The sequence below is a fragment of the Carica papaya genome, chromosome 6 (genome assembly GCF_054855325.1).
Source record: "Carica papaya isolate Zhongbai chromosome 6, ASM5485532v1, whole genome shotgun sequence".
NCBI lineage: Eukaryota > Viridiplantae > Streptophyta > Magnoliopsida > Brassicales > Caricaceae > Carica > Carica papaya.
Window position 1 is genome coordinate 335,601 of NC_142314.1, and position 241,931 is coordinate 577,531.

Genomic DNA, 241,931 nt, shown 5'->3' on the forward strand with positions numbered 1-241,931 from the left:
CTAATTCTGTAGCAGGGCAAAGTATCACAGACAATATTATTATTGCCTAAGAGATAATACATTCAATGCGGATTAAGAAAGAAAAAGACAAGTGGGCGACAATTAAGTTTGACCTTAAAAAAGCTTATGATATGCTCCATTGGGAGTTTATGGAGGATATGTTGATATGTTGGTCTTCCTCTTAATCTTATTAGAGTGATTACGCATTGTATTTCATTTTGCACCATTCAATTATTGTGGAATGGTTATCTTGCTAATGAATTCCAGCCTACTAGAGGTATTAGGTATGGTGATCCGTTATCACCCTACATCTTTGTTTTATGTATGGAGCAACTATCTCATTGTATAAATAGATTAATGAACAATAATATTTGAAAGCCTATCCATCTTGGTAAAAATAACCATGCCCTTTCACACATCTTTTTTGTGGATAATTTAGTGATTTTTAGGAAAGTCAAGGATTGTCAGACTTAGATTATTAAGAAGGCTTTGGATGAATTTTGTGCTAGTTCGGATTACAAAGTGAGTGTGAGTAACACATTTATTTTTTTTCTCGCAATGTCAATTTAGGTGAGGCTAGATGTATTAGCAATAATCTTGGTTTTTAGGTCTCAAGCAATCTTGGTAAGTATTTGGGAGTTTTTTTGCTGAATGATAGAGTGAATAAAGATACTTATAATTACATCTTTGAGAAAATCAACCATTCATTATCTGGTTAGAATGCTAATGTTTTCTCTTTGGTAGGGCAGTTGACTTCAGCTAAGTTTGTTCTTATGACCATCCCATTATGGGTCCAGGTTCTCACTCATAAATATAGATGGCAAGGATTGTCATAGAATTTTATTATGAATGGGCAAACATCTCACTTTTGGTGCAATCTAAACCATCTTTGAACAAACCTTAAAATGGGCACCAAATAATTCATTGGCTTAGGGAGAAATGTTAGATTATGGAAAGATTGATGGTTAGGTGATTTTGGGCCTCTTAAGTTATTGGCTTATGCTCCTATTAATGAGCATGAGCTCTAAAAATATGTTAGGAACTTCGTTGTGCTATTTGACCAATGGAATTAAAGTGCTTTTCACCATATGTTGTCGATGAGTATTCTTCTCTAGATGGCAGTAGTGTAGATTCCTGATGAAGACAATCTTCCTGACTTTTGTTATTCGGACATGATGAGTTCAAGAGAGTTTTCAGTTAGTTCTACTTATCCTCTTCCATATAATAATCATTGGAACACAGAGGATAAGAAATGAAAGGCATTTGGCATTGGCCAGGAGCTTAACATGTGCGTACTTTCTTTCGGTTAGTAGTGGAAGAAAAGCTTTTGAAAAATTAGGAGAGGCACCGACAACATATGACGTTTAATGTGGGTTGTAATATGTGTGGCAGTACTATTGTGGATGTTGATCACATTCTCTGGGGTTGCAGTAAAGCTAGACTACTTTGGTCTAAAATCATTCCTCAAGAAGCTCAAATATACTTTTTCAAGGATATTATAAACGATTGGTTCATGATGAATCTCAAGAATAATTAGTCTTAATGCGAGAATTTTCAAGATTAGTGTGTGACCTTTAGTCTAACATGCTGGAAACTTTGGAATCACATGAATAATTTTACTTTCTAAAGGATTGTTAGTAGTGTTGATGATCAAGTTAAGGAAATTTTTCTCATGATTGATTATACTCTTATGACTAACACTATGAATAAATTTGTTTTTCTAGGTACGAGTCGAAGATCTGAAGAGCTTATTAGATGGTAGACACACCCCTCGAATTGGGTCAAAATGCACACTAATGGAGCCCATCGTGCTAACATGAATCTTTCCTACTGCAGTGACCTTATCAGATACGAGGATGGAGGGTACTTAAAAAGCTTTCATAGAAAAATTAGTGGTTACTTTGTGTTACAGACCGAGCTTTGGGGGGTTTTAGATAGACTCCAACTCGCATGGAATGTTAAATAGTGCAACATTATTCTTGAGATGGATAGTTCTCTAGCTGTGCAATTACTTACCAATGATGATTATTGCATTAATATTCATACTACTCTCGTTTGTGATATCAAACACTTGTTATTGAAGGACTGACGTATCAAAGTTCAACATGCATATCGCAAAAAGGAATAAATGCATTGACTAGTTGGCGAATTTTGGCTTCACGTTGTAGCTTAGTCTTCATCTGCATGCTCACGTGACAGATGATCTCCAACAACTTATCACTAATGATGTCCTAGAAATTTTTTTGTCCAAGATGTGTTCGAGGAGTTCTTCGTTTTTTTTAAAGGCTTTGTAACCAAAAGAAATAGTCATGAATTTATTTTTTTTTTAAATTCAACATATCATAACCACAAATTAAATTAAAAATAAATAAAAAGGTTATGAAAGAAAAAGAGGTATAAATGTAAAGATGTATGAACATCCATACTCCATGAAATTTAAAGAGTTCACAATAATATAAAAAATGATTACGTTAAATTTGTGGTGTATATTAGGGAAAATGAATAGATGTACATATCGACTTGCCAAAAACTCTTTCTTTTCCTCTACTATTTTTTGGACATTTTCTTATATTATCATCGTGCCTTAACCATGAATAACCTTATATATATATATATATACATATATATATACATATATACATATATATATACATATATACATATATACATATATATATACATATATACATATACATGTGTATATATACAGTTTATGTCTGTGTATATATACGAATATTTTTCCATCATTACGATCTAACAAAAAACTTGATGTCATTGATAAGAAAAGGTATACGAAGAGAATAAGCAATAAGGTAAGTCATGCGTAAAAGAAGATAAAGGGATAAGAGTTACATGAAATATAATCGCCAACTTTACTGGGGAGGGAGCAACCCTAACAGAAGAGAAAGGGTCGACCGCGAGAGAGAGATATTGAGATCGATGGGGAGGAGAGCAAGCCGAACAAGTGCAAGAGTCTAAAGAGGAAGTAAGATTTTAAAAGTAGCTAGTCTGATCGAGAAAAGGATGGGCGGAAAGAGTACGAAGATCTAAAGAGGCGTCGGCAGCGTCGCGTTACAACGTCGCCAAGGAGGACTTGAGAGAGAGGACTGGCGTTGCAAGTGAATATCCACACGGTGGCAGAAGGTAAGACTAATTTGAGTTCTAAATCCCGAAATTGAGGGTCGTATTTTGGATAATTATAGTAAATCTGATTGTATGGTTGAATTGGGAGTTGAGAGAGTAAAATGAGTTGTGGTTCTGGTGAGGAATGATCAACTGTTCATTCTTAGTTGACAGAATACTGAAATATTAAGAAACAAGAGAGTTTCAGCCGGATCCCATATGGAGAAATCACAAAGAGCGGATTCAGAGAGAGAAGAAAGTTTGCTCGAGTAAAGAGAACAGTTAGACAGGGATGAGGCATCAATGGAGATAAATGTACAAGATACTTATGTCCTTGCTAGATCTCTTAAAAAAATTATTATGTTATCACATTTATATTATTGAGATATTAAATTAAGTAAGCAACTTTGTTTGGCAATATTACTACACATATACCACTGATGATTGTATGTAAATATTTTTTGTAAGCAAACTATATTATTTCAATACCTCAATAATGCAACCCTATGTATATATATATATATAATACATTTCCAGATATACTGATTCCCCCCATCTTGGTTCTCGCATCTATATATATATATATATATATATATATATGGGTTAAAAAGAATATGAGTGAAAATTCCAAGGGTAATGAAGTCCAAGGATGTGGGAAGGGAGGTTGGTGATTGGAGACGTGAACGAACCCAGTCCCTCCGCTGACAAGAACAAGGGTCGGGTCGCTTCCAAAATGGGTCCACGTGCATTCATGAGAATTGGATTATGCAACTTTGGTCTACTTCACATGCGTTGAATTTTGAGTTTTTTTTGTTTCTTTGAAATTCAAGTTACAGTTTTAGACATGTCTTCTTGTAATTTCCAAGACATGGTTATACGAATTGCAATTATGTCTCTCCATCATGGACGGCCTTGTCCACAGGGAATTGTGAATTGGCTCATCTGAAGTCGGTCTTCCTCAGAAATCAAGAGGCAAAAGTCTTGCAACCTCACAATTATAACATTTTTTTTTTCTTTTGTTTTCTTTGTGGTCTAAAATCCTGATATCTTAATCACATAAAATTTACTAAACTGCCAAAAATAGCAAAGGGACACTGCGGTTTCTTTCTCATTCTTCAGGTTTGGCTACAGTAATTGAATTTGGGTTCAGAAATCAAGCAGAATGGGGGAGGAGGGGGGACCAAGAGCCTAAGAAGGAAGTATGCGATGTCAGGATTTTGACTTGAAACTGTAATATAATGACTGGGTCTTGGCATTTTCTAGTTATAAACACAAGAGTTTGAAAAAAGTAAACTTAAGGGTTTCTAAGTCACATGCCAGATGTGAGATGTGTCAGCCATGGCTTGATTTGTGGTGGGCGTGGCTTGGTTGGTCGTGGTTTACCTTGAGCAAAGGGTTGGTGTTGCTGCTTTTTTTTTTCTAGTCAACCTTATCCCTTTTCTTTACATATTATGATTATTTTAATAGAATCTAAAATGATCCTATTAGTTAAAATGGTTAAGACAGTTCACATAAGCAATGGTCATTAGCCATTCATAATCTAAAATTTTAAATCAGTATTGAAATAAAAAAGAAGTTTATGAAGAGTTCTACAATGCTAACATAATTAGGGTAAATAATTTACTTCTGATTGGAAAATCACGCAAGAACAATCCGAAAAGAGGAGATAAAATGAATGTGCCACCTTACATATACATATCATTGATATTTTAACAAGTAAACTCGAAATGGGAGGTGATATAAATTAACAAGGACACGAGTGATTGTATATTTGCAGGTGAATCAGTGTCTGGTTATCTTTGAAATGATGGGATGGAGTGTCTTCAGCCTGATTCCAAAGGAGAATGGTGTAAGGGCCATTCTTACTCCTCAACCAACTCACCTTCTTCGTGCCACTGCTGCTGCAGGCTCTAAGATGTCACGAACCCCGGTTACTTATTCTTCTCCTACTACCCTCTGCACCATTTTTACGATTCGACCTGCTTATAGCCGCCAACCCATGAGTTTAGTGATGCTGCCTTGTCTCACAGTTTTATTTTCTATATTTTTCATAAATCATTCAAACATGGGTATGCAGTGATGCTGACAATTAATTGTTCTAAGAAACGATTGTTCAATTGGGCCTCTCATAGTTTGTTCATCTGACAAATTCCTTGTCAATTGGCCCAACTGCCCCTGTAATCAACTAAAGAGTTACAAACTATAAAACTCCTTACGTATTAATTTTTTAAAAAAAATTTCTTCAACTCTTACAAGTAAATAACTATAGATTTAGTAATGTTGAAAGGACACATGCTTCGGCTTAGTCTCTTTCGTTTTTAAGAACTTACTTGTACAAGTTAAAAGTCTCGCCAAGTTGCCTTAGCTAGACAGACGCCTAGGAAAACAGTTGCCATGGATTAGGAGCTTTTGGTTGGCATACGGGCTGGCCATACCTAATGCAACTGGACCTTAAAGTGAACCCAATTTAGCATATGCCAACGAGAGGCGACTGAAGCCCTCCTTTTTTAGTCCCTGTTCTTGGTAACCAATTCAAACTCACGCATAAAAAAAACAAGACCCACTTGACTCTTCTCTACTGTAATGCGAAACAATCACATACGAACACCATCACCGACATATCCGACGACCCAATCACACATCATATCACCCTACCACCGAACTTTGCTTAATTAAACTTGTCCTTTACTTCTATCCCTGTGGATAATAGGATTTGAATCCAAACTGTGGAATTCAATAATAAGGGCTTACGCCTTCTAAGCTGTTTGTTTTTTTGGCAAGAACCAGTTTGTAACTTAAAATTCATAACTCTCAAACAATTTTTTCCATTTTCATTAATTAGCTTTTCTCTTTCCATATACATATACATATACATACATATATATATATATATATATATTTATGGGTTGTAGAGTTGTAGCTAGTAAATATCAAAAGCATAATATCTACTACAACACCCTTCTACATCTACCTAATTAAGCGGGGGCCTAGTTGGTCCCCATCTGGATCTGACCGCCGTTACTTGTAGTAGCATCACCGCCGTTGGGCTCGTCTCCAGCAGATGGTCTCCTGTTGTTCTTAGATTCTCTCCAGTTAAATTTACTAAAAAGCCCCTCCATCTCCTCCAGGGTTTTACCCTGTGTTTCCGGCAGGAAAGTGAAAAAGAACAACCACGCCACTGATGCAATTCCCGCGAAAAGGAAGAAGGCGCCTCCGATGGTGATCCCATTTGACAACGATAGAAAAGTCGTCGATATTACCCCACTCGTCACCCTGTTCACCGCCACCCCCATACTCGCACCCTGCGCGCGTAGCCTCAACGGGAAAATCTCGGAGCTGTACACCCACGTGATGGGCCCCATCCCGATTGAGAACGTCGATACGTACGACAGCACCATGGCGATGCTCAGTCCGATAGCCCACGTCAGCCTCTTCCCTGGGTTGTGCTCGATAATTGTCAGACTCGTCGCCAGCGTCAACAACGACACAACCATTCCTCCCACACTGCTTAGGAGCAACGGTCGCCGTCCGATCTTGTCCAGCAAAAACGTCGCAACCAGGATGAACACTGTCTTCGCGAATCCGACGGCTACCGTGGCGAGTAGCTTGTGGTCGGACGACGTGATTCCGGCTTTCTCGAAGATTCTTGGCGAGTATAGAACGACGGCGTCGATTCCCGAAGCTTGTTGGAAGAAGTGGATGCCAATGGCGGCGATCAGAACGCGGCGAACGGACGGCGTGGGATGAAACAGCAGCTCTTTCCATACACCCTCACCGTGAGATTGCTTCTGCACCTCCACGACGTCGTCTTGGCAGTCCTCTGGGATTCCCGCTGCCTCTTTAATTTCGATGAGTCTCAGCTGGGCTTCTTCCGTGCTGTCTGAGGTTTGGTCGAGCACGCGCTTGGCGTCTCCCAGTCGACCCTGCATCACCAGCCACCGCGGCGACTCCGGCATCGCCAACACCACTATGCCAAGAATCACTGACGGTACGGCTCCAATACCCAGCATGAACCGCCAACCCAGTTGCAGGGGCAACTTGGAGAATGCGTAGTTCGATACGTATCCCAACAATATTCCGCCATTGATAAACACCTGCAACAAAGTCCACGTTAAGAATATAGTTTTAAAACGAAGTATGTTAGTGGAGATTGAAATCTTAATTACCTCGGGGAAGGAGGTGAGAAAGCCGCGTGAGGAAGCGGGCGAGACCTCGGCAGTGTAGACGGGGGCAACCATGAGTGCGTACCCGACCCCGACGCCAGCGACAAAACGACCGAACATGAGGAAGGCATAGTTAGTGGCGAAACCCATAAGAATTGCTCCGACGAAGAAAATGGCACATGCTATTACGATGGTGTAACGACGGCCGATCCAGTCGGAGGTTCTGCCGGCAGCGCATGACCCAACCAAGGAGTAGATGTTGATGGTTCCAGCCAAAAACTCGATCTGCAGGTCGTTGATTTTAAGGTCATCTTTTATGTACAAAGCTGCTCCACTCATCACTCCGATATCTGCAACCACAGACAACAACCATTACTATACGTATATACATACACTTGAGTCGTATGACAATGAAAACCAATCATGAACTCACCATAACCAAGAAGGACGGAAGTCATGGAAGCCAGAACTGCACAAGCGAAAGCAAACTTATTTCTGTTTGTTTTCTTAGGAGGATCGAAATCCTCAATGGTTTTGGCAACTGCATGCGAAGGGTCCCCAGAAACGGAGTCGTTTTGGGGTTTCATGCCTGTCATCTCCTTCGATCTCTATCTGCTACAGACGGAGAGAGGTAGGTAGAGGAGGTAGAAGCAGAAGCTCTGAAGTTTTTGGCCGTGAAGAGCAGGAATTAAATAGAGCCGGTTAAGTTGCACCGAGGGACAAAAATGTCCGGAAAACATTTTTTTTTTTTACAGCTTCGCGTAATTTCCTAATAATCAACCAAACAAATCATAATACTTCAAATAGTTAAAATTAAAAAGTAAAAACCTAAAGATAAATAATGCTCTAAATCCAAATAGCAGAGAGACAGACTTTGTATGAACTGAGCAAAGTAATTATAACTCTCTCGGAAGGTCGGTCCTAAGTTTGGAATTAAGTCATTGTGGTTCAAAATTTTTGCTTCGGATATATATCCATATATCTATACATACATAATTATTTACTTCAATTTCCTACAAGGAATATCATATATGGTATGGTAAAAACTGCAATACAAAAAATACAAAAGAAGTAAAATAAGAATATATACAGAAGTACCCATGAATATATTATAAAAAATAATATATTTGAGTGTATTTTTATGAAAATTATTTTTTATTATACTGTAATTAATATGTATATTATTTATCGATCACTTTATAACTTAATTTATGTTTTTAATTCTCATCCTCAAAATTTGAATCACAACTAATTCCACGTCGTTACCATGGAAATATAAAAAGAAAAGAAAAACTTTTACCACGTTCCGTTATTATTATTAAAAACTTTACACGTCTGTATATTTTTTGGATAACGTTTGGTAAAAGAAAATGATAACATAAAACGGAAAACGGAAAAATAAACTAAAGTGAGAATTAAACAGTAAATAATAATTACTAAATATTTTTTTTAAAAAATTTTACTTTAAAATAAATATTACATATATTAAATATTTATTTAATTACCTAAATGCCACTGCACGGCAAGCTGCTCAAATATGTTTACTGGTCAAATTGGTCCGGTCCCGAAAGATTCCGCTGTGGTAGGGAAAAGGATCTGGTGGTGCAGGTCTCAGGCTAATATTCGTGGGTTTGTTTCTCCGATTCGACGCGTTTAGGGTTTGCACCATCTGTGACGTTGAAGTCGTTGACTAAAGCGTTAAATCCGTCATCAGCACCGTTCATCATCGAATCTCCATCGGCTGCACGTACTACTGCGTTGGTATTGTATGGTTGTTTTTAATTATATGTATAATCATTTCGTTAATATTAAAATATATTTTCTTCATTAAAAAAAAAGGTTTATTTGTTGGAAAAAAAAATAGTAATAATCTTTTAAAGAGATTAAAAAAGAATTTTATAATTGCAACCAAGACAAAAAAAAATAAATAAAAAAGAAAAAACACGTGATTAATGAAGACAAATAATTATTATTTTCTTAAATAGAATTTATATAAAGATTCTAAATTTGCATTGTTATTTTTATTTATTAAGTGTTAACTCTATTTTATATGAATAATAATAATTTTTAAAAAATATTTAACTTAATTTATTATTAAAATATAATAATAATATATATATATATTTTCTATTCTAATATTAAAAAAAAAAAACTTTTGTAACATAAAATTGTTTTTATTTTTTAGTGCACTTATTATTAATAATTATATCTTATAACAATAATTGTTTCTTTTATATATATATATGACATTAATAATTAATTTTTAATAAATCGAGAAAAAGGAGATAAAATGAATGTGACTCAACCTTCAATAACCTTATATATATATATACATATGTATACATACATATGGTGTATATATGTATACATATAAAAATATTTTTCAATAATTACGATGGAAGCAAAAACTTGATGTTATTGATAAAATAAGATATTAGAGAATAAGCAATAAGATAAAAGGATAATTACTCTATATACATATATATATATATAGAGAGAGAGAGAGAGAGACAGTAAATATTGAGAATTTATTATACGAGTGTTATATTTTTCTTATGACACACATATATGTATATATATATATATATAAATATATTATTTGCTGTCGACTGCCAAATCCCAAAAAAAAAAAAAAGAGGCAGAGAATTATTGAGATTTGGAGTTTTTTGTCTTTGCATGGATTTTTTTTTTCCATACTATTTTGTTTTTCTAATTATATATAGTAATCTGTAGCAATCAATTGGGATTATATATATATATATATATATATATACACACACACACACATATATCATCAGTACCACATAATATATGTGTATATCAATTTCTTTTGTCTACGTTTCTTCTAGTCTTTTTTTTTTTTCCTAATATTTTTCTATATGATGTATAAATATAAAATACAAACTCAAATTACTAATTTCATAACAAATATTATCTTATATTATAAATATTAAACTTCATATTATTATTGATTTAACTGATTATTTTAAAAATTATTTTTAAAATTTTTTTTATGTATCTAAATCCAATATAATTATTATATTATTAATGAAATTATAATAAGTATCAAATGTTTGTCCCTAACGATGCAGATATAATTTGTATGTCTGACTTAATTATAATATTTTATCAAAGCAGTCAATGCAAGTTTTGAAACGTAACACATATATATATAAATATATATATATAATCCATAATATATGTAAATTTTGTCAATTTTTTTTTAATATTTAATTTATAATACAAATTCCCACAAGATAATTGACTGGTAGTCAATATAATATTCTTCGAAATAAAAATATTAAAAAATATATAATTTAATAATATTACAACTGCAAACTTGTGGCACTTTAATTGGGTTGGTATATAAAAATTTGATCTCTTAAATTAATAATTCATATAAATCTGTTCGTGAGCCTTTGTTCACATGCATTCATTCATTAATTAATTCATTAAGCTTAATCATATATGTATACACACACACACACATATGTATATATATATATATATATATTATGGTTTTAATTTGTACTTTGGTTAGAATTAGAGGTCGGGGAGGATGAGGCTATGCTTAATCACTCACATGCATTGAACTAAATAATTAATGCTTAATCATATATGCATGTATATAATAATTATGAAGGAGTTAATTTATGAGGATCTAAAAAAAGATTTACTCTGTGTTTAAAATTAATTAACTAATCCGAACCCACATCATCGTAGGGAAAAAATACATTGTTGGTAATTTGAATTTGATAAGTGAGTTAAAAAGGGTCATAATTGGGATGATGGTATGCTTAGTCATTTATGGTATGAATGAGTTACAGTCATATATATATAAATATATATATATATATGGAAAGACACGTGGGTTAATTAGAATATGTAATGTAAACACGTATGCCGTTATATATATTATGAATGATATATCGATTTATACTGTCGAAGTAAAGATGGTAGTGTGTGATTTTTGAGTTTCCTGAGAGAAAGAACGAGTTAAAAATGAAAAGAACATGTTGAAGCTTTTCAGGCAATGGGGATGTATGTCATCCCTTTTCTTTTTTCTATGTTCCAAGTTGGTCGACGCAGACTTCACAACCATATACACACATATATATATATGTATATGTATATGTATATGTATATGTATGTATGTGGATGAAAGAAAGAAAGGACAAACAATGAAATTAAATGACTAAAATATTATTATGAGTTTGTTTGATGACTTAAAAATTCAACCATGCATGCATATGTATATGTATATGTAAATTCGACTACCAACTTGTGTTCTACTTTTTGTTCTTCACATTTTATTATTATTATTATTTAAGAAAAAATTAAACATGGAATTAAAAATTAATTTTAAAATTTAAACAATACAAAAATTTAAAAAAAAAAAACACACAAACAAAAATGGGTTATTTTTCTTAAAATCTCTTTTATCTTTTAATTATTTTAAAATTTTCAAACACGTATTATTATTATTATTATTATTATTATTGTAGATTTTTTTATGTTAAAAATAGATAGAAATTATAATAAAATTAATTTGATTATTTTTGAGGTGGAAGGAAGAGGATATGAATAATTATTGTTGTCGACTAAAAGAGTCAAAGTCAACAAAGACAGCCTCACTCCCACACATATACATATCATAATATGTGATTGTATAATGCATATATGTATGGTTCCCCCCCCAATTGCAATTTGTTCGTGTATATATATATATATATTATAATATGTGAAAATGATAGAAGCATAAATATTTATATTTAAAAAAAATCATTATTTTATAAATTACGTTGCCATTTCTATACACTCACGAGTTATTATATTTAATATTTTAATTTTCTAACTATATAACTTTTTTGACTTACGAAACTATCTAGTGTAAGCTTCAAGAAAAGAGCAAATACATACACACACACACACACACATATATATATATATATATAGAGTTTCATGTATCTAACTATTCTAACTAAAATTTATTGAATTAAATATTATAAATTCATAATAATTTTAATTATTAAAATATAAAATTAAATGTTGATTTTTTAAAACTTATTTGATTGACTTAAATGAGTTCCTAAATTTGACCGGAATCGTCATAGTAAATAATAAATAATTAATTTTACAAGAGAAAACAAAAGCGGATTTGGTAGGTGGCCGCTGTATTGACATGTATACGTACACACACACACACACACACATATATATATATATATACATACACATACATACTTATAAAGTTTCATGGCACGTAAAGTATTGCTTGTGACTTGAGTTACGTATTATTGACATATATATATATATTAACTATTAAATATTGTATTATTAATTAATTAATTAATTAATGTGTATATGTGAAGGAAGAATGAGGGTCATGTAATCCTATACGTACAAACCTTCTCAAATAGTTATATGAAATTGTAATTTATTTATTATTTTAAATCGGTCAAATAAATTGACCCGAAAAATCAGCAAATTAAGCAAGAAAATTTTGTTTGGCAATATTACCACACATATACCGATGAAGATTGTATGTAAATATTTTTTTGTAAGGAAACCATATTATTTCAGTACCTCAATAATGCAATCCTATATATATATATATATATATATATATGTAATACGTCTTGGTTCTCGCATCTATACATATATATATATATATATTATTATATTATGTGGGTTAAAAAGAATATGAGTGAAAATTCCAAGGGCAATGAAGTCCGAGGATGTGGGAAGGAAGGTTGGTGATTGGAGACGTGAACGAACCCACTCCCTCCGCTGACAAGAACAAGGGTCGGGTCGGGTCCACGTGCATTCATGAGAATTGGATTATGCAACTTCGGTCTACTTCGCATGCGTTGAATTTCGAGTGTTCTTGTTTTTTTATTTTTATTTTTATTTTTATTTTTTTATATTTTATTTTATTTTTTTTTTATGAAATTGAAGTTACGGTTTTGGACATGTCTTCTTGTAATTTCGAAAGGCAAAAATTCAAAATCTCTAGTTTTGTTTTTGAATTTAAACATAAATCTGATTGTGAGTTGAATACATCATTGAAAAGGACTCTCATCGTATTTGATCTGCACCGTTCGATCACAATTAAATAGAAAGTGAATTTAGACCGTCCATCACGATCTAATCTGGATCGTCCATCACAATTCGCTCTGTACCGTCCGATCGGATTTGAATGTGACCGTTCGATTGTGTTTAGGAGAGAGCGCATCTATGCCGTCCGTGCGCGCGAGAACGAACTTCAGTCGTTCGATCGCGGGCATGCGGATCGCCCACGTAGCCTTCCTGCGTGGCTTCCTGCATTAACGTCTCTGCCACTTGACACGTCCTGGTTAGTTCGGGTTGCTGATCCAGCATCTAACGTGACAAAATTTTTTAAAATTACGTTTTGACTTCCGTATTCTTATTGTGGATTGAATACATGACTTCCTTATTCATATTATCCTAAACTTTGAACACTTCTTTGTTTTTTGTCCCTCATTTAATTTCTTCTAAAAGGAGATATAATTCAATATTTGTAGCTATAACTACCCATTCCCTAGAAATCATGATTGAGCCTATATATATATATATATATATATATATTTGACTTGTGAAGAAATGGTATAGCCATTCAAGCTCACACAACAATAATATTGATCAGAAAATTGCAAGTTATAACAATACAACAACAATATTGCCGATTCAATAACACAATTTTGAATTTATTTATTTTGAATTTGGGATTTTACTTTCATCTTTATTATCTTCTTATTTTACTCCCTTTCGTTATTCTTTCTTTTAAGTTCTATTGATGCAATCTTATAAGATCGATTTTACAAGAACGACACTTGATGAACTAATAAAATACAGTTTTTTTTTTTTTTATATCTAGATCGTGAATGAACACTTTAAAAATATGCTAATTGGACTATAACATAACATAAAGTACACGATAATAAGTTATCAACTAAAATCACGTAGTCGTAAGAACATAAAATAGAACTACTTTATAGTTAACTTTCAATTTCGTTAGGCGGATGAACAAACTGATCTAACTTTGAGCCAACTTATCGTGGCAAAGGAAATCGATGATTATATTATTCAATTATACATTTTAAAGGTCAAAACTTGTCTTCTTCCTAAAAAAACTGGTAGATCAAACCCGATCATACTGAGTTGCTTCTTCTAATTTGCTTCATCATGTTGTGAGAAAATTCTATGGTAACTTGGATGCACTGTTTCTCTATCTCTCTTGGGTCATTTTCTAACATCTCACAGTAATTCAATAATATTTATTACGTATGATTATATAATAATAATGTTAAACTACAATGGATTTTTTTTTTTTAAAAAAAAATTTATTACAAGTTTATGGTATTTCTGACACACTATAATTAGAGCACTGGTTGTTGTAAATCAAACCCTCAAAATTGTTTGTCCATAGTGCAATTATGCCTCTCCATCGCAGACGGCTTTGCCCACGGGGAATTGAGGATTGACTCATCTGAAGTCGGTCTTCCTCAGAAATCAAGAGGCAAAAGTCTTGCAACCTCACAATTATAACATTTTTTTTTTTCTTTGTGGTCTAAAATCCTGATATCTTAATCACATAAAATTTACTAAACTGCCAAAAATAGCAAAGGGACACTGCGGTTTCTTTCTCATTCTTCAGGTTTGGTTACAGTAATTGAATTTGGGTTCAGAAATCAAGCAGAATGGGGGAGGAGGGGGGACCAAGAGCCTAAGAAGGAAGTATGCGATGTCAGGATTTTGACTTGAAACTGTAATATAATGACTGCGTCTTGGCATTTTCTAGTTATAAACACAAGAGTTTGAAAAAAGTGAACTTAAGGGTTTCTAAGTCACATGTCAGATGTGAGATGTGTCAGCCATGGCTGGATTTGTGGTGGGCGTGGCTTGGTTGGTCGTGGTTTACCTTGAGCTAAGGGTTGGTGTTGCTGCTTTTTTTTTTTCCTCCCACTCAACCTTATCTCTCTATGCAATCCCTTCGAATTACTATTATTATAAAACTGAGTGTATGGAAAGACTATTTACTTTTCATTTAGAGGTTCTTAAATTATTGTGATTATTTTAATTGTATCTAAAATGATCCTATTAGTTAAAATGGTTAAGACAGTTCACATAAGCAATGGTCATTAGCCATTCATAATCTAAAATTTTAAATCAGTATTGAAATAAAAAAGAAGTTTATGAAGAGTTCTACAATGCTAACATAATTAGGGTAAATAATTTACTTCTGATTGAACCAAAGAAATTAAAGAACACACAAACTAATCGAACACCGTCAGACCGTGGTGTTTCTGGTATAAAACTAGTGTATATATTGTACAAAAAAATTTAATATTGATGGTAGAATTTGGCTAATTACTGCATCTAAAAACTAAGAAAAGAATGTAATCGAGAGATCCAATTGGCCTCTAGTAAAACAAAAGGAAACAGTTTCTATCAGACGGCTCATGGAAGAGAAAAGGAGAGAAAAAGAAACATCAAAATTTGTCAATTTAAAATCTTCATCAGGCAATGTTAAAGTCATCATTGCATGCCCAAATAAACGGTTTTGGTGGAGGTTTATGTGCACCATATATATCTTTTTGGACCATCAACAAAATTGTCATCTTATTGCTCCATCACCATTCATTTGATTTCATTCTACAAATACTTCCAAAATTTCAGATTGCTTTGCTAAAGTGAGTGCAACAGTAGAGAACAAAGCGACAAAATTTTTTGATGAAAAACACCATTTTCTTTTGGATGCCAATAGCATTATTGCACAAGCCTAAGTTTTTGTTGTTGCTAGTTTTTTTCAGAATGATTTCGTGAATAACAGAAACACCTTCACCCAGTAGTTGTCATGAAATTTTTACTGTTTCTCTGGTTAAATGGGCTTGGATGGCTACATAACCTGCAGGTGCTATGCTAGACCAATATGTAGACAAATCTCAGTGGAGGGGTTGGTTGATGATGGTGATCACTGTTATGACAGTAACAACCTGGTTAAATCTTTTCACATTAAGAGGAATTAGGAAAATGATATGTACAATTACAACCATTAGGGTAGTATCTAAAGTGAAACTAAGTGAAAAGGCTCACATTCTGAGTCATCTGGCCCACATTAGCAGACACATATGCATATCCAATTACCCACAACTCAGGTAAAGAAATATATAGTTACTTAGTATTGAGTCACAAAGACAAGAAAGAAATTAAGGAGAATCATATAAGAGTTCGTTGCAATTTGTTGAGGGAAGTAAACTAAAAGTATTGTACGTTTGTTAATTAATGAGAGTTGTATGGGAAACACGTGGGAATATGCATAAGAATATACATTCAGTGCTGCTTGGACCCCTCAATGCAATTATATTCAATTCCTCCACTAGCTATGAAATTTCAAAGATATCATCATAAATACGGAGATTAATACAAGCGCCTTATATTTTGGAGATTGGAGATTGAATAAGCAAGCAAAATATTTTTGAGGCTGCTATTTAAAATTAATCATAGTGTACAAGTGCATATATTTGTCAAGATAGTATATATATATTTCTGCAATAAATTAAAAGCCAAGTGTGTCTATCGACATGTCCAAATCTTGAAGGATAATTTTAGGATTTATCTTCTATTGGGTGTCTAATGAAAACTTGTCTCTATCCCTATCCTTCTTCAAAACTGGCCGTGCGGTAGGTGGACAATCCTTCTAGGAAAACTATAAGGAAACAAATTTTGTGTTCTCTTTGATTTAAAATAGTTACATTCTTAACTTAAAAAGGATCGTCTAGTGCTAGAAGTTTCTATTCATGTTATAATCAAATCTCTAAATAATTATTTCAATATCAAATTGTGTAAGACTACGTAGCAAAAATTATCAGGACTACGTAAAAATGTGTATCCTCTTTGTGTGCATCTAAAATGTAGATAGGTAAATTGTTTAAAGAGTTTATAACACATGGAGTAATTAAACGAGGGTCTTGCCTCAGGATATAGAGGTACCTTGACATATTGCAGCGTAGCTATAGTTTAGAAGTTACATCATTTGGACTTTCTAGCTTCGTTTTTTCATGATTGATGGCTTGATTGGTTTGACCATGTTAGTAATTAACTCAGTTGTACTAATTTGTATTACATTTATTTAGATTAACTAAACATAATTTTCAAAATACGTACCTAATTAACCATAAACAGTATAAACCACATGACAAAATCTTGATTCTTCACTGAGTTATCATGTAATACGGCACCATATATTTTTTTGAGAGGGGAAAAAAATCAGTACTAGATGACAAAAACAGCACCAAATGTTTTGCGCGTGTTTCATACAGGTGCTGTGTGGTATTCATTTTTGGTGTCGTTTTTTATGTTGGAGTGTCAGTGTGTCCAGAATAATATCTGCTCAGCTCAGCTAAATGCCTGGAAAAAGAAAAACCAAGTTCACATGACAAAATATTACATGGGGTTACTACTGAAGCTCTTCTATCAGAGGTAATGCCAATGGATTGGACCTGGACGATCCTCTGCTGGGTTCTATTTCTTACTTAAAGCCCGCTATGTGTTTTCTTGGACTTTGGCAATTATGTCAAAAAGAGCGGTAAGTTTTTCTTAAATATTAACTAGTTCAGTTAATCTAATTTACTTCACCTTAAATGAAAAAGTTTTAAGTTATACTATCCTATGAAAAGATTAATAAATGAAAAAACTATAAGCTATCTCTCCTTGTATTATCTTTTATAGTTTTTAACTTAATAAGCTTCCTAAAAACCGTTTTACACATAAATTGGCTTATAATTGCAGTGGAGAGAGGAGAAAGTGTTAGAATTGAACCTGGGTTGAGCAGTATATGGAAATGGGAGACAGCATTGCCAGTTGGGAGATCTTTCCTTGAGCCATCCTTAAATTTTAGCAGTAGAAATATGAGATATTACCCGGACAGAGGAGTTTGATAGTATCCTGTATGTTCTTGAACTGCTTCCCCAAAAGGCTCATTTCCTTCATGATGAGAATTATTATGCTTCTTTCAGTAATTTATCCTGCAGCAGCATCTGAAAAATGCTGCATGATACATAGTGATAGTATAACTAGTTTAGATGAAGGATACTGTTACAAAATGGTAAGGTTAACAATGTTTATTGGAAGCACTGGGTAAAAAAAAAGCTGTTAAAAAATAAAGGATAATAGAAACTGAAAATATCCTTAGATAATAGTTCATTAACTTAAAATATCCTTAGATAATAGTTCATTTAAGTGAAAATTAATTTCTTACCAAAGAGATATCAGATTTAGGCACATGTCCTCTATATTTCCTGTCGTAGTATCGGGATAGTTCAATTCCTCATCCATACTTGGATCATTATGCAACTGTTCTAAGAAGAGCCAGAGATCCTCGATCCTCTCCTCCACCCGTTAAACTTTCTACTAGAAATGCAGATATAGAAAGAATATTTCAGACAAAAAAAATGAAAAACTAAAAATCAATAAGCATTCAGAAAGCCCAAGAGATGCCATATTCTTCGGTTTTTTCTTTTTCATAAAAGCATTAGTGAAGAGTCAAGACCAATTCCAGGGAAGAGAAGGAGAATGCTACCTGATAAGAGATGTTAGGTGTTCGCCAGAAAAGACCTAAGAGGAAGATGATAGGTGATTATGACAATGACAAACAAAACTACTCAAATAACTACAATAGAAGGAAAAAAGAATTCATTTTCTTTAACTTTTCTATGTAGAGGTAATGGAGCCCCTTGCAAAGCAACCTTCAACTCTACAGTATCTTAATAGGATGCATAAAACACTATGTTAGGTTCATAATTGTTATGGGTTTGACATACCTCGTCAAGCTCTGAAAATCTTCCTGCAAGATTAATCAGGTATTTCCATACCCCATTGACAGCATAACTTCCTAATGCCCCAGGTCTTGAAGCATTATATGGGAATCATGTACGCTGACTTTCATCTTCTGCAAAAGAATATACAGGATTTTCATGGAGTTCTGCAATCAGCAAGACTAGCATTGAATATGTAAACTCCGCTCTCAAGTGCGATCTATCATTAGAAGTAAATACATGAACCCCATTGTCAACATACACCCAGCTACAACCAGCAAACTTCCTGATATCCTTCCTTCTCATCTGCTTCCTTATACGGCCCATCTCTGCCCAGTTTCCTTCTGCAGCATAGACATTAGCCAACTGCACATAACGAGCTCCATTATATCCCTCCAATCTTAATAGCTTCTCCTCTGCTTCTTTTGCAAGTTCAGCATTCCTATTTAGCTTGCAAGCATTCAGAAATGCTCCCAAGATTACAGCGTCCTCTTCCATAGGACTAGCTTTCATGAATGCAACTGCCTTTTCTAGTTGATTAGCTCTTCCATAGAGATCAATCATGCATGCATAGTGGTCAGCCTCAGGCAAAATGTTATAGTCTTCTGACATGGAATTGAAGTATTTTTCTCCTATTTCTACTAAACCACGGTGTCGACAAGCTGATAGGATTGCAACAAAAGTAGCCTCATCAGGCTCAAATCCTTTGTCCAACATTTGCTCAAACAGTTGGATGGCTTCAACATCCTGCCCATGATGGGCATAACCAGCTATGATTACATTGTAAATGATAGTATCCCTTTCAGTAACCTCCCCAAAGACCTTTTCAGCATATTCTATATTTCCACATTTTGAATACATATCAACAACTCCACTCATCAACTTTTTACCCAGCTCTACCCCTGATCTCAATATGTAAGCATGAATCTGCTTTCCAGGATCCAATGCAGCTTGTAGGACACATGCACCAAGCAGACTAATAACAATTGAAGCATCAGGAACCATTGCTTCCTTAGTTCTGAATTCATCTAAGAGTTCAAACACAGCATCACATTGCTGGGATTTGACATAACCTGAAAACATTGCTGTCCAAACAACAGAATTCTTCTCTGATAATGAATCAAAGACCCTTCGAGCCTCTACCATATTAACTTCTGATGAATACCCTACAATCATTGAAGTGATTGAAAAAGAGTTCCCAACCCCATATGCAACGTGCACTGACTCAGCGTACTTCATATTTCCACACTTGCAGTAAACATCGACAATGCTACTGCTTATAAACGGATTTGAATATAAACCATTCTTCAAAACCAGAGCATGCACTTCTTTTCCAAGCTGCAGATTTCTCAAAGAAGAACAAGCACTTAAAACAGTAGCGAAAGTGTGCTCATTCCATCTAAATCCTTTATCTGCCATACTAACAAACAACCTTAATGCTTCCTTCTCATAACCATTCTGTACGTAACCCCAAATTATCGTGTTCCAAGACACTGTATCATTCAACTCTGGATCCGTACAGAATAGCTTCAGAGCCATTTCCATGTCACCTTGCCTACAACATGCCGCCACCATTGCATTCTTAGACACCGCATCAACTATCCCTTCACGAACATTATCAAACATCCTAGTAACCTCTTTGAAGCACCCACATTTAGAATACAAGTCCACTAGAGAACTCACCCCGAACCCACTTAAATCATTACCTGTTTTCACCATAAAACAGTGCAACTGTGTTCCATAACGCACCATCAATAACCTTGAGCAGAGGTTAAGCATTGTGGTAACAGTAAACTCGTCAATTTTAATTCCTTCACGGCATCTTTGCATTCCCATGAAAAACTGAATTGCATCATTCTCGCAACCATCAGCGCTGGCATAACCGGCCAGCATTGAGTTGTAGGTAACTAAATCTCTTTGAGAAGCAGCATCGAATAATGCACGCGCTTGTGCCAAGTCCCGGGATCTTATGTGGGCGGAGATTATAGCATTCCAGGAGAAAACATTCCTCTCAGTCATTTCATCGAACAGTTTTCGAGCTTCAGGCAAAAGACCATGTTTGGAGTAAAGGTGAACAAGTTGATTCAGGGTGAAGATAGCTGGTTTTATACCAGCTTTTATGGCGTGGACGTGGTATATAAGACCATCTTTCAAGCACCTCATGTACGTATACAGAGACAAATATGTCGATATACAATATGACGATGCTTAGGATTCACAGAAGAAGAGCAGAATGGTGCATTATGACAGCTTCTGAACGTTGTTTTCTGCACTAAATGAAGACGGTTAAGCGCTCTAAAGGAGTTCGGTACCTTGGTTTGAATGGAAGCAAGCGGGGAACAGAAAAGAGAGAGAAGCCTCTTCCCCTTTTTCCCTCCCTTTTCCCCCATTTTTTTTATTAATATTATTATTTATTCATTTAAATTTTTGAATTAATTAAAAAAACCTAAATATATTAAATAGATATCACATAATTTTTTTTTAAAAAATTTAGATATTATAATAACTTATTTTTTTAATTTATTAATTTTTTATAATGATACTAATTTTTATTCAAACATAGTATTAAAGAAAAAACTAATAATTAAATATACTGTATATTCTAAATTATATATTTACGATAAGCAGTCAATTTTTTAAATAAATATCTTCATATGAAATTTGATATGGTAAAAGAAACTATTAAAACTATGTTTAGAACATAAAACGAGACGCGATACATAATTTTCGAAGTAAATTATGTATACGTATGGTAATAAATGTCATCGTAATGCTTTTGTTGCGAGAATCAAGTAACTCTTGTTTTCTCTTCTCCCACCCCTTTCTTCCTCAGCTTTTAAAACATATTTCTCATGCTGCAACTGCTGCCAGTGTTCTCAAAATTAGACTTCAAAGTTTCCATCAACCTACAACACTTGGCCAGTTCGAGTAATCTGCAGTTCAAGTTAGAGCATGGACTGGCAAGACACAATTTTGGCAGCAGAGTATATAGATCGTGCATCGTCTGCATAAAAGAAAACCAACAAGATTGATCATTAGAACTGAACATATAAAGTTTAATGGATCTCTGTATATATACATATACATATTTGTGTGTGTGTAATTATGTATGTTAATCATAAGAACTGCGTACAAATACATACCTGCAATAGAAGCCAAATCAAATACAGAAGGCACGTTGGTCTCTGCTTCTACTGCAGCTTTGGCTGCTGCAACACCAACTGCTAAACTTTGCAGAGCATCTAAGCCATTGCATAGAGAAGCAAGCATTCCCCCAACCAAGCAATCACCAGCTCCTGTAAGCCTGACTACTGATGCAGGCAATGAAGGAAGATGCACAGCAAAAAAATGAGAACTTCCCGGGAAGCACTTTAAAGGACAGGTTGATGCCACAAGTTTATGAAGCTGTGAACCATGAATATGATGTTTGGTTTTCCCCAGCCCAGCCTTCAGGAAACTAGATTCTCCTTTTGTGCAAAAGAATACTCCATCAGGACCAAGAGTCACAATAACTACTTTGATGCCCTTCTCCAGAAGGACACAGATTGCTGGTTTTAACATTTGGAATAAATAATCTACCGAGTATTTATTTCCAGCAGCTTCGTTTTTTATTCGATGAAATACCTCCCTTGAGGACAAAGCATTTGCCATTGCTATGAGCTCATCTTCATTAGGGGAAGCAAAAGTTACCTGTAAAACATCTATGTATCACATTCTTCTGTGTAAATTCTTTCTAAATAAGGAAAAAAAAAAACTCAACATCTAAGATTAGGATGGTCTTTCTCAATCAATTAAGTAAATAAGATTCGAGCAGGATAAAAGACCCAGAAGATAATTAAAATCACACATCAAGTCTACTCCAGTCAAGCTCTCCAACAAATAGCAGGGTTGATTGTAAGTTCCAAAATATTCTTTTATCATGCTTCAAAAGGGAGTTAGATATTAAAATTGCTAAATGCTAACTCATAAGGGGAAAAGACTTTACTACAGAATTCATGATGTGAGTATTATTTGTAAATTTACTCTCTGGCTTTCCCTAAATGGGACCCACAAACTCTAGAGACAGTGAGAGCCCCCAAACAACTAACCATGTTTACTCTCCAGAAGCATTTGGCTCCAAAATTACATGTGTAGAAATGAAGCACTTACATACTCTCTTATTGGAGCAATTCTTCTAGATTTTGCAAATGACACAGGCTCAAACCAAACTGGAACATTAGATTCTGCAGCCACTGCAGGAAAAACAGAGAGAAAGCAAAATGAGTACATGGTTGAATACAACAAAAACACATTACACTACAAGCATGAATTTGAAATCCAATTAGCTAATAGAATCTAAAGGAGAAGCTAAACATACATCTGCAAGAAGCCTCTAAGGCAAGAGGGTTGAGGTTTGCATCAACCATCAATACTGGAGCAGAAGATATATTGTACTTGAATTGCAGGATCCACTCTGGAGTTAGAAATCTTTCCTGTTTCAAGCTCATCAAAAAGCCACTTAAAGTCCTGAAGCCACTATATGTAAGTTTAAATATTTCGGCAATATGCTACTGTATATGAGAACAATTTAATTGGCAGATACTTACTATTGACTCCACGCTTGCAACACCAGCTGCAACTTCTCCATTGATGTCAATTATATTGCACGCGACAGCAGTACTGATATCTTTCTGCCTCCGAATGCCTGCTTCAAAACTAATATTGCCCAATAATAAACCAACAAGTTCACCACCAAATGAAGAATTCCTACTGAAAATTTTTATGGAAATTTATTAAGTTGCAGATAAGGATTGAAATGAGGAAACTTGAAATGTTTCCCTCACAGTGCTTTTGTCATTTGAACTACGTTCATTAAGTTCTCTGGATCATTAGGGATACAATAAGTACGATGTTGTGAAGAATAACTCTATATGCAATTCAAGTTTATCAAAAGTGTAAACTTCCCAATTTATTAAAACCATAAATTCATTTTACAACCAAAACCACCTCTCAATTTAGTACATGTCCCCAAAAAGTACTGGATGAGAAATTTTCAAGCAATCAATCATTGCTTTACATCTAAAATTGATGTCAAACTGAGATATGTAACACTAGGATCCTATGTCTTCCACTAAAAAGATAACAAATCAAAGCAAGTAGGTTATTCATCCTGACCATCTAGAAACTATTAGGCTTTACAGTTTTGCATCTTAAGAGTCGGAAAATATTGGTGATGTTTTTACAAAGATAGCAACAAAAACAATTCAGTTTAGTGCACATAGCAGTGTGTACCGTGATAAATAATTAAAGTATATGAAGTTGACATGGCTGACCTCTGGTGGATAACTTGATAGATTTCCAATGCTCCAACAACAAATTCCCTAGTAAGAGAAATATATCAGTTCAGGAAGAACCTATATCAGCTATGACATATGCAATGATCATTGAATAACATCGAATGATACACTGAGTAGGGATAAATTCATCAATGGATGACAGACTTTTGTACAATAATGCCCATTAACACCCAACAGCCCCCGTGTAACACCCAACAAACAACCCCGTGATTCAATTTCTTCAATTAACTACTAAAATGTCCTCGGTGTATATATATATATATATATAATCAATAATAATTTCAATATCTGAATCAAACCAAGTATTAATTACAGATCTATGTAAATAATTCAAGGCATGACTGGAACTGATTGAAACATGAAAATGATGATCTAATTCTACAAAAAAAAATAGTTTAATAATAAAGAAAAAGTTATGATTTGAACTGAATAAGAATTGAACTAAGCAGGAAGTAAGTATCAATCTAGTTTTATTTTGCTTCTGTGAAAGCCATAAATCATCCAGGATATTCAGCGAAAGGGAAAGTAAGAAAATAATGAAGAGAGAAAGAATACCCGCCATGTCAACTCCCACAGCACTAATCATGAAAGGCCTGGTTCCAAGCTTTGACATACACTCAGCAACATTTCTAGCTACACCTCCTAGCACGTAATCCACCTGAAAAAATTCCCCCAACGTGAGATTTTCTAAAACAATGTACTTTTATTTATCTTTTTTCACATTTCCACCATTAGAAACTAATGAAATTTTGCAATCAACTGCTACCACATTCCAATAAAATTCAAATGAATTCGATGATTCGTCATATGGATTTTGGCTTGATTTTCACCATAGGCGAAAATAATTGCAGCAAAAGGACTCATTAATCAATTCCAAACGGGTAAACGAAAATAAATTCTCACTGGATTATCTATACATGCGTGAATAACTAAAAAACCAGTAAAATTAATCGATATCGTAGATAAGAGAAATGGTAGGAAGAGATATAACCTTGCCTGGGGTTGTGGTTCTGGGATTCGCAGGGCCTGAAGGAGTTCCATGAATATCCAACACCATTCCCCCTATGATCACAGCTTCTTCGCCTTCATCCCTCGTTTGCCTCTCGACACTGCTTTCTGTTTTTCCTCTCTTTCCACACATTCTCAGTTCAAGCAACAGCAGTCAGCAGCAGTAACCCCGATAGACTCCTGCTCCGCTGTTCTGTGTCTCCTCTTATGTGCTGTTCTTTTTGCAGAGCCCATCAAATAGGAGACCAGGCCAGATGGGTTAAACATTGGGCCTTACATCGTCTTTGTTGATTTTGGGCCTGAAATACTCTGAGCTTGTTTAGGTTCTCAGTTTTTTTGTCATTGTCGTGGTAATTTGTACGGAACTTTGCAGGTCGAGTTCAAACAGTTTAATTTCCTTCCTTCAAAATCAAATTCAAACCCTTTTCTGTTAAAACTCTAATTGAAGAATCGTTGTGTCAATGGCTCTTCCTAGTGAGGTTAGTGAAATACACACTCTGATTTCATTAACTACTTCTCGTTCTTTTCAATTTATCCACTTATACTCTTCGTTGTCTTCCTTTGTTTACTTTAATCCAGTTAGGATTTTAATCTCTTCCATCTTCACTGCAAGTTTGCTTCGGAATTATTTGAGGAAATTTTATAATTATTGGATGATTATGCTTTTTGGGGGAGTTACAAATACAGCGTAGAAAATACTAAGAGTTTGCTAATTTGGAATCTTTCTAAAACTTTGCCCTTGGAAATTTCTCATGGAAATAGAGGGAGTTGTAAACTGGTTTTTAGCCATGCAAGCGTTTTGGCTATAGCAATGCAAGAAGATGACTGCTAAAGTGATCGTATGTAATTTCTTAATTTAGAAGGGATTCATATTTCAGTATGATTGTTAACTGTTTCAACATCTTATTATTCTTGAGATGATTTCCCTGTTAATATAATAAGCAATATTTATACGTGTAGGTATACATGTAACCTAAATTTTTTTTCTATTATTTGCGATTTTTTGGCTGTTTGCTTGCATTGTTGGACTGTTCTGAACCATCTTGCTGAGAGCACGCATTTCGTACATATTTCTATGATTTACACTTCAATATGATAATTGCTTTGCTCGTAAAACATTTCAAGGAATAGAATTTGCATATGCATGTTAGGATTGGTGGCATTGACCTTTGATCTTTCATGCATATGCTAGATGATAATCATCTTTAATTGATGCAGGTTGGCTTGCGAGTGCTCTTTTGTCCACTTGGCTCCAATATTGTTATCCGGACTGCATGGTGCGACGCCTAATTTTATGATTTCAATTCTTTTCTAAACAATATAGATTGATTGAAAACAGATGAACGTGTACCAATGTTGAAATAATAGTCCGTGGCTGCTTCTCTATATCCGTTTTATGCAGCTGTTCTTTGGGAACCACCTTACCTGCCTATTCAACATTTAAAGCTATCGAGAAGAACGACCAAGACCAACAACGAAAGTGGCTTGTGTATTGGGCAGGTGAGTGTTGCTTTTGGCACCTTTCCATATGTATTCATACACCTTTTAGACCATTTTCCTCAAATAACAAAGGCAGATGTATAAAGGTTGTTGTTTTTGGCTAATTAGTTTAGGATTTGTCTATTTGTCTATAACTAGCTAACATGACATCGTGGCTCACTTATATACATGTAAAATGTAAGCATTTTATTTTTTTTTATCAATTATATATATTTAGCTTTTAAAATTTGTACATATATATCCTAATATAAAACTCACAGTTAGAATAGTAATTACGAAAGTGAAAGGTAAATATATTTCCAACCGTAAAAAGATTCACTATTTTAATGATTTTAGCAGCATTAGTTAATTTGCCATTGACTGCAATCTACGTTTTTACTACTTGCAGTTTATGGATCCTTCAGTGTTGTAGAAGTGTTTGCAGACAAAATCCTCTCATGGTACATTTTTTCCTCCTTATACATCTGATTTCTTTTATGTTTCTATTTCCATTATAAAGTTTGGAAATGATGTCCATTTAACTTCTCAATTATGTGGTTGTTGGAAGTCCCAAGTTTTTATTGTAATTTCTTGGACATGATAAACTACGTTTTCCAAACATCCTGTTTTAACTTTGTTTTATTGTCTTCCATTGCTTCTGGGAAGCATGATAAGCAAGTAGAGATCAGTTTCAAAGATGCTGATAGCCTGTAGCCCCAGTAGTAGTAGCAACAAATACCTAATTTTGTTTTATCCATATGTGGGGAAAATTTAGATGCTCTCTGACGACACATGGGATCAGAATCCTTGAAAATAAAGAAATTTCTTGTTTTAACCTGCACTATGGTGAAAGTCATAACCGAACCTAGTGAACTTGAAGGTCCCTTTCCATCTGAAAATTATGACCTGAGGGAGTGTCTGTTCTTTGATTTTTGTAATTTCTGAATCTGTCAGAGAAATATTTTTGTAGGTGGACTGTGTTTTCTTCTGAAATCAGTTGCATTATTACGAAGATATCTTGTTTCTGGTTAACATTAGATGACTTTATTCATTTTCTAAAATTAGTTTCCTGTAACGAACTCACCTAGTACAGTTGATTATATCGTCCCCTCTTCTCTAGGGTGGGGGTTCCAGTCTTACAAATTCTCCCTAGGGCTAGCAAAAGGACGAGTGAATTTATGGATCGAATATTTCTTGAAATGCGATTCAACTATTTTTCAAAGTTTTAGCACCATATCGTTTTGTTATTCATATTGCTAACTGAAAACCTTCATTTTCCCTTTGTTACTTCGCCAGGTTTCCTCTCTACTACTATGTGAAATTTGCTTTTCTAGTTTGGCTGCAGCTTCCATCTTCTGAAGTAAGCTTTACTATTGCTGCTTTTTCTCAGATGACATTATTTTCTATACCTGTCATGAATTGCTGCATTTAAGATATTTATAGTTCTCAGGAAATGAGCGCTTCTCATTCTCTTTCTCCTAAACGTTAAAATGACATTACTCTGGTACCTAGCCATGTGGCAAAAAAGGAAAACAACCGGGACATCTTCACATTTTGAAGCTTTGTTTAACTACTCTAAGTTGAACTCCTCGACTGTTTAACAGGGAGCAAGACAGTTGTACATGAGCCATCTCCGCCCTTTCCTCTTGCGGCATCAAGCTAGATTGGATCATATTGTGGAGCTTATATATGGTCAAATGGTGAGAATTTTATATTATTAGATATATAATCATGGAAGAAAATTACCGTGTTAGAAATGAACTGTTAGGGTTACCTGCTGGTTGGCTGAAATCTTTAATTCATTGACAAGGGATGAAGACTGTGAGCTTGCCATACCATGAACCTCTTCCTGCATCTTCCCACTTCCTCTCAAAGATAATTACCTATTAAAATGGGTACCATTTAAAACCGACTAATGCATTGACGCATTTTAGTTACCGCATTTCCTATTAAGACCTGGTCTAATGAAGGTTGTAATGATTTTTAACATCCCTTTTGTGTGAAAGAAATCTGACAGATTACTTTGCAGAATAAATTCATTAATGCCCACCAAGAAGAAATCCGGTTCATGAGAAATATTGTTCTGAAAATCTTCACATCAGGTATGGAATTTTGTTGATGAATTGGCATTAAGATACTACGTAACAATATTACATTTTCTTTTCACTATCACATTATGCATTTTGGTAGCATATTGTATAACCATTGATAATGTACTGTATGATATGAAAAGAGTACAAAAGATGTCACTCCATTGTGCCTTGTTTAGTGCATGAAGTACTGGACTGATAATGTGTTCTGTTCAAAATATTCACAATTTGTGCCAGAATCTAGTAGTTAGAATTTTTTTTGTTTCCTGATTCAGTACACATTCTTGTCAAGAACCAAGTTTTTAAGCTATGAAACATTGTTAGCAGGCAGTATTATAATAACTTGTACGGTATATTAGACAAACCGCTGCCTTCAAAAATTCATAAAAATGTCTGCAAGAGTCTAAGAGAGTAAAAGCACAATTTCTTTCAATATGTTTTTGGGATGATACTTCTATTACTTCTTCTTCTTCTCATCTTTCCTTGCTTCCTCATTCACTTCTGGGTTCAGCATACCAAATGGTTCAGGGTAATACTCATCAGGAACCGAGACACTCGACTAGTTCCTTCCAAGGCAATTCAAGACGATTACTAGATTCATCATCAGACCGGGAAGACTGATTATTTCTTCTAACGAGCATACTCTGTCAATTTTTTGTCTCAAAATTCTCTCTCTTGTTTCACTAGCCACGCACAGAATACTTTGCTGGAGGTATAGCAGAGTTTTCTCTAGCTGGGGAGTACTGGATGGAGATGTAAGTAAGATCTTTCTGGTGAAGCTGGCATACTCGGCTGTTAATTTAGATCGGTTCATGAACGGGGAAGCTTTTTTTTGTTAATTATGAATGGAAAGTATAAGATTAGATGTAAAGAACCCTAGATATAAATATCCATTTGCATTTGCTCTTCAACTGAGTTCTATTCTCCATGGTGCATCCGGAGACACAAGATCTTAAACTATCATGTAACGTTGTGTAACTACTTAATAATATTTTATAATAAACTATGTAATTTTTGTATTATAATTATTTAATATTTTGTAGCATATGAATTACTACCCGTTAGAATTATATTTGAACCCTACTGGTTCGGCTGTAATCATTATATGATAACAGTGTATATACAAATTTTCGTAGTGTCTATATCTATTCCCTTTTGAGCAAGTAGGGGAAAAGGAGAACCAAAATTTTTATTCTTTTGGATGAAAAACTAAAATTAAAAACAAAATCCGACCAACACATGCTGCCACCTTTTCTCTGTGATCCACATTTCTTTCGTCAACAAGTTAACAACAAAAACCTGTGTAATTACAGATAACCTACATATACTACATATACATATAATGTTACGTCTAAGTATATTTCTGTACGTACACATCTAAAAGTAAAAAAAAAAAGAAAAGGAAAGAACTCCGTTGATTTTGAAGGCAGACTATTGGACCGAAATTATACGTCCTAAATTAAGAGAAATTGAAGGAAAGAGAAGCGGCCATGAATTGTCGTCGAGAGAAAATCAGAAGCAGCTCACTGTCAAGGCCATCGAGGATCTCAATAGCAATAGCAATAGGGATCTCGTTTGGCTGCTTCTTCGCCTTCATTTTTCCTCGAGGAATCCTGTCGCCACTCTCTCTCAATTCACCCAGACTTCATTACCGCAGATCTGCTGTATCCAATCTCGTATGTTTCCTAACTTTCACTGATTTTCCTTGATGTTCGCAGTGTCGACAATACATGCATTACCTATTCTGAAAACTAATATGTGCGATTGTGTGTGTTTATATGATAGGAGTATAGAACCTGTAAGGCCTCACAGACATGATGTTTTCACCTATATCGTAATACTTGACATGCATGCACAATTTTAAGTTTAGTTTACATTCCTGCGTGGAAGCTTTCTCTTATCTTCGAATATATATACACACACACACATAAATGTGAGTTTATGTATGTTTTGCCTTCTAGATTGTACCGACTAAATGTGAGACATCGGTGCGACCCAGTGCCTTAAAAGTGAAAGCACAGCTTGTGATGGCATCTGAGAGAAATGCCGTATTGAAAAGGCAAGTCAAGGAGCTCTCTGCAAAGCTAACATTGGCTGAACAGCTGAAAGACATTGCACAGAAACAAATACTGTCGAGGGAACAGCACAAAGCTGGACCTTTTGGCTCTGCCAAAAGCCTAAGAATAAATCCTACTTCACCTGATGAATCTGTGAACCCAAGATTAGCAAAAACATTACGGAAAATTGCTGTCCAAGGAGAGCTCATAGTTGCACTGGCAAATTCCAACATGAAAGAAATGTTAGAAGTTTGGTTCACCAGCATCAAAAGAGTTGACATACCAAATTATTTGGTTGTTGCTCTGGATTCCGAGATTACTAGCTTTTGCCAATCAAAGAGTGTTCCTGTTTACGAGACAGACCTGGATAAAGACATTGATACCGTTGCAAGGACGGGAGGTGCTCATGATGTTTCGAGATTGAAATTCCAAATCCTGACAGAGTTCTTGCAACTGGGTTACTGTATACTCGTCTCAGATGTTGCAGTCGTGTATTTGCAGAACCCATTTGATCACCTCTATAGAGATTCAGATGTGGAGGCTTTGAGCGACGGTCATAGTAATAGGACTGCTTACGGGTTTGATGATGTCTTTGATGACCCTGCAATGGGTTGGGCAAGATATGCTCATTCAATGAGGATATGGGTTTATAACTCAGGTTTCTTCTACATCAGACCAACAATCCCTGCAATCGAGCTTCTAGTTCATGTTGCTGACCGGGTTTCTAGGGAGAAAACATGGGATCAAGAAATTTTCAATGAGGAACTGTTTTTCCCTTCAAATCCTTACTATCATGGACTTCATGCATCCAGGAGAAGTATGGATTTCTATTTGTTTATGAACAGCAAGGTCCTGTTCAAATTTGTGAGGAAAGATGCCAACCTAATTCGCAGGATCAAGCCGGTAATTGTTTATGTAAATTACCATCCTGACCAGCTCCCTAGGATGAAAGCAATTGTGGAGTTCTATGTCAATGGCAAACAAGATGCATTGAAACCTTTCCCTGATGGTTCAGACTGGTAGGGAAAGTTTCTGCTTGATAATCAATTATATATCCTCTGAGTTTCTCTGGCTAGCTTCTAGTTTCAAAAGGGTTACAAAGTGTCAGAAAGAACATGTATATATCCAACAAAAAAAAAGCATCACAAATTTTTCTAGATCAATCTACAGCTGTTCATGAACAAATTATATCCACCGAAAGAAAGTGCGGAATCTATATGCTATTTCTAGAATGTGAATAAAAATGTGGATACTTGCAAATAAGTTAACACTTCTTTTTAGTTCATCTGCTCCAAATATGAACTTAAAACTTAATCTCATAAGGCATACCACTTGGCCGAACACTAATCAACACTCTAAGAACAATTGCTTTATAGTATCATACAACAGCCAAGAGCTCATTGTAGAAGTTAGCCTCTTTTAGAAGGGTATATCCCAAATTTGATCAAATCTCCATTATGTGTATAAAAGAGATAAAAACAATATTCGGTTATTCCGACTCATTTTAGTTAAATCAATGTCAAAATAAGAAAAATTGGCTATTGATTTCACCAATTTGACACTCAATGTTACTCACATATACTTGTTGATGTGGACCGAAGTTACCTTCAAGTTAGCAAGAGCAAGCTTTCTAGCTCATACAAGAGTGATGTGCCATCAAATCACAGTCTTTGCGGTAACATTGTTTTTATCTGATGAGCCCTGGGTTTCATTTCCAGCATTGTGCAAAAATATTTTTTCGAAACAAGTAAATGATACCATCTAGATAGCCCAGACACAGCATCCACCTCACATCCAGAAAGAAAGGAGGAAAAAGAAAGAGAAAACATTCCTGTGGGAAGAACCATAACCATCATCATATCCACTTCTAATTTTGCCTGATTTATCACCTAAAAACCTGAAACTTTATGAGTTTCCTTAAGAGTACTTCTCTAAGCTCTAAGTCCCTCTTATCTGAAGCCATTTTTTCTTTCTTCAGAATCATCCATGTGGTAACCTAATCATACAAAAAAGATGAATTATACAAAAACACTGAAATTGTTTTAAAATATTAAAGTGCTTTTCCACAAACAGACCAGTACATATGGACTACAAAAAAAAAGGAAAAAGGGTTGTAATGAAATGTTCACAGCTCTAAGCTTACTACAAGAGCGCACACAAAATGAGACAACAGACATAAAGAAAGATGATTGATTTTTGGATTCCCCACTGCTGATCTAAAGTCAAATGTTGAAGAGAAGTACGATATTGCTTAGAGTTCATTGTCTTAAGACTTAAGGAGCTTTCAAATTCAAAGCCAATTACTTGGTTTGCCCATAAAGAAGAAAATTATTTCACAACTCAATTTGGTGCCAATTACAAAATCAATACATCCTACTCAAGTAACATATCTGTTAGCAATCAGGTTATCATCTGTTAAACAGGTTGTGACATGCGCAGAGGCTAGCCAATCTAGCTGAGCATGTATAATTGGTTACTGTTCCTAATAAAAACAGGATGGTCATTATCAATATGTTTATGTAAATAAGCGTGTTTCAAAAATTAAAAGAAACATGCCTGCAGCATGGGCAGATATGACATGGATTTAAGAAGGTTTAAGGGAGAAAGTACCTGAGTCAAAACAACTGATTGTTTTTTACTAGATTTAGCAGGTCTCATGACTTCCTTAACCAGTGTTTGGTTAGGAGGTGCAGAGGCTGCCTTAATTTCCTCTTTCCCTATTTTGTTCCCTAGCATGCAAATTAAATGTGCCTCCTTGATTCTGATTTCTTGTTTAATGTTGAACAGTATGAAGAGAAATAAAAAGAATAAAAATCAAGAGCAGTGGCATTTGTTGTTAGAGCTGGCACTACTTGAGCTAGACAGAAGGATCTAACTTAGTTTTGAATAAAAACGAACAGTTCTAATGAGGTTATCAATATTGTCAAGTCTAAAACTGAGGTCAGACATAGTGACTTCAAACAAAAATTCTCAAGTCTGAAATAATTTCAGGTTCCTAAAACTTGAATAACGTGTTCAGCTTATTACACAAGTATACCGACCACTTTTTCCAGTAAATTGTTATTGTCATCTTACTCATCCATTTCAGCATCTTAAACTCCTCATCTATGTCTAAACCGTCAGCATTATCATACTATGCAAACTCTTCTACTGATCTCGAATCCCAGGAAAAAGGGATTGCATATCTCGCAAGCCACTGGGTACGGTTCTACATACTTGAATAACCAACTTGAAAACAAACCTGAAATATACGCTTCCAAATCTCCTAAATTCATATTTTCATAACTTTCCTGCAAAGATTTGATTGATAGGGGAAAATTAACCAACGAGCTTATAAGATAACAATGAGAAAACATGCAGATCTCCGGCAGAAAATTTGAATTAAAAATAATAATAAAACCCGTCGATTCTGGTAAACGAATTGTTAGGTAGACAAAACTTAAGTCTCAATAAGAGTATGGAAGACATTGAAGCAACTTAACCAGGAAGGAAGGTATACAACAGGCGAAACTTCGAGTTCATTTATAATGGAGACCAAACACATATATATTTACAAATATACAGAGCGTATGCACACAAACCACATATATATACACATACATATACGTACGAGGAATATCTACGTATATATGCGGAGGGAGACACCTGAGTCGATGGCGCGAAATGGAAAATCGAAAGAGCAGAGAAGGCGAGGTGGGGCGGGTAGGAGATGACAGAAAAGCTTTATATATATATATATATTGCGGGCTGCTCGCGTTTTATTTAATATAATATTATTTATTATATACTTTTTTATTATCCAAAATAATATTTTTAGAGTAAAAAAATTCAATAATTTTCTAAAAAAGGTATTTATTTATGAATTTTTAATACAAAAATAAACTTTAAATATTTATCACGTATAGTCCGAGGTGTATTTATTTATACATTTTGGTATTACGATAAATTTAAAATATTTATCACATATAAGTCAATGTATTTTAATAATTAATTGAAATAATTATTTTCATATAATTAATAAATTTAATTAAATTTTTTTATAAAAAAATCTATAGTGGGTGTCAATAAATATATAATTAATATTTTTGGTCACGTGTATACATTTGCCTTTTGTATTTAATCGATATGGAATTAGATCACCTAGCAAATTATATATACATATATAATTTATGATTAATTAAAGAGTAAATTTTTATTTATATTGTTGAGAGTTTTAAAATTTTTTTATATTTATAATTTATATAATGCATGATTTAAATGTTTAATTTATTTTATTATTATATTTAAAAATTATTTTAAAAAATTGAGAAATTACCCTTTTTCAACTTTACTTACATGTATGTATATATGTTGATTGATAAGTGTAAATTAAATAAATAATTAGTGGGTATTTTTATATAAATATAAATATGAAATCCCACAAAATACTCCAAGAAAAGTCAGTCAAAGTGACTGCTCACAAAAAGCACATCTAATCTTTCGTCTTTATTTTAAAAAAGAAACAAAATTAAATTAAATTTTTGTTTGTAATTTTTTGTAATTTCATCGTCTCTCTCTCTTAATTGAACTCCGCAAAACAGGACACCAGTCGCCAGTTTCTGCACTCCAAGCAACAGCTTTTATTTTCTATTGTTATTAACATAAACAAGAAACCAATAAGCTCCAGATTTTCACTCCGCGCTCAGGTTTTCTCCTCCGTATTCGAGCTCTTCCAATGGCTGCCCTGCATCTCGGTTAATAAGCATTTATCCCTTCACACTGTCATGTGGGTCATGATTCTTCTCTCAAAAAAGGTAAATGGGTTCTTAGGATTCTCAGGTTTCTTTTCTGGGTTTTGCTTTATCTTCATAAATTTCTTTTTGATTTGCAGTTTTTTTTTTTTTTTTTAACCTCTCATGTGCTTAGCTTAATTTCTTCATTTCTTGTGGTTGGCGGCTGCTTTTGGCTCTTTGTCAGTTATTATGTTCTAATTATAGGTAAGATTGGTCTGTCAACTGTTGTATACTTTTTATTTTCTAAATCTGACAAGGCAAGGTTCGTTGAAATATTTGTTTTTTTTTTTGTTTATTTCTTTTTCCTGTGTGAATGTAGATAGTTCGTTACCAGAATGCCAGTAATCTTCTTGATTTTTGACTGGACGGAGAATACATTCTTGTACTTTCTCTGTTCTACAGACTTGAAACTTCATGAACTCCAGAAATGAGATTCTAATCTTAAGTTGGTCTTACACGAATGCCAGAGTTGAGCTTGAAGTAAGATCTGGGTTGGACAGGATTATGGATCTCTATGAGAACATGGCTCCCGGGTTCAATCCATATTCTGGGACTAAGAACCGAATGATGGATGTGTTTCATTTACGTCCCAGAAATGAAGTAACCTTGATTATTTTCTTTTTCCTTGATGTCTGCAGATGTTAATAAAAACTTGAACTTGCTATTTTCCGTGTACACCCAGTTGTAGATTGGAGTTTCTCTAAATCCAGATCATTTTCTTAGGATAGTATGTATTCGGATGATGCTATTGAAGTTGCCCTTTGTGGAAGGACTTAGAGTTTGCTGCATTTGGTTTCCACTTCATGTGACTGAATTTCCGCTTATCAATTTAGATCATTCCAAAATTTTGTAAAGGATGGAGGGAGGGAAAGTAAAAATTTATTGTAGCAAGTGATCAAGTCCGAATAGGTTGTGATCCAACATGATGAGAAATTCAGTTCAGCGGTGTGGATCTCAGAAGGCCTATATGGACTTAAATACGCACTTACTTGTAAATAAAAAAAATATACATTTATTCTAAGAGGTTAAGAATATCATTGGCAATTTCTTTTGTTACAGACAAAATATAATTGAAAAGGAATTCTTAGATAAATGATGATCTGGAAGACATCTAATTAATTAAGAAGATGTTTATAGGACTTTAAAGGTGAGTGTGTTTTATTACAGATACAATTAATTTATGTTTCTTCTGATCAATCTTTTTATTATGAATTACATCTCGATCTCACGTATGCTTCTTTTTGTTGACTAGAGTGATCAACATGGTTTGTAAAGAGTGGATTCCCCGACTAGAATAGAAAGAATAAAATGGTTATTTGGAAACCTTTTATTTTTGGATGTTGGAAACAGGGATTGAACCCCACTAATAAATATTTGCCCCTACTGTCTTTGGCAGTTATGACTAGACCTTTCTATAGAAAAATGAGAAGTTCCTTTACTTAGTACTTTGATACGTTTGGATTCAATTCTAGGTTCATGTCCATTAGAACTCAAAAGTTTCTATACTTTTGATGAATGACTGAGAGGTAAGGGAGTAGAAATTTTGTGAACAGTTTGTTTATTCACATTTATTCTATATAACTGAACTGATTTGAGGTTGTTCAAAATTTTTATTAGATGAAGAACTTCAACTGCTACTTTTTTGTTTTAAAGTTCAGTCTTCAGTAAACAATATTTTATTGAAGATCTTCTTCAGTGAATAATAGACTCCAACATTGCTCATGTAAATTGGAACCATAGAACTGATGGATCAGTGGGTTCCTGCTTTAAATATTCTGTTGTGAGACGAAATTTTACTATAACTTCTTGTCCTCTATTTTTCCCCTAATGGAATGTTGATATTGTGTTTTCATACCTGCAGGTTACAACTAGGGATTGACTGACCCTGGTAACCTGGCTTCAGGGATGAACATGGAACCAAGAGCAAAGAATGGCTGGCACTCTATTGTGCCAATTCGTTTTAGAGGAAGTTCTGCCACTCGTTTTTGCATGTTCCCGAAAGTGAAATTGGCAGGCTCTAGTCCAGGAAATACTCCTGTTTACCTAAATGTTTATGACTTGACACCCATTAATGGCTATGTCTATTGGGCAGGGCTGGGCATATTTCATACTGGGGTGGAAGGTTGGCTTCCTTCCCATATTCTATTGTTTTCGTTCCAAAACCTTTTTTAACGACATACCTTGTAATAGAGTGTTCTTCTTCCATCTAAAACTATAATGCATTTGAGGTTTCTATTGAATTTCAACTGAAAGTTATGTTGTCCCTATCAATGTCTATTCCTAAAGCATGTATTGACTGAAGGAATTTTAGCTTTACTATTTCTAGCCCTCCTTTCTAAAGAGATATGCATTTTGTGGGCAATGTCATTGCCAAGTCATGACATGGTATCGGAATGATATTGCCATTCAGTCTTCATTGATTTTCTAGTGTCTTCTACTTGAAAAATCTAATACGCAATGCATAAGATAATAAACTTAAATCCATTTTAATTTTCTTCAAGTTAGATCTGATAAAAAATTGGCATGGTTCACTGAAATCCTAATATTTGGCAAGAGAATTTGTATCTCATTTTCCTTCAATTTTTTTTGTCTGAACAGCTTGCACGAACTGTACATGCTACCCTTTCCTTGCCATGGCTAGGTCCATCCCTCGAGGAAAAATTCTTGGTTTCATCTAATGCATAAATACACACCCACATGAGCCAGAGAAAATAAAAATTTGCAATCCTGCATTTGTAGGTTATTTTTTTATTGTCCCTATTCACAATGCAGATGCTTTTCTATCCCCAGTGTTCGGTTGAATTGAAGAATTCTTCGGTAGTTGGGTGTGCATGTGAAATGTGAATTAGCATGTTGCCAACATAAAGTCATAATAATGTATATGTAGCATGAATTTCTAATCCTGCACCTAAGTCATTCCCTTATTCAGAATGCATATGCTTTTCTGTTCAGGAAAGATTCCTGGTCCAGTTGAATTCAACAATTGTTTGGTATTTGTGTGTGCATGTGGAATGTGATTTTATATATTGCCAACATAAAGCATACCAACGGACATGGAGAATGAGTATATATTTCCAATCTCTACTTTCTTCCTAAATGATACAATATTTTCAGGATGTTGCCAATGGTTTCTGATTGTCCACTGTGCCCGCTTACAGTTCATGGTGTAGAATATGCCTTTGGAGCACATGACTTCTCAGCAAGTGGCGTCTTTGAGGTTGAACCACGACAATGCCCTGGGTTCAGATTTCGGAAGTCAATATTCATGGGGACAACATGTTTGGATCCTATCCAGGTCAGAGAATTCATGGAGCAGCAATCTGCAAGCTACAACGGGGACACTTATCATTTGATTGTCAAGAATTGCAACCATTTCTGTGAGGATATATGCTATAAGCTGACTGGGAACCAAATACCAAAGTGGGTAAATCGGCTTGCCAGAATAGGTGCTTGACACATTTTTTCACGCAAAATTTTCTTTCATGAGCATGAGTATTTTGGCTGAATATATTGGATACTTTGCAAACGCTTCTCGAATCAGGGGAGTGACTGTAAATGGATAGATTATACAGAACTTCTCCATACCTCATGCTACATCTCTACATGGAACTCCAGCTTTTGCAGGATACACATTTTGTGGTTCATAAGGCATCAAGTTCTCATATCATATTATGATATAACTCGAACCTAAGCTTCCTATAAAATGGTTGCCTAATTAGAACTTCAATTTCATCGTCTGCTTGCATCTTCAGTCAGTCATCTCAGGAGCATTAGTATGCTCCTGTTTATTTTGCTTCTGCCTTGTGTTTGTTTCAAAGAATATTATCTTTGTCATTTGAAGGTTTTTCTTATCCATTTACGCCATGCTTGTAGGTTCACTTTGCAACTGTATACTCCCTGAGTCTCTTAAAACGTCCACAGTTCGACATGATCCAAGTTTCCAAACACGTAATAATGAAAAAAAGAGACTAAGAACTACCTTCAGTTGCTTGTCATCAATCTCAATGCCTCAGAGGGAAGTATCAATGTCTTCATTGTTTCTACACTCTCACTATAAGGGCTGCCTACCTCCATGGGAGTTGAAGAGATCCAAGAATGGTTCCGTGAAGCAAGGATGAGAAAACTATAGTTCTTAGGAATCACATTCCGTCTCAAAATTTGAACAAGGGAGGCTGTGCATGCGTGTAGTTTCTTGTATTTGAAAAAAGGGCTGTATGATACGTGTTTGTTTTGCGTTTTCGCTAGCCTCTGTGCTTGTGAAGTTTGCCGATTGTCTTTGTAGGTTGTATTCTGATGGTAGATGTTGATTTGCAGGATCATGTACTCATGCTTCACGAACAACATAGATTTCCCAATTGTTTCCATAGTCCTGTTAACAGATGCTAGCTACTCTGTACCTCCACCTTCAATTCAATTCCAGAGTCATGTTTTATATCCTCCTCTTTGTTTTGATTGTTTTCTTTTTCTTTGTTCAAGAATTAACTCTTTGTTTGGTAGAAAAGTGTTAGTGTGATTTGATCCTCCGAATATCATGTCGTATTTTTGAGATTATTTTAAAAAAAATTCAATTTTTTCGATCTTATTTTCGAACGTAGTCATATTTATTTAGTTACATTAAATTTTATATTTTTTTATTTTATACGATTGTGTATATTTTGAGGATTTATTTTCTAAAAAATTGAGAAAGAAATTATACCATTTGCAACATTGCTGGAATCTCTTCAAGAGCTGCAGCAATTGCTCAAATGGCATTGCAGCCAACACTAGAAATATAAATTTCTTCTTTACTATAAAAAAGTTATTTCTTGGAACAGTAAATATTATTTATAATGAAGTTGTTTATAGTTACTGTGAATTTTACAGTAAAAGCAGTGAACTTTTTTTCTTGGGTAATAATATTAAATACCTTTTGGGTCAAACTTCAAGGACCAGCATTCTTTTCCACAGACATCTGAATATTTACTTTACTGCAGTCACCAGTCAAAAGGACAAAACGTGCTGGACAAGCAGAGACTGTGTTTCCCAGTCTGTCATGACTCATGGTCGTCGCTTGCAGCAGTAAACAAAAATAATAGTATCTCAAAAATGGCGAAACGCTGCGTTTAGAATATTAAAGAACGAATTTTGTTTTTAATGCAGATGGACATGCATCTTCATAGCCGTACATGCCAGCCAATACTCTCCCTCGGCCATTTCAGGGAGGAAAACAGCTCAAAAAGCCAAGTCAACTCCAAGAACTCCAGTCTCCATTTTCATCATCTTTCTTCTCCTTTCTCCGTTTCTATTACAGATTATTCTTTTGGACTTTTGGCTGTATAATACTCTTCCCAAGTAGAATAGCACAGAGAATTCAACCGCCTTTTCCATAAGTCCTCCTACATTCGCGGATTCGTAGCAGATTCAGCTCCTAACCACGTTGAGTGTTGATGGGAAAAGGAGGTGGGTGTGTCCCAAGCAAGAAAAGGTTCCCAACAGAAGCCTCGGATCGAGATCTTCCAGTCCCAGGAAGTTATGTTCCTATTACTACCCTATCAGGACCAGAAGACATAAGAAGAAACCCAGTTCAGAAAAATGAAATTCAGGAGCAACAATCGATCAAGAAACTGAAAATCTTCATAATTTTCTACTCAATGTATGGGCATGTGGAGTTGCTGGCAAGAAGGATGAAGAAGGGCGTGGATTCCATTGATGGAGTTGAAGGGGTTCTATTCCGCGTGCCAGAAACTCTGCCAAAAGATGTTTTGGACCAGATGAGGGTACCGCAGAAGAGCGATGAGGTGGCAGTGATATCGGTTGACGAATTGGTTCAGGCTGATGGGCTGTTGTTTGGATTCCCCACAAGGTTTGGGTCCATGGCTGCTCAGATGAAGGCGTTTTTCGATTCTACTGGGGGCCTATGGGAGGGACAGCGGCTTGCAGGCGTGCCTGCTGGCTTCTTCGTCAGTACAGGGACCCAGGGCGGTGGGCAGGAGACAACTGCGTGAGTTTAATCCTTTAAACTTCTGTCGTTTAGGCTGTCTGGAACAGATAAAATTCTGAAATTCATTTGGAAATTCACAAGTTGTTGAGTAAGGGAAAGTGAAAAGCTCATTCAAATGGTAGAAATTTGCATAATATACAAACCAATTTTGTAAAAATTGTTTTTTTGTTCCAAATACAACCTTAGCTCAACCCTATTTTGTGCTCATCCATGGATCATATGGGTTTTCTGGTATGATTTGGCTAAAGATGATCATATTCTGCGGTGTCTCGAAGAAATGTTTTGTTTTGCTGTTTTTGGTATGTTTGGTAGAACTAGGGGGTCAATGATTTCAAAAAATGGAAATGGAATTTGTCTTTAAGCAGAAGAAACCTTGAGAGCACAGTCTATATAAGCTGGTGTATAATTCTTATGGGAAGATATCTTGCCAATATCCAGTGTCAGTCCTCATCTGTACAGGAATATGGTAACATGGCTGGCTTTCTGCCTCGAATTATTTGCATTACCAATCAGATTGACTGGCTAAGATCAGTGATCATTAGGTGTAGATCTGCAGTTCCATCATCTTTGAGGTTAATTACACAAGACTAACATGTGTTTGTTCCTTATTAAGGTTCATATGGGAATGGAAAGTACAACTTCATTCTGCAGATGGTAATTCGTTTTCCTCTTTCTTGAATTATTCCTTGACACTTCCGAGACCTTGATATCCAAACACAACTTTAGAAATTTTCACTTCATGATAGCTCTACAGTCATCTCATCCAGTACCTCATCTCAAGATCAGAGTCATAGTTTGTAGCTGGCAAAAACATTTGGTGTGTTCAGATATGGTGCCCCCTTGAACCTGTGTCTACAGGTGATTAAAGTGAGTGCTTTAGCAATCGAAGTACAGTGGAGAGACATGAAAATCGGGTACTATGGAAACCATACTGATTTTTCAAGACTCCAAGTATTGCTATTTTGTCAAATGACAGCTTGAAAAACTTTGGCATCGCTGAGATGATACTTGTCCTTTCTAAGGATCATCTGCCTCCTGATATACATGAGAAGATTCGCACTACTAGTTTTCTGTTTTCCATCTAGTTTTTAGTTGCATAAACAGTCAAGAATTTGTCAATTGTCAGAACCTTAAGATGGTGATTTTCTAGAGTAAAGCTTTTACTCAATGGCTGATCCTTAAACCTTGACAATATAGGTTTGTTTATAAGTAAACGTAGGTTAGAATAATGATTGTATGTGCTTTATACTGGTGATTTTTCTTGAACTAATTTGCTGCATTTATATGCAGTTGGACGGCAATCACTCAGTTAGCCCACCATGGAATGCTTTATGTTCCCATTGGTTACACTTTTGGAGCTGGGATGTTTAAAATGGACTCCATCAGAGGGGGGTCTCCATATGGTGCAGGAATCTTTTCTGGGGATGGCACTAGGGAACCAAGTGAAACAGAGCTGGCTCTTGCAGAGCATCAAGGTAAATACATGGCTGCAACGGTGAAAAGATTTGGGATTGGTTATAAGGGATTGGATCTTCTGAGCCAGCACTAATGTCCCATGATTCTTTGTTCATACTATATATTTTCCTCATTTAGTTCTGATAGTATTTCCCATATCACTTGTCAATAGATTTTTGATAACTTGAGAGCCTACCCTCTTTAGCTTATTATTCTTTGGTTTTAAAGCTTTGTATACCTGTTACTATTTTGATTTTGTTGATTCTGGCTTCATATCAGAGTGGGATATTCTTATTTGTGTATGTCTTCAGATTCTTTGGCTTGATGATATTAATAAAAGTACAGTCTGTGTTCTTTTCTTCCTGCCTACAATTATTGATCTTTATGTTCTTCCGATGGTCACAATCTGTGTCATTTGGTGCAGCAGATGTTTTGAGATTAAATCTGAACTCATCATTCTTGGATAATTTGAAAATTTGAGAAAAATAAAGAGAACTTAATCAGCACATGGGAAAACACTTATCTTGCAGAAGAGTAAGCTGATCTAACTCTCTTATCAGAGATATTATTGTGCTTCCAAGACATGGTTCCTCCACATTTCAAGCTCTTAGATTACAGTAATATTTGATGTAGACAGAAATTCTACCAACAGTTGCACTGTAATTTCACTCACAGTAAGACCAGAAAGGGGAGAGTTGGAAAAAGTATATAACTTGCAAGATAGGCACATCCTTCTTTGGCATCAAAAGTTAAAAGGCACGCTTTTATGCCAATAAAGATAGAAAAAATAAATACATCACTAAGTTCTCACTCCAGCACCTCTCCATTGGTTCACATCAGAATAAAAGCAAGTAAAGCTAACGAGTTCCGCCCTCCATTATCACAAACATTTCACAAAGTTACAGCAGCATACAAGCATCTTCTGTGATCCGTTGCATGATTCTCAAGTATTTTGTTTAGTACCAATGAAACTCAAGAAAAGAAAGAATCCATGCAATCAAATATACAGCTCTTTGACCTTCAAGCCAATTTGTGCATTTTTAACATGATCAGAAGCTACACGCATCTCGGGAAGAATGTCTGTCCAACATATCCACCAGCCATTGCCCTTCTCACGTTGGATTCAAAAAGTTTTGGATTATCTCTTAAAACTGCAGCTGCATCGTGGTTGAGAGGATCCTCATAATTTGGTTGCTGCATGCACAAGTAGGAAGTATAAATAAAACTCTAACAGCCAAGTTGGAAAAACTACGGTCAGAGAAATTTCTTACAGTGAAAAGATGAAAAAGTCCATAAATGATCGTGTTTATATTCAGAACAGGCTTCCAATCTTCTCTCAAAATGTTCAGGCAGACATTTCCTTCCAAATCGATATTAGGGTGGTACACCTGCCAAATTAATGTACTATTAGTGCCATCTTATTATATGTACCAAACAATATTATTGATAAAGTGAAAAAGCACCAACTCTGGCAAACAGGATTTCTAATTCACCTTCGTCTTGCACTTGACTTTTGGAGCCTCGTGGGGGTATACAGGGGAAACATTGAAAGAAAACACAAACATACCACCTCTGCAACAGAAAAAAGAACACAAGTTCAAACTAATGTGCGACATTAAAGAATGTATAGGATATGATAAACTAAATAATGATAAAGATGCTTCACTAATATGAGAAGATTAAATGAATAAAGGATAAAACTTAAAGCACCAACCTTAAAGAAATGTACTCAAGGAAGTAAATGTAATGTTGAAGTAGAGTGGGTATTTAGCTGGGTAGTGGGAAGGATGTGGGACAGATATACTTTTGATATATGTCTTTTACTCATTTAACGATTTTGCTAAGATGAAAGCATGTATTTATCACAGTTTGACACTTAATTGGTGCAATGAGGCACGAAGGATTAAGAAGGAGATTACTTACTGATAATATCCTTCATCAGGCCTAATGGTAACCTCAAAGTTCATCAAGTCATCCTTGCCATTTGGAAACAATATGTTACAAGTTTTTGGTAGATTCAGTTCACTGATATCTACAAGAAGATGTTTCCAGAACAAAATTAGAATAGCCATTCCTTTTCTTTGCTGCATTCATATGAGTCTTTCTAATACAAGGATGGCAAATAAAAAAGAGGGGGAGAAGGGTGAGAGCAAATTCATGCTTAATGCTTCCATGAAATAATTGAGAAAGTATCAAGAGTCTTTTTGCTATGCTTGCTTTTTGTTGGGGAAAACTTGGTAAGTTATATCAGCAAAATCTTTTGTCAGATGTCAAAAAACTTATATTGTAGCAAACAACTACAACCAGACATGATACTCCCTGTTGTGAAATGACAAAAGTTAAGGCCATACAGCCAATCATAGTTGAACAGGAATTGCTAGCTTCTTCGTGGTTGAAGGAACATCACATGAAAATTGAGAAAATGAACATGACAAATATGGCCAAGCTAGTAAGACCAAACCACAGAGCGAGTCAGCTATTAATCCAACAGTGGTTCAAAGGCACCGAAGAAAATATTTAATGCTTTGGAACTTCCAGGTAGAGACTTCATATAAAAATAATAATCATTAGAAGAAACAAGCCCACATCTAACCTTTATGAAGACGCAGTTCTCCTGCACTTTGCTTCTTGACAGGAATCTTCCCGTTAGCACTTTCTGCAATTTCCCTCTGCTTTTCCTTTACCTTAAAGAGCTTAATCATTTTCCTACAAACAATTGAAAATCCGGGTATCAGATGTACTAATAAGAAATACCTCTCCTTTGTCCATTCAGTATCATAACATGCCAAAGAAATGCTATAAATGGGACTCCAACAAACATTCTCTCTTGAGCCATTACACATGCAAGACATAAATATACTTTATTAAATTATTAAGCTCAGACAGATTAAAATGCATGTCATTCAATCACCTTTCACCATTGAAGGTTAGTTGACCATTACACGACCATAACAAGGTTTCCAACATACTTCTCTACATAGTAGAGAAAAGGCAATACATAAGACTAACCTCCCTCCGATATATGCGTGTATATGCAACTTAATAACTTTGCTTTCTCTTTGAACCCATTAAACCAATACAGATTATCTGATGATCCAAGAAACAGAAGACCAACTAGTCATCCAAAGCTAACAAGATTCGGTACTTCATAATCCAAAATCCCCAATCATACACAATCATAGTCCTCCTCCCCGGGGAGAACAAAGGCATGAATCCTAGTGATTCAAGTTCAAATCCATCATAAGGAATCAATCCTACTCCCTTCAAAAGATCAAAACTTTCCTTTAGCTTTCAATCAAAGAACAAATTCCCACAAAGTAAACATCTTGAAGCTTCAAATTAGACCATAAAAATTTGAAAAATTAAACCCGAAAGAGAAAAATGGACCTTAATCATATTTACAAAAAAAAAAAAAAACCAATCAATAAGCGACCACAATTCCCAAACAGTACTTGCCGATCAACAGCCACCCAAGTGCATATCTCAAATGAAACATCTACATATATATTCACGCACGAATCTTATCTGGATCGCTTACCTGCTAATAGAGAAGCAAACGGGCTTTTTGGAGAGAGAGAGAGAGGTGAGACGGAATCTGAAAATGCGTGAGCTGTTTATATAAATGAGACTTTTTTTAGGTCCCCTTTCTCTCTCTTCAGTCTCTTGTTTCAGTGTCAATTATCGTCATCCATTCACAACAGGCCAATATTTGACAATAAACTGTTCTCGATCACCTGCTTCACAGCTTATTTATGTCTCTCCATCATCTAATGGAATTGCGCCACGTGTGCACTCGTAGCAGTTGATCGCATCGGACGGCTGAATGCTTGTGTGCGTTCCTCTGTAACGTGTACGTGACAAGAGCGTACGGAAAGACAGCGTTCAGTAGATTTGACATCTTGCGCAGTGGTAAATCCAGAATTGCTGACGTCAGCTTGAATTTTCCCGTAAACAAATCTAAATCACAGGGTCGAAACTATAATTTTTCCAAAATTCAGGGTTCAAACTCGAAATATTTCCGTCGAGATAAATGTAATTGGGCTTGGCCCATTTATGTTAGGCCCTAAACTCGGATCCTCCTGGCCCAATCCAGCAGCGGGGAAAACCCGCAACAGGGAAAAGGGAGAAGCTGCTGCGGCAGCAGCATTGTAACCAGCAGCGAACTGCCATTCTCGGTTCATCTTCTATCCTCCCTAAAAACAGAACCTTCCATCAGGAGCAAAAATGGGCAAGTTCCTCTTATTCTGTGTACATATAATTCTAATCTACCCGATTCTCTGCGTCTCATTCTCTCCGGATAACCCGACTGATCGGCGAATTCTTGTGCTGGTTGATGATTTCGCCCTTAAGTCCTCCCACTCCCTGTATTTTAAGTCACTGCAATCTCGTGGGTTTGAGCTAGATTTCAAGCTTGCAGACGATCCCAAGATCTCCTTGCAGAGATACGGCCAGTACTTCTATGATGGCTTGATCCTGTTTTGCCCCACAATTGAGCGTAAGCATTAATGAACAATGCGTTACTGTTTTTTTATTCGATTCATCTTTTTCTTGATGTAAATATGAATGTTTCTGATTTTCGTTTGTTGCCGAAAAAAGAAATGGGGAAAATAAGGTCGATCGCGATTATTTTGTTATTCTTTCCTTTTATTTTCCATTAAAAAATTGAGGGGGTTTACAATTGAGCTTGATTGATTGCTGAAAAATGTGAAACATGGGAATATTTAGTTATTCAGTTTAGGATGTTTTAATTCGTCAAAATGCGAATTATGTTCTTGTGAAAATATTATTTAAGTGGAACCATTTCTTCAAAAGTTCATTTTATTGTGTTCTTTGACCTGAAGCAGAGAGTAGTATCTTGAAATGTTGTCAACTGAATCGAAATTAAGTTTTCAATTCATTGAAATTGTGTGAACTTTTTGAAATGTTGTAAAATAGCTTTCTGCTGGATTTCCTTTTCATAATTTCTAGCTCGGAAAATCACACTTGGTTGCTGGGAAAGAGAAGGTTATATCTAACCAGTTATGTATTACTTATTAGGTTTCAGAGTTTCTACTGATTGGTTGTTCAGGTTTTCTTCATACTCTGGTCATGGTTTAATTCTTACCACCGGTGTAATATTGTGTTTTTTATTAGGTTTTGGAGGATCTATTGACCTTGCTGCTATTTTTGATTTTGTTGATACTGGTCATGATTTGATTATTGCGGCTGATGCTAATGCGTCAGATTTGATTCGGGAACTTGCCACTGAGTTTGGAGTTGATTTTGATGAGGTTGGACGAGATAAAGAGTTTATCCTTATCTGTCTTTTGTTAATTCAAGCTTACTTGTAGTTTTTTCTGAATATTGAATATGTGTGCAGGACCCAGCAGCAATGGTTATTGATCACACTGGCTATGCTGTGTCTGACACAGAAGGAGATCATACATTGATTGCAGGTGATGACTTTATCAAGTCTGAGGCCATTTTGGGAAGTGAAAAAATTGAGGTAACTGTGAGTTTAGACGATGTTGTACCACTCTTTTTTCTTCTTTAACAGAAAATTTTCTTTGATATCACTTGCCTTTTTACCCTACTTATCTTCAGTCAAGAACTATAGATGAGAATTCCATATTCATCCCGCATGTCTAGGTGTTTTTATTTATAATTTTTTTTTTTAACTTTTTGATACAAGCTTGACCAAATGTGGTCTATGATCCAGAGTTTGTTGCGTGCTGTTTATTGGTACAATGGTGGTCACGATTTTTCTCATCTATTTTCCATTAAACACCTGCAGGCTCCTGTACTGTTCCAAGGAATTGGCCATTCACTGAATCCTGTCAATAGCCTGGTAAGCTTAGCTGACTGCATGTGCTTTGGAATGACCTTTATTTCACTGTTTAAATATCACTTGTTTATCCACTTCCATATTCTTTTCATGTTCTGCTTATAATCATGCACCTTTTCTAGGCCTTAAAAGTTCTCTCAGCTTCTCCTTCAGCATATTCTGCCAATCCAAACTCCAAGTTGTCTAATCCTCCATCTCTTATCGGATCAAATATTGCTTTAGTTTCAGTTGTTCAGGTATATAAATACTCACATGCCATTCTCTCTTTTCACCCAACTGCTTTTGTAAGATTTGTTCCATTGCCAGTTCCAAAATTTATCTTTTCCATATATTGATTTTTTTCTTGTGCAAATGTATGAATATCTAGAAGAAAATAACATGTGGAGCAGAGTACTGGTTTTCCATTCTTTTGACTATGCTGCAGCAATCTCGTATTTGATCTAAAGTAGTATCTATCTGCCATGCTAGCCAGCAGACATAATCTGGTAACAGTGCTTAGGTTTAGCTTACTTCTCTTCTTACTTAGATAAGATAAACAAGTAGTTTATTTGTGTTTTGCTCTCCTATGAGATAACTGTTAACATGCAGGACAACGTATATCGAAGTTATTCTGAAGTTGCATCTCATTGCATTTTTACTTTGAACCCTCATTCTTGATATTGCTGTTATACCATACTGTTTTTTTCTCCATGGTGAAGAATTGTCATTTCTGACTGATAATATGTGGTATTTCTATGTTATGGCTTGTTTTCTGCTTGCTTCAACTTTGACGACTTGTTTTTAAGTTGCAAAAATATTTGGGTAGTCCAATAAGTCTAACTACATGATCCTCTTATATAATAAACTGATCAGTTCTCTATGGTGGGAAATCTTCTTAATATTGTGTTCTGGAGAAGTTATGAGTTATGACCACCATATTAGCTTATGTTGTGATGCCACCTTTCACCCCAGATTAATAAAAGAGACTTCTTCTGTTTTATTGTAGGCAAGAAACAATGCACGAACTGTGGTCACTGGCTCATTAAGTATGTTCAGTAACAGGTATTTGGAAGTTATAGTTAAAATGTGGATTTCTTGGTAAGTAAGCATTTGATTTATCATGCTGGCCTTGTTTTCAGATTTTTCCAATCCGGTGTCCAGAAGGCTGGGAGCTCAACTAAGTGAGTGAATTGTTTACTTGCTAATGTTTTAGTATAAATATTGGTGGCTGGCTGGAGAAATCTATAATTTCTCATTGTTGACTGTGCATCGATCCTATTTTTACATTGCTGACAGAGAGTCAAATTCTTTGATATTGGTTGAACACTGACCTACCAAACGAATGAAGATGTTTTATTTCTTTAAAACCTTAGATCGCATGTAAAAATGACCTTGCAGTGATTCCTTATATACAACTAAATTTGATTCCTTATATGCAAGTAAATTTGATTCTTACATCCAGCTTAGGTCATCTCAGTGCCGTTGCCACCATCACCACTGCTAACCACTAGTACCACCCTGCCAGTACAATTTCTGCAACCATCATCTTTGCCCTCACATGTCGCCATTACGCCATTGGCACTAGCATGATTGTCTCCAGCACTTCCAATGCTATTGCCACCAACACTATTGTTATTGCTGTCATTATTCTACTTTCACCTCTGCTATCATTATCGCCATCGCTATCGTCGCGACCACTTTGCTGTTGTCACAACCATGACCATTGCTGCTGATAGCTATCACTGTTGCTAACCTGCCACTGCCTCTGAGCTACCCCGCACCACCACTACTTTTATTAATATAATTTAAGAAAATGGGAATGTCATAATTTCTATTATCCTATTATTTCTTTATCCAATCATTCCAAAGACATAGTAGGGTAGGTGTCTTAACTTTGGCTAGCTTAATCCACCTACTCAACTACCCTGGCCATATGTCAAATATACCTTAGATTATTGGTCTTGCCAATATTTTGAAGCACTGTCAGGAAATATGAAGGAAATGTGAATTTACTTAGATGCTTGGTAATTCTTTGAAGCTTGCATTTCTTTAGTTGGTGGTCTGTGTTTTCTGGTGGAAGCATCCACTTAACTGTTCCACTTAGTGGCTATTTGCTTGTGTTTATTATAATGTTAATTTTAGTCTACATGAACTTTGGATTTAAGAAATTCTCTATTTGCATGCCTATGATGATGAGATTTGGAAGGATTTTTCTATAGTGTCTCACAAATACTGTATTTTTTCTCCCACGAGATGGATCCCACAAGTCTTTAGTATGAGACCCACCTTTATGTGAGAGGAGTAATGGTCTCTCATGAGATACCATGTTCTTTGCTGATTTGAAATGAATGATGTATTTTATGGGTCTGTCTTGTGGCATTTAACTTTATTCTGCTCAAAGGAGTAATAATCTTTTCAAGGATTTGTAATGCATAGCAGACATGAAAAGTCAAGTAACGAGCAATTTCTGACTGAGCTTAGCAAATGGGTTTTCCATGAGAGAGGTCATCTTAAGGTAAGGCATGATGATTCATTGTGACATCTGATTTATTGTCACATTAATTTTTGAGCAAATTACTTAGTTGCCATTTGGCTTTCTGTGTGAGTTATGTACTGAACTATGTTGTGATCTTTAGGCTGTGAATGTCAGGCACCACAAAGTTGGGGAAGTGAATGAACCTTCAATGTACAGGATCAATGATGATCTGGTGGCTTTTTTTTCTTTTAACTAATTGAATATGGTGTAATTCTGAATATGCAACATTTTAACTGAGGACAACAATCTGATGAATCCTTACATCTTTGTGTTGGTTGAAGGAATACTTGGTTGAAATTCATGAATGGTCTGGGAAAAGCTGGGAACCATATGTAGCAGATGATGTTCAAGTGCAGTTCTACATGATGAGCCCTTATGTTCTGAAAACCCTATCAACAGACAAAAAGGTACCCTTTTCCTTGCTAAACTCTTAAGAAATATCTAGTTTCTATATGTGTTTCAGGGTACATCATTCGTATTGTTTATCCTCTGCAGGGCCTCTATTCCACCACATTTAAGGTTCCCGATGTTTATGGTGTTTTCCAGTTCAAGGTTGAGTACCAAAGGCTTGGATATACAAGCTTGTCCCTTTCAAAACAGGTATTCAATTTCTTCTCTATGTTTAATAAATAACCTATTTCTCAACTTCTTTTGCTTCAAATTAACATATGATGACTAAGAACTGAGTTTGATGGTTGATCAACTTGTCGAGAATAGGGATAGACTCTTTTCATCACTTTCTTATGAACATGCAATATGATTCCTAGTCATTTTTAAATACTCAACACATTTTGAAAATATTTAGATTTTGATAAGAAAACCAAAACAGCTCAAAAAAAAAAGAAGAATAGAAAATTATGTCAAAAATGAAAACTCAGAGAGTGAGAAATATAAATATCATTTTTCTTATATCAGCATCCATGCATTGGACTAAATGTAGTACTAATTATCTGGTGTGGATGCCCTGTTTTTCTTGCTCATATATTGTTTGAACTGGATATGGTTTTATTCTACTTATCTTGGCATTAACAAATGGTCAAAGGGGAAAACCATATGTAAACCTGGGAGGGGATCCCTGTTATGGGCCAACTAGCACCATCCAAATGTTGTTTGCCAAGACAATTGACAAGCTAAGGTCTTGTCAGAGATAGTATATTTCCGACTGCTTGATGAGGTTGGTTGGTGAAACTGAAACCATAAGTCTTCTCACCGAGTGAAGTTGATAAACATGCAGCTCCTCTTTATATATACTAGAGTGGCATTTTTGGCCATTGCTTATCAGATGCTTGAGTTCCTATTTTTATTTGGTTTACATAGATTACTTTATCTGAAAATATGAAAGTCTGTGTCTTGGAGTTGCTAGTATAATGTCACATTATGTTGAAAAATTGCTTGCAGATTCCAGTCAGGCCCTACAGACACGATGAATATGAAAGATTTATACCAGCAGCTTATCCCTATTATGGAGCAGCATTCAGTATGGTATGACTCCCTTTTCTCTTCTTCCCTGTCCCCCCTACAGTCTATCCTCAATCTCTCAGGTATTCATATACTGTATGTTACTCTAGGGAACGTAACTGTTTATAATTGCAATAACAGGAACTGAGATTTCTATGAAATGATTCATCGACCTTCTAACTAGAGTGTTCTGGCTCAGAGCATTTGAAACCCTTAGTGGTTCCTCTTTTCCTGACTTCAACCTTGGTTTACATATCCTTGAGGCTATCATAAAAATTATTGACCTTTTAGCAAGCATCACATAACAGGCATATCTTTTGTCAGCCAACATAATGCTATAGGAACCTCATCCAGAGTGCTTGATTTGTTAGTCACAAAATGATTTACCCAACCACAAATAGTTAGCAATTTATTCATGTTTGAATAGAATCAGAGAATTTTGGTGTTGGTTCCCTGGAAATGACTTAGTTTTTGCTGTGTCTTCTTAATAAGCCCATAATAATCAGAGCTGGTAGGGAGTTATTTACCTTGGGTAACATTTCTAACTAAAATAACATGCAAAATGTGTGCTATTAAAAGATTTCCCATTAACTCCAAGAGTTCAATTGTGAAAGCAACCTTCAACTTGCAATTTGGGTTCATGGTTTGATTCTCTTGGCATTAGATTGTGAGTATTTTTTTTTTCTTTTGTAATTCCTCTAGTCTTGGCACAGATGACCTTTCTTTGACTGTTGTAATAAAGGCTTATTTGCGGCACAGAAAATTTGGTCCAAATTCTGATGATACATTGATGACTAAAACAAAAAAAGAATCCCATGTAATTTCATTTGAAAGAACTGTCTAATTTTTAGTTTCATTTTCATGGGAGAGGCCACTAAGTACAATGCCATTAAGCTACTCTTGCTCGGGATTTGAAAGAAGTAACTTTACAATACCTAACCATCCTACCAAGCATGGTTGCTGTGTTTTCTTGGAATTTTGACAAAGGTTGTGCGGTGCTGTGTTGCTGACTGCTGATGCATTTTATGTTTCTTTTCGGTGCAGATGGCTGGATTCTTCATACTCACCGTTGTCCACCTATACAATAAGTAAATTGTGAGAGTGACTGAATAATGTGGGATAGCATATGGTTGGAATCTGAGTTAGGAATTTTGATTAAGCAGTATAGATACTTAATGATGTTTTGGATGGATTTTTTTTTCATTTTTGAGTAATTAAAGAAAGAAAATCATTTTTACCGCCATGCCCGCCCTGATAATTTCCCTTATTGAACTTGGATCTTCTTCATTATTTTCATGATGTACCTGGTTCTGAAGTTCTGTTGGAGATCTTGTTGTTTTAACAGGCTCCTGAGCCAAATGTAGCATGTTTGTTAAATCACTTCAAATTTTTTCAGTCAATGCCCCCTAGATTTGATGTCTTGGTTTCCAGGAAGAGGTTATTGAAGTCCCTGAATTAAAACATGTTTGTGTATATAAAGGTTAAATACAGGGAGAACCATCAACTCATAACATAGATTTACTGATTCAATAATATCTGAAAGGATATTTTAGTGCATCTGTCACTATTTTATGGGCATTAAAGGAAGACTATGCATATACATATATATATATATACACATAATTCAGAGAGAGAGAGAGAGAGTTTGAAGGTAATCCTTTTTGAGAAGGTGACATTCCCCTTCATTTCAGTTGTTGGACTTGAAATTTCAACTTACAGTTAACTAGTTACCATATACATATATACATGTACAACACATTAAAGTATTATCCCTTCATTTCAGTTGTTGGACTTGAAATTTGTACTTACATTTAACTAGTTACCATATACATATATACATGTACTACAACACTTTCTAGTATTATCTTTGATAGTAGTAAACCTTTTTTTCTTTTAAGCTGCAATCCTTCCCAGCACTAAATATTCTTTAGTTAATTTGCAAAAATTAACTTAAATAAAACACTCTCCTATTTTGTTTCATAATAAAAAAAAAAAAAATTGTCATTTAATATTTTATTAAAACATTATAAATTTATATAACATAACCACAAGGTGGTATAATAAATTATTAATAATAAATTATTATCAAAATATATTTTTATAATAACATGATTATAACAAAGAATTATTTTCCTAAAGAGAATATTTCTGTAAAACACATATGTTTATAAAAAAAAAAGTTTGCATATTTTTCTTTCTTAGATTGAAGCTTTGAAATTTCTTATTCAAAAATTTCTTTCAACATTTTCTAACTTTTCTGGACATTATGTTTTGAATTAAAAAAAATTACATTTTTAAGTTGGGCATATTCATGTTAACCCTAATTTAGAGATGAGAATTACTAATTTTTTAATAATAATAATAATGTATGTATGTATATATGTATGTATGTATGTTTGTATGTATGAATGTATGACAAAGTTACTAATAAACACCTCCAACCAAAACAAAGAACAAAAAGGTGTTATCAGCGAAACTTGCATCCTTGATTTAGGCCTCCCATGAATCAGATAAGCATGCTCCATACAGCTAGCTTAGCTGGGATTATGAAGGCCTCTCATATATATATATATATGGGTATATACATGCGTATATCCTCTCTCTGCAGTAGATATATTATTCACAATTCTCACACCCAATCAATGCACACCCAAACAAGAACGAACCCAGAAAGAGAGGAGAAAAGAGCATCACACAAGATATCCAATGGCAGAAAACATTGAAGAGAAATATGAATAAAATGACGAACAGGGTCTGCGGAAGACTCTTCCTTCAAATGGTTTTCTGTCATCTCCGCTCCAAATTTGTTGTATGTAACTTCTGTATTTATAGCTCTGTTTTGCCTAAACCCTAAATTTCCCCCCCGCCAGAGAAAAAGTCCCTTCCTTTTTTTAATGTATTCTTTCAAATGTGAAGCCCAGTTGAGGAAGCAGCCAATACTTATTTATTACGAGGCCCAATTATGTAAAGTCAAAAAGCCCCAAAAATACGTATTGACCATATAATTCTGAAAATTAAATTAAGATAAATTACTAAATTATTTTTTAGAGTTTGAAATTTATTTTAAAAAAATTAATTTTTAATATTTTTTATTTTTAAAAAATAAAAAATTAAAATAATTAGATGCTTTAAATAGTTTTAAAAAATAATTTTGATTAATTAATTAAATTAAATAAATAAATAAATTATTCTTAAATTTATTAGTTAATTACATTTACTCTTTTGATTTTTTTTTAAATAATTAAATATGATTTAATAATTTCAGTTTTTGTTATTAATAAATTAAAAACGTTTAAAATAAATAAAAAATTAGGAATTATATACATAGCATAGAACATGTAAACTAAGGTGGTGAGCGAGTCGAGGGTTGGCAAAGTGTCGGCATTGGCATGGGGCGGTAGCTGTGTCACGGACATGCATTGGTGGTGCAAATGATTGGCTTTGCTTTGTGGACACTTATATTATGTAAGACAAATATATATATATATATATATATATATATATATATACACACACACACATGATGAGTTATATACAATATATATATATATATATATATGTAGTTCAAGAAAAGTAGCACATGTGAACCCTACTTCACGCCAATCCAAATACTTGGGGTTGGCAACTCTTGTTTTATACTCTTTGAACAAATGCAATACTCTCCTTCATGCAATAATTATATATAACTTTCTACTTGAAGGGGAGGTAGGAGGGTTATTATGTATCACGATTAGGGTTTTACGGAGTTTTGTGTTACGTATAGAAAATTAGTAGCTTTCAAAACAAACATAAATGAATTTACACGAAGATCTTATTTATTAATAACGATAATTTTTTAATAAACTTAAAAGACAGAATTTTCACAAAATTAACTTTTTTGTTACAAAGACGAAACGACATACTGAAATTAAAATCCTTAATTATTATCGAAACTTAAACGATCAAATACAATTAGGAGATTCGAGGCCACATTTTGGGGGGAGTTGAATAGCCTGATCAAAGTTAATGCCGTAAGCACCCAACAAGGTGGAGCCCTTGAACTGGCAAAAGCAAGACAAGTCGGCAATGGAGAGAGCGGAGCAGCACTCGGCCGTAGGCGGCACTGCGTTTTGGCCACTCACCGACGGCTCGCACGCCTTGAAACCCTTAGGGCTCATCCCACAAATTTGCCCGCGTGCTGCCTTTGCCTCCACGGCGAGCACCATTAAGAAAGCTACGATCACTATGTTTTTGTATGCCCCCTCCATCTCTATCTTCTCAAGTTTAGTGTGTTCATAGCCTTAGCTTAGCTTACCTTATATACACACACCCAAATCACCCTATAGTATTTTTAAACTATTAATTAATCAATTCATGGCGACCACCCCCATAATGTAATGTATGTTTATATATACATATATATATAAATGTATGTATAGCACGGATCCGGATTTGAGGAGTCACAAGGCAGTATAATCTTTTGAATGATGACAAAGTTGGAGTTAGCAGATTCCCATTACCATGGCTTACATATGGTCACATTGTGTCACGGGCATACCTTGATAATGCTATTAATTAATTAGTATTAAGAATAATTATTTTTTTTATAAACTATAGTATAATCTTATATTAAAAAAAATAAAAATGTTATATTACAACAGTAGTTGTAACAAGTGTCAAATTTTAATAATTTGTTTTAAATTATGGTTTATCTAATACGGGTCGGATCCTAACGTGTCTAAATTGAAAATTTAATGGGCTGATCTACCAAATTAACCGGGTGAAGGGCCCAATTCCAAACCCCGGGTTTGTGAACGCCGCACGTGTCAGCACGGCTCACGTTGCTTCAACTTACAAGGCACGTGCCGACACCCGTACGTGAACTGTTGTTTGGTCGCCTTAATTTTCCAAGAGTTTGAAATTTGCCGAAAGTTCATGTCTTTTCTTTTAAGTAGAATAATCATTGCATTACACTTTGGAAATTCGTATTCATTCAAATCTATACGTACATACATACATACATACATGCATCTTCAAATTATATTTGAAAATATTTATTTATCAGTAACTTGGTAAACTTTTCTACGTGCGGTCAATTCCAAATGATAATTGATATATACATACATACACACACACACACATATATATATATATATAGTTATATCATTATATATGTTTGTATAATTACACACCAAATAACCCCAATAACTTGGTAAAACTTTTCTACGCGTGGTCAACTCCAAATAATAATTGATATATACACACACACACATATATATATAACTGTAATTTAATAAGTTTTAAAATTATTTCAAGTTAATTTTTAATTTTATAACATTCAAATTTTGTTTTAATTTCTTGAAACTACGGAGATATATACATATAATATATTAGAATCCATGCATAAATAATTAAAAAAAAATAAGAATAATTTTAAAAAGTAATTAAATTTTGTGATTGATTTTTTTATATAATTGATTTATCACTACCTCTTGCTTTGTTGGACCAACTAGCTAGGTACGTAGCAGGTGTATGTATATGTGTATACACACACACACACACACACACACACACATATATATATATATAGAGGGTACCCTTTTGCGTACACTCTTCTCGACAACTTAATTAACAAGATTAAAACAATATATATCATTGGTCAAGATAATGTATCATATATATGTCTCTGTGTGTGTGTATATATATGTGTGTGTGCATATAATTACTAATTGGAATATTAATATTGCCTTTTAATGGAACTCGTATATCACATACAATAATCATAAACTTTACTTTAAAGGCAAATTATATGACTAATTATGTTTTTAATATGTACGTATGTAGGCACGAATATATGTGCCGATTATGATAGTACATATCGACATTATAGTTATAATATATAATATGATATGATGTATATCCAAATAGTAATTACGAGATTTAATCCAGTCATTTTAATACGTTAATTTTTATTAAATTAAATATAAATATATTAATTACTAATTAACGTGTTAATTACTATATTAGTGCCTTATTGTAATAGTTAAAATCGTATATACATGAGTTGATAAGAAAAGCAAGAGAAGCCGGGTGGGGGGGGTGCTTGAGTTATGAAGCACGTGACGGAAGAATCTTTAGTGTGGCGTAGCGTGGATAGTTTTCAAAACCTCGAGAAAACGGAAACCAGTAATTTAACGACACGTGTTCGACAGGGGGTGACGCGGCTTCCTTTGAGACATTTTGGGGGAGGCAATGATTTGATTTCGATCTTAATTCAGTTTGGTCTGGATTTCGTTAGTTGTTGTGTCGAAACCTTCTTTGTCCAAAACACCCTCGGGATTTCGCTATTATTACGATTTAGCCATTCCCGTTTTAAATATTTTATTTTAATTTTTTATAAATTAAAAAAAAAAAAACAATTACGTTCTAATTTTTACCGTCTACGCGATGTGATTACAGTATTTCTCTCATCGTTGAAAATGGAGGACTGTTTTCTCTTTCTTGGCTAGCAAGTCTTGTCAACATATTTCAAGTTTCGGAATTTAGTATAAATATAAAATGGTGATAGCTAGAGAATGTATCTATCCATCCTTGGAAGTATATATATATATATACACACACACACACAAACACGCACACATATATACATATCCAGACCAGCTTTCTCTTTCAATTATTTGAGTTCAGATACCCACGTACTTTTCAGGCTTGATTCATCAAATTCATCTTCGGCAACTTCAATAACAACAAATTTATCAAAAACCAGGTACGTGACTGCTTTTTCTCATTATATATATATATATATATTTATAGTATGCATGTACATATTATAATTAATTAGAACACAAACTCGAGCTGCTAATTTCGTCATTGAAATTTTAACCTCGTTTAGAAGAAATTTAAGTAAATTTGTTTACAGTGCAGATAATGTGGGTATGCGTATACATATGTATATGTATGTACATTCGTGTTTCGGTAAAAAAATTGAGGAAAACACGAAAGGTGGCAGTAAACTTGTATGTGTGTGTGTGTGAGTGCCATTAAAGAGCTTTGTTTTTTAATAATTGAAGAGCTTTAATTGCTTGTATTCGCTCTTCCTGGCTTGGAGCTCAAGCTTCTCCCTTCCTTAAAACCTGATTTCTCTTTTTTCTCTGGTAACCGTTGCTTTTGCGCGTTAAAACTGGAGTCTGGAAAGAGAAAACAATAAAAGATATATCACAAACAGTAGACGTTGCTTCCCGCGTTTTCCATCTCTACAATTCTCTTTCTTTTTTTTTTTTTTTTTTTTCCCCATGCGTGCAAGCTATTTATTTCTCCCTCACACATTAGATCAGAAAAAATAATTAAATTCATCAAACAAAAATAAAGAAAAACCCATATCATAATCCTCATTTTTTCTTTGGTTCTTAACGGTTTTAATTCTCTTTAAGCTTCTTCCTTCTTCAATCACCTCTACTTCTTCTCATCAGCTTTTGCTTCATCTTTTGTACTTTCCTTTTTTGTAAACAAACCCTCATTCTCTACCTCACTTCTTCTCTTTGCTGCTTTTGGTAACTTGTTTTTTCCCGATAAGATTCGCAGGCGTGATCTTCGTATCTCTTCTCTCTCTCTCTCTCTTCTTTTTTTTTGTTAAAAAAAAAAAATTCTTGATGTATATAATATATGATTATAATCTTCAATCCTCCACTTCAAAATCTCGAAAACCCAAAGGAAAAATCTAGTTTTCATTAATTGCTTGTGGCTTTTTGTGATGAATTCCGCTTTCCTTAGTGTATCTTTGACCAATATATATATATGTGACCGGATATTTCATTGGTTTGGTAAAGTGGGTATTTTTCTGGTTTTGCTACGTATTTATATATGTGCTCTATCTTTGTAGATTAATTCTGTGTGTAAAGTTTTGATCTTGAATTTAAAATCTTTGTGGGTGGGGTCAAATTGACCAAAATCATGGTTTTTCCGATTTAAGTTTGAGCTAAAAAGAGATCCGAGATCTTGTTTTTGTTTAATCAAAATTGTTCATTTTGATTTGGGTTTTGGTTCATTCAACTATTAATTTTCCTTCCGCCAGATCTCTTGCAATGGGAAGCCATATGAGCAAGAAGACGACAGAACAAGCTCAATCATCAAATTCGGCAATCACCCTCAACGCCAACTTGCATTACACGACTGAGCTGAGCTCCTACGAGGCAGCTTGCCGAGTCGACTCAGACTTGCAGACGTTCGACGCCAACCTCCACGCTCGTACCAACCACGTCATAAACTCTCTGGCCGTCGGCGTCGAGGTCCGTGCTCTCTCATTCGATTCGTTAAAGGAGGTGACCGAGTGCTTGTTGGAGATGAACCAGGAAGTCGTCAAGGTAATCTTGGAGTGCAAAAAAGATATTTGGAAAAATCAAGAACTGTTCGAGTTGGTCGAGGAGTATTTCGAGAATAGTCTCCAAACTCTTGATTTCTGCACAGCATTGGAGAAGTGTCTGAAAGGAGCCCGAGACAGCCAGCTGCTGATTCTTGTTGCTCTTCAACGATTCGAGGAGGAGAGCAGCGGACCCAGCAGCAGCCATAGATATGTAAGAACTCTTGAAGAACTGAAGAATTTCAAAGCTGCAGGAGATCCATTCACAGAAGAATTCTTTCAGATCTTTCAATCTGTTTACAAACACCAGTTGTTGATGCTGGAGAAGTTGCAGCTCCGAAAGAACAAACTAGACAAGAAGCTTAAGTACATTCACGCATGGAGGAAAGTTTCTAGCATGATCTTTGTGGCAACTTTCGCCGCCGTTTTGATCTGCTCCGTTGTGGCGGCGGCCATGGCTGCACCTCCTGTAGCTGCAGCTCTTGCAGCTGCTACGTCTATACCTTTAGGATCGATGGGAAAGTGGATCGATTCCCTGTGGAAGAACTACGAAAACGCTTTGAGAGGACAGAAGGAGGTAATCAGCTCGATGCAGGCCGGTACCTATGTTGCCATTAAAGACTTGGACAACATCAGGGTATTGATTGATCGGCTGGAGATCGAGATCGAATCTCTGTTGAAGACGGTGGATTTTGCAATCGAGGAAGACGCTGTGAAAATCGCCATTGAGGAGATCAAGAAGAAGCTGGGTGTGTTTATGAAGAATGTGGAAGATTTAGGGTTGCAGGCTGATTTGTGTAGCAGGGATATTAGGAGGGCGAGGACCGTGGTGTTGCAGAGAATCATAAAGCCTCCCAACAACAACAACAACAACTGATCATCAATATACTCATCGAACATTCATAGGACTCGTGATTGTCTTAATTTATTCTCTGCTTGGTTTAACTGGTTGGAAACTCAACATTTTCAGATTCTTTGTTTTAATTAGTTCTACAAATAATGACGTCAATTATAATAGCTAATGTATTCGTTTGTTTTAATTTATAAAGTAGTGGGTACATTTTTTATTTTTCAAGAAAATAATTTCATTAAGTCTTTAAATTACTATCTCCTATAACTATTTAGTAGTAATAATAGATACATTCTTTTTTATTTTTTATATAAAAGTTTGTGAATTCGAGTGTATTTTTATTTCCAATTCTTTCTAAGACTATGTTTTTGTCATTAAATTTTTATTTTAAATTATAATTTTTTTTTGTCAAATAATAATTTCTTTTTCCCTAGTTCAAAGCTTCCCCAAGTTATTCTTTACATTAATAATGAAGTTGGCTTGGTGGGATCTTCTTGTTTTGGCTATATTAATGATACATAATATCTCTATATATATATAATTATATACAGCAAAAATTTCAATATGTATATATATATATATATATGAGACGACATCATGATTGCCGGACATGGTTCCTACATAACTATGATTTGTTATAACCTTAACCCATTTAAGGGTTGTGTGGTCCAAGCGAACAAACATCTGACTCATCCTGACTACCATTACTCCATGCGTCTCTCTCTCTTTTGTTTTATTTGTTAACCGAAGCGGAAGAAACCTCCATAAAACGATGTCGTTTCGGCATGGGAAACGTAGCGGTTCACACAAGGGAAGCTGGGTTTGCTCAACGTGCTGTAAATTGGATAAGATCCAATTTTTCAAAAGAACAAAAGCACAAAGTCCTTACTCCTTAAAACCCATTCGTCTTGGACAATACTTAACACAAAAATTAAGTCTCACAACCTCCACCTCGCCCAAGAAAATTGACAATCAAAGGATGAAAGCAAAGAGTTTAACAAAAGGGAAATGCAGACAATCATTAGATCCAATACATACCAGCAGCATTACTCCGTAAGCAGCAGCAAATACAAACTTTGCAAATCAAACGAACACCCTCAACGAACTGCTGTCATTATAACGATCGTTCTCCACCGAACGCGTTCCTCAAATTCCCAGACACTACATGTGCCCACCATATGAAATTGTGCAGCTTCCACCATCCAAATAGAGTAGAAAAACAAATAAAATAAGTGATGAAATTACTTTCACTGCCAAGAAATTTTTTTTTTTCCTCTGCCGCTCATGAAAGGCAGTACATATTAATAATAATGCATGTTCAGCATTTAGTGAATCTGCGATTAAACATGGCTTTTACATAGCGAATAAGAGGCACGGGGCGAATATTGAAATGGGTAGCAGAAGCCAGATAGGTACAGGCTAAAGATACGTAAATTTTGAACCAAACGGATGTGGAAAAGGTGAAATACGTGCATGTGCTAGTCAAGATAATCACTGACAAAAAATTGACAATGCACTTCATTGTAGAGAGATCATCTTCTGTTCCCTCCTGAGGGAAATGACCCTCTGAATAAAAATTACCAAGCAACTGATCCTTTACCTGGAATCTGCCCATCAGCCATTCAGCAACCTCCTCCTCAACTGTTGGAATGTCGCCTGGCTTAATTCGTTCGATATGAATGTGAACTTCAGAAGGGTCAACCCCAAAGACGTTATCCAAGAGAGATGGGCACCGATTTTTGTATCCGATGGTCACATCATAGACTACAATCCATAGAAACCAAAATTAAAAAGATCAATCTTCGAGTAAAATTATGGAGTACTTATTCATCCAGCACCGAACCAACCAAAAAACAAAAAAGATGAAGTAACTAAAATCTGGACTTGTTAACTAAACAAATAGACCAAAATGTTAATCGGTAGTTAATCACACTCAAAGTCCATCCTCTCCCACTGGAAGCAAAAGATTGCTATATGCCTTTTCTAAGATATGAATGAACTGAACCATATTACAAGTAAATAATGCGATGCAAGTGCTGAAAATAATGAAGACCATAACAAAGATCAGAATGTGTTTTCAGCTCCTTTCTGGTTTTTATTGCTTCAATTTCATGATTGTAATAGAAGGTTGGACATCAGTTTTGAGAATGATTAAGTCCTTAGGATCGTGACGGTTACTGGATTTGGTTTAGCTGATGAAATTTATACTTTACCTGATACAGAACAGGAAGAATCTAAAGTTAGACATATTTCGATAAATAAGGTATATTTAATAGTTGTAATTTTATGTATTACTAAAATATTACGTTTTTAAGAATGTTCACCTATAGACTTATTATTAATGAGTTTATTATTTAGTTAGGATACTACTTAGTTTGTTCTCTATTATGGTTTATTTAATCAAGGAAATCTTTCCTACTTAGTAGAGTTTCTACATAGACTTTCACATGCAGTAGTACCTCAAGTAGCAAATCAGTAACTACAACAAGAAAATAGGGAGGGCAGAAAAGAACAACCTGCATCCAGAGAGCCCCTTAGTTCTTCCAAGCAGGCATGGAAACCTTTTGTTTTTGGAAGCAGCACATTATTGAGGATAGGTAAGCCTCTTTCAGCAGCATATTTTTTACTCCGAATGCATTTCTGGTTGCTGCATTTAAATTGAAAGAAAAATATCAATTTTCTTAAGATTTGCATCATAAGCTCCAGAAGCAAAAACATTTAAGAATACCAAGGAAATAGAAGGAAACGGAGACCTAACCAACAACTCAAAAAGGAATAATTTTCTTGAGAAGCAAAAAGGGAATAATAAGAGCAATTACGTGAAATCTGTGCCTTCTGGGAAAAGGGCAAGCCATAGAGGATCTCGAGGATCCTTAAAAGTTGAGAGCATTTGGCGCAGGTTTGGTTCATCAAATTCCCACTTCCTCTCCACTGAGATGAACTCCAAAATGTAGAATCCCCAACCAAATATAGGCAATTTCATCAAGCTGCTTTTAAGGACATATTTTATATATCCCAAGCATTCTTTCCGTAACGCAAGGTCCCAGAAGTACATCCAGTCAACCTCTGTCCTGTGATTCGCAATAAGCAAGACACGTTCCCTTGCAGGAACATTCTCTCCAGAAAAAACAACTTTAGTATTGTTTATTTTTTCAAATAGAAATGGCCACAAGGCGAGCCAAGCACTGAAGAAAAAGGATGTGGTTTTTCGGCTGCAATGTATGCTGAAAAGTCGCAATATAACAGCACCAGGAAAGCCACAAAACACTAGCATCACGAAAGCTGTTGAAAGTAACACCAGTAAACATATTAGACCTCTGCACACCCTCAGTGGGGTCAATGGGCGGTGCCTCATTCCTTCATTTGAACTTAGAACACCTTTTACTTCCATATGTCTCGAAGCCTACTTTTAAATATCAGAAATAGTTCCACAACCTGTATTAGATACAGTGGCTACTTGAGATGTTTCTAACTAGATTTTATGTCCAAGACTATCTGAGCTTGGGAGGAGAAAATTGGGAAAATGTGTCCTGAGCAGAGAACAATAATCCATGCTGCAACTGCAGCAATGCACGTGTAACAAAGTCATCCGGAGGAAGAACACTATAAGATCACCCTGCAAAAATTAGAATCTGGAAGAGATTGAGAATTACAGCTTCACCAGCATCAAACAGACAAGAGAGAAACCACCAGCTTTAAAATACAATTGCAAGTAATACAATGGACACTGCAGTCATGGGCAAAAGCTTTGCTGGGAAACAAATCAGCTGACTCGTTGGTTTTAGTTGTTGAGCGGAAAAGAACTATTCATGGTAATATTTTCTATGTAATCTAGCAAAAGGAATGTTATTTTTTTTTATGAAAATGTAAAGAGTCCTTATGGCTATTTTGAATGGTGCACCTTTCCCGATTCTGGGACTAAACTATGGTGCGGGTTGCTTTAATGATTATAAAAGCATATAGCACACTTTTTATTTCACAACAAGCATATCAACCATAAGCCCAAAAAACAAAGACATTTTTTCTGTTGTAAATAAGACATTGCACACTTGCATTGCTAGTAGTGAAACTTGGGCCCACATCAGCAGAGCAATTCTTGACACAGAAGAAAACCAAGCAGACAAGAACCAACCATTTTACACATCTGAACATGGAAGAGAGAATTATAAGATATGGTTCTACGGATTCATTGCCAACCCCACCAGAATATAATAACTACACATTTGCTTGGACTATGAGAGCTGTAGAAAATTTCTCGCCATAAGAAATCCCATCATATTTCTTCAATACTTCTTTTGCACCTTCATGACAATTGTCATGCAGTAACAAACATCCTTTGTGAATAACACTACACGTTTCCTTTTTCTCAGAAAAGAAAACATTGCTGTATCACCGAAGCATGAGATTTAACATCAAGATTGTCATAGCTAAATATCACCCTAAAAGGAAAATAAAATGAAAACAAACTAGAAAAGCAACAAAAATAGCCTCTATATTGGTCCTCAGGGTGTTGAATCAAGTCTTACTGAGCACATAAGAATTCTTTAGAAACCATAATAAATAATAAAGCGAATTCCCTTTATTCCCGAGTTGTCAATTAGTTTAATCCCTTATTTCATCTTTTGGAGAAGCCACAGATAACCAACACGGCGCCAAATTCTGGGTTTCATATCATTACCTATTCAATCAAAATAAGTACGCATCATCGACTCTGATATTCAAGCAATCATTTGTCTTCGACATCAACAAATCAGATACCATTGCCCATTCAGAATATAGAAAGCATAACATGCGCCAGAACTCCACTCACTTATAACGTATAAAAAGAAAAACTAAAAGGATCTGAATCAGACTCTCCACAGAATAGAACCACCAAACAAGTCCTGACGGGGAAAATATTTTACAAGCAACAGAGATATTTAAAGCCGAAGGAGACGAGAACAGGCATAAACGACAATTATTGTTAGCTTCTAAATCTGAGCTTAGTTTTGATCGTTAACAAGCAACCGATATTAAAAACGTAAAGCCGCGTGACTTTTCTCGCACTATTTTCTCGGGAACCAAACAGAAGAAATACTCACCACTCGCAACATCGCGTTTCAGAAAGAGGAGAGAGAGCTTCTGTAATGTGACCACTTGAGGGAGCAGGTTGAGCTCATGAGTCTGAGAAGCGGTGAGGCAGATCGTGAAAAGGGACTGAGTAGTGCTTGAAATTACTGGTTTTGCCACCGCGCCATGCGATCTTCTGAACTCCGAGGACAGGTGGGAAGCAAATGAAAGTGGCCTTTTATATTCTATTAACTGTTCCTCCCAGTGACTAATTAAATGCCCGATAATTATTAATTTGGTAAAAAGATAATAATTAATAAGTCAAACTTTTATTACTATATAAAAAAACATTAAAGTACGTATTTTATTTAATATAACGTAATAAATTTATTATGATTTTAATTTTATTTTTTCACAAATAAATTTAATTCCATTAGTTATTACTATTAATTTAGTATTTATTCGCAGGTCAGGTGTCACATTAAGCTGGCACGACTAGTGAGCTTCCAAATTTCACCGCTTATTTTCACATTATTTAAATGATTATAAATTACATAATTATTAAAGATTAAAATTGAAAATGACGTATATTATAAGATATAATTTTATATAATGTTTTAAATATAAAGTTTAAAATATTAATTTAAATAAACTTTACGCAAAAAAGATCTAACGAGACATTTTCCATCAGTGGGGCCCGGAGCCGTTCTCTTTTTTTCTCTCCCACCGTGCTATTTACTTCCTAAAATCCCCCCCGATTTTCTCATTCGCTCCCGGTTAAACCCTTTCTTCCCCTCCAAGCTCAGTCATGGAGATCGATTTCAGAGACTACGGGTTGCGATGCGAACTTCGGGGCCACGAAGACGACGTAAGATCTCTGATTCCGTACTCTCTGTAATAGTCACATTATAATCTCCTGTTAATTTTACTTTCTCGAAGATTAATTTAACCGGGGAGGGCATTTTCGTACAAAACTCAGTTAATTCTTATTCATACATCGATCTCTTGAATTTCGACGCTCTCCATTGGGATACATGTTGTTTGCCCTGTTGATTGTTGTTTTCTTTTCATTTGTTTCTGATGATTGGTTTATCAGTAGGAATTAAAGTAATTCAAGAGTCATATGCGTTTGTAAAATAATGTAGAACTGAATACAGGGAGAGAGAATAGCATGTTCTCACTCTTTCTGCGTTAGCGGAAGCTAAATTCATGTAAACCACTTGATGTGGCCTCAATATTAAGACACGAAGTCGTTCGAAAGAAAGGCAAATATGTTGAAAATACTCGATTCTTACCTGAATAACAAGAAAGGTATATTCGGAAACTAAACATGCGGATTTGCTCCGTGGAAAAAGTAAAATGTTAGATTTGCGTGGTTCAGGTAAAGCCTTGACTTCCTAGTCTCTTATATGCTGCGTACTTTTACCGTACGTGTTTTTAACATAGGATGAAATAAAATTAGCGGGTAGATGAGCAGACCCATACAATTTTTTATTGGCAATTCTTTAAGTATACTGATAAGAAAATAAGAAGTGAAGTGCACTATATGTTGGTCTGTCCCTGGTTTTTTTCTTTTTATTACTTTCATTGTCTGAGTTGGTCTCTCCAAGGAGATGGAGATCAACTCATTTCTTGGTTTTTTTTTTTTATTTGTGTAGAAGAAATGACAACTTATATCTCAATCATTTGAATTTTCATATAACTTATTTCTACATGGTATCAAATCAATCCATGGGTTACATTTTGTTAAAAGGAGGGATGCATACTTTTGTATATGCACAAGAATTTTGGTGTGATATGTTAATCTATGTGACTAAAATGAATGTCAGGTTCGTGGAATATGCATATGTGGTAATGAGGGTATAGCAACATCATCAAGGGACAGAACTGTAAGGTTTTGGACTCTAGATCCATGTGATAAGCGGAAATATGTTCCATCAAAAATCATGTTGGGCCATTCAAGTTTTGTGGGGCCATTGGCTTGGATTCCACCAAATGAAGAATATCCAGAAGGCAGAATTGTTTCTGGTGGAATGGACACTTTGGCTCTGGTTTGGGACTTACGGAATGGAGAGAAGGTGCAGACATTGAAGGGGCATCAGTCACAAGTCACTGGTCTTGCACAAGATAATGGAGATATTTTGTCATCTTCTGTTGATTGGTAGTGTATGAGTGTTAGTTATTGCATTTTGAAGTATTTTAAATATTTTAACTGAAACTGTAATAGGTTCTTTTTGAATCTCGGTGCAAGTTGTTTATTATTTGGTGATAAGATGCAAGTCAATCAGTTTATTTGTTTATCTTTTCTGTTGATGAAAGGGATCTGTTCTTGTTGAGCTGCTTAAATTGCTATGTAGATTTGCTAAATTAATTAATGTTCATGGCTCAAGATCTTGATTTGATGCAGTACTTTAAGACGGTGGAGGAATGGTAAACTAATTGAGTTTTGGGAGGCACATAAGTCAGCAATCCAAGCTGTAATTAAGCTGCCTTCTGGAGAGCTTGTTTCTGGTATATTCAGTTAATTCATTGTGGATTTTTAGATCAATTGTTAACCAATCAACTCTCTCTCCATTAATTTGAAGAGATGAACTTAGTTATGAGTTATGTGTACCCCTCTAAAAATTTAAAACTTATTTGAATTAAAGTTTAAGTGGTATTTCAAGATAAACTGTTTACACCTTCTCCCTCTCCTCTTTTAGTTCTTTTGGTCATAGTTTCCCCTCAAAACTCATTGTTGTTTTCCCTTTTATTTTCCGGCCTTGTTTATTTTCACTTCCTTTAATTACAAACATTTTTCTTTTGTGAAATTGTAATGCATGACATCTACTTGTTAATGGGCAGGGATATAATGGGAGCTAATGGATTTAAGGTCACCATAATGTTATTTAAAATTTAGTTGAATCTATTGTTCAATGGAAATAATTGACCATGCTTGATTCTTCTAGTATAACAGCAGGAAGATAAAGAGAAAACAAGTCTCTGCTGAAAAGTTTATTTAATTTGGTTGTTGGAAAACCCAAAGTAACAATAAAATAATAAACTTAAAAAATAGAGAGTTAGTTTCATTGTCAGTATAGAATTAGTTTTATTGTCAATCATCATATATTGATGGTCGGCTTCAATCTACATATACTTTAGCAAAACCACTGCCATCCTCAACACCTTTCCATAGGCTAAATGAATTACAATTTTCTTCAGCTACCTCAATTGGACTCCCCTATGTTCTCTGCAAGGTCATGTATTTACTATCTGATTTGTTATAGTTTCTGTTTCATCTCAAAAATCATCCAGGCAAGGGTTACCTTCATGTTCTATTCATTTTGTAGAGATGCATTTTGCTATTTATTTTGTAGGAAAGAAGTACTGTAAACTTATTGGCTTACCTGTTCTGCACCATGATTCAGGTTCAAGTGACATGACTCTGAAACTCTGGAAAGGAAGTAAATGCATTCGCACTTTTATGGGTCATACAGGTTTGTTTCGATGTATTTATTTAATATAAATATATCATACTAAAAAATATAATTAATACATATTCATAATATACTTTAATTTTTAATTGATATAAATATAATTATATATATTAATACAAGAAAATGGTCGGATCTGACCTGCAAACCTGACACAGTCCAAAAAAGTAAAAAATTTTGAGCTACTTCGAATGCAGAGTTGGTTCGGGTTTGCTTTTTATAGTGTGGATCAGGTTTGGATATTGTAAAACCTGCCTCGAACTTGTCCTGTTGGTATCCCTAGCTGAACCATCAGATACAGGCAGCTGCAAAATATCATTTTACTGGAAAGGTGGATGCTTGCAGGACCTTGTTTTCATGGTCTTCCCAATATATATGTAATAGGTTTGCAGCAATAAGATATTGGCCAAATAATATCTCTCAAAAGGTTTCAGAGCACCTAGGGGATTGTAGGGTTCTCTTTAATGAGACTTAACTCACACCTGCATCATAGGTCACGGAGGGAGGAAACTTTCAAAGAAAGGGGCCTATTTGATTAAGATTTCAGTCTTAGTCGACCCGTAACCCAATACCAAACTCAGGACAATAGTAGTTTTTGCCACTCTATTACAAGGGGAACTAATTTAACTACTTCAAGCTGTTAAATCAGCTAAGTTAGTTATGTTGGTTAATATGTTGTCCATTGTAAAAGTAAAAGTAACAAATTTGTTGGATTTAGTTCAATTGAGGCTATAAATATAGGATAGGATGTAGTAATATGAGCTATTGATGATTTTTTTGGGTGATAAAAAGTATATAATATATATATATTAACAAAGGTATCAAGGGAGTACCACTCATGTACAAAATAGTTTTCAAATCAGTTAGGAGATGAATGACATTCCCAAAATCTTTCATTTTATAAATGTCATGACCCAAAATAAAAGAACCAAAAGTATTTAGCCATCTATCTCTAGTATCAAAATTCTCTCCCTCAATCTCCTCAAAAACTCTAGAATTTCTCTCCTTCCTTATCATCCAAAAAATAGATAAAGGGACAAGCTTGAAACTTCATCTCCCTCTCGATTATTCTCTTCCTCTTCTCTCTCCCTTTCCTCTTGCTTCTTAGATCTTCCTTGCAATTGGATCTGGCTAATAATACAATGACATTATCAAGTAGTATCTAAGCGACTGAGCAATCCTACCTTCTAGTATTGCAAACTCCGATCAAAACCATGGCAATAGTTGATAACATTAGATCCCAGTGTATCAAGAAAATGGAGGAATCCATTAAAAACATTGTTAAAATGGTGTATCTTGCATCCACACATTTGGATGGCGTTGTATTAGGCTGGCTCCATGGTTACATGAAGGATTTCACCCCCCACGCTTGCCACCTCAGCTACCACCCACTATCCGCTATCCTACTTCTACCACAATTTTCATCATCTTGCATCATTACCATTATCTTGTTGCCACCACCACCACCAATATTACTATCACCACTATCCAGTGGTATATAAGCTATGGAGCATAGTTTATGATTTGCTTGGTATTGGGTGATGCCAGGTTCGGTGAAGGAAGAGTTGCAGGCTTGGAAGGGCACTAGTGGTTGTAGAAAGAAAGTGGAGATCATTCCGCTCACCATTTTTTGGGTGGTGGAAGGAAAGGAATAGAAGGTTTTTGAGGGGACTGAAGATGTAGGTGGTTTTGATATTCTTAAGAATAGATGGTTATAGAACCAGTTTTTTGTTAAGGAGTTACCCTCAATATTCAAGGGATGATTTAGAGAACTTTTTGGATACTTTAATTGACTCTTAAATTTTGTACATAGGCGGTAGCCCCTTGTTGCCAATATCAGTACACAGTTTCACACTTTTTATTTTAAAAAAAATTACTGTCACCACTATATTGATAATTGTAATCATAGCAACCTCCTCTGCATTAACGTCACTCTTTATTATCACTACTATCACTATTGCTATCATTGTTTCTGTGACCACCACTGTTACCATCAATACTGTTGTTACTATTATTGCCGCCTACCATGACTACCACCATTATCACATTTGTCACTACTACTGCTGCTGGCATTACCACTACTATGACCACCAATTATGTGTATGAAATAAGAAAATGTTGATACGGTGTTGCTATACTATCCTTCTGTTTCTCCAGTCATTCCAAAATATTGTTGGGTAAGAATCTTATTTATGGATAGCTTACCCTGCCTTGCCTAATTACCTTAGTTTACTCATGTACCAAACATAGTCTAAGTGTGTCTATAACTTTATTTTATGCTTATGTTTGGTCTAGGCAGCAACAGTTGTGTAGGTTAGTTGAGTGCTGAATTTTTCTTGTTCAAAAATTGCTATTACCTAGGAAGCAATGATCCTGAGATAACCAGTTAGTTGTCTCTTTCCATAAGTACTTAGAAAGGCCATTTTCTCAAGGAATAAAGATAAGCAGAAAAATAAATTCAGAAAAGCTTCTTGAGTTTTTCAAAGTCTTAGAGAAACGTTCTCTCTTAAGGAGCTCACTAATTGATCTTGTAGCAAGATCCTAAAGTAGATTTTATTTTGTAGTTATGTTGCTCTAGTCAGCAACAGTTGTGTAGATCAGCTAAGTGCTTCTAAATTTTCATTGACAAAAATTGCTATTACCTAGAAAGCAATTATCCTGAGATAAGCAGTTAGTTTTCTCTTTTCATAAGTACTTAGAAAGGCTATTTTCTCAAGGAATAAAGATAAGCAGAAAAATAATTTCATAAAAGTTTCTTGAGTTTTTCAAAGTCTTTGAGATGCATTCCCTCTTAAGGAGCTTGTACTAATTTATCTCGTAACAAGATCCTAAAGTAGGGACCATAGAACGCTATACCATTAATATCAAATGAAGACTGAGAAGAGGATATGTTCTATTCCCGAAAATGGCAAGTATTATTTCATACATGTTCTTATGCACCTTGTGGCTTGGCAGACACGGTTCGTGGGTTGGTGGCAATGCCTGGTTTAGGAATCCTTTCTTCATCACATGATGGGTGAGTGATGAATCATCTGCTTTCTCTCCATCTCCCTTCCTTTTCTTATTGTATGGTTTTTCTGTCTAAGGGCTTATTTTATTATTTTGTAGATGTTTTTTTTTTCAAATAAATTTTTTTGTAGATGTTTAATGCCACACTGCAATTGATTAGAATAAAAAGCAAATAGCAAAAGCAAATAACAAGGTTATAACTCCCAACTTAATGTGCTTTCTGGTATGGGATGATGACCATTATGCTTACAAACATCTTTTGGGGAGAAGAAACATAATCTTGCAGTTTCAAAATTAGGTCTTTGTGGGCTGCAAGTAGGACCATGAAACTTGGAAGGAAATGAAAGTGAAAATCCCTTTTGCTAACTTGATTTATTGATATGTTATGTTCAGTCATGATACTGTTGCCTTTTCCCATGTTTTGAGATCTTTTCTCTCCCGTTTATCATATTTCTAAGGACTGTAGGACAAAGTTTTTTATCTTTCAAGTGGTCTACTATTCAGTAAAGATGAACTGCCATATGGCTAGTTGTCTGATATGAGAGTTCAACACTGCATCATCTTCCTTATAAGGATTTTGTTTTTTTTTTTTAAAGATAAAATTGAGTGATAGTTTTAAAAAGAACGCCGAGGGGGCAAAACCCATATACAAAAATTTAAGTATTTACAGATCGGTAAATATATTTACATTAAACCTAAATCATCAAAAGAGTTAGGGTTATGACCAAGGATGATGGAGCCAAAAAAATGAAGCCATCAAAAAAATTTGTTTCTTTGTTCTCAAAAATCCTACAATTCATTTCTTTCCATATAATCCAAAGTATTGTTAAGGTAATAATCCTATGCCACCAATTACATGTTTTGAGGCATTCCCAAGTTAACAATTCACCTTTGACAGATCCAGCCATAACCCAGGAAACACCAAGCAACAAAAAATTCTGTTATTCCAAAGTTAGATGTATTATGTGATTTATTTTTAGCTTTAAACTGAAACTTTTCACACCAAATTTAAGTACTATGTGAAAAATAAATCTAAGATAGGTATGTGCAAAATCTTGTTTGTACCTTGTTTACCTATTGACAAAAAATGAATATTGCTTTCTGAGAGATTGATTGGAGTCCTATTTTGTGGTCAGACGTTATAAATTTACTTGTTTTTTTGTTAAAACAAGTCCTACCAAAATGTTTCTTATTGTATGTTTACTTAAAATCGACTGGTGTTATTTACATACGACAATAGTAGTAGGATCTTGATGTTTGCCCTTCTTTTTACCCTAATTCGTGATTCTTCATTCTCTATCATCTGAAGTTCTTTGTGGCTTTTATCAGTAATTCTTTAATGTAAATCTAACTACTTTTTTTCATCATCATCAGTTCCATAAGGTTATGGGCGCTAAGTGGTGAAGTATTAATGGAGATGGTTGGTCATTCTTCCATTGTCTATTCGGTTGATTCCCATGTGTCTGGCCTAATAGTCAGTGGTAGTGAAGATTGCTCTGCAAAGATATGGAAAGGTTGTTGCTTCTAATGTTTCTGTTGATTTTCTTTTTTGGATGAAAATGTCTGTGCTTCTCTTTAAAAGGATAACATGCATGGATTATATATTTCTAAAGGAAAAATCAGAGGCGTTCACAGGGCACCAATGGGGTACAGAACAAATGTTTGGAAGTTGATATTGACAAAGTCCTAAGATACTACTCGGAATAGAGGGAATGGCCTTTGAACAAAATAAAAGCCCTGAAACTTTTTATTCAGAGAGAAAACTAGAAATAATATTTAAGGGCACCAAGGAGTGCATTTTTACGGGGGATTCTTGTATGTGCTTTCATTGTAATTTGGCTGGATTTTTTCCTAGCTCAAGGTCTTTTTTGAAGTCGGCAGAAGTTGAGTATTGGTTGGCTCTGATCAACTCATTAAATCTTTGAAGAGAATCTTTTATCTTTGGATTGTCTCAATCCACAGTGTCCATACTGTGTACACATTTGGAAACACATTAATATCTACTTTTATATTACTGGAGCTGCAGCAATCTTGGATGTCCTCCTCTTGTTAGTCTACTCTCACATGTTTGACATTTGTATTTTTCTGCTTTTCTTTACATGTACAAACATTTGTGAAATCCCTAACATTAAGAAACTAAAAGATGATCTAATGTGAAATATGGCTTGGATTTGATAAATTTAACAAGCATTTGTTGAAATAACAAACATCACTTCCCATTGCTGTACTACCTTGCATATGGTAAAATCACCGTATCATTTCTTTCCTCTTGTATCATGAAGTGCTTTTCTACACTATACTATTTGACTATAGGCACCCATTTGTAGAAAGGCTAAAATCTCAGTTCTTTAAGTATATGAAAGTTGGTTATTTATTTACTATTTATTTTTTAAGAGCTTTTGATGGGGTTGATGATGTGAATGAGTTTGGTTTACTAAAGAATAGATAGTTCCAGACTCTAGTTTTTTGTTATCGGGTCATTCTCCATAGTCAGTGAAGGATTTAGGTGTCCTTATTAACAAGTTGATAGATAAATTTTTTTGTATGTGGGCTAGTACCCCCTTGGTGCCAATATTCATACTATACTTCATGTTTTTTATTTCAAAGAAAAGAAAATTGTTTTTTACTTGGAACATGGTGTCTTTCTGCAGATGGAGAATGTGTTCAGAGCATAGAGCATCCTGGTTGTGTCTGGGACGCCAAATTTTTGGAAAATGGGGATATTGTGACTGCATGTTCAGATGGAGTTGTTCGTATCTGGACAGTTGAACATGATAGAATTGCTGGACTAGCAGAACTTGATGCATATGCTTCCCAACTTTCTCAATATAAGTTGAGCAGGTATGTTATGACTCCTCTTGAAAGTGAACCATGAACTAAAGTATTACTGGCCAACCAAGTTTATAAGACATTCTCTCATGGGAAATTTAGGAAGAATTTAACTGTAATACTAAGTAGTTGCTGGGACTACTCTGTCGTAGGTAAGAGGGTTTTTTATGTTAAGTTTATTTGAATAAGTCAAATCATGTGTTATGGATTGTATGAGACACTTGCTAATCTAGGGGGTAGTTTCTATTCCTAAGAAGGAAGTTGGTTTGATATTGACAGACCTATATGTTGGGTCCTGTTATATTATTTGTATCAAGAAAAATTTTGTGATGCAGAATAGGAAACTCATAAAGTGGACATGTTTCAGTGATAGGAGATATAAGGCAGAACCAATAAAAGAACATAAATATTTTGGGAAGTTAATTAAAAAGAATTAGGAAGATTTAATTTCATTTTATAAGTTTTGGAGAGTTTTACAAGAAAAAGAAAATAAGATGGTCTATTTTCATATTTCCTGGATTTTCATTTCCCTAGTTGTTTAACTTATTTTCTTAATTTACTAGGTTTTCTAGATTTTCGATTTTTGATGCATCTGGTGCCTATAAATAAGGTGCCTAGTTTAGTTATTAGATAAACGATTTATGATTTTTGTTTTCAAATATTAAGATATTGCTTTGATTATTAAGATTTGAGATCTCCAAGTTTGGTTCTTAATGAATTTTCCCAAAGTTTTCTCCTCAAGCTCTTTTTGTCCTACACCAGTTGGTATAAAAGAGTAAATTCGATTTGTTACGTTGCCTCAGTTTTGTCATCCCACCTTCACAAAACCAACCTACTGCTAACAAAAAAACCCCAAAACTCTAAATAGCTGACAATAACAACGAGAGAGGAAAATCAAAACGCTGTCTCTACTTGATCCCTAGCCATTGTAGGTGGTGGTAGACACTACCCCCATCACCAGCTTTACAAGACCTCGATTGGCAAAACCCTGAAGCCTTGCAGTGGAAGCTCGCTTGGATCTGCATCACTTGCTAGAAAATCACTGGGTTGCCACTGCAAACACGGAACCTCCTTCTTGACTGTGACAAGTAACTCCTAACCTAGATCCGAGACTAGCAGTTCGACTTGAGCTTGTTGTCAAAAGACTGAAGCTGGAGGTCACCGGACGCCAGCGCGTGGCAGCACCTGGATTCGATATTCTGAAGCCCTCTGTTCAAACCGGTTTAAACCATATCCTGTTCGACTTGTTCATTTTTGCTACCTCTAGACGGATTTCAATTATTTTAGACTGATTTTCTATGTTTTTTTGGCGTGATCTTTCACTTATCGAAGTTAGTTCGGTTGAATTCATATTTTATCTCACTTTTCTTTTGGCTAGTTAATAATTTTGACAAATGTAGATCAGTTCACATGTGCAACAAAAGTTATTTGATTTAAGAATAAATGTTAAGTCTATCAATCAGATTGATGGAAGAGAAAATCAATGCAATTATAGTAGTTTTATGGCATCATGCAGAAAAAAAGCTTGAAAGATGGCTTATGGACATTTGTTACATGCTTACTAACCCGTGTCATTCAACTAGTTAGCTTTTTCGGATCTAGCTAAGTATTGTCTCTCAAAAGTACATCAAGAGCCATCTAACTCAATGCGAGATGTGCATTTTTGTTCATTATTAAAACCATTGGTTAGTGATCAACTTCTTAAACGCTCTAATATCAATGTGAAACTTGAAGTTGCTTACTGCATATGTGAGGTAACTAAAATAACTGTATCAGATGTTCCTTATGATGACACAAATAGGAAAGTTTCTGAGTTAATTGTTTTGACATTTTAAATTACTAAGTGATTGGACAAGGCAATCACATGTTAGTGAGATCTTAATTCTTGAAATAATTGCAAGAACTAGGCTATCTGGTGATGTTGGGCCTTTATTATGAAAAGTTCATCAGAGAACGTTCGAGCACTTTCTTGAGTTTATCCAACCATAATAGAAAATATTTTCTCGAACATGGAAGTGATCATGATCATGATTTTACAAGAAAGCGATTATATCTGGATAGAATTGCTATCTTCGCTTCTGCATAGCATTCGAAGAGAAAAGGAAAAAGTTTCATCGATTGGTTCACTTGATTGGGCTTGAGACCACATGGGAAAGACCTTTGAAAAAAGATTGGCCTAGGCAGGGATAATTTCCAGGTGAATATAAGGTGAAAGGTTGCAAAAGTGGATAGGATCAGACTTCGGGAGGACCCATGGTTGGATGGTGGTTCCCTTTGAGAGTAGTTTCCCTAGATTTATGCTATAGCTCAGCTAAGAGAGGTCAAGATTTGTGATTCGGTTGCGGAGATTGGAGGAGAAGAAAAAGAATGACAGGTTTTAGTTCAGAAAAACTTGAATGACTTGGAGATCAGTGAATAGAATTTGGTAAGGATTCTATCATATGTAACTTTGGATGGGAGTAATGACAAGCCGCTGTGGAGCCTTACAATGGATTGATCCTTTACAGTTAAGTAATTTTATAGGCAGCTCTTTAAGCATGCTAGTAAAAGTTACTCTCTCCTGTTTAGACAAATTTGGAAGGCAAGAGCTCCATCTCGGGTTTTTTTTTTAGCATGGGAGGTGAGCAGAGAGTGTATTTTGACAATTGATAAACTAAGGAGATGAGGTAAGATTTTGGTGAGTACCTGTTAATTTTGTAAGAGGGTGGAGGAGATCTGGAACCATGTTCTCCTCTGGTGTCTAATGGTTTACAAACTCTGGACCATGGTTTGTAGCCTATTGGGCATCAGCTGGGTGATGACAAATTTAGTGAGAGATGAAATTTGAGCGTGGAAGAGTATGGGTGGTGGGAGGAAATAAGCAGAGCTAATTCCGCCTTACCACCTTTTGGATTGTGTGGAAGGAGAGGAACAAAAGGGCATTTGATGAGGTTGATGATGTAGTTGGTTTTGACTTACTCAAAAATAGATGGTTGCAGACCTTTGATCTTTTGTTGTTGGGTCATCCACACTGTACAGTGGAGAATTTAGAGAACTTTATTGACACTTTGACTGAATTGTAAACCTTTGTGCATGGGTGGACACCCCTTTGGTGCTAATATTAATATATACTACGTACTTTTTATTTTTAAAAAGAAGTTCCATCGATTGCTCATGGGTTAGTAAAGAGAGTTCCTGAAAATTGTTCTACTAAGCTTAAACTGTCTTTGATGCAGGGGATAAAGTCTTTAGGAATTTCCCTAAGATTATATTGATGTAGTGGCCACCATATTTCACGACTTCATATATGGAGCAAGATGATCTCACTATCATTAATGATAATGATGTAGTGACCACTAGATGTCATGACTTATATCTTTCTATAGAGCAATGTGACCTCACTATCATTGATGGTCTCACTTGTGAGAGCAAGTTAATAAATGAGGTAACAAATGAGATCACTATTGATCATCCAATTAATGAAGCCAGTTAATAGATAAGATAATCGAGTTCAGAAATGGGAAATATTGTACCAGCCCAAGCTATTTGGCAACTAAATAACCTCAGCTTGCTGAACTCCAGATGGTGTGTCAGCAACAGATTCAAAGTTCAATTTTGGTCTGACATTTGGCTGGGTACTGACACACTCATTTCCAAATTCCCCCTCATGCATGCTATTTCATGTGACAAAAATATGTATGTCAAAGATGCTACTGACCCAAACATTCCGGACAATGGAACATTACTGTTCAAAGGAATATCCAGGATTGGGAGATTGAGGCAATCGAGAGCCTTCTGCAAACTTTAACTTCAGTCCATCTTACTGACCAAGAGGACAAGCTATGGTGGAACATATCCAAAACCGGTAAATTCATGGTAAAGTCCTTTAACAATCTTCTTGCCGGCAACCCCACCCCTTGCACAAGACCATTTCCCTCTAACATCATTTGGAAGGTGGGGACTACTCCCAGAATCTCTTTCTTTGCTTGGGAAGCGGCAAAAGGCCGCATACTCACTACGGATAACTTAATGAGGAGGGGCATCATCACTGTCAGCAGATGCTTCCTTTGCAAAAACAGTCTTGATTCTTGTAATCACCTCCTCCTTGAATGCTCCATAACCCACAAGTTGTGGTCCACTGCTCTCAGTCTGCTTGGTTTGTCTTGGGTCAGGAATGATTCTATATCTTCTAAACTTTTTGCTTGGGAAGGCTTCGGCAACAATAGGAAAAAATTCAGACTCATTTCTCTCACCATTTTTTGGGTCATTTGGAAAGAAAGAAATAATTTGGCTTTTGAAGGGAAATAAGTAGATTCTAGCATAATTTTAGATAATTAGTTTCATTATTTTGGTTCTATTGTTTTGAGGCATAACATTGACTGACTTGATGACTTAGGTTTCATTGTTGATATACTAACTGATTTGTAAATCTTTTGTATACGGATGGTACCCCTTTGGCACCATTAATCAATACAAATCTTATACTCTTATTTTTTTTATAAAAAAAGATAAGATAATCTAATAGATTGTGAAAGATGTTGCAATTTCTACCGTACAAATTGAGTTACTTGGTAATGTATCTCTCAATTTCATTGCAAGCAATGATGTTGCTAAGGTTGAAAATGATGATATTCTCAATAAAGAGGTTCCATTTGAAGATACTGTAAAAATTTCTTTGGCTCCTAAAAGCAATGGTGAAAATTTGGTTCTTCTTTCTTTTTATAAATTTTGTCGTTCCTAATCGATTTACTATGTCTTCAGAATCCTTAAATTTTGGAAGCATACATGTCTTTTCATTATGAATTCAAGTTCCAAGCTTCAGTTGTTAAGAAGACAAGTTTCATCTTCGACATTCTTTCTACTTCAACATTTTAGGATTCAAGGTCGGGTTTTCACTAAGTGGGGTAATATGGTGCGGAATAAGAAGCTCTTAAAATTGGACATATTTCAATAATAGGAGAAAATATAAGGTAAAACTGATAAAGGAGCACAAATGTTTTGGGAAGTCAATTAAAAATATAGGAAGATTTAATTTCTTTTTCTAAGTTTTGAAAAGTTCTACAACAAAAAGATAATAGGAAGATTTATTTTCTTACTTCTCTAGTTCGTTCTATTTAACTTATTTTCCTATTAGTAGGTTTTCTAGATTTTTTTGTTTTAATGTATTTGATGCCTATAAATAAATTAGCTAGTTTAGTTATTAAGTAGACTATTTATAATTATCATTCAAATATTGAAATACCGCTTTCATTATTCTAAATTTGGTTCTTAATAAATTTTCCGTAAGTTTTCTCTTCAAACTTTTTTTGTCCTACATTAGTTTGTCTTAAAGTTTCATAAGTACTTAACCTAAGGAGATCCTAGGATTCTCTTTAGATGAGCCCTATCATTCATCCTCATCTAGGTTTGAAAGGAAGAAACTACCATAGAAAATCTGATTTACGTCTAACAGATTTCACTAGCCCTCAAAGACCAGTAAGTAGATACAAGTGGCTGGAATACACCAAGGTATTTCTCATTTAACATGTTCCTGCATTTGATATGTAGTACCTCAATGGATGAATCATAAGTACCAAATAAATGCTTCATGAACTTTTGATAATCTTCCAATTGTCTTCTCTAGTGAGTTCACCTCTCTTTTAAGATATTATAATTAATATGGTAATTTTGCTCCCTGTTATATGGTTTTAAGTTAACACTTTTAAATGTTTGTCACTGCAACATGGCTATGTTTTGAGATGTCAATCTGAATTTTATTGTTTATGTCAGTTTGTATCAATAGATTGCTGTTCGTAATCAATCTGAGACTTAACTAGCCATTTCACTTCCAATGCTGTTTTGTGAGCCTTTTCTGACATATCTTATGCATTGCTCTTTGCGTTAGGAAAAGAGTTGGTGGATTGAATTTGGAGGATCTCCCAGGACTTGAGGCTTTACAGGTTCCAGGTGTGATACTAATTTTAATTTTATTTGGAAACATGTACTTTATCTTTCGAATTGCCCAATGGTTCTAAGTTCTATGTGGAGGATGCTTGTATCTTTACTTGAGGAAATAGTCAGTTTTGAAATTCAAGTGGGGTTTGCTACTTTATCTTACCTGTAAGTACTCATAAAAAAGTCCTGGACATGGTTAATATTTAAAAACTTTCTGATCAGGGACCAGTGATGGCCAGACGAAGGTTGTGAGAGAAGGGGACAATGGTGTTGCATATTCATGGAATTTGAAAGAGCAGAGATGGGATAAAGTAATTTCAAGTTTTATGTCAACTTCTCTCCCTTAATCCTCTTTAAAGCAAAACATCCCATCAATCTGTTGCAGCCACTTGCTTAGTTTCCTTTTTGTTTTTCATATGATTTATACATGGCAGTTGACATTAATGTCTTTTAGATCCAGTATTTCAAAAAAATGTCTCGTACAGACCAAATTTATCCCCTTCGTGCCATTTGCAGTATTTTCTTTTTAACCAAAAAACATAAGCTTTATCTTTGATTATTTCTTAAAATTTCAGATTGGTGAGGTTGTAGATGGACCAGGTGATAGCATGAACCGTCCCATCCTTAATGGGATCCATTATGATTATGGTTAGGGTTTGACTTCTTTCTGTACTTTCCACCTTATTTTTGCTTCTGTTGATCGAAGGTTTAATTTTTTCGTTCTCTCATGACTCAGTTTTTGATGTTGATATTGGGGATGGGGAACCTATTCGTAAGTTGCCATACAACCGGTCAGGTATATTTATTCTTCTTGGCATTAAATTTTCCTTTGCCATTTTCTTATCAGCCAGCCTTTCACTTGTTCATAATAGTTTTCTCCCTTCCCCTTTAACACTGTGAAGTACCACCTGTCACAATACAAGACCAATTATTTCGCAGGCACTGATGTTTTATGGTGTCGCTTACGAATTTATGTAGCTGTTTGTTTCCTTAGTCTGTTAGTGTTTGATCGTATACGGTTGCTACATGAACTGAGCATTATGATTTCAGTGTGATATCTTAACATGAACTCTTTAGTAATTTAACAATTCTAGATTATGACTTATTTTGAAGATTTTGGAAGTTTATTGTTATTCTCAGAATAGATGCGCACACACACACACACACACACACACACACACACACACACACACACACACACACACACACACACACACCCACACACACACACACACCCACACACACACAAAGGCACATGCATGAGAGCAAATAGAAAGTAACAGAAAACAGGAGCATTTAGGAAGGTAGGCACGTGTCGCTCATGTGCTTGTATGGATAATTTTCTGTAGTCCACTACTCTTTTCAGTTGATGATTCTCTATCATATATTAAAGTTCTGGCAGTTACTCATAAATCCTATCTTTTTTTCAGTTTTTTATGTGGAATAAGTAATTCTACAATCCAGGAATCTTGAGTTTTTCTGTTATTTGTTGATAAATCACCTTCTTTTGTTACTTTGAATAAGTGACCCTGTAATCATAGTGCATAAACTTTCATCAAGGTATTTGAGAGTCTTGATAAAAAGAAAAATAAATTGCTTGCATAATAAGTTAGGTTGTTTCCAGATAACCCATATGACACTGCTGACAAGTGGCTTCTCAAAGAGAATCTTCCTCTTTCTTATAGACAACAAATAGTGGAATTTATACTCCAGAATTCTGGCCAAAAGGACTTCAATTTTGATCCATCATTTCGTGATCCCTACACTGGTGGTAGGTGCTGTATCTTAGTTCATGGTCCTTCTTGGGTATGTTCCATGCTGTAATGTCTTCTTTTTTCTCTATTTCAGCAAATGCATATGTACCTGGACAACCATCATACTTGTCTGGTATGGAACAATTCAAATGTTCATATATATATATATATATACGTGTAACTGTAATTTCTTTTGGTCCCCATAATGTGATACTTATTATCTTCTTCAGATTTTCAACAATAATGTCTCCTTTGATTTATGTACAGCTGTTTCATCTAAACCTTCTTACAAGCACATTCCAAAGGTATGCTTTTAGGTGTCATCGTTGGGATTTATAACATGGCTGCTATATTTCAAATTGGTGAAAATTAGAAGTATCTTGTAATTTTGGGTATCTCATTTATATCCTGTCTTATTCATGTTATTCTGCAAAACTTTTGTTTCCAGAAAGGAATGCTTGTCTTTGATGTTGCTCAGTTTGATGGGATCCTCAAAAAGATTGCAGAATTTAACAATTCTTTAAATTCTGACATGGTAAGTTAATGGTAGTAAGTAATCATTTTTTTTTACATGTTACTTCTGAAGAATCTCTTCACTAGGTTCTTAATTCAGAATACTGTAAGCTTACCTATTGTTATAACTTTTATAACACTGGAGGGCTGGGACTTGGCTGAGAGCCAGCTAACTGGCTTTATTCTTTTGAGAATGTTATCTTCTTTTATTTTCAATTTGCTTTATTCTTACAATTCTCTTGCAATTGGTGCCTTTTACAATTGTCTTTTTTTTTTTACATTTGAAGGGAAAGAAGAATCTATCTTTGACGGAGCTTGAGATGTCCAGAGTGAGTGCTGTAGTTCAAATACTGAAGGACACATCACATTATCATTGTACTAGTTTTGCAGATGTTGATATTGCTTTGCTGCTGAAGCTACTAAACACATGGCCACACACAACGATATTTCCAGGTTAGTATTGAGACCGTGGTTCAATTCTGATTATTTCTGTATATGGCATTGCTTCCTCTGTGATGAATAGTATCTACAGTCTCTTGTTCCTTTTCATTTTCAGTATATCAATACTCTCTTTGCATTTACATTTCAAGTTCATTATTTTTTTTTACTTGCTTTAACAACATTATGACTTTTTACCTTTGCAGCTATTGATATTCTGAGGATGATCATCCTGCATCCTGATGGGGCAAGACTTCTTCTCAAGCATGTGGAAAATGAAAATGGTACTTAGCTTTGCTTATATTGCTTTTAAATCTGAAGATGTTTGTAGATTGATAGTAAGGTACACCATTCAAATTCACGTGCACAATACTTAGCCATTACAATTTAGTTTGCTGTAGCCATAAGATAAACTTTGTTTTCACAATGCTCAAATGAATTTCGATGATGCCAAATCAACAAGACATTTCATAAACATCCTCTTTCTTGATTCACTATGACACCTCACTTGAAAATTTCTTTTTTTTTTTTTGGCCAACAATGGTGTCATCAGATTGCTTTTTCTTTTTCCTTGAGTTTGTTGTTTACTGCACTCTTTTTATGTTATGATCAGATGTTCTAATAGAAATGATTAAGAAAGTCACTGCAAATCCTGCACTTCCTGCAAATGTTTTAACCAGTGTTCGTGCTGTGACTAATCTATTCAAGAATTCATCCTACCACAACTGGCTGCAAAAGCATTGCAGCGAGGTAAGTGCCCTCCTCCATTGCTCGATTATATTTTAAATCTGACGCAGAAGATTGGTGATTACAATTACTAAGTTTTAAATGGCAAGATTGCTAATTGGCACTGCTTCTTGGCTTTTGAGCTGTCAATGGCTATGGCAGTAAGAAACTAGGTGATTTATATGCTGTCATGTTGCGGTCTTTTTTCGATTACATTCAGTGTAGTGTTTGCATGTGTATGAGCACATGAATGGCGTGGGTGCAGGAACATGCAGGCGTTCCCATATTCTTCCAACCTTTTATATGGTTTATTTGGTGTTCCTTTTTTAACTGAGTGGCTGCAGGAAGTTTGCAGTTCTTCCTGGCTGTTAAGCCGAGAGTTTTCTCAGCATTAATTGTGTTGCAAACTTTAGTTAATTTCTGCATTGTCATTTATATATATTCCTTATAGGCACGCAATTATGAGTATGCCTATTTTGCCATTGCATAACCATCATCTTCTCACAATGCATGAATGCAAAGTGAAAATGAAATTATGATAGGAAAGTGCAGTTCTGGATGTGCATGACATCAATGATAAGCATATTTCACAACTGATAACCATAATTCATATAGGCATATATGGCCTAATAATTTTCTGGTTTGGCCTAGAATCTAGGACCGTTCTCTTTTTGTTGGGTGAATTGAGTCATTTAAGATATGTTTGTGCTGGCCCCACATATGAGTGTTTATTTGTGATTTTTAGTTTTTCTTTCAAGGTGATCACTGATGATATCTGGATATTTATTGTCTGTTGCATTGTTTTTCAGTTATTTAGTTTTTGGCTGATCTTGCAGATTCTTGATGCATTCTCAAGTTGTTATTCATCTCCAAATAAGCATATGCAACTGTCTTATTCCACCTTGATACTCAAGTATGTGTTCCCTTGATCAACTTCTTGTAGGTTATTCTTTTATTTTCATTTGCCTTTCTGAGGGGTTTGTTGCTATTAGTATTCTTTGGTATTCTTTTAAATAACTCAGAATTCAAAACCACCTTCATTTTTCTTTTCTGATCTTTGTAGTATGTTTAACAAATGATATTCAAATGTCCATTCATATCCCTTTTGCAATTTTGCAGAATTTGTTCATAACCGCATGCAGTCAACTTAAGATCTTTAGCATGAGGGCTACGATGTTCTTTGCATTGTCCATCTCTTGCTTGTGCACTCTGTTTATTGATTTTTTGTCAGCTATCAAGATAGAAATCATAACCACTCTTTGTTGTTAAACTTATATTTTGTTTGCTTCACAGTTATGCTGTGCTGTTAATTGAGAAAAAGGATCAAGAAGGTCAATCTCAGGTTCTTTCTGCAGCTCTTGAGGTACATCTTATTCTGCCCCATTGTCTCCAAAAGAGAAGAGAGAACTCTTCTCATTTCTCTCCTAATGCCCTCTTGAGAATTTAAAAATGCCAACGTTCCTTGGTTTACTTATCTTTTGGTCATTACCATTCTGACATAAATTTTGATCTTTACGTTTATTATGTAGTGATATTTTCCTTCTCTTTTCCCAGATTGCAGAAGAGGAAGGTTTAGAATTTGATTCAAAATTCCGTGCTTTAGTTGCCATTGGATCATTGGTATATTCCTTTGGTTAATTTTTTTAGTTTTCACTTAGTAGTTACAACTAATTCATTGAAGAAATCTTGTTCACTTATATCTTCTCATGTTTGGTGTATACTGCATCCATGTATATCACGGGAAGACAAAAAGGTTCTAATTAGAAAAAAAGTTATTTATTTTTTCTATTACGTCTTCACTATATTAAGCCACGACTAAACATAATAGTGCCATGATGGGAGGGTTTCAACCTTAGGTTTTCTACTACTTGTGCTGAGATTTGTCTTCTCCAGCATATCTCATGCTCTTATTTAGTAATGGAACTCAAATGGACATCTTATACACGAAATTTGACAATGATGATGTTCATCGTAAGTTGAATTAATATAAAGTGTGTTGTCAGCAGTAAGTGCATACGGCATGGACCAAGAGGTTTGTGTATTGCCGCACTGTTAAGTTGAAATATGGACACATCAGGCATGTCTTTTTTTATCAGTATCTTATCTACATTTTTTGGAAGCTATCAAGCTTAAATGTGCATGTTATCAAGCTGGGGACTAGACTAAGAAATGTATTTTTAACCTAATTTAACAGAATAAAGTGCAGGCAGTAAAATTTGATTGAGCTTCAGATAAGATTTCTTCTGTGTATTTAATCTTTTCTTTGATAGATTAAATTATTTGTACGTTTCCTAATCTAGATGCTCGAGGGTCTTGTGAAGAAGATAGCATTGGATTTTGACATTGAGAATATTGCCAAAGCAGCAAAAGCATCTAAAGAGTCCAAGGTTGCTGAAGTTGGAGCCGACATCGAGCAACTAATACGACACAATTGAATGTAGGAATCACAATGGTAACTGTTGTTTTCTTAGCTAAGAATTCGTAGAAATTGCACTTAAAAATCGAAGTGCACATATTGTTACTGTGCTGGTGGATAAGTTTTTTTATGCGAAGCTTCCAACTGTGATGATGGATTTTAGGTTTTGTGATTTTAGGTCCATGCAATTTTTACTATGCCCCTTGCACAGACTTCTTTATAATGTAGGGGGTGTTTGATTTTCTCTTATCTTTGCAGTGACAAATGTAAATGAAACATTTAACGGTATATTTACACTTCTCTGCTAAAGATTCAAATCATATCAAGATTCAAAATAGTTCCATCATCAATTGCCTGCAAACTTGATTATGTATATAAAATCGGCAGAAATTACAGTGGTAATGTATATATAAAATCAGAATTTGGACACTGCCCATTCCTAATGGTATGAATGGTAAGCATCCAAATTAAAGCATACATAATCTACATAGAAAATATATTTTGAGATTAAAAGACAAAAAATTCACTTCCACTTTGAGTAGAACTTGTCGTCGTTCCACATCAACATTCTATTCAACTTAATCCTCTTATTCATCTTCTTCAAATGCCAATGCCTTGGTGCTATCCTCTTCTGCAAACTAAACCCAAAGTACTGAGGAAAATCTTTCAATTCCTCCAAGCTCCTCTCCATCTCCTCCGTCAAGAACTCATACTTGGGCCTCAAATTTTCCTCCACGCTGTAACCAAAAATCGCAGGCATCCTCCGGCAGACCCTCTTGGCCTCCTCGTAGCCCAACCCTATACTCTTCAAAAACTTTATCTTCCCCCGCAATTTCTGCACTCTTGTGTTTAGGAGGTGTGCATTCAGTTTACTTGGCACATTTAATTTCTCCACCCCTAGTTTCTTCAAGTAATTCAGCGTCGGCTTCAAGCAGTACTCCACGTTCGAGAAGAGAAGTTCAGGGCAGTTAACGATCAGACCTCGCGATTCTTCTGTCGAAGCGCGCAAATCGTTGGCCAAGAATGCGAAGTTGGGTTCGAGTTCGAGGGTATCGAAGGTTGGAGAGAAGAGTTGGGGGCAAAAGAAGGCGAGGCGGGAGAAGTCGGAATCTGAAATGCCCTTGGATTTGAGGAAATTTACGGCGGCGATGATGTGAGCTAGTGCATCTGGAGAAATGGGCTTTTGGGGATTTGCAGCGGTGGGATTGACGATTCCGAGGGATTTGAGGTAGCGGAGATTCTCGCGGTGGGAGGTCCGGAACTTGATGTAGAGATGAGGAGTAGGGCGTGGAGATGGAGATAGGATTTGGGAATTTAGAGTTTTGGAGAGAAAGGAAGAGGAAGATGGAGGGAGGTAAAGGGAAGAAGAAAGCATTGAACTTTGGGGGGGGAGTTAGCCGGGAAGATGAAGTAGCTGGAAGCGAGTGGTGGGTGTCTGTGCTTCAGTTTCAGTTTTGCCTTATTATATTTACTATTAAAAAAAAAATTCTTCTACAAAAACCTTTTCTTAAAAATCCAAGCTTTATCACATTTGTTCTGTAAAAAAAAAACTAAAAGAAGAACAGGAAGGCGCAAGGGTTAATTGGGTCTTCATGAATTTATGTGAAAAGAAAATTAGGAAAAGAAATCAAACTAAAACAAGAAAATACTAAAACAAATATAAAATCAAGTAATAGAAATATATTTACCACCCAAAATGAAAAAGGAAATCAAAATCGGTAAACTATTTAGAGAAAAATATAAAGTTGAAATTAGTAAAGATATTTACTCAAAATCAACGACGAAGACAAACCATTAATGAGAAACCTATATAAATTCTATATTTGAACCATTACTCTGCAATGACTATACTCCCACTACTCCAGTATGGTAATAAACATAAATTGAAATAAAGTCTCCCAAGTCAATACTCTATTTTGGGTTCTTCTTTCTGAAGTTCAAACCGGCAAACCATCAAGGATTCAAGGTACTACTCATCTCTCTCTCATGTTTAATTAAATTGGTATAATATGTTAAGTTAAGATTATTATTATTATTGTATTTGATGCTTGCAGTTCAAAAGTTGATTGAGATTATTAGCTTTGTTGAAAACTGTTTGGTTCTTGAGAAAACTAAATAGAGTATGTATATGTCTGTGTTTCTATATGCGTGTAAAACTGAATGAAAGGTAGTTGGAGTATTGAGTTTATGATAATGTGCAGGAAGGAAGATGGAGAAGAGCATGTTAATGAATCAAGATGAAGAGGAGAAGCATTTGGAGTGCAACATCTGTTTTCAATCTCCCAGGGAGGCAGTTGTGAGCCTGTGCGGTCACCTTTTCTGCTGGCCTTGTCTCTATACATGGCTCCATTTTTACTCACCATCACAAACCCATCATTGTCCTGTCTGCAAATCTCCCATTCATCTCCACGAATTGATTCCTCTTTATGCAACACCACCAGTTTCTATCTCAGCTTCAGGTACCGCATGATCAAGACTCAGATTTAATTTTTCCGTTTTACATCCATATTATATGATTATCCCTTGTATAACCACAATGACTAGGCATTCACATCCCTGGCCGTCCAAGACCAGAAATTTCTCATCCTCCTCCTCCATATCCATCTCAATCTGGTGCGCGCAGACAACTCGTGTTCTGGGTAAGACAAGTTTCGCATTGGATCGACAACCTAATTATCATTCTGCTGTATGGAGTTCTCTTGCCAGGCTTAGTTGTATTGTGTTTCAAAGTTTGGACGCATGAAATAAGAAATGCCAATGGGTTTGGAGATGAGAAATCCGAGTTGGGTCACAGCAGGATGTTGTATAAGCATGAGGATATTTATTACTATAACCACCATGAAATCGGAGAAGGGCTGCTGCAGTCAAGTTCCTCCCCTTTGCAGCATTGGCTTTTCTTGTTTGTTGTTTGCATGTTGTTGGCAATTGAATTCAGAGTTGCAGGCTATTAACATATGAAATTTTTGGCTGATGATGTTGCAGTTTATATTTCTTGAGTTGAGTTCTTATGTTCTCGTAGTTATTGGTTGATTACTGTGTGAAATGATTTTTTTCTTTAATTTCAAAGTATCTACCTTCAATTTTTTCATCTTTTTTACATATATATATATTTATGAAGAAAAACATTGATGGAAATTGGAAACCAAAATCCTTTGAAAACTGAACATATAAACTCAAAAATAAAATTTTTTAAAGTTGTTTTCTTTGTAAAATCCCACTTTAGATCTTTTACATAAAAAGGGAAATGAATGAAACAATTAACAATTCACCCAGCTTCAGCTCACTGTTTATTTTCAAAAAAAAAAATTCGCCCAACTTCAGCTACTAATATTGTGTTTCCAGTGCTAATTTTCTTGTTGTCTATGGCAAAATCAGATGTATTCGGAATTTAGGGTTCATGAATTAGGACCTTAGGAAAGGTGATGTTTGCACCAAAAGACATCAATTTACATCTAGATCTTGACAAAGATAATTCTGAACAGAGACAGGCAACTTAATCTGCAATCTGAGAACCCATAAACAAAAATCAAGGTCCACTGACAAACACGAAGATCAAAGCTCAAATTCCAACTAACATAAAGATCAATATCATCCTAACAATTTTAGAGTACTTAGCAAATATTCCATAGTATAGATGTTCAACTACAAAAACAGTGGGGACCAAAATAACAATTTAATTTCCATCTCTTGGTAAAGAATCAGCAGAACTTCTTTCTCCAACAGTTTCACAAATCTTGAACGCTCAAGCCTGCAGTAACGAATTTATCGCAACAAGTCAGTCATTTTGATGAGGATAATGGAATCAGAACTTCTAATATTACTACAAGAAGAAACCCATCAACAGGAAATAGTACTTTTTATGAGGAGACCTTGAGTCTCCTCTATCTAGAATGCATGAGGTGATTAGTAGGCCCAATGGTTCGGTCTACTTCAGTCTCTAGTTACTTAACTTGAGGCATACCCAAAAGTGTTTGTTTCTTTTCCTTTTTTTCTTGGGTGACAACATGTTCATTTATACTCGTTTTTTGAATGACATCTTCATTTCTACCACCTTGGGTTTTAAATGTTTTTGTCTTTGCAGATCCAGATTTAAAAAAATAACGATAAACCAAAGTAAAGCAAGTTAATAAGACCTGGAGGAAGGGACTGCTTCAACTTGTCAGCCTTCTCGGAGTCGAACACACACAATGTGTACAAGTACTTGGAGCAGCGAACCTTGAACTTGACAACATCTTTGCTCCTCTTGATTTTCACTGACCGTGCATCTTTCCTTCTTGCAGTAAGGAGAAAATCCTTGATCTCGTGGATTTGCTTGGGCTATATATCAGAAATATATAAAAAGGCTTAAAAACAGCAGCAAAGAAAAATAGTAAAAGACATAAGAAAATCAGTAAAATGGTTGGCCAAGTGACAGAATGCCTTACTACCAAACCCACATGGAAAATATAACCAGACGAACAGCTAAGAAAAAAATGAAAAGTGATTGCATGATACAGAATCTCATCCACCTCATTAGCTAATGAAAGGGGATTACATGAACATTAGAACACATTATATATGAAACAAAACACTATAGATTTGCAATGATAAATGTTTTCTTAATGTTTATAGATATCCTAAAGATCAAACATCGAGTAATGCGGAACCATTGTTCTTCACGTCCCAATTTAACAACAGAGGTTCCCATTGACAACATTTTCCGCTATCAGTATCTAAATAAGCAAGCCAGACAGTCAATCCCTTCTCACATGAATCAAAACGTAGGAACTCATCAGTTCAAAGTTTTCCCTCCTTATCAACATACAGACTGTGACAACCAATAAATAATCCCAAATAATCTAGATGAATTCTTTTGATCCTTTTGCACTTTTAACCTAAATATATTGTTTTTTGTTTACTCCAGCTGACCAATATAAGGTCAGAACTAGCAAGCTATTGAAAAACCATAATTATAAACACAAGTAAGTCTATATAAAACTTTACCCACAAACTGGTTTCTGCTAAAGGAAAAAAAAAAGACGGGGCCGAGATGACAACAAAAGCAAGCACACTCTTTGACCAAGAAATGATAATCGATTACCAACACTAAGAAACATACATGCATACAAAGAAAAATCACATAAGCCATATATATATACACATACACACACACATAAAAGAGAGAAGAACAAAAAAAAAAAAAAAAGAGAGAGAAAGCCAACTTAGATCTTCGCTTATTACATAGTAGCATTCAGCATTCAAGTTTGTACTGCAGAAATAACTATGAAAATCAAATAGAGAATAAGCTATACCATTGTAACTGTGAGGTTTCAATTCCTCTTCCTTCCTGCGAAAAGTTAGCAGAGCCGCCCCAACCCTAGTATCTGCAAAGAAGTTTCGGGTATATATTGCACTCTGGTTATACCCTAATGAAAACCCAAGAACATTAACGTACTCATTTCCAATTTTAGCCCTGTTCGTAGAATATTATTACGGTCATGTCCTCTTTGATGGGCTTAATATCTGAACTGGGCTTTCAAACCGGATTATATAAAAATAAATAATCCTGCAAATATCTCCTTAACGGGATAAACCACCCAGCAATGGTCGTTATACAGACACTTCACTGCATCACCTGCCACCTCTAACCAAACCAGAAATAACCCAAATCCTAAATTCTTCATCAATGAAAGCTCTACTCCCCACGAAAACCTTAACTTCATCTCTACTCAAAACCCACGTCCTCATAAAATCTCCTCTTTATCGCGCTAGTTTCAGTCCCCGCCTCCACATTCTACGCGCCAACAAAACTCTCCGTTTCACCATCACTTGCAAGCTTAATACCTCTAAAGATGCCGCAGAAAAGGCAAAGAACATCGCTAAGAAGATTGCTTTACCAGATACTGCGCCATCAGTAGCGGAGAAGAAGGATGGGAGCAATGAGAGCGTGGAGGTTCCGACGAAGCGTGGTAATTCCGGTGGAGTTTTGGGGTTGGTGAAGAGGTTTCCTAGAAGAGTTTTGGCTGTTTTGTCTAATTTGCCTTTGGCTATTGGGGAAATGTTCACTGTTGCTGGTCTTATGGCTCTTGGTATGTTGGTCTTTTGCACTTTCAAATAATTTATTCATTTGTGACTAATTTATGAAAAGCTGTTGCAATTTGGTAGATTGGATAGTAACTAGAAGCTCTTAAAATTTTAAGAAAATCACATTTTCTTCTTGATTTGATGTGAACGGTGACTAGGATCTCTGAAGATTTAATGAGTTAGGATGAATTGCTGACCTGAGAAATGCCATTCCAGGGGCACTAGTTGTATTCTATTTTAGCTTGGATGTTCCAGAATCTAAGCTCTTACTCTTTTGGCTTCAGGTACGGTGATTGATCAAGGTGAGGCCCCTGAATTCTACTTCCAAAAATACCCAGAAGATAATCCAGTTCTCGGATTCTTCACGTGGAGATGGGTTCTCAATCTTGGGTTTGACCACATGTATTCATCCCCCATATTTCTTGGAATGTTGGCTCTCCTTGCAGCATCACTTATGGCTTGTACGTATACAACCCAGATTCCCCTAGTTAAGGTTGCAAGAAGGTTTGATGCTTTCTGCCATGCCAAGTTGTTTTCAGGTGAAAGAAAGTAGAAAAAACTAATGTTTAATGCAATTGTACGATATATATGTAGATGGAGCTTTTTACATTCAGCTGAGGTTATCCGAAAGCAGGAATTTTCTGAAACCCTGCCAAGAGCATCAGTTCGAGATTTAGGTGTTATTCTGATGGGAGCTGGATATGAGGTTATAATCTCATATCCTGATGTTCAATTATCTTATTCCTTTTTCCTTTTAGATCTTTTGTCATTCTTTTCCCTTTTTTTAAGAAATTTGAATACTTACATCAAATATGTTTGAGCTTATAGTGTGTATAAGACAACAAATATATGGGGTTTTGATAGTTTAAACATTTTCTATTTGTTATGGGTGTTTAACAGGTGTTTCTAAAAGGCCCTTCGTTGTATGCCTTTAAGGGGTTGGCTGGAAGATTTGCTCCTATTGGAGTACATTTAGCAATGTTGCTGATAATGGCAGGTGGAACTCTTAGCGCAACTGGGAGCTTTAGAGGTTCAGTCACAGTTCCACAGGGGCTGAATTTTGTGGTTGGAGATGTCTTAGGCCCATCCGGTTTTCTCTCCATCCCAACCGAAGCTTTTAACACAGAAGTTCATGTTAACAAGTTCTATATGGACTACTATGAGAGTGGAGAGGTAGATTTTGGCTTTGTTCTGTCCAGAAAACTGCATAGAGGGTGCCCTGCAAAAGAGTTAAAATTATTCTATATCAGTGCTCTAGAGTGTTTGAAACCTCCCGATCATTTTCTCCAAGTTGTTTGAAACCTCCTGACCGTTATCTTACGACGTTTTTTACTTTATTTTTTCAATTGATTCAACAAAAAGTTTGATAGTTGGCTTTAAGAATTTATCTACTTTATAATAAGGCACTCTCTTTATGTTTTCATTATAAGTGGTTGATCTTAAATATCTTAATATACTTCTTTCCTTGGCTTTTGGGTTTCACCAATACTAAGTTCTTACTTATATGTTGTTCCATCCTACTACAGGTATCACAGTTCCATACTGATCTCTCACTATTTGACCTCAGTGGGAAGGAGGTTCTCAGGAAAACAATTAGTGTAAATGATCCCTTAAGATATGGTGGGATCACCATCTATCAGACGGATTGGAGCTTTTCAGCACTACAGATACTTAAGGATGGTGAAGGACCATTCAATTTGCCTATGGCTCCTTTACAGATCAACCGAGATAAAAAGCTTTTTGGGACTTTCTTACCAGTTGGGGACGTAAATTCTCCTGATGTCAAAGGAATGTAAGTATGTGTTTCTCATGTAGGCTCTCTTTAGTACCAACGTTTCAATTTCAGCTTATACTCATTTTTCTTTTAATTCCCAAAGACAGTCGAAGGAAGCAAAATGAACCTTGGCTTTTAGAGCCTGTGAAGTGTCCTTTAAATGTGCCTTTCTATCACCTCCTATATCTGTATCCTTTTAGTTATATTTTCTGCATTTTCCCCAGAACTGCCTACAATACCCTTTCCTCTACACCTCCCTTGTAGAAGACAGCATACAGAAACTCTTTCTGCATTTTTCATCGTGGACATTGTCTGAGTTGATTATGCACAGTTATCTTGAGAATCCAAGATCAGTTATAATCTGGTTTTTGATTGGCTATTTGCAATAAAGAGCTATCTGCCTTTGGTCCACCTTGATAACTTGGCTTAAATTCCATTTCCCTGCCTATTTCCTTTTGAAACTTCAGATCAATGTTAGCTCGTGATCTACAATCAATTATCCTGTATGCTAAAGATGGGAAATTTGCTGGAGTTCGACGACCAAATTCCAAGCTCCCTATCGACATTGATGGTACAAAAATTGTCATTCTAGATGCAATTGGCAGTTCTGGTCTTGACTTGAAGGTAACAACTTAAAAAGCTTCGAGACCAGTTTTCTTTGGATGCATAAGTTCATTCCTGTAAATACTAAACCTTTTCCTTGACAGACCGACCCAGGGGTGCCAATTGTGTATGCCGGATTTGGTGCTCTTATGCTGACAACTTGCATCAGTTACTTATCTCATGCACAGGTAAAACTTTGATCTTGTTTCATGCAAGAGTTACTTTTGTACTTCTGCCGAGAATGTAAGAATATGGACCGAAGTACTTTACTATTGATTATTATATTTTCCAGGCACTACAGCCTTTATGAAATTAGGTTCTTAGATCATATGCTTCCTTTACTATGACTGTCCTGCTACATTATTAAACTACAATTCGAGCTTATCAAATGTAATTTTTTTAACTACTTTGTTCTATTGTCGTCCTGAAGATATGGGCATTACAACTAGGAAATGAAGTAATTGTCGGAGGGAAGACTAACAGAGCCAAAGCTGAATTTCCTGGTGAAATGAACAGTCTGCTTGATCAGGTTCCTGAAATAGTTGAATCCTCTATTTCCGAGCAGTCTGCTAGTACTAGTGGCTAATTGAGGGATCTCTGCAAGAAAAAAAGAAATTTGTGTGACGCTTGAGGCAAACCAGTATCCCTCCTGTCCAATTTGATTGTCCAGCTTGCCAATTAGCAAGACACTTGATCCCGGATAACTGATCGCGCTAGATTCAGTACTTCAGCTGAGGAATTGTGTTCCATATTTCCAGTGTGTAGAACTGTCCTACCCAGGGCTGAGATTCCGAGCCTTGAGGTTGTATGCTACCTTTCTCAGTTACCAAGTTGCTTATTCTCCTTTGAGATTATATGCTCTCTTCCTCTGATATCAAGTTGCGTACACCCATATAAAGTTCTAACCATAATGATTCAGAAGCATTAGACTGTAAAAGATTCATATATTGAAGTAAATTTTTTATTGTAAATGATCCATATCTTGAAATAAAATACTATTGAGAATACTTGAAATTATACAACTCTTTCTCTCTCTCTCTCCCTCTCTAAACATAAAGAATAGCATGCAGGCACGCTCGTGCACACACACACACATTGAGATGCACCTAAACACACATACACGTAGGGATACCTGAACCCATTTGCATCGGGGTGTCATCTTGGATAAAACATAGGAATCACCATTTATTTGTATTTCCAGGACGATAACGCATAGGACCAACTTATCCTTTCATCATTCTAGTCTAACCCTTTCACACTGCAAATCATCCTTCACTTCACCCTTTCATTCTTTTGAGAAAGAAGACCTACATTCATTCAACACGACAAGCACCATCCTGAAAAAGCAGAGGTCATGAACAATCATCCTTCACTTCTTGAAATCCAGCTTTGGAAAAATACTTATTTTGAGGTCACCACAATTGTCTCCGTATAACAGGATATCACTAGGATCAGGCTGGTAATTTCTAGCTGCTGCCTTGATAAACATATACATATCAAGACTCAGCCAGAGAGTTTCAATGTTCTTAACTTTGCACATATATATTGTTGAAGAATATAATCAGGAATGTTGGTTCTTTGTCTTCTCCGGGTAATCGAATTGTTTTTTCTTTCTTGTTTTGCACTTTTCAATCTTTATAATCTTTTGCATTTTTAATTGAGTCATTAGCAAATTCACCCTCAAATCTTGAATACATAAAATCATTTGCATTCTGCATCGACCTCAAGGGCTGATACATCGATAATTGACCTGTTATATTATATTCAATTGTATACTTAACTGAACCCATATGTCTAATGTGTATGTGTGTGTGTATACACAGAGAAAGAGAGACATGTCGTGTTATGTACACATCTGCATTTATAGAAGCAGGTTTGACACAGATGCACGAACCACTGATATTTTTCATTCATCTTGTCCGGACAGCAAGACTTATATGGAAGAAAGAAAAAACAAACAACTCTTTTTCGAAGCAAGAAACAAACAACTTGCGGTCATATAAATTTATGAGTCTCATATTAAACTACTGGAAGTTACAAACTTTTATTTCTCAAAGAAAAACAAGTTATAAACTTTTAAGTGTATATGGAACAGTTTCTACTACCTTCAATTATACACCAGACAGGGTTGAGTAATCAAACTCGACACTGACAGGGTGATGTGTACATCTACTGTAACTAAATACATTTTTAAGAATATTTGTGCCTAAATTTATGCCACCTGCAAGGCTTCTTCACGCTTGATGTTGAAAACCTTGTTAAGTACCTCCTCCACAACCTGGTTTACTCATACAACCACAAAAAACAGTTGATTATTCAATTTTGATGCTAGTAGCACTAAGAAAAGATCACCACAAATTAATCCTATGGCATAAAACTGCAAATGACTCTTCGCTATAAGACAGGTATAAGGGCGGGCATGTTGCTCCAACGAAAGACAACATCATGTAACTTAGATTTAAGTAACAGCCAGGGAAAAGAAGAAAATGAAATAGATGAGATCATGGGTAAGCCAATTACCTTGTCGGGTGTAGAAGCACCTGAAGTAATACCAATCGTGACAGGACCCTCCGGTAGCCAGTTTTCTTTCTCAACCAACTCACCATGCTAGTTAATTAAAATAAATAAATAAATAATATATCATGAAATTTCAAAACTAGGTTCACAATTTGACACTGTTTGGAACAAATGATTTCATGAAACAGGGAAACAAATCCACATTTTACCATTTAGAATACGGATTAAAGTGTGATTTGCAAACAAAGATGCACATTTTTTTTGTGAATTCGTTGATCTAAACATAGTCTACATTTTATTTTCGAGAAAGCTAAGATCTATATAATCAGGTGAAAAAATATGCTTTTATACTTACATTCAGTTTATAAGCTATTCTGTTTCCTGGACCTATTCTTTGCTCACTATCAATCCAATATGAAGGAATTCCACGTTCCTCTGCAATCTCCTGAAGATGTGAGGTGTTGCTTGAGTTCCATCCACCAACAACCAATATAAGATCCAACTTTTCCTCTACCAATTTATACATTGCATCTTGTCGCTCCTGAGAAAACAGAAAAGAATTTGCTTTAATATGGATTAATACTCAAGGTAATAATTTTGCATGAAATAGAAAGGATATTAGAAGAAATGAAAATCCATTTCTATTTATAATGCTACATTAACATGTCATAATTACAAAAGATCTAATGAAAACAAGATTATGGAAATCACAAGATTAGGAGAGAGAGAGAGAGAGAGAGAGAGAGAGAGAGAGAGAGAGAGAGAGAAAGAGAGAGAGTAATACTTGAGTAGCATCACAAATTGTGTTGAAGCTCATGAAATGCTGATTAATATTTTGAACCCCATACTTCTGCATCATAGTTCTCTCCAATAACTTTCCTGTAGAAATGAAGAATAATTTCAATACGAAAAAACACAGTTTGTGCTTAACAGAAAACAATATGAATAAGATGCCACTGCATGCAACAACCAATCTCTTCCGTTTCTCCTTTGAGCATTGTAGTTTGATTTGCAATGCCGAGCTTTTCAAGATCACGATCTGGATCAAATCCCTCTGAAACTGCAAATTTAAATTTCTGGAGACAAGCCGGTAGTTATTTCAATAATTGCATAAAGCATAAGGTGCTTGACAATCAGGAGCAAATTTATAACAAAAAACTTCACCTCTAGAAATGCCTCCTTTGTAGAGCTAGATCCATTGAGTTCACCCCCAAGAATGTAATCACACACATACATTGCCTGTGTCAAAGTTAGATATTCATAGATTAGAGAATATAGTAATTGAAGAGTTATCATTCTGTTTGCTGTATTAAGTAATTATTACATCTTTCAAAATAGGGGTGCAATTTACTGCAATAAATCGGACAATTAGCCACCATTAGGACATACCTCTGTCATATTCTTCACAATAACATACTTTCCCGCAAAAGATGCAGTTGCTACAGTTTCCTCATGGGAGTACTTACCATGAATAATCGAAGTGTACTCTTTCATCTTGTGTTTCTCTACAGTGTTCCAAACCTTCAAACAATTTTAAGCTTAAGGATATTACTGACAAGAATATTCCCAAAAAAGCAGATGCTAGATATAAAATTAAAGAACTAGGAAAAGAATGTCATGGTAGCCGCTCGTTAGTGTCTAACAGTACCTTTGCTACCCAAGGGCAAGTTGTATCAACTACTTGTACTTTCTTGTCATCCAAAATCAACATCTCATCCACTGCAGCCCCAAAAGCAGGCAAAATCACCACATCACCCTTGTCAACAACATCAAACTGTTTCTTCCCTTCTTCAAGAGGAATATTTTGAACTTCCATCTCCTCTAATCGCTGCCATAGAATGTGTAAGAGCATCTCTAATCATTAACTGAATTTTGAAACAATAAACAAGAATGGTACAAAACAAGTTTCAAACTCAAGACATAATTCATGATGATAAGTAGAAAATAAGGTTTAGAACCTTATTCACTGTTGGATTGTGAATGATTTCATTAGTAATCCAAATCCTCTCTTCCGGAAATTGTTTTCTCGCTTCATAAGCAATCTGGACAGCCCGTTCAACTCCCCAGCAAAAGCCATATGATTCTGCCAGTTTTACTGTGACATTCCCCCAGGTGTACTCATTTCCATTATCTTTCAAAGTTGTTATTATATCACCTGCATTCCAAAAAATGATTAGCTAAACTAAGTAAAAATCCAATCAAGCAAGAAAAAATTTACAATTCGCAAGTGGCAACAGGCTTTTAATATAGTAAATTCAAAATAAACCTGTACTTTGCGCTAAAGCGAGTCAAAAGTTCTGCCACCCTACAAATGAAAAAAGTTTGGCTAGACAACCCAGGCACTAGTTAGCAATTAAAAACCCACCAATCTAGGATATCAGGCACGGAAAAAACTGCTTCCCACAAGTAATGGAGGCAACAGGTAAAGTAATCATTTACCAAAGCAAATTTTGAAAATACTTAACGATCATAGGCAACATATGCATCTGATATCCGAGCTCGTAACTAATGGAAGGAAAAAAGCCCGTTCCTTGAGTAGTAGCAAGAAAATCAAAGACCTTTAAATCTTCCGCAACTAGTCCCGATAAATGCTCTAAGAATCCAGAGCTAATATCCACTCAAATTTTAATGAGTCTCCTACTTAACAGCCCCGGATTATATCTTTTTTCTGTAAACAAAACAGCACCAAATCCAAAAGTCTGATCTTTCACATTTTCTCAAATTTTAGTTCCAAACATTGAAGAACTTCTCCCCCAAAATAAAATATATCCATTCAATTGCAATTCCATTTCTCATTATTTTCCTCGCAACCAAACAACAAAAACAGTCAAACTTAGTCAACTCAAATTAAAAAAAAACTTATCTACAACAAGCATCGTTTCTTCATTTTATCGGACACCAAACAGCTATCAAATCGCAATTCCTGGTAGTTCGAGTCAACTAATAAACTTAATCAAATAACTCCTCCCACATCCAATCAAATCCGTAGTTTAGCTGTGAAAGAATCAAGAGAACTCACTGGTGTACTCTTGGTTCATGAGCTCGAGAGTCTCCTCCTTGCGACCGAACCCCTTTTTGTTATAATTCTCACTTCGCGTGAAGTTCTTCCTGAACACCTTGGTGTCGAAATTGGATTCCACTGCCACCGAATCAGAAGGAGACTCACCGCCGGAGCAACGAACAGAACACTGCTTCCGACGTCCGAGAGCTCCAATTCCCAAGGAATTCTCCGGAGAGAAGGCGTCTGTGCGGACGTAGAAGCGGCATAGTTGCAGAGAGATAGCCATTGCGAGAGAGAGTTAGAGAAAGAGGCGCGTAGGCGACCGGACAGATGTAAAACTGAGCACCTAACTTATGGTTCCGAATTCCTCTCGCTCCTCCATGTGTATTTATCGGCCAGTTGTCGGGTTCTTTTTTTCTTAAAATTATAATTTTTCCCCTGTATTATAATTCATTTTTGACTGGCTTTATTTTAGGGCAAAAAAAAAATATTATTAATTTTATTTGAAAATAAAACACATCAATTTATTTTTTTAAAAATGAAAATAAAATTAAAATATATATATGTTTTATATATATATAAAAAAACCTAATAAAATATTATTATTATTAATTTTATTTTATTTATTCATTTGGATAATGATTGATTTGTTGTCTTATGGGACGGGAGTCGCAAACTTTTGGTGCGATTCCAAATTAAATGTGATGCTCGTTTTGGAACCTACACTTAAATGAGTATTTTGTAATTTGTTCAATTTATAAAATTATAGATTCAATGAATTAGGTAGAATATGGATACGGGTCTCACGTATACACCGAAAAAACGTGATCTGTCGGAATTTTTTCGAGTTAAGAAAATAAAAATTTTCATTAACTTCGCTCGTTATATAATTAAAGTAACTTTAAACATATTTACATCAAATTTAAATTTTTTTAAAATAATCTACCATTGTATAAAAGATAAATATAAATTAAATTTTTTAAAAGATATAATTTTTTAATAATTTAAAAATAAATTTGTATCTTCTTTTAGTAAATAAGTAATAATTGAGTAAATTAACAAAATTAGTCAATTGTAATAAATTGCTTTGATAATTATTAGGTATTTTTTTAATTAAATACCATAATTTGCAATATTTATACTAATTATTATAAATTTAAATATATATTTTTTAATAAAAAATTAAGATAATTAAATCATTTTTAAAAATAATTTAACTAATTAATTAAATCAATAATAATTTTTTTTTTAAAAAAAACCCAAAATTATCATATTCATAAAATTTAATAAAATTAAAATTATTGTGTTGGCTTTGTAACCACAATCCTCACCATATATCAAAGTTTGTATTTTTGTCACGCGGGGCCCATCATATCCTCGTGCTGAAAAATGCTCCTCAAAAATAAGATCGTTTTACGTCCTCCATAACTTTCCATTAGTGGTAATCTCACAGCAGTCCCGGCAATGGAGAGTACCCGCTCACTGCAGTCACCTGCTGTAACGACGGTATCATCCTCTTTATCCAGACCTGAATGCAACGTAAAACCTCATGGCTTTGTTCAGTTCCTCAAATTTTCCAGTTCCAAGAGACACCCACACGGCAGGAAGCTCAAATTCGTTGATTACAGGGCTCAATCTTCAGGTATTCGTCAGTCATTCTACATATTTGACCCTCCTGTGAAATGGGTATCTGTTGGCTTCTATTTTGACAGGAATTATTAGTTTTGATGCGTTTAATTGCTATATCAGAAACTGACTGCCATTGCTTGTATATAAATGAGAGATTATGATTTGAAACTAAAAGATTGAATATCTTCTTGAACCAATTTGGTGTAAAGTTCCAGAACACTGCTTTTTTTGATGAAGTAGAAAAATTTAATGAGGAACTTGCATTTTACATGAAAGATCAAATGTTCAAGAATTTTGCAATTTGCTGTTGAAGTCTTTGCAATGTCAAAATTGTAGTATGCAAGTGTCTGTTAATTGTTGTGCGTACTGATAATTGTTGTTTGTTTTTTTTTTATGATAGGGTGAGTTTCGTTTATAGGGACTGATGTTTATACGCGTTTGGGTTTTGTCTGATTAGACTCCAAGAGAAATATAATGTGGTTTGAAATCTAGGGAAGATATATGTTCATAATATAAACATTCAATGCAGAACACAGTTTTGTTTTTTGGTTTTTGTTCTAAATGATAATGTAAAAACCAGGGAGTAGAAATACAATGTGGCTTGCTATTTTGTGTTTGTACATTTATTGTTCGTTGATATGTATTCGTTGTTACGTGCTGCTATCTCCCCTGTCTGCATGGCAAAGTGTTTCTATTCGAGAATGTCTTTTTTCTTCTTGGAGGGTCCTGAGCCTAAACCATGATGATCTTCTAATAATTTTTCGGTTTACATAATTTATACATGTCAAATATGACAAAGGTGCATTGAAGGTTAGCTCAAAGGCAGTCGAGGCAATCCCCAAGAAAGAAGAATCTAAAGATGATGATCTTGCCTTTGTTGCCGGGGCTACTGGTAGAGTTGGCTCGAGAACAGTAAGGTCATTCTCTGCTGCTCACTACCTCAGTTGTAAGCCAAATAATATTCAAATTCGGCTATAAGCTTGTTTCTAAAGTTCTACAGGAATTTAAAATCTTCTTCAGGGAGCTTCTGAAACTTGGTTTTCGAGTCAGAGCTGGAGTGAGGAGTGCTCAGAGAGCTGAAAGTCTTGTACAAGTACGGTTTTGGTGAAGTATTTGCTTTTTTGTCACCTAGGTCCCCTAAACTTTCTATAATCTAAGTCACAGTTATCTTGCAGAGTGTCAAGCAAATGAAGCTCGATGATGCAGGTGAAGGAGCTCCACGTAAGAAAAGAGAGCTTTGAAATACCAAAATTTTAACCTTATTCTAGCTGCTCGGAGCAATCAAATGAACAACATGTTTAAACGTGAAATAGTACTCTTTATTGTATGCTCTCTTAGCAAGTAACAGGTTACTTTTGGTCTTTAGCCCAGCTGTAGAAAAGCTTGAAATTGTAGAATGTGACTTGGAGAGACCAAATCAGATTGGACCAGCGTTAGGGAAAGCATCAGTTGTTATATGTTGCATCGGTGCTAGTGAGAAGGAGGTTTTTGACATTACAGGACCTTACAGGATCGATTATCTTGCTACCAAGAACCTTATTGATGCAGGTAATAAATAAAATGCAGAATCATTTACTTGTGTGTTTACTAGTTCTAATTTCAGATGAGTAATTTTCCAGACCAATAAAATTGATAATGATTCTATGTTTTATGATATTTTCTGTGCCTACATATTTTGAAATACAATGAAGAAGTGTAGAAATCTAAGAAAGACTCTACTAAAATCGCTATATCATTGGTAGTTTTGTTTTTCATCTCAGTACCAGTACACTTATTTTCATTGTTGTGAAACATGCTAAAACTTGATTGTTTATTCTTATATGCAGCTACTGCTGCAAAAGCGAACCACTATATTTTGGTTACATCTTTGGGAACAAACAAAGTTGGATTTCCTGCAGCTATTCTCAAGTAAGTCCAAAATTTTTCTACCCACCAACTCTTTAAGATATCTGTTAACTTTGCTGAAAGGTAAGCAGAAAAGAAAATTAGAATACCTGTTCAAGTCATTAGAACTACTGACAAGTCCTTTCCATTTAAGCTTATTTTGGGGTGTCCTGATATGGAAGAGGAAAGCAGAAGAAGCTCTCATAGCTAGTGGTCTTCCATATACTGTTAGTGCCTCCAGAATTAGCTGAATATTTACTGGATTCCTGGATTTTGAGCACATCTTACGTTGAGCTTGATTACTCGTCCTAAACTTCTTCAGATAGTAAGACCTGGAGGAATGGAGCGGCCTACTGATGCATTCAAGGAAACACATAATATTACCCTCTCGGAGGAAGATACTTTATTTGGTGGTCTGGTGTCTAATCTTCAGGTACTATTCCTGTAAATTTTAACCGTAATTGATTAGTGTCAGTGCTCTATCTGTAAGAAAAGCAATGAAGAACAAAAGCAAGTTCTATTGGCAAATTACAGATAGCCGAACTCATTGCATGTATGGCCAAAAACCCAGGCCTTTCGTACTGCAAGGTGGTGGAAGCCATTGCAGAGACAACTGCACCATTGACTCCTATGGAGGAACTCCTTGCAAAGATTCCATCTCAACGTCCTAACATCTACCCAGGAAAGGTACATTTTCTTTCTCTTGACAGAGCAGGGAGCACTTTCTTGTTCATGAACTTTTTACATACTCCTTTCATATTGCTGACAGTGTAAGTGTCTCATCTATAATGAAAAACTGAAAAAGCAAGCAAGAGAATATATTACCTTACTTGTAGTTGTAGTGATGCCCAAGGAATTCCACTTCATTTGGTGCAAGGATTTTGTTTGTACATGTGAATGACTTTCAGAGGCTGAATATGACTTTTTCTTTAGTTATGGACTATAGGAATGACACTCAATGAACAAATAGGGACTAACATCATTGCAACTTCTAATATGAAGCCATTTTTGCTTGCGTCATTTTACAGGACTTTTTACTTTCTATGCATCATATTGACATAACTCAGTTTCAGTATGAAGCTCATATCAACCAGCATGGGATTAAGGGTGAGAGAGATCGGGTTTATGGCCACAGCATGATGCCCATACCCATCTCTCACTTATATCCTGCTGTAGTTGATGATCAATTGATCATGGCATGATAACAGTTATGGGGAAATATGTCTTATTTTCTTGTTTACCTGTAAAACTATTAGGAGCCCTTTCGGGAGGATTAGACATCTAGTTTTTTTCTGGTGTCATCAGGAATCAGTTGATGCTGTTAAACCTGATCCAGCACCACCTAAGAGCATCACTGCTGAGGAACCAAGTTCTGTCGTTGATAAGCAACCTGCACAACCAGAAGTAATGGCAGCAAAGCCACTCTCTCCTTACGTTGCGTAAGTCCTTGTGTTTGCTATTGATTGTATCATGACTCATTAATTGACAAAGTAGTGACATATCCTTTCCCTTCATTTTTAAGCTATGAGGATCTGAAACCACCTACATCTCCAACTCCAACTCCCAGCACTGAAGCTGATGGCTCCAAGACTCCGTTGACCCCAGACGAACCCAAAAAAGTGATGCCTCTTTCCCCCTATACAGCGTAAGTCAATTTGTAACCATTTCATTCTATATCAGGTACATGAACACGTGCTTAGCAATCGAACTCGCTTTGATAGTTATGAGGATTTGAAACCACCTAGCTCTCCAAGCCCAACAGCAAGTGGTCCTAAGGAAACACTTACCAGCACTGCAGCAGCAGGAGAGGAAGCATCATCACTGACTGGAGGCAATGATGTTGCAACAACTTTGGCTGTTAGTGTTGTTGAAGAAGAGACTTCTCAGAATTCAACCTGGTATCATTCACCGTACCACGTGTAAGTCCCTGAGGATTAAGTGGCAGTTCTGCTTTAGTGATCTACCATTCTTATTTGATTTTTAGACAGACAACATCGAGTTTGGAGTATAATTTGTATTATGCTTATGGATATGCCACCATATACTTTCAACTTGATTTGGATATTTGACAGTTATGAGGATTTGAAACCACCTAGCTCCCCGAGCCCGACGCCAAGTGGTCCCAAAACACTATCCAGTGCTTCAATACCAGGAGAAGATAAATCTCCACTGACTGGAGGCAATGATGCAGCAAAAACTATTGCCAGTGATGTTGCTGGCAAAGAGACTTCACAAAAGCCAACCTTCTATCATTCACCATACTATATGTAAGTGTTAGTAATAGCAGTAGTAGTGATAAATCTGATATGGGATAAATGCTGTTTTACCATATAGGAGCTAAATACACTTTAAAAAAAATGTAAGAGCAGATTACAGTTTAGTTTAGGAGTTTGATTCTCTGTCGTTTACATAAAACTATTAGTTTTCTACATGAAGAATAATGAGTAATTCAGTGAATTAAGCATCCAGTGTAATCTGTTTCCCCACAAACAACCAGGTACGAAGATTTTAAGCCTCCAACATCCCCAATTCCATTGCCAAAGAAATTTTAAGAGGACAACTCGTTACAAAAAATGCCAAGGTAATTAATTAATTATCCTAAATCTTTCATTTGATACCCCTTCGTCCTGAATAGAAATAAATCCTGCATCGATGACAAAGTTTGAAACACATGGTTGTTGCAGAACCTACGAAGTAATGATACGGCAGGAATTGTCCGCAAGTTCGGTTGTTCTCTCACCAATGAGAGACAAGCTATTCAGATCATGGGAGTTTTATGATACGAGAAAATATTAATATTAACTTATATGCATTTGTTTCATTTCTGGGATTTACCAGTTTCATGTATGTCTGCAGTTTCTAAGCATTGTTTGGATGAGCTACATAAAATTTAAATTTTTTTTGTAGTATTAAGTGCAAACGGCATGGATGGTGTTCTTGATGTTTTTGTATAAGACGATATTTTTAAAATAAAAATGAGCAAAAATTAGATTAATTAGTGAGGAAGTAATTTTTCGTTTAATTATTTTTAATTTGATATTAATATATAATTGTATTTTAATATTTTAAATATTATAGAATAATGTGAGATAATTGCACTTTTAAAATTAAAAATTAAATAGGGAGAACTTATATAAACTAAAAATAAAGTGATTTAAGAAGTATTCAAACATTCAAAACGGAGTCGTTTTCTTCCACCAAGTGGGGGAATAAGGGCAAGCCCTCTTTCTATAGGCTGCTATCGCGGCCGAGCATCCTCAAGGGGTTTAGGGTTTTGTTTGGATTGAGCCGGACCTCCGAACAGAGCGAAAAGTAGGGAAAGGAAATGGAGGAGCGACCCGGGAACCAGGAAATTGATAACCCGGATGTGACGAACAAGAAAAGCTTCGAGCCCTCTTCTGCTTTGGCCTACCTCGATCCTCAATACTGGTAACACAATCTCTTTATATTGTTCCCCCTTTCTTTGGATAATCTTTATGTGCTCCAAAGCTTTTCGCTAACGTGATTTAATTTTTCCGTTTCCTTGTTCCTGCCACAGGAATAATCGGTTTTTCAACGAGGAGCACTATGAGTGGTTCAAAGATTACTCTCACTTTCGACACCTCATTCAAGCCCATATTAAACCCAACTCTTCTGTAATCTCTCTCTCTCTGGCCATATCGCTCCATTTTTTTAATGTGCTTACATATATGCATATATATGCACAGAATTATGCCTTTATAAGCTGGAGTAGAATGTGTCATTATATAACTTATAAACTTACACTGTTGCACTAGCAAAGAAATTTAGGAGTCTAATCTGAATGATACCGAGGAAGTTATTGAACCTATCTGCTAATAAAAATAAGCCTCGATAATCTGAATTCGTGACTTGGACGTACTCTAAAAGTGAATTCAAGTGCATTTGATGTTTTCAACTTGCGTCATTCTGCATTTCACAGAACAATAGTCAATTTCAAGACCTACATTTTAAAGTTTGTTTCATTCTACTATTATGTTTGTTTTGGGCTTATCGAGTGATTTATGTAGTTTGCTAACGAAATAATTGCGTTGTGATGGAGGTTTTGGAATTGGGTTGTGGAAACTCTCAGTTGTGTGAAGAATTATACAAAGATGGTATCACAGAGATAACATGCATAGATTTGTCATCTGTTGCAGTGGAGAAGATGCAGAAAAGATTACTTTCTAAGGGATACAAAGGTTTGTTGGTAGAAATCTCTCATGCTTTTCATATATTGGAATTTTCTTACCTGCTATTGATAACTCTTATTGTCCTACTTTGTGAAGAAAATTGTAAGTTGATTGTTCATCTGTCTGAGGAAAATATAATGTTGATGCTTAACCTTGTGTCAGATAATTATCAAAGTTCACTTCCAATCTTAAGACCTTTTCCCTTCTGAAGTTTCAAATGTATAGACTATTCAGCATACATATTTGTTTATGTGATCTCATTGTGCTTGTAAATATATCTTGTCCCATAAAAAACTTTAATTAATAAAAAACTTCAACCAACTATGCATTTCCTTGTATTTTCTAATGAAGATGGAAAGGAGGGAAAACCTAAAATATCTGTACATAGCCATATCTTAAAATAGCTTATTTTTACTAGGTTACTAAAATAACAAAGTCTTTGTAAGTCATGTTTCTGTACTACCACAATAAAACTTTGTCGGCAGATTAAATGGGGACGTTCAAAGGATTTAATTACTATCTAGCTATGCAAAGGGAACAGTTCCATTCTTCATTATTTTTTAGGCTTGTTATGTGAAAAGAAATTCTAATGTTGTGGTAAATGGCTATGTTTGACCTTTGGAAATGTTCATTTTCTTTCCCTTTTTGTCACTTCTATCTTCAGAAATAAAAGTGCTGGAAGCTGACATGCTAGACCTCCCCTTTAGCAACGAGTGTTTTGATGTGGTTGTTGAGAAAGGAACAATGGTAAAGAGATAACCAGGAGGGTTTTCCTTTTACACTTGAGACTTCTGGCTGTTCTTAATTCTTAGAGTCAGGACTATTTTCTTTACCAGGATTTTTTCTTAAAGAGTTTATTGCATACCCATAATCAGCTTTTTTCCCTTTGAAGGATGTATTATTTGTTGACGGCGGTGATCCCTGGAATCCACAGCCTGCAACAGTGACCAAGGTCATGGCAATGCTTGAGGGCGTTCACAGAGTTCTAAAAGCAGATGGTCTTTTGATATCGATTTCTTTTGGTCAGGTATTACAGATGAAATCACAATTTTCTTATGTGTTTTCTAAGTTGTAGTGCCAAATTCTTACTTGAAATTCTTACCTTTCCAGCCTCACTTCAGGCGTCCTTTGTTTACTGCTCCTGAATTTAATTGGTCTATGGAGTGGTGTACTTTTGGTGATGGATTCCATTACTTTTTCTATATATTGAAAAAGGTTAGTCCATTTTCTATCTGTATCTTTGCTCTTAAGACTTGTGAGGCATTTGGTTTGGTTTATTTTTCAGATACAAGCACATAGAACTTTTTTTTTTCTTTTGAAGGAAAGAAAGCAGGTATGGTTTATAAATTAAGTGTAAATTACTAAATTTACTTGCTGATATTTTCTATAACAAGTTGGTATCCTGCATTTTTCATTTGTTTTAAATGTCCAGTTTCTTTCTATTTTCTTATGCAAGAAGGTCAAAACAGTTGGATATTATTGGGCACTTCAAAAACTAGTTCAAAAACGATTTTGACTAATTTATTAAATTAATGAATCAATAGCAATAAAAAGCAGACCTATTATTGTTATAAATTTATTAATTTAATTAATTAGTGATAATTGTCTTGAGCTGTTTTTTAACACGTTCCAACATGATTTAATGATTTGAAATTTTTTCTGTTAGGAAATTAAAGTAAACTGAATATTTGGAATCAGTAGAAAATGTCAGAGGTCAAATTGTAATGAAAATAATATTAGAGACCAAATTGTAAAAGATGTCAAACTTTGGGAACTAATTTGGTAATTTGCCCATAAATCGATGATGCTTATATAAGCTCTTGAAAGAAAGTACCTTTGGTTAGTGCATTTTATTTTGCATATAAGCTATAGACAAGAAATCAAGTGTTCAATAAAGAAGTACCTATTTTGAGAAGTTGAGAAGGTAATTAAAAGTGACATGAATAATAGTTTAGTAGTCTGTCAATGGGCTTTTTTTTTTCTTGTTTTTTGTTGGGGGGGGGGGGGGGGGTGAAGAGTGTGGGGAAGGACTCTCAAGCCTGCAAAAATTACCAAAGAAACATCCTTGGCTTGTTTCTTCTTAAACCAGTTTATGGTGTAAGATCTTTGTCAGTAAAACGAATATGTTTCCGCTGCTTTTGCCTTTGATTTGTTTTCGCTAAATTGTTGAGACATGCACAAAAATCAGATTTACCAGAACCAAACTTGCTTGGTAAAAAAGGCCTAGTTACCGTTTTCTCAGCTGAGTTATCGAGCCAACGTTTACTTGATCCGGAGTAAAGTTGAGGCCTGGATTGCCAATCATCTCGCATGCTCCCATGATCCGTGGAAGTTATTAATAAGTTCTTTTTGTTTGAAATGACATTAATTTCCTTTCAGGGAAAGAGACTAAAGGAACAGAAAGGACCTGGCAGTACATTAGAGAAGTTATCAATATGTCTACTTCAAGATGAGCTAGAGTGCGAGGATTATCTTTTTCGTACCAGCATCGACGAAGTGGATTGACAGAGCCAGATCGTTACGGTACTACATTTCTTTCTTGATCTATAGTGGAGTTTGAGCTAAGGGGCAGTTTAGAAGTGCCCGGAGATGGCAGTGACATCTGGGAATGGAATGGAACCAGCAACCCAGATTGTAGCCTGAAGGTGGCAGTTGCTGTCTGTGTGTTCTTGTCACTGTTAAATTGCTCTTCTCTTAATTGAGATAATTAATTAAAACATGTTAAGAATTCAATAATTTTTATTTTAGGATTAATTATATCGAAACATTAAAATCGAGGAAACTTGGATATTGTCTGTGCATGATGATATTTTTGGTACGGTTAAAATAATTACACACAATCATCCGCTCATATATACATTTCGAATACTTTGCGCGAGTAATAATTATAACTTTTATATTTAATTGACCGAGTAAAATTAATTTCTTTTTAAAATTTTGAAATGATAATTTATGGTACGTACGTAATTGAAGGATTTACCCTCGTGACGTCACATCACGTAATTAATCTTTTTTTTTTTTTTGTGGGAGTATGATGAAAATGGAAAAGAATATAATAAATGGGAAGGGAAATTAATCTCCTCTAAATCAAGATTAGATTTTTATTTTCTAATTTTATGATCCGTGATTAATTACAGTGGGCCAAACACAAAGGCCCCCAAAGAGAGAGAGAGAGAGAGAGACCCAGAAAAAGAGGCACCAGTTACAGTAATCTCCTTAGGACGATCAAAACGCCATCGTTTCACTGGGCAATCCACAAAGATTCCTTTAGCCGCAGCCTCTTAAAACGGTGCCGTTAGATATCGTTTTTTTTTTTTTTTTTTTTGTTTAATATTTAAACTCCCAGGTCAAGCAGGGCCGGCACTATGTGATTTACCTCTCCAAACAGGTAAAGTGTCTTTCTCTCTTTCTCTCTCTCTGTCTCGGTCTCGGTCTCGGTCTCTGATTTATTACACTTTTTTTTTTTTTCTTGGGTTCTCTGTTACAAAGCTCTCTAAGCATTTTTTTGGTTCTTTGTGTGCTGAGCCGGCAATATTTTACTTGCCGGAATTCTCATCTGATCTCTGTGTTAAAGTGTCCATCTCTATCCAATTTGCGTCCGAGAGAGGTGTAGATTGATATATGTTCTCCGTCTATAGTGCTTCAGGTTTTCTTGGACGAGGGAAGGGGATCGATGGGTGATTGTAATAGCGCCGAGGAGGATTACTATCCCTCCTCCGACGATCAAGACTCGCTCGATGATGACGGGCTCGACAACGAAGAAGCCGAAGACGTTCAGTGGGCCCCGCCCAAGGGAGCTAGTACCAAGGTGGACTTGTTTTTCTGAATGTTTTGTTATTTCTTTTTTCTGCAACGGTTCAGGTTCATGTTTGGGGGGTAATTTTTTAGCTGGGACTCAGTGATTCATTTTCAGGTGTTCGTCGGGTCTTGTTTGAATTACTGGCTTCTATTGCTGTTTGGAGTGTGGGGAAATTGGTATCCGTAATCTTCTAATGAGTTTTCTTCCTGGTTAATTTGACGCCGAGTTGTGGTTATAAATGCGAAAGAACTTTCCTTTTTGGTTGGGGTGTGAAGTTTATCGGTTGACGAAATGTGAATGTGTGAGCTTTAGCGGACCTCTGCGTCCTTTTTTCTTTCCCTTTCTTTTTGCAATTGTGTTTATTTTTGGGGCTCTGTTTTGTTTTCGGTTGTTTCAATGTTGCAAGTTTAGAGCTCAAATTGGTCGAATTTAATGGGGGTGTTGGTTTTGTTTTCTCTGATAAGTTATCGAGCTTCCTTCATGTTATGGAATTATGTTGGTTTTACCCGATTTGTATTGATCAAGTGAAGTAGGGTACGAATTTCCCAGGTTTTCCTTTCGGTTCCTTTTTGCCCTAATTAGAAATTGGTTCTGTGATTTTTCAGGTTATTACTAAAGAATCCCTTTTGGCTGCGCAGGTAAAGGGACAGAGAGGATTCATCTGAGTTGAGTTTTTAAATATAATTTTGTGTTTGCTAAACCTGATTGTTTGAGTTTTGGTGCATTAATCTAGAGGGATGATTTACGTCGAGTGATGGAGTTGCTCTCAGTGAAAGAACAACATGCCCGGACATTACTTATCCACTATCGCTGGGATGTGGAGAAATTGTTTGCAGTGTTTGTGGAGAACGGGAGACCAAACTTGTTCGCTGCAGCAGGTGTTACTGTGATTGAGCCTGAAGATGCTGGTTCGTCCATAGCTTTTTTACCAATGATTACATGTGAGATATGCATTGAGGACGTGACTGCTGATCAGTCGACCAGAATGGATTGTGGACATTGCTTTTGCAATGATTGTGAGCACCCTGATTATTTCCGTTATGTTTCTATTAAGGCACTATAATTTTTTATGTATTTGTGCTGCCTTTTGCCTTTTTTCTTACCATATATTACTGAACACCCATTAATTTTATTTCTCTATATTCTTCCATTGTTTTTCTTGCTTTAGGTTGGACAGAACATTTTGTTATAAAGATAAATGAGGGTCAGAGTAAGAGGATTAGATGCATGGCACACAAATGTAATGCTATTTGTGATGAAGCTGTTATCAGAAATTTAGTCAGTAAGAGGCATCCTAATCTGGTGGAGAAGTTTGATCGTTTTCTTCTTGAGTCATATATTGAAGATAATAAAATGGTTAAATGGTGTCCAAGTACTCCTCATTGTGGGAATGCCATTCGGGTGGAGGATGATGAGTTTTGTGAGGTAGAATGCTCTTGTGGTTTACAGTTTTGTTTCGGTTGTTTGTCAGAAGCACATTCTCCTTGTTCCTGTTTGATGTGGGAGCTCTGGTCAAAAAAGTGCCAAGATGAATCTGAAACAGTTAACTGGATCACTGTTCATACAAAGCCTTGTCCCAAGTGTCACAAACCTGTGGAAAAGAATGGTGGCTGTAACCATGTGGCTTGCATTTGTGGACAAGCATTTTGGTGAACATTCTTCTCATTTATTTTATCTCAGTCATATTTAAATTTTTTTATGTATCCTTGTTACATGCTACTGTATATCCTCAATAATCACTTTTTCTTTTATATGGCAATTTTTTCACCCGTGAAATATGATTCTCTTAGCTTGACCAACTCTGCGAGCAGTCAACTTATATCACGAACCTGATACATGGTTCGATTATGAAAGAAATAGGAAGAAAGAGGAAGAAAGCCCAGAGAGAGAGATAGAGAGGGAAAGAAAGACAGAAGCTGAGAATCGGTGGGATTTGAGAGAAAGATTCTATTCAAACTTCAATAACTTTCCATATCCTTCATTCCTTGAGTACATGCTTAAATATATGGTATAGAGTAGGAATTTGTAACTGCCGGATATGATGATCTCGGATCTTCTTCTCCTAATTTGTTATACCCTTGTGCAACTTACCATTTTTACCCTTGCATATTACTTTTTCTATTTTTCTAATTTATCCTTGGTTCCTTAACACTTGATGTAACTAGTTCTCCCCGCTTTTTCGTCGCTTCTCTTTCTCCTCCCAACCAGAATATCAAGTACTTGCTTAAAATGCTTAATCGTTGGTTTTCTTACTAGAAAGGATTCCTTATTCCTGGCACATCTTCCCTAACACATTTTGATATCTTCCTCTCCCAATTTATTATGATGGAGAAGACAAAACTACCTCATACAACTTACCATCTTTACCCTTGCATATTATTTTTTCTATTTTCCTAATTTATCCTTGGTTCCTACAACTTAATGTAACTGGGTCTTCCCCCTTCGTCGCTTCTCTTTCTCCTCCCAACCAAAATATTGAGTACTTGCTTAAAATCTCAATTTTCTAACTAAAAAGGGTTCCTTATTCCTGACACATCTTTCCTAGCACGATTTGATATCTTCGTCTCCTAATTTATTATGATGGAAAAGGCAAAACTACCCTCGTACAACTTACCATTTTTACCCTTGCATATTATTTTTTCTATTTTCCTAATATATCCTTGGTTCCTTACAATTTGATGTAACTGGGTCTCCCCCCCTTGTCGCTTCTCTTTCTCCTCCCAACCAGAATATTGAGTACTTGCTTAAAATCTCAATTTTCTTACTAGAAAGGGTTCGTTATTCCTGACACATCTTTCCTAACACGATTTGATATCTTCGTGTCCTAATTTATTGTGATGGAAAAGACAAAACTACCATCTTACGACTTACAATTTTTACCCCTGCATATTATCTTTTCAAGTTTCCTAATTTATCCTTAGTTCTTTGCAACTTGTTGTAACTAGGTCTCCCCCCTTCGTCGTTTCTCTTTCTCGACCCAACTAGAATATCGAGTACTTGCTTAAAATGCTTAATACTCAATTTTCTTACTAGAAAGGGATCCTTATTCCTGACCCATGTTTCCTAACACGATTTATTATGATTGAAAAGATAATATCTTCGTCTCCTAATTTATTATGATTGAAAAGGCAAAGCTACCCTCGTACAACTTACCATTTTTACCCTTGCATATTATTTTTTCTATTTTCCTAATATATCCTTGGTTCCTTACAACTTGATATAACTGGGTCTCTCTCCCCTCGTCGCGTCTCTTTCTCCTCCCAACAGAATATTGAGTACTTGCTTAAAATCTCAATTTTCTTACTATAGAGGGTTCCTTATTCATAGCACATCTTTCCTAACAAGATTTGATATCTTCTTCTCCTAATTTATTATGATGGAAAAGACAAAACTACCCTCGTACAACTTACCATTTTTACCCTTGCATATTATCTTTTCTAGTTTCCTAATTTATCCTTGGTTCTTTGCAACTTGATGTAACTAGGTCTCCCCCCTTCGTCGCTTCTCTTTTTCCTCCCAACTAGAATATCGAGTACTTGCTTAAAATGCTTAATCCTCAATTTTCTTACTAAAACAGGATCCTTATTCCTGACGCATATTTCCTAACACGATTTGATATTTTCGTCTCCTAATTTATTATGATAGAAAAGGCAAAACTACCCTCATACAACTTACCATTTTTACCTTTGCATATTATTTTTTCTATTTTCCTAATTTATCCTTGATTCCTTACAACTTGATGTAACTAGGTCTCTTCCCCCTCGTCACTTCTCTTTCTCCTCCCAACCAGAATGTTGAGTACTTGCTTAAAATCTCACTTTTCTTGCTAGAAAAGGTTCCTTATTCCTGGCACATCTTTCCTAACACGATTTGATATCTTCGTCTCCTAATTTATTAGGATAGAGAAGACAAAACTACCCTCGTACAACTTACCATTTTTATCCTTGCATATTATCTTTTCTAGTTTCCTAACTTATTCTTGGTTCTTTGCAACTTGATGTAACTAGGTCTCCTCCCTTCGTCGCTTCTCTTTCTCCTCCCAACTAGAATATCAAGGACTTGCTTAAAATGCTTAATCCTCAATTGTCTTACTAGAAAGGGATCTTATTCCTGGTACATCTTTTCTTTCCTAACACGATTTGATATCTTCGTCTCCTAATTTATTATAATAGAAAAGGCAAATGTACCCACGTACAACTTACAATTTTTACCCTTGCATATTACTTTTTCTATTTTCCGAATTTATCCTTGGTTCCTTACAACTTGATGTAACTGGGTCTCCCCCCTTCGTCGCTTGTCTTTCTCCTCCCAACCAGAATATCGAGTACTTGCTTAAAATGCTTAACCCTCAATTTTCTTAATTGAAAGGGTTCCTTATTCGTGGCACATCTTTCCTAACATGATGATATCTTCGTCTCCTAATTTATTGTGATGGAAAAGACAAACCGACCCTCGTACAACTTACCATTTTTACCCTTGCATATTATGTTTTCTAGTTTCCTAATTTATCCTTGGTTCTTTGCAACTTGATGTAACTAGGTCTCCTCCCTTCGTCGCTTCTCTTTCTGCTCCCAACTAGAATATCGAGTACTCGCTTAAAATGCTTAATCCTCAATTTTCTTACTAGGAAAGGATCTTATTCCTGGAACATCTTTTCTTTCCTAACACGATTTGATATCTTCGTCTCCTAATTTATTATGATAGAAAAGGCAAAACTACCCACGTACAACTTACTATTTTTACCCTTGCATATTACTTTTTCTATTTTCCTAATATATCCTTGGTTCCTTACAATTTGATGTAACTGGGTCTCCCCCCCTTGTCGCTTCTCTTTCTCCTCCCAACCAGAATATCGAGTATTTGCTTAAAATGCTTAACCCTCAATTTTCTTAATAGAAAGAATTCCTTATTCGTGGCACATCTTTCCTAATATGATGATATCTTCGTCTCCTAATTTATTGTGATGGAAAAGACAAAACTACCCTCATACAACTTACCATTTTTACCCTTGCATATTATCCTTAGTTCCTTGCAACTTGATGTAACTGGGTCTCCCCCATTCGTCACTTGTCTTTCCCCTCCCAACCAGAATATTGAGTACTCGCTTAAGATATGCTTAATCCTCAATTTTCTTACTAGAAAGGGTTCCTGATTCCTGGCACATATTTTCGAACACGATTTGATATCTTCGACTCCTAATTTATTATGATAGAGAAGACAAAACTATCTTCGTACAACTTACCATTTTTACCCTTGCATATTAATTTTTCTATTTTCCTAATTTATCATTGGTTCCTTACAACTTGATGTAACTAGGTCTTCCCCCTTCATCGTTTCTGTTCCGCCTCCCAACCAGAATATCGAGTACTTCCTTAAAATGCTTAATTCTCAATTTTCTTACTAGAAAGGGTTCCTTATTCCTGTTACATCTTTCCTAACACGATATGATATCTTTTGGTAATGGCAGCTGACGTGCTCCACACTTTCTTTGACACAGTTGGCTTTGCGGTGCTGCTACTGGTCGAGACCACACTTGGTCAAGAATTGCTGGCCATAGTTGTGGTCGGTACAAAGATGACAAGGAGAAGCAAACTGAGCGAGCAAAGAAGGATCTTTATAGGTATATGCACTATCACAACCGCTACAAAGCTCATACTGATTCCTTTAAGCTGGAGAGCAAACTTAAGGAGACAATCCTCGACAAGGTGTCAGTTTCGGAGGAAAGGGAATCAAGGCTTAGAGATTTTAGCTGGGTTACAAATGGACTCTCTCGACTTTTCAGGTCCAGACGAGTTCTTTCCTATTCATATCCCTTTGCATATTATATGTTTGGAGATGAGCTATTCAAGGATGAGATGACAGTTGATGAGAGGGAAATAAAACAACATCTATTTGAAGACCAGCAGCAGCAGCTTGAGGCAAATGTTGAGAAACTGTCAAAGTTGTTAGAGGAACCATTTGATCAATTTCCTGACGATCAAGTTATGGCCACAAGGATGCAAGTTATCAATTTGTCTGTGGTCGTTGATGCCTTATGTAAGAAAATGTGAGTATTATATCATAAAAGCTTCGAATATTCAAGTACTATTTTAGATTCATGCAGGCTGATGAATTCACTTGCAGGTATGAATGCATTGAGAATGATTTATTGGGCTCTCTGCAACTTGGTACACACAATATTGCTCCTTACAAATCAAAGGGCATTGAGCGCGCGTCAGAACTTCTTGTTGGTTGGAGTACAAAAACTAATGCAGCTAAAGAAACTCAGCCATCATATTCTGTCAAGATTGGTAATTTTACTTCTATATTCTCTGGTTTTTATGATAATTATGTTTGTAGAAGCAGAAGCTTTTGGTCTTTTGCATATGTTTATTGACATTCAATCCAACTGATTGGAATGTGCTAGGATTCTCATTAGTGGCTTCCAGGATCTATCAGATCCATATGAATTTCCGAACTTTGTTGGATAAACTGGTTTTTATTTATTTCATAACTTAAATATTTTCTTTTTTGAAATAAGCATAACTTCTAAATATTTGGTTATTCGATAGTTTCTTTTGGTTAGAGCATTAATATGTTCCTACCTTACAGCATTTTTTTCCATCAGTTTTTGCTCTTGAAACTTGGAGCCAAAAATTCTGTTTGAACTCAGCATGATAAAATTTTGGAGTTAGAAGTTCACAGTTCTCTTCCTATTTTAAAATTCTGTTATATCTAATGCTATAAAGAGTTAGAAAGAAACCTTAGTGCAGTGTGGTTTATGTTGATTATGGATATATCTTCTTCCTTTAGAACCTCTCATGGTTCTATTCTGGAAAGCGTTTTATGTCTTACAAAGTTATTGATATGCACCTTTGTAGGTGGAACTCCTGAACCTGATCGACCTTCAGGCTCTGGGAGTTCAGATGATGGTGGTTGTTCTTCAAACAAGCGTATTAAAAGGGGGGGACGCCTTGAAGGTGTCATATTTGATCTTAACTTGCCGCCAGACTCTGATGATGGTATCTGATGTTGCAGGCTTCATAAACATTCAATTGTACAGCTCTAACTCAAGGCCCTCTTTTGTTCATGTTATTGATCATTAGTGTGATTAAGCACTGCCAAGTGCTTTTTCATCTAGTATCTTCTTTTTTGTCCCAGTTTAAATTTCCCTGCCTTATTTAAGTAGTTCGGGAAAGAGAAATCCGGTTTCTTAGTGCTATTTCTATCCTGATTTTCTTGGAAAGTCAGCGTATTGTGCATAAACTTCTACTAGGCTTTTCTGAAGAACAGAGATGTAAATTGTCAACTGGAGACTTGATTAATAACATAATACACCTGTTGAGATCATTGTGTCTAATTCATGCAAATTTCTTGGTGGGTAGATTTGATATGCTACATAACGAGGGGTAACCCTAATCAGCCTAGTGGCTTTTTCTGGACTTCTTCTGATTCCCTTATGAGAACCATATGTATGTCAGTTTTTATGGTGACCACGTATTTCACTTGAGAACCTAAGTCACTACCTGGTGAATTTTGGTTCTTCCAAGCTATAATCCTTCATCAATGTCATGAATACGGAAATTGAAAATGTTAAATACCTCTCTGCAGTCTTGATGTTAAATATCAGCTCAGTCGCTGATATTGCTTGGCCTCTTGATGAATCATTCAGTTTGCTTGGCTCTGGAGGATGCTCTTGTTGTGCACATCTTATTTCCATTACCATGGCTGTGATGATGCGTCTTTTTAAGAAATTTTTGTACGCATAATACATTTTGATTTGAAGCAGTGGGGTGGAAACTTTGAACATCTATATATGTGTGTATGTATATTTGCTATATGCATATATAGTTAGGTAGGATGTGAATGAAAATTATTGTAGTTAATCAGATGAGTTGAGCATATTGATCTTGAAAATATTCACTTCAGAATTGTGTAGATGGGATTAGGTCTCCTCCTCCATAGAGAGAGTTTGGATATTTTGATAGCAGAGCGTTTTTGAAGAGGGAGAAGCAGCTTATGTATGTTAATCGCAAAGGCATTTGGCCTAGCTAGCAAGCATTTGAGACACCAATGTAGTTATTAAAGTTCCCAAATTTGAACCTGTATTGATTTTTATTTCATGATGAATTGTAGAGGGAACGTATATGTACATAGACAAAAACTACATCTCAGAAAACCAGGTCCAGAGAAATTGCAGACTAAAGAAAGAAAACACAGACATTACACAACTCTACCAAGGCACAGAAGACCCCTCAACACTGAGTCTCTCATTCTCCATATTCATTTTCCATGATCATACTACCATCATAACCTTTGGCTTGTCTTCGCCCTGCTCCTCCATGGGCTCTGGAGGTGCCACCTCCGGAGTTGGCAATATGACGCCTTCACGCTGGTTATCAATAATCTGACGAAGTGCCTGTTCGCTGAGACCAAACCCTGCTGCGAGCTGAGGGCCAAGAAATTCATGGAGAATTGAATGTGCACCGACAAGGAACTGTGGCCGATTCTCTCTAGCCGAAGTTGTGAAGCCGAAGAACTCAAAAGGGCCCGTTCTTGAGGCTATTTGGCAGAAGGCAAAGTACCTCGGTACACAAAATACATCACCTTCATTTACTTTTGCATCCAGTGCTAAACTCCCGTTTGGCGTCACAATCTGTATCCTCCCCGATCCTCTCAGTACAATTCCATACTCTGTCGCTGTTGGATTCACATGTGGCGCCATCATTGATCCCTGCAATCAAACCTCCCCTGTAAACTTCTTCGTGTACGTATATATATATATATATATATATATAGATGCAAGTACAAAACTAAACCAGTGGAAAGATTTGTCACCGCAGTGAGGTTGACGAGATAAACACCGGTGCCAGAGTGTTTGAGGGGATTATACTCAGACCCTTGAAGAGCAATGCTCCATCCGTATCTGTTCTCAAAATCGTGGGGCTTGTTGTACAGATTGTACGAGTCATCACAGTCATCTTTTTTCTTATTTTCCTCCCCAAATACTGAGCTCAGCATCTTCCTCCATGACCATGCTGCTGCTTTCTTACCTTCTTTTTTAAGTTCTCGGTTAAATTCCACCATTCTCTTGAGGTGGTTCAGCCTGTCCTGCTCTTTCGATTGCAGGAACTTGGTCCAAACGCTTGGCGCAGCTTCTGTCAAATACACGATTGGTCCTTGTTGCTGCCTTGATAACATTTCTCTCACTACTTCCCTTGAAGTCTACCATGAGCAAAAACAATCTGTTATTTAAAAATCTATGGGAATTAACCATGTTAATTTCTTTTGTCACTCACATTCAATGCAGTGGAAAGAACATCAGGGTCGAAGCCTCCAAGAACTGTTCGTGGGTAAGTTCCACCGCCGATGAAGAAGGACTGTGAGGCAAGATAGACGTTTAATGTTGGGTTATCATACATAGTTAGTAACTTTGTAATTAGTGTTTGAATAAGAGATGGATTGAACCTGGAAAAGACCCAATCCCAAGCTCTCAGATGGATCAATGCTGGTGATGATTTGGAGCCTCTGCCCTTCCTCTAAATTTTCTAAGTAAAACGCTGTACCAGCCGGAATCCAGAAGACATCCCCCGGTTTCAAATCTCTGGTAGCCAGTTCGTCCTTACAGATAAATCCCAATCTAGCTTCCCCTGTAAAATCAGATGTTGATTTTTACATGAACATCTAAATCTGAATATCATTTGAAAAGAACCCAAAATTTAGGAAACAAAAAGATTGTTCACCTCTGCGATCGAAGAGAAGCAAGCTCGAGTCTAGATATTGAGGGATGAGAAGAGACCTGGGCTCCATCTGAATGAAGCCTATATGCATTGGCTTCTGTATAATTCTCCCACCAATGCTCCTTAGCACTCTCATAGCTCCTGCATCAGTCCTCAACACTGTTCTCGAGTCCTGCATCAAGAACGGCTCCTGTGATCCCCATGGCCTCTGTTCCTCACCGCCTCCTCCTCCTCCTCCTCCTCCTCCTCTCTGTTCCCTTTCTCTTTCCCTCTCCCACTGACTTTCCCCTTCCCCTTCCCCTTCTCCTCCTTCTCCCCATTCCCCCTGATCTCTTTGATCATATCTAAACCCGATCGCCACGGACGTCACTGCACAGAAGCAGACGAGCAGTAACAGCACGAGGGTCAGTCTGTTTCTCGCCATTGTCGTCGAATTCAGATAGCCCAAGTCTTCTCCGTGTGCGCTTTTCTGGATTTGTTGAGAGGGTGGCGGTATTTGTAGGAAGAAGGTGGAATAGAGAAGCATGCATGGAAACACGTGTGCCTCATGCAGTGTTTGTGGGTTTATGTGGCGGATTGATGTTAAGACAGTTCTCTGGTGAAAAACATCTGTTAATCAGACAAAAGTCCTTTTTTTTTTTTTTGGCTTTTCGCATTTGATTTTCTTTGACGGTTCGTCGCTCCCTCTTCTTTTAGAGTCTTCTTTCTAATTCTATGATTTAACTTCGTATTTATTTTACAAAACTAATAATATATACAAATTTTATTAAAAGGATATTTTTATGTATGAAATGGGATTTCGAAAATATTTTTATGCTTCAAGAAAATAGATATGGCTGAAGCTTAACATATGGCTGAGGCTAGCAGCCGATAAATTCCATAAATAAGGCTTATTGGACACTGCTCTGGGGTTTTTGTCTTAAGAGAAAAGCTTACTGGTCACTGGGCTGGTCCAGGCTGGGCTTTGTTTCCTAAAGAATAGCTTATTGGACACTGGGCTGGGATGGGCTTTTTGTCCTAAAGAAAACGTTATTGGACACTGGGGCTTGTCTGGGCTGGGCTGGGCTTTTGTCCTAAAGAAAAGGGTATTGAAATTGGGCTGGTCTTGGCTTTTGTCATAAAGAAAAGTATATAGGACACTGGGCTGGGCTGGGCCTTGTGTCCTAAAGAATAGCTTATAGGATACTGGGCTGTCCTGGGCTGTCCTTTTTGTCCTAAAGAAAAGGTTATTGGACACTGGGGCTTGGCTGGGCTGGGCTGGGCTTTTTGTCCTAAAGAAAAAGGTTATTGAAAACTGGGCTGGTATGGGCTTTTGTCATAAAGAAAAGTATATAGGACACTGGGTCGGGCTGGGCTGGGCTGGGCCTTGTGTCCCAAAGAATAGATTATAGGATACTGGGCTGTGCTGGGCTGGACTTTTTGTCCTAAAGAAAAGGTTATTGGACACTGGGGTTTGACTGGGCTGGGCTGGGCTTTTTCTCTTAAAGAAAAGGTTGTTGAAAACTGGGCTGGTCTGGGCTTTTTGTCATAAGGAAAAGCTTATAGGATACTGGGATGGGCTGGGCTTGTGTCATAAAGACTAGCTTATAGGATACTGGGCTGTGCTGGGCTGGGCTTTTTGTCCTAAAGAAAAGCTTATAGGATACTGGGCTGGGCTAGGCCTTGTGTCCTAAAGAATAGCTTAGAGGATACTGGGCTATCCTAGGCTGGCCTTTTTGTCCTAAAGAAAAGGTTATTGGACACTGGGGCTTGGCTGGGATGGTCTGGGCTTTTTGTCTTAAAGAAAAGGTTATTGAAAACTGGGCTTGTCTGGGCTTTTGTCATAAAGAAAAGCTTATAGGACACTGGCCTGGGCTGGTCTGGGCTGGACTTTTTGTCATAAAGAAAAACTTATTGGACACTAGGGCTTGTCTGGGATGGGCTGGGCCTTGTGTTCTAAAGAATAGCTTATAGGATACTGGGCTGTGCTGGGCTGGGCTTTTTGTCCTAAAGAAAAGGTTATTGGACATTGGGCTTGGCTGGGCTCGGCTGGGCTTTTTGTCTTAAAGAAAAGGTTATTGAAAACTGGGCTGGTCTGGGCTTTTTGTCATAAAGAAAAGCTTACAGGATACTGGGCTGGGCTGGGCCTTGTGTCATAAAGAATAGCTTATAGGATACTGGGCTAGGATGGGGTGGGCTTTTGTCCTAAAGAAAAGGTTATTGGACTCTGGGGCTTGGCTGGGCTGGGCTGGGCTTTTGTCTTAAAGAAAAGGTATTGCAAACTGTGCTGGGCTGGGCCTCGTGTCCTAAAGAATAGCTCATAGGATACTGGGCTGGGCTGGGCTTATTGTCCTAAAGAAAAGGTTATTGGACACTTGGGCTTGCCTGGGCTGGGCTGGGCTTTTTGTCATAAAGAAAAGGTTATTGAAAACTGGTCTGGGCCGGGCCTTGTGTCCTAAATAAAAGCTTATAGGATACTGGGCTGTTCTGGGCTGGCCTTCTTGTCCTAAAGAAAAGGTTATTGGACACTGGGGCTTGGCTGGGATGGGCTGCGCTTTTTGTCTTAAAGAAAAGGTTATTGAAAACTGGGCTGGTCTGGGCTTTTGTCATAAAGAAAAGCTTATAGGACACTGGCCTGGGCTGGTCTGGGCTTTTTGTCCTAAAGAATAGCTTATAGGACACTAGGCTGGACCGAGCTGGGCTTTTCGGCATAAATGTTGAAGGATCACCTTATAAATGTTGTCTGTCTCTGTGTGTGTATATATATATATATATATATATATATATATGTATGAAGGTGAATTTCTCATTATGAGTTATGCTGGCAATCATAATTCAATGAACTTTAAAATTAATAAAACTTAATTTACAAGAAAACAAGAGAATGAGTAATTTTTTAATATAAAAAATATATTAATACATATACACACACATCATAATAGATTGTACATAAATATACAATACTGAACTTCCGTATTGTGTATTAGAAATTTCCCTCCTCGCCGAACTTCGTGTTCTACAAAACATATAATATCATATACTTACATTACATGTTAAAAGAAAGCTGTAATGCGACAAAGAGCTGGTTTGACCTTCCATTAATGATATTAGTGAAGGCTACGAACTGGGCGTCCTGGCTAGCCATATATATATATATATGTGTGTGTGTGTGTGTATATGTATTGTATTGTATTGTATAATTATTATAGAGAGACATAATCATGTTTTGTAGTGAACTTTTTGAAGATATAATTGTAGGCAATTAGTAAATTGTGTTGCACCAAACCAGATGTATTGAAGTAAGCAGAAGTTTTGTTAGGTTTTTGGATTAAACAACAACAATTAATGCAGACTCCTTATTAAATACAAACACAAATCCACTAGCATGTCTGTCAGTTTCCATTTGAAAAATCAATGACTGACTTGCTCAAAACCCCATGATCTTTTTAATTTTTGCATTCATTGTAATTCTGATCAACCCAGATAAGATATATATATATATATATATATGACTCTGTGACTTGCAGGAGTTGTTTGAATCTCAGTGCCTGGTTAGACCTTCCATTATATGAGGCCGAATCAGAAACTTCATTATGTATATACTTCGTTAATTAATATGATTTTAGTTTTACTTTTGTATGTATACCCACGTGGGTTTGGAGGAAATATTTATAAAAAAAATTTTTGATACACTAAAAATATTATCATATCGAAAGTTCTTTACATTAATCATAATAAATAGAACAACATCTAAATAAAGAGACACCCAAAAATATTTGGTTTATGTATATTATATATATATATTCAAGTTTATCCTTTTTACTATTCTCCATTACAGAGATCTCAAGTAATTCATGGGTTGAAGTTAAGCCATCATGCACACTTCACATTTCTGCATACTGATCACACTTTCGAAGGACTCAAGGAGTTCCACACCTTATTTTTCTGGGTAAAAGCTGCTTTTCTGCACGTGCAATTTTCAACAAGAAGTTGAATTTACTTCAAACAACTTTTGACTTAATCCTAAACATAGAAAATACCACAATGTTTGCACCAATCTTCATTAAAAAGTCCTCGAACATTTCCTAGGGTTTGTTTGTCTTTGTTCATTTTACCACCCACAAAGAAAAGAAAAAGCTAGAAGAAGCTTTTTTCTTTTGGTATTGATGAAGAAAAAGCTAGAAGCACAGAAGCTAGAAACCGCTTTCTCTTCTGTTAAGCAAAAGCTCTCTCTTTCTTATGTGGGTCGTAATGTTGAACCCTGTTAAGGCAAGTCATTTCATGTCATGCACACACCTATTTTGTTTTTTTTGTTTTGACTTCAGCTTTCAGCCCTTTTAAGGCTTTTGCTTTTCTTTTTCCCAAGTGCTGTATCTTTTTAGTGTTAGGTAAGAGGTCAAAATAGCTGCCAAGACAAGCTTATTTGATTAAGCTCCTTTCTTGCTAGCTAGCATGCAGCTGGTTATTTTATGTTAAAATATAATAAAGCTTAAGATTGCTGAGAGTAGCTGGTAAATAAAAGATAACGGAAAATTATATCTCCCATGAGCTTTTATATATATATACACACACACACACACACAGCAGTAGTCCACCTTGTCTTTTGTCTCTTTATTTTCCTTTTAATAGCCTGAGCTCAACTTTTGACTATTTATGAATCAATTGCTACAAAATGATTTTGCTTCTTTTAATGCAATGCAAAAAGCAAATGTATATTGCAAAAGCTTCAAAGGTGACATAACTTTCTTGGACAAGAGACTAGCCAATAAATAAATATATATATATATATATATAGCAACCTTTTCAAAGAAACTGTTTATACATACATGCATAACAGAGTAAATGTTGCAGGCTGACAAATCTGCTTTACAAATAGATTTGCATTAAAATTGGGTCAATTTCATTGCATGCTTAAATATTCTTTTTATTTCTTAACTCAAACTAGCCAATTCATAAATTATTTCTTGACAGCTTATTTCTTAGTACCCAATTCTTAAATTATATTCTTTTATATATCTGTATATACACGGTATATTTAAAAAAAAAATCTTGGTGTTTGTAACAGTGGACTTGGTTCAGCTTTTTTTTAAAAAAACCCTTTGTGAGTGGTCTACCTCCATGAATGTGTTTTTTCTATTGGAAAAAAATCCAGTGTTTATTCTGTTACAATTAATGCTTCTTGGATTCTTGTTTTGGGAAGCAGTGGATTTTTTTTTCTCTGCTTGAGGATTCTTGTCATTATCTCCTGTTATGTATTTGGCGCATTTAATGCTGTCTCAGTGAATTTTCAATTGTTGGATTTAAACTTTAAACCCAGTTTGTGGGCACGATACTTCCTTATTCCATGCCTGAATTGACATGGCGGGCTTCTAGCTTCATCAACTTCATGGAACCAAGAGCTTCAACACAGAAGCGCTCTAACAGGTACCTGCCTTTTGATGAACCTTTTGTGGGTTTTATGTTTGGATTCATTATGTATTCTGTATCTGAGCATGAGAATGGTATTGGAGAAACACCACGTTTGAATCCTTTAACATGTTTCTCCCGTGGAAGAGAAACCTATAATGTGTTTGATAATTTGCCACTGTGGAAATCTTGGCTAATGATCCTGAAAGTAGTGACAGAGAATCTCTGAACTGGGTTTTCTGGGTAATCAGAATCTATGCATTTTCGTAGTGAAAAAGAGATTTTAATGAGGAACTACGGTTGATTTTAATGTTCTTGTCATGACTTCTGTTTTTCTTTTTCTTACCACAGCTATCAATTTCAACGAAATTTCCAGAAAGCTAAGATTGATTCTGTCTTTGAAACTGCTAGTTTCTTTAAGTTGGTAAGATTTCAAGGCTGTTTCTTTGTTTAGGTGACCAAGTCCAACTGTTTGATGATCTTTTGTTTTTGTAAAAGGAAATGGAACAGTTGAAGGGAAGTGTTGAAGCAAAGAAGAGGCTACCTCAGAATGGTGAGGCTCAAGATTCCTTAAAGAAAGAGGTAGGATCTGAAGTATTCCTGTGTGAACCTCAGAGTATTCTTAAAGGCCTTTGCTTCAGAGTATCTTTAGTTAGATAAATATAATAACTACTTATATATATATATAATGTGTTCCTGCACTTTTTTGTCTGCAGATTTCACAGCTTCAAGAACGATTACATGATGAATTTGCTGTCCGTCATGCTTTGGAAAAGGCATTAAGTTACAGGCCACTTTGCCATGATTCTAGAAATGAAAATTCAATCCCTAAGGTATAACACCACCTATCTGTTAAAAACCAAAAGAAAAAGATCTATGAACTACTGTCATTCTAGAGATGAAATCCATTCTTTGGTAAATAAGTGAGTTTGTTAAATAATAGAGTTAAATTATTTTTTTTCCCAGAAAACTTAAGAATCCAAGTTGAACTTTGATACCATATTAGATAATAATACTGAACCACAATTTTTTCAAAAAATTAAATCGGATAGAAAATTACTCAACTCAACATATTATTTATTCATATTAACAGTATTTCTGTATAATCCAAAGACAAGATTAAGCTGGGCTGTATAATCCAAAGACAATGTCTTAACATTGGTTGCAAAAACACCCCCAAAATAGAATTTTAGTGTCAAACTAACACGAGGGTTTTAAACAGAGTAAGAACAAAGCTTGGAGGCTGCTCATACTGGTTTTATTAGTTGATCTTTGGCTTGGGAATGCTAACTTAAAAATCAGCAGGTTGCTCATATTGGTTTTGCTTGTTTTTCAGGAGGCCAAGGAACTAATCAAGGAAGTTGCGTTGTTAGAGCTTGAAGTTGTGTACTTAGAGCAGTATCTACTTTCGTTGTACCGAAAAAACTTTGATAAAACTATATCAATGATGTCAACCATAGATGAAAGACTGAAACCAAATTCAGTGTTGGATAAAGGAATTACCCAGGAGGTTACAGACAACGATACTTTGTGGAAGAATGATAACTCAGTTTCCAGATCTGGACTCCTTAAATCACCTAGAAGAAATTCAGTAAGCAGTTCTCCAAAGGAATGCAATGACTCCTTGGGACAACAGAAGCTGTTAGATTCTGGTATCCATCGCAGCCACTCTTCGCTATCTCAGAATGCAGCGCATTCATTTAGAATGTCTCCTTCATCAAAAGCTGTCGCTAAAGCTGTGGACTCCTATCATTCCCTTCCTTTATCAATGCTTGAGGTAAGCAAATCACTTCATAGAACTTCCTTAAAGGCAGTTGTTTTCAAGCTATTACTGCCATTTACACTCATTGTCTACTGATATTTTTGGCAATTTTCTTGGTATACTGTTGTGAAATGAAACAATATGCCTTCTCTTATTTGTACATTTCAATGTGTTCTCTTCAGCAAGCTCAGACTGATACTTCAAATGGAGAAAGTTTGGCTATGCATCTCGGAACCTGCATTTCTGATCATGTTCCAGAGACACCAAACTGGCTTTCTGAGGAGATGGTCAAGTGCATTTCAACCATTTATTGTGAACTTGCAGATCCACCATTGATGAATCAGGATTACCTCCCTTCTCCAGTTTCATGTTCATCATCAATGGAGATGTTATCTTCACAGGACCAGGGTGATTTTCGGAATCAAGAGTGGGGCAATTTTTCATCTTTCAATTCAGATTTCGATCACTCTTTCCAAAATGGAGATTCAAAAGAATTTGGTGGCTCGTACAGCTTAATGGCTAAGGTGCAAGGGATTCAGAGCGAGAGTCAGGAGACTAAAGATATGAAATATAAGCTGCGAAGATATAGGTAATCCTTCTTTCCACACCCTTAAAACTTATCTAGGAGAAAGAGTAAAGAACAGATAATGAAACAGGATAGTTTCTAGGCCTCTTGAAACTTTATTTTTTAAAATGACTTCACCTAAATTTTCTACTCCAGGTCACTGGTTTACCGCTTGGAAGAAGTTAACCCTAAAATAATGAAGCATGAAGAGAAGCTAGCTTTCTGGATTAATGTGCACAATGCTCTGGTGATGCATGTAATGCTCCCTAACCTATAAAGTGCTTATGGTGTTTCTTTTGTTTTATTTTTGTGTGTATTATGAGGAAATGCAACCATATTTTCTTTGTCATCTTACAGGCATTTTTAGTTTATGGGATTCCAAACAATAATCTGAGAAGAACTTCTTTGATACTCAAGGTGAGTAGAGCTTCGTTTATCTGTAACTCTTGAATAGAAAATTACCAGATATTTTATATTCATGAGCCTTTATATTCACTCAGGCTGCATACAACGTGGGAGGCCAAACTGTAAATGTTGATGTGATTCAGAGTTCCATTCTCAGATGTCGAATGCCTCGTCCTGGCCAAGTACGGCTCGAGATCTCATCTGTTTAAGTTTATTTTTATATCTAGTTATCTAGATTTTACCATACTGAATACCAGTAAATAAGATATATTCACACAATGAAGTGGTTGACAATGGATGTGAAAAGGAAAAAGAAACACAACTTATTCTAATTTTCGAAATTTTTTAGAAGTTCTATAGACTCCACTAACTTAATTTATCATATCTGACCACACTTGTGTTTATATGAGAAAACTGCAAGACTTGTTTTTGCCTGCCCTCTAATTTCTCAATCCATCACAAAGAAAACATTTATAGAGCTTTCTTGTGCTTGCAGTGGTTACGATTGTTACTGCCTTCAAAACCGAAACTTAAGGCTGGAGATGCCCGAAAAGCATTTGCAATTCAGCACCCAGAACCTCTTTTACATTTTGCACTTTGTACAGGATGTTATTCTGATCCTGCAGTATGCCTCTAACTTTACTCTCTGAGCCACTCAAAGATCTCATTTTCAGATACAGAAAAATGATATTGTTTGTGTTTTATGTTTCTCCAGCTCCGCATATACACTCCTACGAGAATACGACAGGAGCTAGAAGCTGCAAGAGGAGAGTACATACAATCAAACATTAGTCTAAGCAAGGACCAGAAAATTCTTTTACCCAAGATTGTAGAATCTTTCGCAAAAGATTCCAATCTGTGTATAGTTGGTTTGCTTGAAATGATTGAGCATGATATGCCTCATTCTTTAAAAAAGAAGATTCAACAGTCTCAGCATCGAAAGTCTGGGAAGGCTATTGAGTGGATCCCTCACAACTTTGTATTTCGTTACCTGTTATCAGAAGAATTAGCTTAATCATCTAAATTCTCTGAATCGGCTCAGATAGGAAGTGAGGATGAAACTGGTATTTAAGGAACTAAAAAACAGCCGGCTTCATTGGTGTTTTCTAGCTCTCACGCATGGCATTGTCATGGTGGCTTGCGGGATGGACAGTTAAATCATGACATAATGGGTCCCCTTTCTTGCTAATGATATATGGTTAGCTACCAAGTACTTCATAAGAATATTTGATCAGACAGGCTCAGGATCATTGAGCACAAATGATGAAGTAATTTGTGGAAAATTTCAGTCTACCCCATGATATGTCAAGCTCTGCCATAAGCTTGAGCTGGTTTGATCAGGATTGTTCTTAGAACATTTGGGTATGATTCAGCTGTCATTTCCAATTTCCGACTGTAATATAAACTAGAAAGATCAATAAAAATTTTGTAACTTTTTTCTTACTTTCTTTTCGGGATTGTTCTCTTATCAACTAGTTATTAGATGTTTCGAATCCTCTAAGAAAGAGAAGTCAAATCTCACTTAAAGTTAAAAGGAAATAAATTCCACAACCAAGAAATTCATATACAAATCTTTGTGTTCGAAACATGTCAAGAGTAACATGAGAAATTTGAGATGGAGATTAAGTGGTAACAAATGGAACTGAAAGCAAATGTGTATTATTCTAGTAATAAGAACAAAAATCACAAAGAAGAAGAAAGCAACCCTGCTTTAATGGGTCATATTCACTGAAGCATTGCCCTTGCAGAACAGCCATAGATTTTTCTTGAGCCCAGAGGCAAAAAGCTTTCACCTTGTCTCTTTCTTATACTTGGCTTTTATGTTTTTAAATAAATTACTTGGGAATTTCAGTTAAAGACTCAATTATTGTGATCACCCACCTTTCAAGGCCACAAGTGATCCATACCTCTTTTAGCACTTTCAGGAACTCACACTCCTGAAAACCCTAACCCAAGCCTTGTCCTTGCTCATACAAGAGTAACATTTGTTTACTTGTAGGTCAAGTGAAGGAAAAATAGAAGTAAGTCCATGGATCAACTGGCTATTGTAATCAAACAGGAAATTAATGCTTTTGAATTTTCTAAACTTGATCCCTAAGAAAAAATGAGCTTAAGCCATTTTATTTCACAATGGATGAACTATTCAAAACTATAACAAACTTTCGTTTTTTTAGTAAAGAATAAGAACACAACACTAAACATTAGCTGATTTACACTTTTTTTCATGTAGCTCCATTCAACACAGCAAAATAAATATTTGACAAGACACCACTGACATTCTAGATATTTTAAATGAATAGTTACCAGCATAACAATATTGACGCCTTTAAGCCAGAATGTTCTTTCAAAGCAGATAGACATCAAAAAAATACAATATAAAGTTGACCGAGATGGATAAATGCGCGAGCAATATACCCTTTCAACTGGTTCTTCCACTTCTTCTTGAATCTTGATCAACAGAGAGTTAATCATTTCTAACAGACAGGCTAGTCTAGGTCCCATACATTAAACCTAGGAAACAATGATCGACACTCGTGGACTTTGGGCTTGTGTAAGAATTGCTAGGCTGTTAGAATAGATACCAAAAGCAGGAACTCGTTGTCTACATTAAGAGCTTTTAACCATGGCTGGATAGACAAGTTGAAACAGACCATACATATTAACATAGCATAAAGAGGGAAAACTAGTCAAAGTCCAGAGATTCTTTTCGTTCTTCTGAATGGCAATGTCACACTGGAGTGTTTTATTTACTAACATTGGTCGGAGTAGTTTACCAGGATGTCTAATCAACATACAAAGATCATCAATCAGTTCGGATGCCACCCATAAAGGTCCTTGGATCAGGACAGTTCCCAGTAAACTGAGCTTGCGAGAAGTCAAAACCAGGATTCTGCATTAAAAAATACTTTGTAAGTGGCAGACATTCTTGAAGGCCAAAACTCTATTCATATACCCACAACCCACAAAGTTGGGGATAAGAAATTATAAAGTTGATACCTGACCAATCAGCCCTTTTCAGATCATCAAGAACATCAAGGAAATAAAACAGACAATAATAACTAAATGCCATCTGGAAGCAAAATCTTTCTTCAAAAAGGAATGACTTATCAGAACAAAAAGATTCCTAAACAACGATGCAGTAACCATCAGATCTAGGTGGTGCTTATGCTTTCGCATTCAGAGAACTTCCCTCTTTTTACAAAGCCATTTAGAAACCAGTAACCACATCCCAGTTTGCATATTAATACAGTAATAATATCTTAGAGAAACCGTCAAAATATAAGTAACAAAAATTAAGCAGACAAACAGTAGCAGCACACAACGGTCAAAGCAAATCCAATAAGAGTGCAGATCAACCCAAAAAGTAAAATAACTAAAAGATGAAACTAAAAAAAGCAGCTAAAACAGAATCACCATGTCAATGTGGATTATCACTTTCAACAGTTTCAGCTATCTTGTCAAACTACTACTCAAGCATAGTACGTGTGAGATCCAAATCCTTCACATGGGAAGGTGGAAACTTTACAAGTGTAATATAAGCTCCAAGTTTATGTTCTGAACTTCCCAATAAACTGTAAATTCTTACTAATGTAAGACCAAGAGTTCAGAGAGAAGATAAAAACAAAAATGCTTACTGTATTGTGAGATGTGAACTATATCCTCCATTTCCATTGTGGAAAACAACTGTTAAATCAAAATGCAGAAGTTTTCGAACCTCGTGAAAGATAAACCTAAAATAACTATCATAACATAAAATCATATAACACTTAACAATTTTACATGTCAAATTCACACTAATGCCACAAAAATTAAGGATGGATCCACCAGATACACCTTATCTAATGGCTGCCTAGGCACCCTGCCAGTTTTGAGTGTGAGACTAGGCCAATAAATACTGGAAAGGAATTACGGAATCGGAATAAGTAGTTTCCACACATTTTAAATCAACACTTAGACCATAAAAAAAGCAAACAAACCGATAGTTCAGAAAACCAACAACTAGTAAGTCCAACGCCGTAATAGTAGGAAAAGGAGGGTAAATTGTCAGACCTCTTCTTGAAATCTTTGAAGCATGAGACGCTTCTGCTCAAGATCAGTGGAGTAAGGATCCAGCTGACCCTGACCCAGAATAGGCGAAGACCATGTATTTCCCTTATCCCTCTTCTGCAGTGTTATGTGCATAACACCATCCTCTGCCGTGCAAAAAAAGAGACACCTCAGCACCCAACAATAATATATAAGATCACGAAAAAAACTAGTCTTTCCTTTCTATTATTCATTCTCATGTTATCTGATAAGTAAGTCTGTGGAGTAAAATGAAGTGGGCTTTTCCTTCTTTCATCCTCAGATTTCTCGATCAAACAGATTAACAAATGAGAAGCAAATTAAACTTTTCCAGGCAAAAAAAGAGTACCTAAAGTCCAGAAAGAGCAATCAGTCTTCACAGGGCAAGAAAGCTCATGCTGAAAATCAACGAATCAAACCATGTCAAATAAACGACAATAAAACAAGAGAAAAAATGTTTAAAGAGGGGAAAAACATATTTGTAAAAGGAAATTTTCGAAAAGTTTACATTGAGATAAGGAGGGTTTCCTTTGATGCCCACTTCAACGTGCTTCGACTGAATCTTGCAATAAAATTGCTTGGGCTGAACATTTGGCGGTAAATTTATGTAAATATTCACCTCGTCTAGGGTTTGATCCCATTCAAATACCTTCTCACCTGAAAACCAAAATTTTGAAGACACACGCGAGCATTGCATTACTATTCATGGTTTTCAACCAGATGATCCAATAAACAGAGACAAAACATCAAGAAGAAGACAGAAAATTATAGAGATAGAAGAACACCGTTGTGGGTGAAACTGTGTCGTTTATCCGGTGCTAATTTCTCTGCCATTTCTAGGGTTTGTTTGCTTCACTTTCGTTTCTCACGTCCGTAGTTTATGCTGGCAGGGTTTCGGAGACAGCTTTTGCCCGGTCTTGTCTTGATGGTTCGATTCCCTCCACTATATTAAAATTTACTAATTAAATTAAATTATAAAAAGAGGAATATTTGTAAATTTACATTTCATTAATTTTATAAATTCAATATTTTTTAAAAGTAGAAACTTTATTATTAATAATAATTTTATATTTATTTTAAAAATTGTAAATTTTTTGTTTTTAAAAAAGACCGAACTGAAAATAGTAATGAAAATAAAATTGGAAATATGCAAAAACAGGCATCACCAGCTTTCATTTTGTCTCTTCCTTCTTTTTTTTCCCCCTTGAAAATTAAAAAAATAAAAATTGAAACTTTTTGGGAATTTCGGTTAAAGGTTCAATTTTGTTATATGATTCCACAAGATTTTGGCCTGCAAGCCACATGCTTTCATTTTCACTGACTAACGAAATTCAAGGCCACAACTTTTTCAATACCTGTTTTGGCGCTTCCAGGAATCTTCTTCCGCACCCACTTTTGAAAACCCTAAATCTAACCAAATTATTCATCTTTCTTCTCAGCCATCCTACAGTGGCAGGGGTAGTGAGGTAGAGGAATGGAAATGGAGGAAGAGGGAATAGGGTTAGTGTTGGCAAGAGCTACGGAGCTGAGATTGAAAATCAGCAACTGCATTGATTGCATTGATAAATCTACCAGCAAGGACTCATCTCCTAAAGAGAGCTGGAAGCAGGAAAAACAAGGGAGTTTTGTTAATGGAGATCAAAGTCCCAAGGATTTTCAGTCTCAAGAGGAAGTGAGTGTGGAAAAAGAAGGAGAACAAGAAGGAGAAGAAGAGAAAGAGGAGGAAGAAGAAGCAGAGAGTCTTTTGCATATATATGATGCCTTGGAGTCCCTTGAGACCCAGCTTGCTGCTTTGCAGGTTTGTGCCAATTTACTCTCTCTTTTTTCTTCTTTTTTTTTTTCTGGGTGTGGGAGAGGATGAGGAACTTGGATGCATAATATGTAATTTTTTTCCGTAAAATTCATTATGGGATTGATGGACCTTTGTTTTATTTATAAAAATTCTTTCAATTTATGTTCTTAGTGCATAGGATAATAGCAAAAAGGTTATGTTTACTTGGAAGATTATTTCTGTTAGATCTGTAAGACAAAAGATAACAAGGATCAAAACTTTAGGTTGATACCTTCAGAAATAAGGCTACTCAGGCGTTTTATCTTACTGTATTGGTACTTAAAACAGTAAGTGCCTGAAGTTACTTAAGGAAAATAAATTCTTATTTAAGACATATATTTATTTATAATATTTTGTTACTTATATTATGTTAGTTATTACTATTAATCTAAAGAAAGATATCAAGAGAAAAAGAAGATATTGAGAGGGTAGTTAAGTAAATTTGTTGATAAACAAATAGAAACTCAAAAACTTAAGATTATGGTGTTTACTTTTTACATTTTTAAACTCATTTTTAAGTTTTATGTTATCAAATGTCAATATTGGAGCATGAGTGCTTAAAATTACTTGCAAGCACACATGTACCTTCAATTGAATCACCTACAATCATCCCAGACTCAAGATTTTGTGGGTTGTTTGCAGAATTGTTTAATACTTTTCTATATGTCATGAAGCTTTTGTCTATCTATGTTTCCTGTCTATATACAGTGATGTCTGAGAAGTTGTGGGTGCCTTGGTTAGAGAAATTGGGAATGATGTCATTTCAGTACCTATGAATAGTCCTTCCTCATCAAACTGTCGGAGAATGGATGTATTAGGATGTTTGTATTTTTTATTTTGGTTACCAGACAATCTGGGATGACTCGTTAAACCATTATCTTTTCTCTTTCTTTGCGGATTCTGAAGTTTGAGATGAAGCAATATACTGTTGTCTGGCAAGCATTATTGGATTAGTGGAATGTAAATAACTATTTTCCGAGTGTAAGCATTATTGGATTAATTAAAATATAGTGTTGTCTGATAAGTAAAACTTTTGGGCTCCTTGATGTTAGACATAGCTTCAGTAGTAAGAACTAGGAATTCCCAATATCAGGAAATTGGGATTTGGCAATATGAGCACATCCTTCCAGGACAACCTCTAGTAACTAACATATGCAAGCATGTTCATATTTTTTTCCTTAGGAAATGCTACTTTTCCAATAATTTATTATCTTCGCATGTTTCCATGGTATGTTGTGTTTAATTGTTTTGTTGCATGGAACCTGCTATTGTACATAGCTATTTTGAGCCTCATATACAGATTCCCTGTCAATTTGAATGTTTATCTATGCTATAACCTGTAGATATAATGCACTTTTCACGGTTACTGTTAACTCTAAGAGTGGCATATGTTCTAGATACCCAAGTCGAGTAGCTCTCTTGTATAAATTATAATGGTTTCCAATTTCTGTATTTCTCTGATCACTAAACATTTATATCACCAGTGCTCTTACCAAACAAAATATTTCATTGTATTTGATCAACTTCTTTTTTGTTTCGGAATTCTAGGCATCTAAAAGTTGAGAAGTCATAGGGTACTGATCCAAAATTATCAGTTCCCTTGTTGCAATTTTTTTAATAATCCAATGTAATAGAGCTTAACACCACCTGCTGGCGAAGGGGGAAAATATTTACTAATGTCCTAGCTTTATTTTGATGGAAGGCTTGAGTTGGTTTTTATGACTGTCAATAGTATATGTTAGCTTCTGAAATTCTTTGGCACTTCATTCTTTCTGGACTAATTTCCATGAGTCGTATCACTCTTTTAACCGGAATAAGATAAAAATTATGTGCCCTTTCTGGGTCGATCATGCAGATATCTGTTCATTTTATCTTACAATTTAGCATTTGTGAAATCCAATTTTGATACTTAATAAAGAACACAGAGTGCCTTTGAACTCTATAATTTCAAATACTTGATAAGGTTTTCTCCTGTTGCCAGAATCTAAGACAACGGCAACAATATGAGAAGCAAGCTGCTCTTGCTGAGATTGATTATAGCCGGAAAATGTTACTAGAGAAACTCAAGGACTACAAGGGGAAAAACTTGGAAGTGATACAAGAGGCTTCTGCTTTTGCTGGTGAAAAAGTAGAGTATGACAATGATCTCCTCCTTCCTCCATATCCAAGTCGACCTCCACAGTCCTCGATTTTGGATAACGGCTATTTGTCACACCTTACTTCAACGCAGAAACTTGTGCAAAAGGGAAAGCGCACTAGCGAGCGAACAAGTGAGGCAAAGAAGCAAATGGATAACAAAGAGAGAAGTAAAGTGCCTGCTGGGTCAGAAAACTCAAGGAAAGGAGTGGGACACGTCATTAGCTCAGTAGCAAAGATGGCGCTTCCCATTGTTGGGGTCATATGCATATTACGTTTGGGGGTTTCCGGGTCTGATCTTGGGACAAGAAGTATCTCTCACAAGGTTTTAGGCTTGTTTCAAAAACCCAGAACTGAAGAAAAGAGATCCTCTGTTCAATGTCCACCTGGGAAAGTCCCGGTTGTGGAGAATGGAAAAGCTCGCTGTGTTGTAAAAGAGAGGGTTGAAATCCCTTTCGAGTCAATGGTTTTGGAAAGAGATGTAAATTACGGGTATGGTTAGCCTCAACTATATTCTTCATCATGTGTATACTTCAGTTTTCTTGACATCTGGGGATAATGGAATTTTCTTTCTGTGTCCTATAGATTTTTCTTCTTTTTTTCTTTATAGATCCATCAAGTTTCTGTTTTTTTTCCTGCTTATCCTTTGTACTTGGTTTCGAGATGATCTTATCCCTGCTTATTCTTTATTCTTGGTAATTGAGATGATCTTTTTATAAGCTCAGATTTCCCTCCAATTTCATTGGTTTTCAGCACAAACATGGAAGTGCTTTTTTCTCTTCAACAGAACTGAACAAGTTTGCTTCTTGTTTGATTTTCGGACCATAGAATGTTACTAGTATCGGGAAGGGCTTCATTCCACTCAATGGATTTAGTTATCTTCTTTTTTCTCCTCTTCCTCATTCAGAATTTCTGAGATGGAATGATTTCCAGTTTCAATGTAATGGTTGGATTTATGAGTTACACATTCATTTCCAAGTCTGTGTGCTGCCAAGGTTAGCGGGAAGATCTATTAGTAAAAAGATAATCTGCAGGAATAAAAATATGAATGAAAAATTGGCTGCATTAACAATCTGCAAGTGAAAGTTGGCTCTGCCAAACTCTCAACGGTTAACTTGATTAATTAATTATTTCTAGCTTGGCATTTTGTGCGGCAGCCATCTTTCTTTCTGCTTTTGAAGACTGTCCTTGTAAGTGATGCACTGAATCTGTAAACTGCAAAAACCCAGTACTTCAAAAAACCTTTATTTGCAAAACTCTTCGACAAAAAGTTATGAACCCATGAATTCCAATATTATTTGGTAGAAAATCTCAAGTACCATTCTGAAAAACGAAGAAAAAGTTTTTGACTTTTCTCAAGTAAATTAATCTCAAAATATTTGCTTGGAAGACACACCACGCAAAGCCAATCTCAAAAATAATTACCGTTAGTTCATATATATTTACAAAGAGATGAATTTTCGTAATTTAATTATTAAATCATTATATTTGTTGATAATAATCCTAAATAGACTTGTATATTTTAATATTGGTCAAATGTATTCTGCACAGATCCCGTCTATGGTCAAACCCACCCATTTTCCCCTCTGTCTCCACATGAAGTGAACACCCAAAACCATTGCCTGCTTGCCACTTACAGCCCCTGGTTTTTGCATATACGGATTTGGCTGCTGAAAAATCTTGATATGCATAAAAAAAGATAACAACAAAAGTGGCTTCTTGACAACATCAAGAGCCATCCCCCTTGCTATTTATACACCAGTAATTCTGAAACTGCTCCATATCACCAAACTCCTATTTTACCCAAATTTGTTTTCTTAATCATCTCTAATGGCCACTTGTGAAGGTAGAGTTTTCACTCAAGAGCAAGAAGCTCTGGTGGTTAAGTCTTGGAATGTAATGAAGAAGAATGCTGCAGAACTGGGTCTTAAGTTCTTCTTGAAGTGAGCCAGATCCACAATACTACTCTTCTTTTATTTATTTATTTTATCTGGGCAACTTTGGGTATTTCAGTATGTATGATATTTTTATTGAAAATATCTTGTATTGAATATGTGTTGTAGGATATTTGAAATTGCACCATCAGCCCAGAAGCTCTTCTCATTTTTGAGAGACTCGAAGGTCCCTCTGGAGCAGAACACAAAGCTCAAGCCCCATGCTATGTCTGTCTTTGTTATGGTAATACATATATTTATTTTCTTTACAATTTTGCTTCACATGATATGTTATGGGCAACTTCTGCAGGACCCATTAAGGCTTTGTTTGGAGTAACCTCAGTTTCTTCCTTTTTTTTTTTTCCTGGAAAAGAAGACAATGATTTTGGGATTTATTACTTGTATTGACAATAACAAATTCTGGGTTTATTTTATCTTGCTTTTGCAGACTTGTGATTCAGCAGTTCAACTGAGGAAAGCTGGAAAAGTCACTGTGAGGGAATCAAACTTGAAGAAATTAGGTGCTACACATTTCAAGTATGGTGTTGTTGACGAACACTTTGAGGTATGATTTCAATATAAACACACCTATATCCAAATGGGCATATACATACATACATATATATATATATATAGAAGATAAAACAGTCTGCAAAATTTAAATTTGCAGGTTACAAAATTTGCACTACTGGAAACCATAAAGGAAGCAGTGCCAGAAATGTGGTCGGCAGAGATGAAGAATGCATGGGGAGAAGCTTATGATCAATTGGTTTCTGCCATTAAATCAGAAATGAAGCCTTCCTCTTAATTAAAATTCCTTTTTTCACTCAGTATAATCCACCACTTGTTACTATAAAAATCAAATCCCATAGTTCCTACACCAGATCTATATAGTTGTTGTTGTGTTTGTACGCAAAATTTATATAATATACATTAGATTGGACCAGTCTCTCTCTCTTAACTGACTCGCCATATATATACATAAACACACATATATATATATATGGATATATATGTACATAAGTACTCTTGAATTCAAATATATATAAAGCTTTATGAGGCACATGCATCACACTACAAATCATTGATATTAAACTGAAACCCACCAAGAAAAACAGAGCACCAAGAATCATGTCATAGAAAAACAAAGTATTTAATAGATTTAAAGTTGAATTCTTTGATTATCTCGTTTGGTTGGAGATTTGATTTCTATCATCTCAAATCGGATCGGAACTCCAAACAATCTGTAATTGTTCTTGAAACCTCGCAATGCCTTTCTTGATGAATCCAATTGAGCCACTGCCGAACTGGCCTTGACTGCCAGTTCGCATAACTCTTTGAGACTAATGCGTGCTCCCAATTTAGAGAGTGGCATGACGAAATAAATTTGACCCAATTGGAGTTCGTCGTCTTCTCCAACACGGAGAATACACGAGTCGACGAATATTGATTCGGAGTTGCAGAGAAAATAGTTTTGATTTGCAGAGAGCACGTGGCGGGCTCTGATTGGCTGCTTGAACTCTTGTAGCCTTCCATCTGCATGGATTACCTTAATTGTTGCTGATGACCAGGTTAAGCTGCTAATGCCCTTGTTTGTGTACTGCGAAGATGCACAAATGCCCATTATCTGTGTTTACATATATATATACATATATATACTAGTGTATATTCGTGCATATATATATATATATATGTATATGCATGTAAGAAAGACAGGAAGAGAGAGATGGTCTAATGGAGAAGAAGGATATTGAGGCTTATATAGAGAAAGATAAAGCATGGGCAAAGATACTTTGACAAGCTGACCAGCCAATAATTTTTTTCTTTTGATCAAATTATTATTATTTTAAAGCTTTTTTAAAATTCAATAATCAAATATTATATACACCCAGATTTTATAAATCCATAAAGAGATCTTAGCTTTAAATTTTTAATTCAATAAATATTAACAGCCCTGATACGTTTTATAATTTAATTCTATTAAATTTATTGTATAAAATTAAAAACATGCGCTAACGCCCGTTGTAAAAAAGACACGATACTTCGTAAGTGTATAAAATAAAAATTTTTTTTGTAAAATGATACAACTCTTGGTGAATATATAAAGAAGAAAAAATTATTTATATTATCGTTCTCTCTTTTTATATTAAGTTAAAGTATAAATAAATTCGTATTTTGAAGCGTAAAAATTATCCGGAACTCTGACAGCATTAAAGAAGAAAATAAAAAACATCAACAATTATTTTTAGTTACCAGAAAAGCAAACATTTTATCTTATTTTGAAGCAACTAATCCATTTATATCTATATATATATGTGTGTGTATGTGAGCGTGGGCATGTGATATATATGTATATATATCATAGCCAATCTCCAGTTTCTTTTTCTGGAAAAGTTGATAAACATAAATTTCGTTCATGCACGATATATAGAAACATGGACCGACCATTCACCCATCAACATGAACAGTGTAACCTTTGTGTTTTTCTTGTTTTAATTATATTTGATATTCGACTGAAAAGTCAAACATTGACCGGGTCAACACGTCAACCCCGGGACATGAGGGTCCCGATAACCCCAGCAATAAGCGCGGTGGGATCCCCCAGCACCGCCGAGATCACAAACTGCACCGCCAGCCCAGCCATCTCACAACACTTCCTAATCTTCCCTTTGCTCCTAAACCCTCCCTGGTTATGATGGCTCTGCAACGTGTTCTTCAAGCTCGGAATCCTCGTCTCCAGCTTCCGACTCTTCCCACCTCTCCCAAAATACAACTCGTGCCAGCTCTCCACCAACATCTCCTTCACGCACGCCACATGCAGATTATACCTCTTGCACGTCGACCTGTAACTCCAGCTCCTCCCTTTCCGCCCGCACCGGTGACACGACGAGCTCACTTTTCTGTACAGGTAAAGTTTCACATCGCCGTCGTCGAGCACCATGGGGAGCTTCGCGCAACACGGGTGCAGATCGAAGCCGCAGGAGTTGCAGTGGTAGAGGAAGCCGGTGATGTCTTTCTCGCAGGCGTTGCAGTAGCGGGGAGTGTCGCCGGGCGGGCGGGAAAGGAAGCGGAAGGAGCATTTGGTGTAGAAAGGGTGGGTGATGGAGGGAGCAGGGAGGGCGCAGTGGATGTGGAGGTCGAAGTCGCAGATGGCGCACTTGTAGCGGGACCCTATTCCGACCTCCTTGCAGCCGTCGCACTTGAATGGAACCTCTGAGTACTCGAACTTGAGCCTGTGCTGCGGGTGGCTGAAATGGGAGATCTCGTTGTATTTCATGCCTTTTGCCTTTTTTTCTTTTTTGTTTTCTTTTTTGAAGGCAATGTGAACCCAAGTATTCATATTTATAAGGATAATTATACGTACGAATTAGTTGTGGATAAAACTAAATATGATTAATTAACGTTAACAAAATTAATTTAATTAGTAACTATTTGAGATTTATTTTTAAAGGTAATACTTTAAAAGTAAAATTTTCGACATGGACTTTTTTTGTGTGTGTGTGTGTGTATGAGTTTCCAAATTTCATAACTAACATATACTTGTTTAATTCACTTTAATTATTGTAAAATAATTTATGAAAACAAAATGTAAAGTAATTAACACTAATTATGTAATTAGTGACTAATTTTTCGATTTTAATGACCTAATCTAATCGGATTTGGCTTGTAGATGAAGCTAAGTATATAAGGATCGAATGATTTGGTGGGTGATGGTGGTTTAATGGTGGTGATGAGGAAAAGACAGACACCAAGCATTTTTGGTCATACCCACTAGAGAATTTCGAATTTTCACTTTAGAATTAATGACTCATCAAACCCTATTAATTATTAATCTACATATAGAATGTAATTTTTTTTTAAAAAAATAATAATAATATTTTCTTACATATATAATAATCATATATTACTTTAATAAATTATAATATTGAATTTTCATTTTTATCCCAATAAATAAAATTTTTTTTTTTGCTAATTTATAAGTTAATGTTTACTAATTTTTCAAAATTTAATTTCTACACGTAAATTGAAATTAATACTTTAAAATTTTAAACTAGAGGTATCGTGAAGTTATCGAAAATTTAGGAATTCCAAGATAAAAAATAAGGAATTTAGCATCTTATATTAAACAAGTTGTTTGGAATTATAAGTAATGTATAGACTTTAATTATAAGGATAATCTTCTTTTCATTTTATAATTTTTCTAACATAGGCAAAGTATCCTTGAATCTTGGGATAAAATAAATAATTACATTTATTACAATCATTATTATTATTATTATTGTATAGAGTAAAGTTTTTGAAATTTAATTAATATCAATAATGAATTTAATTAATTTAATTTAATTATTACTAGTAATTGTATACATAAAATATGATTATTTTTTTTTTATGATATGGTCTTCAAAATGATGACTTGGGTTGATGGAATACTAGATTAGTTAGAATTTAAGGTATCAATAACAATATATATATATATATATACATATACACTAAATATGTGTGTAGAATCAAAAACTAAAAAAATAAAAATTATTAATCAATAAGGTTGCTTCTATTCATTTATATAATAATGTTTTATTTATAATTTTTTAATTATTGTTATGTAAATGTTACATACTTAATAAAATATATAATTTTTATCAAAAATAATTAAAATCTTAATCATATAAAATAAATTATTATACTTAATTGATTAGATTATCTTAATTAATGATCTCTTAAAATTAATAGAAAATAAATTTACAAAGAATAAATTCCTCTTCCCTCCCCCCTTGAAAATCATATTCTTTAAGTAGATTGTGCTTCTCTCTCTCTCTCTCTCTCTCTCTCTCTCTCTCTCTCTCTCTCTTATATATATACACACACATACATATGATAACACTAAAGTAAGATATATGTATATATATATATTTAAGGGGGCAAAAAAACATTATCCATTTTGCATGAATATTGAATCAGCAATCAACTTGAATGGAAGTAATGTATATATACATATATATATATATATATGTATGTATGCATGTAGATAATGATTGGCATCTTTTATCTCCATACTTCCAAGTCTCATCACTACCATAGGGAATTGATTCACCTAATTGGATTAAGGGATATTGTTTACTAAAAGAACACCCTAGTCTCATAAACTAGATTAATTAGGCTAAGATGCCAAATAAACCATATATACATACATATATATATATATGTATATCATACTTGTCAATTAATGTACTTGTGAAACTAGAATATTAGGATAAGTAAAGTTTATATTTCTTATATAATAAATTAGAATAATTAATAAAATTACAAAAATGTCTATTTGAAAAAAAGTTAAAATAACAGAAATAAAAATAAAACTAAAATACTATGCGGTTAACCTTCATTTGGAACTTTGATGGGGTCCGAGAGGTAACATTTACTCGCAAACCTTTTACTGTTCAGAATCTAAATCTTTGTGTTCTTGATCTGAAATGGTTAAATAAAGCAATGATCTATACTAGTTCAGTAAGAATATCACAATAATCATTGATACAAAAAATTAAAAGTTGGTAAAAATTATAAAACAACTTATGGAGCTATTAATTTAGATAAATTCATTTAACATAAAACTTTCTATTTCATACTTACTATTATGAGTTTTCAAAATCGACTTATGAAAACAATAACTCAAATAATATTGTGATTTCATATCCAGTGAGTAAGACTAGCAACTTACATTTTTACCTGTTTACCGGTATCTCTAGGGGTCCATAGGGATGTCCCTCTACGCGTGAATCCAATAACCAATTTATCATTTAACTTGTCGTCCTCATACCTCGTTGGTAATGGGGGTCAAACATACTATTGCATCGATACTCCGTCCAGTATGAGGGTGAACCATATCTCTCAAACCCTTCCAATATGAGACTTCTCAGCCCTGTCCGATTGAAGTAATGTCCACAGTAGGATTTTTTCTATGTACCAGGTCCGTCAACCATTTCCGATGGTACTCAGTAAACCTTTCATACGTAAATTCATACCATTATCAAAAAAATGTAATTGAGACATTTATTGCAAAACGAACCAACAAATAAGGGTTATATAGTTAGACAGACTAAATAACTGAGAAACCAATTAAAACTAGCAATTTAACACAAACAATATAATAATAAGTATTTTGGGCAGTACATGAGAAAATAAGCAGTAAACTATGACAATTATGTTTTAACCGATTATATCTCCACTAGTGACATGTAATTAATTTTAAAATTTTTTAATTTTCACAAAATATAATTTTATTGATTATTAAACTTTAATTTATCGTAATAGAAAAAATGGTGAAAGATTCTTAGCTCGAATCAGTTTTCGAAATACCGTACTTTCTACTGCGTCTCCTGGCGGTCCCTGAGTTTCATGAATTTTTTCTGTAAAAATTAAAACACCTGTCACATATTTAAAAATATCTCAAAATGCTAAAATAGGTATTTTAAAACCTTTCTGGCCTATTTTAGGGTTCTGGCACAGTGGCGGTGTCGGAGCTGCCACAGTGGCAGTTCGCCTTAGGCTAGTGGGTTTCGGCTGATTTTGGTCAGTTTTGCATGTAAACCTGCAAAAAATCCAGTTATGAGGCCTCGGTTAGCCAAAAAATACCAAAAATTAAAACTCTACCTGTGGAAGGCCTCCAGGTATAGCGGCTTCGTCGGTCCTCCTTCGTGGCTAACGTTTTCTTTCGATTAACCTGCACCAGAAAATAACGAAGAACACGGTGGTAAAAAAATCACGCAAAACAAAAAACGAGAAGGGGGTCACCAGAGAGGATTTTTGGTTTTGGCCGCGACAACTCGACCGAATTTTGCCTGCGATTTTTTGGCTATGATATAGGCATAGGGAGATTCGGGATTAAATTTCGAGCGAGAAGGGAGAAAAAAATACTTGTATTAGCGTCAACGGTGCTCCAGTACAGCGGCGACGGTGGTCGTCCTTCTTCTCTGGCGTCTGGTTCTTTTTCCGGCCGCCCTTCTTCTTCTTCTCCAATCGTTCCTCTGTCGGCTAGGGTTACGATTACCTGTGAAGATGAGTTTAAATACTCCTCTCCATCCGATCCCGACCTCCCGTTCGAGTCGACGTGGAATAAGGATAGTCGTCCGATGATTTTTCGTTTATGCTGATTGTGTGACCGAATTTGAACCGTCCATCACAATTAATCATATCCATACGATTGCATCTGAAGAGAAAATGCATCTGAGTCGTTCGTGTGCGCGGGATGCTATCTTGGCTATCAGATCGCCCAGACACGCGGATCGCACGCGTGGCCTCCCGCGTTGAGTCAATGTTAGTGTGTCCGCCACACGGCATGTTCTGACTCATGGTAGCTGTTGACCAGGCTATCCCATGTGTCCAAACTTTTCTTTTTTGCAATTTTATCTTATATTTTTTAAATTTTTTTTAAAAAACAGCTACTATTCTTCAAAATTTTACTCATTTTTTTAGAATTATTTTCAATTTCTATCTCTACTTTTATTTTTTCTCAAAATTTTTAAAAAATTAAAATAAAATATGAAAAAATTATATGTATATATTTTTATTAGTTTAAAAATTTATACCGAAACCGAGTCTTACATATTAGTTTAAAAATTGAGAGGAACAATTTTCTGAAAAAGAAAATATATTGTTTAATCATTTTGGTAGAAAGGAACATGTAAAGAATATAATATATTATCCAACAAGTATACAAAGTGATGTTTAATTTTGAGACATTTGCCCACATGCAATTGCTTGAATCTATACATATTTATACCTTCATTACATATATATACACATATACATACACACACACACACACAGAGTACTAATCATTTTTTCCCTAAAAAGTTTATGTTTCTCTTTTATAAAAATTCGTGTTATAATTTATATATATATATATATATATCTCATTTTATAATTCATTTGTGTAATTAGTTTTGATAAAAAAATATAAATATAAATATATTTAATTTTTTTCCATGTTAAATTAATATAGGAATAATAATAATATTTTTATAAATAAAATATAATTTATTTTTAATTTTTACAAAATTTATTATATATTCTTTTTAACAAAATTAATTTATATTTTAATACTAATTTTGACGTTAATAATTAATTTATTAGAATGAGTCACGATAATATTTACTTATTATTTACGGCCACCGTGCCAACCAAAGACAACGACGGCGAGCTTAAAAACCCGATCTCCGATCGGCGGCCGGTGCTTTTCACTTCACTCTCCTCCAATGGCTTCAGTCTCTATTCCAATTCTCAAGCGGATTCTCTTCTCTCCGTCTAAACCCAAACCCCTCCGTCTCTCGTCACTCTCATCTGCATCTTCTGTTTATCAGCCTCCGCCGACCGATCCCATTATATCCGATGCCGTTTTAATTCTGACCCACCACCGCTCCAAGTCCCGCTGGTCCACTCTCCTCTCCCTATATCCCTCCGGCTTCACCCCCTCCCAGTTTTCCGAAATTGCTATCAGCGTCAGGAACAATCCTCATCTTGCCCTCCGCTTCTTCCTCTTCACGCGCCGCCGAGCTCTCTGCACCCACAGCCTCCTCTCTTACTCCACTCTCATTCATATCCTCTCTCGCGCCCGCCTCAAATCTCGCGCGCAGAGTCTAATGAGTCTCGCTTTTCGCGCTGCGAGAAGTCCGGATGCTGACTCTGCTTGCTACGAAACTGAATCTCAACGTGTGTTGAAAGTGTTCGAGTCGCTTGTGAAGACGTATAACCGATGTGGGTCTGCCCCCTTTGTGTTTGATTTGTTGATAATGTCGTGTTTGGAGTCTAAAAAGATTGTGGGGTCTGTCGAGATTATGAGGAAGTTAATGTCCCGAGGAATAAGCCCGCAAATCAGCACCTGTAATGCTTTGATTTGGGAGGTTTCCAGGAGCAGAGGAGCATTTGCAGGGTATGAGATTTACAGAGAAGTTTTTGGTTTGGACGCTGAGTCTGAGAGGGATGTAAAATGGGTGGTCAGAGTTAGGCCTAATGTGCACACTTTCAATGCATTAATGGTGTGTTTTTACAAGGAAGGTGAAATGGAGAAAGTAAAGGAGATATGGAGTGAAATGGAGGAATCAAGTTGTAAGCCCGATGTCTATAGTTTTAGCATTTTGATGGAGGTTCTTTGTGAGGAGAGGAATATGAAAGAAGCAGAGAAGTTATGGGAAGAAGTGCAGGTTAGAGGATTAAAGCATGATGTTGTCGTTTATAACACAATGATTGGTGGGTTTTGCAGAAATTTAGAAATGGAGAGAGCTGAGGAGTTCTTCAGAGAGATGGCATTGAACAGGATAGAGAGCACTTCAGTTACTTATGAGCATCTTATAAAAGGATATTGCAAAGTTGGTGATGTTGATGAGGCAATGCTTGTGTATAAAGATATGCGGAGGAAAGATTTCAGGCCAGAGGCTTCAACTATGGATGCCTTGGTTAAAGGACTCTGTGATGAATTTAAGGTGCTTGAAGCCTTAAAGATGCTAAAGGTCGCAATGGCGGATTATCGTTTTTGTCCTACAAGAAAGAGTTATGAGTTACTAATAAAGGGCTTGTGTGAAGAGGGAAAGATGGATGAAGCATTAAAGCTTCAAGCTGAGATGATGGGGAGAGGATTTGAACCAAATTTAGTGATTTACAGTGCTTTTATAGATGGTTATGTCAAACAAGGAAATGAGGAAATGGCTGCTTCATTGAAGGAGGAAATGCTTGAAGCTCTAAAAGCTCAAAAAGACTCCGCATGTGAATGAGGACCGATCATTAACATGCATTAACATGGACCTACTTGGCTACATTTCTTATTTATGAAGAGCTCCGAAATCTAGATTTTCCACAGAAAAAAAAGCAAACTTCGTGCTAGAAATTGATTCTGCTCTCTGGTTCTAGCTTTTACTAAATATATACCACCATGCATCTTCTTCTTGAGTCTTCTTTTCAAGAGGGATATTATAATGTTGTTGAAGTGTCCGTCTAAAACACAAGAGTTCTTGACTCTTTCTAGACCTGCTAGATTGTTCATGTGCTAACTCCGAGTTGAAGATCAAGCCAAAGGAATTTCAGGAGATCTGTACTCTCTCTTGTTTGTAATTATTTCAGGTAATTCTTCAACTCTGTTGCTTTTACTCTTCCAAATCCCTAGTTTTTACTCTAACTCCAGTTTCAAAAGTTTATCTTCAGAGTTAATAGATTCTTATTGGTCATTATTGCCAGGCTTTGTTTGATTCTGCAGCTTCTGTTGCTTCGAACCAAATAGCTTTGTTTGTTCCACCTGATAATTTTGCGTGTGCTTGATCTCATCCTTTCTGTAGTTTCATTCTAGACTCTTAACCCTCCAAACTTTAGGAAGAAAGTTCCGAACTTTTTAGAAAAAGAATTAGAAATTGGATGTTAACTTGACGATTTTGGATCTTCGACATTCTTCTAATAAAGTCCCAAACTTTGAAAAGTAAAGTTCCAAACGCTTCATCTTGTAAGTTCGTGGCAAGCTTGATTGTCTCTTACTCCTGATTGGTTCTGATCTGAGTCATCGTGGTATGAACAATGGGATAAAAATTTGGAGTGGCATGTAGCGAAAAGGAAGGTATTGTTTAGTAACCGTCTCTTGGATTGTTTTTCCGCTTCTCCAGATAACTAAGCCATGGCTTCTTTCTCTGCTTCATCATCAAGGGTTCAGGCACAACAGAATAAGACTGTAAATGCTATGAAGAAATACCCAGCTTTCTTCGAGGTCTACATTCCTCATATCAGCACCACCGAAGGTAAATTATTAACCATTTGGGTTCTATTTTTCCTCAGTATTAGTTTTGTATTTGACTGGATGATTATCAAAATCAAAGCTCTCTCTTTTTTGCACTTGGATGAGTACGTACACACTCATATTTAATTGAACTGAACGCTTTCTTATTATAGAACTTACTTATTGACATGATTATTGCTTTACATTTACCAAAATCATGAATTATCTTCCTAAAACTCATTATTTTCGACTGACAGTGAAGTCAATCATGGATGTACATAGTTCTAATCCAACAAAATTTGAGAGCTATGATGTTCCATGTGACTAACTGTAAACAATCTTTTCCGCTTGCAGAAAATTCCTGCTGCATCTATGATAACCATAGGTGTACGTATTCCCGATAAAATTATCATTAGAAAAGGTATTGGGAAATTTGGGATGTGGGGATAAGCAAGATTTGCGGCGAAGCGGTTTTTCATAGTGGTTGGCTGAAAGTTATTAAAGATAACCATCTAGTTTTAAGATAACCATCTAGTTTTTAGAGATTTTCTGGTACTTTGATACAATGGTGCCCATCTGTTTGATGTTGAGATATTTGAGTATGATGGGTGTGAGAAGAAACTGAGTTTTCTCAAAGAAGAGCAGGAAGAAGAACAGTACGAAGAGGAGGAGGAGGATACCAGTTATTCTGATTATATTGAAGAAGAAAAAGAGGCGAATGCTTCGAAAAAGGATAAACAATGTGAAAAGAAAACCGATGGTGATTTGAAGTTGTTTCTTTTTCCATAATTAAGATTGCTCAAATACAATGCTTATGCTGCTTGAGTTGTGTGTGTGTATGTGCATGCATGTTTCAAGGATCAAAAAATAATCTCAACTTATTCATTTAGGATGGTATAAAGAAGTATGGAATGCGAAAAAAGCTCCTGGTGCTGCTGTCCTGGTCGAAAACGAGGAATTCATACCAGAAAGAATATTGATGATCCTAGGAATCCCCACTTTGTTCTGCAGTGAGGAAGAGAAAGAACCATTTACTGGTAAAGGTTTTATATATACATAATCGTATTCTTAATGCCCATTTGACCATGTTATGCGTTTGCGAAATCTAAAGTTGAATCTTACATGTTTGTCTGAGTTGTTTCATCTCATACTCTTCTGTCTTCTTACTGGTTTCCCATAATGCCTTTGTGCAGCATATTCTATCACATGTTATTGCTGATCATCACCTGAAGCCAAGGAGGAGTATATCCTTCCATGACCTAGATGGGAAATTGGAAGGAAAAATTATGAACCATAAATATGGTCATATTGCGATTCAAGGATGGAAAGGAATATGCAGAAGGAACAATGTAGGTGAAAACGATAGGATAATTTGCAAGTTTCTGCTGTCAACCAACAAGCCAGTATCATTAAGGTTCACATTATCCGGAATGGTAGCAATTTATCAGTTCAGTAGCTCGAACTCAAATCACTTACTACTATTGCTTCTTGTATTCTGTCACATTTTCTATCCAATGAAAACATTCTGTTACACTTTCAAACATATAGTGCAGTCAGAATTTAGCTTGAACCCAAATGAAATATGTTCTTTTTTCATTATTTTCCATGTTGGCCTTTGTAAATTTGTGGGTATATAGTATATATCAATCTGCATAACTCAATTTCAGAGAAACCAAAAACAAATTTTGTGTTGAGCACTAGGATATACAATTGGGAACTCCAAAAACACTCTAAAACATCACAAGGAGGGGAGTAACCAGAGATTGAAAAGAGATGAAGCCATGGACAGAAACCAAGTCAAGAAAGCCATTGCAGCTGATAGTTGATACCTGCTGCAAAATGTCGGAGGACAGTATGAGGCATCGGTGTGGTCTGTGTGGAGGAGGAGATTGACAACGCTGGCTGACGAGCAGGCTGCTGCTAATGTAAGAGTTGATAAGACCTATCAATACCAAAATCTAATTTGTCAGACAGAAATTTGCATCTAATACACAAAACTCCATACTATTGGGAGCAAAGCAGGAAGTCGACATACCCAGTCTCCGATCACAATTATCAGAAGTATGCTTCGTTGTCTAACAGGGCACTTGACTATAATAGAGTAGCCGTCAACCAGTGCCAATGTGAGACTCCATGGGATCACCAAACCCATTATTGTTACCAAGTAGCTGAAAATCAATCACCTTATTAATAACACAATATCTTGATAATGATTGAACCAAATTGTGATCTCTTTTTTCGCTAAAATATATATTTCGAGATATAACTTTTTACTGAATTGATGGTAATAAGTCGCGGAAACTTATTAACACCAAGTCAAATTTTTTATCTCAATTATTTGTACATAAGAAAGTCTCTGGTATGGAGCTTGGAGGATATGATTATTATGCAGCTTTTGACATGCTAATTTGACCATAACCAAAGCTCTTCTTGGAGGAAAGGGGGAATGTTGATAATGATGATGAGCAGAATTTTAAGGAAAATTATATCAAAATATGGCAAGGAAAGGATCGGGAAAGTCTGGTTTATTTGGTTTTCATCTCAGAAAGTTGGAGTGGAAAAAAAAAAATTGATGAGATTTTCGTGCAACAGTAACTAAATCAAATTTGATTCAAGAACAATAGATAGCAAAGAAGTTGTAAACCATAAAGAATAACTCAAAATTCTTTTACCAAGAAAACTGATCTGAAAAAGTAATCAAAACCCATTAGAAGAAAACCATCAAAAAAACAGAACCCATAGTATATATATATATATATATATATATATTGAAGTTGAAGAATTACCAGAAGGCAGTGTAGCTATAGAACTGAACACCCAAAGACATGAAGAGAAGAGAAGCAGAGGCAAAGACAGTTTGTCCCAATCTCAAAGAGAAGCTGGCACTGGTTCCAACAGAGCCAGGTACTTCATCCATGGTCTTGATTCATCTAGTCTTCCCTTCTTCCTCCTGTAACTTCTCTGATATTCTCTTCTCCTGATCTCTCTGAGCATCTTTGACCCGCCACAAAACCTTTCATCTAAAATCAGAAAAAAGAAAAAAAGAAAAAAAAAAAGAATTTTGAAACTGTCACAAAATTATATGATCCAAACAGTCCTCCCCCCAATATATTTCACCGCAAAGTTTGACAGCAACTACTTGGACCAAATCACCATGATACAATAAAACAGAGACTTCCTGCCGAGAAAACAGATTTCTTCTGGGAGATTTACTTAAATTTGCAGGCAGGATTTCTGGTGGGAATTAGAAAAAGATTTCTTTTTTCTCTTTGGTTTTTTTGGGGGATTAATTGATTTATGATGATATCATGATCAAACTCGGTGTAATTAATGCTGGTTTCTTGACACTTTATTCTTTTTGGGTGGCACGTTTTATATATAAACAATCTAACGGTGAAGACCGATTCTGAGATTCTTCTCTGTCATCATTTTTCCAAACTCTTTGATAATTTTTAGTGTCTTATTTATGTATTGATCCCCGCAAAAACTTGAAAGAAAATAAATTATTTAAACTCACATTATTTAATGTATTCAATGCGTAGTTGCAAGCAAATTTCTCTCGATAATTTAAGGCTTATATTCAATTTTTATAAGTTGTATAAAAAACTTTTATGAACCCTAATATTTATTTTCTTAAATTGACAACACCAAAACTTGAAAGTGAGAGAATTTCTTTGTGACATCAAAACGAACCAACTTGGCAAAAAATTAGTTCCTAAGAAGAAGAAAAAAGGAATGGAAGATGCCAAGACTTGGTATCAATTCCTTTGTTTTTTAAAATATTATTGTGAGTGTAGGGAGCATCATGGGTGGACAACCCTAAAGGGGAGGGCCCTATGAACTAACACTTTTCAATGTTTTTGTATAGTTTTGTATGGTTGTGTGTGTGTGTGTGTGTGTGGGGATATATATATATATATATATATATAGGACATTAAATGAATTAGATGTTAGTCAAAATGATGCTCTAATGACTAGAAAAAGAAGGTGAGCCAATGCTTTTTAGAAGGAGGGTTATAGGGATGCCACTTGTCTCAATTCCATGTGAGTCCATTGTTAGTGGAAACTCTATATACATACATACATATATATATATATATATATGATATGTATAATTTTAGTGGTGGATCTATTTGTATTCCTAGGGAAATTTTGCTACAACCATGGTGCATGAAAGCAAATTTTTTTTTTTTTTTAGATTAAATTTGGACAAAATTAGGTTGGAATCACAAAGATTTAATCTTTAGTAATTTTTTAATAATTCAATTTGGACAACTTTTTTTTTTTCATTTCATTAAAAAATTTGGAATATGTAATAAATTAATTTAAATACTTCACCTAGCATAAAATAAAATAAAATAAAATAACCGACTTAAATCGGTAAAAAAAAAAAGAACAATAAATTTAAAAGTGACACAAAAAAAGTCTCATTTTGAAGAAAGAGGAAGTGTCACATTAACTATACCATGATAAATTGGACTTCATCATGTTTTATATTTTTCCTCTGTGGATTCATCAAAAAATGTATGAAATTTAAATATAAGTAAAAAAAAATCTTATATTGGGCTGAAAAAAAAGGTTATATTTATCTTTTTATACTTTAATTTTGAGAATTAGATTCATTGAATGACATGATTACCATTGACAACAAAATGAAATAAATTAGTTGAATAATATCATAACTTACAGGTGTTTATTGTAAAAAAGCAATATATATATATGTATATATCAAGTAGCACAATTGCCACCATTCAATACCAAAATGATTTCTCTAAATCCCACTACTATGACCCCATAAAATCACATTTTCAATTTTCTATATAAACACAAAATTTATATTGAAATTTTTTTAATAAAAATACATGTATACATGTATTTATACAACCTCCTATATAAATGTAGGAGAAAATACGGTTCTAACTCGAATCCAAACCCTATGTCTAAAGGAATCATGCAAACAGATTCTGTCAAATTTTGCTAGTCTAAATGTCATCAACAACACTCGTTAACTTCAAAACCAATACATAATAGAATTTATCACAACTCACAAGCAACCGGGTAAGTACAAGGTCAGAAACCAGAGCATCGCATAGTTTCACTCTTTCTTGCCTATCTCGTGCCTCTAGGAGGCAGAAAGGTGGCAAGAAAATGAAAGACAAAGCAATAGTCAACTGGCTGAAATAGAATTTGCAAGATTTATTTCGGGTGTTGAGAGACATTAGCTCCAAGTCAGGGGCGAGATAGAAGAAAACATACATAATCAGTATATCATCCAAATGGACAAATCAATCTTCATATACTACAAGCAAGAAAAAACTGAAAGGATGTTGAATTTTATATTTCTGATATAAATTTCGTTTGATGACAATAATAATTGTAATGACTTAAAAGTAAGCACAACCGCGACTCAGTGTCTGGATGTACTAGCCTTACAGGTTGAGAACAACACAAACAACCTCACACAAGCTCTTCCCAAGTCCATGCCATTCATCTTCACTTAGACCCACTGCACCACTAGGAGAAGAAATAAAATTAGCAAGCATGGCTATCCATTACGTGGTATGGCAGAAAATTAAGATAAAAACTCAGTTGTAAAATAAGTTTTGAATAATCTCCAAGGTCAATTTAGCAAAAGCTAACAGAACATGAATGGCTGGAAACTTCAATTATAAGTTACTAGAAAAAGAGTTTGTTCCGCGCAATTAACTGAAATTTAGATGACTACAAAAGTTTTCTTGAATGGGTGGGGCACCTACACCATCTTTCTCGTCAATATGATAGGATAAAATACAGGTGCAGTGAAATAATCTCACAAAAACTGGTTTTAATATCACACTTAGTACAGCCAACACATACTTCACAACTCATATAATAACAATCTACTTCTTAGCCATACAATAATAGGAAGACACAAAAAGCATGCTAAATTCTCCGATATAAGAAAGATGAATGAAGAGTTGTATGCAACAAACATCTAGCTTTCACAAGTTTCAACTGATAGAATAAACCATCACCATGAGGCAGCATTTAACAAAACTCTTAATATGTTCAACTCTGGAACAGTTGGAATTCAATAAGCAATCCTAATAATGAACTAATTTCAAGCAGCAGGAATAGAAAATGCTCAGAAAATCTGCCAGCTTTGCAAAAAGTAATAATACTGTTATCAACAAGTTAAGCTACAATTAACAGTTATTTGTCCTTATATGGCAAAAAGTATATGGAAGAAGAAGATATCTGACTGCACTACTAATATCACCTAGTAAAATAAATTTTGATTCAATCTGATATGTAACCACTTCCACCATTCATAAAAAAAAATGAATAGCAACATTCTCATCAGTCAAAGAGACACTCTTAAAACTAAGCAGATGGAAACAGGAAATTTGGATGGTAACTTTCCTGAAAAATTAAGATAACCACTAACCAGAATATCTACAGCCAAATCTAATCTTTGCTACTTGAGGAAATTAAAACTGTATTTGGATTAAAGAAAGTGGGGGGAAAGGAAAGGAAAGAAAGGAGGCTCACTCTCCTTTCAACTTTTTTAATCGAATAAGCAGTAAGGAAAAAGGAGGGATGGGGAAAGAAAGAAAAGAAAGGAAGATCACTCTCCTTTCATTTGTTTGAATTGAATAATTGGTAAAGAAAATGGATGGATAGTGAACATCTTTCTTTTTTCCTTAAACGCCAAATCTTTATTCCTCCATGTTGGGGGCAAAGAAAAAAGAAAGAAAGAGATTAAACTAATCCTTTTATTTCCTTTATAAAGTTTAACCAAACAAAATACTACAACAATCCTTCCTTTACTTTTTCAACTTTTAGTAATTCAAACAAAGAAACATGTTTCTTTTCATTTATTTCAAAAACCATAGATTTTGTTTCCTTCCCTTTCCGCTCCATTCCTTTGCATAAGAGTAACACAGGTAGATATCCTACCCGAATTAGTGCTGTAGAATTCTCCCTTTCTTCTCAATATTGTGAAACTTAACTAGAAAGAAAACCGAGTAAAATGGCATGTCTTATTAAGTCAAGGCAACTAAAGAAAGTACCCTCCTTTATTGAAGCCACTAATAATTCCCCACTTATATTATTCGTTCTCAACAGGACTCTCCTTCCTTAATACTCACTCCTCATTGCGCTCTAATAATAAATCTCCTATATAAACCACCCAAAGTTAAATCCAAATGGATTCCCACATTCTTTATCACTTCAAAAACATAATTTGTAGCTAATTCAAGTTTTAATTTCCTATTTGAATGTCACTCTCCGGAAAGTCAAGTTTTCCTCAGATCTGACTTCTTCTAATACCTTAAACATGACTTGACTCTACTGTTAAATGCCGTTTATAGATAAGCTGAGCTGTTGTCAAGTTTTATTTAGCTCTAAGCACCTTAATATCCAATTGCTTCAAATTCAATTCTTATTCCCTTACTACTCAAAGACTAAAATTACATCTAAATTCATAAACAACCTACTAATTGAACGATAAAGTAACAGAAATCATATTGGACAAAAACGAGCTCTAGGGTGCAGACAACCGTAGCTTGTTCTCAAATTACGTCTGATTGCACCATAGGCAATATCAAATCAACAAACCACGAGCTCCTTTAAGCTTACAAATCAAACCGATCTCTTATGGCTTTGAGATCGAAGCAGAAAAATCTCCTATCTTTTCTTAATACCCAAACCCAACAAAACAAAATAAGCCAGCCAAAAAAAAAAAAAGAGACTTGATCTGCTCACTCACCTCGAAAAATTCGAATCACGAAGTTGGAGGAATCTAGAGTTCGAGCTTGAGCTCCTCCTTCTCATCGTAGAGGATGTGAAGAATGTACGGCGTGACCCGAATCACCGCGACCCACAAACCAAACATTGCTGCGTGCGTTCGTAGCTGCTTCAAGGCCGCAGCCTTGTCTGGTTTACGCATAAACATTCCAGGAAACATGTCTTGATTTCTCCTCACCGGTCGATTTCCAGGTGTTAGCTCTGTGATTCTGTGAAGCTAAAACCCTAACCCCTCCCTTGCCAAGCTTTTACGCCCTGTGAATTAGCCGACAGTTGGGCTAAAAATAATAAGCCTGCACAAACAGGCCCGGTCGGATTCGGGTACTGGACTGAGCTGCATATCAAGCCCGGCCCGATTAAAAAATAACTTTTACCGAAAGGTGAAAGATTAAATATTACCCTCGAATTAAATTTTTAAATTGTTAATAAATTATTAGTTTCTACTAAATTGTAACTTCTTTTAAATAAATATTAGTATTTAAATTAATAAAAATTTAATGCTCGTAATTAATTTTTATTTGACATTATTATTATTTTTATAATTTGGGAAGCACTGGTGAAATTTTAAAATAAATTCACATGATTTTTTTAACTTTGTAAATTTTGCAAGTAAATTATGGACGTGGTAAAATAATAATAATTTATTTACTAATATGTTGGTAAAAACCAAGGTAACTAAATTTTAGAAGTTGGCACGCTTTGAATTGTGTTAAATCTAATTCATCTCACTAATTAACAATTAACACAAATTATTTCTTAATCCCTTTTTTTTACCGTCGGTAAATTGTGAAATACGTAGATAAAATATAAATTTTACTGATTAAATTGCGAAACAACTCATGTTATATATGCACACACCGTAAAATTCCTCTCAGGCTTTGCCTGTACAAAACAGTCACAAAACTCTCGGATTCAACCCGAATCCGAATCCGAATCCGAATCCGGATCCGATCAAGTGTCTTTAATAAGGGGTGAAGAGTCCCAAAACGAAGGGTGGCAGATTTCACATTTATAGCCCTAAAGAGAGAGAGAGAGAGGGGATAGGGTATAGAGTATGCATACCTTATCTCTGTATGAGTATTTTTTTTTATTAAAAAAATCTTCTCATTCGTCAATTTTAGTCATTAAATGCCCTCCCCACCTCCAATTAATGACACGCTACAATTTGCCAGACCTTCTCATTAACTCCTCTCTATCTCGCGAATCCCTTAATACTCCTTTTTCTCTCCCGCATTAATTTGGCCGGACCCATCACCCCAACCCTCCGTCACCGCCCCATCTTTGACCGTCAATTTTCTACAGCATCTCCCTCATGCATCCACGTGTCTCGTTTAATCCTCTCTCTTCTTACTGTTACCTTCGGTGATATCTCTCCGGTGACAGCAGCGCCTCGGGATCCCCGCACCGCAACCGGCTCGACGAGAAAATTCCCACACCTAAAGCCGCCGTCGCTGGCTTAAAGAACATCGGACTCGTCATCGACTTTGATCTCCGGGACGACCCGCCGCCGCCGGAGAATCTCACGTTTGTTTCGGATAATGGGAAGAACATCCCTCCCCCTCCTCTTCGTCTGAAGAATGGAGATTTCATACCTCTGTAGTGTCTGAACGAGAATACTCTTGTTTTATTTAGTGATCCGAAAGGGGATGGTCGTTTGCTCCAAAATCCTCCACCTCTCCTGTACCTCCACGGCGACGCTGTTGCCGGCTCCATCACCATCCTCTCCGAGGCGAGACTACGTTCGAATCCGAAAGAGTATGATCTCTTGAGCAAGAATCCTTGGCCGCCAAACCTTTCTTCTGAGTTGGCGTTCACCGTTCTCCTTGGCGATGGTTCATCCAGGCAGGGCGTGATCTCCGTCACCGTAGAGGTTGGGTTAAAGGGTATGTGCGACTGGGGAGCTTCGTTGACTGTGTCGATAGCCATGCTCTGGAGGATAGACTCGTCGAGGCTGGGCCTGATTCGTGCTGCCATGAGAGGGATGAAAGGAGAAGAACCGGAACCGAAGATCCCAGCGCGGCAGAGGGGACAGTTGGCATGAGACCTCAGCCAGATATCGATGCAGTCCACATGGAACGAATGAGAACAAACCGGGAGAGTCCTTACGTAGTCGCCATCCTCGAACTCGAGCAGGCACACCGCGCATTCTCTGCATTTGTTTTTGACGTGTTTGGAGGATGAAGGCGAATAGAGAGAGAGAGGGATGGTCTTGATAACAGACTCGTCGAGGCCATAGGGGGAAGACAGTGAGTGGAAGGACGAATCAAAGGGGAAAGGAGGAGAGTCGATATCTCCCACAGAAGATGGAAGGTGACGGAGACGGCGCCGACGCCGGCGGTGCCACCTGCGTATGCGGCGGTGAATTCTTAGTACAGGAGGTAAAAGATGGCGAGATATGAGACGCGGGTATGAAACTAACAGGAACGCAGCAGTCACCACCACCACCATGGCTATCAACGGCGGGCTAAAGTCAACAGGCAGTTTCGACGGTGCCGATGACTGTTGGAGAACCCCAGCTGCGGCGGCGATGACCGGAGAAGGAGACACCGGCCATGAAGGGTAAGGCGCTGGCGATGGTGATGGGGCTGTGCCGGTGGTGGTGGTCACCATGTTCAGTTGATTCCTTAGAGTTTCTTCTGAGCTTAAAAAGGTTTAATGGTGAAAGAAGAAGACGAAGAAGAAAGTGGGGAGAGTTGACTAACGACTGCTTTGATTTTGTCTGGTCTTTGTAACGATTTGTCCACAGTGACTGACTCCCGGGTGATTGCCACGTCATCATTGGTGAATTTAAGGTGAGGGAGTTTCTATCCACTGCGGAAAGCAACACGCACAATCGTGACGTGGCACGTAATTACTGGTGTAAAAAAAACTGGTGTTGACTCTTGGCACTCTACCCTACGCATAAAATCTTTCATTTAATTTAATTCAAAATTAATATCCAAATCTTGCGTATAATTTTATTTTTGTTCTGATGTGGTGACCCACGGGGTAAGATGGGATGTTCTGCGAAACGGACGGCTGTGATATGAGACTGACCCTCTTTTCATGCGAAGCATATGGTGGACCTTTTGTGGACCGTGAGATGTCTTTGTTTATTGACCTCATATTAGTATTTTATCTGAAATTCTTGCTTAATTAGATTAATTAAGAAATTTATTAGGGTTAAAAATATAAATTAAAAATTAATATATATTATATATATTGATGTAGTGTAGAAGATCCACTAAAAGATCATATAATATCACCCTCTTCTTTAATGGAATCTCACCAAAAAGTTGACTACAATAAATAATACACACTAACCCAATTCATTACTCACACTTTCTAATCTTATATATTCAAATATAATATATATACTTCAAAAAAACATAATCTTTCATCTACCCATTTGACTATTTTCTTAAATTAAAATTTACGTTACAAATATATATATATATATATTAAAAATCAAATTATAACAAGTAATTCAGATATATCAATTTCCATAAATGTTTATTTTATAAATTATGGGATTATATAAATAGGTCTCGTGAAAATCTATACGGGTCAATTAGGTATATGATAATTTTTATGTTACTAAAAAAATTAGAGTTGGCCTAATATAACGCACTATTTATTTTCAGTACATCACAACTTATTAAATATTTTTATCACCTCACGATGACACATTGCCATTTGTTGTTCTTCAAAATTCATAGATTCGAGGACAGATTTAAGTTTCGTGGATATTTAATTTTAATTATGTTATTGTCATAATTCAAAAAATTTTATATTTATTTATTTATTAAAATTTCTCTTTTTTATGCACGAAAAAATTGTTCATAAATACTCTTACCATTAAAGAAAAAATTTACTTTTTTTTTCAATTGATACTATAAATATTTTGTATTTTTATAATAATAATAATAATAGTAAATAAAATGGTAAATTTCATAACATTTATTCGTGAGAGGATTGAGAAACTATATTTATAAATTTTAAATAAATAAAATAAAATAAAATAAAAATAAAGATGTTCAAAATTCATTGTTCTCGTGGGGTAGATTGGTGGGTGGAGAAAAAAAAAGTTTTAAAAGAATACAAAGGGAAAGGAATTCATGTGAATAATTTCTTTTTTAAAACCAATTTTACTTCCTATTGTGGGCAACCATAGACAACTATTTCGTGCTTAGAAATATTGGATTAGTAGTACGTCAACGAAGGAACTTTAAATCGTTACGAAACTTAATTCAATTTCGTCGTCCAATCTCATCAACAAACTAATTAAGTTAAATTAAATTATTAGTTTCGTGAAATTAAACGTTATACATCAGTTATAAAATAAATTTTTTCGTATTTAATATAAAATTTGAAACTACGAGATTTCTCCAAACACCCACTAAAGAAGAAACAAGAAACAAGCAAGTGAGTGAGTGAGTAGTAGTTGTATTGGGATTTAGCATTTGTCACCTCCATTTTCTAGGTCAAGCATTAAATTGATTTTGTCATACCCAACCCTACCAATTTCACTCACACCAACTTTGGCTTGCTTCAATTAAGTCATCCATATGGCCACCCCAAAAAATTACTACTTTATTATTTCCAACCCACCGAAAGATTCAAACTTTATTTTTAGTTTAACTCTTGAAGTTATTAGAATTAGCAAACACTAATTCCATAACCTTTCGTGAAGCGATTAAAAACGATACTACACCAAACTCAACTGTAATCCACCGTGCATGGGAAATATTTCTTTTGAAGAAGTTTGCTGACCTTGTCTCTTCATTTTCACACCTGTATTTGCTGCACATCAAATTCTCACACACACCCAGGAAGAAAGAGTGGAAACAAGCAGGCCATTAACTCACATTAATAACTCCCATATGCCTATCTTCTTTTTCTCGTAGAAAAACCACTTTGAATTTATTGGTGCAGCTCAGCTCAACTAACCTCCCCCACCATCACCGCCAGTAGTCTACCTGGCTCTTTTCTCTTATTTCACCCTTCTCCTATGTATATATAAATAAACATATATAATCTTATAAGCTAGTCAGGATAGAGACATATATATATATATATATATCTATGATCTATGTCTATATGTTAGTGTAGTAACTCTTCATTGCTGGAAGCTGAGCAGTGTGTGTGAGGTTTAAAAGTGAGGATAATGTCGGCGTCAGCTGCATACACAGTTAAGGTTGAGGAGGGAAGGCCGGCCACGGAGGAGAAACCGGCGGCGGGGCCGGTTTACAGGTGCATTTATGCTAAAGATGGTCTCTTGGAGCTGCCTGCTGGAATGGAATCTCCATGGCAGTTTTTCAGGTATATATATATATATAAGATCAGTCTCGGTGAATCTCATGCTCCATCCCCATTTGGTACAAATATAATGTCATAGAGTATAATATCAAATACTGTTAGAATTAGTATATGCCGCTAATGTTTTTACAGTGTCAATAGCATAAATGATGAAGCAAATGAAAATTCTTCCTGTATGTATAGATGTTGGGTCTTTTTAGTTTCATTCATCTTCTTTAATCCTGCAAATGTGTGGTATATATGTATGTATTTATGTATGTAATGAGGTGGATTTGTTCTTAAATCTTACACCGGCGGATCTGATGAGTGATGTGCTCTGTAAACAAGTTCTCATTGTTGAATCAAATGGCTGATCTTTTAAAATTTCAGAGTATAAATTTTAAAGCTTAATGTAAAAAAAAAAAGATAGGAATAAAAAAAGTAAAAAATGGCCCATGCAGGTCTCGAACCTGCGACCTTCGCGTTATTAGCACGACGCTCTAACCAACTGAGCTAATAGGCCAGTTATTTCTATCATTCGTAGTTAAAAAAATTCACAGTTGAATTTCCCTTCTGAAGAGACTGCTACTGCCTGCAGTGAATCAGTCAAAAGGAACCCAAATAACCAGATGCTAGGTCGACGTCAAGCCAACGATTCAAAGGTACATCTCTTCCTCTTCCTCTGTTTGGCTCCTGAGAAAATAAACTTCCGTGCAAACCCAAGAACTCACTTTGGCGAGAGACAAAAGAAAAGAACAGAAAAGAAAAAAGATCCTTACATACTAATTAGCTTGAATGGAACACTTTCAGCAAGTTGGACCTTACGTGTGGATGACATATCAAGAAGTTTACGACAATGTTATTCGGATCGGGTCAGCCATTAGAAGTCGTGGCGTGAATCCTGTAATTTACTCGAATATAAAACTAACATGTATATAATACTATACTTGCGTCTGGTTGAGGATATGAAGTTGACAAACCTTGTTTTTACAGGGAGATCGATGTGGGATATACGGACCCAATTGCCCTCAATGGATCATGACAATGGAGGTAAAAACTTCACAAGTTTTACGTACCAAAAAATAAGTATATATATCTCAGAAAGATATATAACGAGATCGAGGTTAGAGATGTAATCTAAAATGGGTTTCTCAATTTATTGCAGGCTTGCAATAGTCAATCCATAACATATGTACCACTATATGATACCCTCGGTAGGTTAATTAAGATGATTAATTAGTGAATGAGGACCTAAAGAGTATTTGCAATTAACTTAATCAAGATTATTAACTTGAGATGATTTTTTCTTTTTGATAATAACAGGTGCTAACGCGGTGGAATTCATCATTAATCATGCTGAAATTTCTCTCGTCTTCGTTCAAGAGAAAAAAATTCCCTCCGTACTCTCTCTACTTCACTCGTGTTTATATTTTAACGAAGTTGATTCGATTTAGATTAACTTTTTAATTACCTCGTCAAGCCTCTCTAACTTCTGCTTGGTTTCCTAATTTTTGTTTTTCAGATTCTATCCTCCTTGACTAAGTGTTCTTCCTATTTAAAAAGTGAGTCTAATGTACTCCCGGATCGATCCAATTCTCATATATTCCTATCTTAATTTATGTGAAATTTCAATATGATTTTCATATTTCAATTATTTTCTTTCGGAATTTATCAATTGAGAGTTGAATAAAAAACATTCGATAAAAATATTGACTAATTTTTTTTTCATTCTGTATTAGCTATCGTGAGCTTTACAAGTATCTCTAGCGCAGAGAAGAAGGAAGCTGAAGAACATGGAGTAACCCTTTTTTCTTGGGATGAGTTTTCTCAGCTGGTAAAATACACACACACATATATCTGTCTATTCATTTATGTATATGTATATGTGATTCATGAACGTGGGTTCAATTTCTATAAGCATTTACCCTTGAATCCACCATATCGACCAGGGAAATTTGGAATGTGAACTTCCTCCTAAAAAAAAGACTGATATCTGCACAATAATGTACACTAGTGGAACAACAGGAGAGCCTAAAGGTGTAATCTTGAAAAATGCTGCTGTCATGGCCGAAGTTCTATCTATAGACCAAATGCTTTTCGTCACAGATAGAGTGGTAACAAGTTCAAATCATAACTATATATCCGTGTGTGTGTGTGTGTGTAAGCATATATCCTTTATACTAATATTTTCTTCCTGTTGCAGTGTACAGAAGAAGATACATACTTCTCTTTCCTTCCTCTGGCTCATATCTATGATCAGATTATGGAGACTTACTTCATGTACAAGGGTTCCTCAATAGGGTTTTGGCGTGGGGTAAGATTCAGATTCACATATTTCCTTCTTTTTCTCTTTAATAATTCTATTTTGTTTCAACTTAATCTTGATTCCCGAGTTCTATCCATGTAAATTGATCTTCAGGATGTTCGATACTTAATGGACGATCTTCAGGAACTGAAACCAACTGTACTTTGCGCTGTTCCAAGAGTTTATGATCGTATATATGATGGTATTATATATATATACACATTGTTAAGCTGTTAATCTTTGTTGCTGAAATTTTTTAAGCACTGAAGCTTTTGTGCTTTTAGGTGTGAATGGGAAAATTTCAGCAGCAGGTTTGCTGCAGAGAAAACTGTATGAATATGCATATAGATAGTAAGTCAATACTGAACCCATATAATGTATCTGTCTTTTCTGCAAAATGCAATACTAATGGAGAAGCTACTGACAGCAAATTTCAAAATATGAAAAATGGATTACCACATGATAAAGCTTCACCATTTTTCGACAGGCTTGTCTTTGACAAGGTCAGTCCCCCGAACAATCCTTCATACTTCAAGAAGACCTAATAAATTTTTGCTGATCTAATACTAGTTCTCATTTTTTTTCTTCCTGAAATTAAAACACTGCATTGGTTATGTCAGATAAAACAAGCATTAGGAGGACGAGTGCAAATCCTTTTATCGGGTGCAGCTCCGTTGTCAAGACAAGTGGAGGAGTTCTTGAGAGTCATCTCATGCTCTAATTTGTCACAGGGATATGGTATGATACCCTTTTCCTTCTATCGCTATAACAATCAGATAATAAAAAGAAAAAAATCTGCTAAAATTTCTATCTGCACTAATGTTTTTTCCATCCTACTTGTGATGTTCTTGTAATAGGTCTCACAGAAAGTTGTGGTGGATCCTTTGCATCTATAGCCAATGTATTATCCATGGTTGGAACTGTTGGAGTTCCCATGACCACCATCGAAGCAAGGCTCGAGTCAGTGCTAGAAATGGGATATGATGCACTTTCCAGCACGCCACGAGGAGAAATATGCTTGAGGGGAAACACCATCTTCTCAGGTTACCACAAGCAACAAGATTTAACTGATGAAGTCCTTATAGATGGCTGGTTTCATACAGGTAATTAATAGTTCCTTTTCTCTCTTCTTATTTTTTGTTCTCCCCCTTCATTTATATGGGAGAAATTCAAGGGAAAGTTTGCAGGTGATATCGGAGAATGGCAGCCTGATGGATCAATGAAAATCATTGACAGAAAAAAGAACATATTTAAGCTTTCTCAGGGTGAATACATTGCTGTGGAGAACATTGAAAACAAGTACTCAAGATGCCCTTTCGTCACATCTGTAAGTTTCTGATAAACTTTACAGCATACTATTCAAATTGACTCGAAAACTCAGTTGAAGCTTTTCATCTCTGCTAACTTCAACATTTAATTTCACATGCACAGATCTGGGTGTACGGAAATAGCTTTGAATCGTTTCTGGTTGCTGTTGTAGTCCCTGATCAAAGATCACTTGAAGATTGGGCAGTAGACAATAAACAGGTTGTTGATTTCAAAGTCTTATGCGAAAATTTGAAGGCCAGGAAACACATCTTGGATGAGCTTAATAACACTGGTCGTGAACAGAATGTACGTTGTCAAATAATTTTCAGACAATTCCCCGATCGTCTTTCAATTCTGCTAAGTGTTTTTTCCCCATCTAACATTACAGACCGTTTCTGCAGCTAAGAGGTTTTGAGATGTTAAAAGCTGTACATTTGGAACCAATTCCATTTGACATAGACAGGGATTTGATCACTCCAACATTTAAATTGAAGAGGCCTCAACTGCTTAAATATTACAAGGTTCTATTCTGTCTGCACGCTATAATAAACTTGGCCATGGGATTATGTTTATGGTATTTGTTTATAATCATAATCAAGGCGAAAGTATTTCTGATTTTAAGCTTCTCGTGCTTTGATACCATCTGCAGGATCACATTGATCAACTATACAGAGAAGCCAAGGGATTGAAGGCATGAAGACAGGTCAAGAAGACTAACTTATACTGATATATATATATATATACACACATATATACAAGTTTCTGTCCTTTTCGAAGAAAATAACTTTGTATTCCTGTTTCATCTTGTTTGAGAATCTACAAAGTGAAAATTTGTAGAATTCACGAAAAGTTACGTGTATGTTAATCTTCATAAAGTAGTATGTAAATACCATTGGAGTTTCTCTTTCAAAATTTGAAGAGGATGCAGATGTTTGCCATCTACCATTCCGTTGTTACATTACATTGTCGAGAATTTAATTAGTAATCCATGACGAAAACAGAAAATTCTGTATTTCTACTATATTTTCTGGTTCCTCAGCAGGCAGAAAACTATACCCAGAAATCAGATCCTCAAGCAAACAGAATTCGAGCTTATTTGGTGGCAATCACATAAAATATTTATGAAGGTTTTATTGAAATTAATGAGATCAGACATAGTAGAACCATATTTCAGGCTTTGCACGCAATAAAATGTTGTGAAATTGACAGAAGCGCACTCTAAGAATCAAGCTTTTTTTGACAACAGCAACAATGGCAATGAATCCGGCATGTCACAGAAAATTAATACCATAAAGAAGAGAACTTACACAAAGACAAGACCTGAAAATGGAACAACCAATACTTGTGTACTTACAGGAAGTGAATTATGAATGCCCAGGCAGGGTAGACAAACAGAAGAATTATGCCAACCGTGTTTGATACACCCTTTGCTTTTGTGAAGGAATTTCTGAACCCACCAGATGCCCGGATGTGTTCCTGCAGCAGATAACACGCAATGGCAAGACATATCGCCACACCAACCAAGTTGCTCCTAAAGTTGCTCGCGAATATGCTGGGAGCCACAACTATCAGAAGAATCAAAGCCGCGGGCAGCTCCAGCCAATCTGCAGTTACAATCATAATAAAATTATAGAGTTGTGCTGACGTGGTTTGATTCTGAAAATATTTTGCGTATATTCCATGAAATATTCTGTATATATTCTATGTGAAAACCTTAATACTTTATTTATATTAGAATTTATAATTTTATTGTTAATTTATTCTTATTTTATTATAGTGGAAAAAAAAATTTCGATCTTATTCATGGATGTAGCCGTACTTGTTGAATCACGTTAAATTTTATCTTTTTTATATTTCTCTTTATTTTGTGTGATTGTGTGCTTACTGGGGATTTATTTTCTCAACAATTATAAAGTTGATTTTTATAAAGTTCATGTAGATAATATAGAGTCCGATATATTTCTCATAGATAGACTAACACCAAGCTAAATGCGAAAGAAGGGCATCTTGACCAGTAAAAATTCAAAGATCAGATCTCCAACTCTTATACTATCTTCACTAATAAAGTAGACTAACATATACAACATTCCATCTCAGTGATTAGCTCCCATGAAAGATTTAAAGGAAAAACATTTGTTTGAGAAATGATCAAGTTATGGCAATGAAACGAATGGTGTACCAGGGAAATGTCTCGGGAAAAAGAGACGCAAGACTACTGCAATGAAAGCAATCCACTTCCCAACATCTCCCCTGCAAAATTAAGCATGATATCAGCATTAAAGCTTATAAATAAGTAATGGGTGTGGAAATCACAGAAAGAAAAGAGTCTGACCTGAAGAGGCCGAAGAGAATTGAAGGAAGACTAAAGAAAATGTAGGGGATGAGTAGCGATGTGAGGATGTTTGTTCTCCAGTTTGTCCGATCCAAGATCAACAAGTAACTGCAGTAGAAAGAAGAATAATAGTGTGATAAATCAGATTTCAGATAATTGTAAAAAAAAAACAAAAGAAAATTATGCAAGTAAGGTTGAAGTAAACTCATCATGGAATTTGAAAGAGCTTTTTTTCTTTAACCTTTCTGCAAAATAAACTGGCTAGAAGATTCATTAATCATTACTGCTAAATAATATGCATACGTATATACGTACACGTATACAGAATCGTCTCTTGATGGACTTATGTTGTAATTTAATTTAATAAAAAATTAAAAAAAATTAACAAAAGTGTTATGAAACTAAAAGCAATCAACTTTGAGGTATTAAAGCTCAATACCCTTTTCAGACAGAATTCAACTCCAATCATATTTAACTTAACCAGAGTATTAAACACATAAATAGAAGTATATATACAGACACATGTATATAGATAGCTGGAGAGAGAGAGAGAGAGAGAGAGAGAGAGAGAGGAATAGATACATGGCGGCAAACGAAGCGAGCCACTCAAGAAAAGAGGTGCCAAAGCCCAACCCACCGAGCCTGATCGCATGATTCGCCAGCTTCTTGGCAGAAACCACAAGAGCCTGCAGATCAGCAGCGATCAAATCACTGGCTTCTTGCTGTTCCCTCATTGCTAAGTAACTTTTCGCCATCTTCAACCCTCCTCTGTCTCCAGAAATATCTCCAGAAAGACCCTAAAGAAGATGAGGAAAAATTAACAAAAAAAAAACTGGTTATAGTCAAAATACAAATCAGAAAGAATCCAAAAAATGGTTACTGCGCGAAGACGCAAACAAGAGTGTGGATTGGCGAATAAACCAATGGGGAAGCTCCAGATATGGCTGTGAGCAGGACAGCGGGAGATTACGACCAGAAACGATCCGCTTGTCGGCTTCCAGATATTGACTTCCACGTGGAGTATTTCTGGATTTTTGGAAACCTACCGACTGATTGATGAACTCTCCAGGGAAAAAGGATGTAGAATTAGCAAATTACATAATTATATTTTAATTGTTGATTTTTACATAATTTAAAATTAAATTCAACACCGACCCTTTTAATAATATTTATTTTTTTAATTGAATTAATTATAAATTTACGAATAAATTCTCTAAATTTTTAATTTTAATATAAACATGGTGTTATTTATAAAATATACCTTAAAAATTCAAATAAATTGTACACTTAAGCTTTGTATATATATATATTTATAAAGTTAGAGAAAATTCATTGCATATAATAAATAAATCCTTTAATTAAAAAAAAATATATATTTTCTTTCTAATTTCTTCAAAGCGAATTACTAAAATGATTATTTAAAAAAAAAAACATGCAATATTAATGCAGTAGCTACATAAAACAGTAGGAAATTTAACGAAGGGTGTCCAGAATGCATTTAATTGCCTCAGCCATGGCTTCAACATAACAAAGGGTAGGCGCGAATCGGAAATAAAGAAAGAACGTTTCCGCCAACATTAGCCTGGGAACCAGTATCGGCGGATCAAATCCCGGAAATGCTTACCCTCCGCCGTTGGATGATGTGACTCTCACCATTTGACCAGAAAGCATGATCTGCCATCTTCCCCACTCTGTGAAGAACCTTATAGTCTTCGGTCACACAACTAGGCTCTAAAAAGAGGGAGGAACGAGTCATGGAGTTGCAGAATGAAGGCTTTAATGGAGGAGTAGAACTTTTTATCTACCATCATCCAGAAGTCAAGAAAACGAAACGCAACATGGCGAAAACATAGTATAAATAAGTAAACTGAAAGAGCAGTCAACTATAAATGTTAGAATGGGATAACCGTGAAAAAGAAAAAGAAAAAGACCACGTTGTTCTTGTTAAGTCGGGCGGTTCAGCTCTGTGATCCCTAAAATATGGACAGGTCAGGAGGTGGTCCGTAGACAGTCTTCCACGAACATGGTATAAGCCACCTGGTACTCTCATCCCCTGAAGAATGGTTATTAGCAAACGTGACTTACATGCAACAACACTGTAGTTTGCATTACAGCTAGGGTATGATTTTACTTCCTTGCAGAAGTAATATGAAACTTACCATGAGAATTATCAAGATTCAGACCCAAAAATTTCCGAGCTGCCTCAGCCAGAAGGAAGGCATCAGGAATATTGTCACCTTCCGAGCAGTAACAAAATAAGCAGGTAACCTTCAACCCTTTTGCCTGATTTGATATCAAAGAAACAATTTGTTATTAGACATTAGTCTGCTAATGTTCCCTGCATAAACTAATCATCCCTATGGGATTAAACAAAGTATCATATTCTACCCCGTTATGTAAAGTAAAATGACTCAACTTTTCTGCATGTTGTATTATTTTCTACACTAACTCCGATGTAGATTAATTAAGTTTATTAACAATAAATACAGCACAGACACCTCCAATCTTTAACATATGAAAGCTCCAATCCGGACCTGTTAGGCGGCAAGGACAATAAATTTAAAAAAAAACAGTGAAGTTCAATAAAACATAAACTACAGTCTAGTTAAAAAGGTAATAATTTAAAATGGCGATAGTTGAGGAGATGTTTAATTATTCTTCCAAAAACAAACCTTGAACGATGAGAAAAGGGAAGCAAAAGGCAAACTTGGATAAAAATCTTCTTCTTCTGGTTCATCTTCGAAGGGAAAACTCTTGTCCTGCATAGCATTTTCTTCCACTACAGCATCTAAATATTTCCAACACCTCTGAGACGGGTTATATTCCTGCAGCCTTTTATATCCAAGTTGTTCACAGTAGTCATCTGTTCCATCAGGATTTGTGGTTGATAGGTAATAAATCTGTGGCCCACTAAAATAAGAACCAAATGATCAATCAATCACATAACAAAACTCAACTGTAAAAAGTGCAAATCCAGCAGTTCACTCAAAATGCCTGAGCAAAGGAAGATGCTCTATTCAAGTGAGTTTCAATTGTGTCCATTTTTTCTTATATCTTGCGCAATTAATTCTCCAATGCAGTTCTTTTCCGTTCAAAATGTTCTCATGACAATGAACCACTTCAACTAGAGAAGGTGCTCTAATTATGCTTTAACATGTATTAGAAGCCCAGAGACAAAACACCAAGAAGGAAAAAAAATTGCTGCAGAATAAACATCCTAAATAAGAACAGCTGTTATGCATAGGCACAGATGATGGTTTGGCTGAGTAGCCACATTACAATGTCCTCAATAAAAACAAAAAAAAAAAGTGATGACAAAATGAGGAACAAAGAGAGGCAGAGAGAGGCAGAGAGTCCGGACAACTGTTTTAATGAAAAAAAAATGGACAACACTAGCAAAATTTTTCCAAGAAATTTTAAACAGATGGATGAGAAGGAAAAGGCTGAGCAGATTCTGCCATGATCAGGAGAGTTAATCAGCACCCAAAAATTTATGATTCTGTTAAATATTGCAATATGCACAATTTCTTTCCACGTAGATTAAAACATTAATAAGGAACCAAATCTCAAGCATAAGATCATAATGAACAACCTTAGTTATCCATTCCACAATATAGATGTAAAACCTAGTTTTACTTGCACTTTCAAATTTATGGAGATTTAACAGGTGTGCCTATGATGCAGATCTCCCTACTAAACAATTGACAAGGGTACACCAAGTTGAGATTTCTGAATATTGAGGCTTATTGGAAGTGGCAGGTGAGAAGAAGGATACTGCTATGAATACCTTGACATGTCAATTTTCTGCCACCTCCCAAAGTCTAAGCTGGAAAGCACAACAGCATGCTTCTTTCCACTGCTCGCAGCAAAATTTGCCAAGTTCTTGGCAAATTCAAGAAGCATCCCCTATTGAACAATCATTTAAGTTAAGACTTTGTTTAGATTTTATGCCTACAAACTTCAATTGAAAAACATAATTTTAAAGGAAAATTGAAGCAGAACCAAAAAAAAAAAAGCAAACACTGCCACAAACAAAGAATTAGTTTTCATCAATCACTGAGAATTTTTAACAGCCAGGACTTCAAACCTTGGATCAAGAATATACTGACAGATCAAATTTTTAACACCGGTCCTTATTAGAATAAATGTAAATCAGGAGTAAACATTAAACTAGCACAAAGAAGATGCTTATTTATTATTATTTAGTTTACTGTTATTTTACTTTAGTTTTTTTTTAATCGTTATAATTTTCATAATTTTGAATCAACTTCCAACAAACTGTGTTGCAGGTGTTTATCAATGGCGGAGTATTGTTAGGTAATTAAATTCCTAAGCATAATTATGTGGTGCCCTCCACTGACCATTCCTCGGGTGTGGGTGTTCAGTACAAGTATAAGGGACTTAACGATGTCAAGTGTTTGACTTGGCAATTTTACAGGCAAAGATAAGGAATTGAACGATGTCATATCATCCATTAAAAACACAGCCTTTAGCACAAGATTATGCTTAGTTGGTGAAAATTATAAAAATTGATACTAATAGTTATATCTAACTGACTAAATATTGATTGTTGAAAGTTAAAAGATTTAAGAATCAATAGTCCCATCTTCAATTCCTAGTTCAACATATAGCCTAAGAGTTTCTATCATCATTTTCATATTATCATCTGCTTATCTCAACCTCTAGTCCAACATGCACAAGAAGTCCCCCCGCAACATTGAAGAGTCCAAACAACATAGATTGCTCTATCTGGATGACCACTTAATCTATCAATTTAATAGTAACTCTGCGCATGAGAAATTACATTCAAGCAACAGCGACCACTATATTGTAAGTTTCACACACTTTTCTTGTCAGCTTAAATTTTTATTGCACTTACCACTAATTTGAAACGTCATAATACACTTACAATAGTTATCTGGAAAAAAGAATCAAACTAAAGAAAACATTATAAGATGCAATATTTGAAAAACAAAGCTCAATGATTCTAAATAACACCTTAACAACTGGGGATCTTTGCTGGAGAAAAGCCACTGAATTGGAAGTTGACTCATAAGCTGCAAACCAAAATAAAAACACGTCTCAACAATGAAAATTAAACGCAAACTTAAATTTTTAGAAGAAAAGCACTCTACTGCTTAGCTATATTTTCATCAAATATAATACGTAAAGGAAGGGTGGAGTAACTAAATTTCTGAGTAAGGAAAAATGTTCATCCCAAGCACTCTCTGAATACAAAATAATAAACAACATCAACCAGTGACCTACTGGAAAATGAAGTATTAGATTTCTGTACAAGGCAAATGTCTAAATTTTTTACATTTACATTACATTCGAAACAAACACACGCAGGGAGACCAGGAAAGCAAGAGATACAGGTAGCACCTTCAAGCGGAAGAGCAAGTTCGCCGCAGGGAATAGGGCCATAAGCATCATTGCCAACACAAGGAAGCACAAAGGGATCATCCAAATAACCAATTCTCTCCGCCCTCGTTGATGATACCAAGAGATCCACTGCTAGCTGCCCAACGTTCCCTATAGATAACGCAGGCTAAACAAGAAAAGAAAAAGAATGAGCAAAAACTACGGAATCCCTAATTTTCCGTTTGGTTCTTTATAGAAGCATACAGTAACAGTAAACCACTCTATAAACTACTACATTTTCTCAAGAAAATCAAACAGGACAACTGGCTTCAAACGAAGAGAAATAACAACATGAATAACCAAAAAGAAAAGTTACATCCCTAAACAAAAACTGAACCAACCAGAACTAGAGTGGAGCATTCTTCGTGCAACTGTTTTCCTTCCACGAGAAAAAATTCCATGTCGAATAAGTAAAAAAACTTATGCAGCAAACCTAAACATCACGTCGATTAAATTCCCGTTCTTCTCCCTCTCTGTTTGACCAGAGATTGAATCGATGGTTTACTTGGTGTTATTGCAGAAAAAGAAAGTAGAGCTGATTTTGGAGAGCTTGAGGAACAAGACAGCCATTTCCATTTTGGGCCCAAGTTGGATTTTTTGAGTTCCCAATTTGATTTGGGCTAAGCACTGTTTTTCAGAGCTAAACTGTGGCTAAAGAAGAAGCCCAATATCATTTTATTAATTATATTATGTATTATTTGTATTAAAAAAATAATTTAAAATTATAAAAATTATAAATTATTATAAAAAATTAAAATAAAATAATAAAAAATTAAATTATAATAAACAAGTGATTAAATAAAATTATAAATTAATAATTATAAAAAATTAAATTATAATAAATAGACGGTTAAATAACGAAAAATAGACGAATGTATCAGTACTTATACATAGATTTTCTTTTTCGATAATTTAATTAATAAAATATGTATGTATTTTTATTTAAAAAAATATATAAATTTGAGTTGAACTATTTTCATCGAAATAATATATTATGATTATTGTATATGTATAATTTAATTAATAAAAAATAAATCATGGGTTGGAATTGAAATGCTCATTTTCATATGTTTTTGTTGAAAAAATATGTTATAATTATAGTGTGTGTGTGTATGTATCACCTATATAATTAAGTGTGTGTATATATATATATATATTTATTTATTTTATAAAAAACCCAATAATTGAACTAGTCCAACAATTGCTTACAATATATTATATAATCCATGGGTAATGCATAAATACCATACACGTCGAGACATACAAATTAATGCAAACTCAACTCGACTACAACATCAAGATGACAAGTTACTTGCTAAGCATTTATAACCACAATTCAATAATGTCAAATTTAGGGTTTAGTTTGTCCCATCCAAACCTATATATATATATATTATATATATCAATTATAAACCTGAAATTTATTATCATACCCATATAAAAATTTATTAATGAACAGTACAAAAAAATGATTTTTCAGACAAAAATAATTTTTAAAAAATTTTTTTATTTTTGTTGTTGATTAAACTTTTTTTTTCCATAATGTTATAATCAAACATTGCGGAGGAACCTTTAGGGTTTCGGAGCATCAGGTTTTCATTAATGTTTAATTTACTTAAACCGACATTCTTGCTTCTGCTTCGTCCACCCTCGCTTGCGTGGGTATTTCGTAGAACGCTCCCCTATCGATGCATTTTTACATCTTATAATTTTAATAGATTACTTAGTTCCGTTTATTTTCGACGTAAGAGCGCTCGATCAGTAAATTATTACGAATTTTTTTAAAGATGATTGATTCTAAATTTTTTTTATAATTAATTATAAAAATTTATATTATAATTAAAAAAACATATCTTTTTTTTTAATAAATCAAATAAATTCATTTTCAAAGACATAATTTCATGTCAAATCATATATAAACCAATGGATGTATGTATTTATATAAATAATGTTTATGGATTAATGAAAATATACAAAAATCTTACTTGTTTATGTGATTCTACGAGTTTCTTTTTTGTTTTTTTTTTTACTAATTTTATTCGATCTAATAGTATTTATTAATTCAAAACTTAATTTAAAAAATAATATTTCAATCCGGATAATTTCGGGATGTCTTTAAGATAATGTATTCGTTTTTAATTTTTGGTTGAATCTTTCTAAAAATTCAATAAATAATTGGGTAAAATAATATTTTTTTCTATAATTTTGAAATAAACTTCAATAGTTTATTGTTCATTTCTTATTAAATTAATAATTTGTTGGCAATTATTTTAGTGTATGAATATATACATATGTTACTACTAAGCATGTATACATATACATATACTATAAACATGAAAAACATCCCTACGTATAAGGCCTTTATTCTACATGAAAATCAAAATTTTAGGTTAACAAAGCGTCAAGTTATCAGAGATATAAAATGTTCATCGCTTCCCCTGTTGGGAATTAATTAATAAATATACATGCATGATATATATATATATATATATATATAGTGAGGGTTTGTTGACGATGTGATTGATGTATAGCTAATCAATATAAGTGTGTGTATATTTATGTGTCAAAGTGGCAGATGTTTGGGCAGTCCATGCATACATCCAACACTAGTATACATACACGTACAAATATAGAGACGAAGAGTTTCTATCATTGAGATGTGGTTGATAGCCGAGTACTGTTTGCGGGTGTCTGTCTATACATACACACATGTATGCATATACATATACATATATGTATATGGGTATTTGTCGAGTGGCTGATGTTGTGTAGTAGATTGACGGAATATTGATGTTTTCAAGATACAGAACATAAAGGAAGAAGTAGTTTCCCTACCCCTACCAGAAGAAGGAAGCAGTGCCATGTGTACAGCACTAAAGGTGGCTATAAGTACAAGTTGGTGATTTTTATTCAGAGGAAAATTGTAGGGTACCCTAATTTCGTCATCAACAATCAGTAACCTCATTTCATTGGACAACTGGTCCTCTGAGAGTCATGTTACAGATTGATTAAAAGCCAAGTGTACAGCACTAGAAACGGTCTACCAACATATCATCATCATCATCTCTTTCCCCGTATATATAAATATATATTATATGTATCTCCTGCAAGTTCTAGACTCTATCCTCGTGAATCTCTCATATTCTTTTTGTGATCGACAATGGAACAATTAGCATTTTGGGGCCCATCAGAAACAAAATATCGCCATTAATAAACAGGTGATGTTGAGTAGCTTGGAATGAAGCTTGAGAGACTAGAAGACTGGTTGTGAACTCTCACTTCACAGCAATCAACTCGAGAGTAGTGTTAGTGAATTAAGGACATGTGGCTTCCCTAGAGTCATTGCTTATATATGATGGCACTATATGTCTTATATATGGTTTTTAAATAGGACACTTATCATTGGATAATTCATTGTTATATGTAATATAAATATATAAGTGTTTAAAAGATAACCAAGAAGATCTTTCTTTAGTAGAAAATATAAGTTCATTAACTATGTAATACACATATATTATTTATATCCTATACAAATAATTTTTAAATAAAAATATACATAGATGCATATTTTAACTTAAATTTATAATTTTTTTATAAATAAATAAATGTATCTACCATTAAATTATATAAGGAGTAGGTGGCAATAATCAAATTCTATTAAATCGAATTATATCTACATATTGATAATAGTTTTTATTATAAATTATTTATTTTAATGATTTAATGATATATATATATAGACATTAATAACAATACAAACAATAATAATACAACTTTCTAACGATAACTCATACAGACCACTCAACCAACTTGAATACGCGCCTCTTTGTCTTGTCAAAAGACAACTGATTACACCTTATTGACATTGATTCTCTTGAATAATTAAATGATATTATTTGTCACTCGTCGCTCTCTATATTATTACGATGGTCAGAACATCAAAAAGAAAAAAAAAAAAAGATACTCTGAATACATGTCTAAATTTAAGAACACATGAGAAAGTGTAGCTAATAAACTTTTGAAGTAGAGTCGTTGTTCTTCTTTTATATTCAATTTGTACCATACTTTGTCCTTCATTGTATGGCTAGGAAATTGTAGAATGAATGAAGGCAGATTGTTTTCGAAAAGCTACTCATTATGTTTTATTTGGTTCCCAATAATTTTTTGCAAAAGGAATTATTGAAATGGGTTAATTAAGAGTGGAGGAGGGACCCTTAATTTGTTTAATCTTATTATGCTTGTCCTTTTGTTTGTAAGCTTCAAAGGGTTAAGAACATGATGATATACACAAAGATATTTGGCAATTGCATATTGGGTACGAGTCAAAACGACATCATTTTACAATCATTGGTTAATAGAGCCTTCGTTTGTTTGCTTTGAAGTCCATTTCCATGTCCTATAATTATATTAACACTTAAATATGATGATTAGCAAGATCATTGGCTTAATTAGGAAATGTAACCCAACACATTGTTTCCTCTTTTGGAAACCTTGCATGTCACAATGGGTGTATATTAGATTTTGAATAATTTATTCACGTACATAATACGCAAATAATTTCATTAATAAATACATTTTTTTTTACTTATAATATGAACCAACCACGAACACATATACCAAATAGAAATAATCACAATAAGAATATGACGTGACTATAACATATAAGTAAAATCAAAACCTTTCTTTAACCAATATATGTTTTGAGTTTATAATTTTTTATTCACTTTCGTTTTTTATTTATAATTTACGAGTCAATGAGTAAGTAGATAATCTGTTTTTATCGTCTATTTTTAGCATCAACAAATTTTGAATATTATAATTTTCTCGAAAAATGTAAATCGTAATTAAAATATTTCCCATGTTGTGATTTATCTAATTAATGGAAATATATATATATATATATATAACTCTATTTTTAAATCTTATTTAATTTCGAGTGGCATAATTATGTAAATAAGCTAGTCAAAAATAAAATTTTCAAAATAAAGATTTTATTTATTTTATTTTAATTTTATTAAAATTTTTTAGAAAAATAAATTAGGGGCGAAATTGAAGTAATTTTGAAAAAAATGAGTGAAATTTTGAATTCAAAATGTATTTTTTAAAGAAAAATTAGATACAGAGAATTAAAATGCTAAAAAGAAAAGTTTGGTAACGTGGGACGGCCCAATCAGCAGCCCCGGCGAACCGGAGCACGCCGTATGGCAACCCCGCTGACATCGGCACCACGCAAGTGATCCGCGTGCTCAGCGATCTGACTGCCCAAATCTCATCATGCGTGTGTGAATGGCCTAGATGATGGATCACGATGGACGGCTCGAATTCGCCCACGCTTTCAGCCTAAACGGGAAACCATCAAATGGTCCTCCTCGCTCCACGTCGACGCAAACAAACAACTCGGATCGAAGAGAAGAGCGTATTTAAACTACTCTTCGTAGGGAAACTCAAATCCTAGTTGTCATACCCTCGGCAGATAAGAAGACCAGCCCCCGACCGCCGCCACACCAGACCCATCGCCGACTGCCAAAAAAGGTAAAAAAAAACTTTCTTCCCACTCAGAATTCAATTCAGAGTCTCTTTGTGGCCATATCGGAGCAAAAGGGACGGCAGATGAGCTGAAAACTAAGAGCAACATTTGGGAGAGTCGTTACAGCCAAAACCATAAAACTCCTCCGATGAGCCCCTTCCCATTTTCCATTTCACATAATTCTTTGACCATTGTGTTCATCGTCCCTTTCTGTACGGGTTACCTGAATAAAAAACCCCAGCTGCGAAGGAGAATTAGTTGAGCCGCTGCACTCGAAAATCCCCCCAGTCCATAGGTTTGGTTTTTTTATTTTTTTTTAGCCAACTGAGGCTTCATAACGTGTTTCCTCATAAGGATACGTATAAAACCGGCTAAAACTGACAAAAATCGGTTGGGCTGAGGCAAACCACCGTCGTGGGCCGCAAAGCCAATGTTAAAGCGCGATGGAGCCAACGCCAAAGCACGATGGCACCGCCGTGCTGAAATCCTAAAATTGATCAGAAAGGTTTTTCGACACTAGTTTTGAGTTTTTAGGATATTTTTTTAGGTATATGACGAGTATTTTGATTTACGCATGAAAAATTCAGGTAATTCAAGATATGTTAGAAGACGTAGTAGATAGTACAGTATTTCGAAATACCAATTCGAGTAAGGATCTTTCACCTTATTCTCTGTTACGGTGAATTGATGCTTAATAATCAATAATTTCATGTTTTGTGAAAATTAAAAAAATCCTAACAATAATTTTAGATCACCAATGGAGCCGGAACTGCTCAGTATACAATTGCTCTGGTTTACTGTTTATTTCTTCCTGTATTATTTAAGATGTTTACTATTTCATTGTGTGCATTAAATTTCTAGTTTAAAATGTGTTCTCGATTACTTAGTCTATTTAGTTTCTCCTATACTATTTATTTAGTTATCTGGTTACTTGGTTATTCGGTTATATTAAACTGTATCGCTTGTTTATATATCATTTTAATTAATCTGTGAATATGTAACGAGATGTTGATATGCGATTTGTGGTTGTTTGGACGATGATAATATATATATATATATATAAGCTTACTGAGTATCTTGGGAAATAATAAACGAACCCAGTACATGGAGAACTTTACTGTAGATATTATCTCAGTCGAACAGGATTGAGAAATCTCAAAACGAAAGGGTTTGGGAGATATAGTTCACCTTATATAAGACGGAATATCGAGACAATTGTGTTTGACGCTTATTACCGGACGGAGTATGAAAACGACCGGGTAAATTGACAAATCTACATATTGGTTCACGAGCAGGAGGACATCCCTATGGACCCCCACGAGTTCCAGTAAGGAAGTAAAAAGGGAGAATGACTGATTTTACTCACTTGTACATTAAATTATAAATGTTATATGGGTGTTATTTGGTTACTTATATTCATAAGTTGACTTTTAAAAAACTCATAGAAATAAATATTTTAACGTTAAAAGTATTTACTTAAATTAAGAGTTTTATTAATTGTTTTGTAATTTTTACCAACCGTTGTTTTCCGTATCAGTATAAAAGTATTTACTTAAATTAAGAGTTTTATTAATTGTTTTGTAATTTTTACCAACCGTTGTTTTCCGTATCAGTAATTAGCGTAATATTCTTATTGGGTTAGTGTAGCTTACTCTTCTATTAACCATTTCAGATTAAGATGACACATATTCAGATCTCGATCAGCTAGAAAGTTGTGAGTAGTTTACATTCCATACTCCTTCAAGAGCTAGTAGAGGTTAACCCCTAAGATACTTATCTATTTGTTTTAAGATGTTTATTTGTTTCTTTTTACGAACTGCTGTAGTAGGGACATTCACGTAATTCTATTAGATATTCTAATTTACGGTATAAGAAATATAAATTCTAATTTTATTGTTCGTTTCTGTATTTAGATAATAATATAATAAATTTAAAATCTAATTTTATTGTTCATTTCCGCATTTATATAATAAACCATTTTCTTTTAATTTCAAACTTTTATAAATTGCTTAAACCCATGGATGTTGCCATCAACCCTTAAATGCAATTTTAAGTCAACTTTTAAAGAATGTCAAAAATTATAAACCAAATGTTAAATCAAGAGTCTTCAAATTATTTATTTATAATTATACATAAATAAAAAACATTATTTCAAAACTTAATTTATTATTAGTGAGAAACCAAACTCTTATATATGTATACCCATATAATTATATATATATATATATATATACTAATAACTAAAATTTTTTTAAAGAATACAAAGATACCAATCATAAATGGATAATATATATTAATTAAGACTTTTTTACACTTTTGAGGTCACAAATTTCAACATTATTTGGTTTTGAAAATTTTATTTTGACTTTCTCTCACACCTTTCACTTTTCAAATTATATAAATCCACCCCAATTCACACATACCTCCATATATATATATACATTATGTTTAAAATATATCAGAAATATAATATGATTTTCAATTTTTTTAATAGTAAATATTTTATATTTATTATTATTTGTAAAAAAAAAAAAACCAAGGATTTCAGTCTCTATTGATAAATTATTTATATTTAATAAATTAAACAAATATTTTTTAATGCTGATTTATTTTTTATTAATTATTAAAAATTCTAGAGGGAAAACTCGCGAAACCATTTGGCTGCAAACTTCCAGGTGGCAACCGTAGAGAAAAAAACCAACTCATTACACTTCGTCTCCTCATGTGTCTTTTTAACGGCTGATCACGGCAGTATGACGACACCCGTGTCTTGTTCTGATTTGTTGGACGTAATCTAACGATGATTACGTGGCAGTTAACCGGAGATTTTATAGGATAAAAACCGTTACGTCAATTTGGAGTAATACGTAAGGGTGACGAAGGTTATTTGGATTGACCTTTTTAGCGCGTGAAGACAGTGTGAAACGAAAGTAGAAGTTCTGGCGCGTCAGGTAACCTGAGACTCCGGTCGGGGAAGTACATGCGTGTGGTTCACCAACTCGTGACTTCCGTGTATGCAAATCAATTCTTTCAATTTTCATGTTAAAATTATTTTATAAATTAAAAAAAATATGTTAAATTAATTAAAATTATATAAGTTCGAGTTAAATTATAATTTCGTTTATCCTTATTTAAATACCATTTTATAGTTTATATTTACGTATCACATATTGATACGTTTTATTTTTTTTATATAAAATATTATGAATTTAAGTCGGATTGTACTTTCATTTAAGTTTGTTTCGTATCGTGTTATAATTAATATTTAAATATTATTTATTGATCAATTGTTGATACGTTTTTTTATTTAAAAAAAATTAAATTTAAGTTTGATTATATTTTTATTTAAAATTTATTTTTTATGGTATTATAATTTATATTCATATAACAATGAATATTCATATTCATGGTATGTATTTGGTAGTACTAAAATGTACGAGGCCAAGTGCATGCATTAAGGAAACGATCGAACCACAAAAATAATAAGGTTTAAGGAATCAAAATAATGCTTTCACTTTATTTCTTGTTTGCCACTATGTTAAAGGGGGCATGCATGCAAAAGAGTTTAAGTGTATATGACCCACCATATGCCTTTGATGATGCTTATACCTATTTGTGTATATATACATATATACATATATATATATATATACATACATTATGTTTAGAATTATTATGGCTGTAATAATACTATGATGGCAACCATTCAATGCTACTCATCATCAAAATTGAAGCTATTGATTTCTCTTAATTCGTGGTCATTAGATAGCTAGGCAAGTTGAAATGGGTCATGACTTCATCTCATAATTCAATTTGATGGTGGAATACATCGATTAGATTATTAGAAGTTTCATAATTTAAGCATATTATAAATTTAAATGATTCGATGAGTGTTATAGGCTTATTACAAGTATAAATACTTACCCTTATTATCATATATTATGAAATATATATGTACATAGATATATGTACTTGGAAAGTTGAATTAAGGGCTTAACAAATATCACTTACATACAAATCATGTGGGTATTATGAAAAATTATTCAACATATAATATAGACTACTAGAAATACTATATTTAGAAAAGATAAATTCAAATAATATAAAATTAATCAAACATTGGTAAATATAAACATATAATATGATTTTATGTAAATATTAATATTGAGTTGTAAATAAGATAAATATTAAATAAAAAATAAAGAATATACATGTTTATATAAATTGACTAAACATCATATATGTAATCTTAATATATTATATTAAATGTTTTTTATGCAAATTAAACATAGAAATACAATAAAAATTTATTTCGCCACGTAAATTTTGTTTTTTTAATTAAAATTACGGTCCGGTTTGATGTATTTAAAATTTTAGTTATAACAAAAATTTTACTGTTTTTAGTTGCATTTTTGGGTCCTATAACTTGGTAAATTCATGATTTTACTTATGAAATATTACTAACAAACATGAAAAATTAAATAGTCAAAACAAGATTAAATATAGCAACCGACGTCGTTTTGCATAGTTGCGTTGTTACCAAATAATACCCGTACACTTATCCGTTGACCATTTAAACGGTCAAATATTTTGCCGTCAGTGGAAGGTTCAAACATCCAATATGAAAAAAAAAAAAAAATTTCACATGCAAAAATACCTTTCTCCTTCAAGAACGCCCAAAAGTACACGATTTCCCCGTTTAGTGCGAAGCTTAAACGCCGTGAAAATTCCACGGACCCTCTTATCTTTCCCTACTTCATTTGTATTTTTGTAGGTACCCAACTTTTTTTTGTTAATTATTAAGTTACCGGAAGACCCGGTTTTCCGGTTCTATAAGATTACGTCTTATTTCCTCTTCCACGTGTCAAATGCCCACGTCCTCTGTTCACCAACCGCAGCATATATGATATATACCGACCTGCCTGATTCTCCATTTATATGTATATATAAACTCCTCTCTCCCTCGTTCAGTCCTTCCAAACAACCAAAACTTTCTCGCTACCCTCCATTTTCAGATTTTCTCCCACGAAACTCTCGTCACCTCCAAAACATTTTATCTCTCTCTCTCTGTTTCTTTCGCTACTACTGTAAATTAGGTTTCTTTTATCCTTTTTCATCGATCTTTTGTTTTCAAAACCTGCAGACAGCTAGTCTTAATCCTTTTCTGGGTTGAGTTTTGAGTTGTTATATTTTGAATGAGAAACGAGACGGGTGGCACGATGGTTGTGGAGCACAACAATCTCCATCCCCACAACCATCAGCGGCAGAAGTTCGGTGCTTTGTTACAACATTCTGATTCTCCGGCCGCGATTTTTAGGAAGACCAATAACGATGAAGACAGTAATTATAGTAACAATCCCCGGAAAAGCACTTCTTCTTCTGCGACGAGTCCTAGAGATTATAACAACGTCGCGAACGGCGGTGGCGCGCCGTCTAGCGGCGACGTGTCTCCCTACACATTGTCGCCGTGGAACCCATCCTCTCCATACACCAAGTCGCCGTGGATTACGCCAACACCGCTGCTTAACGAAGATGATTACTTTAACCATAATGGGCTTATTGGGTCGATTGTTCGGGAGGAAGGGCATATATATTCGCTGGCGGCATCTGGTGATTTGTTGTACACCGGTTCCGATAGCAAGAATATAAGAGTTTGGAAAAATATGAAGGAGCATTCGGGTTTTAAATCCAGCAGCGGATTGGTTAAAGCGATTGTGATATCCGGTGATAGAATTTTCACAGGTCACCAAGACGGGAAGATTCGGGTATGGAAGGTTGCTGCCAAGAATGGTCACCATAAACGGGTAGGGAGCTTGCCCACGTTGAAAGATTTCGTGAGAAGCTCCGTCAATCCGAAAAACTACGTGGAGGTCCGCCGGAAACGGAATGTTCTGAGGATCAAGCACTACGATGCGGTTTCTTGTTTGAGTTTGAGTGAAGAACACGGCTTGTTGTACTCCGGTTCTTGGGATAAGACCTTGAAAGTCTGGAGATTATCAGACTTGAAATGCCTTGAATCCGTAGACGCTCACGAGGACGCGCTTAACTCGGTGGTGGCTGGGTTTGATAGCTTGGTTTTCACCGGGTCGGCGGACGGGACTGTGAAAGCTTGGAGGCGGGAGCTCCAAGGAAAAAGGCCGAAACATTTCTTGTTTCAAATCTTGTTGAAGCAAGAAAACGCCGTCACCGCATTGGCCGTTAATCAGTCTTGCGCCGTCGTCTACTGCGGCTCTTCCGATGGGCTAGTCAACTTCTGGGAACGAGAAAAGCAGCTCTCCCACGGCGGCGTCCTCCGCGGCCACAAGCTGGCGGTGCTCTGTTTGGCGGCCGCCGGGAACCTCGTATTCAGTGGGTCAGCCGACAAGAGCATCTGCGTCTGGAGGCGGCACGAAGGCGGCGCTCACACCTGTCTCTCCGTTTTGACCGGCCACACGGGACCCGTCAAATGTTTGACCGTCGAGGAAGATCGTGATGCCGACCATAAAGGCGACCAACGGTGGATTGTTTACAGCGGCAGCCTCGACAAGTCAGTGAAAGTTTGGCGCGTGTCGGAACATGCTCCGACTTTGCGGGAGAACGACGCGCCGGCCGCCGCTGCTGGGAGGTTAACCGTTAGTGCATCACGGCAAAGCACGAGGAACCGCGAAAGCAGTTGAACGTGAAATACATCGCGCCAGATAGTAAATGGGGAAACGCGAGTTGGACGGAGGTGATTCCACGCGCGGATCCCTTGAAAACGGTTTAAGCGAAGAAAATGCCGTGCATGGACCACCTGATTCCTGGCTTGCGGTTCAAGTTATTTGGTATGGGCGGCACAGACTAATAATCATGGTCTGCACGAATCAGATCACGCCACGTCGGTAGATAGAATTTTCAGAATGGACCATAAAGTTTTATCATTAATTTTAATTTATAAAGCTCTGCAAAATTTTGAATTTAAATTTCAAAAAGGGAATTGTGTTGGGTGAAATGGTGTAACGGAACTTGGAGAGACTCCTAGCCGTTGATCTCTACGGGTATATATATATATATATATGTATATATATATATATACATACATTTTTACTCCATGTGAATTGCATAATACAATGTTCGACAAATTGGGTGTAATTTTCCTTTCTTTCTTTCTTATTTAAAGGGCTCCTTAGGTTGAAATTGGATGTTTCCTTAGTCGTAATTGTAATTTGTAAATACTAAAATTCAAAGATAATAAAAATTATTACGTTTTATTTAATTTAACGCAATCGTTTGTAATATTTATTTGATTCATATTGAAAAATTAAATTAAACTAATAAATTATAATATAATTACGTTATCATCGAGACTTTACACCCTTCAAATCATTTTCAATATAGGTGACATAATTTAATTTATATATTTTTATCACGTATATGAATTATTGATATTTTATATATAATATTCGCATATATAAACATAATTTTGTGATGTTACATGTAATAAAAATAAGTCATGGTACTAAAAATCCATTATAAATTTTGAATGTAATTATATAAATTGAAGTTTGATTGAAGTTACTTTCGGCAATGATAAAAGACATTCGACCCACTTTTTAGTAAATAAATATTAGCATATATAGATATATATATATATATGTATATATGGTAAAATAATTACATATTAATTACCATAATAATAATATATGATGTTGGTTATAATCATATTATATTTATTTACTAAAAAAAGTCATGAATTTTGGTTCTCGAAGTCAATCATAATCTTAGCTACTTTCGGTGTAAAATTTACCAAAAATAATTTATATTTACTTAATATTTAAATTAGACGTAATACATACATACATACATACATACATACATATATATAGATACAGGCCCTGAACCAAGTGATTTTGTCTAGTTTTAGTTTTTGGTATTGCTTATGGGCCTTATGGGAAAGGTTGGACCTAGCCAGAGTTAGACTCAGAAAACCAAACCCAAAAAGTATATATATATATATATATATAATATAATATTATATAAAGAGTACCAAAAAATTGACATGTACGAATTCCTTTTTTTTTTTTTAAAAAAAATTAGATTTGGTATAATAATATTATTTATTTATTTTTATTATGTAAAAAATAATTTTTAAATATTAAAATATAATTATTATTTAATGTAATAATATATAGTAATTATATATTTAAATATTTTAAAGTATGATCAAAATTTTCAACACGTTTTAGTCATTTTGTATATCTTTGGTCAAATAATATATATATATATTTTCTTGGTTTTAGAAAACTGAAATGAATAAAAATTGTTTTATTTCAGCTTTATGACATCATTTTTAATTTAATATTAATTTTTATAATTCAATTTTATTTTTTGATTTTTGATTTTCTTTTTATTCAGTTCTGAAATAATCAACTCTATGATAGAGCGTGATTTTCATTTTCATTCAAAGACGACGGCGTTTCATTTTTCTTTTCAACGGCGAGCATTTTTCACTTCCTGAAAGTCCAAAACGGCAATACGGCATGCGTTTTATTCATTTATTTTCTCTCCCTGGACTTGCTCTCCTTTTTGCACGTAAATGCAACCTCCATCTACCCTCGTATTTTCCTGTGAGTTAGTGACTGATCAAACGCGTTGACTTGGAACGTAATGGAAGAAAATTTGGATGAAATGTGGAGTGCGTCTTCTCCCCAGTCTTCTATGTTTTCTAGGAAGAGAAAACGGGTCCTTTTCTTATTTATTATTATAATTATTGCATCCCCACAGACACCACGCGACTTTCATTTTCTTTCATCACTTTCCTGGAAAATTCTCAGTTCACTGCCTTCCAAGAAAACCTTCAAGAACAATACGAGTACGGTATTGGACCATTATCACCTTTTCTTTTCCATATTTGTTTACTTTTGACGCATTCCAAACAAAATAAAGGAGGAGGAAGATGAATGAGCTGAGCAAAAGGAATACTCAGCTTAGTTTTTTGGCCGTTTCTTTTGCTTCGTGGGTGTGTGGAGATAGTGGGTTTTTCTGTCTGGGTTTTTGAGTACCGGTGATTCTCCTCCATGGGTGTTTGAACTTTGGTCTTGGTGGCTTATAGGTAAATGGGTGTGTGAGATTGAGAATGGTGGCTTGTTGGTGGTGAATCTTGAGTTGGGGAGTAAGAAGATGGCAGCGATTTTAAGAAAAATTCTTCCTGTTGCGCCACCGCGTCCTAAAGATGACGATGATGGTGATGTTGATGATAGTTATAATAATAACTTTGAGTACTCCATTGCTCTGGAGTATCATGGTCCTCCGGTGGGTTATGATATCCCTCGAGCAGTTCCGGTGGAGGTTGGTGAAATCCCAATTGCCTCATCGGTTCCATCTTCCTTCTCTTTCAATGATATGTCATTGCCAATCATCCAACCAATTATTAAGACTCCACCTTTGTGCGAAAAAGCCTCAAAAGATATTGTTCATCAAGCATCACCATCTTCGTCTACTAGGGTAGATAGTTCAGGTGCATTAGGTCGTGTAAATGGTGATGGAGGGAATCAGAACCCGGACGAAGGAACTGGAAGTTCCTGCGAGTTAAGATCAAATGATGGTCATGAAAATTTTTGTGAACTCTCAAGGAGTTCTGAGATAGTGGAAATACGAAATGATTGTAGAGAAGCTGGAGAATTTCGGGATTACATGAACCCTGCTGATTCTGAATCAGTAGAATCCGGCTTGACCTCTGGTTCACTTTCCTCTGAGGTTTTCTCTTGCCGGGAAGAGGAAGATGGCAATAATGAGACTCCCCATCATGTCAAAAGGCCATCAGTGGTTACTTTCTGTGAACCTGAGACAGAAGATACTTATGAAGAGTCTGTGTATTCTGAGGTTGAAAGCTTACAGGAAGAGCCAAAGGCTGTGAGGGAAGGGAAAAAAGGTTCATGCTATAAATGCTTGAACGGAAACCGGTTAACAGAAAAGGTGGTATGCATTGTTTGTGATGCAAAGTATTGTTACAAATGTGTACGTAGAGCAATGGGATCAATGCCAGAGGGAAGAAAATGTGTTACTTGTATTGGCAAGAGGATTAGTGAATCAAGGAGAGAGAGTCTTGGGAAGCCTTCCAGAATGCTTAGGCGGCTGCTTAGTGAGTTTGAAGTTAAACAGATAATGAGTAGTGAGATATCATGCAAAGCAAATCAGTTAACATCAAGGCATATTTATGTAAATGATGAGCCTCTTAGTCAGGAAGATTTGGTTCTCTTGCAGACCTGCTCAAACCCACCAAAGAAGCTTAGACCTGGAAGCTATTGGTATGATAAAGTAGCTGGTTATTGGGGTAAGGTAAGAAAATCAAACACTACTAAGCTTTTGCTTTTTATATTCATCAATTTCTTTTCTCAACTTCTAATGCTGATGCTCATATTGTTATATCTCACACTGGCTTAATTGAACAGGATGGACAGAAACCTTCCCAGATTATTAGCCCCCAACTCAGTATTGGGGGTAACATCAGGAAAAATGCTAGCAATGGCAACACAAATATAATGATAAATAATAGAGAGATAACTAAAGTAGAGCATTTGATGCTGCAGGTTTGTTTCAGCTTAACACCATTATGTTCATTCGAAATGTAATCTTTGGGAAAATCCAACTCTGTTGCCTCTGGTGAAATTTGCAGTTGTCAGGAGTGCAATGTGAAGGGAAGCCTCATTTTTGGGTTAGTGCAGATGGATCTTACCAGGAAGAGGGGCAGAAACAAATCAAAGGGCGTATATGGGACAATGTAAGTTCACATTTAGACATGCATTGCATCTTAAGAATCACATTATATCATATATAGGTAATAAATAAAGATTTTCTTTTTATAGGCCAGAGCAAAGGTAGTATGTTCTATTTTGTCTTTGCCAACCCCTCCTCATTCTGTGGATCCTTCCGGAGAAGAAGTAATTGGTGTGACATCAAATGACCTTGGTCAGAAAACACTTCAGAAACTGCTTCTGGTGGGCTATAAAAAATCTGGCACAAGTTCCCTATATAAGCAGGTGAGACATCTAATACTATGGCAAGTACCTAATGGCATATAATCTTTGGCTACAGAACTTGCATCTTGTTGGGACAAAATAGCAAGGATGACAGAGATTGCATCATGCGAAAAGTTTAAAGGGTGTGAAGCCTTGCACATTTATTTTAACAGTTAAGAATCTAACAGTTAGGTTACACTTGTCTGTTATTTTCTATCTAATCACATTCTTTCTGGATTACTTTAGTCATAAATAACAGTTAGGTTAATCTTTGCGATAGAGGCACATTTTTGGAACCACATGCATCCTGGTATTCTTATCTCATTAATTGAATTTTTGTCTTGACATTGGTGACACTAATTTAGCTGCTTGCTTATTTCAGGCCAAGCTCCTGTACAAAGTTCCTTTCACTGAAGATGAGCGCCAAAGTATTAAGTTGACCATCCAAACAAATTTGTATTACTATTTTGGCATATTGCTTGAGGGGCGCGAGAGATTTGAAGAAGAAAGTTTGATTGAGATGAGGAAAAGACAGTCTGTTGATCACACGGGTCATTCAGGTAACAAAGAGAGGATTCTTCATTTTTCATTTTTATTGACCATTTCAGGTTGATTTTGCCAAGATGTACAGAGGATGCCCTGAGATCATATAGCTAAAATATTTGAAATTTAGGTTCTGTAAATAAGATTTATATAATTATAAGCCTTATGACAACTTATGAATTTAGTCAATTCTGAATAAGCTTGTCAGAAGGCAGGATGACTGATCAGATGCTTACAGAGTTTACCAGGTTGATATTCTCTTGTTTCTACGCTTTTGGTAAAATTGATGCTTTCAGAAAATTTCGACTGTCACTAACTAAAGTTTTGGAAGTTCTTCCTGGGAAGCAACAAAATTTACCTTGAGATACTTGAATTCTTCAGCCTGTAGTCTAAGGTCTTGGAGATTTAGCATTTTATAATTTACTGTGATTTCTCACAAGTAGAAAATTGCTATGCATTGGAGTAGAGTCTGAAAAAACTGTGGCAGCAGGTGATACAAACCTGATTGAGAATATGACAACTTATTCAATTGGTCCACGACTGAAAGCTTTCTCAGATTGGCTTCTAAAAGTTATGGCATCCGGAAATTTAGAAGCCATATTCCCAGCTGCTGGTCGTGAATATGCACCATTTATTGAAGAATTATGGAAGGATAAAGCCATCCAAGCCACATACAGTAGGAGGAGGGAACTCAAAATGCTACCAATAATTGCTACATATTTTCTAGAACACGTGAGATTATATGTTCTAAATTACTAAATTTATAATGGTCTTATTTTTATATCTATTAGTTGATTGAATCCCACTCCTCAATTTCTTTACCCATTTTCCTCCTCAGGCTGTTGAGATTTCAAGAATAGACTATGAGCCTTCTGATATGGACACATTGTATGCTGAGGGAATTGCCTCGTCCAATGGCCTTTCTTGCACAGAATTCTCATTTCCAAATTCAGCAGAAGAGAGCTCCATAGACCCTGTTAATGTTCATGATTCTTCACTGAGGTTAGCTTCTCTTCATTCACTCAACTCTTTCATTGCTAATGTTGTGGATAATGAAGAATCTTAGAGGTAAGAATGTGTTATTCTATCTCAAACCTTAACTCCAACACCTTTTCAAATCTTACAAAGTGGTAATCCTCTCAGTTCTAATGGTAAATGTGTGTGCATATAATATATATGTATATGCATGGTAACTACAATAAAAAACCTAAAATGAACACTATCATACAGATTTGTGATTTAGATACGTACATAATGAGGTTGGGTATGCTTCCTTATCCCTTGGGGGAGTCACTAAGTTTCTTCCCTCTCTTACAATTTATTTAAGAAACACTTGGAAAGAAGAAAATATATATCACAAAACAAAAAATAAAGGTAGGAAGAAATAAATTCAGTACATGCGGATGGGCTGTCTTACATAAACATACAATTTTTGTCACTAACTTCTCCACTAACATACTAAATTCTCCATTAACATATTAACTTCTCCACTAACACACCAATTTCTGGACTAACATACGAAGTTCTCCACTGATACACTAACTTCTTCACTAACACACTAATTTTTCCATTAATACTCTCTTGACACGGTAAAAATAAATTTTAGCATCTATTTTGATAAATCAAATTATAATAGACAATAAATTCAGTCATGTAAAAACCACATGCTGGCTGTTGTTATAACTTTACCATTTATCCCCTTTCTCATGCAGGTACCAACTCATTAGGGTACATCCAAAAAGCCTTGGGGAAAACTGCAAGTGGCTAGCAATGTTTGAAGACGTTGATATTGTGGTATTCTGCATTTCATTGACAGACTATGATGAGTTCACAGAAGACAGCAATGGAGTTCTCATAAACAAAATGTTGGCCAGCAGACAACTTTTCGAAACGATAGTTACTCATCCAACTTTGACAGGGAAAAAATTTCTTCTGATACTAAACAAGTTTGACTTATTCGAAGAAAAGATGGAGCATACTCCTCTGACCAAATGCGAATGGTTTCATGACTTTAATCCAGTGATCAGCTATCACAGAAACGCATCCATGGCTCAGCGTGCTTTTCACTATATCGCGGTGAAGTTCAAGAGATTATTCCAATCTCTTACTGCTTCTCATGTTACAATCAACCGCAAGCACAAACATAACTTGTTTGTTTCACAAGTAACAGCATTGGAGCAGGACCGTGTGGAAGATGCTCTGAAATATGCAAGGGAGATCTTGGAGTGGAATGTAGAGGAACCATCATTTAACGAGCTTTCGACCACCATGGAGGAAAGTACAACCTCTTGAATATTCAAGACCTGTTTGTTTCTGCTAAAAAACAAGTTGTGATAAGCATAGGGACACAAGTCTTATATAGGACAAGAGAATGAAGACTACAAGTTTCAGATTTTTTCTTAGATATTTGTAGAATGGACATAACGTGGGAAACTCACAGATTCTTTTTAAAGAATTTAATAAGAGGTTCATCTGCATCTTGCAGATGGCTTGAGATTTTTATGCTTTTTGGATCATGTGGAAAAAGGTGGCTTCCAATTGCATTGCTCTTGTAGTAATTGTCGGTTTCTTAGAAGAATTGAGATGGCTTTTGTAATTTTCTTTCCCCCCAATCACTTCATTTCTTCTACTTGATTAGAATTCTAAGCAAGTTGTTTTTTTTTTTTCTCTTTTTTTCCCCTTTAAATTCAAAAGTAACCATGGAGGAATTTGAGAACATGAGAGTCCTGAAACATGAAAGTTTTTTTCCCCCTTAAAAGAAAAGGAAGGACAGAGAACACTAACTAGTTTTATATTTTCGAGAAGAAATTCATAAATTGAATTAATAAAATAATACATTTACAGAGTAGAACCCACACCCTCCCCACCATTCAACAAGCAATTACCGATAAAATTCATATGCATTAGCAATGAAATCATCTGTAGTATAATCTTCCATTTGAGTGTAGATGTGAAACGTTATACATACACCCAAACTGTAGATGACCGTAAGCAAAGTGCTTCATATTGCAAATTTGGTTTGTCATCTTCAAGTTCTATATAGCGCCTGCCTTGAATATTGATGAACAGCCAAACCAAACTTACCCACTTGGATTCAAGTTATATACCATAAATAGAACAACAGACCCAGTAGTTAAAAAGTTGAAATTTGCAAATCAAGAACACAGAAACTCAGGCTGTGTTGGGAACAAATGAATTCATTATTTGGAAACTCAAAATTATTAACGGACTAAACTCAATCAAAAAGTTGAAATTTGCAAATCAAGCACACGGAAAAAGATAATTCAAAGAAGAAAAAAAATATTCACAGCAATCATGCCATTGGCCTGAAAAAAAAAGAAAACACAGCTCTCAAAAGCTTTGTACTTCGAGAATTATACAGAAGAAAGGAGGTTTCCTTTTTTTTTTTTTTTAACATATTTTTACAGATTATGGCAGGTTGAGTACTAATTTATCACCAAGGTACAAAACGATCCATAAGCAAAAACACAGTAGTTTCTGACATGGTAGATTCTGCATGAACCTCTGATGATGATCTACTCACTTCTTTCGTCTCAGCAGCTTCTGCTGTCTTGGCGACTGGTTTAGGCTTTGACACCATTAATGGCTTCTTCGCCTGCACCTTCTCTCTGAACTTTGCAAGCTTACTCATCCAGATCTCCACCACTGCAGACATCTTTTTCCACTCTGTAACAAAATACCCACGATGAAAAACCAGAAAAGCTTCAAACTTTTTCGAAGGCAATTCCTTCAACGACAGATACGAAAGAAAAAGGGGGCAAATGGGTTTTATATAGAAGATAGAAGATTGAGATTAGGCAGTTTTTAAGGACGTGGGTTTGGGTTTTGGGCAAATGGGTCGCTCAAAATCGGTGTGTGGCCGCCCGCAGATAAGTCTGAAATAAAAACAAGAGGTTCCATCGGCATATATTGTAGGATATTCCACCCTACTGGCTGTCAATTGTTTTTTCAGCTTGATTTTTATTTTTCATGAATATTCACACTGGATCAAACTTATATACCATCTCAATCACAATGGACCAAACCGTAGATATTTTCTTTTATTCATCAAAAGAGAAAAAAGCAATAAAAGAAGGGTCTTTTTTGGCACGGCGAACGAAAAAGAAACTCCTTTTGAGCCGCCTCATGTTTTTCATTCCTAGAAAGCTCCAAATGACAAATTTTACTTTTTAAAATAAAATCTTTTTCTCATCGAACCGAAACCGACCTTAGCTCAGTTGGTAGAGCGGAGGACTGTAGTTGTAAGACAGATAATCCTTAGGTCGCTGGTTCGAATCCGGCAGGTCGGAAAATTTTTGCCTTTTTGCGTCTGCTCAATGTTACCGTTATATCTTTACTAATTTCTAGATTGGCCGTATAAATTATTATTTTTAAAAATTACTTCCTCAGTGCTTCCAACTAGCAGGTTTGAATTAATTATAAATTTTTAAAACAACTAAAAGTTATTTAATTTATATAAATTGTTTGATTACGTAAAATAATTTCTTTATTTTCGTTAATTATATAATATAGTTTTTTTTTTTTTGTATAGAGATACCAAAGATATTGGGATAGAAGATTATTGGTTATGTTCAGCTGCAATATTTACACGAAGGGTCTCAAGAAATTACAAAAAAGGAGAAAAAGAAAAAGGTGATATGATCGTATCGTATGAAGCTAGAAGATACTTCGTCTAAGGTTAAACGTTAAAGCACATAACGAGCATGGAAATAGACGCCTCGGAGAAGCCCGGAGCAGCTGAGTTAAATGGCACGACTCGCTCTGAAGCCCGAACCAACCCAGCGGCTGAGCTCACTTCTCCTGGTCGAACCACAGGCTGGCTAGACTCAACCTCGACAGGGTTAGAACCTTTGAACGGAGAAATGGTCCGAGCTTGACCCTTTTCGCGTAGCTTGGCGAGCTCGCTAGTCCACATGTCCACCAGTCCAGACATCAATTCTTGCCAACAGAGAGATCAAAATCTTCTCCGACAACAAAAGAAGGATATTTCTTTTGAAAGTGATTTACGAAGATATTTGAAAGATAAGCTTGACGGGTTGATATTCTGGTGTTTCGGGGTTTTTATAGATACGACGGGTTGATGTTAATAAATAAATACTAGCTTTTGATTCACGAGTGGTTCTGTCTTTTTCTTCGCAGTTATCTACGGCGCACGTATTCTTTTTAAGCTGGAAATGTGAGTCTGTGTGCTTACACCCACCCACCCACACACACACACACACATTTTATACATATCGCACTGTTTTAGTATAAACCAGAAGCTTCAAAACCACAGGAAGTAAGTTTTCGGACTTTTGTCAGTACCAGATACGGTTCTTTTTGGTGGGTAACGTTTTGACGTTATCCAAACTATGTATAGGCAGGAATATTTTAGCCCTCTTCCAGACTGCTCTTCTCACCTTAAGAATTCAAGTATACAACATTAATTTTGCATATAAAATTTTTAATTGTAAGATATTGATATTTAAAATAATAATAGTTTTCAAAAGTTACAATCAACCAGTGAAAACAGTGGCTCGTATAATTAAATATTATAAGCTAAAATTTACGCTAACAACGCAAAGTGTTTGTTCGAGTCATTTTACTTGGAATTTATTTTGTATATCTAATCTCTCATCCTCTAAATATTTCGAACTCTTAACAACATATTTACTTGGTGGAATTTTATCGTCATAACATTCATTTAATAATTCGTACCGTCCTTACCATTTAAATGTGCAATGGTTAAAATTCCTATCTTCCTATCAAAGTGGCTTCAGTGGTACCTTTCCTCAATGGAGTTCACAGCCATAAAAAAGGAACAATCTCCAAGTTGACCAACCTCTTCTTGAAGAAACTTCCAAGTCACTGAGCCCCCCAGCTTCATTCCCAGCAAAGAAAACCACAGTGCTCTGCCCATCGACCTAAATTCAAGAGGAAAAAGTATTAAGTAAAGACAAATATTATGATGTAAGAATATCACTATGCCTCGAGATGATCCTCATACAATTTTATAGTTATTCTGTAAATTCTTTTGCAAGTTGGTTGATGTTGTACAATAACATAACGTTACATAAAGTTACTGATTACTACGAGTTATTAGAAAAAAAAAAATAGCGCAAATATACAACAACTCACAATTTGAGAAGCTACAAATTATAAGATAGATCCCACGCAGTCTGCAAGGTGATTGATATCCTTAGTTTTGACAGTATCTAAAAGAAGAAAACAGTTCTTGTAAACATAGCATCTGAGTACTGTAGAACACCGTGGACTCACCAACAAACTGACGTGTGTTTCGGTCTTGACCTTATATTTCTTACTAGGACGACCAATTTAGGTCACCCTTGCATTCTCACAGTCAGACTATAACCAAATTTAATCTAACCCAAACAAATCTGGTCGTCCTAGTAAGAAACAGTAATTTAACATGTTTCCGACACAGTAATAGCCATTGCCAACACCAATTTACACCACAGAGTTACAGCAAATCCGGTCAATCACTCAAAACCACTAGCTACTAGCGGTCTTAATCTTCTTTGGACCACAAATATATAACATATTTTCCCCTATTATGCTATTAATGCTAAGCACTAGAGTAACTATGAGATGACAGCAAAGCATTGAAAGACTATATATTTCAAATACCTCTGCTTTAAGGACCTGGAATAACACACCATTCTCAGCCTCATCTCCCAATGCACGTCAGCTCCTAGAACTGCAGACTGAATTTGGAATTTGATCCGCAGCAGTTTATGATCTCATTTTCCATGCTAAAATGCCATACTAGGAATCCAGAAATCACAAGAAATGGGTTCCACTGATTATGAACTGATGATGCTAAAACTTTCTTATATCATTTCCAAATGGGTGGCATCCAGATTGGAAGTACTTTGCAAAACTTCGAAGTTTGAAGGCAACCGCGGAAGCCTCATGACGATTGCCAATGTAAACCAGCTTTAATCTGGCTTATTGTTATCCATCCTTGAATCACACAAGGGATTGCATGCAGAAATTTATCATGAGTGGTATTGGACAATGGCATGCACCTCAAAAACCCACCGGTTTCTTGAAAAGAGGCAAAAGCGAGCATGATCTGGTCGTCAATTTAAATGGCTCTTTCCTGGTCCCTAGTAAAGGTAAACATGCCTCATTTTGCATTGGACAACCAGGAAATCTGAAACCAAAAGCTAAGCTTTAGTTACGATGCAAAAGTTCCAGTGGCATACTTCCCATTAAAATGCTCCAGGTAAAAGTGAGTCAACATAGGAAGTAACTGAAATACTGGCAGCTTGCTCAACGCTCAATCCTCCATGATTCAAATCCAAGGTGTCCAACCTTCATACATGTTGCAAAGATTATCTACACTTGTGGCTTGCTTAAGTAGATAATCCACTTGCTCTGTTATACTAATTTCCCTGAAATGGCAGGGAGTAGTTAGTACAAAATTTACTTGAGCTTTCAGATTCTCAAGGAAAGTAGATACCTGTTGTCAGCAATATCATGACCATCTAATTTCATCTCAACACGCCTTAGAACTGACATTGCATAAGCATTTTTACCTACACACAAATAAAATTTTTATCTTCCAATACATTATCAGGCTAATAAAAAGTGAAAAGAGAAAAAATGCCCAGAAATCGTACAATCAAATAGGGTCAGAACGTTAAAACTGGCAGAAAATAATCACAGGGCAAAATACAACCAAAAGTGAAGAAATACAAACATTTCTACACTTACCTCTGGCAATTCGACTACTCATTTGTGTATTAGGACGAGAAGCCTCACTTTCAACCTCAATGTTACGCTTGTTAAATGAAGAGACTTCATCTTCACCCTTAAACTTCACCTCCAAGCTCTCATTCAAACGTTGTAAAGACTCACTAGGGACACTTGCAGCTTCATCCCGTGATTGTCCCCCATCTTTCAGATATTCTTTTGATTCGCTTGCAGATTTGATAGAACTGGTATCATTATTATTCATGGCCATTTGCATGGAGACCAAGTGCTCAGAGAGTGGGATTTTCTGGGTCCCAACTTGAGAGGATGGAACAGAAGTTTTATATGCTGTGCCGTCCTTTTGATCAGACCAAAGCTCTTCTCCCATCTCTGCTGGATCGTTGAAACTATCTACAAGACTTGCCTCAGTTGAACTAGTGCCAGATCCTGAACTGCTACTGTAGATGCTATCAGGTGGAGATATCCATCCTTTATCCCCCAGTGATAATCCAGCAGCAACACTTAGTAGATCTTGGGTTCCCTGACTGCCACTCGAGAGGCTTTCTTCCCTTTTTTCATCAAATTCAGAATCATCACCAACAAGATCTGACCTGGATATACCAATTCCTTGTGATTTTACTTCCTGGCTTTCACCTAGTCCTTCAAAAGCCTAGAGAGAGAGAAAGAGAAAGAGAATGAACTCAGGTGTTTCTATGCTCAGAGGGCAGTGCAAATATAGTAACTAATGGTTAATCTCAAAATGGGATTTTACTTTATGAAGATTTCCAGCATGGAGACTTGCAGTTCGGGCAAGCCTGGCCAACATTGAATGCAAGTCCTTGATGGCAAAGCAAAGTGGTGGTACCAAAGGCTTAAATTTCTGACAAGCCTCTCTAACTCTTGAAGAATATGACTGGTATATGGCTTGCCCGTGGATGGGAGATACTTCCATTCTAGTCTCCCTTTCTCTATCCATAGCTTCAGTCATAGCAGCAACATCCTTGGACAATACTGACTCAAGTGGAAGAAGTATTGCATTTGCCTGCTCATGAATTACAAAGTCAATAATAAATAGGTGATTCTAAAGCAAACCTGAACTCTAAAAATTTTGAAAAATGAATACTAATGCATGGACTCAACACATCCCCTGAACACCGCTTTATTAACACATGCAGTCAAGAAAAACACAGAAACAAAATTGCAGACAGGCAAGACCTTTGACAGCTCTTCCATAAGAGAATTATGTGTAGCAGAAGCTTCCTTCCCCAGACTGTGAACATCAGGCAGATCTTCAGTTATTGCAAGAACCTAAAGGAAGTAAAACAATATCAGCCACATTCAAATGCTAAAAAATTGGCAAAGAATGTAGTAAATTATTTTTGGTGAAGTCAAAATTATGATTCTTTATGTTAGACTAGAAGTAATTATTATTATTATTTTTTTTGGGGGGGTAGGGGAACGTTGCTGATGTTCCTTGCCCTTATTACTCAAAAGATTTCTTTTTGTGTTCTCCGATTGATATCAGCACCATTTAAATATTCCATCATTCTCATTATTTACTGGCAGAAACCTTCATATGCGAAGGTAAGAACAAGAATTAGAGTTCTTTTTTTATTCTTAGGAGAACTGAAAATAACACATTTGTAGACTCTCGTGTTTTCACAATCCCAACATGTTTAAGATTGTGTCAATTAGAAAGCCTAAGTTCACAAAATTGATTTCTGATTCCTCATTGATTAGGAAGGAACCAGATCCACATGAATGATTTGGATAGACCAAATAAACCAGAGCTGTGGTCAAGCTTGCATTTCTCAATGGAAACACAAAGGAGTTGGTACATTTGACCATCCACGCTTGGTGAAATGATGAAATATCAACTATGTGGAGCAGAATTCACAAATTAATCAGTAAGCTGTAGATGAACATAACAAAGAGCCTAAAACAGAGCAGATGGCAAAAACCTCAAGCATGGAAATGTTAAAACAAAATGATAAAAGGATAATTCAACACTTAATCCTACTGCCAACCATTAATTTAATGAAAGTAAAGAAAACATGCCAGAAAGAAATATACCCTGGAAATCCTTTTATCTTCCTTACTAAACAACAAATCCCTCAGTCGTGCATTGTGGCCTCTAAAATAGGATTGGATTACTGAATAACTTAGCGAAATTAATATAGTTTCTATAGACAGTCCAATACTGAACAAACAATTATTTCTTCTAGATGGAAGGAGATTCTTTTTGAAAAGTAATTTTGTGCCATCCGCTAGAGCTTGAAGAAGTAGTTTTGTGCCATCTGCTAGAGATTGAAGAATACTCAAAGGACAGACATATACAGGTCCATAAGTTGTTGTACCCCTGAAGAATACCCTTTCTAACCACACAACTACTAGTACACCTGTCAGTACTTAAAAAATAGTCGCGGGAAAATTTTCCACTTCCTAAGGGCTCATAAAACTAGAATCCTTGAATCTCCGAGTTTGGGAAAGAAAGTTGCGCATTTTTTTTTCAGGCAAATTTACTTATTTTTCTCTTGCCAAAATTGCTTATTATATGCTTCTTGGAACACGATTAGACCACAAGTATCTCCTAAATAAGAAAGAAATTGCAACAGAAGGGAAAAAATTGAAAGTAAACTGTCTACGCAGAGGAACTTTATTAGTGTTTCTTTCTCTTGTTTCCATGTGTAAACCTCTCATAACCCAGCTCCCAAAGATTTTGGGAATTTTATTGACATACTGACTGAACTGTAAATTTTTTGTACATGGACAGCACTCCCTTAGTAATAATATACCTTAGACTTGTTACTTCCCCAAAAAAAAAAAACAGCCTCCAAAGAGAAATACATAAGGCTTCTGAAAATTATCATTAGTTTGACTATTCTTGGTTCATATTGTCACTTCCCCTCTTAAAAGTGAGCTTGTCTACAAGTGCAAAAGCAAGATGCAGCAATACAAAAGGCTGAGTCCTTCCCATGAGTGCATCCACTGGCAACAATCCACAACCCAATAAAAAAGAATTTTTGGTAGAAGAGCTCCATGACAGTAGGCTCTTATACCAAAGTTATGGTCCCTACTTTAAGATCTTGTTATGGGATCAACCAGCATGGGCTTGTTAAAAGAATATCAATGACTTCCAAGAATTTGAAAGAATAAAAAAAAACATATCAGAACTATTGTCAGCATAACCTCTTCATTTCTTGCAAACTTAGTTTTACACATCAGACTAGGATAGTAATTGTTCCCTTAAACCAGGAATAGCCTATCCATTAACACAACCAAGACAAATTCAAATGCAAGAAACTGCCCAGCTAAAAGAAATAACAAAATATATAGCATAAAATGAGAAAACAAAAAATAACATATTAAACACCAAGCAGTTAGCAGCTTAGCTTAATTCTTCTTCTTCCTTCAGTCATCTTTGTCACATGGCACAACACTGGGCACATAACTCACGCCCACAGGTGCCATTCAAAAAAAAAAAAAAAGGTAAAAAGGAAAGCATATTGCTTCTTTTGGGATGCCATGGAGTTAAAATGAAGATCATTTTTTGTTAACAGGCATCGGTACCAAAATAATAGGTCTTCAGACTCTCAGCTAGAACCTTGTATATTTCATTAAAAAACAGGTAAAAAAAAAAAGGAGAGAAAGGCTTGATTCTGCCATTGTGCAAATCATACCTCTTCAAGCATGGAACCAGATTCAGAAGTCAAAGCAGTATGGCCTCTCGATACACGACTAAAAGCAGACAGCGCAATACTAGCTTCATATGCACACTGTCTCATTGCAAGTACAGTGCTCTGTAAGTCACCTGCAGAAGGTAAAGATCACTTAATCTCTAGTATGTAGTTATAGATATAAACACAACCACGATGTTTAGTGTTAAAAGAGAGTATGTAATTAGGTTAGAAGATATTAGAGTAAAATACACCTTATGTAATTTAATGTAATCAAAGGTCTATTTCATTCTCTATTTTAAAAAATTTGTATATATAGAATTGTAATATTCAATAAAATATACATTCAACCAATTTTTTACATATATCAGAAGTTTAGTTAAAGAAAAACCATATAATTTTTTCCAAATCTTATTTGGTTTTTATTGTCAAAATAAGAAAAACCCTAAAGAGGGGAGGCCAGCTAAGTCCAGCCGCCAACTACCACAGCAGCCGCCCGTCAGCAGTCTAGCTGGCCTTCATCGCCGGCGACAGCCAGAAAAAACTAAGCGGCAAGCCACGACTCCTGCAACCAGCCGCAAGACGCGCAATCCAGTCACATTTGCGGTCGTACAGTCCAGCCACACCTATCCCCTGCTGTGTGTTCGCCTCCAACCCATCTCCACCACAAGCTGGCCTTCAATACCGGCTCTTGCCACCAGAACCTCATGGCCATAAGCAGCCAGAAGGAATCACCCAGTCGCCTGCTGCCAGAACCGCATGCCTACGCCTGCACCTGCACAACCCTGTCCGGACAGCCTCGTCAAAATTCATGTCCAGCTGCTTCTACCATGTGCCAGCCCCCTAGGCCGCACACTGCAAGTTGTGTGCAGACTGAACTGTGACCCATCCTACTGCGTGCGTTTCTCTCCAGGTTCTGTCCTGCTCAGCCGCTGCAAATGGTGGTTATGTCCAGGCACATAGCCACATTATTTATTGGTAACATAGTTCCCATGACCTTTTATTTGGTCATAATTTCTCTACAACTCTTAAAAATATGTCAGAAGTTACATCTCAAAGTACATGAAGAAATTTCAACATAGGAAACCCTACCCAAAACAATACCAAACTTTAGTCAATCCAAGTTGCTTACTGCTTTACCAGGAATAACTAGTTGATTTGGTTGTAATTAATTTGGATCACTTTCAAGAGGTAACGAAAGCTCAGCCACCTCTTACGCACTGGATCAAAACTAGGTGATCCCGCCTTTGATGTATGGGATGAGAAAGACTTAATGATCATGACGTGGTTTTGGAACTCTGTGTTGCCAGAAATAAGTAAAATAGTTATGTTCTTTCAATAGCAAAAAGTGTGTGGGATGCAACCAGGAGAGTCGATTTTAAAGTTAAAATTCAGCGTAGATTTATGACTAGAAAGTCAAGACATAGTCCATAAAATAAGAAAACATGTCAGTTACAGAATATCCGAACATGTTAAAAGGTTGGTGGCAAGAATTAAATCAGTACTGGAGCCTTATAATGGACAACAACAAGGATGTAGTCCTCTTCAAACATTTTCTAAATAAAGATTGGATCTATCAGTTCCTGATAGGACTCGGCCAGAATTTTGATCAAGGGTTCAAATCTTTGGTAAATGCGAAATGTTATCACTAAATGAGATAATTACATGTTATCAATATCAGAATCCAGGAAAGATAATTGGATTTGTTGAGCTTAGAAACGAATTGTACTACTTGATACACCTAGTGGACCTCTCTCCGCTATTTCTACCAACCCTAACCACAAGTTTTGACTTTACCACAAGAAGCTTGGCCATCCATCATTTCCATTTTAAAGGTTATGTTTCATTTGTTATTTATGAGAATTTAGATTGCGACATATGCATTTTAGCCAAACATAAGCATGTACAATTAAAGAAGTATACTTCTATTTTCTGTAATCCATAGTGATGCTTGGGAGTCATCCCACATTCCTAATAGTTTTAGAAGTCGATGACTTGTATCATTTATTAATGATTATACTAGGGTTATATGATTTTTCTTACTCAAATCCAAATAAGATGTTAACCACATAATACCTAGTTTTGCAAGATGATAAAAACCCAATTTGGAATCCACATAAAATGATTTCACATTGATTACGCCCGAAAAATTTTTTTAACCACACAATCTCTTCATTTTTCTATCAAGAAGGGATTATTCATAAATCATCTTGTGTTTACGCTCCACAAGAAAACAGTATGATAGAATGTAAGAATGATTACCTTTTTACAACCACTAGAGTGTTTCTATTCCAGAACCATGTCGCAAAACAATATTGAGGTGAAACCATCCTTACCTCCACATGATTTATTAATTGTTTACCCTCGAGTGCGCTAGAATTCAAAATTCCTTTAAAAACCATTTCCAAATTCCATTTAGAAATAAGTGTCACAAACCATTCGGTCCCATGAATATTTAGATGCGTCATCTATGCTCACATTCATTCACATCATAGAGGAAACTTTAACATATAAGTTTTATTATGTGTGTTTGTTGGATATTTCTATCAAAAGGAGTATAAGTGTTACAATCTGCCTACACAAAAAATTATGTGATTGCAGATGCCATATTTGTTGCAGAAGACTCATATTTTTTTTAATCTTATCTTTGAGAGGGGCCTATATTTGAAGAAAGAAAACCGAGTTTTTCACTCTATTACTCTTACCATACTCAACCATCAGTACAAGAAAACCCACAAAAACCACAAGAGAACCCACTCACTCAAGAAATTATACCTGACTCCAAATTCACTAGGTATATACAAGAAGGAATAATTTTTTTTTCTGAAATAATACGAGGAGCAAGAATCTGAATTTTGAATCGAAACAGGTTCAAGAATTCGACACAAATTCTAAGACTAAAGCAATCTATGAAAGCCTTATACAATTTGATAATGATATACTCATTGCAACTTATAAAGGAAACAGGACATGCACTAAATATTCATTTTATTCTATCTCATAGTTCATATTATAAGATAAATGTTCACAATCCCACAAAAATTTTCTTAAAAGTTTGAATATTGGGTCTATCCTTAACTCTGTCTTTGTCTATCCTTAAATTATCTTTGAGACATTATTCTATGAAAAATAGAAAAATGCTATGAATGTTGAAACGTAACCATTAAAGAAAAATTAGATGTAGGAAGGGGTCGACTTATCTAAATGAAGAAGCATATGGGTTACAAGTGGGTGTTCACAATAAAATTAAGGTAGACGAAACAATCGAAAAATATAAGATAAAATTGTGACAAAAGGATATACCTAAACCAAAATATAGATTATTGAGAGACATTCTCACTAGGAGCTAAGATGAACACATAGTGCGAATCTTGCTATTCTTAACTACTCATTTTGATTGACAACTGCAATGATTTAATGTAAATAATGTATTTCGACTTGGAGATCTGCGAGAAAAAATCTATATAGAGATTCTACCAAAATTTGACAGAGGGACATGATTACATAAAATTTGTAATTTGAATAAGACGTTCTATGGACTCAAGTAATCATCTAAAGTATTATTTCATAGATTTGCAGGGGTGATTATAGACTTGAGATACAAGCAAGCTCAAAGAGATCACAATCTGTTTATCAAGTATTTTGATATAACCGGAGTTACCACTTTCTTAATACATGTCGATGATATCATTGTAACAGGAGATGATGAACGCGAAAAATTAATGTTCAATAAATGCTTGGTTAGAAAATTCAAAATCAAGAAGATAGGTAAGTTGAAATACTTTCTGCAAATTGAAATTCACTCAAAATCAAGGATCTTCATCTCCTAATAGAAATACATTCATGATTTGTTAAGATATATGGGCAGACTAGCATGTAAGCTAGCTAGTACTCATATCAATCCCAATCATAAACTGAGACTGGAAGAAGAAGATACACTAGTAGATAAGGAAATATATCATAAATTAGTAGGAAAACTAATGTACCTATCAAACACAAGCCTTGACATCGTCTATGCAGTAAGTTTTATAAGTTAGTCCATAGACTACTCTAAAGAAGTATGCTTACAAGCAGCATATAGAGTGTTGCATTACTTAAAAGGGTCACCTGAGAAATGGATCATGTTCTGAAAGAATAACACCTTCCTCCTAAAAGTCTAATGAATATAGACTACATAAGGTTAGTAATGGATAAAAGATCTACCAAAAGTTACTGTACCTTCCTTAGAGAAAACATAGTTACATAGAAGAGTAAGAAGGAAAATATATTTACAAGGTTGAGTTGTAGAATCAAAATTCTGATCAATAACTCATAGGATATGTGAATTATTATAACTAAAGAGAATTTTAAACGATATGAAAATTAAGTAGGGAAACTCCATTCACCTATACTGTGATACTAAATTGGACAAAAGCATGACCTGTAATCTAGTGCAACATGACAGAACCAAATATATTAAAGTTGAAAAGCATTTTATCACAAAAAAGCTAGACAATGGCTTAATATGTACCCATATACGCTGACCAACTCTCAGCTTGTAGACATGTTAACTAAAGGCAAGAGTAATCTAGCATTCTAGACTATTGCAAGTTGGTTATGAACAATATCTATTCCTAACTTCAATGACAATGTTAAAAAGAGAATATAATTAGGTTAAAAAACATTAGGATAAAATGTGCCTTATGTCATTAATGTAATTAATGGTCAATTTCTTTTTCTACTCTAGAAAATCTGTATATATAAAATTATAATATTCAATAAAATACACATTCAACCATTTCTCACACTTAGAAAGGATGGGTATGAATAGAAATTTAAGTGAGGAGACATTTATAAAGAAAGAGTGTCTTACCTGAAGCTGACTTTGCCTTAAGAGAGGCAATTGAGAGCTCATTAGTAGCAGAGCATAAGCCACTGGAAGCAGCTTCCATGTTGCTTTGTGCAAGCTTCCATTCTTGTTCAGTACCTAATATAAGAAGCAACATATTCTATCAAGTACATGGAACGTTAACCGGGATAAATTATTCACAATTAGTAGAGTAGAGCACTTACGTGTAAAAGAATGGTAAGTAACCTCCAATGTGGTCAATGCATTCAAATAAGCCTGCTGCCATGTCCTGCCAGCGCCACTAGTCTTCAATTCATAGATCTCTCCAGGAACATGGAAAATACCATCTCTTGATGCCTCAAACTCCAGTACAGACATGCAAACTTTGATAACATTTGATGCTTTTTCTCTAAATTCCCATAGCAATTGCCGCCGCCTCATTAAATGATCATGGAATTCAGAAGGAATCCCCAAACCCTTGGCTGAGGAATTTCCAGTCGTACTCGAATTGGGTCCACCACAAGCCCACCCCATTGCTCTCTCAAGCTGCCCTTCTGCTGCAAAAGACGTTCGTTCACAGGCTTGCATGCCCTCCAAAGACCCAGCTATTTTTGATATAGCAGATTGTATAGTTTCCAGAAGTTTAGGTCTACTGAGATTTAAAATAACAGGATACAAGTCCTCATCACTGGCAAAAAATTTCTGCAAGATAAACCTGGTGTTATGTAAGGGGCTTAAAATACCATCATGCATCCATTCCATCTGGACAATCTCAAGGGAAGTCCTACGAAGAGCCTCCCTAAGCTCATTCACTTGCCTTTTCATCAGAGAAGCTGCTGAAGTTGCTGATCTAGCAACTTCATGTGCATTGCAGTATTCCTCTAACATGAATTGAACCCTTTTTACAGCACTGAATTCCTTCCTCAATTGATCAACAATAAATTCCTTTGTTGTATCCGGCAGTTGCCTCAGGTGCTCATTTTCTTTATCTAGAGAAAACACTAATGCAGGAGCAACTCGTTCCTTCAGATAACGACTTACAAATTTCTCAAGCTGAATTTCAAGCTTTTGCTTAACAACATCAAAAAGCTGTTCAAACCCTAAATTTTGACCCAAGGATGATGCTTCATCATGTATGCATGAATCAAGAAAGAAATCCAAAACACCTATTTTCCAGATAAAGAATGCATGATTGTTGAGGAAGCTACTGAAATTCCATATATGCTCAGTTAATGATTGCCCAGAACTCATAACATCTACTAAGTCAGTAATCCCATCTGAGCAAGACACACTAGAACTGCCAAATGAGGCCAGTGTTCTATCCACTGATTCCAATTCAGAGAAAGGCTTCACTAACATTCCCAATAGTGCTTTGCTTCTTATAACATTAGGTTCTCCGAACTCTTCAGCATTGATTAGAGATTGAAATTGGCATTCGGAAGAAACCAGGGTACTTTTAATTTCAGCTTCCCTCTTTAGGAGATTAGAAATTTGTATCTCTCTCTGGCTCCAACTTTGGTGGAGCTGATCCAGTTGTGCCCTACAAGCTTCTTCCTGGGAGGCCAGTTCCTCAGCTTCTTCCCAGGATAAATTATCCCTACCTTTCATAGCAGCTTCTTCAAGAGCCAGTTGCTGCTCAGTTATGAGGCCAACCTTAACAAAGTAGTTCTGCTCTAGTTCGACGAGCGATGTCCTTTCTAATTTAACCTCGATGAGCTGCTCAAGTGCCATGTCTATTGACCCACGAATTTGTGAGATCAATCCAAATGCATCCATCACTTCTGATTTGAATGAAATAGCAGCTTTCATTATATCTGGCAGAACAACTTCGATCATTTGCTGAATCAAACTCTTACAAGAAAGTAAACTGCTTTTAAAGATTGAAGCCCAATTCCTTTCAGGATAAGATTTTGCATACTCTCTATCCACATCAATGCTAGATATGTGCCCGCAAATGCAATGCTGTAGTTCATTAATAAAGCCTGTTACTAGCATGCATTTCTCTACCTGCTCTTCAAACTCACTGAAAAGGCTTACATCAGACTGCAACCTACTGTTTCTGTCCCTTCCTGCACCATTAAATATGTCCAGTACCTTGTGCTTCACATGGTCATACACTGAACTTGAAGCTACATGCAGAACACCCAACACCTTCTTCTTCTTCTCTTCCAGCTCCCCTGGTAGTTTGGCATCCTTAGATGCATCGTAGTTTGATTGTCCAAATTCAGCATCATCTTTTCTTACAAGACCGGCAGATTGCATGTACTTCATGAAACCTGATAAGAGACGGTCCTTAGCTTTTGATTCAGTATCTGATCCAATTGAGTTGACTAGCTCCAAACACTCTTCTTCAACTCTCTCAATCTCTACTGTATACCTCTCTGCCTTAAGACAGAGATCATCATGATTGCATTTGACAGCAAGAAAATCACTATTTACTTTTGCAATCAGCTCAGTGGCCTGTCTTCTGGCAAGAGAGAGGATGTCAGGTGAAAGAGCATTTACAGATAGTTGCAGAACTTGTGCCCAGCCATGCACTGCACTGGTTGTAAGATAATTTAAAGGAAGAACTCTTTGCAAAGCCAAAGAATATGCTTTAAGGGAAGAAAATGCAGCAGAAAGTCCATTTTCCAATTCGGTGATTAGCTGAGAAACTTCCCTATCTATATCATTGCACTGTGCTTGTGTAGGCTCTGGAACTATAGTCAATGGAACTCCGGCCACTAGAACTGCAGATATAAGCGATATGGTATCCATGTTGTCGCTCACTTTTATGGAGACATTTATTTCTGGAATCAAATTGCTCCAGAGAGCATCAAGGATCCTACCATGCTGCTCTATCCAAGTAGTTGTTTCTTGAGCTTTGTCAGCTACAATGGCCTTTGCTTGAGCAAATTCTCTGGCCTGAATCTCAAAGGATGCACGAGTTTTTTCCGAATTGCAAGTAGCTTCTGCAACAATTGTCTTTGCAGATGTCTCATGCAGAAGAAGGTTAGACCTCTCTTGGTCAGCTCGATAATAAAGGGAGGAGGCAAGCTCATACTGATCTAGAACCTCAGAGAACCTCTGAAACATAAATTTTCAGTAAGAAAACCTTCCAGAAGAGAAAACACTTTAAACTGATAAGTAGACAAAAAGTACACAAGCAGTAACCTTCCTTACCTCAAGTGCAGTTTCAACAGCTGGTAAAGCAGCCAATAAAAGATCATGATGTTCCTAATCACAATAATCGAAATCAGCATTATTCATATGTCTAGATAGAAATAAAATAGAGAGTAAGAGATAAGACCATAAATTGGAAGCAAAACACTAGCCACAATGCCAACTTATGGATTATGACCAAAACAAATCACACAACATTACAGGTATCAGCCAACAGAAAGGAAAAATAAGTTCAAGATGAATTTTAATATGAGGACAACTCCAACTCATGGCACCATGAAGATTCAATTGTATTCCATACTTATTTTTAGAAGAATATACACATATATGATCTAAGGCTTCATGTTGATTAAATACCTGTAAGGGAACACGAATTTCTTGCACTCGTGATGCAAATAAACTCAAGCTAACTGCCAATTCCATGCCCTTTCTTTCCTCACCACCAATAGCTGCATCATCATGAAAATCTTCCCGTGTCCATTCTACAAGTGGATCCCACACAAACACTTGCAGTAACATCAGAAGTATGTCCTTGTTCTTCCTTAGAACCCCAACGACAGCTTCACAGTTAGCCCTAAAGGCACCTTCAACTCCAGTCAATCCTAAAGCAGCTTCAATCGTTTGGGTAAGGCGAAAAGGAACAATCTCGGGAACTTTTAGCCTTTGCCCTTTATCAAAGCAAACATTGTAATCGATATGTAGTACATCCCCACTGCAGAAGTCAATGAGAATGTTGTCTAAATGTCTGTCCCCAAGACCCAGAATATGGCCCACCATACTCATAGCTGCAACACTTCCAGAATACCTACAAGTGCAATGCAATCTACAATTCAAAATTCTTGGCAGGGAAAAGAATTTCGAATTTTTGGCAAAAGAAAGCAAGCTAATCAAGAATAACTACGCCTGATTGATAATGGACTCATTTGAGCTTTGTCAATTAGTTTTTAGCCAAAGCTAGGGCTCATTTCAAAGCTTGTTTCAACAGCTTCTGTACATTTTGAGTCAACTTTTAATATGTTTTCAAGTAGAATATTTAAATGTTTCTACTCTATTACAAGTATTTTGAAATATTATAAAATTAGTCCAGTGAAACTTGTGATAATTTTGGATAAGGGAAACACAAGTGACTGCAACTTTTAGAAGGTCATACTATCTTATTTATTTCAATAAAGAATAATGTGATATCAGTTCATTTTATGCAGACTCTGGTAGGTTCTGTCCTAACTTTTCAAGTTCCTTTAATTCCAGAAGAAAACAACTTCAGATTAAATTTAACCGATGTATATCATCCTTAACCTTCATCCAGGTTTCTCAAAAACAAACCCCAGAAGATCAAAGCCTAAGTGCACACTAATCCTTAAATTTCAGTTAGTCCCACTACTAGAACAGTGGAGTAGAAGGCATAAATGAGTTAGTCGCACTACTGGAACATCAATTCAATAACAGGATATTTTGAAGAGCTTTTCAACTTCTCTTAATTACCTCTTCAATTTTGAGCTGAAGGCTTTAAACCCTTCGCTAGCACACCAAAGTTCTTGGTGCAGAAGCTGTTTCGGGACTTCTTTCATAAGATCCAGTAGAACTTTCCGCTTTACTTCATGAGGCCAATCTCTTCGTGAAATAACCCTCTTTATGCCTTTCTCTTTCAATGCTGGTATAATTTTACCATAGAACATGTCACTTGGTCGGGGAACAGGAGGAGGAGCTGAATTGATCGTATTACCAGCACCTGAGGCTGGGAGTTGTGAAAGCTGGACACGATTTTGCCAAGACTTAAAGATGCTATATATACTTATCACATTATCCACCCATTGGATGAGACCAGCCCGACCACTAATTGGAGTCACAGAATAATAGCGAATGCCAAGTGAATGACAATGAGTTTCAGGAGATGTACGCAAAAAACTGTTTATAGCTTGCAGCAGCTGCATTATTCTTGCATCAAGGCGCAGATCCTCCCGCCCTTTCAAGAGATAAGTGTATTTTTTCCCATCTGAACCCAGTATAACAAGCTTCTTAGGTTTTGTTTTGGTTGATAAAATTGTCACCTGATCCAAGAAAGATGAAATTGTGACAATTCCCTGAAGAGTGGCAGCAAGACCCCCTTCGGATTCAGATAAGGAAACTTGCTTCTCCAGACCAGGCATTGGAACATCTGAAGATGATAATAGAGCAAGCTGTGGAGCAACTTCTCCTAAAGATATTGATGACTTTCTCTGATAAGATGCCAGGGATGCAGCAATGTTATCAAATGGGCGCCATACATCACCAAGTGCAGCAGCATACATAGGAGGGGTCTTAAAGGCCAGGATTGCGGATTTCAATTGTTCTTCATACTCTTGATGGAACCACATTTCATGAGGTGTTTCTGGTTTTCGAGAAGTTGAAGCTAGACGACGCTCTAAAGCCACAACAATGGGAGCCATCATGGCTGAATATTTGGCAGCACTTATCTTGTTCTTTTCAACCTGACTAAGAGTGGCATTCTCGGCAACCCGTGCCGCCTCCTCTTTTAGCACATTTATACGCCTCATTACATCTGAAAGAACATTTTGTGTAGATAATTCATAAGCCGTTAGCTCAAAACAAAGTAAATTAGCAAGGTAGCAAATGAAAAGAAACAGCAACCATATATTATAGTAGCAAGAAAAGCACTGGAAGTCATTGGCTTGCAACAATTTTTGTCGCAAGTTTTAAAGAGGTAGACTAATAACAAAAAATTTCCAAAACAAACTGCCATGTTAAACACACTGACCAATATTCAAGCATAGCAATATTTCATTACCATGTGATAGTCATGTCATAAGAAGTCAATGACATGGCTGCCACATGAATTAATATACGCCACTTAAAATCCTACCAATTTTTAAAAGATCCAAAAGTGACCTGTTGAAGACAATCTAATCCAGCTACTCTCTCCGCCTCTCAACCATACTTGTGCAAATATGCCCCAATTAATTTTTTCTCGAACTCTGTACATTTAATCCACGTGGCAGTCGTGTCATTGATTTTTTATGAATAGCAGCTATTTAGTGATGACTTATCTAATGATTTATCTATTTTAATTGATAAATTAACTAATGACCAATGTTAAAAAAAATAAAAGTCAGGAGCTTAATTGCAATAATTGAGAAGTTAGGAACCAAAGTGAAAAAAAGTGGAGAGTCAAGGACACTTTTGCAATCAGGCAGTTAAAAAATACTAAAATGCTAATGACAGAACAAGCTGCTGTTTTATTTTCATTAAAGCCCACATCAGATATTCATAGGAATAGTTACGATCGGAAAAGAGAGTAGGTACGTCAGGGGAGAACTAGCTGTCCTCCAAATATAAAGAAAAAAGGAAACAAAAGAGAAGAGAAAGTGGGTGCACTTGACAGACAATAGTCAGCCAATCACTATATAAATTTTGAATTTGTTCTAACCATAGCCTCAAGAAGATTTCAAAATCCAAGTTTAGGGTAAGTGGAGAGGCCCAGGCAGACAGCTGCTTGAGTCTTTGCTGGCATTCATCTGACATTTTTGGTTTTTCACAATTTAACTAATTCTCGGACTTTATTGCTATAAAGTGACGCCCAAAAATGCAAGTTGCAGTGGGATTTAAATTTTTCCTAACTAAGCTCTGGATTGTCTGTTTTTAATTTCAAGATCTAGAGCTCGACATCCCCTTCTAGGTAGAAGAAAGCAAGCCTGACTATTTTCACTTTGGAATTTTTTTATGTCAAAAAAGAATGTGTATACCCATTCAGCCATCAACGGATCTAGGTTTCCGTCAAATCTTGGAAAGTCAAGTTTTGAATACCTGGGGTCTATTCTACTACCACCATTGCCCTCTGTAGCACAATAGGTTGCTTGTAGCAATGTCAAAGAGCTTGCCTAATCCATGCTGGCACTATTAGTGGGAGAGATTGTTTGGTAAATCCTCGATATTGATGATGAGTTGCCCCGTCATTTATCAAAAGTGTGCCTGATCCTACTCCCTTAGGTGCAATCACATATGCGGTCCTCCTAGTAAAGCTTAAGGAAGGAATCAAAGTTCTAATGAAGATCTGAAGGGTTGCCATGAACCCCTCTTTTGTACCAGAATATTAGGTTCCCTATGAAGGGAAAAATCTTCCAGCAAGCGATGTATAGTCATTACAGAGCCTATGGCTGGGCCTGTTTGAGAGAACCTACAATGTCTAAGGGATAATTACTAACATCTTGACCAACTCCTCACTGTAGAGTTCTAATATAACTTAAAAATTAGAAGATTACTCTATAGGGAATTCTAATGTGAATTCCTCTGGTACATCTGACTAAAATCCTAACGGAAGACAGAAATCAACCAGTCCTCTGTGGTTTGTGGCTTTTCGTCCAACTTGAACTTCTTGTGGGTCCCTGGGGATAGACTTAACTGGTAAACCAATCTTGAGTTAAGCAAATAACAGAAAGTACAATATACTATCTAACAGACTGTAGGCTATTGCCAAACAGTTAAACTAGGATAAAGTTCACTACTATTTATACATCTCTGATCAGGAAAAAATATATGGAATAAAATGAATCAAGACAATAGTCTCATAGTAAGCTGAGTTTTACCCATGTGAAGATCTTGAAGTGTGCTGAGCCATAGTTCCTCCCAAAGGACAGTTACATTTTCAAGCTCATTTATCATCAGCTGTACATCCTGAATTAATCTTGGGTAAAGTCCTCTCTGCAAATGATAGACTAACGCCTAAGCCAACTCATCGGTCAATTTAACCAAGCAACTTACTGTTCAAATTAACTTTCAGGAAAATTAAGTCGCTTCGCAAAAAATTTACCAACAATAAGCTAAGATGATAATCAAAGACAATATATACAAGAACAGAATTCTTTATGCATCATATGGTGCAGATGACTGACCTACGCTAAAACTACCATCTCATCTATGTCTCTAAATATGGAATCATTCGATCTTAATTCATAACATAATTCTCAACTTCCAGTTAATTAACCACGAGTATTAACAACAGTAAGAGGTCTACTGAGCATTTGCAGCATTACACAACAACAGATTTAAGCTCCTTGATGTCAAGGCTTACAAATGATGTAAATGTAGGATCAAACACATCAATTTTGTTAAAGTGTGTAATACAAACATATTCCAGGACAAGTGGAATTCTTAAGGACTCCAGTACAGCAGTGTTGGAGCAAAACTGTTAGAAATGCAAAACAACAAATGTATTATAATATCTCTTCAGTATATAAATATGCAAAATAGAACCTCAGCCATGAAACTAATAATTCCTGCAACAGAAACACATTTACAACCCAACTGGTTTATATTGTGGAAAAGATATTAAAAAAAAAAATTTGTACAAGAAATTTATGATTATTTTATGCATATAACTCCACCAATGACAGATTGTTCTTTTCTAACTAAAAGGACCATAGAACAGAATAAGCAAAGACTTTTCATTACCACGCAATCTAATATATGCAAAAGCTCCTCCGAAGGCTTCTCATCGCAGGCATTAATATCAACCAGTGTTGGGTAAACTATAGACCAAGGAGAGAGCTTAGCCAACATCATCAGCAAGCCTTCTAATTGCTTCCGGACCACCTGCTCAGGATGAGAACTCAACCGAGCAAACAACTGAGGTGTCACTTCCTATAAAAAGTTGTACCAACCATGTCACAACTTATTTGCAGCCAAGAATAAAAAATTTAAGAAAAGCTTCTCACCTGCCATGGCAATAAAGGAACTGTTGAAAGAGCAGGTTCAAGTGTATCTTTTAATTCTACTCCATAATTGAGAAGAATGTGTAAGACATACAGTGTAGCTCTTAAGGCATAGCTTTCAGCTTTTCGTTTTAGTGACTCGTGATCAGTATGAGAAAAGTGACAATTGTTCAAGGAATATGAAAGGTACCGTGTGAAACCAAGAGCAGCATGCCCGAAAAGTGACACTCTTCTCCTTCTCAAAGACCACCAGACATCAACTAACTTATCAATTACAGGTGTTATATCAGTATTTTCAACTGCAATATTTGCATGGTGGAAGGAACTATGCAGCTGAGAAGCTAAAGTAGCAGAAAGACATCCACCAGTGAAGTTTTCCACACCAGGCACCCCAGCTGCAGCTTCGAGTATCTCCACCACTTGCGGCACCAATGCCTCTCCCTTGGTTTTATCTCTTACATGTTCTCTAGAATCAAGGCAGATCCGCTCCTCTTCCCCTTCATCATTCAGATCGTTTAAGCCATTCTCATTCCTGACAAGCTGCAAAACGACGGATGCCACAGTTTTGAACTCATCTTCAGTCAACTTGAATCTTTCGGGTTTGAGTTCCGGTACAAGCATAGAAGAAAAAGAACATGAGAGGAGGACATTTTCCTGTGGTGTAACAAGGCAGTTTGTGGCTTGCTTGAAACACCAAGCAGCATAGGAAATCCATGATTTGCCCATCTCAGAGCAAAGTTGGGTGGCCAATTTTGTAACCATGCCAATTAGTTCCTCAATAATGAGGCCTCCAGTTAGTTTACAGCTCCTGTTTTCATTATCAACAGAGGATCTACCATTAGCAATAGAAGAGACACCATCGATGTTAAGATCTGCTGACATCTTGATAACAACATTTTCCAAAGTCATATCACGATAATCTTGTCTCAGCCAATTTGAGAGTTTCAAACATGCTTTTGCCTTCAAAATTCTATCAGAAGCATCCAAAGCTATTGATGCTGAAGAAACCATGGAAGGATTTATAAATGACCAAAGACTTGAAAAAGCATCTTCATACTTGTTCTCAGCGTGCATCAACAAGATGTCCTCGTATTGCAAGTTTGAGATAAGAAAATAATGGCATTTCTCCTCAGAGAAACTCATCACATGATCTTTGAGATAGTTTTTTAGGCGTTTGGCTAAGAAAATATTTCCTTGTTTACGGGTCAATCTCAACACATCCATACAGAGCTTTAAAGTGACTGGAGACTTTGGAGAAATGGTTTGATAAACACGAAGAACTTTCAACCATGGGCTACAATCTTGATGGACTCTATTAATTGGAGTCTGCGATGACTGAATACATGAACTTAAAATTGTTTGACCTAGTTCTGATTTGGCTTCATTGCCTCTAAGCCCAAGTCCTTCTTCAAATGCAAAGATGCAGTGCAACTGGGTCGCATAGGGTGTTGCCTCAGTTAACCCATCAAGTGATATAACAGACAACATTTCATCCAGCATTGACTTTGCCTTCTGTAAATCATGTGGTACTTTTTCAGTTTTTCCCTCATTATGTAAAAGCAATGCCTGTAAAAGCATCTGCTCACTCCTTTGTAAAGCCAATTTGGGGTCAAGTGTAAGTTCACCGCTAGTTTTTGGTGTCAAATCCAGACATGCCCATGCCGCTTGAAAATCACCCTCATCAAAACATGCCAAAGCCTGAATTGCATTTATTTCATTACCAGCTGTTGTTAAAGCACCAGAATAACTTTTTCCTGCATGCCTAGCACGGAGCATTTGCAACTCAGATAGCCATACTTCTAGAGACTTCCAGTCACATAAAGCTGTATAGCTCTCAATGATTCGTGCAATGGCAAACTGCACACCATCAGAACCCATAGAACTGAGTGAATCCTCATTCTGTAACAAGTGAGCAAAATAAGCGGCAGCCTTCTCATAATGGCCTTCTGCCTGATATACCATCCCAGTTATCCATGAAAATGGTCCTGAAAGCCCACTACTATTCTTCAGGGAGATTTCATCCATAAACAGGGAAGAGAAAGTCATTGAAACCCACTTTTGTAGACCCATCAAAGCTTCAGACTGATGATTCCTACACAATGCTAATGACATGTGACGTAAAATCCTCAAGATATCTCCAGAAAATCTACCTCTGATATTCTGGATGTTCTCTGTTACCTGTGCCCTAGACTTGTCCTTCAAAGATGAGGCCACAAGATTTCTAAGTTCCTGTAATCGTAAAGTACAGTACTGAATTGTAGCATCATGACATTGCAGTACTAAACCAGCATTCATCATTGGCTCGCATATACGAGAAAACCACTCTTCACATACTTTCTTGTTTGCCCGAAAGAACAAGGAGCTCTGTCGAGGAGCAGATGGTAAAACCGCAGATCCCTCGTATGCATTGTATACATTTTTCTTCAGAGCCTCTACAAAATCCAAAAGCAACCTCATTGGTAACAAGTGTGCACCAGAAGAACCTATTATATTCAAGCTTCCATCAGTTTGCTCACTATCAAGCTGTAGTAAGTGTGCAATGTCCAAGAGCATTCGCTCTAAGGCTGCAAAAGTTTGGGCAGGCCCACCAAGATTAGTCCGAAGGCGTGCAGAAATACAATATCTAGCGGCTTCATGCACAGCCCACCAAGCGCCAGCCATATTGTTCACCAAGCAAATTCTTTCAAGAACTTTTTCATCCACTTTTATATCCAACCATATGCCACTGGAACCGAAATTTCCAGCTTCTTCAACTTGACCAAAGGCATTGTCATTTGAATGCCAACTGGTCTGTACGATTCGTTGAATCCAAGCAGAAAGTGGAACTCTCCATCTTTGTGAAATATAACTCAGAACAGAAAAAAATTGTTGCGAGTGAAATTGCTGCTGCAGCTGCTTAAGGGCAAATACTTGCTTCCAGTACAAATTAGAATTGTTTCCTAGCATAAGGACACTCGGCCTGCAAGTGGTAATTGTTCCATGGTCACACAAACCACCTACATACATTGCAGCAGGTAATACATGAGAAAGCAGCCCAACAAATGCACTTCTTATATTGATATCTGGATCACCAAGCTTTTCTATGACTACTTCAGCAATGGGATAAAAAAATGTGGGATGTATCAACCTGGCTTGCAGAAGCAATTCCAAGACCAATGCAGCATGTGACCTCACTTTTGGTTCCCTATCAAATGCAACATCCAAAATTGAAAAGAACACATTTCCAACAACATCAATATATGTGAATGCTTCATAAAAGTGAATGCCTGCATCTGAACTCTCATAAGTAGAAATAAGAGTCTCGCAAAATCTTTGGATCCACTGTAGGGATACTATTTTAACTGCTAGAGGAGAAGATACATTAAGTGCTTTGACTAGGATCAAGCTGTACTTCCTTATATGCTCAACAATGGGAGCTAAAACCCCATCCCGGACACTCTTGCCATTAAGAACCTCCTCAGCAGCAACATGTATACGATCTTTAGTTTTACTCTGGTCTCTTGTGGCACACTTATTCAAGAACTCAACCGCTGATAGCCTGTCCACTGCCCTGATAACATTAACTTGTAACTCCACGCATGACTGAAATGGTGATTCAAAAGGATTGAGTTTCTCCATAATAAAAGATCCCAATTTTTCTGACCTCTTAATATACAAGGCAGATATTTCCGGTTGGCCAATCAAACTGCCACTTCCACTCAATGACAGAGAACTTAACAGAACTTTCAAATCAAATTTGATTAATGCAAACAATTCATGTTTTGAGTAAAATTTGGAGCTAATGATATTGTTAGTCTCATCTTCGTGACCTAATATTTTCCCAAGCATTCCTTTTAATAGCTCCAGCTCCTCGTTTAACAAGCTTATTGCCTGCTGAACAATTTCATTATTCCCATGTTGAAGCAAGAAAATGTAAGTGGCAGCAGAACTTGCTGTGACTAAATGATTTGGATGTAACCGCAGTTGAGATATTGGTGAATCGAAATGAAGTATTTTCTGCACCGATAATGGAAGAAGTCCAAGCATTTGCAGGGATAATAACTGCAGATTAGTCTTCAAAACACCGTGAACTTGAAAAGAGGTAAGTTTTCCAGATCCTACAGGTTGAATTGAGCTGTCCTTCAGACTTTGGAATAAGATGTCAACAGTGAGTGGATAAAAGGTGGAAAACCTTTCACCCAATATTTCGGCTAAAAGAGTCAAGCATTTCCATGAATCCTCAATCCATTTTGACCAGCCAAACTTCCTTCCGACAATAGATAAACATCCCAACAATAGGGGAAGCATGTTAATAAGGGGTTCACTTATTTGTTCAAGCATATTCATTTCAAGCAATCCAGAGGCAGTGGATTGTAGAACTGTTGAAAAACAAGAAAGCAAGGCAAGCAATCTCCTAAATTGTTGTGGGGTTCCAGGACTACCATCTTGAACCAGTACATCCATGTCACCCAGGAACTTAGACAATAATTCTAGAGAGAACTGTAGTTCATTGACCCAATGCTTCTGGAATTGCAAGAAGCTGTCCATAATAACTCGTCTATCAGATTCTCCAAGGTCTGGTACTAATGCCCACCCAAGGAGCAGATCAACAATGTCAAGAAAATGAGGATGGAAGAACCTAGAAAACTTCAAAGATATCAAAGATAGAACAGTCAAAAGCTGACATAACAAACTCATTGAAGTTCTCTCGTCCTCAAGAAGTTCTTGGCATGATTTGAGAATTGGTAAAGCATATCTTTCAATTCCATTTGCGTCTCCAATGCTAAGAAACTCACGTAGGCCTTCCAACGCCAGTTCTGTGGTTCCACCTCCAGCATTGACATGGCTAAGCAATGGCAAGGACCACCCAATAAACCGGTCAACCAAACTGCCGAGCATAACATGATTTTGTCTTCCACTTGAGCCTATCGGGATTGAACATACCACAGCACAAAGGGCGCCATATGCAGTAGCTGCAGACTGCCTCACTGAATATGACCTGAGCCAGAATTTTGAACAAATACATCAAGCTGTGGACATTGGATCACCTGGAATTGCCTTCCAAATTACAGAACATTTTTGTTCAACAATAGCTTTCTCTTTGGTCAATTAAAAAAATTCTTTGCTGACTCATTTTTAGTTTGTAATCCTTTAAAGTTTTAAGTGCATCATCACATGCTGTTATCATACGCCAGGTGGTTTTGGTTTTTCTATCATCTCCAAGCGAAAAACCAGAGTACAATTGAAAGATTTCACCAAATTAGCCCCATAACAAGGAAAAGATATGAGGTTTTGAAACTAAAGTAAAACAAAAACGAAAATGCACATGACAAATAATTCCGGCGATTGGTCTCAAAGTCAATACACCCTCAATATCCTTGCAAAGACAGGCCTAACTGTATTTTCTCATATTGCAAATTACCAGCAAAAAGTAATTACCATCGACTCGAATCCCTTAAAAACAAGTGTATCATCTTCAAATAATTTCATTAAAAAAAGAAACTGAACGGTGCAAGGGAATTATAAAACAAAATACGAAGCTACCGTAACAATCAATTAATCGCGCAATTAAATTAAACAGTCTATTCGGGTCTCCATTTCTGAAATTTCACCAAATTTAATCTTCCCAACTAATTACTTAGAAATAGAAACTCAGATTAGAGAGATGGGAGGAGGAATACTTGTCGGCGAGGAGTTGAGAGAAGCCTTGGGCTAGAAAAGAGGCAGAGTGAGCAACGAGGAGCGAGTTGGGAGGATAAAGAATCGCTCGATGGAGTGAGTTGATAGCGGTGAGTCGAGCCGAGTCAGCATCCTCCGAGTTAGCACCAGTTCCAGTCGTCACAGATGTTGGAGCTGAGATGGTTGCAGTATTAGTACTTGTCGTCGTCGTTGTCGTTGTTGTGGTAGCTGTTGCGGGGGAAGAAGATGGATGAGGAGTAGAATCGTCTTTGGGAAGAGCAACCGCGAGGAGAGCCGCTAGTTTCTGCTGCTGCTGGTGAATTCCTTGCATCATTCTTGTGCTTATGGCTGTGGCTTTTCATAGCTCTTCCGCTGCCTCTCTGCTTGCTTTTGCTCCCTCACATGAAGCGTCTTCTGCCAATCGGTGGTTCTTCTGCGAATGCAGTTTGAAAATCTAACCAACGTGCTCTTGATTTTCTTCATTTTTTCGTTGAAGAAACAACTTGTTTTTTCTTTTTAATTTAAAATTATATTTTAAAGAATCAAAATTAATTCCCACTTAATTTTTATTAAATAATAAAATGTTACATTATGATACACTTAAAAAAATTAATTTAATTATTATAAATTTTCACAATATATTTTATTAAATTAAATATTATAAATTAATTATTATCGATACATAATATATTCATAAAAATATCAATTTTATTAAAATTTAAACTGTAATTTATAATTTATTATGCACTTCTTTATGTGATTTATTATGCTTTTTTTAATTACATTAAATATAAACATTATATTAAATAATATTTAGCTCCTTTAATAATGATTTATAATATTTAAACTATTGCAATAAAGTCCTTATTTTGTTTACAATAAATTTTTATTAAATTGAATATAATTAAATTTTTATCATTTTTTTTACAATAAGTTATTTTGTTAAATTATTTATTAAATTCAATAATAATTTTTGTTGTTTTGCAATTAAATCTATAATGTTACTTTTTTAATTACTTTTTAAAATATTTAAATACAATATAAATTTTTTTTTTTACTTTTTCTTGAAAAATAAAAAAAAATTAACGTTTTAAAAAAATATAAATTAATTTTTATAAAAAAAACAAAAAATTAAATTATAATAAAACATTAAACTTCAAAACTAATTTAGTAATTTACTTTCGTTGATGCGAAATTATGGTCCAGCCAGTTTTTCCTTTTGAAACGCAAAGCCCATCCCCCAACGACACCGTTTAGGATAAAAGAAAAGGAAAATAGAAACCCTTTCCTCAGAGTCGGTTGGACGAGGGAAAAAGGATTGGAAAGCCAGGAGAAAGAAATCACAGAGAGAGAGAGTTCGAGTGGGATTTGGAGATCAAAGAGGCGAGAGTGAGAGTGGGAATTCGAGAAAGGGTTTGGGGGCTGGCGGTTTATGCTCTGCGAGCTTATTCTCCGGCTGTACCAGAAGAAGAGAGAGTAGAGGAGTAGAGGAACCCTAGGCGAGATAAAAGAGGCTTTTTGAGAGAGCTTTGGGAAGCGATTTTGTTGAGAGCTTTTTGGTTGGAGAGAAAAAGCGGGAGTCTCTTTTGTAGACTGAGGAAGCTTTTTGATAAACTCTAGAGCACGAATTTGATAGCGAGAGTAAGAGAAAAAGAGGCAGAGGAGATCGATATTTAGAGGATTCAGCGGTAACCTTCTACGTCTTGTATGCCTTCTACTTCGTAATTTTCTCTTTTTGAAAATGAATGAAGAGATGTTTGATTCAATTATCCCACCGATTTGTTTTTAACCTTTTTAATTAAAATTTCAGTGAACGCTCTTTTTGCTTTTCATTATTTTAATCTCTGTTTTTATATAATTAGCCGTTGGTTGAATGGTTGGGATTCCTTTACTGGTTTGAAAAATGTCAATAAGGACAAAAACCCTCGTGAATGAACCTTGGATTTTGTCTTATTGTTGATTACATTGTTGCCACTTATTGAGTATTGTAAATTGTAATGCCTGCGAAATTTGAGGAGGATGATTAAACAGTAAGGAGAAAGATGAATCGATTTGAACTTTGACAATGCTTGGCTGTGTATGAAGGTCCATGGTTGAGATATGTTCAGATTAATTTTGCTTAACTCCCAACTAAGCTGTAGTTAGCTTTGCCTATTTAGTGCAGGTACGAACTTTGGGGTCGGGTAAATATAATGTCAGTGAGGTTTGGCTTTCGATTATGCAAGAGGCTTTTAATATTTAATCATGTAGGATTTATGGAATCAAGAATCTCCTTGACACATGGAAGCAATCATCTAGTTTCTTGTGTAATCAATTTTTGTCAATGAAAGTATTGTTTAATTCTAGGCCACCAGGGGAATTGTCTTTAGTTAGAACTAGGAGTATGGCATATTTCAATTAATTTGTTTTAAACCAAGTTTTGAGAAAAGCTTGATCAGCAATGCTCGTTTCTCTGTTTTTCCTTGTCTTTCCTTTTCTTTATTTGGTGGTTGCACACGTATCTCAAGTTTAGACACTGTCAAAGTTTCTGGTTTTTTACGATATCTGTTAAGAATGCTTCATTATGAACTTGCATTTGTTCAGACTCTGCCTAATTTTTTTCCCGTGTTCCATCCTCTCCTACTCTTCCAAACATACCCTAAAGCTGCCATAGTTTCTGATTGAGACAGACTTTCTCCTTCTTCTCTTTTGTCATTGATCCAGACAGATCATTAAACAATGTCGTACGACGACGTGGAGATAGAGGATATGGAGTGGAATGAGGAGCTGCAGGCTTACACCTACCCTTGTCCATGCGGTGACCTCTTCCAGATCACAAAAGAAGACCTTCGACTTGGCGAGGAGATTGCTCGTTGCCCTAGCTGTTCTCTATATATAACTGTTGTCTACAACATTGAGGACTTTCTCAAGGATTCCAATAAGAACACTGAGCCCAGCAACCATCCACCCATAGCTGTTGCGTGATCGAGTTCATTTGGTAATTCTTGCAATTTTGCTTATTAGTGATGTCACTTTTTTATAATTATGGACTTGGGAGTTGTTTCCTTACTGCTTTTATTCTATCCATCTGTTTGAAATCCAATTACATTATAGGCTACGGAGTTTGGAAGTTGTATTGGTTTTTAATGGCAGTTATAGTCGATTCTTGTGGTCATTATACATGGTGCAAGTGCACTTCATTTGCTAAAGTTGGTTACAAAAAATTTATGCTCTTAGGGAATGTCAGAGGTGACAACCTGTTTCTCATAAAAAATAATGGAAGCTGATATTCAAGAATTCAGTTACTGGCGGCACTTGTTTTTGCATAAATACCTTTGGACGAAAAAAGCAGGCTGTAGGTAGAAACTTGTAATTGGTTTCCTTGCTTGTTCATTTGGAGATATAATTATGCATTGAAGAATTTTCCATAACTGCATTTTGCTAGGGTCAGTGAGTTTCAATGCTACATTTCTAACTTTGATCACCCAACACCTTCTCAATGAACACTAGCCTATACATTTTGCATGATAACACTTAAGTCACTTCTGTTTCAAATTTATTGCCTCTGAGCTGGAATGTTGAAACTCAGGGGCTAATTGTCTTTTGAAATGTGTTTGCATTATTGCAGCAAGTAAGATTTTAGAAAGGATTACATCATTACGCATCTAAACTAGATAAAGAAAAATAGAGTGTGCACTTTGAAGATCCATGCATTTCTTTCTGGCCGCAGCATCCGTAGTTGGTTTTTGATTGATTCGAGTTAAGTTGGGCTTGCGGTATTTTCTTTATAGATTTCAATTCTGGAATTAATTGTTCCCACTGTTGTTTTTGCAGAATGCTTGGACAGAGATCTGGATGGACTGACGTCGTTGCCCGTAGATTCATTTTTATTACACTACAATCTCTTGACATATATGCAATCATATGGAAATGATAAACTCAAGATATGATGATTACATGCGGCAGAGAATAGATTGTGATCAATCTTGGCTGTTAGTAAACTAGATAAGGAGTGTGTTGATTTTTTTGGCAATGTTCATGAATGAATTTTTTTCTCTTTCAATTGTGTACTGAGAGTATTATGGAAACTTTAGAGATTTGATCATTGAGCAATATAAATATTCATTTGATTCACATGATTTGTGTATCATTTTCATGTTTAGTATTCCATATGGAGTATTGTTGTCTGATTAATACATATAACCTATTGGAGAAAAGTTTATGGATGATTCTCTACCCAAAAAATTTTCAGTATCTTTTGCAGACGAGTTTTAGAGAAGCTGTCAATAGGCTGGAGAAATTCTACTCTGTAATCTGCGGCAGAAGGGGATCGCAACAGTTGTTTTCTGTAAATAACATGAGACGATATAGACTCCTTTGTCATCAGATTGTTGGTAAATGCCACAAGCTTACTCACTATAATACCCATCAGCCACTCTCTCTCCCCTGTGCTTTCCTCTTTAATTCCCCAGTCCATAAAGATCTCCACAGAAAGCTCAATTCCTCCTCCCGCAGCATCAATAAGCCACGGCCAGCTTCTCAAATCGGTCCAATCTTCTCAGTGGCATTTTATTGAACGCCTTTCGCCAAAATTTACCACATCGCTTATCTCAGCCACCATCATCAGCTTCCTCAAAACCCCTGAATTGGCCCTTGAATTCATCGCCAACATCGTGTTTCACACAATGGATATCAGAACCCGCTGCTTGGTTCTTGCAGTAGCGTCTCACTACCATCGCCAAAGCCCGCTTTGCGATTATTGAAAGGAACCATCAGCAATAACATTAGTGTTGGGAGTGATTTTCGATGAGTTGGCCACTAGATGGTAAGTAGTATTCTTTTTCATGTTTTTGATGAGGGGCTGCTGTGTGTTGGACAGAGCTGACGAGGCAACTAAGTGGTTTTCTAAAATGAAAGGGGAAGGCTTTGTTCCAAAAATTGAGACTTGTAATTCTACGTTGAGGTCTGTTGAAGGAAAAAAAAAATGGCTGAATAAGTGGAAACATCTTATTTGTCAATTACGGAGTTATTCTTTTGGGTGCATACGCATTCTCCACTAAACTATAGATGTGGTGAACTGCATAGCCCTTCAAAATAATGAAGAGTCCATCTCTTTTTGACTCATTCTTACACTAGTTGAGGGTTGGGCGACCTCTTCTGCTTCTATAGAGAACCAACCACAGTAACCCGGATAATATGCGTGTTTATTTTCGTTTGTTCTTCGGACTTCCGTGCTATTAGAAGTTGATCTAGGCTATGAGCTTCATCTTATGATCTTTCACTTGTTTTGGCATATATTTTTAGTTTGCCAGCACCATCTGTTTGTTACTATTTTATGATTTGTGCTAGATGGGTGTTCTTCCTTTAGCATTTTCTTTGTGGAAAACACATAATGCGCCAAATTTTGGACGTATTGTCGTAACTTTCTGTTATGTTGCTTTTGGGGACCATCTACGACAAACATATGTGCCAGCACTTCCTTGCTAGCTAGTTATTTAATCTTTGGGAAGAGATCAAAGCAGAGGTAAAACACTGATCTTCGGAGAAAATTAAGCTTTGATGGGCACTTTCTTGGGACACTTGGTGCCTGGTTTGGCACTCACCTTTCTCGGCCTATGGCACATCATCAACACCATCAAAACATTCTGTCTCAATGGTTCCGCTAGCTTCAGAGTTAAGTTCTGGTTCCCTTTTGATGGCCCTTTTCCAATTTTGTTAAAGCACTTGGAGCTCATCTTCATCTTTTCTTTCTCTATTTTCGTAATCTCTATGCAAGTCTTGGATTTTCCTTTCCTTCACTTTGCTTTCAAGCTTGACAACTTTGAGCACGCAACGATGTATCTCCATCTTGCAATCTTTTCAGGTTTTTCACTTTTTGCAGAATTAACTCATTCCATCAACATCTTGTCCGGGGTTCCCGGAATATTTGCGGCTTCTGTTTTTGGTCAAGAGCTTTTTCTCCTCCATTTCCATTCGGCTGATCATGTGGGACTTGAAGGCCACTATCACTGGCTTTTACAGCTTATAGTCTTTGTCTCCTTTCTTGCAACTTTAGCAGCAACTAGCTTCCCTACCAACTTTTCGATAGCACTGATTCTATCGATACTGGTTGTTTTTCAAGGATGTTGGTTAATGAACATGAGTTTCATGCTCTGGGTTCCTAAATATGTTCCTCTAGGGTGCATCAGTCAGTTGGGTGAGGGGGACAATGGTGATATGTCCGGTAGTGCAGTAACTTGCGAGTCACCTGAAGCCGATTTGAGGGCGAGGGCGCTGGCCAACTTGCAGTTTAGCTGGATTCTTTCTGGGATTTTGGTGCTTACCGGATGTGTTTGTCTAAAATTTGCAAGAAAATATGGGATGAATAGTCCGTCAATTAAGTACAAGCAACTTCAAGGTGGGAGTGAAGATCATCTTCCTACAATCATAGATAGTTTTGTCAAGGCCAATCCTTAAGAAATTTTAGAATACTGTAAAACTAGAAACCTGATGCTCTTGTATGGCATAGAGCATTTCAATATATATATATATATACGTTTATATGTACGTATACATGCGAAATAATATCAGATTGGACTATAATGATCCTTAGATGTCTCTTCATATTGTAATATTAGTTGTTTAATCTTAAGATGCTTCGCGTCTGCTATGCACTCTATGATATGTATAAAAACCATGGCACTGAATGGTTTGGGACAGCAGCTTCTCCGGTCCAAGAAGGTGACGGTGACCGATGAAAGGCCATGGCTCCGGGTCCCTCTGGTGGCATCTTCGGCTTCTTCTTCATCTTCTTGACTTCAGTTCCACCACGAAGAGAACAGTAACGGTTCAAAGGAAGATGAACTTACAGGACCATTTGACAAAGTAACTTTTTAGTAGAAGTTATAAAATTCTCTGCTTTATTATCATAAGAAAACTTTAAAAAAAAATGTAATATTAATTATATTTATTACTATTAGTTTGTTATATAATTTATATATGATTTAAATAAATTAAAAAAATAATAATATAGTATATATCGATTATTGCAGTAATTTAAATACATGTTATATATATATATATATTTATAAAAATAATATACTAAAAAGTTTTTATAATATTCAAAAAATTTTAAATCGGTTATTACACTATTTTTCTTTCTAAACAAATTTTTACCGTTAATTATGTATTTAAAATTATAAGATAAAATACTAAGGTTAGTAGTCACGAAACTGTTACATTAGCAACCGTTTTTATTTTTTTTTTTATTTTTAAATAAGACATAAATTAAATATAAAATTAAAAAAATTAATAAATAATATAAAATAAAATAAAAAATTTCGACGTTTCAATACTTTTCAACTTTCATTTAAGTAGTATCACCTAACTCAAGCATCACGTGATTGTTATAATAATAATATTTTTAAATTTTAATATTTATATAGATATTTTTTTTTATCGTAAGTATATATTATAATAAATATTAAAATTTAAAATAATAAAAATAGGAGTGATATATATTATATAAAGTAATATAAATTATTACCAAGAACTATTTTTAACTCCTTTTAATAATTCACTTCAAAATTTCCAAATTTATATATTATTTTATATTAAATAAAATTGAGGTGGTTGACAGTAAAAAGTCAACTGTTTTTCGGTCAATTAAATTTTCCACCGTGGATTTTCCTTAATTACATATTAATTTCTCAAGATTATTAATTTCTAATTATTCAGTCAGTTGGTAGGACACGCGCGTGGGACCCCCCATGCCCAGTTTGTTTCGTACCAGAAGAAAAGTTTATTTTATTTTATATTTTTATATTTGCTTTGAAAGTAACGGAAATCTGGTGTTTGTTTAATGAGAAAATCGGATTTGTTTATCGAAAATTGATGACCAGAGTGGGCAAATTCACCAGAAGCGACTCAATCTGAGAAGACAATGTCACTGCCGGTGGGACCAGGTTTGCCTGAGAAGGACGGTTCTTGCATTTTCTACAAGTTGATTGTGGCCTCCATTCTGGAAGACAAGAAGCTGGTAAGCTCACTGTCTACTTGTTTGGCTGCTGAGAAAATGGACCAGAAAATTTACGAGCTTCCTTTTTTTATGTTGATCGAGAGTAATGGAAATCTGTTTGGCTGGTTGTGAATGTGTAAGAGAAAAGAAGTTGCGTGTCTGATTAGCATTTCGAGTCGAGAGTAAAATTTTTTGATGACTTCGAGCTCGTCTTCTTTTTCTGTGTTTTGAACTGGTTGATGATGACAATTGATTAGGGCTAGGCTTAATCTTCCAAGTTTGATTGATTGCTAAGGAAAAATAACAGAGGAAAAAATTTAATCAGAGAGGAATGTGATCTTCACGTGTTTATTTTTTTCCCTCTCTTTTGCTTTTTGCATGTGGGATAATTTGGCTGCTGATCAGTTCGCTTGAAGATTCAGAGATTTTAAGAAAATTATTTGTTCTTTACAGAGGCCTCCAGCTTGCTTGCCTGCCTCCATATAAACAAGACACTGTTTTTGTTTCATTGGCGTAAATGCAGCTGCTAGTACAGTTTATGAACGAAAGTCATTGCAAATGGCCTAGTACTCTTTTTCATTTTTTTATTTTTTTTGGAAATCCAATGATTTTTCACCCCCACCAAGTCATATAATTGTATATATAGTTTTATATATGTATATGATTTCCAGAAATTTAATGCATAATCTACTTCATGTTAGTTTAGTTGCATTCTTGAAATAAGGTTCTTCATATTCTGGTGTTGGCTGGAAAATGAAGGGACATTTGGTAATCGTTTGAGAACTGATACTTTTGGTCTTTAATGAGTCAATAGAGTGAGCCTCATGGTTATCATTAGTGCTTATTTTCTGTATTTTACTGTGAAAAGAATGAGATTTCTGTATATATGTATATGTGGTTCTTATATATGCACAGAGAATACCGGACAAGTTTGTTAGGAGATATGGCGAAGAACTTTCATCAGTTGTTACACTTACCGTTCCAAATGGCGGTGTCTGGCTTGTGGTGTTCGAAAAAGTCAACCAGAAATTCTGGTTTCTTAATGGTTGGCATGAATTTGTAGAGTACTACTCCATTCAAGCTGGCTATTTCTTGGTCTTTAGATATGAAGGAAAGTCGAACTTCAATGTTCATATCTATGATCTGAGAACCTCTGAAATCAAGTATCCATGTGCAACTGTCTGTAATAGCCAAGAGCCTCATCATCACGACAAGCAACCTCTTCCTGACTCTGTGAATGATGGACAGAACAATGCTCCTGGAAAAATTATGGATTCTAAAATCAAGCAAGCTCTTACTACTTATGGAAACATGAGTATGAACAATGGGACCAGTGAAGACTACCTGCCAAAAACAGATGCAAAGGATGGAACTGAAACATTTCGACCTACTCGGGATATAGGTATTCAGATTGATGCAAACAGGCTCATGACTGCTGCAGATGAAGTTGATTTGCATTTGAATATTGGAGCAGAACCAAGAACAAAAAAGATTAAACAAGAAACCGAATCAGGTAATTTCCTTAGCTCTAATTCTTTTGGACCTTCCAAATTTAGGTTTTCTTTTTTACTTTTCCATTGAGATATAGATGAACATGAATCAATAGGCAAAGTCCAAGTGAAACAAGAGTTACCCGGAACAGAAGCTTTTTCCAGGACTTACATACGAAGAGAAAGAATCTTCACAGCAGAAGAGAAGGAAAGAGCATACAATGCTGCTTTGATGTTCAAGCCTAATAATCCTTCTTGCACAGTTATCTTGCGACCATCATATGTGTATAAGGGCTTGCTTTTGGTGAGTGCTCAAACTCAATACTTTGAATGAAATTTCTCAGTTGCAACTTAGGTTTCCATGCACCAATATGTTTCTTACCTCTGTTTTTCGTCTGTTCAGCATATGCCTTGCAGATTTGCTCGAAAGTATCTGAGTGGGGTTACTGGATTCATCACTCTTCAGGTTCCTGAAGGAAAGGAATGGACTGTTCGCTGTGTTACCGTGGATGGTGCTGCTAGGTTGGGCAAGGGATGGCCTGAGTTTGTGTGGCAAAATGACTTGAATGAAGGGGATGTTTGTGTCTTCGAGCTGATCAGCACGAAATCTGTGGTGCTGAAAGTGACCATATTCCGAGTTGTTGAATTTGCCCGAGCACCAGCTATGAAGCATTAAAGTATTACATTCAACAAACCAATCTCATGTACAATCCAGTAGTTTGTAGTTTATTCAGGTTTAGCTTCCTGTTCTGCTAATACCCTATTAAAAGTTACAGACAATTGTCTCCGGAATTTGTACTCCAAATTCTGATTTCTGTTAAAAAGTTAGCTTTGGCTTACGTACACGCAATCTCGTACTGAATTAGTAAAAAATGTAAGTGGAAACGTGGCTGAATCCATAGCGGAAGAATTTTCTGCGTCCTGCGGTAAAATTTTCCAAATCAACATGGTGTCTCAAAAGTTAGTTTTTCTTGGTAACAGAATTAAAAAAAAAATGTCGAACATATGATTTGGAGACCATAACCGTTTTTTATATTAACAAATTTTTGTAATTTTCATTTCGTCAATTATAAAACGAGAATATTACAAAATGATATCTACACATTACAAACTTATACTTAAATATGATGCATTAAGATCCAATATTATTTAACCGTATTTGATAATTTTTAAACGAACTCATTAAATTGATAGTTTAATACGCATAATAAAACTCACATTAAACCCCACGTGTCGAAAAAAATTCAATATTATTTAGAAATAAAAAACTTTTTGCTCGAAGCTATTATAAACTAGTCGATTTTTTTAACTTGTAATTTTGTCTCAGAATTTAATAGTCAAACAAGAAAAATTAGTCAATTAAATTGGACTAATTGTAAACTAAATATCAAATTTATGTGATTTTGTAAGTATAAGAATTTTTAAAGTGAAATTAAATTGATAAAATAAACGAAATCAATTCGTTTAATTAAAATAAAATAGTTGAAATAATGAGATTTGATTTTTTAAAAATTTTTGTTTATTTTATAATTATAAATTTTGAATATTTAACACAATATTTATGTTTTTATATATTTTAATATTAAAAATTGTTAATAAAATATTTAAAATAATATAATAAACCAATAATCGATTCATCAATTCATCTAATTCTAAAAATTATATTTTAAAAATTATGGGTTTATTTAATATTAAAAAAGATTTAATCTTTGGTATAATTAGATACAAAAATAAATTAACCCACAAAATTATTATTTAAATTTTTTTCTAAATGTTAAAGAACTCAATCGGGTGAAACAAAAAAAAAAAAAAACAGGGTAATGTATATAAAAAATATGTATCTATATTCTTGTTTCAATTCTTATGTAATGCAATATATATATATATATATATATATATTGTGTTATAATTAAAAAATTAATTTATAACGAGTACTAAAAAAATAATTATTAAAAAATATTACTAAGTTGGAAAATCTTTTATACCAACGATTATAATTTTGGTCTTTTTTTATAATAATTGTTAATTTTTCAAAAGACTAATTAGTAATTTTCTAATAATTTAAGCACCCAGCTGGTCGAAAATTATATATATATATATATATATAACATGCAATATTTTTTAAAACAAATAAATAATAATAATAATAATAATAATAACTTTCTTCTATTTATTTCCTAAGCCTACCCGGCGTCACCCTTCCGATATCGAACGGGAAACCATAACAGCTGTAGTTTCTCTAATAGTGAAACAATTTCCTAGTACAGAAGTCAATATCCTACTTGGTTTCGGTCTATATATACTTATATATATACATACACGCCCCACCAGCCTTATAGTTTATACTGGGGTGAAATTCTAGTTCTTTCATACTAGCACTGAGTCATCGTCTTTGTTTTCCAACTTCTCTCGCAACGAAAGCATGAAGCCCGAAAGCTCCAATGGCGGCCAACGTTGCCATCTCGAAAAGGCCAATACTGACAGTTGGCAAGAACCTCCCAAGGATGTAATGGAGATGATCTTGGACCAGCGGAAAGTCACCTTCGACGACTACTTAAGTTTGTGCGGCGTCTGCAAACCATGGAAACAGCTGATCAAACAAACGGGCATCCACTTCCAGCTCGCTTCTTCCCCGCCATGGCTGATGCTTCCTCCAACCTCAAAAGACGACCCCGACTTGCGATTCTTCGACGTGGAAACCGGCACAATCTATCGCTTCATCAACGTGCCGGAGCCGATCAGAGGAGGCCAGTGCTGCGGATCCTCAAAAGGTTGGCTGGTGATCGCCAAGGATCAAGAATCGATCTTTCTGTATAACCCGGTTTCCCGGGTTCATCACCGTCTTCCTCCGGTAGAATTATTGGCGGAAGATTGTTTTGACGAGCAAAAGAGTAGTTACTATGCGATCAGACAACACATGGGTCGTATCGAGTTATCATCATCGGATATTCATTCATGCACCATTGCTGCAATTCATGCTCGTGGTACTAAGCTGGCGATTTGTCGACTAAATGACAATACATGGACTTTTCTGAAAGAATCCGACGAACTCGATCTTTCTTCTGCAAATCCTGAGGATTCCGACTGTGACCAACACAACTTTGAAGACATTCTGTTCTCTGAAGATGGACATGAGTTGCACGTCTTGTGTGGTATGAATAATCAAACTTATTCTACCGTCCAACAGGACACCATTACTTTATCTGATAATGCAGTCATAAATTTGAAGTTAATTCCAAACAAAAGAACGTTGTACTGGAATCGTCTTCGTAGTATGGGTTCAACCAATGGCTTCATGAGCATTACACCACATCTGGTAAAATCCAACAATGGCGAGTTACTGTTAGTCGAGAAGCGGACAGATACTCTGTCGTTTGACAACGAGAGTCTGCCATATCATGAAGCCAATAGAGCCAAAGTATACAAGGTCGACGAAAGCAGCGGCGAGTTAACTGAGGTGGAGAATTTGGGTGATCAAGCGTTGTTTGTGGGTAGAACTGGTTCAACATCATTTTCATGGAACGAGTTAGAGGATGGAGAGAGGAGAAATTTGATCTACTTTGAAGAGAATTTGGGTTACTTTCAGTATCTTCTTGATTCCTTTATCGTGCCTTGGATCGGCGAAGAAGAAGGAGTTATTCCACCTGTTTGGTTTTCAGCCGATCTCAGTCCTCTCCAATGTGTTCTGCATTGGTTTTCACCTTCGCTCCATTAATTACTTACTGCCATTGTTGTTCTTCTGTTTGTTATTCGTATTTTGATGCAACCACAGGTTGAAACCATTAGTTTATGTAATTTGTTTTCTTGAATAAAACTCCATAGCTGGAGAATGTCTGAATCAAAATGTTAAAAAAAAAAAAATCAATTATTCCGTAATAATAATGTTTTTATTTTGTTATGAAATAATATCGCGTTATGTTTTATCTTTTTTTAAGTAAAATATTTCTTTTCCTATCGATTCATTAATCTCTTCAAATAGAATTTTAATCAAAACTTTAAAATTTTATTTCCGAGTTTGTAATTCTATTAAAATAGAAAATACAACGAACATCCAGTCTGACTTTTTTTTTTTTATTATTATCTTTCCTAATGTATTAAAATAAAAAAAATTTATAATTTAACAAAATTTTACGATATTAATTTTGAATATCTAATTTTAATTATTGTAAGTATTAGATTTTAGTCTTTTAAAATTATGGGTTTTTTTTTTTGAGATCATTAAAAAATAAATGAATATAACAAATTTTGATTTATTGTAATATCTAGGTTTAGATTTTTTTTTTTTTTTTGCTTCTTTAATTTTTTATTTTTTTCGATTTAGTCCCTATATCGATTTTGCATCAAATTAATATTTATACTTTTAAAAAATATTAATGTTTATATCACCCATCACTAAATTTGATATGTGATACAATTTAATAAGAAAAATTTTCATATTAAATGTTATGTAAAATTTAATATATAAAAAAATTAATTTTTTTAATTAATTTAGACCGATTTTTTTTTTTTTATAGAAAAAACCTATAAATATTTTTCCGTTTCGCATTTCTTCCTCTTCATTCTCTTCTTCCTAATCTCACCTTCGATTTCCACATATGTTGAATCTGTCCAAAATTAAATTAATTTTTTACATGTCAAATACAATATAATACTTAATATGAAAAACTGTCAAATTTGATAACACATGACATAAATGTTAACAGTATTTGTAGGTATTTAAAGTTAATTCCGAATAAAACAACGTTGCATCGGACTCCTCTACGGAGTTTCGATTCAACCGACAATGGCGAGTTACTGCTGGTTTAGAGGTGAACAGAGACTTCATGGTTTGACAATGAGACCTACCGTATTATGAAACTAACTGAATCAAAGTAAATAAGATCGATCAAACTAGCGATGAGTTAATTCTGGTAGAAAATTTGTTTACCGTATTTAAAATTGAAATGTGAAAATGAATTAAAATGGGTAATGCATTTTGAACCACATTCATATATAATTATATGATGATTCATTAGCAGTTTTGAAATTAAACAAGACAAGTTTTATTTCTGGGCTGGCAACACATTGCATCTACATTGAAGTGAAGAACATTGGTCATTCTTAAGATCTTAATCTTCCATTTTTAGTGTCTTTGAACATTTAGAAACAGAGGATCATACCGCCTCTTTTTTTCAAGCCAATCTCCGCCGTATTCATGTATTTTCTGTTCTCAACACATCGATGGTAATTAGCGAAGAAAACACAAACTTACAGCATTAATCACGAGTAATAATTTTTCGATAGTTAGATACTAACATTCGCGAACAGGTAATTACGAGCAATATATTCATGTTTACTGTAATACTTCCAGTCAATTTCCACAATATCTGATATGTTCAGCTTTCTCCATCTCAAGAATAACTTTTTACCTGCTAAATGTTAAACACTGAAGCAGATTACAAGCAGAACAAAGGTGGAGCCATAATATTACTTTTCAAAATACAACAAAAGTAACAATTAGGATGATTATGACTAAGACCCATCATCCAGTCTAGTTCAAAGTCAACTTGATTGGAAAAATCTATTTACAGCCCTATATTCTCAAGCCACAAAATTTCAGCATTCAGTCCATTCTAATAAACAACTAAAGGACTTCCATCAAGCTGTACTGAAAAACTTATATGGACATTAAATGGCATCCAAATTCTTGAGAGAGATCAGAGAGGAGTAAATAGTTAACTGACTAGGTTGAGCCTGTGAGAAATCGCCAGCAAATTATGTTTCTAACTGATGCAGTCTGGCTGGTTTTTCGTTTTTAGGCCAGTTCATCGGTCACACACTTTCGAGGACTCGAAATACAGTAACTTTGAGAATAAAATCTCTTGCCCTGAGGAGTTCAAAGACACAAACATCTCCTTCCCCTAAATTATTCTCCAACGTAAATTCATACCAACCCTGACTAAACTTCGCTCTCCCACCTCTATAAAGACACCGAACAGGCCATTGCTTGCCATCAGAACTCTGTAGTTTAATGAACCCTGAAATTCCACTAAGGTGCTTTTCGGCAAAGCAAGAAGGCAAGTACTGCAAAGTTATAAAGAAGAAACATAAAATTACTGATTTCGACTTGAGAGAATTGGACAGTAGTTAGTTCAGCCATTTTTTGGCATCAAGATGGTTTGACCCTGAAAAAAGAAGCTATATGGGCATTTATTTACGTATTTCTACCTATAATCGGTATAAGTCAAAATAACTTTTTTTAACACAAAAAGAAAATTTAGGCTATTTTTGCCTTTTATTTTTTTTTATACCAAAATATTTTTGTTAAAATTTATTTTATCAACTTTTCAACTTATAAGCAGACTCTGAAAATATATTCATTATTTATGTGGAGCTTATTATTAAATAAAATGAAAAACATATTTTTAACTTATTTTTCAAAAGTTTGTATGTTTCATAAGCTTATAAGTATCACCAAATTATAAGCTAAAAAGGGCCAAACCAAACAGCTTATTATTTAGCAAGATTATTCAGTGGATTACCATTATGCACCCTCTGTAGAGATAAGATGGTCGTAGGACAACTCTACAGAAAGGATTAGTTGGTTCAAATGCTTTGGCTGCATTAATTGCTCGTTCTCTTTCTTCAGCTGTTACAGTTCTCTTTCGTGCTGATGCACTTTCGTAAAATCTAAATCTCATGTCTACCTCATCTTCATGTTGACCTGATGGATTGTGATCATCTACATGCATGTCAAAAAAGATAAATATGAGAACTCTCAAATTTGATTCATCCAAGATAATAAGATAAGAGGACATTTGGGCTTCGAAAAAGTACTTGGATCGATCCTCTGCTTCTTCCGCCCCCTCTTTTTAGGTTTCTGTACATCCTCCTCTGAAGGATGAAATACAAAAAGGTTAATGTTAGAAATCAATAAGAATACATCGAAACCGTAAATCTCAAATAGATTGATGAATGCAGAAATTACCTTTTGGGCCACTGAACAGATTTTGCAGTGCTGCAGTATTGTAGCTTTTGTTGAGTGCCAGAGAATCAGGATATGCGGGATATGGGCACATGGATGAAGAACCAACAATTTCAGCATCCTCGTCTTCCAGTTCTTCGAATATACGATTTCTTTTGAAATGATTATGTGCTTCATTGCCACCAACAAGACCATTGACATGGTAATTTATCTCAGAAAAAGATAAATTAAATATGTAAACACTGAAAGCAGAATTCCCTTCATATCTGAAGACTAAAAAGTACCCAATCCGAATATAGTAACGCTCTACAAACTCTTGCCAACCATCTTGAAACCAAATTTTGTCGCTAACTTTCCTTAATCCTACGCGCCAAACATGACCATCAGGAACAGTGAGAGCAACAGCAACAGACAGCTCGTCCTTAAATTTCTTAACAAAGTTATCTGGAATCCTCTGCAGGTACCGGATCAAAAGGCGCATTGTTTGTTTTAAAATAATCAAAATAGTAGGATTAAATGCAAATGTCATATAAGTTTATTAACTGAAAGTAGCATTAAACCAAACAAAGGTGTGATCTCCATCTCATTCCCATAAATGATAACATCCAATAAGATCATCAGTTTAATTTTTTATAGAATGACATATGGTATTCCACGTAAACATGAGTATCCACGTCAACCGAAGACAAGTATTTCCTTCTCTTGTTAGTCTCCTTCATTCTTCAACGAAAAAGAAAGGACATAAAACAAATTAATGGCATCTACGTAAGAAGTCAAATTTGGGAACATTTCGTTGTCATTCATGGCCCCAAGTCATTTAAGACATCACTGAAATGTGACAAAATTCAAGCTCCATCCAGAC

The 241,931-nt window shown here is 35.5% G+C and overlaps 40 protein-coding genes, 3 long non-coding RNA genes, 3 other non-coding genes and 2 pseudogenes across 89 annotated transcripts in view; 24 read left to right on the plus strand and 24 right to left on the minus strand.

Annotated features, from left to right (window-relative positions):
* Window positions 1–5,934: 5,934 nt before the first annotated feature.
* Window positions 5,935–7,957, minus strand: LOC110813710 (polyol transporter 5-like). Its single transcript, XM_022040952.2, has 3 exons — window positions 7,720–7,957; window positions 7,290–7,636; window positions 5,935–7,217 (listed from the first exon to the last, which is right to left on the minus strand). The coding sequence occupies exons 1-3, from the start codon at window positions 7,880–7,882 to the stop codon at window positions 6,111–6,113; spliced, it is 1,617 nt and encodes a 538-aa protein (XP_021896644.2). The 5' UTR covers window positions 7,883–7,957; the 3' UTR covers window positions 5,935–6,110.
* A 7,572-nt stretch (window positions 7,958–15,529) lies between these two features.
* On the minus strand, window positions 15,530–21,528 carry LOC110813719 (LOW protein: PPR containing-like protein). Of its 4 annotated transcripts, none has more exons than XM_088206452.1 (5): window positions 19,130–21,528; window positions 18,889–18,923; window positions 18,568–18,716; window positions 18,129–18,356; window positions 15,530–16,284 (listed from the first exon to the last, which is right to left on the minus strand). In XM_088206452.1, the coding sequence occupies exon 1, from the start codon at window positions 21,284–21,286 to the stop codon at window positions 19,235–19,237; it is 2,052 nt and encodes a 683-aa protein (XP_088062578.1). In that variant the 5' UTR covers window positions 21,287–21,528; the 3' UTR covers window positions 15,530–16,284; window positions 18,129–18,356; window positions 18,568–18,716; window positions 18,889–18,923; window positions 19,130–19,234. The 4 variants fall into 4 exon arrangements, with proteins under 4 accessions (XP_088062578.1, XP_021896653.2, XP_088062579.1 ...); XM_022040961.2 differs by lacking the exon at window positions 15,530–16,284 and adding an exon at window positions 17,415–17,717; XM_088206453.1 differs by lacking the exon at window positions 15,530–16,284 and adding an exon at window positions 17,415–17,717 and having other exon boundaries at window positions 18,568–18,719.
* Window positions 17,711–18,319, plus strand: LOC148253158 (uncharacterized). Its single transcript, XR_015812869.1, has 2 exons — window positions 17,711–17,895; window positions 18,099–18,319. It is a non-coding gene; the product is annotated as an uncharacterized LOC148253158 (long non-coding RNA).
* A 173-nt stretch (window positions 21,529–21,701) lies between the features above and the next one.
* LOC110813720 (pfkB-like carbohydrate kinase family protein) lies at window positions 21,702–25,678 on the minus strand. Of its 2 annotated transcripts, none has more exons than XM_022040962.2 (8): window positions 25,451–25,678; window positions 25,015–25,117; window positions 24,436–24,483; window positions 23,710–23,807; window positions 23,481–23,595; window positions 23,273–23,355; window positions 22,267–22,813; window positions 21,702–22,127 (listed from the first exon to the last, which is right to left on the minus strand). In XM_022040962.2, the coding sequence occupies exons 1-8, from the start codon at window positions 25,598–25,600 to the stop codon at window positions 22,069–22,071; spliced, it is 1,203 nt and encodes a 400-aa protein (XP_021896654.1). In that variant the 5' UTR covers window positions 25,601–25,678; the 3' UTR covers window positions 21,702–22,068. The 2 variants fall into 2 exon arrangements, with proteins under 2 accessions (XP_021896654.1, XP_088062581.1); XM_088206455.1 differs by having other exon boundaries at window positions 25,456–25,664.
* Window positions 25,679–25,794: 116 nt separating this feature from the next.
* On the plus strand, window positions 25,795–30,081 carry LOC110813721 (HVA22-like protein k). Of its 2 annotated transcripts, none has more exons than XM_022040963.2 (8): window positions 25,795–25,946; window positions 26,686–26,744; window positions 26,870–26,967; window positions 27,356–27,407; window positions 28,243–28,306; window positions 28,551–28,646; window positions 28,976–29,048; window positions 29,548–30,081. In XM_022040963.2, exons 1-8 carry the CDS (start codon window positions 25,929–25,931, stop codon window positions 29,655–29,657), a joined length of 570 nt encoding a protein of 189 aa, XP_021896655.1. In that variant the 5' UTR covers window positions 25,795–25,928; the 3' UTR covers window positions 29,658–30,081. The 2 variants fall into 2 exon arrangements, with proteins under 2 accessions (XP_021896655.1, XP_088062583.1); XM_088206457.1 differs by lacking the exon at window positions 25,795–25,946 and adding an exon at window positions 26,123–26,306.
* A 195-nt stretch (window positions 30,082–30,276) lies between these two features.
* Window positions 30,277–34,795, minus strand: LOC148253159 (uncharacterized). 3 transcript variants are annotated; one of them, XR_015812868.1, is made up of 3 exons: window positions 34,704–34,795; window positions 32,699–34,383; window positions 30,277–32,169 (listed from the first exon to the last, which is right to left on the minus strand). It is a non-coding gene; the product is annotated as an uncharacterized LOC148253159 (long non-coding RNA). The 3 variants fall into 3 exon arrangements; XR_015812867.1 differs by having other exon boundaries at window positions 30,277–32,172; XR_015812866.1 differs by having other exon boundaries at window positions 30,277–34,383.
* LOC110813672 (arabinosyltransferase RRA3-like) lies at window positions 30,527–32,160 on the plus strand. Its single transcript, XM_022040904.2, has 2 exons — window positions 30,527–30,712; window positions 30,998–32,160. The coding sequence occupies exons 1-2, from the start codon at window positions 30,527–30,529 to the stop codon at window positions 32,114–32,116; spliced, it is 1,305 nt and encodes a 434-aa protein (XP_021896596.1). The 3' UTR covers window positions 32,117–32,160.
* An 809-nt stretch (window positions 34,796–35,604) lies between the features above and the next one.
* LOC110824400 (deSI-like protein At4g17486) lies at window positions 35,605–40,299 on the plus strand. Of its 3 annotated transcripts, XM_088223244.1 has the most exons (5): window positions 35,610–35,886; window positions 36,050–36,069; window positions 37,727–37,987; window positions 39,024–39,311; window positions 39,739–40,299. In XM_088223244.1, exons 3-5 carry the CDS (start codon window positions 37,771–37,773, stop codon window positions 39,981–39,983), a joined length of 750 nt encoding a protein of 249 aa, XP_088079370.1. In that variant the 5' UTR covers window positions 35,610–35,886; window positions 36,050–36,069; window positions 37,727–37,770; the 3' UTR covers window positions 39,984–40,299. The 3 variants fall into 3 exon arrangements, with proteins under 3 accessions (XP_088079371.1, XP_088079370.1, XP_088079369.1); XM_088223245.1 differs by lacking the exon at window positions 36,050–36,069 and having other exon boundaries at window positions 35,605–35,886; window positions 39,024–39,285; window positions 39,739–39,878; XM_088223243.1 differs by lacking the exon at window positions 36,050–36,069 and having other exon boundaries at window positions 35,612–35,886.
* Window positions 40,300–40,979: 680 nt separating this feature from the next.
* Window positions 40,980–43,658, plus strand: LOC110813769 (putative NAD(P)H dehydrogenase (quinone) FQR1-like 1). The gene is made up of 2 exons (XM_022041028.2): window positions 40,980–41,845; window positions 43,136–43,658. Exons 1-2 carry the CDS (start codon window positions 41,292–41,294, stop codon window positions 43,392–43,394), a joined length of 813 nt encoding a protein of 270 aa, XP_021896720.1. The 5' UTR covers window positions 40,980–41,291; the 3' UTR covers window positions 43,395–43,658.
* A 337-nt stretch (window positions 43,659–43,995) lies between these two features.
* LOC110813770 (NEDD8-conjugating enzyme Ubc12) lies at window positions 43,996–46,995 on the minus strand. The gene is made up of 6 exons (XM_022041029.2): window positions 46,839–46,995; window positions 45,894–46,006; window positions 45,224–45,332; window positions 44,794–44,872; window positions 44,572–44,688; window positions 43,996–44,494 (listed from the first exon to the last, which is right to left on the minus strand). The coding sequence occupies exons 2-6, from the start codon at window positions 46,000–46,002 to the stop codon at window positions 44,357–44,359; spliced, it is 552 nt and encodes a 183-aa protein (XP_021896721.1). The 5' UTR covers window positions 46,003–46,006; window positions 46,839–46,995; the 3' UTR covers window positions 43,996–44,356.
* A 436-nt stretch (window positions 46,996–47,431) lies between these two features.
* On the plus strand, window positions 47,432–54,340 carry LOC110813768 (dolichyl-diphosphooligosaccharide--protein glycosyltransferase 48 kDa subunit-like). Of its 2 annotated transcripts, none has more exons than XM_088223242.1 (13): window positions 47,432–47,795; window positions 48,434–48,570; window positions 48,660–48,785; window positions 49,074–49,127; window positions 49,247–49,360; window positions 50,110–50,165; window positions 50,243–50,284; window positions 51,540–51,618; window positions 51,740–51,811; window positions 51,921–52,046; window positions 52,135–52,239; window positions 53,038–53,121; window positions 54,142–54,340. In XM_088223242.1, exons 1-13 carry the CDS (start codon window positions 47,525–47,527, stop codon window positions 54,187–54,189), a joined length of 1,314 nt encoding a protein of 437 aa, XP_088079368.1. In that variant the 5' UTR covers window positions 47,432–47,524; the 3' UTR covers window positions 54,190–54,340. The 2 variants fall into 2 exon arrangements, with proteins under 2 accessions (XP_088079368.1, XP_021896719.1); XM_022041027.2 differs by having other exon boundaries at window positions 51,543–51,618.
* Window positions 53,893–56,119, minus strand: LOC110813771 (uncharacterized). 2 transcript variants are annotated; one of them, XR_015821740.1, is made up of 2 exons: window positions 54,402–56,119; window positions 53,893–54,174 (listed from the first exon to the last, which is right to left on the minus strand). It is a non-coding gene; the product is annotated as an uncharacterized LOC110813771 (long non-coding RNA). The 2 variants fall into 2 exon arrangements; XR_015821741.1 differs by having other exon boundaries at window positions 54,336–56,119.
* LOC148253160 (small nucleolar RNA snoR83) lies at window positions 55,504–55,642 on the minus strand. Its single transcript, XR_015813014.1, has one exon. It is a non-coding gene; the product is annotated as a small nucleolar RNA snoR83 (small nucleolar RNA).
* A 919-nt stretch (window positions 56,120–57,038) lies between the features above and the next one.
* LOC148253161 (putative lipid-transfer protein DIR1 pseudogene) lies at window positions 57,039–57,344 on the minus strand (annotated as a pseudogene).
* Window positions 57,345–59,684: 2,340 nt separating this feature from the next.
* Window positions 59,685–62,536, plus strand: LOC110813735 (UPF0496 protein At4g34320-like). Of its 3 annotated transcripts, none has more exons than XM_022040979.2 (2): window positions 59,685–59,842; window positions 61,148–62,536. In XM_022040979.2, exon 2 carries the CDS (start codon window positions 61,158–61,160, stop codon window positions 62,307–62,309), a length of 1,152 nt encoding a protein of 383 aa, XP_021896671.1. In that variant the 5' UTR covers window positions 59,685–59,842; window positions 61,148–61,157; the 3' UTR covers window positions 62,310–62,536. The 3 variants fall into 3 exon arrangements, with proteins under 3 accessions (XP_021896671.1, XP_088078569.1, XP_021896672.1); XM_088222443.1 differs by lacking the exon at window positions 59,685–59,842 and adding an exon at window positions 60,326–60,901; XM_022040980.2 differs by lacking the exon at window positions 59,685–59,842 and adding an exon at window positions 60,326–60,668.
* A 347-nt stretch (window positions 62,537–62,883) lies between these two features.
* On the minus strand, window positions 62,884–67,562 carry LPAT5 (lysophosphatidyl acyltransferase 5). Of its 6 annotated transcripts, XR_015821436.1 has the most exons (6): window positions 67,364–67,562; window positions 65,102–65,914; window positions 64,799–64,929; window positions 63,883–64,046; window positions 63,321–63,474; window positions 62,884–63,116 (listed from the first exon to the last, which is right to left on the minus strand). XR_015821436.1 is itself a non-coding variant. In XM_088222445.1 (5 exons), the coding sequence occupies exons 2-5, from the start codon at window positions 65,671–65,673 to the stop codon at window positions 63,429–63,431; spliced, it is 882 nt and encodes a 293-aa protein (XP_088078571.1). In that variant the 5' UTR covers window positions 65,674–65,914; window positions 67,364–67,562; the 3' UTR covers window positions 62,884–63,428. The 6 variants fall into 6 exon arrangements, 5 of the variants coding, with proteins under 5 accessions (XP_088078571.1, XP_088078570.1, XP_021896675.1 ...); XM_088222445.1 differs by having other exon boundaries at window positions 62,884–63,443; XM_088222444.1 differs by having other exon boundaries at window positions 62,884–63,474.
* Window positions 67,563–68,040: 478 nt separating this feature from the next.
* LOC110813725 (transducin family protein / WD-40 repeat family protein) lies at window positions 68,041–88,722 on the plus strand. 2 transcript variants are annotated; one of them, XR_015821302.1, is made up of 22 exons: window positions 68,041–68,199; window positions 69,161–69,492; window positions 69,739–69,842; window positions 70,739–70,807; window positions 73,760–73,820; window positions 75,188–75,327; window positions 76,465–76,654; window positions 82,506–82,567; window positions 82,778–82,866; window positions 83,131–83,203; window positions 83,292–83,351; window positions 84,180–84,326; window positions 84,404–84,442; window positions 84,577–84,614; window positions 84,758–84,844; window positions 85,110–85,275; window positions 85,467–85,544; window positions 85,874–86,010; window positions 86,823–86,899; window positions 87,106–87,173; window positions 87,280–87,349; window positions 87,541–87,606. XR_015821302.1 is itself a non-coding variant. In XM_022040968.2 (22 exons), exons 1-22 carry the CDS (start codon window positions 68,140–68,142, stop codon window positions 88,419–88,421), a joined length of 2,280 nt encoding a protein of 759 aa, XP_021896660.1. In that variant the 5' UTR covers window positions 68,041–68,139; the 3' UTR covers window positions 88,422–88,722. The 2 variants fall into 2 exon arrangements, 1 of the variants encoding a protein (XP_021896660.1); XM_022040968.2 differs by lacking the exon at window positions 87,106–87,173 and adding an exon at window positions 88,287–88,722.
* Window positions 88,723–88,724: 2 nt separating this feature from the next.
* Window positions 88,725–89,921, minus strand: LOC110813726 (Mitochondrial transcription termination factor family protein). Its single transcript, XM_022040969.2, has one exon. The coding sequence runs from the start codon at window positions 89,775–89,777 to the stop codon at window positions 88,926–88,928; it is 852 nt and encodes a 283-aa protein (XP_021896661.1). The 5' UTR covers window positions 89,778–89,921; the 3' UTR covers window positions 88,725–88,925.
* A 1,974-nt stretch (window positions 89,922–91,895) lies between these two features.
* On the minus strand, window positions 91,896–93,843 carry LOC110813764 (large ribosomal subunit protein eL38z/eL38y). The gene is made up of 3 exons (XM_022041020.2): window positions 93,694–93,843; window positions 92,536–92,719; window positions 91,896–92,150 (listed from the first exon to the last, which is right to left on the minus strand). The coding sequence occupies exons 1-3, from the start codon at window positions 93,694–93,696 to the stop codon at window positions 92,128–92,130; spliced, it is 210 nt and encodes a 69-aa protein (XP_021896712.1). The 5' UTR covers window positions 93,697–93,843; the 3' UTR covers window positions 91,896–92,127.
* Window positions 93,844–93,950: 107 nt separating this feature from the next.
* Window positions 93,951–97,864, plus strand: LOC110813762 (cytochrome c biogenesis protein family). 2 transcript variants are annotated; one of them, XM_022041019.2, is made up of 8 exons: window positions 93,955–94,470; window positions 94,750–94,969; window positions 95,060–95,171; window positions 95,366–95,638; window positions 95,992–96,257; window positions 96,707–96,863; window positions 96,947–97,030; window positions 97,273–97,864. In XM_022041019.2, exons 1-8 carry the CDS (start codon window positions 94,068–94,070, stop codon window positions 97,426–97,428), a joined length of 1,671 nt encoding a protein of 556 aa, XP_021896711.2. In that variant the 5' UTR covers window positions 93,955–94,067; the 3' UTR covers window positions 97,429–97,864. The 2 variants fall into 2 exon arrangements, with proteins under 2 accessions (XP_088077979.1, XP_021896711.2); XM_088221853.1 differs by lacking the exons at window positions 96,707–96,863; window positions 96,947–97,030; window positions 97,273–97,864 and adding an exon at window positions 96,347–96,700 and having other exon boundaries at window positions 93,951–94,470.
* Window positions 97,865–98,861: 997 nt separating this feature from the next.
* Window positions 98,862–102,761, minus strand: HDR (4-hydroxy-3-methylbut-2-enyl diphosphate reductase). Its single transcript, XM_088221854.1, has 10 exons — window positions 102,379–102,761; window positions 101,318–101,514; window positions 101,008–101,187; window positions 100,749–100,880; window positions 100,524–100,598; window positions 100,330–100,435; window positions 100,144–100,238; window positions 99,715–99,900; window positions 99,363–99,449; window positions 98,862–99,120 (listed from the first exon to the last, which is right to left on the minus strand). The coding sequence occupies exons 1-10, from the start codon at window positions 102,644–102,646 to the stop codon at window positions 99,055–99,057; spliced, it is 1,392 nt and encodes a 463-aa protein (XP_088077980.1). The 5' UTR covers window positions 102,647–102,761; the 3' UTR covers window positions 98,862–99,054.
* A 969-nt stretch (window positions 102,762–103,730) lies between these two features.
* Window positions 103,731–108,868, plus strand: TIC62 (NAD(P)-binding Rossmann-fold superfamily protein). Of its 3 annotated transcripts, none has more exons than XM_088206300.1 (15): window positions 103,731–104,002; window positions 104,789–104,906; window positions 105,010–105,082; window positions 105,165–105,210; window positions 105,361–105,537; window positions 105,816–105,897; window positions 106,028–106,100; window positions 106,196–106,306; window positions 106,408–106,560; window positions 107,179–107,312; window positions 107,396–107,492; window positions 107,554–107,792; window positions 107,946–108,140; window positions 108,371–108,454; window positions 108,535–108,868. In XM_088206300.1, exons 1-14 carry the CDS (start codon window positions 103,825–103,827, stop codon window positions 108,423–108,425), a joined length of 1,731 nt encoding a protein of 576 aa, XP_088062426.1. In that variant the 5' UTR covers window positions 103,731–103,824; the 3' UTR covers window positions 108,426–108,454; window positions 108,535–108,868. The 3 variants fall into 3 exon arrangements, with proteins under 3 accessions (XP_088062426.1, XP_088062425.1, XP_021896773.1); XM_088206299.1 differs by having other exon boundaries at window positions 103,732–104,002; window positions 108,558–108,868; XM_022041081.2 differs by having other exon boundaries at window positions 103,735–104,002; window positions 107,396–107,518; window positions 107,595–107,792; window positions 108,558–108,868.
* Window positions 108,869–109,061: 193 nt separating this feature from the next.
* LOC110813765 (S-adenosyl-L-methionine-dependent methyltransferases superfamily protein) lies at window positions 109,062–112,845 on the plus strand. Its single transcript, XM_088206301.1, has 7 exons — window positions 109,062–109,302; window positions 109,412–109,508; window positions 109,934–110,072; window positions 110,728–110,810; window positions 110,956–111,090; window positions 111,174–111,278; window positions 112,443–112,845. Exons 1-7 carry the CDS (start codon window positions 109,199–109,201, stop codon window positions 112,566–112,568), a joined length of 789 nt encoding a protein of 262 aa, XP_088062427.1. The 5' UTR covers window positions 109,062–109,198; the 3' UTR covers window positions 112,569–112,845.
* A 412-nt stretch (window positions 112,846–113,257) lies between these two features.
* On the plus strand, window positions 113,258–121,191 carry ARI1 (RING/U-box superfamily protein). 2 transcript variants are annotated; one of them, XM_088206298.1, is made up of 8 exons: window positions 113,258–113,451; window positions 113,702–113,871; window positions 114,468–114,500; window positions 114,596–114,878; window positions 115,031–115,511; window positions 119,360–119,908; window positions 119,986–120,152; window positions 120,723–121,191. In XM_088206298.1, exons 2-8 carry the CDS (start codon window positions 113,737–113,739, stop codon window positions 120,869–120,871), a joined length of 1,797 nt encoding a protein of 598 aa, XP_088062424.1. In that variant the 5' UTR covers window positions 113,258–113,451; window positions 113,702–113,736; the 3' UTR covers window positions 120,872–121,191. The 2 variants fall into 2 exon arrangements, with proteins under 2 accessions (XP_088062424.1, XP_021896701.1); XM_022041009.2 differs by lacking the exon at window positions 113,258–113,451 and having other exon boundaries at window positions 113,474–113,871.
* A 726-nt stretch (window positions 121,192–121,917) lies between these two features.
* On the minus strand, window positions 121,918–124,005 carry LOC110813709 (vicilin-like seed storage protein At2g28490). Its single transcript, XM_088222150.1, has 5 exons — window positions 123,585–124,005; window positions 123,310–123,491; window positions 123,141–123,221; window positions 122,680–123,066; window positions 121,918–122,575 (listed from the first exon to the last, which is right to left on the minus strand). Exons 1-5 carry the CDS (start codon window positions 124,003–124,005, stop codon window positions 122,138–122,140), a joined length of 1,509 nt encoding a protein of 502 aa, XP_088078276.1. The 3' UTR covers window positions 121,918–122,137.
* Window positions 124,006–128,430: 4,425 nt separating this feature from the next.
* On the plus strand, window positions 128,431–133,141 carry LOC110813666 (ternary complex factor MIP1 leucine-zipper protein). Its single transcript, XM_022040895.2, has 11 exons — window positions 128,431–128,984; window positions 129,318–129,390; window positions 129,465–129,548; window positions 129,683–129,799; window positions 130,303–130,743; window positions 130,911–131,317; window positions 131,450–131,549; window positions 131,651–131,710; window positions 131,794–131,880; window positions 132,195–132,323; window positions 132,414–133,141. Exons 1-11 carry the CDS (start codon window positions 128,905–128,907, stop codon window positions 132,711–132,713), a joined length of 1,878 nt encoding a protein of 625 aa, XP_021896587.1. The 5' UTR covers window positions 128,431–128,904; the 3' UTR covers window positions 132,714–133,141.
* Window positions 133,142–133,948: 807 nt separating this feature from the next.
* Window positions 133,949–136,706, minus strand: LOC110813748 (HSP20-like chaperones superfamily protein). Its single transcript, XM_022040999.2, has 5 exons — window positions 136,549–136,706; window positions 136,272–136,420; window positions 136,113–136,161; window positions 135,749–135,891; window positions 133,949–134,588 (listed from the first exon to the last, which is right to left on the minus strand). Exons 1-5 carry the CDS (start codon window positions 136,595–136,597, stop codon window positions 134,502–134,504), a joined length of 477 nt encoding a protein of 158 aa, XP_021896691.1. The 5' UTR covers window positions 136,598–136,706; the 3' UTR covers window positions 133,949–134,501.
* Window positions 136,707–136,972: 266 nt separating this feature from the next.
* PDV2 (plastid division2) lies at window positions 136,973–140,310 on the plus strand. The gene is made up of 2 exons (XM_088221842.1): window positions 136,973–137,561; window positions 139,576–140,310. Exons 1-2 carry the CDS (start codon window positions 137,238–137,240, stop codon window positions 140,230–140,232), a joined length of 981 nt encoding a protein of 326 aa, XP_088077968.1. The 5' UTR covers window positions 136,973–137,237; the 3' UTR covers window positions 140,233–140,310.
* A 1,179-nt stretch (window positions 140,311–141,489) lies between these two features.
* On the plus strand, window positions 141,490–142,610 carry HB1 (hemoglobin 1). The gene is made up of 4 exons (XM_022040950.2): window positions 141,490–141,673; window positions 141,794–141,908; window positions 142,113–142,229; window positions 142,335–142,610. The coding sequence occupies exons 1-4, from the start codon at window positions 141,561–141,563 to the stop codon at window positions 142,470–142,472; spliced, it is 483 nt and encodes a 160-aa protein (XP_021896642.2). The 5' UTR covers window positions 141,490–141,560; the 3' UTR covers window positions 142,473–142,610.
* Window positions 142,611–142,826: 216 nt separating this feature from the next.
* LOC110813706 (uncharacterized) lies at window positions 142,827–143,288 on the minus strand. Its single transcript, XM_022040949.1, has one exon. It carries the CDS (start codon window positions 143,286–143,288, stop codon window positions 142,827–142,829), a length of 462 nt encoding a protein of 153 aa, XP_021896641.1.
* A 738-nt stretch (window positions 143,289–144,026) lies between these two features.
* LOC110813784 (Cysteine/Histidine-rich C1 domain family protein) lies at window positions 144,027–144,989 on the minus strand. Its single transcript, XM_022041044.2, has one exon. The coding sequence runs from the start codon at window positions 144,939–144,941 to the stop codon at window positions 144,210–144,212; it is 732 nt and encodes a 243-aa protein (XP_021896736.1). The 5' UTR covers window positions 144,942–144,989; the 3' UTR covers window positions 144,027–144,209.
* Window positions 144,990–149,781: 4,792 nt separating this feature from the next.
* On the plus strand, window positions 149,782–153,954 carry LOC110813821 (Tetratricopeptide repeat (TPR)-like superfamily protein). Of its 9 annotated transcripts, XM_088206707.1 has the most exons (5): window positions 149,782–152,255; window positions 152,342–152,433; window positions 152,766–153,171; window positions 153,302–153,448; window positions 153,605–153,954. In XM_088206707.1, the coding sequence occupies exon 1, from the start codon at window positions 149,914–149,916 to the stop codon at window positions 151,423–151,425; it is 1,512 nt and encodes a 503-aa protein (XP_088062833.1). In that variant the 5' UTR covers window positions 149,782–149,913; the 3' UTR covers window positions 151,426–152,255; window positions 152,342–152,433; window positions 152,766–153,171; window positions 153,302–153,448; window positions 153,605–153,954. The 9 variants fall into 9 exon arrangements, with proteins under 9 accessions (XP_088062833.1, XP_088062829.1, XP_088062831.1 ...); XM_088206703.1 differs by having other exon boundaries at window positions 149,782–152,433; XM_088206705.1 differs by lacking the exon at window positions 152,766–153,171.
* A 16-nt stretch (window positions 153,955–153,970) lies between these two features.
* Window positions 153,971–155,936, minus strand: LOC110813775 (CASP-like protein 5C3). Its single transcript, XM_022041034.2, has 3 exons — window positions 155,198–155,936; window positions 154,447–154,579; window positions 153,971–154,353 (listed from the first exon to the last, which is right to left on the minus strand). The coding sequence occupies exons 1-3, from the start codon at window positions 155,326–155,328 to the stop codon at window positions 154,150–154,152; spliced, it is 468 nt and encodes a 155-aa protein (XP_021896726.1). The 5' UTR covers window positions 155,329–155,936; the 3' UTR covers window positions 153,971–154,149.
* A 1,788-nt stretch (window positions 155,937–157,724) lies between these two features.
* On the minus strand, window positions 157,725–160,359 carry TOM6 (translocase of the outer mitochondrial membrane 6). 2 transcript variants are annotated; one of them, XM_022041008.2, is made up of 2 exons: window positions 160,162–160,359; window positions 157,725–157,917 (listed from the first exon to the last, which is right to left on the minus strand). In XM_022041008.2, the coding sequence occupies exon 1, from the start codon at window positions 160,357–160,359 to the stop codon at window positions 160,195–160,197; it is 165 nt and encodes a 54-aa protein (XP_021896700.1). In that variant the 3' UTR covers window positions 157,725–157,917; window positions 160,162–160,194. The 2 variants fall into 2 exon arrangements, with proteins under 2 accessions (XP_021896700.1, XP_021896699.1); XM_022041007.2 differs by having other exon boundaries at window positions 157,725–157,925.
* A 7-nt stretch (window positions 160,360–160,366) lies between these two features.
* Window positions 160,367–162,923, minus strand: LOC110813705 (RING/U-box superfamily protein). Of its 3 annotated transcripts, none has more exons than XM_088206711.1 (2): window positions 161,262–162,923; window positions 160,367–160,492 (listed from the first exon to the last, which is right to left on the minus strand). In XM_088206711.1, exon 1 carries the CDS (start codon window positions 162,807–162,809, stop codon window positions 161,553–161,555), a length of 1,257 nt encoding a protein of 418 aa, XP_088062837.1. In that variant the 5' UTR covers window positions 162,810–162,923; the 3' UTR covers window positions 160,367–160,492; window positions 161,262–161,552. The 3 variants fall into 3 exon arrangements, with proteins under 3 accessions (XP_088062837.1, XP_088062836.1, XP_021896640.2); XM_088206710.1 differs by having other exon boundaries at window positions 160,367–160,528; XM_022040948.2 differs by having other exon boundaries at window positions 160,367–160,533.
* A 2,285-nt stretch (window positions 162,924–165,208) lies between these two features.
* On the plus strand, window positions 165,209–170,027 carry LACS2 (long-chain acyl-CoA synthetase 2). Its single transcript, XM_022041039.2, has 19 exons — window positions 165,209–165,500; window positions 166,075–166,138; window positions 166,287–166,379; window positions 166,470–166,526; window positions 166,642–166,690; window positions 166,800–166,876; window positions 166,999–167,038; window positions 167,216–167,310; window positions 167,426–167,590; window positions 167,680–167,790; window positions 167,896–167,983; window positions 168,066–168,132; window positions 168,209–168,284; window positions 168,402–168,519; window positions 168,639–168,884; window positions 168,969–169,108; window positions 169,213–169,395; window positions 169,491–169,610; window positions 169,739–170,027. Exons 1-19 carry the CDS (start codon window positions 165,346–165,348, stop codon window positions 169,784–169,786), a joined length of 1,992 nt encoding a protein of 663 aa, XP_021896731.1. The 5' UTR covers window positions 165,209–165,345; the 3' UTR covers window positions 169,787–170,027.
* TRNAI-AAU (transfer RNA isoleucine (anticodon AAU)) lies at window positions 165,926–165,999 on the minus strand. Its single transcript has one exon. It is a non-coding gene; the product is annotated as a tRNA-Ile (tRNA).
* A 168-nt stretch (window positions 170,028–170,195) lies between the features above and the next one.
* COR413-PM1 (cold regulated 413 plasma membrane 1) lies at window positions 170,196–172,512 on the minus strand. 3 transcript variants are annotated; one of them, XM_022041041.2, is made up of 5 exons: window positions 172,343–172,512; window positions 172,004–172,218; window positions 171,422–171,529; window positions 171,269–171,339; window positions 170,196–170,693 (listed from the first exon to the last, which is right to left on the minus strand). In XM_022041041.2, exons 2-5 carry the CDS (start codon window positions 172,174–172,176, stop codon window positions 170,440–170,442), a joined length of 606 nt encoding a protein of 201 aa, XP_021896733.1. In that variant the 5' UTR covers window positions 172,177–172,218; window positions 172,343–172,512; the 3' UTR covers window positions 170,196–170,439. The 3 variants fall into 3 exon arrangements, with proteins under 3 accessions (XP_021896733.1, XP_021896732.1, XP_088062876.1); XM_022041040.2 differs by having other exon boundaries at window positions 172,302–172,511; XM_088206750.1 differs by lacking the exon at window positions 172,343–172,512 and having other exon boundaries at window positions 172,004–172,286.
* A 311-nt stretch (window positions 172,513–172,823) lies between these two features.
* On the minus strand, window positions 172,824–177,376 carry LOC110813820 (clast3-like protein). Of its 3 annotated transcripts, none has more exons than XM_088206749.1 (8): window positions 177,187–177,376; window positions 176,807–176,972; window positions 176,420–176,478; window positions 175,209–175,327; window positions 174,094–174,331; window positions 173,581–173,704; window positions 173,353–173,474; window positions 172,824–173,152 (listed from the first exon to the last, which is right to left on the minus strand). In XM_088206749.1, the coding sequence occupies exons 1-7, from the start codon at window positions 177,244–177,246 to the stop codon at window positions 173,395–173,397; spliced, it is 846 nt and encodes a 281-aa protein (XP_088062875.1). In that variant the 5' UTR covers window positions 177,247–177,376; the 3' UTR covers window positions 172,824–173,152; window positions 173,353–173,394. The 3 variants fall into 3 exon arrangements, with proteins under 3 accessions (XP_088062875.1, XP_088062874.1, XP_088062873.1); XM_088206748.1 differs by having other exon boundaries at window positions 172,824–173,222; XM_088206747.1 differs by having other exon boundaries at window positions 172,824–173,474.
* Window positions 177,377–187,303: 9,927 nt separating this feature from the next.
* LOC110813825 (protein JINGUBANG pseudogene) lies at window positions 187,304–189,611 on the plus strand (annotated as a pseudogene).
* Window positions 189,612–190,968: 1,357 nt separating this feature from the next.
* LOC110813658 (extra-large guanine nucleotide-binding protein 1-like) lies at window positions 190,969–196,393 on the plus strand. Its single transcript, XM_022040881.2, has 8 exons — window positions 190,969–192,668; window positions 192,782–192,919; window positions 193,006–193,110; window positions 193,196–193,369; window positions 193,731–193,908; window positions 194,382–194,623; window positions 194,730–194,893; window positions 195,604–196,393. Exons 1-8 carry the CDS (start codon window positions 191,511–191,513, stop codon window positions 196,181–196,183), a joined length of 2,739 nt encoding a protein of 912 aa, XP_021896573.1. The 5' UTR covers window positions 190,969–191,510; the 3' UTR covers window positions 196,184–196,393.
* Window positions 196,394–198,114: 1,721 nt separating this feature from the next.
* TRNAY-GUA (transfer RNA tyrosine (anticodon GUA)) lies at window positions 198,115–198,201 on the plus strand. The gene is given in 2 exon segments: window positions 198,115–198,151; window positions 198,166–198,201. It is a non-coding gene; the product is annotated as a tRNA-Tyr (tRNA).
* Window positions 198,202–199,428: 1,227 nt separating this feature from the next.
* LOC110813659 (uncharacterized) lies at window positions 199,429–225,133 on the minus strand. Of its 6 annotated transcripts, none has more exons than XM_088222250.1 (17): window positions 224,643–225,130; window positions 218,986–223,960; window positions 218,723–218,911; window positions 217,858–217,972; window positions 214,760–215,816; window positions 213,635–214,082; window positions 213,278–213,331; window positions 210,340–213,181; window positions 210,140–210,253; window positions 205,291–205,421; window positions 202,826–202,918; window positions 202,383–202,652; window positions 201,632–202,280; window positions 201,378–201,453; window positions 201,169–201,309; window positions 200,540–201,068; window positions 199,429–199,815 (listed from the first exon to the last, which is right to left on the minus strand). In XM_088222250.1, exons 1-15 carry the CDS (start codon window positions 224,972–224,974, stop codon window positions 201,210–201,212), a joined length of 11,445 nt encoding a protein of 3,814 aa, XP_088078376.1. In that variant the 5' UTR covers window positions 224,975–225,130; the 3' UTR covers window positions 199,429–199,815; window positions 200,540–201,068; window positions 201,169–201,209. The 6 variants fall into 6 exon arrangements, with proteins under 6 accessions (XP_088078376.1, XP_088078377.1, XP_088078375.1 ...); XM_088222251.1 differs by adding an exon at window positions 200,030–200,070 and having other exon boundaries at window positions 200,540–201,309; XM_088222249.1 differs by adding an exon at window positions 200,030–200,106 and having other exon boundaries at window positions 200,540–201,309.
* Window positions 225,134–227,358: 2,225 nt separating this feature from the next.
* LOC110813676 (diphthamide biosynthesis protein 3-like) lies at window positions 227,359–228,753 on the plus strand. Its single transcript, XM_022040910.2, has 2 exons — window positions 227,359–227,617; window positions 228,454–228,753. Exon 1 carries the CDS (start codon window positions 227,359–227,361, stop codon window positions 227,602–227,604), a length of 246 nt encoding a protein of 81 aa, XP_021896602.1. The 3' UTR covers window positions 227,605–227,617; window positions 228,454–228,753.
* An 87-nt stretch (window positions 228,754–228,840) lies between these two features.
* On the plus strand, window positions 228,841–231,514 carry LOC110813675 (transmembrane epididymal protein (DUF716)). Its single transcript, XM_022040907.2, has one exon. The coding sequence runs from the start codon at window positions 230,179–230,181 to the stop codon at window positions 231,073–231,075; it is 897 nt and encodes a 298-aa protein (XP_021896599.1). The 5' UTR covers window positions 228,841–230,178; the 3' UTR covers window positions 231,076–231,514.
* Window positions 231,515–232,417: 903 nt separating this feature from the next.
* On the plus strand, window positions 232,418–234,944 carry LOC110813673 (B3 domain-containing transcription factor VRN1-like). The gene is made up of 4 exons (XM_022040905.2): window positions 232,418–232,636; window positions 233,531–234,128; window positions 234,222–234,409; window positions 234,509–234,944. The coding sequence occupies exons 1-4, from the start codon at window positions 232,541–232,543 to the stop codon at window positions 234,779–234,781; spliced, it is 1,155 nt and encodes a 384-aa protein (XP_021896597.1). The 5' UTR covers window positions 232,418–232,540; the 3' UTR covers window positions 234,782–234,944.
* Window positions 234,945–236,383: 1,439 nt separating this feature from the next.
* LOC110813703 (uncharacterized) lies at window positions 236,384–237,911 on the plus strand. Its single transcript, XM_022040945.2, has one exon. The coding sequence runs from the start codon at window positions 236,528–236,530 to the stop codon at window positions 237,818–237,820; it is 1,293 nt and encodes a 430-aa protein (XP_021896637.1). The 5' UTR covers window positions 236,384–236,527; the 3' UTR covers window positions 237,821–237,911.
* Window positions 237,912–239,540: 1,629 nt separating this feature from the next.
* Window positions 239,541–241,931, minus strand: part of LOC110813674 (B3 domain-containing transcription factor VRN1-like) — a 4,014-nt gene continuing 1,623 nt past the window's right edge. Inside the window, exons 2-5 of the mRNA XM_022040906.2 lie at window positions 241,073–241,523; window positions 240,922–240,978; window positions 240,627–240,826; window positions 239,541–240,168 (exon numbers count right to left, since the gene is read on the minus strand). Coding sequence (XP_021896598.1) covers window positions 239,917–240,168; window positions 240,627–240,826; window positions 240,922–240,978; window positions 241,073–241,523 — 960 coding nt within the window. The 3' untranslated portion in view covers window positions 239,541–239,916. The remainder of the gene's footprint in view (window positions 240,169–240,626; window positions 240,827–240,921; window positions 240,979–241,072; window positions 241,524–241,931) is intronic.

Coding starts and splice junctions, on each gene's coding strand:
- LOC110813710 (XM_022040952.2), bottom strand. CDS start 7,882: ATGACAGGCATGAAACCCCAAAACGACTCCGTTTCTGGGGACCCTTCG. Junction 7,637..7,719: donor TTCCGTCCTTCTTGGTTATG/GTGAGTTCATGA, acceptor CTGTGGTTGCAG/ATATCGGAGTGATGAGTGGA. Junction 7,218..7,289: donor TTCTCACCTCCTTCCCCGAG/GTAATTAAGATT, acceptor ACTTTGTTGCAG/GTGTTTATCAATGGCGGAAT.
- LOC110813719 (XM_088206452.1), bottom strand. CDS start 21,286: ATGAGGTGCTTGAAAGATGGTCTTATATACCACGTCCACGCCATAAAA.
- LOC110813720 (XM_022040962.2), bottom strand. CDS start 25,600: ATGTGTGGAAAGAGAGGAAAAACAGAAAGCAGTGTCGAGAGGCAAACG. Junction 23,808..24,435: donor TATCAAGTTATCCACCAGAG/GTCAGCCATGTC, acceptor GTTTTGAAGCAG/GCATTCGGAGGCAGAAAGAT. Junction 23,596..23,709: donor TTGCAAGCGTGGAGTCAATA/GTAAGTATCTGC, acceptor AGCTTGAAACAG/GAAAGATTTCTAACTCCAGA.
- LOC110813721 (XM_022040963.2), top strand. Junction 26,968..27,355: donor GTGGCTTGTGTATTGGGCAG/GTGAGTGTTGCT, acceptor TACTACTTGCAG/TTTATGGATCCTTCAGTGTT. Junction 28,647..28,975: donor AGCTTATATATGGTCAAATG/GTGAGAATTTTA, acceptor ATTACTTTGCAG/AATAAATTCATTAATGCCCA.
- LOC110813672 (XM_022040904.2), top strand. CDS start 30,527: ATGAATTGTCGTCGAGAGAAAATCAGAAGCAGCTCACTGTCAAGGCCA. Junction 30,713..30,997: donor GATCTGCTGTATCCAATCTC/GTATGTTTCCTA, acceptor TTTGCCTTCTAG/ATTGTACCGACTAAATGTGA.
- LOC110824400 (XM_088223244.1), top strand. CDS start 37,771: ATGAACATGGAACCAAGAGCAAAGAATGGCTGGCACTCTATTGTGCCA. Junction 37,988..39,023: donor ATTTCATACTGGGGTGGAAG/GTTGGCTTCCTT, acceptor GCCCGCTTACAG/TTCATGGTGTAGAATATGCC. Junction 39,312..39,738: donor AAATCGGCTTGCCAGAATAG/GTGCTTGACACA, acceptor CCATGCTTGTAG/GTTCACTTTGCAACTGTATA.
- LOC110813769 (XM_022041028.2), top strand. CDS start 41,292: ATGGGAAAAGGAGGTGGGTGTGTCCCAAGCAAGAAAAGGTTCCCAACA. Junction 41,846..43,135: donor GGTGGGCAGGAGACAACTGC/GTGAGTTTAATC, acceptor ATTTATATGCAG/TTGGACGGCAATCACTCAGT.
- LOC110813770 (XM_022041029.2), bottom strand. CDS start 46,002: ATGATTAAGCTCTTTAAGGTAAAGGAAAAGCAGAGGGAAATTGCAGAA. Junction 45,333..45,893: donor AGAACTGCGTCTTCATAAAG/GTTAGATGTGGG, acceptor ATCTTCTTGTAG/ATATCAGTGAACTGAATCTA. Junction 44,689..44,793: donor AAGTCAAGTGCAAGACGAAG/GTGAATTAGAAA, acceptor TTAATTTGGCAG/GTGTACCACCCTAATATCGA.
- LOC110813768 (XM_088223242.1), top strand. CDS start 47,525: ATGGGCAAGTTCCTCTTATTCTGTGTACATATAATTCTAATCTACCCG. Junction 49,128..49,246: donor TGAATCCTGTCAATAGCCTG/GTAAGCTTAGCT, acceptor CACCTTTTCTAG/GCCTTAAAAGTTCTCTCAGC. Junction 49,361..50,109: donor CTTTAGTTTCAGTTGTTCAG/GTATATAAATAC, acceptor GTTTTATTGTAG/GCAAGAAACAATGCACGAAC.
- LOC110813735 (XM_022040979.2), top strand. CDS start 61,158: ATGGGAAGCCATATGAGCAAGAAGACGACAGAACAAGCTCAATCATCA.
- LPAT5 (XM_022040983.2), bottom strand. CDS start 65,673: ATGGAAGTAAAAGGTGTTCTAAGTTCAAATGAAGGAATGAGGCACCGC. Junction 64,930..65,101: donor CCAGAAGGCACAGATTTCAC/GTAATTGCTCTT, acceptor ATTTAAATGCAG/CAACCAGAAATGCATTCGGA. Junction 64,047..64,798: donor AAGGGGCTCTCTGGATGCAG/GTTGTTCTTTTC, acceptor TATGGATTGTAG/TCTATGATGTGACCATCGGA.
- LOC110813725 (XM_022040968.2), top strand. CDS start 68,140: ATGGAGATCGATTTCAGAGACTACGGGTTGCGATGCGAACTTCGGGGC. Junction 70,808..73,759: donor CACTTTTATGGGTCATACAG/GTTTGTTTCGAT, acceptor GTGGCTTGGCAG/ACACGGTTCGTGGGTTGGTG. Junction 83,204..83,291: donor TGGGATCCATTATGATTATG/GTTAGGGTTTGA, acceptor CTCATGACTCAG/TTTTTGATGTTGATATTGGG.
- LOC110813726 (XM_022040969.2), bottom strand. CDS start 89,777: ATGCTTTCTTCTTCCCTTTACCTCCCTCCATCTTCCTCTTCCTTTCTC.
- LOC110813764 (XM_022041020.2), bottom strand. Junction 92,151..92,535: donor GAAGCAGTCCCTTCCTCCAG/GTCTTATTAACT, acceptor TCGTTACTGCAG/GCTTGAGCGTTCAAGATTTG.
- LOC110813762 (XM_022041019.2), top strand. CDS start 94,068: ATGAAAGCTCTACTCCCCACGAAAACCTTAACTTCATCTCTACTCAAA. Junction 94,970..95,059: donor CTAGTTAAGGTTGCAAGAAG/GTTTGATGCTTT, acceptor ATATATATGTAG/ATGGAGCTTTTTACATTCAG. Junction 95,172..95,365: donor TGATGGGAGCTGGATATGAG/GTTATAATCTCA, acceptor GGTGTTTAACAG/GTGTTTCTAAAAGGCCCTTC.
- HDR (XM_088221854.1), bottom strand. CDS start 102,646: ATGGCTATCTCTCTGCAACTATGCCGCTTCTACGTCCGCACAGACGCC. Junction 100,599..100,748: donor TTGTGAAGAATATGACAGAG/GTATGTCCTAAT, acceptor ACTTTGACACAG/GCAATGTATGTGTGTGATTA. Junction 100,436..100,523: donor CAAAGGAGGCATTTCTAGAG/GTGAAGTTTTTT, acceptor GCTTGTCTCCAG/AAATTTAAATTTGCAGTTTC.
- TIC62 (XM_088206300.1), top strand. CDS start 103,825: ATGGAGAGTACCCGCTCACTGCAGTCACCTGCTGTAACGACGGTATCA. Junction 105,083..105,164: donor GAGCTGAAAGTCTTGTACAA/GTACGGTTTTGG, acceptor GTTATCTTGCAG/AGTGTCAAGCAAATGAAGCT. Junction 105,538..105,815: donor CAAGAACCTTATTGATGCAG/GTAATAAATAAA, acceptor TCTTATATGCAG/CTACTGCTGCAAAAGCGAAC.
- LOC110813765 (XM_088206301.1), top strand. CDS start 109,199: ATGGAGGAGCGACCCGGGAACCAGGAAATTGATAACCCGGATGTGACG. Junction 109,509..109,933: donor ATATTAAACCCAACTCTTCT/GTAATCTCTCTC, acceptor GTTGTGATGGAG/GTTTTGGAATTGGGTTGTGG. Junction 111,279..112,442: donor TTTTCTATATATTGAAAAAG/GTTAGTCCATTT, acceptor ATTTCCTTTCAG/GGAAAGAGACTAAAGGAACA.
- ARI1 (XM_088206298.1), top strand. CDS start 113,737: ATGGGTGATTGTAATAGCGCCGAGGAGGATTACTATCCCTCCTCCGAC. Junction 113,872..114,467: donor CCAAGGGAGCTAGTACCAAG/GTGGACTTGTTT, acceptor GTGATTTTTCAG/GTTATTACTAAAGAATCCCT. Junction 114,879..115,030: donor ACATTGCTTTTGCAATGATT/GTGAGCACCCTG, acceptor TTCTTGCTTTAG/GTTGGACAGAACATTTTGTT.
- LOC110813709 (XM_088222150.1), bottom strand. CDS start 124,005: ATGGCGAGAAACAGACTGACCCTCGTGCTGTTACTGCTCGTCTGCTTC. Junction 123,067..123,140: donor TTCTTTCCACTGCATTGAAT/GTGAGTGACAAA, acceptor TGCTCATGGTAG/ACTTCAAGGGAAGTAGTGAG. Junction 122,576..122,679: donor ATCTCGTCAACCTCACTGCG/GTGACAAATCTT, acceptor GTTTGATTGCAG/GGATCAATGATGGCGCCACA.
- LOC110813666 (XM_022040895.2), top strand. CDS start 128,905: ATGCCTGAATTGACATGGCGGGCTTCTAGCTTCATCAACTTCATGGAA. Junction 129,800..130,302: donor ATGAAAATTCAATCCCTAAG/GTATAACACCAC, acceptor CTTGTTTTTCAG/GAGGCCAAGGAACTAATCAA. Junction 131,550..131,650: donor ACAATGCTCTGGTGATGCAT/GTAATGCTCCCT, acceptor GTCATCTTACAG/GCATTTTTAGTTTATGGGAT.
- LOC110813748 (XM_022040999.2), bottom strand. CDS start 136,597: ATGGCAGAGAAATTAGCACCGGATAAACGACACAGTTTCACCCACAAC. Junction 136,162..136,271: donor GAAACCCTCCTTATCTCAAT/GTAAACTTTTCG, acceptor GTTGATTTTCAG/CATGAGCTTTCTTGCCCTGT. Junction 134,589..135,748: donor TTCAAAGATTTCAAGAAGAG/GTCTGACAATTT, acceptor TTTTTAATGCAG/AATCCTGGTTTTGACTTCTC.
- PDV2 (XM_088221842.1), top strand. CDS start 137,238: ATGGAAATGGAGGAAGAGGGAATAGGGTTAGTGTTGGCAAGAGCTACG. Junction 137,562..139,575: donor CCCAGCTTGCTGCTTTGCAG/GTTTGTGCCAAT, acceptor TCCTGTTGCCAG/AATCTAAGACAACGGCAACA.
- HB1 (XM_022040950.2), top strand. CDS start 141,561: ATGGCCACTTGTGAAGGTAGAGTTTTCACTCAAGAGCAAGAAGCTCTG. Junction 141,674..141,793: donor GGTCTTAAGTTCTTCTTGAA/GTGAGCCAGATC, acceptor TATGTGTTGTAG/GATATTTGAAATTGCACCAT. Junction 141,909..142,112: donor CTATGTCTGTCTTTGTTATG/GTAATACATATA, acceptor TTGCTTTTGCAG/ACTTGTGATTCAGCAGTTCA.
- LOC110813706 (XM_022040949.1), bottom strand. CDS start 143,288: ATGGGCATTTGTGCATCTTCGCAGTACACAAACAAGGGCATTAGCAGC.
- LOC110813784 (XM_022041044.2), bottom strand. CDS start 144,941: ATGAAATACAACGAGATCTCCCATTTCAGCCACCCGCAGCACAGGCTC.
- LOC110813821 (XM_088206703.1), top strand. CDS start 149,914: ATGGCTTCAGTCTCTATTCCAATTCTCAAGCGGATTCTCTTCTCTCCG.
- LOC110813775 (XM_022041034.2), bottom strand. CDS start 155,328: ATGGATGAAGTACCTGGCTCTGTTGGAACCAGTGCCAGCTTCTCTTTG. Junction 154,580..155,197: donor TATAGCTACACTGCCTTCTG/GTAATTCTTCAA, acceptor ATTGATTTTCAG/CTACTTGGTAACAATAATGG. Junction 154,354..154,446: donor TAATTGTGATCGGAGACTGG/GTATGTCGACTT, acceptor TGGTATTGATAG/GTCTTATCAACTCTTACATT.
- TOM6 (XM_022041008.2), bottom strand. CDS start 160,359: ATGTTTCCTGGAATGTTTATGCGTAAACCAGACAAGGCTGCGGCCTTG.
- LOC110813705 (XM_088206711.1), bottom strand. CDS start 162,809: ATGGTGACCACCACCACCGGCACAGCCCCATCACCATCGCCAGCGCCT.
- LACS2 (XM_022041039.2), top strand. CDS start 165,346: ATGTCGGCGTCAGCTGCATACACAGTTAAGGTTGAGGAGGGAAGGCCG. Junction 168,285..168,401: donor ACAGGCTTGTCTTTGACAAG/GTCAGTCCCCCG, acceptor TGGTTATGTCAG/ATAAAACAAGCATTAGGAGG. Junction 168,520..168,638: donor TAATTTGTCACAGGGATATG/GTATGATACCCT, acceptor TTCTTGTAATAG/GTCTCACAGAAAGTTGTGGT.
- COR413-PM1 (XM_022041041.2), bottom strand. CDS start 172,176: ATGGCGAAAAGTTACTTAGCAATGAGGGAACAGCAAGAAGCCAGTGAT. Junction 171,530..172,003: donor CTCGCTTCGTTTGCCGCCAT/GTATCTATTCCT, acceptor TTTCTACTGCAG/TTACTTGTTGATCTTGGATC. Junction 170,694..171,268: donor TTTCCCGAGACATTTCCCTG/GTACACCATTCG, acceptor TTGTAACTGCAG/ATTGGCTGGAGCTGCCCGCG.
- LOC110813820 (XM_088206749.1), bottom strand. CDS start 177,246: ATGGAATTTTTTCTCGTGGAAGGAAAACAGTTGCACGAAGAATGCTCC. Junction 173,705..174,093: donor CCCTTTTCTCATCGTTCAAG/GTTTGTTTTTGG, acceptor ATATCAAATCAG/GCAAAAGGGTTGAAGGTTAC. Junction 173,475..173,580: donor GAATCTTGATAATTCTCATG/GTAAGTTTCATA, acceptor ACCATTCTTCAG/GGGATGAGAGTACCAGGTGG.
- LOC110813658 (XM_022040881.2), top strand. CDS start 191,511: ATGGCAGCGATTTTAAGAAAAATTCTTCCTGTTGCGCCACCGCGTCCT. Junction 192,920..193,005: donor TAGAGCATTTGATGCTGCAG/GTTTGTTTCAGC, acceptor TGAAATTTGCAG/TTGTCAGGAGTGCAATGTGA. Junction 193,111..193,195: donor AAGGGCGTATATGGGACAAT/GTAAGTTCACAT, acceptor TTCTTTTTATAG/GCCAGAGCAAAGGTAGTATG.
- LOC110813659 (XM_088222250.1), bottom strand. CDS start 224,974: ATGATGCAAGGAATTCACCAGCAGCAGCAGAAACTAGCGGCTCTCCTC. Junction 202,919..205,290: donor CTGGTTCCATGCTTGAAGAG/GTATGATTTGCA, acceptor TACTTCCTTTAG/GTTCTTGCAATAACTGAAGA. Junction 201,454..201,631: donor GAGTAGTCGAATTGCCAGAG/GTAAGTGTAGAA, acceptor ATTTGTGTGTAG/GTAAAAATGCTTATGCAATG.
- LOC110813676 (XM_022040910.2), top strand. CDS start 227,359: ATGTCGTACGACGACGTGGAGATAGAGGATATGGAGTGGAATGAGGAG.
- LOC110813675 (XM_022040907.2), top strand. CDS start 230,179: ATGGGCACTTTCTTGGGACACTTGGTGCCTGGTTTGGCACTCACCTTT.
- LOC110813673 (XM_022040905.2), top strand. CDS start 232,541: ATGTCACTGCCGGTGGGACCAGGTTTGCCTGAGAAGGACGGTTCTTGC. Junction 234,129..234,221: donor TAAACAAGAAACCGAATCAG/GTAATTTCCTTA, acceptor ATGAATCAATAG/GCAAAGTCCAAGTGAAACAA. Junction 234,410..234,508: donor TGTATAAGGGCTTGCTTTTG/GTGAGTGCTCAA, acceptor TCGTCTGTTCAG/CATATGCCTTGCAGATTTGC.
- LOC110813703 (XM_022040945.2), top strand. CDS start 236,528: ATGAAGCCCGAAAGCTCCAATGGCGGCCAACGTTGCCATCTCGAAAAG.